Below are 219811 nucleotides of genomic sequence, written 5' to 3'. Positions count from 1 at the left end.
TTTTACCAATGGTATCTGCTTGTTTCGTAGCTGCTTCACCTCATAAGCCATAATCTTTATGGGTTCTTCTTCATATGTGAGGTCTGGATTCACTTCAATTTCTTCTACTGGTAGTACATGAGATGGGTCTGATCGATACCTCCTCAACATAGACACATGAAAGACGTTATGTATCTTCTCCAACTCTGGAGGTAGTGCCAAACGATATGCCAAAGGACCCACTCTTTCCAATACCTCATATGGCCCGATAAAACGAGGACTTAGTTTCCCCTTCCTGCCGAATCTCATAATCCTCTTCCAGGGAGAAACCTTGAGGAAAACTTTCTCACCCACTGCATACTCAATATCCCTTCTTTTCAAATCAATATAGGACTTCTGACGGTCTGATGCAGCTTTAAGTCGATCTCTGATCACCCTGATTTTCTCTTCAGTCTGTTGAACAATTTCGGATCCAATCATTTTTCTTTCACCCACATCATCCCAACACAACGAGGTTCAACATTTCCTGCCATACAAAGCTTCATATGGAGGCATCCCAATGCTTGATTGGTAGCTGTTGTTGTAAGCAAACTCAATCAAAGGCAAGTGTGTATCCCAACTACCCTCAAACTCAATCACACAAGCTCGTAGCATGTCCTCCAAGATCTGAATTACCCTCTCGCATCGCCATCCGTCTGCGGGGTGGAATGTAGTACTGAAGTTCAATCTAGTTCCTAGGGCTCTCTGAAGACTACCCCAGAATCTAGAAGTGAACCTAGGATCTCTGTCTGATACGATGGATACTGGCACTCCATGCAGTCTCACAATCTCATCAATGTACAACCTGGCCAATCTGTCCAAACTGTAGTCCATTCGGACTGGCAGAAAATGAGCAGACTTAGTTAGTCTGTCAACAATGACCCATACTGCATCATGACTCTTCTGTGTCCTCGGAAGTCCCATTACAAAATCCATCGTTATTCTTTCCCATTTCCATTCTGGCACTGGTAGTGGATGTAACAACCCAGTGGGTACTTGATGCTCTGCCTTTACTTGCTGACAAGTTAGGCATTTGGATACAAACTCTGCCACATCTCTCTTCATACCCATCCACCAGTAATGCTCCTTTAGCCCTCTATACATTTTTGTACCACCAGGGTGCATAGCAAAAGGAGACTCATGTGCTTCCTTCAAAATGATCTGCCTCAAATCAACATCATTAGGAACACACATTCGCCTCGGTGTAGCAAAGAAACCATCATCTCCGATTGAGAACTCGGTTTCTTGCCTGCCGGACTTCTTCCAACGACCGATACCTTTCATCATTACGAGCAACCATTCGACCGATCAATCAACACTGGCTGTACATGCCATGCAACTGCTGTCTGCCCCTCATCATTAATCTCTAAACTGGCATGTAATGATCTCAACTCATGTACCAAAGACAAAGGAGTAACCTGTAGACTTGCCATAGTCTTGCGACTTAGGGCGTCAGCCACAACATTAACTTTCTTTGGCTGATAGTCTATCAGACAATCATAGTCTTTTATCAACTCTAACCATCTCCTCTGTCTCAAATTCAACTCTTTTTGGGTGCCCAAATACTTCAAACTCTTATGATCTGTGTAGATATAACACTTCTCCCCATACAAATAATGTCTCCAGATCTTAAGAGCAAACACAATGGCTGCAAGCTCCAAGTCATGTGTCAGATAATTCCTCTCATGCGGTTTTAGCTGGCATGATGCATAGGCAATAACATTTCAATCTTGCATCAACACACAACCTAACCCATTGTGAGAAGCATCAGAATCGTATATTCTTTACCCGGTGTAGGTAAAGTCAGGACTGGAGCCTCAGTCAAACATCTTTTCAATTCATCAAAACTTTGCTGGCATTTGTCCGTCCACTGAAATTTCACATCCTTTCTAAGTAGCTTGGTCAATGGAGATGCCAACATGGAGAATCCCTTCACGAATCGACGATAGTATCCAGCTAACCCTAGAAAACTACGAATCTCTGTGACATTTTTGGGTGGCTTCCAATTAAGGACAGCTTCAATCTTGCTAGGATCTACCTTAATACCCTCTGCTGATACTATGTGCCCCAAAAAGGATATCTCCTTCAGCCAAAATTCACATTTCGACAATTTGGAATATATCTATTTCTCCCTCCAAGTCTCAGCATAATCCGCAGATGTCTATCATGCTCTTCGCATTCCTCGAATAGACCAATATATCATCGATAAATACCACAACAACCGGTCGAGGTATGGTCTCAAGATAGTGTTCATCGATCCATAAAAGCAAATGAGCATTAGTTAACCCGAATGGCATGACCAAGAACTCATAATGGCCATAGCGGGTTCTCAAGGCGCTTTTAGAAATACTCGCTCTTGTACTTTCGTGATAATAACTCGATATCGTGTCAATTTTGGAGAACATACCGCACCCTCAACTGATCAAACAAGTCATCAATACGGGGCAATGGATATCTGTTCTTTATTGTCACCTTATTCAACTGCCGATAATCAATGCATAACCGGAGAGTGCCATCCTTCTTCTTAACAAACAATACTGGCGCTCCCCAAGGTGACACACTAGGGTGAATAAAGCCCTTATCAAGCAGCTCTTGCAACTGCACTTTCAATTCTTTTAGTTCTACAGGTGCCATTCTGTATGGTGTTATGGAGATTGGGTCCACACCAGGCATAACATCAATTTCAAACTGCACTTCTCTTTCTGGAGGTAATTCTGGCAATTCATCAGGAAACACATTCTGAAAGTCACATACAGTAGGAATGTCCCTCAGTGCTGGACTCCCCACTTGGGTGTCTATCACATGTGCCAAGTAAGCCTCACACCCTTTCTTAATCATTTTTCTGGCCAGTGCAGCTGAAATGATGTTTGAAGGTAATAACTGCCTCTCCCCATGTATTACTACACCACCATACTGAGAAAGACCAAAAGTGACTGTCTTCAGTCTAGAGTCAATCATGGCGTGATGCTTGGCTAACCAATCTATGCCCAAGATAATGTCATAATCTCTGAAGGGCATTTCAATTAAATCAGACAGAAAAGTGTGTCCTTGGATCACCAAAGGACAGTCTCTATATAGCCTATTTACCCTGACCTCCTGGCCTAATGGACTAGTTACTAGCACATCATAGTCCATTGGTACACACTGAATAGCAGTAGAACACATCACACTAGCACTAACATACAAATGTGTGGAGCCAGGATCAAATAACACATGTACATCTTGGTCAAGGATGGAGAAAATACCAGCTACAACGTCTGATGTTTCAGCTTCCTCCCTCTGACGCATGGTATACACTCTGACTGGTGCGCTACTAGATACTGGCTGGTTAACAGTGCTTTGACTTCCAGGAGTGTTACCAGGACCCCTACCTCTGCCTCTACCTCTAGCAGCTGACTCTGACCCTCTAGGTATAGAGACTTGGGTTGATCCTTCCGATGTAGCAAAAGATCCAGACCGGCGCGGACTAGTACAATCTTTAGCGAAATGTCCGCTCCATCCACAGTTAAAACATGCTCCGGTGGCCTTGAAGCAAACCCCACTATGAGTTCTACCACAAGTTTCACACTGCCGAACTGATAGAACTCCTCGAAAAGCTTGTTGGCCTGGCCGACTGCACCGGGTGGTCTTTGGCCGTAAAATCGCCTCGCTGATTTACGAGAGCTAGATCCCCCAAACTGTTTCCTCTTTCCAGAACCACTTTCAGATGCTTGCCCCGTATTCTTTTCAGTTTTCTCTTGAGGACCCTTTTTCACTGCCCTTTCTGATTCTATCCTTTCCAGTTCCAAGGCCTATGAGATCAATTTAGCGAAATTCTGATGTCTGAAACCCACAACTTGCATCCTCAGACTTGGCCTTAGCCCGGACTCAAACCTCTTGCATCTGTCTCTGGGGGTGGAGACTAAGCTTCCAGCATAGTGGCTTAGCCTTGAGAAGTCTCTCTCATACTTTGCTATGGTTCGGTCCTCTTGCTTCAAACTCAGGAATTCTTGCAATTTCTTATCTACATATGCATCAGGAACCCATTTCTGCCTGAATTCCCTCAGGAAGTCTGTCCATGTCAGCACAGGTGGCTCAACCAGGCTATGGGGGATGGTCTTCTACCATTCATATGCATCCCCTTATAACAAGGAAACAGAATACTCGAACTTCATCTCTTCCATACACTGCAGTTTTCTATAAACTCGTTCCATTCTTTCCAACCACTGTTCTACCTCCAGCGGATCCATAGTGCCTTTAAACTCGGTGGCCCCAAATTTTATCAGTTTTTCATATTGCCGAGCTGAGGGCTGTGGTTGTGCTACAGGTACTGGCATTTGAACTTGGGGTGGCACATTACCCGCCATTTGCTGGAAGAACGCAGCCATTTGCTGTATAAATTGAGCAAGGAACTGCGGTGCTGGAGCAGGAGCTGGAGTGGCTGACCCACTCACGTTCTGGAGTGCTGGAGCTTCCTCTTGAACCTCAGCCTCAATAGATTGTTCTTCGGAATGATCTCCTCCTTCCATTCCGTTTTCCCAAATTTTCTACTTCCTGAGATCAAACACAAGGAGGTTGACCTCCATTAGTGCATATTCATGATGTAAATATGTCATATGTATCAATTAAAGACACTTGAGCAGTTGTACTTATCAATAAAATGTTCATACACATAGTCAAAATTTATTGAAGAGTCATGCTCTGATACCACTAAAACATGTCACACCTTACCCCTCTGTAAGGCATAACATGATCTCGTAGAATACTTAATGAACTACCGAACTTCACCTACCGATAACTCATTAAGTACCCTACAAGGGATTTTAAAACAATTTTCTTACATTTTGGAAGTGGTGAGCATTTTGGTAGGAATTAAAAACCATTTATTCAAAGTTTAAATACTAGTAAAATTTTTTGTTCATTTTAATTTTGCCGCAAATTTAATAAAAATTTTGACAGAGTTCCGTTTGTAATTGGAGAAAACAGTTCTTCAAATACTTGAGAAAAACACTTCCAAAAATTTTTCACAACTCCCAACCTCCAATAAATCTCAATCAACTCAATTCAAATCACTTCAAAGTAATTTCACAATATAAATCAAAATTCATCATCTCAAAATATTTAATACTTCATTCACAAGGCATAAAACATGAAATTCACATGTACAAATATTAATTTACAGAAGGAAATCCAAAAATAATATTATTACAATTTATTTACAACTGCTCAACTACATTGATACATACAACATTTTTATATTTACATCAAGATTATCTACAAGGGTATAAAATAATACCCGTACAAAATGGTCAGAGTAGTCCTCAATTTAACAGCAGCTCACTCTGCTGCTTTCTCCTTGCTCTTATCTGCGACAACAAAATAAGCTATCGCTGAGTATAAAAATACTCAGTGGTGCACAATAAAAATTTAAAATGCAATAAATAAATCATTCATTACCAAACACAATTTAAATGTTTCTTAATCACATTTCACAAATATTAAAGTTCATAATAACATCATCTTGTCAAATAATCTATTAAACACAATTTAGTCAAACAATATCATAAACACAGTGTTGCCAAAGTCATACACAACTTAAACCATGACACAAAATTTCCGATCAATGCCGCGTTGTACACCACGACAAAGCAATCTCAACCCCATTAATCGAAATCAATGAGGGATGTGGCTAGCTAGCTAATGAGTACTCATCCGATCTCAACCTCAACTGGCAAGCCAGAGATGGAGGAAAATAAAAGATCTCAACCCCATAAATGGAGGAGGAATAATGTGATACTGTCATGCTAAGTGTGAACATAAAATCAATTCAAAACAATTTATGCAAATAATTTATTGGAAATTTGGTAAATTTTCAAAGTCATATTCACAATCACAAATAGCAACACAATTCGTAATTAACTCAAGAAAAATCAAATTTTCAAGAATCATATATTTAAACAACAATTACTGTGCACAGACCTGACGTGAGTCGCCTCTAGGCCTTGACTCAGTCTCTCAGAGCTTCCAAGTCTTTTTCAGCTGAAACACAATTTCACAGTGTTTCAGTACCATAGCTTAGCATAAATCCAAAAATAAATTCCACTTCATTTTTAACTAGCTTTATTGCGCTAAATTCGACATTCTCGAAGTTTTTGTATTTCGGGTTACTATTCACTACACTATTCAAGTCAAATTGTTAACTTTTTAAGGCTTAATAGGTATGGGAACTCCAACTTCACCCACATACCACATTTTGGTCATTAAATTTGTTGGTTTTGGTCATTTTCTCAAAGCTTAAATCCTTTTGGCCAAATTGTCAAATTTTCAGTTTTGGTGCTCCAAGTTGCACTGTTCCATTGGTAATTTTACTGTTGGAATTTGACAAAACTTCCTTCATAGAAAATGTTTCTTATTGTCTTAAGTTTATTCTCATTTTTGAATCACCAAATTGGAGTTTTGTAGCTCAAGTTATGCCCCTTTGAATCAGGGCTGCCGGATGGAACATAACCCAGATTTTCTGGGCAAAGTTGGGTGTTGGCAGATTTGAGTCACCAACTTGGGGTGGCCAAATGGCTTGGTTGCTAGCAGAATTTGGACTTGTGTTCTTCATGAAAGTTTTAGGTCTATATGTGATCTAACCACTGGTAAAATTTCAGGCCAATTTGACCTGCCTAGCTCGAGTTATGACCAAATGAACAAACACTGTTCATTTGGTCAGTTTGTACAGTGGTAGACTGCTCTTATTCAACTTTGGTCAATTTGTTCACTAGGTTTTGGCCACTTTTTGGGCATGATTCCTAAATGAAAATTGTGTCATTTTATGTCTATTTTCATCCCCAATTTGTGCCATATTAATTGGACTTATAAAATTTCCGTTTTGGTCCTTCAAAGTTGACTTGGTCATGCTGCCAGCAGCGTGACCATACAACCTCCGAATTTAGCTTCAATTCCAACAATTCAAACACAACTCATTTGGTCATAATTGACCATTTATCACTTCACAATAGGTCAACCACATCATTTACTCATTTCTTACATTTTTGGTTCACAAACCCTAAGTCCCAAAACCCTAACTCACTTAATTTGTTACATTATACTAATTCCAACCATACAAACACAATTCCTCAACTCATTCAAACTTTCTAACATATTCTATCCAATCAAACTCATGCAATTCTCACCCCTACATAGGTTGGACAAATTTTCTTTTGGTCCTCTAGAGATATTTTCTTTTCATTTCAAGTATATTTCTAGGTTAATTAAGCTATGAACATAACTAAATCAACTAACAAATCAAGTTTAGTTTACTAACCTTGTGTGCAGAATTTTCTTCTCCCTTTTCTTCAAGTTTTCTTTTCTTTCTTTCCCTTAGATCTTGTTTTCTAGTTGCCCAAACAAGTCTTATATATGGTAGACTATTTTTTTGTGGTGGGATTTTTAGTTCTTCAAGCTCACAATAGAGCTTTCATGGTGGTTTTGTGAGGGAGAGAAGAGAGTGACGTTTTTGGGAGAAGATGAAGATGACTTTTTTTTTTCTTTTCTTTTCTTTTATCTTTATCACTTTAAGAAGACTAAAAATCCAAATTAATAAATAAATTAATTAATTTCTTTATGGCATCATGCATGAGGTCATGCATGATGTCATAACCTTTTTACTTTTCCATTTTCTTTCTTTTTTTTTATTTTTCTATTAGTTCTTTAATTTAATTCTTGATTTCGAAATTTTCTTTTCTCCGATTTTATTTGATAGTTAGGTCAGGAGTCAGCTCTCGGGGTCAATTGACCAAATTGCTCCTCACCGGTTCATCCCGGTTTGCAAATAATTCCATATTTCTTCCGGCTTATTTACCTAATTATTTGACTGGCTTAACAGTTCTTTTTCGTGATTTTCTCTTTTCCACTGTGTTCATAAGGGTCCTAAGGACCGCAGCGTCACATTTTACGGTTCGAAATTTGAGTTTAAAACGATTTCGCAGTCGTTCCCGAGGAGGTCACCCATCGCTGTGACTCTCGGCTTGTTTAACTTCTTATGTTCTGTTTTTCTTATTTATACTTAACTAATTGAACATTACTAATTATTTGTGTTTATGGTTTCTCTAGTTGTCTTAAGTATGGTTCTAATTCCCTTAATTGTCCGGACCGACACCGGTCACCGGAACAGTGAAATATACCAGGCTATACAAATAGGGGTGTTACATTCTTCATCTTCAATTTGGCTTCAAAACAATCCTGAACAGAAACAACATTTTCTAGATTCCTAATGCAGATTTCACCCCGTAGATACTGAAGCTCCCCTAATTCTTTAATGCTAGATCCACTTTCCATCCCCAGAATAAAATCAGTTAACTTTTGGAGCTTCCTTAGGTTACCCATCTGTGATGGCATCTCCTGCAGTTTTGTGTTTCCAATATCGAGATGCTGCAAGTTGCTTAGCTTACCCGTACTGGTTGGCAGCTCATGGAGGTTTCTGCACCCATGCAGTATTAGAGTTCGCAAATTATACAAGTGACCCATACATTCAGGTAATCTTCTGATTAATATTCCAAAGAGATTCAGGTATCTAAGATGGCTCAAGTTTCCAATTGAATCAGGCAACACAGCAAGGTATTTACATCCATGCAAGACTATGGTTTGCAAATTGCACAAACAACTCACAATCTTTGGTATCTTTTCTATGGAAGTTGAAGAAAGATAAAGATAACGTAAATGTTTCAAGTTGCCAATTGAGTTTGGCAATCCAACTATGTTATCATATTGGGATAAAGATAGAACTAGCAAGAGTTTGAATTTCAGCAATAACTCTTGCAGTACCCTGTCATCAATGCATTTATGGAGAGGCAGTGATGACAATTCCACAAGGAAGAAGGTTCTCAAAGACTTGGCTTCATATGTGGTCTCAAATTTCTCAAAAGCATCATGTTTTGTTCTTGTATATGATAAATGACGAACTCTTTCAGGAATCATACATGAATTTCACCCTCCAATCTAATGGAAAACTCCCCCGATACAAATATAGCCAAGTCATTTATGAGGTCATGCATAATGAAGCTTGATTGACAGCCACTCGATTGTTGAAAAAATGATCTTGATGCAAGATCATCGAAGTACTCCTCACCTACTTCCTCCAACTCATTATTTCCTCAAAGATCGATCAGATAACCTTCTGCCATCCATAGAAGTACTAATTCCTGCTTTTTGAAGTGATAATCCTTGGGAAAGATGGCACAAAAAGCAAAACATTGTTTTAGATGTGATGGGAGATAATGATAGCTTAATCTTAGAGCTGGAAGAATATTGTCATTTGATAAATTCCACAATTTGTTGTTCAACACCTTCTCCCATTCTTCAACATCTCTTTTGGAACGCAAGAGGCCTCCCATTGATTTTACTGCTAATGGTAAGCCTCTACAATTTTTTACTATTTCTCTACCAATTGCTTCCATTTCTATCCGAGCATCAGAATTTCCATCCGAGCATCAGAATTTCCATCATCGAATGCATGTTTTCTGAACAATGACCAACAGTCATTAGCACTTAATTCTCCCAGGTGATGAGTTGAAACAGTGCCCATGACTAGTGCTACACTTTTGTTTCGTGTTGTAACAACTATTCTACTTCCCGTTGCCCCAAACTTCAAAGGCATCTGTAAGTTGTTCCAATCAGCATACCGATCATTCCAAACATCATCAAGAACAATCAAGAAGTTTTTCCCCATCAACATATCCTTCGGCTCAAGTTGAAGCTGATTTAGATTCTTAGTTTCACAAGTCTTCTGAGTTACTTCCTTGAGAATATCTTTTGTCAACTTGGAGACATCAATTTTTTCTGAAATACAAACCCATGCTTTAAGTTGAAACCGCTCTTCTACTCTCTTGTCATTGTAGAGAAGTTGTGCAAGGGTGGTTTTTTCCAACCCCACCCATACCTACAATGGGAATCACAATTGGGTGATTGCCTTTTGAATCATTTGATAGCAGTAATTCCATTATAGCTTCTTTATCATCATCCCTACCGAAAACACCTGATTCAACTACCAAAGAAGTTGTTGGCATTTTTCCTAAAGATGTCTTTTCTCCAATACCCTCTCTCAGACCAAGGGCACTCCTGTTTTACTAGAAACTCCAGTCTCTCAAGAATCTCTTCTAACTTTCCTTCCATTCCCTTTTTAAGCAGATTATGGCAAGAGAAAAAGTTCCATACCTGATATGCATAAGTTCGAGGTCCAGCTGCCTGCTTCGACCATAGAGCTTTGTAAGCAACCTCATCCAATAAATCATCAGCTTCGTAGACCGCATCTTTAAGCTCGTCAAGCTACTTTTTCACGGCTAGCTTCATGATCTGCTTCTCCTCTGCATCATTGAGCACACCACAAACAGAATTCATCATTATGTTCAACTTGTCCAGCAATTTATCATTGTGTTGTTGGCCCCTGAAGAAGTCTACAACCTCAGGAGATGCCATCCTGTCAAACAAAACCTGAAGGAAAGCAGAGAGAAAAGGCCCTCCCATCAACGCTTCAGCAATGGTTTCTTCTGTTTGCTATGGGGGTGAGTATGGAGGGAAAACTGGTAAGAGTTAATTGGACAAGCAAAACTAGCTACAAAGACTCGGACAAACTTTGATTAACTTACCAAGACTTTTGCTCTTCTTAATTGGTCCATGGCTGACTTGACTTACAAAAGAACTGCAGGTCTGTCACTTCATACTTCTTGCTACCTATTGCCATTTGGGTTTCCAATTTCAACTGTAAATTATATATTTTTAATTTCTGTTGCAGTATTTTTTATTTGCCTATTACAAACAAGGGTTCTTGCATTCTAATTTTTGTAGTTGGCATGAATTACATACAAATGTGAGTGCGAATTCATAATTGTTGCTTGTTCATAATACCAATGGCATGGCCATATATACCAACGACAAGTCGTATATTAACAAGGACTGAACATGACGATAATCCAAACGATATAATCGATTAAGGAAGCAATTGGGAGTTGGGTTAGGGAAGATTTGAAGAAAAATGACGAATGCTTCTTAAAAAAATTGAAACTTGGGAAAATAAAAGTAGAAGACAAGAAGGAAAAAAAAATTACCAGAAAAAAGCTGAACAAGTAAAATATATTCGTTGAAAAGGAGGAAGAAGAAGAACAGTAACTCTCTTTCATGAATTCTTTAAAAAAAAAAAAAAAGAATTCAGGAAGATAAATAAAAAAATTATTTGCAAAAATTTTAAATATGTATAATAAATGCATTCTTTAAAATCTACCTCAAATGAATTTAAAACCACGTTTTCAATGTAATATTTATTTGTAAATGTAACCAATTAATTAAAGAACATACTAACCATATCTTTTTTTTTTATTATTACAAGAATTTATTCCAGTAAGTGGAATACGAACTTTCATAATGCATCTTGAGGACCAACTTTGATATTCAAGATTAGTTGGAACTTGAAACACTATACTAGAATTGTCCTTCCAGAATACTAATTTCCTGTCCTCTATTTGTGAGTCTCTTCACTATTCACTTTGAAAGCCACTTGTAATTTATTAGAGCTTTCAGATCACGAAGGTTCTTCATCTGAATGCCCTCTCAGGCTTGATGCTAGTTTGAGCAGAAGCAAATTCAATTATTTTCGATTGATAGACTTGAAGATCCCCACACTGGAAAAATACATTAAAATGGCTTAATATAATGTTTAGGTCTCTTCACTCGTAAGCTTAGGCCTTTGGGTTAGAGTGATTTTGTCCACCGTAGAAAAATGCCAAGTTGCAACTAATATTTAGTTTGTGAAAGGCCATTTCTGAATTGTAGCAGGTCAGGCTTAGGAGTTAGTATCACGGCTTAAACGGTCATAATTACTTGAATCATGAATTTGAAACTACATTTTGTAGTGAACTAATAAACATTTTACACTAATAATGAATTTTCTAGGAGCCTCAAATAACATAAAAAATTTTTGGATAGGATAATCGCCAGGAATAAATAAAAGAATGATCGATAAAGTAAACAACATCCGGAAGTTTTTTGGCACAGTACTACATGTTTTAAAGCAGCTTTCTCATGCTTCTCCAGTAAGAACAGCAAAAAAGTGGCGCTTAGGTTCTGCAGAGAAAGCTGGCAATAAAAAATATGGCAGTGCAAACATATTGAAAGGATCAGAATCATGTAAATGAGAAGAATCATCAGAAAACATCGGGACACCTAATAAGAAATTGCTTAATATCAAGGAAAAAAGAAACAAATGCTGAAATTACATTATCAGATGCTTTTCTATTTAGGTTTTGATAGAAGGCAGTCCATACTAAACCATCACAAACATCAAATATAGTGCCAAAGTAGTTACTTGCGTAAATGTATCAGTGCTCAGCACGTCAACCACAGGTTAGGACCAGTATCCAACAGGGTTAGTCGAGTAGATAAGGATGTGATAAGTCTCCCTTTCCCATCAATAAGGATTCAACTGCACTGGGAAGCACTCCAAGATTATTTAAAAATCCTGAATGCATTGGGTCCTTCAGAGAGGAGACTTTAGTCCCACCGTGCGTAAGTTCGCCCAAAGATGCTGGCTGCAAGAACCATAAAAAAAAAAGAGGTTAGGAACCCTAGCTCCAGTATAGGCATAACAAGAAGTAAATCTTTTACACTAATAGTGTCATACACAAGGTTTTTTTTTTGTTCTCAAACCTTGATTTCCTTAACCAAGCACTTTTGATCTTTTTTCCCAAATTAGAGTACTTCGCTTCTTCATTTTTTTTTTTTTCTTGTTCTTATTCTGAGTCACAATTTTCCTCAACAATATCATGTTTACGCCAAATATACCAATATTTCCTTCATACTTTCAAAGCAATAGGTGTTATAGACTACTATAGTGTATCAGGACTAGCTCCAGCAATTTTCCAAGTAAAACATTAAAAAAGAAATACTAGAAACACGAAAATACCATCAAGTCAATGGTATATGTTCCTCTATGGAATATATGTGCTTAAATCAATTTATTTTTACGTGGGGACAACATTCTAGTTCTTCTGGCCTCATAGTTGACAATCAAATTGAATTGCAATTGGAGGTCTCAAAGGCACCAACAAGAATGTTTGGATCAGAGTCCTGCAGAAATTTGAAAAGAATTAATAATGAAGCAAGACAAATCTTACTCTCAAATTGCAATTGATAAGCCAAATTAACTTAGATGAGTAGTACCTCAGCCATGTTGGATGGGCAATAACTGAATCCTTTAATCTTTTTCCTCAGTTGATCTTGTCATTATTGATCCTTATGTGGGAGATGTGAGAAATCTTGGACCAATCTTCCCCTGTCTCTGGTAGACAACTTTGTTCCAGCAAAGGGCATTTGTAGATGAACAGTGAAGAAAGGGAGGAAGGCAGCCCATCTTTTGGCATTGAATGAAGCTTGGGGCAGTTCCATATGTCCAGATCTCTAAGAGAGGTGTGATGTTCAAGTCCCTTGCAATCCAAAGATTTCAGATTTTGAAGATCCCCAATTTTAAGAGTGAAAAGGGTAGAGGGTAAGCCCTCTTCTGGCATGGACTCAAGATTAGGACAGTTCCAGATCTTCAATTCTCTAAGAGAGGTGAGTCTTTGAAGCCCCCTGCAGTCCAGAAATTTAAGATTTTCAAGATTCCAGAGTCTAAGAGAGGTAAGAGTGGAAGGCAGCAACTTATCCTCTGGAAAGGATTCCAAATCTTCATTTCTTCCAATACTGAAGCATTGAAGAGAGTGGGGTAATTGCGATTTCCGTTGCTTGCAGGCAGCAATCAGTTTGTTGCAGCTTTCAATGTGAAGTGATCTTAATTTGAAAGGAAGCCCTTCTACTGGAAGGGACTCAAGTTCTAGGCAATTATCTATCTCCATATTCACAAGTGAAGGGAGGAGAGTGTGCATACACTCAGATAGTGACTTCAAATTTGAGCAACCCCATAACCGCAGGCGTGTCAGATTTGGGAATGGTAATCTTCCTTCAAGGAAATGTACTAACTTGGAGCATTCCCCAATTTCCAAGGAACTGAGGGGTGGAAAATTCACAAGAATTCCCTTAGCTGCAAAAACACATTCCAGATTTGGACATCTGCTGATATGAAGACTCTTCAACCTGGGGAACACATCAATTGGGAAGCACAAGAGTGAGTTGCAATTAGTCATTACAATTTCTTCTAAATTTGTGGAAAGACAACCTATTTGCTCCAGTCTCTCTAGTAAGGAATCTAGGGAGTGGAATCTGTCAACTCTAAGACTGTAAAGCCCAGAAGTCAATTTCTGTAACTGCACATCGCGGTAAGAGTCCTTAAACTTCATTTTAAGGATGGTGGGAGCATTTGGAAATGAATCCACAAGCTGATGACATCCCTCAATCTCAAGTGCTGATAGAGAAGGAAGTTGAATAGGCAGGGCCTTGATTAGCTTGGGACATTTTTTTACAGAAAGCTCTTGGAGGAGAGGGAAAGCTCCACCTTCTTCATCCTCACCTGCATATGAAATCCATTCTTGCCACTGTGGTATTTTCTCAAATCTTAAAATTTTGAGGGAACAAAATGGCTTCTTTTTGGGCGTGCGGCTTCTTCCATAAAACTCAGAACCCACAATCTCTACTTTATCAAATGCTGTGATGGAAAGGTCTTGTAGAGATACCAATTGACCAAGTGGGGGTAAGGATGAGCACCTTTTACTCCCGCTTAACTTCAAGGATAGTAGATTTGAGAAAGAATGATCACCAACCCAATTTGGAAATCTTGAAGCCCCAAAACCAACAATGGAAAGATAGCTCAGATGCTTATGCGGCTGTAATTGCTCAAGCACTCTTCTTTCATGCACTGAATTCTTAGTTTCACCAGCCCATCTCAATTTCAACATTTTAAGGTGCTTCATAACCTTCAAATCGGCTTCTAAAGCCTCCTGAGAATCAACAATGTTTTGCAGATTCCGAATGCAAAGTTCTCCTCGGAGATCCTGAAGCTCTCTCAGCTCTTTAATTCTAGACCCACCCTGCTCTCCCAAGACAAAATCAGTTAACTTCTTAAGCTTTGTTAGTTTACCCATTTGTGGTGGCATTTCCCGCAAATTTGTTTCTCTAATATCAAAATGCTTCAAGTTGATTAGCCTTCCCATGTTGGTTGGCAACACAACGAGGTTCTTGCACCGACGTAAGATCAAAGTTTGCAGAGCGTACAAACTACAGGTAGATTCAGGTAATCTTCGAATTGATGTTCCAGAGAGATTAAAGTATCGTAAATGCTTCAAATAGCCAATTGAATCAGGCAACATGATTAGGGCATTGCATCCACTCAAGGTTAACATTTGCAAATTAAACAAATTACTCACTGTATCAGGCAAGTTTGTGATGGATGTTTTAGACAGATTTAGGAACCGTAAATGCTTTAAGTTGCCAATTGAATTGGGCAACTCAGCTATACATTGATACTTAGACAGAGAAAGCACTCTTAAGTACTTTAGCATTGGCAGCAAATTATGTGTTACCTCAATATCAATGAGTTCAGGTTTCCACTGTCGTGATCTCTCCACGGGCAGAAAAGTGCGCAAAAGTTTGGCTTCAGTGACGGCCTCAAATTTCTTTGTTCTTCCATATGATAAATGGCGAGTTCTCTGAGAAATTTTTGATGAATCGTCGCCTTCTAACCTGAAGCAAAATTCTCCAGATACCACTTTAGCTAAATCACTGAGCAGGTCGTGCATGATGAAAAGCGATGGATGAACATTTGATCGTTGAAAAAAGGACCGGGATACAAGATCTTGAAAGTACTCATCACCAACTTCTTCCATCTCTTTATTTCCCTGGGGTTGCACTATAAAACCCTCCGCCATCCACAAAAGGACTAATTCTTGCTTTTTGAAGTTATGATCCTTAGGGAATATTGAGCAATAAGCAAAGCATCGCTTCAAATGTGATGGTAAATAATGATAGCTCAATTTTAAAGCTGGAAGAATGCTGTCATCTGGCAAATCCCACATGTTACTCTTCAATACCTTCTCCCATTCCTCAACATCTCTTTTGGTGCGCAGCAGAGCTCCAAGTGTTTTTGCAGTTAAAGGTAGACCTTTACACTTTCCCACTATTCCACGACCAATTTCTTTCAAGTTTGAATGGATACCAGAATCTCCATCATCAAATGCATGCTTTGCGAACAAGCACCAACAGTCATCGTCAGTTAATTGCTTTAGGTGATGAGTTGGTACAGTTTGCATGATTGATGCTACTCCTCTGTTGCGTGTAGTAATGACAACCTTACTTCCCTTTGCTCCATACCTTAAAGGTCTCCATAAAATGTCCCAATCTTCATACTTATCATTCCAAACATCGTCTAAGACAAGGAAAAATTTCTTCCCCATTACTCTCTCCTTCAGCTCAAGTTGAAGCCGATTTAGAGTCATGATATCACAGGTCTTCCAAGTCAGCTCCTCAAAGATATCTTTTGTTACTCTGAAAACATCAAATTCTTCTGAAACACAGACCCATGCTTTAAGATCAAACCACTCGCATACTCTTCTATCATTGTACACAAGCTGAGCAAGGGTGGTTTTACCCATCCCTCCCATGCCAACTATAGGAATCACACCTAGATCATTGCCATTTGGATCATCCGATAGCACCCTAAGCATTATGGCTTCCTTTTCATCTTCCCTACCATAAATACCAGATTCATCTACAAGAGAAGTTGTTGCCGTTTTCAGAGACCATGGTTTTCCTTGAACACCCTCTTTCAAATTAAGGGTATCCTTTTGTTTCACTAAATACTCAAGCCTGTCAAGGATCTCTTCTAACTTGGGGTTCATTCCCTTTTTAAAAGAATTACTTGAAGAGAAGAAATTCCGGACCTTTTGTTTTGGAGATATAGGTTCCAACTTTGGTTGCAGAGCTTCATAACTAATCTCATCCAAAAGGTCATCAGCTTCATAAACAGCATCTTTAAGCTTGTCAAGCCACTCTTTCACAGCTGGCTTAGAAATCTGCTTCTCTTCTGCATCATCAAGCACCCCATTAACAGATACGATTGTGGTCCTCAACTTTTCCAGCAATCCATCATTCAGTTTTCGACCCTTGAAGAAGTCCAAAACTTCGCGAGAAGCCATCCTATCGAACAAAACCTGAAGGAACGCGGAGAGAACTGATCCTCCGATCAACGACGCTGCCATGGTTTTTCCTTCTGAATTGGAAAGTAAACGATACCAGACAAGAGAAAAAAAGATAAGAAAGACTCTGATTAACTTTCGTCGGTTCAGAAAACGGACGAGAACCGGTAGCAGAAAAAGACAAGAAAGACTCTAATTAACCTTCGTCGATACAGAAAACTACAAAATTAGAGTCTTTTCGATTGACTTTCTCTGACAAGAACCTTAGAAAAAGGCGGCGAAATTAATTTTCCCTTCACTTTCCGCGTTACTCCATGTGAGATTGGTATACTATTGGCAAGGGTCCTGTCCTGTAGGGCATGTTGGGTTGAATTTCATGTCTTGTGTTTTATTATTTTTTTTTTTTTAAAAAATCAATTCCGTAAAAATTCATTATATTTGATGAAATTAAACATCATCATAACAATATTTTTTGAACTTAAATATTCTTATAAAAAATTTTTACTCAATCATTTATTTTTTTATATATATTCATGTTAAAATTATTTAATTTGACACAATAATTTATATTTATCCTAATTTTTTAATATTTAAACTTATTATACACTTAATATTAACACTATATATTTTTTTATATAAATTTTCTATATTACGATACATGGAATTTACCTTTATATTTATTATTATATTGTTTGTTAGTAATTTATATGTTTATTGATTATTATAAATTTATTAGATATAAAAATTTTTTAAATTCAATGGAAACTATAATTTTTAAATTTTTCTCTTGAAAATAATTTAGTAAATGAGGATAAATAGATTTTAATTATGAAATTATATTAAATTAAAATTACCTGAAATTTAATTAAATTCTATATTTTAAGTTGTGCCATATCAAATAATAAAATTCATTTGAAATAAATTTTAGTTAAAATTCATTTTAAATGAGTTTCACAGTTAGAATTGAACAAACACTATGATAGGGAGGTTGTATGAAAAAGTTATGATTTTTAAATATTATAGTGAAATTAATTTTGAATAACAAAAATTAATTTATATAATCAATTTTAATTGATTTGATATTAAAATTTAATTGTAATTATATTAAAAAATACTTTCAACAAAACGTAATTTTAATTTTCAGCAAATGCTAGAAGAGTAGATTGCAATTACAAGTAAATTTTGAAATATCTGCAGCCTAGCAAAAGGAAATGAAAGCCTAAGATAAGTTAGTCAAAAGGCACACCGGCATTTGAATATAGTCATCTCCAATAAGCCAAATGTTAAGGCCAAATAGATGAAATTATTCAATTACAATTGAGAAGAAATATTATTAGTATTAAATTATACCAACCCCACTGTGAGTGACTATCAGTGTTAAACTAGCATAATTTTCATACTATACCTAATTAATTTATAATTTTATTTTTAATTTAATTTTTAATTACATTTTAAATAAAATAAATTATTATTAAATCTATTTAAAATTAAAATTTATTTTTTATTTAATTTAAATAAATTTTTACTTGGTATAATAATAAATTTTTAATTAATTTATGATATAATTAATTAAATACCTATATAATTATTTTTATAAATATATTAATAGTAATTTTCATTATTATTTCATTAAAATGTCATAAAAATATTTTATTACAAAATAATTTAAATTTTATAAAATTTTTATATTTTATCTCATAGTTGATGTAAATTAATATTTATTTTTTATAAATTACCAAAAATACATTAAATTAATGAAAATATAATATTATTTTAAAATATATAAATATAATATTTTTTATTAATATAATAAAAAAATTAATTTACTTATAATAAATTGAATTATTTAATTTTAATAATAATAAAAATATATAACATTATTATTAATTAAAAATAACATTCTATTATATTAATTTTTCAAAATACTATATCTAAGTGTAAATTCTTTTTTATTAATTTAATATATTTTTTTGTAAAATAATTTTTTAACAAAAATAATTATTACTTTACATAAATTTATAATATAAAGTAAATATATTTCATAAATATTAAAATTTTAAAATATCATCATTTTCTATTAATATAATACAGATTAAAAATATATACTATTTAAAAAAAAACAGATTTCATAATTTTAATATTATAACTTTAATTATTTTTATTTATAGCTAAATTTTTGATACATCATATTTGTAATTTATCTTTGAAACTCTACTTTAACATAAAAATATAGTTAAGAGATAATTTATGCATAAAAATATAAATATTTAATTAAAATTTAAAAAAATTATGTTAAAAATTAATAATAATAAAATATGAATAATCAAAATATTAGTTACCATTACATTTGATATATAATTATAATAAAATAAAAAATTCAAAAATTTAAGAAATATTAAATAAAAATTTATAAAAAATTAAGAATTAAATAAATATTAATTAAATAAATAAATTTTAAGAATGATAACTAATAACTTTTAAAAGAAATAATAAAAAAATAGTGAAAAAAAAAAGATTTAAGAGCATTTAGGTGAAATAGAAATAATTGATGAGAAGATGGTACTTGATATGTATTAAATATCTCATATGATACACTGTATATAGATTGTCGACACCCTATTTTGGCCGATCCCTGAAGTCAATGGACTTTGAAATCAATCCCCACCCGACATTCTTCGGTTACAAATGACTCGATCAGGAAATAAATCGATCCCCCATCTAGTCAATTGCTTTCCAATCTCTCATCAAAGGGAATCAAACCAACACCAAGTCTCCATGTCATTCAATCTCAGTTTCGATCTCTCAAACCAATATCAAGTCTCCATGCCATCCAATCCCATTTCCGAGCTCTTGTCAAAGGGAATCAAACCAACACCAAGTCTCCATGTCATTCAATCTCAGTTCCGATCTCTCAAACCAATATCAAGTCTCCATACCATCCAATCCCATTTTCGATCTCCCATCAAAGGGAATCAAACCGACACCAGGTCTCCATGCCATTCGGTCTCATTTCTGACCTCTTATTTACAAAATGTAGTTGAAAGTCATTTAAGATCGGGTTCCTCACTTGTATATCTTAGACATTACTTAAAATAAGGTTAAAATCTCAGTCCGATTTAATGGTGATTCCAATCTAATTCAAATCCAACCTTTCCAATTTTAATGTCTTAAAAGTTCTACCCAGTGTTTGTGCTCGGCTTAGGCCGATCTCATGTTTACAATGTTTTTTTTCCGACCTCTTATACTTGGTTTAATAATCACTTTTAAGTTTGATGTTCTAATATGCTCAAACAATTAAGCACTCATACAATCCGGATACTTTATGATCTCATCAAGAAATTGAACGAAAGAAATTTCATTTCATGTTAAAACAAAAAGTTATAAGTCATTCGGCCAGAGGGTCATCCCCAGCCTGTTCTCCAGATACATTAACATTTCGCTCATTCTCCCTCTCTCTCTCGGTTTCCTCCTCGCTTTCCTCTTCGTCTTGAGGAGCCAGATCCACCATCCACGAGAAATCTTCCTCAGGATAACACCTTCTGAGCTTGGCCAAAAGGTCACTGTGGGCATTCACATAAGCACCTGCTTCCCTCATCACGGTCTCTTCTTCTTTTGCTTTGAGCTCTTCAGTGAGGCGTTCGACGTCAGCAGTTCGGAGCACCGGAGCTTCTCCAAGTTCATGAGCCTGTTCGGCCAACTTATCCTCGTAGGACTTCATCCGACCTTCGAGTTCGGCAATGTAATCCTGGGCGGATGAAAGTTGGGCTTGGGCAGAAGCTGCGTCCTGGACCACTTTTAGAATTTCCTGCCTCAGAAGATGAGCCTTTTCCCTGATTATATGTTGATTTACCAAGCTCTCTACACTCAAACTCATCGTCTGAGCTAGGAGATTGTCGATGCTACCCGGGGTCAGCCTATTCCGATCCTCCTGGAGGCATATGGTAGCGCCCAGGACTTTGGCCAAGCCCGGATTCTCCCGAACAGATAGAATCTTCTCCAGAGAGTGAATGAGAACCTGGGCACCACGGGAAAGGGTCCTCACAGTAGGTTGGGAAGGTCCCCCTTCCGCACTCGAAGGAACAGGTGGAGGTGGTGGCTCTTCTTGTTGAGGAGGGGAAGGAGCTACCTCTATTGCTGGGACCGGTTGTCCCAAAGGTCGGGACGAGTCTCCCGGAACTTATCCTGAATCTCGCCTCGGCGTCTGTGATGCCACAGCGATCTTCATTTCCTTCACCTTTCTGGAGATCTCCCTCTTCAGCTTACGGCTCTCCTTGGAAGCCTCGCTGCCCGCCATACCTGTACAAAGAAAAGTCAGTGAGTTCACTAAGGTTCAGAGATCAGAGATAGGGAAGATATTAGGGTCGAGGTCAGAGAGCTGAAGCTCGTATTCTTCGTCGGTGATCAGCCGCATCATCCAATATTTCAGTTAGGCCATCACCACGTCTAAGCAAGAGAACTTCTGGGTGGCTGCCTGATCCTTTAGTTCCATTACCACGGCACCCTTGTCCCTACTCAGGGCGACCTTCTTCAGAATCGACGGGACCAGATACTGCCAGCTACGGGGGAAACCCTCGAAACCGTTCGGAATCTTGCTCCTCAACATGAAGAAGTGATTTTTCTAATTCTTCAGTGAAGAGGGGAGATCGGTAAAAAGCCCACAGTGCGTTTTTGCTTGGAAGAACTAGTACTCATCGTCCTTTCGACAAGTAAGCCTATGCAGCTAGGCAAAAACCTTCACTGTAGGATCAAGCTTCTTGGCTCGACATAAGCCTCTAAAAGCCACCAAGATTCACCACGAGTTCGGATGCACTTGGGCTACACATACGTGGTGAAACTTCAGAATATCCTTGAAGAAGTCATCAAGGGGAAACCGAAGCCCGGCTTTTAATTGCTCTTCATACACCATGATCGCATCATTTTCGTCGAAGAAGTGATCGGCTCGAAGATCGCCATGACATCTGATAAGCACATAAGAGTCGGTCCGAAGGTTGTACTCTTGACTAATAAATTGACGATCGGTTTCCTGAAGGACTGATGGCAACTCGTCCACGGGAAGATTTTCTCTACCAGAGGAAGATGTCAGTCTTGATTGGGCTACTCAATTGTGAACTGAAGCGGAAGTCGTAAGAGGCTTAGGTCGCCCACTTGGCCCGACCACCTCAACATCGTCCGACATCCACGAGATATGGACGGAACAGGGGCTCTCCGCTCTTTGACCCTCGGCGCCGCTCATTTTCAAAGAAATAAAAGAAGTTTAAGTAAGAGAAGGATTAAAGTCCTTACCAGAGTGTGATCGGTGCCGGAAAAACTTGAAGAAATGAGAGAAAGTTGAAATTGCAAGCAGAGTGCTGAAAATGACATTGGGGAGCAACTGATGGACCCTCCCCTTATTTATACACGTTCAAGCATTCAATGCTCATAGAGCCCCAAGCAACGCATAGGTTAGCGGAATCCGCCCGCTTTACTGACACGTCTCGGGAAGGTTCCAGAAACTCCATAAATAAAATAAAATGAGATCGGTTAGCTAAGATTGTCGGATTAGGGCAAATGTTCAGAGTCACAGGTCGCCTAAGGACGATCTAGTTAGGAACCAGATCGAGTAGGCACATCAGAGATCGGAAATTTCACCAATGTAATAATTAAATAATGACCTTCAAATAAAATTTCATTTCATTTCCACAAGGTCAAATTTCACCATTTGGGCGATCCTAAGAGATCGGATTACATCATTGAGAGAACCTTTAAAGATCAAACTTCATTGTTTGGGCGATCTCAAATCGGGAAGTGATGAGGGACCTGATGTGAGAGAGATCGGAAAAGAGTCATAACTGAGAGATCGAAATGAATAGAGATCGAAAAAGAGGACAAAAGACTTCCAATAACTTTTTTCATAATCAGAGCCGAGATAGTTAAAGCATTACAGGCAAAATCAAATATTCACCGCACGCCTCATTTGCAGAATTGCCCACATTGCTGACAGATGCCAAGACAATTATGGCAGTCCTGTACATCTCAATCTCCACCATTTATCTTACTTGTAAGGACAAACCCGAAGCCCTTGGATCAAAAAGAAGACGACAAGACCCGCGCCTTTTATTCCCAGCCTTCGGATCCGTCTGGGCAGGAAAGAGCCTGTAAAAAAAGAGAAAGGGTAAATATTCTGAATAGGATCTCAGCCGTCCATTTTGATTCTCTTCAATTCTCAGGCATCGGATTATGTCCTTTTAAATCCAAACCTTCCATCTCCCTAGAAGAGATCCTGACCCTTCACTAGGAGCACCCATTCCCTATAAATACCTGCATGCAATGCTATTGAAGGAGGACGAAAAAAAGGCGGTGGTGATTATAGTGGAAAGATTCTGAAATTTAATTCAGTCTTGCTACTTTGAGCTTACATAAAATAGAGGAAATTCAGAAACTAGTTTTCTTGAGTGTCTCCATTGATAGAGTTTTCGAACCCTGAAATTCTTCATTTTCAATTCGTTCATCACTTTGCTATTACCATTTCCGTTCAATCCCGTCTGCATCACCCCAATATCAATACATTATTCTTTCCGCCTGATCTTGCTCTGACCCGGTTTCCGTCGCTTTGGCTCTACTGCATCTCAACCTGACTCTCGCAACCTCAAAGTGAGCATTGGTCCCTATATCGCCAGCCTTCAACGCAACAATATTCGTAATCTCTAGAGTCAGTTTGATAGCCTCGACCTCACATAGGTAAGTGTCCAAACTGTCACCTTGCCGAACGCTCACGTTTGGCTCTCTCTGCTTTTATTCTTGTGATTTTCATTAAGTTCAGTTATACTAAAGATCCCCATGTAGATCTTTCAAGCCAATAGTTATTCTCTTGAGTTTACTTTTTTTTCTATTCATCAGTTCACGTTATTTATTTGTTCTTAGCTTTTATTTCCTTCGAATATAGGTGTTTCGGTTACGGGTAGCTTGTAGGTGGTTTAATAAAATGTTGGTAGCAGTATCTTAACACAAGAGTTTCTTTGAATAAATGAAAATAATCAAAGAGTGAATAGGAAATCTGAGGAAAAGTTATGAGGTAGGGCAGCTAAACGATGTCTAGGAAATAGCATAATAGAGCGGGAACCGAGATAAGATTGGATCCCAGACTAGTAACCGAAAAAGATTAGATATAGTCAGACAAAGAATTCGGACAAGGTAGTCATACACGAAATCGGTGAAAAGCTCGGTCTTAAGCCGAACATTCAAATAAAAAACACGGGGATTGGAGGAGAGTTCTTATCCGAGATCCTTCATTAAGATTTCAAATCGAACACTTTAAGAGGTCGAGGGAGAGTTCTTACCTGATTCTCATCCAAATAAAAACTCAGAGAACGGAGGAGAGTTCTTATCCGAGATCCTCCATTTAAAATTTTGAACCTAACACTTTAAGAGGTCGGGGGAGAGTTCTTACCTGATCCTCATCCAAATAAAAACTCGGAGATCGGAGGAGAGTTCTTATCTGAGATCCTTCGTTAAGATTTCAAACCGAACACTTTAAGAGGTCAGGGGAGAGTTCTTACCTGATCCTAATTCAAATAAAACTCGGAGATCGGAGGAGAGTTCTTATCCGAGATCCTCCATTTAAAATTTTGAACCTAACACCTTAAGAGGTCGGGGGAGAGTTCTTACCTGATCCTCATCCAAATAAAAAACCTGGAGATTGGAAGAAAGTTCTTATCCAAGATCCTTCTTTAAAATTTTCGAACCAAACACAGAGGTCGGGGGGAAAGTTCTCACCTGATCCTCATTCAAATAAAAACACAAAGATCGGAGGAAAATTCTTATCTGAGACCCTTCATCAAATCTTAAAACAAACACCTTAAGAGGTCGTGGAAGAGTTCTTACCTGATTATCGTTTAAATCAAACATGAGAATATCGGAGGAGAGTTCTTATCCAAAATCTCCCGCTTGAAACTCTAAATAAAACATATCTAGAGATCGGGAGAAGCTCCATCCCGAGCTCTCTTAATGAAATTCGAATTAAACAAAACTCCAATACACAAGACAACTTTATCTGAACACTTATTCACTAAAGGGCCATCTCATGAACTCGTGCTCTTGGGCAACCCAAAAATAAGTGAAAATATCAAGCACTCCTTTATTTTTGTACAAAGGATTAACATTATCATCATCCCAACCCCATAATTACCCTTTTAATTTATGGAAGAGCATAACATTAAATCTGTTTACCTTCATTGAGGGACGAGGCGGGGTGCCTAACACCTTCCCCGCCCGTATACGGATCTCGAACCTAGAATCTCTGTTTTCAAAGTGGTTTCCTTTTAATTTATTTTCACAAATAGTTTCCTTTAATTTTTCTCAAAATTAAAGTGGCGACTCTTCACTTTTCCCACTTCGGTGAAGAGTTTTCGTCCAGGCGACCGCAAAATACCTTGCGACATAGATAAATAAATAAATAATATTTAAATAAAAATTAATTTATAATTAAATATTATTTAATTAAAAAATAGTAATAAATATTCAAATTTAATTTTTATAATAATAAAATATTTCTTATTTACTTAACTGTTTCAATTAAATTCTCGTAAGTTGACTATAATGATAATAATACTAAGTATTAATTAATCTTAGAAAAGTGAAATAAAAAGAATATTAAATTATTAACATAAAAATAATATATACTAATTATAAATAAGTTAAATCTCTATATTTTATTTTTATAACTTTTTATGTAAACTATACTTTTTGTCTTTCAAATTTTTTAATAAAGATTTTATAATAAAAATAATAGTAAATATAACAATATAATTAAAATATTTAATAAAAATATGAAATAATTTAAGGTTGATTAAATTATATAATAATTGATTATGAGATCACAAATTAATAATTGATTTTCTTTAAATTAATTGCTATTAGTGACCTTTTATTATTATTATTATTATTATTATTATTATTATTATTATTATTATTATTATTATTATTATTATTATTATTAAAGGTAGCATGTGGTAAATAATATTTTTGTATAAATGATTTTATAAAAAATAATATAAATAATTTTTAAATATTACATTAAATCATAAAAGGCCTTCATTTTTAAAAAAATTAAAATTTAAAGAAAATATTAATTTAAATAATAAATATTAAGATAATATTATAAATAATAATGATAATTAAAAAGAAATAAAAAAAAATAATAATTAGTATTTATAAAATAATATAAATAATTTTAAAATATTATATTTAATTATGAAATGTCTTAATTTTTAAAATTTAAATTTAAAAAAAAAATAATGTAGATCATAAATGTTAAGGTAGTATTATAAATAACAATGATAATTAAAAGATAAATATAAAAATTAAATAATAATTAGTATAAAGGAGAATATTTATGATTGATTATGAGATCACAAATTAATAGTCAATTTTTTTAAATTAGTGATCGTCAATGACTTATTATTATTATTGTTGTTGTTGTTGTTGTTGTTGTTGTTGTTGTTGTTGTTGTTAAGGATAACACGTGGTAAATAATATTTTTGCATAAATGAATTTATAAAAAATAATATAAATAATTTTTAAATATTATATTTAATTATAAAATGTCTTAATTTTTTAAAAATTAAATTTTAAAGAAAATAATAATTTAAATTATAAATTTTGAGGTAATATTATAAATAATAATGATAATTAAAAGAAAAATAAAAAAAATTAAATAATAATTAGTATTTATAAAATAATATAAATAAATTTTAAATATTATATTTTAATTATAAAATGTTTTAATTTTTAAAAATTAAATTTTAAGAAAAATAATAATTTAAATTATAAATTTTAAGTTGGTATTGTAAATAATAATGATATTCAACTCAGCTCAACTAAGCTTTTATCCAAAAAATTTAGGGTTGGCTATATGGATTCGCTTTCTCCACTCTAAACGATTTTGGGTTAAATCCTTAGAAATGTGTAATGCTTCTAGGTCATGTTGTACTATTCTCCTCCGATTCAATTTAGGTTAACCTCTTTTTTTCTTTATATCCTCTAGGCTAATGTGCTTTACTTGTCTAACTGGAGCCTCCGTATATCTACGTTTCACATGACCAAACCACCTCAATCTCCATTCTCTCAACTTATCCTCAATTAACACCACTCCTACCTTTTCTCTAATACTCTCATTACGGACTTTATCTAATCTAGTATGGCCACTCATCCACCTTAACATTCTCATATCTGCAACTCTTATCTTAGACGCATGCGACTCCTTCAGTGCCCAACACTCACTACCATATAACATAGCCGGTCATATAGTTGTATGGTAAAATTTTCTTTTCAACTTATTGATAATCTTATGATCACGTAAAATTCTCGTCGCACATCTCCACTTCAACCATCCGGCTTTAATCCTATGACTAACATCCTCCTCACATCCCCCATCTACTTGAAGGACTGAGCCTGTAATACCCCCGTTTGCATAGCCTGGTAGATTTCACTGTTCCGGTGACTGGTGTCGGTCCGGACAATTAAGGGGATTAGAATCACACTTAAGACAACTTGAGAAGCTATAAACACAAATAATTAGTAATGTGTAATTAGTTAACTATAAATAAGAAAAACAGAACATAAGAGGTTAAACGAGCCGAGAGTCACAGTGATGAGTGACCTCCTCGGGAACGACTGCGAAGTCATTTTAAACTCAAATTTTGAACCGTAAAAAGTGACGCTACGGTCCTTAGGACCCTTATGAACACAGTGGAAAAGAGAAAATCACGAAAAAGAACTGTTAAGCCAGTCAAATAATTAGGTCAGGGAGCTGGAAGAAATATTGGATTATTTACAAACCGGGATGAACCGGCGAGGGGCAATTTGGTCAATTGACCCCGAGAGCTGACTCCTGACCTAACTGTCAAATAAAATCGGAGAAAAGAAAATTTCGGAATCGGGAATTAAATTAAAGAACTAATAGAAAAAAAAAAGAAGAGAAAATGAAAAAGTTGAAAAGTTGATGACATCATCATGATGATGTAACTATGACCTCATAATTAATTTTAATTTAATTAACTAATTGACTAAGTCAAATTAAAGACTAAAAACAAAATTGAAAAGCCAATTTTTTTTACTTCTTCTTCTTCTTTTTTTTCTCTCTTTCCCGTATCTCTCTCCTCTCCCTCTCTTCTTATTTTGTTTCACCATTAAAACTTAGATTTAAGCTTCTTAAACTTTAGATTTCACCCCCTAATCCTTGAAAATAATTATAGAAACCATTAAATTGACCCTCAAGAAGAAGATTTGGAGCAAGAAATTAAAAGAATTTGAAGATTTGAGGAAGATTGAAAAAAAAGCTTCAATTAAGGTAAATTTCCTCTTTTAATTTGAATTTGAATTGAATTTTTAGTATAAAATTGTGATTAAACAAGATTTTAATTACATAAAAACATGAAAAATTTTCATGTAGAGGGACTAAACTGATTTTAGGCCAGCTTGGTTATGAGGATGATTTGCATGAATTGAATGGTTTGAAAGGGGTATATAAACTTTAGTTAGTTGAATGATTATGGTTAAAGGCATGGAATCAAGTAAATGCAAAAAAATTAGTAAGTTAGGGTTTGGAGGCTAGGGTTTGTGAATCAAATTTTGGAGAAATGCATAAATGATGACTTTGGTCTATTGTGAGATGGAAAATGGTCAACAATGACCAAAAGAGATGTGTGGGAATTGTTGGATTGAAAACCAAATTCGTAGGTCAAATGGTCATGCTGCTGGCAGCATGACCAAACCTACTTTGAAGGACCAAAATGGAAATTTTACAAGCCCAATTGATATGCCACCAATTGGGGATGAAAATAGACATAAAAGGGCACAATTTTCATTAAGAAACCATGCCCAAAAACTGACCAAAACTTGGTGAACCAATTGACCAAAGTGAAATGAGAGCAGCTACATTGATAAATCGACCAAATGAACAGTAACTGTTCATTTGGTCATAACTCGAGCTAAACAGGTCAAATTGACCTAAAATTTGGCCAGGGGTTAGAGGAGATATAGACCTAAAACTTTCATGAAGAACATTACCCCAAATTATGCCATTAACTTAGTCAAATTATTGAGCAAAGTTGAGTTATTGAACCTGCAACTCTGCAGAATTGCCATTGAGCAGTAAAGTTCCAATGGCTATAACTCTTTCTAGAAAACTCGGATTTAGGCGATTCTTGAACCGATGGAAACCTAAGACATAGTAGAACATTTCATATGAAGAAAGTTAGACCAAATTATGAACTTAACTTGATCAAATTACTAAACTAAGTTGGACCAAAAATCTGCCAGAACCTAAATTGCAGCATGAACAGTGCACGTGAACAGTAATTGTATTTTGGCCATAACTTGAGCTACAAAAATCTGATTGGGGTGATCCAAAAATGAGAATACACTTAAGACAATAAGGAACATTTTCTATGAAGGAAGTTTTGCCAAATTCCAACAGTAGATTGACCAATGGAACAGTGCAACTTCGGAGCACCAAAACTGAAAATTGGCAATTTTGCCAAAATGACTTAAGCTTTGAGAAAATGACCAAAACCAACAAATTTAATGACCAAAATGTGGTATGTGGGTGAAGTTGGAGTTCCCATACCTATTAAGCCTTAAAAAGTCAATAATTTGACTTGAATAGTGTAGTGAATAGTAACCCGAAACACAAAATTTTGAGAACGTCGAATTTAACACGTTAGAGCTAGGTAAATTTGAAGCTAAATTTATTTTGGATTTATGTTAAGTTCTAGTACTGAAACACTGTAAAATTGTGTGTTTCAGTTGGAAAGAATATCGGGAAAGAATCCAAGGAACCGAGTCAAGGCCAAGAGGCGACTCGCTTGAGGTTTGTGCACAACTAACTCTTTTGTTATTTTTCAATTCCAAATTAATTTGAAATAAATTTATTGTATGATTTATGATTTTATTGTGTTGAGAATTTTAACTTATTGAATGAAATTGTATAATTTGAATATAAATTTTCTTATGCATTTAAGGATTTATTGCATTGTTTTGAGGATTGTAAATTTTAAGTTTGATGTGTTGCCAACCTTGAGCATGAATTTTATGATGATTTGTAACCACTTTGTAAATAGAAATTGTTTTGAATATGATTTGAAACCACAGTTGACATGACAAAATATGTTGTGAATTCTCATTAGCTTGTCTAGTGAGATAACTCCTCCACTTGATGGGGCGAGTTTCTTCCTCTCTGGCTTGCCAGTTGGGGAATGATGTGAATGAGTACTCATATATACTAGCTAGTCTTTGTTTCTCCCTTTTAGCCTCGGTTATTGGGAGTATGTGAAATGTCGTGGTGTACAACACGGCATCTATTCGAATTTTGGGTCATGGGTTCGACTGTGTGTATTGTTGGCAACGCCCTTTAAATTATGCATGATTTGATAAATTGTGATTGAAATAAACAATTTGTCAATGATTTAAAGATTTTTCGTTATCTCGGAATTTAAAAGAAATATAAATAAATAGTTACTATTTGATCAAAATGTTATTCGAATGAATAATTTGCATGAATGAAAATGTTGATTTCTGAAGGTCATGGATTTTGAAGAATTTGGAAATTTTAAAATTCTATTTGTTATGAATTGTCAAGCATAAATTGTATTAAGTTTTAAATTATTAGTTTGTGCACCACTGAGTCCTAGTACTCAGCGATAGCTTCTATTGCTGTCGCAGATACAGAGACTAGAGGAGCAGCAGACTGAGCTGCTGAGGTGTGAGGAGCTATCAGCTTAAAGTCTTCGGGTATAATTTATACCCTAACTGTAAATATTTCTTTTGATGTATATATTGCACATAAATGTATGGACATGTAAAAATGGGTCTTGAGCAGTTTGTATAAAATTTGTATAAAGTTGTAATATATATTGCAGTTTGGAATTCTCTTAACGTAAATATTGTAATGATGTATCTAAATTGTTTTGTCTCAAATGAAATATGAATGAAATAGATTGCGAGTATTTTGATAGTGGATTTGAAATTTGAAAGTTGATATATGTGTTGAGAAATTGATTGAGATTGAGTATGAAATTGAAGTAGTTGTTGAGAAAAATTTTTAGAAGTGCTTTTTACAGGTATTCGAAGAACGGTTTTCTCAAAATACAGAGGAAACTCTGTCAAAATTTTTATAAAATTTGCGGAAAACTAAAATGGACCAAAAATATTAACTAGTTTTAATTTTAACTAAATGTTTTAAATACTTATTAGAAAATGCTCACCACTTATCAAAAATAAGAAAATTGTTTTAAAATCCCTTGTAGAGTACTTAATGAGTTATCGGTAGGTGAAGTGCGGTAGTTCATTAGGTATTCTATGTGATCATGTTATGCCTTATAGAGGGGTAAGGTGTGACATGTTTTAGTGGTATCAGAGCAAAATTTTTGAAGTATGTTTTAACTTGAGAATTTGTCTTTCCTTGTTAAGTACAACTACTCAATGTCCATATTTGTTACATACAGTGCATTACATTTTAAATATGAACTAATGGGGAGAAATCTCCTTGTGTTGGGTGTACAGGAAAAAAAAAATCCTGTGAATAGATATGGACAAGAGGGATAAAATTGTAGAGCAATCTGATACAGCTAACGTACAAAGAGAAGCCCCAGTTTCACAGAGCGTTGGAGGTCCAACTGTATCAGTCCCTCTTATACAAATTACTGCACAAACAGCCCAACAGATGGCCACGTTTTTTTAGCAAATGGCTGATAATCTGTCAGCCCAGGCCCAAGTACAAACCCAACCCCCTCAAGAGCAGAATGAAAAAGAGAAAAGTGAGAAACCCATCGGTCAAAGTTCGAGTAGTAATTTGGGAAAGAGAAAAGATTTTGAGGGACCCCGAGCTCCTAAGTATGACAGAGGTGGATCTTCAAGGCGGAAGCAATCAAGAACCATTCGTCAAAGAACCAGAAGTTCCTACCCTACCCGTCTCTGTGACGTTTGTGGGAAATTACACGGAGGTATATGCCATAGGGTCACTGGAGCCTGCTTCAATTGTGGTGGAATTGGACATTTCGCCCGAGATTGTACTAGCGCACGTCGAGTTATGCCACATACTACACCAAAGGAATCAGTCCAAGGTTCTGATTTTAGAGGCTCATTAATAGTCAGTAGGGGCAGAGGCAGAAGTAGAGACAACACTTCGGGTAATCCTCGTACAATGGACCAACCCGAGCAGAGGAATACACTAGAAAGAGGGAACGCCGTGCATCGAGAGGAAGATGCAGAGACTTCAGATGTAGTTGCCGGTATGTCCTTAACTTGTGAAAGGAATAATTATGTACTATTTGATTCCGGCTCTACTTGTTTATATGCTAATGCTAAAATTATATGTTCAACTGCTATTCCCTTGCATGGAGATAAATTTTAATGTGTTAGTAATTAGTCTTTTAGGATAAGAATTGCAATAATAAGCATGATTGGAATTAATTTTGGAAAAGTTTCTAGTGAGGGACATCTCCTAGACTATGATAAATTATAAAATTAATTAGTAAGCCTAATTAGGTAAGGCAAGAGGACCTAAAAGTAAGTTGTAGTAATATATCTGCCCTAGATGGAAGTAAAGGTATTATTGTTGATAGATGTCAGTAAGTACCATAATCAAAATAAGTTTAAGATATTAGTGGATTTGAAAGGAATAAGACAAAGGGAAGTTTGATCTATTGGGATGTATCGTAGTAACTATGCAATATACTTGATGTTGTGCTGTAAGCTGCAGATTACAGTATTGACTTGGGATTTATTGTGTAGAGTTATGTACTACCCAATAGTACGTAAGGATAAGAATAGTTATAAATGATTTTCGCTCTGGTATAAATATACCAGAATAGAGTTTTATTACTAGAACTGAGTTTGAAAATCCTAATTCAGGATTTAAAACTCTATAATTAGAATATCAAAATATCATGGTTGCAAGGTAGTGAGACTTAAAGACTCCGTTACCCTAGCATGAATTACAGTACACCAAGAACTGTTATGGGACTAGAGATTTTAGCATGGTAAAAATTTAAAAATAACACCTATAGGACTAAGTCATCCAGTCTCCGATATGGGGTTTATAGTTGTTCTGGTATTGCAATGGATCTTTTGCTCAAAGTTTAGTAAGGAACAGTATTCCATTTGTGTAACGGTAAGACACAAAATATAATTTTGTTTTCCTAGAAGAGACAGGATGCTATGGATGACAATTATAACTTATAAAACAGTTAAGAAATGATATTCTCACGATAATGATGAATTGATAGGAACTAGTTGGCCAGGTATTCTTTAGGAAGAGCACAATTTTATTGTGCGGATCATAAGGATTAGATTAGAATTCAAGTGGAACTTTTGAATAGCTTGGGAAACAGGAGAGTCCGGTATACTCCCTTCTTAAGATTAAATAATTGTTTATGGTTAAAAAAAAAAGAAGGTAATGATCACAAACCAGCAGAAAATAAGCTATAGAATATTGATAGATAAAAGAGTTGTGGAAGTAAAAATTTGAATAGTTAGTGCGAACGTAATAAGGAAACATTATAAATATTAGTTAAAGTGTTGACTAGAATGGTCAGAGGACCAAATCAAGTAATATTGAAGTATAGTGGATTTATTGGGGACGATAAGAGGTACTAAATTACGACTCGACAGCCAAGTTAAGGAAGAAGATAAGATTGAGGAATAAAATAATTAAAGTTAAGTTGTGGAATGAAAAAAAGGAAACAAATAGAACATTAAGAAATGAGAAAAACACTAGATGAGGAATTGCTACTAAGGTAAACAACTTACTTAAGATGCGTAACGATATCCCGAACTATTTTATCAAGAAGGAAATAAGTTAAACAAAAGCAAACAAGATAGTGCAAAATGGCACATAGACCGTGGTCATAAATGGAGATGGTAAGATAATGGTTATGGACCTATGGCCAAGAAAGAGATAAGCAGTTCATATACGACCAACAAGGTCATTTAAGAAAAAAAAGACTATAAAGGAAAATAATTATTAAAATAACAACAAGAAAAGACTAAAATATTCTAAACTAAGCTGAAGATTGCATCAAATAATCAAGAGATTTGATAAGAAAAGAGTAAAATTTAGTTCTCACCTAGAGGATCGTACGAGGTCCTAGAAAGAGTGGATCCACTAGCTCACAAATTTGCATACCTCTAAAATTAAAATGAAATTGAATCTAACTTATGACAGAAGCTCATAAGAAACTTGGCACACGAGGTAAGCAATTGATAAGTAAATAGTGTTGGTTAAAGTGCTACGGACCATTATTCCGATTATGAAGCTACGCAGAAATATGAGAAAAACACGAGAAAACAATATGTATGACTATTGAGGACAGATAGTGAACACAATTTCGAGGACGAAATTATTTTAAGGGGGAGAGAATTGTAACACCCCCGTTTGCATAGCCTGGTAGATTTCATCGTTGGCCAGGTGTCAGGACAATTAAGGGGATTAGAACCACACTTAAGACAACTTGAGAAGACATAAACACAAATAATTAGTAATGTGTAATTAGTTAACTATAATTAAGAAAAACAGATCATAAGAGGTTAAACGAAATGAGAGTCACAAATGATGAGTGACCTCCTGAACGATCGTGAAGTCATTTTAAACTCAAATTTGAACCGTAAAAGTGACTGCGGTCCTTAGGACCCTTATGAACACACTGGAAAAGAGAAAATCACGAAAAGAACTGTTAAGCCGGTCAAATAATTAGGTCGAAGCGGAAGAAATATTGGATTATTTACAAACCAGGATGAGCCGCGAGGGCAATTTGGTCAATTGACCCGAGAGTGACTCGACCTAATCACAAATAAAATCGGAGAAAAGAAAATTTTGGAATCGAGAATTCAATTAAAGAACTAATAGAAAAAAAAAAGAAGAGAAAATGAAAAAGTTGAAAAGTTGATGACATCATCATGATGATGTAACTATGACCTCATAATTAATTTTAATTTAATTAACTAATTGACTAAGTCAAATTAAAGACTAAAAACAAAATTGAAAAGCCAATTTTTTTACTTCTTCTTCTTCTTTTTTCTCTCTTTCCCGTATCTCTCTCCTCTCCCTCTCTTCTTATTTTGTTTCACCATTAAAACTTAGATTTAAGCTTCTTAAACTTTAGATTTCACCCCCTAATCCTTGAAAATAATTATAGAAACCATTAAATTGACCCTCAAGAAGAAGATTTGGAGCAAGAAATTAAAAGAATTTGAAGATTTGAGGAAGATTGAAAAAAAAGCTTCAATTAAGGTAAATTTCCTCTTTTAATTTGAATTTGAATTGAATTTTTAGTATAAAATTGTGATTAAACAAGATTTTAATTGCATAAAAACATGAAAAATTTTCATGTAGAGGGACTAAACTGATTTTAGGCCAGCTTGGTTATGAGGATGATTTGCATAAATTGAATGGTTTGAAAGGGGTATATAAACTTTAGTTAGTTGAATGATTATGGTTAAAGGCATGGAATCAAGTAAATGCAAAAAAATTAGTAAGTTAGGGTTTGGAGGCTAGGGTTTGTGAACCAAATTTTGGAGAAATGCATAAATAATGACTTTGGTCTATTGTGAGATGGAAAATGGTCAATAATGACCAAAAGAGATGTGTGGGAATTGTTGGATTGAAAACCAAATTCGTAGGTCAAATGGTCATGTTGCTGGCAGCGTGACCAAACCTACTTTGAAGGACCAAAACGGGAATTTTACAAGCCCAATTGATATGCTACCAATTGGGGATGAAAATAGACATAAAAGGGCACAATTTTCATTAAGGAACCATGCCCAAAAACTGACCAAAACTTGGTGAACCAATTGACCAAAGTGAAATGAGGGCAGGCTGCCACTGCACAAACTGACCAAATGAACAGTAACTGTTCATTTGGTCATAACTCGAGCTAAACAGGTCAAATTGACCTGAAATTTGGCCAGGGGTTAGAGGAGATATAGACCTAAAACTTTCATGAAGAACATCACCCCAAATTATGCCATTAACTTAGTCAAATTATTGAGCAAAGTTGAGTTATTGAACCTGCAACTCTGCAGAATTGCCATTGAGCAGTAAAGTTACAATGGCTATAACTCTTTCTAGAAAACTCGGATTTAGGCGATTCTTGAACCGATGGAAACCTAAGACATAGTAGAACATTTCATATGAAGAAAGTTAGACCAAATTATGAACTTAACTTGATCAAATTACTGAACAAATTTGGACCAAAAATCTGCCAGAACCTAAATTGCAGCATGAACAGTGCACGTGAACAGTAATTGTATTTTAGCCATAACTTGAGCTACAAAACTCTGATTGGGGTGATCCAAAAATGAGAATACACTTAAGACAATAAGAAACATTTTCTATGAAGGAAGTTTTGTCAAATTCCAACAGTAGATTGACCAATGGAACAGTGCAACTTTGGAGCACCAAAATCAAAAATTGGCAATTTTGCCAAAATGACTTAAGCTTTGAGAAAATGACCAAAACCAACAAATTTAATTACCAAAATGTGGTATGTGGGTGAAGTTGGAGTTCCCATACCTATTAAGCCTTAAAAAGTCAACAATTTGACTTGAATAGTGTAGTAAATAGTAACCCGAAACACAAAATTTCGAGAACGTCGAATTTAACACGTTAGAGCTAGGTAAATTTGAAGCTAAATTTATTTTGGATTTATGTTAAATTCTAGTACTGAAACACTATAAATTGTGTGTTTCAGTTGGAAAGAATACCGGGAAAGAACCCGAGGAACCGAGTCAAGGCCAAGAGGCGACTCGCTTGACGTTTGTGCACAACTAACTCTTTTGTTATTTTTCAATTCTAAATTGATTTGAAATAAATTTATTGTATGATTTATGATTTTGTTGTGTTGATAATTTTAACTTATTGAATGAAATTGTATAATTTGAATATAAATTTTCTTATGCATTTAAGGATTTATTGCATTGTTTTGAGGATTGTAAATTTTAAGTTTGATGTGTTGCCAACCTTGAGCATGAATTTTATGATGATTTGTAAACACTTTGTAAATAGAAATTGTTTTGAATATGATTTGAAACCACAGTTGACATGACAAAATATGTTTTGAATTCTCATTAGCTTGTCTAGTGAGATAACTCCTCCACTTGGTGGGGCGAGTTTCTTCCTCTCTGGCTTGCCAGTTGGGGAATGATGTGAATGAGTACTCATATATACTAGTTAGTCTTTGTTTCTCCCTTTTAGCCTCGGTTATTGGGAGTATGTGAAATGTCGTGGTGTACAATACGGCATCTATTCGAATTTTGGGTCATGGGTTCGACTGTGTGTATTGTTGGCAACGCCCTTTAAATTATGCATGATTTGATAAATTGTGATTGAAATAAATAATTTGTCAATGATTTAAAGATTTTTCGTTATCTCGGAATTTAAAAGAAATATAAATAAATAGTTACTATTTGATCAAAATGTTATTCGAATGAATAATTTGCATGAATGAAAATGTTGATTTCTGAAGGTCATGGATTTTGAAGAATTTGGAAATTTTAAAATTCTATTTGTTATGAATTGTCAAGCATAAATTGTATTAAGTTTTAAATTATTAGTTTGTGCACCACTGAGTCCTAGTACTCAGCGATAGCTTCTATTGCTATCGCAAATACAGAGACTAGAGGAAGCGTGATCGAGTCTTGAGGTGTGAGGAGATATCAGCTTAAAGTCTTCGGGTATAATTTATACCCTAACTGTAAATATTTCTTTTGATGTATATATTGCACATAAATGTATGGACATGTAAAAATGGGTCTTGAGCAGTTTGTATAAAATTTGTATAAAGTTGTAATATATATTACAGTTTGGAATTCTCTTAATGTAAATATTGTAATGATGTATCTAAATTGTTTTGTCTCAAATGAAATATGAATGAAATGGATTGCGAGTATTTTGATAGTGGATTTGAAATTTGAAAGTTGATAAATGTGTTGAGAAATTGATTGAGATTTAGTATGAAATTGAAGTAGTTGTTGAGAAAAATTTTTAGAAGTGCTTTTTACAGGTATTCGAGGAACGGTTTTCTCAAAATACAGAGGAAACTCTGTCAAAATTTTTATAAAATTTGCGAAAAACTAAAATGGACCAAAAATATTAACTAGTTTTAATTTTAACTAAATGTTTTAAATACTTATTAGAAAATGCTCACCACTTATCAAAAATAAGAAAATTGTTTTAGAATTCCTTGTAGAGTACTTAATGAGTTATCGGTAGGTGAAGTGCGGTAGTTCATTAGGTATTCTACGGGATCATGTTATGCCTTACAGAGGGGTAAGGTGTGACAGAGCCGAGAATTTAAAGTGATTACTTTGGGACAGTACCACTCCATCCAAACTAACTAATTCTCTATCACTAGTTTGGCCTTCACTGAACTTGCAATACATGTATTCTGTCTTCATTTTACTTAACTTAAAACCCTTTGACTTTAGAGTACTTCTCCAAAGCTCTAGCTTTCTATTAACTCTTTCTTGCGTCTCATCTATCGGAACAATATCATTCTCAAATATCATGCACCAAGGAATACTCTCTTGTATATGTTTCGTCAATTCATCTAAAACTAATGTAAAAATGTAAGGGCGTATAGCTGATCCTTGGTGTAATCCAGTTGAGATTAGAAAATCTTTTGTGTCCCCTCTCATTGTGCGCACAATAGTAGTTGCTCCTTCATACATATCTTTCAACACTTGTATGTACCTAATAGATACCCTCATTTGTTCTAACACACTCCATAAGACATCTCTTGGAACACTATCATAAGCCTTCTCCAAATCAATAAAAACCATGTGTAGATCTTTCTTCACATCTCTATATTTCTCCATCAAGCTTCTAATAAGAAATATCGCTTTCACAGTTGAACGACTAGGCATGAAGCCAAATTGATTGAGAGAAGTAGAAGTACCATGAAGTAGTCGATGCTCCACAACTCTCTCCCACAACTTCATAGTATGGCTCATGAGTTTAATTCCTCTATAGTTTGAGCAACTCTGTATGTCTCCCTTATTTTTAAAAATAGGTATTAAAATACTCCTCCTACATTCATCAGGCATTTTCTTTGATTTTAGAATCTTATTAAATAATTTAGTTAACCATGTCACTCCCATATCTCTCAAATACTTCCACACTTCAATTGGTATTCCATCGAGTCCACAGGCTTTACCCATTTTCATTATCTTAAGTGCTTCCTTTACTTCTAAAGATCTAATCCTTCTAGTATAATTCATATTCTTTTCTATTGTTCTATAGTCTATATTCACGCTATTACCATTTTGACTATTATTAAAGAGATCATTAAAATAATTTCTCCATCTTTCTTTAATGTCCTCATATTTCACCAATACTTTTCCTTCTTTATCCTTAATGCTCCTAACTTGATTGAGATCTTGATATTTCCTTTCTCTCCTCCTTGCTAATCTATAAATATCTTTTTCCCTTTCTTTAGTTCCAAGTTTCTCATATAACTTTTCAAAGGCCTGTGCTCTTACTTGACTAACTGTCTTTTTTGCCTCTTTCTTTGCTATCTTGTACTGTTCATATGCCTCATTATTATCACATTTAGGTAATTTCTTATATCATTCCCTTTTTCTCTTCAGTGCCTTTTGTACTTCCTTATTCCACCACCATCTCTCTTTTGAGGGTGGTCCATATCTTTTAGACTCTCTAAGTACTTTTCTAGCTACTTCTCTAATCTTTGATGCCATCTGTATCCACATATCATTGGCCTCCATATCCAGCTTCCATGCTTCAGACTCAAGAATCTCATTTTTGAACTTCACTTACTTTACTCCTTTGAACTCCTACCATTTTGTTCAAGCTACACTATTTCTGCTGACCTTACTTGAATTGTTCCTAAACTTGACATCTAAGACCACTAACCGATGTTGACTTGTTAAAGCCTCTCCTGGAATGACCTTACAATCCTTACATAGAGCTCTATTTGTCTTCCTGGTTAAGAGGAAGTCGATTTGGTTTCTATGTTACCCACTTTTGAAAGTCACTAAATGTGACTCTCTTTTTATAAAGTAGGTATTTGCTAGTATTACGTCGTATGCCATAGCAAAATCCATGATGCTTTTTCTTTCCTCATTTCAACTGCCAAAACCAAAACCTCTATGAACATTCTCATAACCTTGCCTATCACTTCCTACATGTCCATTCAAAACCAAAACCTCTATGAACATTCTCATAACCTTGCCTATCACTTCCTACATGTCCATTCAAATCTCCACCAATGAAAACATTATCTTCATTCGGTATGCTTTGCATTAAATCATCCATATCTTCCCAAAATCTTTGTTTACTCTCACTATCTAGTCCTATTTGTGGGGCATAAGCACTAATTAGATTTATTATTTCTCTTTTTAGTACTAGTTTTACTAGTATAATTCTATCTCCTACTCTTTTCACAGCTATTAAAGCGTTTTTCAATGTTCTGTATATGATTATACCCACTCCGTTCTTGTTTCTCTCCTTTCCGGTAAACCACAATTTGTACCATGAATTACCTACTTCCTTGCTTTTCTCTCCTACCCATTTAGTCTTCTGAATGCAAGCAATATTCACTCTTCTCCTTTTCAAGGTATCCACAAGCTCCATTAATTTTCCTGTAAGTGATCCAACATTCTAAGTACCAACCCTGATCCTCCTCCTATCCTGTTCCTTTCTAATTGGTCTCCTTCTATGATATCTTCTATTGTTTTCTATGTCTATTTTGTGTTCTGTTCCACTATCTGTTATACTATCTGTACTATGGATTAACTTCTTTACCCACACTCGTCCATGATGTGAGAACCGTTGCTCACTTAACACCACACCCGGGTACCGGCATGGAGCGTCGCTTTTGATGAACGCCCTACGTCCTTGCATATTTCTCACTATACCCGGCCCCAATGTAATGCGTCGTAAGTGGAGGACGCCCTAATGTTTATATCATTTGAATCCATATCATAAGGTGTAACGAAATTTTTACGCTGGTTATCACCTACAGCAACCCTCCTCCTTTATCCGAACTTGGGACCGGCTAAGCGCAAATTACTCAGGCGGAGTTATTATAAATAATAATGATAATTAAAAAAAATAAAAAAAATTAAATAATATTTATGAAATGTGACATATTGTAAACTTTTAAAAAAAAGTGTTACATGTCATTTTCTTTAAAATATTTCTTTGCTTTATGTGCGTGTGTGTGTGTGTGTCTATGTATATATATATATATATATATATAGAGAGAGAGAGAGAGAGAGAGAGAGAGAGAGAGAGAGAGAGAGAGAGAGAGAGATTTGGTAACAAGATGACAATTAACACCTTCAAACAGAAGGAGAATCCTAAACCTGACAAGGTTATTCGACACTCACTTTGGCAATAGTTACAGAAGTTCAGATACATAGAATATGAAGAAATGAAAGGATAACTTACGATGCATTGTAGAGTAAATAGCAAGGGACATGAAGCCACAGCTACTAAGCAATCAAAATAACATCTTATAATGCACAGTCCGCTAGCATTTTTATTCGTACAAACTCTGCAAACAATGGCTCCTGAACGGCTGTAGACAGAGAAAAAGACATTGTTTAGAGGTTTATAGTACAAATAACCAAGTAAAAATTTCCTAAAAGCTTAAAACAACAAATATCCATACCAGTGCACCTTTATTCTTCTGCTTGCCATTCCTAAATTATATTGGTGAATGTCAGCCATTTCCCTCTCTGGAAGAGAAATTTAATTGTAAGAATCAAGAAAGGAAACGTATATGGTAAATATCATGGAATAAAGCATTGACAGAGAGATTCATGAAGTAAATGAAACATTCTGCTTGTCTTCGTTTACTCGTTCTTTTCTTTCCTTTCCAACTAGGAGAAAAGGAAATGAAAGAAATTAAAAATTAATTAACCAATACCTGGATGTTGGAGGAGAGAAAGCAACGCAGAATTATCAGAATTCATTCTCAGTGTAGTATCAGAGTCAATCTCTATGTGTGGGATGTGAGAAATCTTGGACCAATATTTCCTTTTTAACTGTTGACAATCTCAAATATTATTAGAGAAGAAAGGGAGGCAGGCAGCCCTTCTTCTGGTATGCACAGGAGCTCAGGGCAATTCCAAATAGTCAATTCTCCAAGGAAGTGAGATGTTGAAGCCCCATGTAGTCTATAGATTTCAGATTCTTAAGATTCTTCATTTTAAGATAGGTAAGCATGGAGGGAAGCAGCTTTTGCTCTGGGAAAGATTCTACATCTTTACATTGATCAATGCTAACTATGCAAGATAAGGAAGTGTTCGCAGCTTCCATTGTGGGCAGCTAGCATTGAGTTTCCCTCAAAGCAGAAAAATCGTCAGAAATTGTCTTGGTTACATACTTGTGTGTGAATTCTTGTACAGCGACAATATGCCTGGATGAATCAACAAGAGTTGAGTTTTTAAACTCATTGTCCTCGTTGCAGGTGATATGGAGCCAAGAACATGGGCTCACAAGGTTTGGATCCCAGCTCCCAAGCACATTATCTGGATCCGACAAGCTCTCCTTCTGGGCGTTCAAAGCTTTTCCTTACCCAGGGTCACCATACCCCACTGAAACTAGTATCAGGATTATGACCAGAGCAAGAAAAGCATAGAAGTTCCTAAGAAAGGTCAGTGCTGCCATTTCATTCTGAAAGGAAGAGAGATGGTTTAAAATCATATGTTTTCTCATGATTTATAATTAAGGATTGTTTATTGCTTTCTTTTGAATCTAATTATGTTAAATTTTAGGTCTTAAATTGTCATTATGTTCTCTCTGTATCGGAAATCTAGTATCTTTACCCCAGGTCTAATATGATTTTAATTTGAATCTTTTTTGAGCTGGATGTTTCTTTAGTTGCTTGCTCTACTAGTGTATTTCTTTACTTATTTGATTGCTTTCTGTTTTCTTGTCACTAATATGCAGGATTGTGAATATTTTTTTCCCTGCAAGTATCTAATAGCATCGGAATCATTTAACATTTTATTCTGTGAGCAATATTATTAATAAAAAAACCTCAGTCAATGCAAAAATTTTTTTATGATATTTATAAAATTATTTTTACTAGATATTATTCAAAAAAAATTATCAATATTTATATATTCAAAAATTATACAAAATCAAAATGTTAGAAAAATAAAAAAAAAACATTTATAAAAACAAAAATTCACATACACATATTTATTTATTTTAAATTCATGTAAATTTCAGTTAAGAAATTAATTAATTAATTAATTAATTAATTAATTAATTCATGTAAATTTATAAAAAAAATTTAAAAAAATTAATTTCATTTTACATTTTATTTATTCAATTTATGTACATATTAATTAAAATCACTCTCATTTTTTCCCGCTTTTTATTCTCTCCCAAATCAGAGTTTAGGGTTATTATCTGTCCACTGCTGTGTTCACCTATTAGGATTGGTCAGGGTTTTTCATCCACCAACTAAATCTGCCTTAACATTATTGACTTTTTTTTCCCCTTTAAATTTCTCTGGATTTTGGGGTTGGGATTTTTAAGATTCTGTGATAAAAATGATGTACGGTGATCCTCAGCAGCAACACCAGCAGCCGGGCGGGGACTTCCTTAGGGGTCCACCGCCGCCGCCGCCGATGATGAGACAGCTTTCGGCCTCTTCAACTACTCTCAATCCCGCGGATTATCATCACCCCTCCTCAGCCTTAGGGGCTCCTCTCCCTCCTTACGACGGTAAGGCTCTAATTGTGCATTTACGGTGTCTGAAGCGCATACGTGCAGTTAATGGCGAGTTCATATATTCTGTTTGGCTGCGAAATTGAGGACAATAAGAGGAAAGGATAAACAGAGAAACTTGATTTCTTTCCTTTTCAATTTTGTTTCAAGAACAAAAACAAAAGAGGGGAAAAATTGTTGGTTATTAAAATTTGTCTTATTCACCAAATTCCACATTAAGTTTGCTTCAATTTAGTGATTTTTTGAAAGGAGAAGAGTAATAAGAGGGGAAAAATTGTTGAGAAATAAATTAATAATCCTGCTGAAGGTCTTTATTGGGCTGCAGTGGTTTCTTAAGCATGAATTTTGATGTGCAAACCAAAGTGGGCTTTTAACTGTTGGGCACTCTGATTGATGACATTCAAGGAAACGTCTTCAGGTTGTAGGTATCATGTTGTTATACGCTGAGGTTAATTTACACATTGAGGCTGTTCTTCTTAATATTGGGGGATAAGGGATTTTGGAAGTAATTGGAGCTTGACAAATGATCTCAAGGGGAGAGAGATATATAGCTAGACCTCGCCAAAGGGCAGATTGGAACCAGACTGCAGGGTCTCCCAGTTCAGTTCAGTTCAGTTCAAGTTTTGGTCCTAGTTCGATCAAATCCAACAGTTGTATTTTTTTTTCAATTTTTTTTTCTTAAAGGAAAATCCGGTTCCAGTTGGTTCAAAGCCAGTTTTGGTCAATCTAGTTTTGACCAGTTACGGTCCTAACCTGCTCTTGGGCAGGCCTAGATATAGCTACTAATTAGGCTCTGCCTCAAACACCTTTCAAGCCATACTTTTGTAAACCTTTGGGCGTGATCTTGAAATTTTGTCAGTTTGATTATATTTGCAGTTCTAAGTTCTAACATTGTGTTGGATGAATGGTTGTGGCAGCTCATGGTGACAATTTTGGTGCAAAAAGGATGAGAAAGCTTACCCAAAGGAGAACAGTTGATTACACAAGTACTGTTGTCCGCTATATGCAGGTAATACTTTTCATTTATGATCATCTGTATATCTTTTGCTGACATTTCTTAAGTAGTCATATAATCATTTCACTAGTGCCACTGCAGATTCGTATGTGGCAGCGGGATTCAAGAGACAAAACAGCATTGCAACCCACTTCAGCAGCAGCAATTGATGTCAGTGAAAATTTCTTTTAAGATATTATTTTGTTAAGAGACATGCTTGACTGAAGTAGTCTAGTCTTTAGCTTATACTTGGTTTCTTTGCTTGTAATGCGTACATTTACCGCATTCTTTGATTTTTGCTGCAGATGTTACCAACAACTGCCTATTCTGACAATCCATCAACAAGTTTTGCTGCAAAGTTTGTCCATACATCTCTGAACAAGAATCGATGTTCAATTAATCAGGTTTTGGTATGTCTATGTCAGAATGAGAGTAAAATTTTTGATACCATGATTTGTTCTACTGCAATTTTGACAAATAATGAATTTGTTAAGGAGAGAGTGTAAAAGAGCAATTGCAATCAGTGTAAAGAAATAATTCCAAGTAAAAGATGAAGGGTATAGTCCTTAATTTTTTTCTTTTTAAAGTTTGAACATTTAAAGTCGAATTTCTATGGTCAAGATATTAAGTGTCTACATCTACTCTGCCTTTAATCAAGTTTCTTTCTGCAAATGTAACTTGGCTTCAAATATGTTTCTCAATAGTCAATACAATGATTTGTCTTATGCTGTAAAGTTAATTAATAATTATAGAAAAGAAATAGCTAGTAATAGATGAGTAAGTGGCTTGTTGAAATATGTCAAATTTGATGAAACTTGGATAACTAGTCCATCATATGGGAAAAGAAAACGCAAGAAGTTAACAATAATCATTTAGCCTATGGTGATCTATTTATTAATTTGCCATCTTTGAGACCTGTGTTGTACAGTTCTTGGTGGGTAGGTTAGTGTAACATAAACCATAGTGGGTCTTGTAATGTGTGTACATGTGCACATTTGTGTGTGTTGGCATGTGAATGTGTGTTAGCTTGCTGTATAATTGATATTTTCATTGCATAAGGATTTTTCTTTCTGATCTTGTCTTCAGTTTGCTATCTGACTTATTGTGTTAAATATTCTCAAGTAACTTTACTGAACATTTTTTTACTCTTTCTTTGTCCTCAGTGGGGTCCTTATGATCCAGAAAAACCAAACATAAGGAAACCAGTGGTTCTCCATTTACCTTTATTGATTTATTTATTAGTTGGGTATTATGAGACTTGTGGTATACTGTAATTGTGGGTAAGTTGGTGTAACATGAGAGTTTCTGTACATTGGCGTGCACATGTGGTTGTGTAATTGATATTTTCATTTTCCAGTGATGTTTTCAAACTTTTCATTCTGATGCTTTTTTCCTTTGTCCTATAGGACTAATTGCATTAAATATTCTTAAACAAGTTAACTTTTTCTCTTTACCCTTTTTATTCTCAGTGGACTCCTAATGGGAGACGTCTAATCACAGGCTCTCAAAGTGGGGAATTCACTCTTTGGAATGGACAGTCCTTTAACTTTGAAATGATTCTTCAGGTTCATAATTATAATTGTCTGATGCTTTTACAGATTTAATTTGGAAATTGGAATAGAATCAGATTGATGACTCTTTGTGGAATGCCTTCTTTAATATGCAGGCCCATGATCAAGCAATCAGGTCCATGGTATGGAGTCACAATGACAACTGGATGGTCTCTGGTGATGACGGTGGTGCAATTAAGTAAATTCCCTCATATATTTTCCATTTTTTTTAGCTTTTTTCCAGATAGTCCTATTTTTCTTCACATGATATGGATGTTAATGTGGGATCAACTTTTAGGTACTGGCAGAGCAATATGAATAATGTTAAGGCTAATAAATCTGCCCATAAAGAATCAGTTCGTGATGTAAGGTAGGCATTCATTTGCTTCATAATTATTTTCACTGTGAGCATTTATACATGAAACATGTCACAATGCACTTCTTGAACAGCTTCTGTAGGACAGATTTGAAGTTCTGTTCTTGCTCTGATGATACTACTGTTAAAGTGTGGGACTTTGCTCGATGCTATGAAGAGCGTTCATTAACTGGTAATGTGCTTGGGCTATCATTAGATACAATAATGAGTTCATTGCCCTAAATTTGAGTCATTTCCTGATTCTGGTGGCATTAATGATTTCTTCTGAAGCAATTATGTCTAGTGTCATCCATCTAATGAAGTGAAAAGTGGTCATTGGATCTATGGGTTCTCTATTGGACATGTATTATATGGTAATTTTAATTTTTGTTGGTTGAGCAATTATGAAGTATGGACTTATCCATGTGTTTGCAATCAAAGGGCATTTTTTTAAAATTTATGATGGATTTATTTTGCTGTTCATGTTTTGATCCGAGAGGTCTTTTTAATTTATTTTTTACTCCTCTTAGGGGTGATGTGAAAATTTTTTATCTGGGGGCATTCTTTCCCCCTGACTCTCCGTTTTTTTGGGTCCACTGTTAGCTTTTTGCTTCATGAAATACATCATATGTGCTCGTATAACATAATATGATTACTTACATGTAATTCTACTTCTGTTGCATGTATTTGTTAAGAGCTCTTTCTGCCTGTTTTGAACTCAGGCAGGCCATGGTTGGGATGTGAAGAGTGTTGATTGGCATCCTACAAAATCTCTATTGGTTTCAGGTCTGTCCTAGATTTCTCTTATGAATTTTCCGAACATCTTATAATTTGTCATTGCTATTTTCCATTGTCATTGCCATGGTTAATGCCATTAATCGGCCCTTTTCTAGGTGGAAAAGACAACCTTGTAAAACTTTGGGATGCCAAAACTGGGAGAGAGCTTTGCTCATTGTGAGTACAATATTATATTGTCTTCTTTGTGATTAAACTCATTTTTTGCTATTATTTGTATGGCTATGTTTGGTGCTACTTCAAGAATGCTATTGGCTAAGGCATCCATTTAGACAGCATAGCTGTTCATTGGACATTGTTCATATATTCCTTAGAAGGATTACTTGGCCTTTTTTGGTCTTGTGCCACCTATGTACCCAAAGAAAAAATGCCAAGAGCAGCTGTTGATGGCTTTTGGCCAATTAATCTGAAGGGTACTTCTGCCAAAAGGTCAAAAATAGCTTAACAGCAATTCTAAACAGATGCTATCTCACTGCAACAAGCTATTTGTGTGTTTTGCAGTCATGGCCACAAAAACACGGTACTTTGTGTCAAATGGAATCAAAATGGTAACTGGGTGCTAACTGCTGGAAAGGATCAAATCATTAAGGTTAGAAACTTCTGATTTTTAACCTCTTGTTCAAAATGGTAACATTCCCTCCTCTCATCTGGTTTGTTTTGTGCTTTTTTCCCTATTTCCAGCTTTATGATATTAGAGCTATGAAGGAGCTTGAATCTTTCCGTGGACACCACAAAGATGTGACTGGTTAGTAACATCCTCATCGCATATTGAATGCTGTATGTGGATAATTTGTGTTCAACATTGCCCAAAAAGTTTACAAAACTATAAGTAAATCTGGTGATGCGGACAATGACTATGCATTTACTAGATTTTACTTTATACCAGAACTTCACTTGTGCTGAAGTTGACAAGGGCACATATAAACACCCTAAATGAACCTTAATTTCAAATCAATGGCTATCTCCAACTCTTCTATTGCGTTATTTTTCCGAGATATTAATTGTTGTATCTTTCTTTCCACCTGTTCTAGCATTGGCTTGGCATCCATCCCATGAAGAGTACTTTGTTAGTGGGAGTTTTGATGGGTCCATTTTCCATTGGCTTGTTGGGTAAGTTTGTTCTACATGCTGAACATTATTTTGACAGTTAATTTATTTTAATCTCTTATTTCTGTTGTTTTCATTATTCAATACATTGGCTGGATGAATCTTTGTGTTAAATATATTTTTCACTCTTTGTTTTGTGAAACATTGAATGTAATTTTGAGGAAAAGAATGTAGGGAGAGAGAACTAATACTTTCAAAATACTGTTGTTTAAAGATGTGCTGGCATAGAATTATAAGGGGATGTATCTAGAGTTCTCTATTTTTTGGATAAAGGCTTAGTTGAGTTAAGTTGAGTTGAGTATCTGGAGTTCGCTCATCATGAAGGCTTATAGTGTATCTGCTTTTGGGATGCTGGGATGCTCAATTGGGTCAGGTGCGCCAATCTAGAAACTTTTAAGGGTTAGAAAGAGTTACAAGATTTATCTTATTTATTGAAACAAACTGTGAAGGCCCAATTTTTAGTGAATGGACTTCTAATAGTAGCATATCCTTATGGAGGAATGAAATCATCGAATGATATTTTGGTAAATGGATAGTGTTGATTTTTGCTATGATCTTTAGTTACCATGTTCTATCCAAGGAAAATGAAGAAAGCTATAAAATTAGACATTAAGATTTCTTCTTCTTGAATGTATGCCAGATTCTGTGTCTTAGATGAGGACTCATACTCTCACAGCAACCTTCTCAACTTTGTCAGTCCTTTTTGTTTTTATTTGCTTCTGTTAAAATGCTATTTGCCATTTTTATTGGATTTAAATTTTGAAATAATCTTGCATTTATATGAGTAGGCATGAAATTCCCCAGATTGAAGTTACCAGTGCTCATGATAATAGTGTGTGGGATCTTGCATGGCATCCTATTGGATATCTTCTTTGCAGGTAAGTGGCATTTTTTTTTTGTTTATGATTATCTTTTGTAGTTCATGACGGCTTATTTAGCGCTTAGTGTGTCTAAACTGAAACATGCACACACAAAAGAAAAAGGCACTGTATATGTATAGTGCCAAAATAAGGGAGAAAAACCCTAGTTGATGGAAACAATCTTCAACAATATGCTTTCCTTGGTAATTTAAATTGCACAGTTCATTCTTTTGGTAATTTAGATTTCATTTTCCCTTCACCCCTCTCTCTGCTTATAAATTTAAAGATGAAGAGTTACCAAAAGTGATCATTGGACTGGAAATTTTCAATTACTGCATGACCATAGTTGGCTAGTTCTTGTTAAACTAATTTTCTTGCCATGTTCTATGATAGTTCAGAGAGATAATCTATATTTTTCAAGCATTTATTTATATCAGTTCAGAAACAATAAGGTCTAGATATTGTGAATTTCCTATGTAGCACTGCTAGTAAATGAATTGAACCGGTATTTCTTGGACCACTTGCTGTTTTATTTTGCCTGAATTTCTTATTGAGCTTCTGCCACCCCTTCACATTGTTAACTTTCTTAATATCTTGTGCAGTGGCAGCAATGATCATACAACAAAGTTTTGGTGCAGAAATAGGCCAGGAGACACTGCTCGTGATAAATTTAACATGGGTCAGAGCCAAGGTAAGCCTTTGCAGATTGGTCTTGTAAGCTAATCAACTTTTTTTTTATATATATATATAAACTTAAATATTATTTTTAAAATTTTCTCTGTGTTTTCAAGTTACAATATAAGTTTTAGTGAAGTAGTGTTAGACTTTAAACTTAAACTGAGTTTAGTTTTCTAAGGAAAAGTCCCTATATCAGGTTATGGTGAGCAAAACCCTGCCCTTGCTGGTCGCTTGCCTGGTAATTTCCCTCTACCTGAACCACCAACAACTCCAGGACCATTTGCTGTTGGATTGACTCGAAATGAAGGAACCATTCCGGGTGTTGGAGCTGCAATGCCATTAGCAATTCCATCTCTTGATGCATCAGGTCAGGGGGAGCAGAAACAGCCTGTTCCAATTTCTATGCCTCTAGGAGCCCCTCCTCTTCCTCCTGGCCCACATCCATCTCTTCTTGCTGCCAATCAGCAGCAGGGATATCAACATAATCCTCAGCAGATGCAGCAGCAGCAGCAGCAACACCAGGCCCTCCCTCAGCAAATGCCTCCTTTGCCTATGCCTCCACCAAATATGCAGCAGCTTCAGCCACCATCACATTTATCCCTCCTCCCTCATCCCCATCTGCCCCGCCTTCCACAAGTGTCCCCTCATGGTATGCCTTCACCAAGTCCATCTTCTATGCCAGGATCCTTGCCTGTACCTTCATCAATGTCTGCATCGCATCCATTGCAAATGCCTGGTCCAATGGTATGATATATTTGTATATTTATTTTATTAGCATTTTATTGAGTTTCACTGTTACTTCTATTCCACATATGATGTATGAGGCCGTTTCATGGCTTTTTATTGCTAAATAGACATTTAATGCACATTCTGATGATTTTGAAATAATTTCTTAGAAGTATTTTAATGCTTTTTATTATTGAAAACTATGGTGTTTTGGAAGGACTATGACAACATATTTAGAAAATTCCAGTTACCAAATATATGTATTCAACTTCCTTTTTTTTTTTTTTTTCCCCCTTTCTTAAGGGAATGCAAGGCACAATGAATCCAATGGTCCCGCCAATGCCGCAAGGCCATTTCATGGGCATGAACCCAATGCACTCAGGATCCTTATCCACAAGTGCTGCCCCTCCAGTAGGGGGCTTTCCTAATAGCCTGCCAAATATGCAAGGCCCATCAAATGCAACTGGGAACCAAATGTATCCACAAGGTGGACCATTCAACCGACCACAAGGTGGACAGATGCCAATGATGCCAGGGTTTAATCCTTACCAGGTAAGATAGGTATCACTTTGTTGTTGCAGCATAGCTAGTTGATTCGTGGTGTTGCTGAATGACTTATACGTATTTGCTCGTATGGTTGAGAAATTTGATGAAGTAAGATCTAATTGCTTGCTTATTGCAGTCTGGTAGCCAATCTGGTATGCCTCCACCACTACCGCCAGGGCCTCCACCACATTCCCAAACACCTCAGTAGACCATCGTTTCATCAAAGAGCGGCTGCTGCTTAGGAGTAGGAGGAAACGACAACTTGCACTGGCTTGCTTGTGTTGAAGCTAACCTGTGCCCATTTTAGTACTTATGATTCTTTTTGTCCTTTTTCTGTGGTCAGTGTGTAATTTTCCCTGTAAATACTCTTGGATATTCGATGAGATGACTTTAGTTGGGTGGAAAATGCAATGCAATCATTTTGTCTGAAATTTGGTCATCCTCTCTTCCATAGTCTTTATTATGTGTGTGGACTTTAAGTTTTCATTTGGTTTGATGATGACACCATCTACCTTCTACACAATGTTAGCAATCATGCTAAGAGACATCCGCGTTGTGCCATTTGATGCACTTTTAGAGTAGGTCCGGTCATGGTCTGGTTCAGGTTCAGAATCAGACTATACTAACTCGAAATAGGCTTCTAGTCATAGCCATTTTTGAATTGGACTGTTTTCTTCTCTCTTAAACCAGGTCGAGATGATGCTGGAGCCAATTGGTTTGATTTAGGTTAAAATAGGAATTCTACCCTTTTTTTTTTTTTTTAATTTAGCCGTTGGATTAGATTAAAGCTAGAGTACTGTAGCAAATTGGAGTCAAAACGGGGACTGAAAGGGATTCTGCAGTCCGATGAATTGGAAATGTTGGTTTTGGCTCAAACTGTTAGCTATGACTATTTTAGAGTCGATTATTTTATAGAATACAGTGGATTGGTTAGTAAGGAAAACTAGGACAGAAACCATTGATACCAAAAGTTATCCAGTGGTAAATAGCATTAAGAATCACAGGAGATACGCTACCATAATAGTAACAAAAAGAAAACCAAAACCATCCATGTAAGATTTTATATAGCAATCAATATCTTAACAATGAAGTCAAGAGCTCAATTAAAGCCTTCAAAGCTCAATTAAGTTTTTATTTTTTAATTAAAAATAATTTTAAAGATTTTATATGTCAGTTTTAAATTTTCATTAAAATTATCATAATATTAATAATTGGATTAAAATTAATAAAATTATTTTAAAAATATAAAATTATAATTTTGTTATTAAAGCTAAAATAACTTTTATATATATATACAGTGTTTTTTTTAAAAGGAAGTATGTTTTTAAATAATTTAACTTTCTCTTAAAAAATATTTTTTATTAATTATTTCTCAAATATTTTAAATATTAAAAATATTAAAAAAAAATATCTTGCAGAAAATTATTTTTCGCAAAATAACAAGTAAGCTGAGTGCTTAAATAATAGAATATTAAAAAGCAACAGTGGGAAATAGAAAATCCAATGGAATTGGGCTTGTAAAAAATGCAAAACAACCAATGGAAAACCTATGTTCGTTGGGGCCTATATGATTCCACAGGAAGACCCGAAAAAAAATCTTCTCCGCTCTGTATCGGATTTCGAATTCCGCCCCGTTATCCGAAATTCCGTTTTCATATAATCGTCTTTCACTCTTTCTCCTCTAGCTCCGGCGAAACCGTTAATTTATATCCCAAATAAATATAACCTACCGCTGACAATGGAAGATCTCTATCCAGATCACAAACTATGTGGTTTTCTCTCCGCAGTTGTTGCTCTTCCCTCACTCGATCCTGCCTTATCCTTTCTCTCTCCTTGCCATGTGTTCGCCAACGGTGCCGAAATTGGATTCAAGGTCCAAAATGGCGTTGTTCTCTTCCCAGTTACCTCCAGCAAGATAGATTGTGGTTCGCCCTTCCAGAGAAACGGCGATGTTTTCTCGAGCAGTTCGAGTTCGGGGAAGAGAAGGTACAAGAGGGGAATTGGAATGGTGAATGGGAGCTTGAGCGTGGTGCACCAGATTCAGGCGTTGGTGGCAAGTAAGTGTATCAAGATTGTTGCGCGTGTTTTGAAGGTTGAGGTTTGCGAGAGTGGGGAAGGTGAGGCTAGGGCTGTGGTGCTTGTGGATGTGTATTTGCCTGTTGAGTTGTGGACTGGTTGGCAGTTTCCGAAATCTGGGTCAGTTGCTGGAGCTCTGTTCAGGCACTTGAGGTTTGTGTTTACTTCAATTTGAATTTTTTTTTTTTTTTTGTCTAAAAAAGTTATTTTGGATTCTTAGTTGCGCGGGTTTTAAATTTGGTTCTCAGAGAATTAACCAGAACCCTTTTAGAATTTAGATTTTAGACTAGTTGCCCGTAAATAATATGAAATGTAGATGTTGGTTATGTGTAAAGTACCAATTTTCTCCACGCTTGCATCCGTATGAGACATCTGTTAGTTCATTAACTAGTTGGGTTCTCACAACTGAAATTTGAGTTGTTAATTTTGTTGTGGAATTGGACAAGAAACCACTTTGGTTACATTTTATAACTTACAAGTTTGTGTCATTTAGAACTTTCGCATTTAGTTTATTTACCTAACTTGCTAATACAGTTCAAGTCTGCAGTTGTGATTGGGGAAAGAGAAGCTCAATGCTTGCTGATGAAAGTGGGTTTTTTAAGAATGTGAACGGAGGTGACTCAAGTGTCCAGAATCTTTCTGATTGTCATGTTCTTGGATGTCAGTTGCATTGTAATGTCCCTGATTCTTCAAGGAAAAGGCGTTTTGAACTTCATGAAATTTTCAAGGGCTTGCCTAGTGTGGCAAATAAAGAAAAGTATTATTCTTCGAGAGTAAAACCAGCAGATGACACTTCTGGGTCTGGTATTTGGGATCTAAATGATGATATTTTGACAAATATATTAACTGTTCTTGGCCCTATGGACCTTGTCAGGGTTGCAGCAACCTGTCACCATTTGAGATCTTTAGCTGCGTCAATAATGCCATGCATGAAACTTAAACTATTTCCTCACCAGGAGGCAGCAGTTGAGTGGATGTTGCAGCGTGAACAGAATGCTCAAGTTTTGCCGCATCCTCTATACAAGAATTTTTCAACTGAAGATGGGTTCACATTCTACGTAAATACTGTATCTGGTGAATTAGTTACTGAAGTAGCTCCTAAAGTTAGAGATTTTCATGGGGGAATGTTCTGTGATGAACCTGGTTTGGGAAAGACTATAACTGCCCTTTCCCTTATACTGAAGACACAAGGAAAAATTGCTGACCCGCCAGATGGAGTTCAAATAACCTGGTGTTCACATAATGGTGACCAGATATGCGGATATTATGAGCTTAGCAGTGACAACTCCACCTGTAATAGTGCACTTTTGGGGAAAAGAGCTATGACCCAGAGCCTTCGTAGGACACTATTATCTTTGGACAAAATGACTCCAATGTATGATCTCATCTTTTCTACACCTAAAAGAACAAAGTTAATGGATCCAAGTGAGCAAGTTGTGCAGTTTAATGAGTGTTTTCCAGATAAAGGAACGAAATCGCTGTCAGCTCCATGCTCAGAGCCAGCTGCACATGTGTTTCGATGCTCAAGGAGTTTGAGTCGTATCAAGAAAAATCTTCTCCATGCATATGAAGAAGAATCTGTATTTGGCAGCAAAAGGAATGCTGGAGGAAAATCAACAAGGAGGCAATGTGATTTTAATGTCCCTAAGTACACTTCTTGGGATCAGCATCTGGACATGTCATGTGGAAAGGCTACTGCAGATTGTTTAGTTTATAATGAAACTTGGGTTCAGTGCGATGCCTGTAGAAAGTGGAGGAAGCTTACAGATGCTATACCTAATGCTACTGCTGCATGGTTTTGTAGTATGAACACTGACCCTGCTCATCGGAGTTGCAAAGATCCAGAAGAAGCTTGGGATGGTTGTGAATCTATAACATATCTTCCAGGATTTTACCCCAAAGGAACATCTGGAGGAAAGGAGCAAAATGTGTCATTTTTCATCAGTGTGCTTAAGGATCATTGTTCAGTGATAAATTCTAAAACAAAGAAAGCCTTAACTTGGCTGGCAAAACTTTCTCCAGAAAGACTTTCTCAAATGGAAACAATTGGTTTGATAAGTCCAATCTTAGACACTTGTTCTTTATCTGGTACTGGAAATGTGCAAGCATATCATAAAATATTTCAATCATTTGGTCTTATAAAAAGAGTAGAAAAGGGTGTTAGTAGGTGGTATTACCCACCGACTCTTGAAAACTTGGCATTTGATGTGGATGCTCTTAAAATTGCTCTCTGCAATCCATTGAATTCCATCAGGTTATATTTGTCAAGAGCAACTTTAATTGTGGTTCCAGCAAATCTGGTTGATCATTGGAAAACCCAAATCCAAAAGCATGTCAAACCTGAGCAGTTGAGGGTTTGCATCTGGACTGATCATAAAAAGCCTTCTGCTCACAGTCTGGCATGGGATTATGATGTTGTTATAACTACCTTTAATCGTTTGAGTGCAGAGTGGGGTTCCAGTAAAAAAAGTCCTCTTATGCAAGTCCATTGGCTTAGGGTCATGCTAGATGAGGGTCACACTCTTGGTTCTAGTCTTAACTTGACAAACAAATTGCAAATGGCTATTTCATTGATGGCTACAAATCGATGGTTGCTAACTGGGACCCCAACACCTAATATGCCCAATAGTCAGCTGTCACATCTTCAGCCAATGCTTAAGTTCCTACATGAGGAAGTGTATGGGCAGAATCAGAAGTCCTGGGAAGCTGGCATTCTTAGGCCATTTGAAGCAGAGATGGAAGAAGGTCACTCACGTTTGTTGCAATTGCTGCATAGGTGCTTGATTAGTGCTAGAAAGAAAGATTTGAAAACCATTCCTCCATGCATCAAGAAGGCGACATTTCTTAATTTCACTGAGGAGCATGCAAGAAGTTATAATGAATTGGTAGTTACTGTACAGCGGAATATACTAATGGCTGACTGGAATGATCCTTCTCATGTTGAAAGTTTGCTTAACCAAAAGCAATGGAAGTTTCGAAGCGCTACAATTAGAAATGTCAGGCTATCTTGCTGTGTGGCAGGGCATATTAAAGTGACAGATGCAGGTGAAGATATTCAGGAAACAATGGACATTTTAGTTGAAAAGGGCCTGGATCCCATTTCAGAGGAGTATGCTTTAATAAAGTATTATCTACAATATGGTGGCAACTGCCTAAGGTAATTTTCACTTTCTAAGATTTTTTTCTCCATTCTGAATAGTGGCACAAAATGTGGAACATAGTTCTCAGATTGATTTTTCCCCTTTTGGCTTTTTCTGGGTCAGATGTGAGGAATGGTGCCGACTTCCTGTTGTCACACCATGTAGGCATCTTTTGTGCCTTGACTGTGTTGGTCTGGATAGTGAAAGGTGTACATTTCCTGGCTGTGGTAACTTATATGAGATGCAGACTCCTGAAATATTAACACGGCCAGAAAATCCCAACCCAAAGTGGCCTGTCCCCAAAGATCTTATAGAGTTACAACCTTCATATAAACAGGCAAGCTTTCCTCTTGAGTGGAAATTACGTGTTTTGTTTTTCTTGCACCATTAACTACATTTATGAATATATATTCTCTTGGTGTTTACACAGGATGACTGGGATCCTGATTGGCAATCAACATCTAGCAGTAAAGTTTCTTATCTTGTACAGAGGCTGAAAGCATTGCAGGAAGCTAATATGGAGAGTGATCGCTCTATTGACAAGGAAAGAGGTGCCTGGAACATTGAGCAACCTTGCCCCTCTCTGATGTGTGATTCAAGTGCACTGTTGCAGGACTGCTCTAGACAGTGTTCTGAGTCTTACAAGGCAGCTACGAAAAAAGTTCTTATATTTTCTCAGTTTCTTGAACATATACATGTGATTGAACAGCAGGTAGTTGTTATTTATTATAAACACTGCTTGGGGTTGTCTGATTTTCCATGCACAGCAGTTACAGGCTAGTTCCTTTTTCTTTGTGCAGTTAACATTTGCTGGAATCAAATTTGCTGGGCATTATAGTCCAATGCACTCGAGCAACAAGGTTTATATATATATATATATATATATATATATATATATATATATATATATATTTTTCCACCTCTTATTTTCCTCTATTTTTTTTAAATTGTCTGAATTTTGTTTGGTATGTTCTTTTCACTTTCAGATGAAGTCACTATCCACGTTCCAGCATGATGCAACATGTATGGCTCTTTTATTGGATGGAAGTGCTGCCTTGGGTCTTGACTTGAGCTTTGTAACACATGTATTCTTAATGGAGCCAATCTGGGACAGAAGGTAATAATATTTTATAAAAACAAATGCGATCCTCTACCTCTCTCTCTCTCTCTCTCTCTCTCTCCTTTTTTCCTTTAATCCCTTCCAAAAATGAAATCTTGATATTTAGTTCCGTGTTCAAAGTATTTTTTTTCCTCTATACCATCAACTTTTGCTTTATTGGGCAAGTTAAAAATTAAAGCACTATATATCCTGCCTACATAGAACCAAAATGTTTTGTTGAATATTTGAATAATGAATTTAAATTGCTAAACCACACTATCATTTTAGGGAATCATAACCATGTTGTTTTAACTTGGTGCAGAAAAAAGGTGAAAGGATTATTTGTTGCTTACAAAGCACATTAGTGTTCTATAGCAAATTAAGGAGTTCCATTTCATGTCATTATTTCTATCTTGTTATTCTTCTTTTCCTGAACACTTTTTTTGTTGAAATGTAATCAGCATGGAGGAACAAGTGATTAGTCGTGCTCATAGAATGGGTGCTACTCGTCCCATTCACGTGGAAACTTTAGCAATGCGTGGTACAATCGAAGAGCAAATGTTGGAATTCCTAAAGGTATGCGTTTTTAAGACTAAAATGTAGAAAAGAGAACTTGACCATTGAGCAATTCACTTATAGGTGAAAATTGACTCTTGCTTGCTTTCTTTCTAGGATGCTGATGAATGTAGGAAATTATTGAAAGAAGAGTTTGGAAAACCTGACCATCAGGGGGCAAGACCTCATCGTTCACTACATGATTTTGCTGAGCGCAACTATTTGGCCCAGCTTAGCTTTGTTCATACTAATCCTAGAACATAAGAGGTACAAATATTTTTATTTTTCCTTCCTTTACCCTGTAAATGCTCCAAGCAGTTCTCAGAGATTTTCCTTGTGTCCTTGCAGTTATTGTGATGCTGATCTACATCAAGTGGGATATGAGGATCATACCAAATTCAGTTTAGTTTTTTGATGAAAATTATAGGTTGATTATTAGGTAAATTACAATGAAATCTCTGAGGTTTAGCAAAACTCACAAATTAAACCTCTGGTGCAAGTTTGATAACGATTTGGTCCTTAAATTTTATTTCCGTTAACAATTTAGTCCTCACATTTTACTTCTGTTAACAAATTGATCCCTATGACATGAATTTTAAGCACCAATTTGTTAATAAAAATAAAATGCGAGGACCAAAGTGTTAACGGAAATAAATTTGAGGACCAAATCATTACTAAACTTACACCAAGGATTAATATGTGATTTTTGTTAAATCTCAAGGACTTAATTGTAAGTTACCCTTGATTATTTTGGAATTAGCTGATTCCTAATGTGTAACGATCAGATCCTTAATATTACCACTGAAATTTTCATGGAAGACCTTTTATATTTGATGCTCTTGCTGTTTTAGCAGAGCACGTTCAAAGTTGATCTTGTTTGTTGGGTCACTCAAGAGAGCTGTTTATCCAACTGATTTGGGTGAGGACACTTGGAGATGTCTTTGAAGTTGTAATGGCCATGCCCATCTGTGTATAGGAAAGGAAATTGACTTGAATCCATACAAGGCGACTGATTTGTATCAAAACTAAGTCATTTTTATTTACCGAGGAGAGATCTATGATAATCATTTATCTTTATTTTTGAAGCGAATACAATTAACTCCAGCCTAAAGTGTATGTATGATTTGTAAACTTCTATTATCATTTATATCTTAGGGCTACCAAATTAATGTTTCTGTTAATTTCTACGCCAATTAATGGTAGCCTTGTTTAGCTCCCTCCACTTGCAAAAGTACTGATAAAAAGTCTTTATAACAAAAATTATTAAAATAAAAAAAAAATTGCATCTTTTTATACAGTTCAACTCATTAAATTTTTATTGAATTAAAAAATTTACCCCTTCTATCAAAATTAAACTTCTTTCCATTTTTCTTTTTAATAATAACCAAGTTTTAATTCAATGCCAAACTAATCGATACGGACTATATAGATTTTTTTTTTCACTATTCAATTCTTTGAAGCAAAATTAGTCTCACGCAGCAATGAATATGAATAGTGAAAAATGATTCATATAACTGATTAACTAACTTGCCCAGTAGTTGTGAGGGAAAATTTTTAATCGTAGACTGGCGTAGCCAGATGGATATTAAAAAAGAAGGGCAGAAGAAGCACTTGCAACATGAATGCCATCCAATCTGAATGCTACCATCCTCATGAATATACAATGACAGCTGTTTTGAATTCAAAGCCTGCAATCTACTTACAAAGAATTTACATAACCCTCACCACTTTTCAAGCTTCCCTTGAAAAAAAAAAAAAAAATTATAGAAAATTGTGAAGACATGGATACATCATTTACCAGCCAAAAGAAGGGGAAAAAAAAAATCGAAGGGCCAAAAAAACAAGATCAAGGAAGGAAAAAGGAGAGAGAAAGCAAAAGAGATTAGCAATCCCACCCTCTAAACAACAAAATTGGCTTCATTCAATCACAAGAGCAGAAATTTAAAACCAAAATCTGAAAATTCTAATCAATAGCATTTGCAAGTGCCACCGTAGTTGCATCTTTGATTATTGAAGGTCAATGTGCTAAACCTTCCCTACCCAAACCCAAAATAGATTTATCGACCATGGGAACATTGTATTGCTGATATACCCTTGCTCTGTTTGCTGCCCACCATTGTTCTGCTTGTTTCTCACTGAATCGCTTTCGACTGCAAAACGAGAAATTAATATGCAAGAGGGTAATCATCTCCAACAAAGTATTAATCAGTAATTAGAAAATTTTGATCATTACCCAGCTCCAAAAAAGTACAGAAAACTTAATGGTCCAAGCTTGTCTACTGGCAAACACAGCCACACCCTCCCCCTCCCTTCTTGTTTGCCGAGAAAGGAGCGGAGTGAGCAAAAGGAGGAAGAACAAATTATCGTAATGTCCTATCGCTACTCCCACATATTGTGTGCTCTTACAGCTCTTCTTTTCCCTTTGTTGGGGGAAGGGAAAAGCAATTTGCTATATTATATTTATTATCATTGAATGAAAAATATAGTTCTGGCCTTTCAGGATAAAGCTTTTATGTTTTGACAAAAATGCATTTAGGGAAAAACAGTCATACAGCTTGTAATGCCTTACAAAATACCTGAAACGGACACGCTTAAGATCTTTGGCACCTCCTGGCAAGGAAACAAGGGTAATGTACACACCCGGTTCATCTTGCTCAACCCATTCATCCCCATGGGTGGGTTCAATCTTTGCTGTTCTGCTTTTACTCTTTATTGTCGCTTCCAAATGTTCAGAGTGATTTATAGTTTGATTGCTAGTGGTGCCAGAAATATTGGAAATCACCAGGCTGCTTGATCCATTTGAATCAGATTCATGGAAAGTTGTGGGATTAATCAATTGCTCATTGACTGCCGAGGAAACTTCCCTTGGGGGAGTAGCACTAGAAAAATAAAACGAAGGTGAACTGCTGTTTCTTGCTGCTCCAACAGGTAACCTTTCTGCCATGTCCTTCAACTTCCAAAAATAAAATAACAAAGAATAAATTAAGATAATGCCCAATTGGTTTATAATTATAAACAGGGATGCATCGTGCGTATGCAGAATACATCAGAGATTATAACAAAGAATGATTAAACACATAAAACCATAACAATATATAATGTAAATGCACTTTATTTGATATTCATGAGCACCGTCCCCTGATCCTTCCAACCCCACCACCCCCCCCCCCCCCCCCAAAACCACTAAAAAAAAAAAAATATATATATATATATATATATATATATATATATATATATATATATATATATATATATATAACAAAGAATGATTAAACACATAAAACCATAACAATATATAATGTAAATGCACTTTATTTGATATTCATGAGCACCGTCCCCTGATCCTTCCAACCCCACCCCCCCCCCCCCCAACCACCAAAAAAAAAAAAAAAAAAATATATATATATATATATATGACCATACTTCACGCATGTCAAATCCTAGAATTCAACAATATTATTGTATAATGCCTATTATGTTATGGGAATGCACTTCTATTTCTAGGAATTGGTGCTGAAGATTGCCCATTATGTCAAAAGAATTCATTTCCCAAACAAGGTAAGAAAATTGACATTTAACTTACTTGGGCGGTAAGTGACTTGATTACTTCCTTTGCTGCTTTGCATTTTGAAGTCTCCTCCTCCGCCACTTCAATAGCTTCCTTCAATTGTTTGGCTGTCCTTTCCAGCTCATCTTCTTGAACCTGAGCTTGGCGAGTAAGTTCTTCAACCTACATTATTCAGCCTGTGAGGCATAATTCACAGACATAGCATCTCATGCAGAGTGCATTAGGATCGCTAACAATAAATGTGAGTGGTGCTGCTAGTGCATAGTTTCACAACTTCAAGCATGTATTTCTCATTGAGACTGTAAAGCTGTGATGTCAACTGAACAGATAATGCAAGTAAATTATTAGTGGAGTTGCAGCAAACCAAATGGAAAATCATGATGAGGACCACATGCAACTTAAAATTCAGCTTGATTTTGGATACAAGGAATGTTGTAGCCACACAAAGTTAATAAACAAAGTTAACCTATATAAAACTAATAATAATAATAATAATTAAAAAAGGCGACTAGAACGCAACTATAATGGCCGACTTATTTTAGCACCATAAGCAACAATCACCACAAACACGATACTACTCTCCAATTATAATGTCAATCCAGATAACCACATCCGTCAGTTCTAAAGGGGTGCATATAAAAACTCAGCTATTGGTGACATAATTAACGTGCATGCAAGCATATACAGATATAATGAAGCTCAAAAATAAAATTTCAGAACAGTTATTGAAATTACAAAGGCAACAAGAATACCTGAGCCCTTAGTTTAGCAACTTCTTCACTCAGCCTTTCATTTGACTTTTTAGTGTCATCCACAACAATTTTTGGCAATGCATGCGCTGAAATAGTTGGGGTTGGTGTTGTTGCACGAGGTGGACTAGATCGCCTTGATGTTGGTGATGTGGCTCGAGACATAATTCTTGATCCAGGAAGAGAAGCTGAGAAAAATTTCTTGGACGAACCAAAATATTTAGAGTTATTAATTGTATTCCGCTGAGAAGAATCATTTGCAGAGAGTGAAACCTGAGAATGGTTCAAGTTTAACTTGTTCCTTTTTAAAGATTCACTTTCCACATCTTTAGATGACTCTATGGAATTATTTCTTCCAAGTTGGATATGTGATCTTGAATTCAAATAGTCACTGTTTTCAACATCAATTAGTCGCTGATTTACACTTCCTCTTCTACTTAGAGCAGAATGAGATGAAGAGTCAGTTTCAGCAACCCTCCTAAGTTTGCCAAAACATTGATCACAGACACGGTAAGGTTTGTTGGGATTTGGTGCCATTGAAGCCTTCAGAGACTTTTTACTACTACAGGAATGGCAAAACACAAGTCCACAATTGTAACAATTGTGTCGTTTCCTTTTGAAACTAAATGGAAGGCGGCAGCCAGAACAAATGGATTGATCAATACCAGATACCCACTTATGAAGACATATAGCTGCAGTAAAACTAGTTCCACAGACAACAGTTTTAACCTGTTTGTCCTTCAAAGCTTCAACAATTGTTGGTGAATTTCTATCATCTGTATCACCATGACCTAATCGGCCATTTGCACCTTTTCCCCAGGTGTAAACTTCAGTTCTTGAAGTTAAAACTGCAACATGATAAGCACCACAAGCTAATTCTTCAATGAAATTTTTTGTAAGCCTTCCTTCAACACGAACAGGGAGCCTGCCATCAGCTTGAGGATTCCCAAGTTGACCATATACAGGGCTCCCCATTGTGTATACACAGCCTGTAGTTGTCAATGCAACGGTCATGCTGTGCCCACAAGCAACCTGACAGAAGTTGGGTTCAACAAGAGCAGCAACACAAGTGGGTACCAATCTCGGTTCTTTATCACCATGCCCAAGACGACCTTTATCCCCATCTCCCCATGTAAATAGCTTTCCTGAAGAGCAATTGCTCGAACTTGAAGAACCAACCATGACTTCAACAACTGCAGCAGTGTGCCAAACACCACAGGCTGCTCGCACAGTGCGAAGACCTTTCAGGGACTCCACTTCCCTGGGTGTAAATACATTTTTGCGGTCCCCATGGCCTAAAACACCAAAAGTTCCATCTCCAAAAGTAAACAATTGCCCAGCAGAAGTTACAACAGCTGTGTGCCATGGTCCACATGAGACTGATGAAACATGTATTCCCTCAAGAGGTCCATTTATCTTTTTTGGAACCCAATTACTAGCTTCATTTCCACGTCCAAGGAGCCCAAAATTGTGAGAACCACCACCCCATATGTATAAATCTCCTGAAAGTGTTACTGCACAAGAATGGTACTCTCCACATGCTACAAGTTCAACATTGATATTTTTTAGACCATCTACAAGCTTTGGATGCAAGACATCAGAGTCAACACCATGACCAAGTCTACCTCCAAGTTCCTCCCCCCAAGAGAAAATCTCCCCCTGTTTTGTTACCAAAGCAGCATGCAGACGACCACATGCCATAGTCTGAACATCCAATAGGACAGCAGATTCCAGGGCTTTTGGAACAAAAGAATCTATCCTAACACCAGAAACTCCAACTCCATGCACTCCCCCACCGAGAATACCATCACCTGTGCCTTCTCCCCAAATGTAAACATCCCCTAATGCATCGCTATCATCATGACCAGAACCTTGACTCGATGAGCTCACCGCACTTGATAAACTAACTCTAAAAGCATCCACACTCATACCCTTTAGACGCCCGTTCATTGCTTCTGAGCCTCCTGATGACACAGAATGAACTGAGCCACAAGCAGATTCAGGTGGACATAAAACCTTGGGAGCCACAACATATAATTCCACATCAGATAATGCCTTTTCTAAACCAGCTTTAGGAGGACTATCATATGGAGTACGAAGACGTAGGGGATCCATGTCATCCTATATCAGTACAAAGAAAAAATATATTGTTCAATACACATAGCAATGAAATGCAATAACAGATGAAGGAACAAAGAAACACCTTCTGTGAACTGTCACCACTACCAAATGCAGAGCTTAAAGGAGAACTTCTTTGGGTGGGTGCTCTAGGACTGGTTGCTTCAGATGAGATTCCATCACTTCTGGAATCTGCTCTTCCTTTCCTAAGACGGTTACGTGATATTAGAGCTTTTAGACCAGTAATCCAGACTTCAGCTTCATCTTTGTCCTTGCAAATCTGGTTAAGAAAAGTCTGATTAATCAATAATTAAAATTTGTTATATGACAAAAGTAGTGATGTGTGATTGAAAAAGTTCAATCAAAAGTTGTAATCCATTACAGAATATGACTGTAGATTTCACAGCATAATTCTGGATATAAAAATGGGGAAGAGGGGTGTGAGTGTGTGTGGGTAGGGGGAACAGGGCGGGGCGAATAGCCATTAGAAGAGAGAAAAATCATACCAAATCTAAAGACCTATCACTATATATGAGAGAAAATGACTGGTATTCTTTCTCTGGGCGAGGATACCTCTGAAATATAGGCTGCATAATGCAAAATTAGAACAGCCAGTTAGAACACAGTGATATTTGCCTATCACTTGATTTTGTTTGCTAGTTCTGATGCGGATAGAGAACCATGTAAAAGACATCATACAACAAAGTGCCACTACAAGCCATGCTCTATCTGTACACCAAACATATAGACATTGAGCTTAACTATGCAATCCAAAAGCAGAGCTTTCTAAAGTTAGAAAAAGCATGGAGCATACCATGGCCAAATGAAGAGTAAATTAAAAGTTTCAAGGCAATTGCATTTGAAAAATAACATGCATAAAGCATTTTCTAACTTTTTTTTAACTCAACTCAACTCAACTGAACCTTTATCCCAAAAAATTATTGGGGTCGGCTATATGGATTCTTTTTCTCCACTCTAAACGATTTTAGGTTAAATCCTCGAAAATGTGTAATGTTTTTAGGTCATGTTGTACTACTCACCTCCAAGTCAGTTTAAGTCTACCCCTTCTTTTCTTTCCATCCTCTAACCCAATGTGCTCTACTTGTCTAACTGGAGCCTCCGTATGTTTATGCTTCACATGACCAAACCACCTTAATCTTCCTTCTCTCAACTTATCCTCAATTGACACCACTCTTACCTTTTCTCTAACACTCTCATTACGGACTTTATCTAGTCTAATATGACCACTCATCCACCTTAATATTCTCATCTCCGCAACACTTATCTTAGACACATACGACTTCGCAACTCTTATCCAACACTCACTACCATATAATATGGCCGGTCGTGTAGTTGTACGGTAAAATTTTCCTTTCAACTTATTGAAAATCTTGGGATCATTTTCTAACTTCTTTTCTTAAGACAAAAATTTCATTGCAACTTTGCAAAAGCAAATGCAACCCTCCAATATATTATGTGCAAAGCAAAGTAGCAATCTGTGAAGCTCAATCATCTGAAAACCAAAGTAATTTATATTACTTATCCCATTGCTTAAAATACGAAGCAAGTTTAAACTGCCAATTAATGCGGTTGATAAATACCTAAATAATAGGTTGCAAACACGAAAGGAAAAATATGTTAATGCAATATGCAGCATGTAAAATTTACAAAAAATATCTTCATTATAAATAAACGTACTGTGCGCTGTCCAGATATAATTCTGGAGACATGACTCAGTTTAAGATGTTTCTCCTCTTTTCCTGATAACCATATTAGAGCAGATTCATCCTGAAAGAAACAAAAGCAAGGACATACAGCACAGAAAATTTAGGTAGAGGTAAGCCATGCATCAAATACAGCATACCATAAGAACCAAAAGTATTTGAAATATCTCCTTTGCATGAATTTAGCAGCAAAATATAACCAAAAGGAAGCTTAAGCAAAAAAGACATGGCACAAGTAGAAAAATTGCCAGATGCTAAGCACTAAAATGCAGGATCTAGAAAATGTAAATGATGAAAGGACTTGACACAAACAGAACTGGATGCAACATCAGCAAATGCTACAAATACATGCACACATCCATAATGAGACAACAAGGGACGATTTAAAGGGTCCTAATTTTTTTTTATTAGTAAACCATTAGTTTGGATAGTAGAATCAGCACCATTCCAGTAATTCATAATCACTTAGCTTTTCTTTTCATTTTTATTCTTCCTGATTCATATCTGTGCAATTATTCTAATAGCATCCATTATATTTTCCTCCTAATCGTAACTTTTACCCTGCAATAGTGTAGAACTAGCATCAGGGCACCAGCAGAGGAGTGAAACAATAAAAGCCTGAAAATTCTTAATGTAAAAGTTAATCCAGTTAGTTTACTACTTTTACGCTACAACAAAGCAGAAGTAGAGTGCTGGGGCATCATCAGAGTAGAAGTGAAAGTGAAAAAGCTCCTCAAAGATCCTACAGAGAATTTTGTGGGTTCAGAATAACTGGAAAGTCAGCTAACGAATTACCCACTTATGCTGTAATGCATTGCACTCTTGAGAGGAAGATTAACTAATACTTTGTTGATGAGAAACAGAGAGGCACCACTGAACTGGAACTGGTAAGAGAAGAAAATCCTGTTAGTTGGAATGGATACCCATGTTAGCATCACAATGTAATGTGGTTTCCAACATAGAGGTGGAACCGTCTTGAGAGATCATCACATCAGATGGCCAGATGAAAGATTGCATGTATCACCATTTCAAACTTTGTCATTCCAGTGGTAGATTATTGGACACCTTGAAATATTTTCTATTTTGAGCCTTGGAGGCCCATGTACATTCCATCGACGTAAGCTTAGCTTCTTTCTTTCACTCTATCTTTTTTACCCTCAATATCCTTATTACTATTTTCATTCATTTATTCCATAACAAAACTTACCAATCCTTATTTTCTCTATAAAATCTTATTTGGTCAGTATCCATGTGAAAGTTGCTAAACTAATTTTTCTTTACTTTAAACTATACTGAAAGTTACACATTGTGACAAATCTAAGGCACCAAGTGACTCATTAAATAGGCTCTACATTGCATGGAAAACTTGAACAAAACCAAACATCCCTGCTAACATATGTTACCAACAAAACACACACAATAAAGAAATACAAACCAATCAAGATGCATGGATGAACTTGTAGACCTATCTGCTTGAAAAGGAGATAGTACCTTATTAGGCTTCTTATTCAACAGAGCAAAAAAAATGCATAGATCAAATGAAATATCTTTGACCCAAAAAATTGCAAAACCTCAAATGAAAAGGAAAAAAATTGGATGAGTTATACACATGCATTACGTTAATATGTTTAATCTTACATTGGCCAGCCTGAAGGGGCAAAATTTGGGTTTCCCTCTACGTCCATACTTGAGTAATTGGGCTCCTTTTTTAAGAGCAGTGATAGCCTGCAGCAAAGAACAAGCCAAGAACTTGAATTAAAATAAGCCAGCAAAGTAACTCATTCAATTGTTTTTTTCTAGACAGAAAAGAACGGTATTAGCATTTGGGAGGTGTTTGTAAAGACACTAAACATCACAGAATACATCCCACTTACGATTTATCTCTTTATTGTGTTTCTTATATGTATTTTAAGAATCTTACTCTATTCAAATCCTTTTTTTCTATTATTGAAAGTGCCAACATAACTCCGCCTAAGTAGCTTGCGCTTAGCCGGTCCCAAGCCCGGATAAAGGAGGAGGATTGCGATAGGTAACAACTAGCGTAAAAATTTCATCACACCTTATGATATGGATTCAAAAGATATAAATGTTGGGGCGTCCTCTACTCACGACGTGCTACATCGGAGCCCGGGTGTAGTGAGAAATATGCAAGGGTGTAGGGCGTTCACTGAAAGCGACGCGCCGTGCCGGCGCCCGGGTGTGGTGTTAAGTGAGCAAGGGTTCTCACATCATGGACGGGTGTGGATAAAGAAGTTAGTCCATAGGACAGATAGTAGAACAGATAGTGGAATAGAACACAAGAGAGACATAAAAAACAATAGAAGATATCATAAAAGGAGACCAATTAGGAAGGGGCAGGATAGGAAGAGGATCAGGGTTGGTACTTGGAATGTTGGATCACTTACAGGAAAATTAATGGAGCTTGTGGATACCTTGGAAAGGAGAAGGGTGAATATTGCTTGCATTCAGGAGACTAAATGGGTAGGAGAGAAAAGTAAGGAAGTAGGTAATTCAGGGTGCAAACTATAGTTTACCGGAAAGGAGAGAAACAAGAACGGAGTAGGCATAATCATAGACAGGATATTGAAAGACGCAGTAATAGCTATGAAAAGAGTAAGAGATAGAATTATACTAGTAAAGCTAGTACTAGAAGGAGAAACAATAAATATAGTTAGTGCTTATGCCCCACAAATAGGACTAGACAGTGAGAGTAAACAAAGGTTTTGGGAAGATATGGATGATTTAATGCAAAGCATACCGAATGAAGAGAATGTTTTCATTGGTGAAGATTTGAATAGACATGTAGGAAGTGATAGACAAGGTTATGAGAATGTTCATGGAGGTTTTGGTTTTGGCAGTCGAAATGAGAAGGGAAAAAGCATCTTGGATTTTGCTATGGTATACAACCTAATACTAGCAAATACCTATTTTATAAAAAGAGTCACATTTAGTGACTTTCAAAAGTGGGCAACATAGAAGCCAAATCAACTTCTTTTTAATCAGAAAGACAAATAGAGCTCTATGCAAGGATTGCAAGGTCATTCCAAAAGAGGCTTTAACAAGTCAACATCGGTTGGTGGTCTTGGATGTCAAGTTTAGGAACAATTCAAGTAAGGTCAGAAGAAATAGTGTAGCTCGAACAAAGTGGTGGGAGTTCAAAGGAGTAAAGCAAGTGAAGTTCAAAAATGAGCTTCTCGAGTCCGAAGTATGGAAGCTGGATATGGAAGCCAATGATATGTGGATACAGATGGCATCAAAGATTAGAGAAGTAGCTAGAAAAGTACTTGGAGAGTCTAAAGGACATAGACCACCCTCAAAAGAGAGATGGTAGTGGAATGAGGAAGTATAAAAGGCAGTGAAGAGAAAAAGAGAATGGTATAAAAAATTACCTAAATGTGATAATAATGAGGCATATGAACAGTACAAAATAGCAAAGAAAGAGGTAAAAAAGGCAGTTTGTCAAGCAAGAGCACAGGCCTTTGAAAAGTTATATGAGAAACTTGGAACTAAAGAAGGGGAGAAAGATATTTATAGATTAGCAAGGAGGAGAGAAAGGAAATGTCAAGATTTGAATCAAGTTAGGTGCATTAAGGATAAAGAAGGAAAAATGTTGGTGAAAGATGAGGACATTAAAGAAAGATGGAGAAATTATTTTAATGATCTCTTTAATAATAGTCAAAATGGTAATAGAGTGAATATAGACTATAGAACAATAGAAAAGAATGTGAATTATACTAGAAGGATTAGATCTTTAGAAGTAAAGGAAACACTTAAGAGAATAAAAGTGGGTAAAGCCTGTGGACCTGATGAAATACCAATTGAAGTGTGGAAATGTTTGGGAGATATGGGAGTGGCATGGTTAACTAAATTATTTAATAAGATTCTAAACTCAAAGAAAATGCCTGATGAATGGAGGAGTATTTTAGTACCTATTTTTAAAAATAAAGGGGACATACAGAGTTGTTCAAACTATAGAGGAATTAAACTCATGAGTCATACTATGAAGTTATGGGAGAGAGTTGTGGAGCATCGACTACGTCATGATACTTCTATCTCTCTCAATCAATTTGGTTTCATGCCCGGTCGTTCAACTATGGAAGCGATCTTTCTCATTAGAAGCTTGACGGAGAAATATAGAGATGTAAAGAAAAATCTACACATGGTTTTTATTGATTTGGAGAAGGTTTATGATAGTGTTCCAAGAGATGTCTTATGGAATGTGTTAGAACAAAAGAGGGTATCTATTAGGTACATACAAGTGTTGAAAGATATGTACGAAGGAGCAACTACTATTGTGCGCACAGTGGGAGGAGACACAAGAGATTTTCTGATCTTAATTGGATTACACCAAAGATCAGCCATAAGCCCTTACCTTTTTACATTAGTTTTAGATGAATTGACGAAACATATACAAGAGAGTATTCCTTGGTGCATGTTATTTGCGGATGATATTGTTCTGATAGATGAGACACGAGAAGGAGTCAATAGAAAGCTAGAGCTTTGGAGAAGTATTTTAGAATCAAAGGGTTTTAAGTTAAGTAGAACGAAGACAGAATACATGCATTGCAAGTTCAGTGAAGGCCAAACTGGTGATAGGGAATGAGTTAATTTGAATGAAGTGGTACTGTCCCAAAGTAATCACTTTAAATATCTAGGCTTTGTCCTTCAAGTAGATGGGGGATGTGAGGAGGATGTTAGTCATAGGATTAAAGCCGGATGGTTGAAGTGGAGACTTGCCACGGGAGTTTTATGTGATCGTAAAATTCACAATAAGTTGAAAGGAAAATTTTACCGTATAGCCATACGACCAGCTATATTATATGGTAGTGAGTGTTGGGCACTAAAAGAGTCGTATGCGTCTAAGATAAGAGTTGCAGAGATGAGAATGTTAAGGTGGATGAGTGGTCATACTAGACTAGATAAAGTCTGTAATGAGAGTATTAGAGAAAAGGTAGGAGTGGTGCCAATTGAAGATAAATTGAGAGAAGGGAGATTGAGATGGTTTGGTCATGTGAAGCGTAGACATACGGAGGCTCCAGTTAGAAAAGTAGAGCACATTAGGTTAGAGGATAGAAAGAAAAAAAGGGGTAGACCTAAATTGACTTGTAGGAGAGTAGTACAATATGACCTAAAAGCACTACACTGGATTTAACTCAAAATCGTTTAGAGTGAAGAAAGCGAATCCATATAGCCGACCCCAAATCTTTGAGATAAAGGTTTAATTGAGTTGAGTATTGAAAGTGCCAACATATATATTGCCCTCTTAAAAGTACATATGTTTGATGCCAGCACATGCCCACACAAACATGCACAGTTATGAAAATGTACATGATGTGAATAACAAAGTTCTTCTGTATTTGAGCCCTTGATAAAGCTACCTATAATATTGTGTCCAAGTAGATATGCTCTACTTCACACCGGCATATTAACACCCATGATATATTTGGCATCAGTATCATATTCTATCTTTCGAAGTTCTTCAACAAAATCCCAAAAAAAAAAAAAGTCATAAACTTGTGTCTAGTTTAGTTTTTGTGCTTTGCCATCTATAATATATTACCTGCTAATGGACACAAGTATTAATGCACTAAATTTCGTTGGAAGTGGAACACACTAGGACAATTATGCGCATGATAGATAAAATATCTTAGAGAAGCAATTTCTTGTATAAAAAAACTCAAGCAAACCATATGAAGGAGTCTAATAAGTGTCACCAATATACAATACAATGGTAACAGAAGTAAATCTTATGAAAGTAATTCAAAATCAAAAATATTTCTGAACTGTGATTAATAATTGTAACAAATAATTAAAAAAAAATATATACTATTTGACCACATCGAGTTATTTCCTGCTAATATACTTTGTAGCTTAAATAATAGTGGGTACGATCAGAGTTACATGACTTGCACAACAAAATTACCACATTGCAATCTAACCGGCAAAAATCTCACTTAAGTAGCAAATCAAATAAAGAACCAAAATCATTTTCTCTTTTATCATTTTAATGCTATATTAACGTACACATATGTATAGAGCACCCAAACACACACATACACACACTCACTCACACCCTCCCTCCTATATAGGTTAAACTTAAAGCATCATATATATCCAAACAATAAAAATAAAATAGACAAATTATTTACCAACTCAATGTCTCTCTCCACAGGCCCTGGCCTTGACTGTTCGGCTGCAGTCATTTTCTTCCCTCGAAATCAAAAATTTTCTTTCCCTAACAAAACCCTATCCATTACTGCCTCGTACTTCTACATCTATACATACACATTGCCTCATTTAATACCACCAAACCCTAAATCACTCACTTTCCCTCAGCTCATCCACACTTCACATCACCTTTTTTCTTTTTTTCTTTTTTTTTGGCTCCCTTTTTGGAAGCTACGAAGCCAAGGGCTAAAAAATCAGAGCTCAGAGCTGAAATTGCATAACTAATCAAAGTCAAAATTGATCGAATTAGAAAAGAAGATCCCTCTTGGCTTAGTGATTTGAGGGTTAAATTCGAAGAAAACAATGAAGAAATGGGACAAAGAAGCAGCGAATTGCCTTAGGATGCAAAACGACAAGAGAATGTGATTGGAAAGAGTGGTATGATCGAAAGATTCTCTCCTAAGCGAGTCTGGGGTCAAGGTTTTGCGTTGCTTGGGAGAGAAAATGCGGGAAAATGAGAGAAAATTGAGCGGTGGAGTGAGAGCTGCAGTGGTGAGAGATACTGTGAGAGTAAAAGAGAAAATCCAATTGGAGAAAGTTTAATGAAAATGATGGATTTTAATTCAAAAGTATTTTTTTAGTCAATTCTCTCTTTGTTGACTTTTAAGTCATGTTCTTGTAGTCCCACTGGCCACTGAAGTTCTGCCACGTTGCATAAAGTTATGAAAAATAAATACAAAATTTTTATTTCTTCTGATTACGACCTTCAGAAATGACTGATATCATAATCATGATTAATTAACAAATGTTTGGGATTAATATTTCTTAATTAACTTTGTTTTTAGCCACATGGTATATCCCCATAAAAACTTATTTATATTTTTTTAACTGTATTCCATCATCCTTATATTTTATAAAATAACTAAAATCAAAGTCATTTATAATTTTTTTTTAATTTTAATTTAATTTCAAAATTAAATAATTAAATTTGATATATTTTATTATACTCGATAATTTATAACTCTAAAAAATAATTTTAATATTATTAAATTAAATTTAATATATTTTAATTATAAAAATAATTTTTTTTTTAACTTATTTTATTTAACAGCATCGAAAATAATATTTTTTTAAAGCAATTTCAAATAATCTTAGACATCTTAATTACAATCCCAAGTAAATAGTCATTGAAGAACAAAACTTGAATGAATATTTTCATTTCAGTAAATTTACAATGGAACCTATTTGGATCATCCTAAAATTAGTAGATAGTCTCAGTCAGATCTTATTGTCTATATGAGACTTATCAATTCAAAGGGAAAAAGAAAAAAAAAATAAAGAAATTTAAAAAGAAGAGGAAAAATGTTTATAGGAATTTCCTATACTATCCTCTATAATTATATTATTAATCAGACAACTTCCAAGTCATCATATCTTGTTCTTGTTCTGTCTGGTGAGTGAAATTCTTCTATGTCTCCTTTCCTCTTGTTGTTAGGCTCATTTTCTTGAGATTTTCCCTTCATTAAATGGGGTCTAAGCTTGTCCACATCTGATAATTGAACTGGCTTCAGAAAGAATTCTTCAGCTCCTTCTTCCAAGCATCTGATCAATACCCATTAACACTTGTCGGATCAGGATTCAAAATGCAAATAAAATCTTTATAGTTACTTGTATTTATGATTTGCCTCACCTATTAATTCTTGATGGAACATTCTCTGAGGACATAATCACAACTGGGATGTCCTTGAAAGATTTAGATTCCTGCATATCAGATAAACAAATAATCAGATAATCTTGAAATTAAAAGATAAATCTTTCTTTCAGCTTGTATTGAAGTCAAAAATGAAAGTACCTTAATCTTTCTAAGGAGATCATAGCCTGTCATTCCTGGCATACAGTAATCTGTAATGATCAAATTAACTTCAACAGAGGTAGGGATTGAATCAATCTGTTCATCTTTATTCAAACCCAGAAACTCCAAGGCCTTGCTTCCTGAATCAACTGTAGTAACTGCACAAGCAACATTAATTAAAATCCAAAATCTAATTTATTTATTATAGCATGATAGGAAGATGTTTTAAGCACAGGACATTATAGCAGAAATCCTGAAGTTTGCATACCATGATAGGAAGATGTTTTAAGGAGCCTTTCAATCAACTTTCTGTCAATGAGACTATCATCAACAGCAAGAACATGGAATTGATGAGACTCTGCAGCCATACCCATAATTTCAAGAAAGATGTATGAAAGACAAGAACACCAAGAAATTAAAGAGTTGGTAGAAGAGAGATGAAGAGAAAGAAGAGAAGGTAGGATAGTTTTAAATGGGAAGGCATAGAGTCATACAAATCCTGTAGGAAATCTGGACAGTTTGGAAAGCAAGATTCGGCAGATTTCATTCAGAATCTCCCCGATCTTCTAGGTTGATTATTGAATTAGACAACAAGCAAAGAAGGTGGTGGTGGGTATTTTTTTTTTTTTTTCTCCCCTCGTTTTGCAATAAAATAATTGAAGCTTTCTCATTATATTCATATTGACCATTGGAGGAAGGCTTGAGGCAAGTGTTGGTGATGGTCTCTCCAACTTGGCCTTTTCAGTTATACCCAGGGACTAAGGCCGGCTGTATTGAATTACATGCACGTGCATGACCCTTTGACTCACACCAAATAAAAAATAAATATATATTTTTTTTAATTTTGCTAATTTTCAAGGGGACAATCTTCTCTTATCTTAAAATAGTCTTCATATTATTTTCTTGAATATTAATTTAAAAAAAAAGTATATTTTGGATTAATGCACTTTTGGGTGAGAGAATTTTATTTCTTAATTGTTACAGATTATATAAATAATTTACTCTTCTAATTTAATATTAAGATTTACATCAATAATTATTTGTTCATAACCAAAATCAAGTAAACCTCAAAGAATAATATGAAAATTATCTTCAGACTGTTAAACTAAATCAGATTAAAATTAAAGATTTTATCCGATTTGATTTTATCTTTTAATAAAATTCTAATTATTAAATCTAAATACTTTTCGGATTAAAATTACCAGAATCAAAATTATCCATGCAATTCGATTATCATGGCTCTCCCCCCACATATCGAAATAGGCAGTTTCGATCAAAATTAGACTAATTTTAATATTTATTTTTTTTTGCAAAAATTACAATTATTATGTTAAAATTGATTTAATAATTTAATTCGTTGAGAATTAGGAGATAATAAAGGATGAAACGTTAAGCATGCATGTAGATAGTGTTAGGAGATGATGGGAAAGGTATTAAACGTTAAGCATGTGCTTAGTGAAAAGCAAATTGTCAAAATCTCAAATCCTATATTATCGGTCAAACACCAATGGAAGCGGCCTGGGGAGATCTTCAATATTACTCTGGGAATAATTCTTTATGTAAATAATTTTTTTTTTTAATTTTAATCTGAAAAAATAAACAAATAAATAAATAAATAATTGGTTGGAGGTGATGAAGCCCCAGATAGGATGGGGAGTGGACCATGAATGATTTTGGGTTATGGTATGCATAATTAATTAATTAATTAGAGGTGCTACTTAGTACCTTCACCAGTAGTACTTAATTAACGAAATCGAATGCTCTTATCCTCTTACTAATTGCAGGATTTATTTAATTGGTTTTTCGTACCTACGGAATCCTTTGCTTATTTTAACTTAATATTTAGTGACATTTTTTGCAGAGATATATGATCTCTTGGGTTACTAAAATTGATTCTCCACAATGTAATATACAAACATACCCACATAAAATGATTCGATGGTAAATCATTTTCGAGATTGTGTGGATTATTTGCATATATACTTGCAATTTTGGAATATTTTTTACGGATTATTCAGTAAATCAGTTTGTGAAAAATATTTTAATATCGTGTTAAAAATTTATGCTCAATCTTAATATTCAGATATTAGGGTTTGAGGGCTAACAAATTATAAAAATATTTCAAAATTAACTTAAAATTAATGGATTTGCATTCCCATAAAATTGGGAGGAAAATAAAAACAGGGGAGGAAGGAGGTGGCATTTGGCCCTACCAAATCCTAATGAATGATATGTTGCCGTCAGATGCCACGTTTGGCCACCTTTCCTCCCAGGGAAAATCATGTGCCCTTAGTTCATTGAAAGAGTTCACCTCACCAATTTAATAAGATAATTTAAATGCGAATTGAAATTATAAATTAATAAATAAATTAAATATAATTAAATTGAGTTTAAGTCTAATAAAATCTCAAACTCAGAAGAAAAAAAAAATTAATAAGTTTGGCATGAGCTCTTCAAATTTTGACTTTACACTATTAATTTACACATTTAGAATTTTTAAATTTTGAGAACTTAACTCTAATAATTTTTCATATTATTAAAAATTCTAATGCTTTAAAATAATTGTATCTCATTTTCTTAATTTGACTTAAAGTTTAAATTGTTCCTTAAATTTTAAGAGTATTTAGTTTGGATTGAACATTTAATGATTTATATGAAAAATATTGGATTGAACATTTAATTAAATCATTTAAAAAAATAAAAAGAAATAATAGAATTAAAATCTAAAATCTAGAAATTGATCATGTGGTTGTTTCTTGGAGACTTGATCACCCAACTAATGTGATTTTACAGCACTATAATTAAAGGCTAATTGTCACTCTTTTAATAAGCACAATGTATATTTCCACCACTGGTGTCACCTAATCATGACTACACAATCATCACCATCTTCAATTTAATCAAATCCTTTTTTTTTTTTTTTTAATTACAATGAATTTTAAATTTCTGTCTATTTTGGTTTCTTTAGATTTCTACCTATTGAGATTAACTATACAAAAGTACCTTGTGTACATATTTATACATTCATATAAGAATTGTTAAAAATGAAAAATTAATATTGTTCTTAGTCTCCCTTTATATAATTATTTAAAAATTTTAAGTATTTAAAAATTTTAAGTATATTAATTGATATGAAAAGATGTATTATTAAAAATTTAAAAATTATTAGATTTAAAGAGAGTATTAAACATACTGCATTTTAATTATAGTTTATATAAGTGAATTAATTGTTGTATACATTAAAATAATTAATCAACTTGATATTGTAATTTAATCACTTATAGTTTAGCATTTAATTTAATATATTTTCAATGTGGAACTTAGGGTGATGCATGCATTTAATATCATCATTTAGGAGTAATTTTTATACATAATTTACCCTTGTTCATAGTTATTATTATAGATATTGGTATATATTTAGTCAATTTTACAATTTTCACATTTCCTAGTTTAATTTTTAGAATTTATTTGTTTTGTAGGTTAAATCTGGAGAAATTTGATATATTTTGATCAGAGTAGCCATTTGGAGGAGATTAAAGTCGAATTGCAAAAATTTTGAAGTTGAGTAAAAAAATGGCCGAGAGCGACACAACCTGCAGCACAACCGAATTAGCTTATGTCGCAGGTTGTGTCGATCGTCAGATATTCAGGCCGAGAGCGACACAACCCGCAACACAACCCACGACACAACTGACTCGGCTTATGTCATTTTTACTGGAAATAAGTGACGTGGCATTTCCGTTACTCCAACTTTTTACCTCACTTTCTCTGGAACCTTCCCCCTTTTACCCATTCTAGGGCAGACCCTTAGCCTATATAAAGCCTCATTTTATCATTTTCTTTCCATAGAGAGCAAGAGAGGCATATTTGGCAAGATTAGAAAGAGAAGGAGGGAGCACTTTCTGCATTCTTTTTCCAGCAACTGCAGATCACGTTTCTGCACTTTTCTGCAGCAGATTCTGCTGCATATTTCTGGGTTTTTCTACCCTTGAGCTTACATTTCCATTATTTCTTCATTTATACATTTGGGTTTGTCTTTAAACAATGATTTGTGAGTAGTTGATTGAGATTCTAGAGATGGGTTTGTAAATATTGATTTGTATTGTGGTTTTGAACTGATTTAGCCATTTAAATGGGATTTGTTACATTTTGATTTATTGCTTGTGAGCTTGTTGCCTTGCTTGATGAATGGGCCCTCATTAAGTTAAGCTTTAATCGTTAATAGATGGACTGAAAAGTGAATATTAGGGATAGATAATCTTGCAATAAACTTTATTTTCTTGGTGTTAGAGATAAGCTAAGAGGATTAAGGGGAACTTTCCAAAAATCAATTAGAGCTTTAAATGGGTTTTTGTTAGGTTTGAAATACCGTGAAAACAGGGTTTGATTTAATGAAAACCAACTTTGAAATGCTTGAAAAAGGTTTCAAAAATTTAAGAATTGATTTCCCTCAAAATTGCAATTCTCATGTGTTTGGCTAAATTAAGGATAAACCACATGCAAACAATATTGAAAATCCAATCTCTAGAATCAATTTAATTTTCATTGAATTTAGATTTAAATCCTCCAAATCTCATAAATAGCAATTTCAATTTAAATCTAATTTAAATTTAAATCCAATTTAAATCCAATCTCTAGAATCACTTTATTTTTATTTTTATTGAATTTAGATTTAATTCCTCTCAAATTTCATAAATAGAAATTTCAAATTAATTTTTGGTAATCTAGTTTAATTAATTTTAGTTAATTGATTGATTTAGTTTTAATTCCTCAAATACCAATTTTAATTCCAAATTTAATTTTACATCTTTAATTTTTGTCTTAATTTGAAATTTCATTTTACATCTTTAATTTTTGTCATTCTAATTAGCTTATACTTTTATTTCCAATTTAAGCACAATTCTCTGTGGGATCGATATCATTTTTTTAAAACTATACTACTGTGACCCGTGCACTTGCGGACACACCGTATCAAGTTTTTGGCACCGTTGCCGGGGAATTGTTTGTTTTAAATTGGATTTTAATTGTTTTAAGCTAATTAGAATTTTTATTTTCTTTTATTTTCACTATTGTTCCTTGTGTTTTTCAGGTACTTTTCTTGTTTATGAGACGATCGAAAAGCACAAGTGATACTGAATTGTTGTTCAATCCAGAAATTGAAAAATTCTGTCGAGCCAACAAAAAGGAATACAAAAGAAGAAAAGAAGCAGAAAAAGAAGAACAACAAAGATTTGAGCAAGAGGTGACAATAGAAAATATGGAGAATCAAAATAGAGCTATTGGTGGAGACAATGGAGGAAATGAGCAAAACGGGCAAAATGTAGTTGTTAATCATAATGATCCTCAAAGAAGATCCATGTTAGATTATGCTTTTCCTAGATGTGCAGATGTGAGAGATAACAGACCTATTATTGGAGCTAATCAATTTGAGTTAAAGACTGATCTTATTCAAATGGTTCAGAATTCACAATTTGGAGGTAGTCCACTTGAAAATCCTCATTCTCATTTGAAGAAATTTTTGATGATATGTGGTACACAAAGACAACCTGGAGTTTCAGATGAAGTTATTCGGCTCACCTTATTTCCATTCTCTCTTCGGGATTCAGCATTGGAGTGGTATGACTCACTCCCACAAGCTATTATAGCTACTTGGGAGCAGCTATCTCAAGCTTTTCTATCTCAATTTTTTCCACCCGGGAAAACTACTCATTTGAGGAATTTGATGGTAGCTTTTAAACCAAGAGATGATGAAACTTTGTATGAATCTTGGATGAGATTTAAGGAGCTTGAAAGGCAATGTCCTCATCATGAAATACCCAAATGGATGATTGTTCAGAATTTCTACACCAGAGTTACTCCAGCCATAAGAAACACAATTGATTCACAAGCAGGAGGAGATTTCATGAGAATGACAAGTGAAGAATGCTATGATCTAATAGAGAAGTTTGCTCATAATACCCATTTATGGGGAAATCCTAGAGCACTTGAGTCAAAGAAGGCTGGGATTTATGAACTTGACTCAGTTAGCTACATGAATGCAAGATTTGATCAGTTGACTCAGCTTCTTAGTGATTTTTGCACAAAGGCAACAACCTCAACTCCTACAACTATGCAACAAGTTGCCTTCACAGATGGAACTCAAAGTTGTGGAGTTGATTACTCTTCTTATGGTGATGATTATTTGCAAGAACAAGCTGCTTATGCAGGAGGTTATCAACAGAAACCTATGGGAAATGCTTATTCTAATGTGAACAACTCAACATGGAGACCACAAGCAACTTTTGCTCAACAAGGCCAAAGCTCAAATTATCCTCATAACCAGCAGTTTATGCAGCAAAATAGGCCTCAATTTCAGCCTCAATTTCAGCCCACAAGGCAGCCACAACCTGGATATCAAGCAAGAGCACAACAATCCCTTTCACCTCATGAACCGAAACCAACCTTGGAAAGCATGATGGAGAAATTTTTTGCTGAACAAAGCAAGATAAATAGCAAATTGGAGGAAGAAATGCAACACATGAGACAAACCATGGATCAATTACAAGTCCACAACCGCATGTTGGAGACTCAATTGGCTCAACAAGCAAGCTCATCGGGAAGCAAATCCTATGGGAAACTACCTAGCCAACCACAAAACCCTCATGAACAATGTAAGGTTGTGACCTTGAGAAGTGGTAAAAAAGTTGGTCAAGAGAGTGAAAATAAGAGAGAAGAAAAAGAGAGCACAAAAGAAGAAAATTCAGTTGAGAGCAAGAAAAATGAAAAAGAAGAAGAAAGCAAAAGTGAGCAAGATGAAGGAGAGAAACCATACATCCCACCTGAACCTTACAAGCCCACCCGAACCTTACAAGCCCACCCTTCCCTACCCTCAAAGATTCATCAAGCATAAGCTAGACAAACAATTTGGCAAATTCCTTGAAGTGCTAAAGAAGTTGTATATCAATGTGCCATTCACTGAGGCACTATCCCAAATGCCAAGTTATGCCAAGTTTTTGAAGGAGATTCTTTCCAACAAGAGAAGGCTAGAAGATTATGATGCCATCAACTTGGGAGAGCAATGCAGTGCTATAATTCAGAAGAAGTTACCTCCCAAACTCAAAGATCCGGGTGTGTTTTCCATTCCTTGTCATATTGGTGATAACTGTGTGGCAAATGCTTTATGTGACCTTGGAGCTAGCGTCAGCCTAATGCCTCTTTCAATATATGAGAAGTTGAATATGGGAGAATTGAAGCCCACAAACATGTATCTTTCATTGGCTGACCGTTCAATTAAGTATCCAGAAGGCATTCTAGAAAATGTGCCTATCAAGGTTGGGAAATTCTACATTCCGGTGGACTTTGTCATTTTAGATATGGAAGAAGACACAAAAGTTCCTATCTTATTGGGAAGACCCTTTTTGGCAACAGCTGGTGCATTAATTGATATAAAGGGTGAGAAATTGACACTTAGAGTGGGAGATGATCAAATGATATTCAACATCAATCCTGCCATGAAAAGGAAACATGAAGAAGTTGAGTCTTGTTTGCGGGTAGACATTATTGATGAGATTGTTCAAGAGCATTTCAGAAAAAGCTATCCACATGACCCACTTGAAAATTGCTTAGTCCATGGTGGGAGCATTGATGATGACAATCTCAACATAGCTGCTTTTGCACAACACTTGGAGAGCTCTCCACCACATCCTGAGGCCACAATTTTTCAACTTGAAGAAGTGAAAACTTTGGAAATCAAACCACCATCATTAAAGGTAGAGGATGCCCCAAAGGTAGATCTTAAACCTCTTCCTTCCAACCTCAGGTATGCTTTTCTTGGACCCAATGAAACATATCCTGTTATAATTAATGCATGTTTGACTGATATTGAGATTAACAAATTGTTGAGAGTTTTGAGGGAATATAGGAGAGTTTTGGGTTATGCAATTGATGATATAAAAGGAATAAGTCCAACAGTCTGTATGCATAGGATTTTCCTTGAGCCAAATAGTAAACCTTCCATTGAATATCAAAGAAGATTAAATCCTACAATGAAGGATGTTGTGAAAAAGGAAATCCTAAAATTACTAGCTGCTGGAATTATTTACCCTATTTCTGACAGTGAGTGGGTTAGTCCTGTGCATGTTGTACCAAAAAAAGGTGGGGTGACAGTTGTTAAAAATGAGAATAATGAATTGATACCCACTAGAATCAAGTATGAGTTGGAAAATGTGCATAGACTATAGGAAGTTGAACAATGCTACAAGAAAAGACCATTTTCCCCTTCCTTTTATGGATCGAATGTTAGAAAGATTAGCCAAGCATTCATTCTTTTGTTACTTAGATGGATATTTTGGTTTCTTTCAAATTCCAATCCATCCTGATGACCAAGAAAAAACTACCTTTACCTGTCCCTATGGCACCTTTGCATATCGAAGGATGCCATTCGGATTGTGTAATGCGCCTGGCACATTTCAAAGGTGCATGATGGCCATTTTTTCTGATTTTATTGAAGAAATTATGGAGGTCTTCATGGATGACTTTTCAGTTTATGGTACTAATTTTGATTCATGCTTGACTAATTTGTCTAAAATCTTGCAGAGATGTGCTGATAATGATTTGGTGTTGAATTGGGAGAAATGCCACTTTATGGTCCAAGAGGGAATCGTTTTAGGGCATTTAATCTCCAATAGGGGAATTGAAGTGGATAGAGCTAAAATAGAAATTATTGAAAAAATGCCACCTCCAACCACTGTCAAAGGAGTGCGGAGTTTTCTTGGACATGCCGGGTTTTACCGGCGATTTATTCAGGATTTTTCTAAACTTGCTAAACCCTTAACAAATCTCTTGAATCATGATGTTAAATTTGATTTTAATCAAGATTGTATGGTTGCTTTTTGCAGGTTAAAGACGGCATTAACAACAGCTCCTATCATGCAACCCCCGGATTGGACTTTGCCATTCGAAATCATGTGTGATGCAAGCGAATTTGCTATTGGAGCTGTCCTTGGCCAGCGAAAAGATAGAAAACCTTATGCCATTTACTATGCAAGCTGAACCCTTGATGAAGCTCAAGTTAATTATGCCACAACTGAAAAGGAGTTCCTTGCGGTAGTATTTGCACTCAATAAATTCCGTTCTTATTTGGTCAACTCAAAGGTAATTGTTTTCACTGATCATGCAGCAATAAGGTATTTAATGAGCAAGAAAGAAGCTAAATCTAGGTTGATTAGATGGATTTTGTTACTTCAAGAATTTGATTTGGAAATAAGAGATAAAAATGGTGTTGAGAATGTGGTGGCTGATCACCTTTCTAGGATAAAAACTGAAAATAAAGATGATGAAATTGTGCCAATTGATGAGTTTTTCATGAATGAGCAGTTGTATGTGTTGAAATCTGCACTTCCATGGTTTGCTGATATTGTGAATTTCTTATCTTGTGGTGTCTTGCCACCTGATTTATCTTGGCAGCAAAAGAAAAGATTCTTGCATGATGTTAAATTTTATTCTTGGGAAGAACCTCTTTTGTTTAGGAGATGTAATGATGGAATAATTAGGAGATGTATACCAGAGGAAGAAATAAATGATGTTATTTACTATTGTCATTCCTCTGAATATGGTGGTCATTTTAGTGTCTCAAAAACTGTTGAAAAAGTCTTGACATCAGGTTTCTATTAGCCTAAAATATTTAAACATGTGAGAGATTTTATAAGCAAGTGTGATAGGTGCCAAATGGTAGGCAACATTTCCAAGAGAGATGAGATGCCCCAACAGTCCATATTAGAAGTTGAATTATTTGATGTGTGGGGAATTGATTTCATGGGGTCATTTCCATCTTCTTATGGAAATAAATATATCTTGGTAGGGGTGGACTATGTATCTAAATGGGTAGAAGCTATAGCTACACCTACCAATGATGCAAAAGTTGTGGTAAAATTTCTGAAAAAATTTGTTTTGACCAGGTTTGGTGCCCCACGTGCCATAATCAGTGATGGTGGTAGCCATTTTTGCAACCACCAATTTGAAAAATTGATGAGAAAATATGGGGTAAAGCATAGAATTGCCACACCATATCACCCTCAAACAAATGGCCAAGTAGAAATCACAAATAGAGAAATCAAGCAAATCTTGGAGAAAAACTGTCAATAAGTCCAGAAAAGATTGGTCCCTTAAATTAGATGACACTCTTTGGGCATATAGAACAGCATTTAAAACCCCCATAGGAACTACACCTTATAGGTTAGTTTTTGGGAAATCATGCCATTTGCCCGTAGAGTTAGAACACAAAGCTTATTGGGCCATTAGAGCAATCAATTTTGATTTACAAGCTGCTGGACACAGAAGACTTTTGCAACTTGATGAATTAGAAGAATTGAGACTTGATGCTTATGAAAATGCTAGGATCTATAAAGAAAGAACTAAAAAATGGCATGATAAGCATATCAAGAAAAAGGACTTTAAAGAAGGAGATTTGGTTCTCTTATTCAATTCAAGGTTAAAATTTTTTCCAGGAAAATTAAAATCAAGGTGGTCTGGTCCATTCAAAATTGTGAAAGTTTTCCCTCATGGTGCTGTGGAAATTTTTGGTGAAAAATCAGGTAATTTCAAGGTAAATGGACAAAGGTTGAGACACTATTCAGTTGGTGAGCCAATTGAGAAGATAGCAACTTGCTATCTCTCTCATTCTCCATAAATTCTTGAGTGGGTATGGTCAAGCTAAAGACCTAAACTTAGCATTTTTGTGCATAACTCCCAATTTTTCATTGACTCTTTATTTCTTTCATATATTTGTTTTAAGCTTTTCTATACTCCTTATTCAGAGTTTAACATTGTTCTAATTTCCTTGTGCAGATGGGATACAATGCATTGCAAGCAAATGAGCATTAAAAAAAAAAAAAAAAAAAAAACATTTCATGTCTTTAATTTCGTTGCTTAATTAATTAGTATTTTGAACTTGTTTAGTTAATATTTTGCTTGTGTTGTTTTTATTTTACTTGAACCATTTACTGATTCCGTTTTTTTTAGTTCCTCATAACATACATTTTTCTTTTATATCTTTAGTACATTGCTCACTTGCTTTGATTTACTATTTCGGATTTACACTTGATGGCTATATTTTTGAGCTTAACTTCCCTATTCCAAATTTTTTAGTGTAATTGATTTAATGGATTCCATCGTACTGTTTCTTTTGCAATGAGTGCAAAGTTTGTCCAAATTTTATCTAATTAAATTGGCTGCACTTCAATGAGGTAACACTTCTTATCTCAGCTTGTGTCACTTTCAACATAAGTTGTGCTATCGCTTATGCAACAGGGTAATAATTCTCTATGCACATATAGCCAAATTATCCCATTTCTTGCACTCTTTTAACATTGAGGACAATGTTCATTCTGAGTATGGGGGAGAGGGTAAATTTTTTGCAAAAATTATTTTTTTTCCTTTTTCACTTGCATATAGTGACATACTCATTCATTACTTGATACTTGTACATATTCACATACATACACTTGCATATAACTTCATACACTTAGTTATGCATACTTAGTTACATATAGGTTGACTTGACATTTACACTCATGCATTTCATTTGTTCATTTAAAATTTTTGAATTTTTAAACCAGTCTTTGAATTCCATAAGCCACTTATTCAAACAATCCAACTTGCCTTTAGATGGTTAGTGGAATGAAAGTTCCAGCTGGGTACAAAGTCTTAAGCATTATTCTTTCTCTTACTTAATAGCTGAAAATTAATACATTCATCTAGGTATGCAGATTCTGATTAGTTATTTTGAGTTTTGAGTGTCTGGATAAGCCTTTAAGGAAGAAAATGGTCATTGTCGTCTCACCATTCCTAGAACAAGCATCTTAGATCTTTCAAAGCGAAATTTTTAACTTGCATTTGATAAGAATATGATTTAGGCATTCCTTCATATTTTAAACCTTACATTTAGCCTTAACCTACCTTAATTTCATTTCAACCCTTGCAAACCCCCTTGAACCTTAATTCCCTAATTTCTTTGGAACCCAAATCATTTACCTAGCCATTAAACCTAAACACTACCACCTATTATGAGAATAATATTTTAGCAATTAAGTGCATAAAAAATTTAAAAAAAAAACTTGGAGGATTGAAACATCTTAAAAAGTGCTAGAGTAATTGTGAAAAGTTAAAAAAAAAATAAATAAATAAAAAATAAATGGTCACCAAAATATCCCAAAGGTAATTTTGGGTGTGACATGAAATAGGGACAAGTACACAATAAAATATAAAAATAAAATAAAAAAAAATATATTATAAAAGTAGTCCCTTTATTGTGTTAGCACTTAAGATTCATTGTGAATTTCTTTCCTCTTGATAAAAAAATTACTATTATAAAAAAAAAAAGATGCACTTTGAGTTTCATGGTTAATATTATTCTCATATTTTGTTTACCTTATTCCCTTTCTTTGTTAACCACAATCTTACCCTATTTGACCCCATTACAACCCTTAAAAAGACTTAATGATTCTTTGAAAAATGCTTGTTACATTAGTAGAGTTAGATCTTTTATGCTTGCATATAGGTTTGGCAATATAATCTTCCATACATTACTCACCATCTATTTGAGACACATTGGCTATCTATTTCATTTAGGTTTGTTTTGGCACAATTGACTCTTGTAGCTGGTTGGTATTTGTTGCTTGGGTTGATTGGTTAATTCTTAGCTATTCTGTAATTGTTGAGAGTGCTTGCTTCATTCTTTGTGCTTTTGCTGGTAGGAACTTGGAATGTTGGTGGCTAGAGGTAAGTTGGTGGTTTGGATTAGTGAATTTTGTGTTTTCAAAGACTGATTCTATTCCCTTCCAAATGAGTTTTAATGAAATTTTGCTTGAGGACAAGCAAGAGTTTGAGTATGGGGGAATTTGATGCATGCATTTAATATCATCATTTAGGAGTAATTTTTGCACATAATTTACACTTGTTCATAGCTATTATTATAGATATTAGTATATATTTAGTCAATTTTACAATTTTCACATTTCCTAGTTTAATTTTTGGAATTTATTTGTTTTGTAGGTTAAATCTGGAGAAATTTGATGTATTTTGATCAGAGTAGCCATTTGGAGGAGATTAAAGTCGAATTGCAAAAATTTTGAAGTTGAGTAAAAAATGGCCGAGAGCGACACAACCTGCAGCACAACCGAATTAGCTTATGTCGCAGGTTGTGTCGATCGTCAGATATTCAGGCCGAGAGCGACACAACCCGCAACACAACCCACGACACAACTGACTCGGCTTATGTCATTTTTACTGGAAATAATTGACGTGGCATTTCCGTTACTCCAGCTTTTTACCTCACTTTCTCTGGAACCTTCCCCCTTTTACCCATTCTAGGGCAGACCCTTAGCCTATATAAAGCCTCATTTTATCATTTTCTTTCCATAGAGAGCAAGAGAGGCATTTTTGGCAAGATTAGAAAGAGAAGGAGGGAGCACTTTCTGCATTCTTTTTCCAGCAGCTGCAGATCACGTTTCTGCACTTTTCTGCAGCAGATTCTGCTGCATATTTCTGGGTTTTTCTACCCTTGAGCTTACATTTCCATTATTTCTTCATTTATACATTTGGGTTTGTCTTTAAACAATGATTTGTGAGTAGTTGATTGAGATTCTAGAGATGGGTTTGTAAATATTGATTTGTATTGTGGTTTTGAACTGATTTAGCCATTTAAATGGGATTTGTTACATTTTGATTTATTGCTTGTGAGCTTGTTGCCTTGCTTGATGAATGGGCCCTCATTAAGTTAAGCTTTAATCCTTAATAGATGGACTGAAAAGTGAATATTAGGGATAGATAATCTTGCAATAAACTTTATTTTCTTGGTGTTAGAGATAAGCTAAGAGGATTAAGGGGAACTTTCCAAAAATCAATTAGAGTTTTAAATGGGTTTTTGTTAGGTTTGAAATACCGTGAAAACAGGGTTTGATTTAATGAAAACCAACTTTGAAATGCTTGAAAAAGGTTTCAAAAATTTAAGAATTGATTTCCCTCAAAATTGCAATTCTCATGTGTTTGGCTAAATTAAGGATAAACCACATGCAAACAATATTGAAAATCCAATCTCTAGAATCAATTTAATTTTCATTGAATTTAGATTTAAATCCTCCAAATCTCATAAATAGCAATTTCAATTTAAATCCAATTTAAATTTAAATTCAATTTAAATCCAATCTCTATAATCACTTTATTTTTATTTTTATTGAATTTAGATTTAATTCCTCTCAAATTTCATAAATAGAAATTTCAAATTAATTTTTGGTAATCTAGTTTAATTAATTTTAGTTAATTGATTGATTTAGTTTTAATTCCTCAAATACCAATTTTAATTCCAAATTTAATTTTACATCTTTAATTTTTGTCTTAATTTGAAATTTCATTTTACATCTTTAATTTTTGTCATTCTAATTAGCTTATACTTTTATTTCCAATTTAAGCACAATTCTCTGTGGGATCGATATCATTTTTTTAAAATTATACTACTGTGACCCGTGCACTTGCGGACACACCGTATCATAGGGCATGATTGGTTTAACTGTTAAATACAGTTAATAACTATTAGTTGATAGCTGTTACTGTTAGCTGATAGCTGGTTTATATTAAATGTTTTGTAAAACTACGTTTAATTGTTGCTGTTGATATATCAAATGACTAATAAGAGTATATATCATATAATTTATTTTATTATTTAAATAAATATAAAATTATAAATTTATTATATTATATTATTTTATTTTATTATTAAATTAAATATATAATTATTAAATTAATATATTATATCATTTATTATATTATTAAAATAAAATATATAATTATTAATCTATTATATTATATTATATTATTTATTTTATTATTAGAATAAGAAATTAATTAAATTCTTTAAAAAATAATTAAATTATTTTAAAAATATAAATAAAAATAATAAAGTAATTGTTATTGTAGATAAAAAACTTATAATTAATTTTAAGTTTTTAGATATAAATAAATATTTTATATGTTATGTTATTAATAAATTTGAAACGCATTGATTATGATGTTAAAATTATAAATAAAAAAATAAAAGTATTAATAATATTAATTTTTAAATTAAATAAAAAAGAATAATATAATCAAAATAAAAATAAAATAAAATCAGTTATCAGCTAATGAAAAACAATTTTAAACTTAATACAGCTTAATTACTGATTGGTACCAAATTAATACCAGTCAATATAAAAAATAAAATTGATATAAATCGTAACTGATTGGTACCAAATTAATTACTCATCAGTTATTAGTTTTATTTTTTTAAACTTATCAAATTCTCTAATTCACTTATTTTGGTGTCTATTAACTATCAGCTATATTTAATAGATGAATCAAACGCCTTCTTAGCCCAATTCATCTATCAATACTATCACGTAATTGTCACTTGACAATTAATCTGTATTTAACTTAATACAATTTTAATTATACAATTTTATAAGTGATTAAAACTCACAATCCAACTGAGGTTCGATATCATATTAATATTTAATTTTTTTTTTTGAAACAAAGAATATTTATATAGATATCTGTAGATTGTTTTAAAAAAATATTTTTTTTACATAAAAAATTACAAATGGCATGCATGCACGCAATAAGCAATATTTTTTTTCTTTAAAAAATAAAGTCTTTGTCAAATTTGAATATATTGACTGATGATAAACTATAATTTAATTGGTTTGACAAAATTTATAATTTAATTTTTATATTTATAAAATCAAATAATTTAATTTTTAAAATTTGATAAAATCTATAACTTAATTTTTATATTTTTAAAATTAAATAATTTAATTTCTGAAATTTGGCAAAATCTATAATTTATAGGTCTTGTAGGTTTTGTCAAATTTAATAAATTAAATTACTTGATTATTGAAATACAGAAAATAAATTACAAATTTTTATCAAATTTAAATAATCAAATAGTAATTTACCCTTTAATTAATTGCTTTGAATAAATAAAAAATTGCAATTAGTGTGGATGATTCATGTACATGCTTAGGAACCATTGAAGAAACATTGCACATATACATAATGAGTAGCAAGGTAGGCATTTGATGAAGAACATCAATTATTGTTACTTCTTATAAAAAAAATAAATAAATAATTGCATATGGTCAACTTACTCACTAATATATTCGAAAAATCTTTTGTAATTAATCTTAATAATGCCACATTCTTGACTATCCCCTTCTAGCCCTCCGGCTTAGCAATTTTGAATGTTGGCAGTGACATAAGGCTTATATTTTAATTTTCTTTCAATAAATGAAATTATTAGTCCATAATATATATATATATATATATATATAGGGATAAATTTGTAGACTGAAAAATATACGCATAATATAACTGCAAAAGTATTATTTATAAAACATTAATTATTTAAATAAATAAAATTATAATTTTGAAATATTAGAAATTCCAATGTTATAAAAATTATATTAAAATTCGTAATAAGGTAAAAAAATTAGAGAATTTTTTGTAATATTAAAAAGCAAAAGATTGTTCTTAAATTAATTTAAAAAAAAATTACTAAATACACGTGAATGTCTTGATTTAGAATAATTTCAGGGATTCAGGGAATAATTTCACATATTTTCGTGTGTGTCCTTCCAAATAATCACTGTAACTCACGGCAGGCCTCTCTTGAACTAGGTCGAGTGGGAAGACTGGAATGGGCAGGCCAGAGATGGGGTTTGAAGGGGAGGTGTTGAGAGGACAAGCCACCATATGGCAGTGCATCTTTGGGTTTGTGGATGGCATGGCCCTCAAGCGTGTGCTGCCGCTAGGCATCCATAATATAATAAACTCCCATGGCCGCCCTCTCTCTTTGTCCTCCATTGCTAAAGCTACCAACCACTCTTCTCTGGACACTGATCGCCTCTCACGAGTAATGACCCTGTTAATTCGCCGAGAAATCTTCAGTTCAATAGAAGTTGGTGGTGAAACTCTCTATGGCCTTACCAACTCTTCCAAATGGCTACTAGGCAATTCAGAAATGAGTCTTGCACCTTTTTTTCTCTTAGAGCACCATCCGTATTTGTTTGAATCTTGGCATCACCTCGCTGATATCGTGAAGGAAGGAGGTAGTGGGTTGGCCAAGTCTCATAATGCTCAACATAACTGGAAATTTCCAGCAGCCAATCCTGATTTCAGTAATTTATTCAACCAGGCTATTGCTGGTGCATCAAAGATCATTGTGGAAGCAGTAAAGACGAGCTATGAAGAAGAGTTCAATGGAATAGAAACGCTTGTGTATGTTGGAGGTGGGATTGAGGCAATGGTGAGTGAGATTATGAAGGCTCATCCCATATCAAAGGTATCAACTTTGATCTTCCACTTGTGGTCGCTAAGGCACCCGAGTACGTCGGTGTACCTCATGTTGCCGGTGATATGTTTGCCGGCTTTCCTCCAGCTGATGCCCTTATCTTGAAGGTAACGTTATATCTATAGGATAATTTTTGCCTAAATCTTATATTTATCATAAACTCAAGAACATAATGTGTATGATGAGATCATATATTTAAATTATACCTCGTTAAACACGATTTTTATGAGCTAATATTGTAGATCTCATCGTTCAATAGATCGAGTTTAAGCTTTTCTCATCTTATATATTTACGTCTTAAGTTTGCTGTATGCCAAATTCACAATATTATCATAACCTGTTGTTATATGTATTGAAATTTTATAAATTGTGTTTCATAGCTATATGTACTTCAACTTCTTGGTGTTAATTTGTGGAATATTGCAGTGGGTATTGCACTGTTGGAATGATTAAGATTGCATCAAAATCTTTAAAAATTGTAGAGAAGCCATATCAGATCAGAAGAAAGGAAAGGTTATAATCATTGAAGCAGTTTTAAGTCCAGAAGGGAGTGACCTGTTTGATGACACAGGAGTGAGATTTGATCTGTTGATGATGGTTCAAATCAATGCCAAGGAAAGGAGTGAGGCAGAATGGAAAATTTTGCTGGAGAAAGCAGGCTTTCCCAGCATCAGGATTATCAAAATTCCAGCCCTAGTTTCAATTATTGAGGCTTATCCCTATTAGTTAATTAGTGATCTCCTGGAAATTATACAAAAGCATATCAAAATTAATTGTATGGTTTCTTGCAAGTGTGTAATTCCTCCCTTAATTGTCTCTCCAAATTGTCGTTTATTTTGATAAATTGACAAAATATAATACACAAATATAATTATTTATTTATAAAATTATGAGTCTCACTCCTTATTAACATAGAAAAAGTGAAATTTTATTTCTGAGAGAGCACTGAAATTTAGTATTTCCAGTGTATTCTATAATTAGCATAAAAATATAATTATTTATATATATTTTTTTACTTTATTTTCATAATAAAAGGCAATAGTCTAAGTTGACCCATCATGACTCGTTTTCTTTAGCATTGTTATAATTAGCATTACAGAACCAGTTAATAAAAGCACTTGGTAGTAACAGAGACTAGAGACTCACCTAGAAAGCCCGTTTAAATATTGCCTGTGATGGGATCCCATACCATATACATTTCAATAAACGCCCAGTTTGGCGTTGCGAGCTGGAGGATTTTACAGAAAACCTGAGATCTTAGTGCACCTAAACCATCCCACAATGCCAAACTGGCTTAGTTGTTGATTCTCATCAATTCATTGGATATTAGGGAGCCAAACATCCTTCACATTCAAATGCTCTTCAAGATTCTGCTCCTTTCTCCTCCTCTGTTTCCTCATCTTCAACTTTCTTGTACACAAAACGATTAGCAACCCATATAAAAACACACAAATTTAAAGCACTTATTACTGCCAATACCCAGTAGAAGTAATCAAGATGTGCACGATTCAGATTATCTCCAAGCCAAACACCTCCACGCCTAGAGGTAATAGCCTGCACTAGAGATATAGCCGCAGTATTTATGAAACTCCCAAGTCCAAGTATGCTTAAATATGCAGCTGCTCCCATGCTTCTCATAGCTTCTGGCATTTGATCATAGAACAGTTCTTGTAATCCAATCACTGCAAACACATCTGCTAGTCCACTGATAATGTACTGTGGGAGCAACCACCAAACGTTCATTGGTACTATCGCTTTTGGGGTCTCCATGAGCCCATGGTCTTTTGCAATGCTTACCCTTTTAGCCTCTACTAGAGCTGATACTACCATTTCAAGAATGGATAGAAACAAGCCAAAGCCTATTCTTTGAAGCATGGTTATGCCAGAAGGGTGTCCTGTTATTTTTCTTGCTATCGGGACAAAAAATCGGTCGTATATTGGGACGGCGATGAGGATTGTGATGCCTATAAGGGATTGAAGTGAGGCTGGAGGAAGCTGGAAGTTTGGTCCTATTGTTCTGATCATTGTACTACCCTGCTTGGTGAAAAATGTGTGGGTTTGAACTATTATGGCTGTGAACATTAAGCAGCTTAACCATATGGGGATCAAGCGAAGGACTAACTTCACTTCTTCCACTTGATTTAGGGTGCAGAGCCGCCATGGATTTCTGGTATTGTTTGAAGCATCAATGTTGTCAATTATCATTGCCTTGTCCAAGAACCTGAACACATAATATTAATTAATTTCACTTTGTAACTGAAAGCATTAAGGAGTTATATCGAAATTAAACATGAGACTTCACAGTCTTAAAATCACTGAGATAATAATAATTTATTTATTTATTTATTTTTATAGAGAAAGACTTCTCCACTATTTTTAATAATTAACTATTCAACATATGTATATGTGGTTGTGAGTGTTTATTTTACAGTGGAGGATGCTATGAATTGAGATTCCTGCATCTTCCTCTTTTTGTGTGTATTTGTGCACCATGGCTGAGTTTACTGCATTGAACACTGTCAAGATAAGTAGTGAACAACATAAATCAATTTGGCTACAGAGTATTATTATATCAAATAGGTCATATTATGTAATAATATCTCAGCTCATCTGTGTGTGCACGTGCCATGCTCCATTAGCACTAGACCAAGGTCAACTCCCTCCTTATTCAGACCGTGACTCACTGACGAAGACTAAACAAATTTTGCAAAAATTTCATTCCACAGCAAGTCAACATGGAATATGGCACAAACAAGATTTTGGGATCAAATTCAAGACTTTAGGGTTCCGAAAATGATACCAATAACATTGAGTGAAAATTCATTGACACGCATAAAGTATAACTATGATACTGTTCATCACTACAATTAGCAAAATTCTTTAAAAAAAATTCAAGGTCTGCTTGTAAGATTTGTCTTCAAGGGCGAGATTTGTATTGTGTTTGCAGCTGGTCAAGGAAACCCTGATAAGACCCCAACGAATAGCATTAAGCCATTAACTCCTTGTGCTTAATTTCAATTCAGGCAATGAGGACAAGAGCTGACTTTTTGTACCAACGCTAAAATTTGATTATCCTTTTAGAATTGGCCCATACCTGAATTGGTTCGTGCGAGCCAATGTCCGAACCCTGCGTTGACTCTCGATGTGGTCAGCCACATCTTTCTCATCATCTTCATAACAAATACCCCATCCCTGCCGCGTCTCACTCACGCGCCGCTTCCGTGCCGCAGCTATCAGCACTTGTGCCACTGCCGTGTATGGACTCCCAACAGGTGCCTGTGTCCTGTATCTCTTTATTCCTACCAAGAATATAATCAACGCCACCGCTACTGCTCCTGCCAATATTCCAAACCCTTGTGTCCATCCAACATTATCCTATTCACATGGTACGTTTCAGCAAAGTTGTTAAGTTAATTCCATATCAATTGCGTTAATGGCATATCCACTCCATGAAATACAAATATGTCAACAGAATAACAAGCTTTAGCTAGTGATACTGGTGTGTCTCGCTGAAAGCTACAAAGCACATGTAATATTTCAACTTTGAATTGTCTAGCGATTGAAAAAATTTGGATACCTGGACGTAAATGACCAACAAGACTGCTGTGGTAGCACCAATTACTATGCTCAAGTACCACCAGTTGAAGAATGAGCTCTTGGCTGCCTTCTCCTCCGGCTTCTCCTCATTGAACTGATCCGCAGCGAAAGTCTGCACACATGGCTTGTGTCCACCTTCACCAATAGCTAGTATATAAAGAGCGAGAAAGAACACAGCTTCACGGTGACTCATAGGGATTATTGAGACTGATAAGGTTAACAGAACCAAGCCCTGTGTGATGCAATTAAAGTAATTAACATAAGCTGGAGTTGGAAGTACTTAAAGATATAGAAGTACTCCAGTCGCCTCTATGAAGTCTCAGTTCGAGTCTCATATGTACTAGTACTTAACAAATGGAGTAGAGAGGTGATGAAGATTTAATTACTGTGAAATATATGATTGTGGATAAGAGAATGGTCTTGAACCGGCCAAGAAAGGAATCGGCAAGAAATGCTCCGAGTATAGGGAAGATGGAGGAGACACCAATCCAGGTGTTGACGTTCTTGGCTGCGGTGGCTGTGGACTCATGGAGATCATTTGTGAGGTATGTTATGAGATTTCCAGACAAACCGTAGAAAGCAAATCTCTCTGCTACTTCCACAACTGCAGAAGGAAATAATACATAACGAATTAACAAGCAGAATGGTATATGTACTAAATTCGAATCCAAAACTGTGAAGTTTTGAGTAAAAGTTCGAACTAAATGAACCAGAAAAGAAAATTTGATGATGGATCGAGATCGAGATGATGAAGAAGGAAAGAGGGTTTTGCTTAATTACCAATGATGAAAATGGCCGAATTCCAGCCACCCTTGGAGGGTTTTCTTGCGGCAGCTGCAGAGAGTTTTTTGGTATGTTCATGGCCATCTTCTATACCATCCATGGAGAGTTTGATGTAAGAATTTGAATATTGTGTAAAGAGGGAGTAGTGAAGGAGCACTGGGCATCTTCTCTTTTTATATACATGGAAATGGAAAGATTTGCCACTGTGGATGCAAATTTCTATCTTGTCATTTGAGGAAGCGCACATGCAAAATCAATTCAGTGTCAAAATATGCCTGTGAAAGTGATGGCACATCCTGGCAGGGTTTTAAGAAAAATTATGTATGTGTTTGCATATTCACTAAAAAAAAATTGATTCCACTTTATTACTTAAATTTAATTTTTTATAAACTTAAAATATAAATGAAATTCACGTGTATGCATGAATCTCATATATTTATATCTTTAATTTGTATCGAGTTTAATCAAAATTTTCACTTATTGCAACTATTTTAAGAGTACCGAATTAAAGCACATAACTATTTTAAGAGTTATCTATTATGTGAGTCACTATAATTATATATATATTTTTCCCTAGTTATGATTTCATTTTCTCGATAGGGAAGTTGGTTTTCATTATCACATTTTTCTCGGAAAAGCTAAAAAATTTATGATGTGAGTTGAGAGGTTACATCACAATCACTATAAACTTGGAAAGTTATTTACCTCACCTGACATTTTTACATGATCTTATTGCAATCTTTAATGTTTTTTGCCATCATTTTTAGATTTTTCAAGTCAATCCCCTATAAAATGCACTAGAAAATGAGCTTTGCCGACATATATATGTAGTTATTTTGAGTTTTGGATTGTATTTTTTTTTTTTAATATCCATGATTTCGAATTTCTTTTCTATAGTAAAAAAATTATCAAACTTTAAAATTTTAACCTTTGATGACGAACACTTATTATTATTATTATTATTATCAATTATTATTATATTTCAAATTAAAGTTAAAAATAAGGAAGTGCCTGTTTGATTTTATGGTTGAAGGGCTATTACTTTTCAAGAAAAAAAAAATTAAATGTTATTAAAAAAGTAATTTTAAAAATTTATTTAATTATTTTAATAACTAAAACTTATTAAATCACCGTAAAAAATTTAGGATTTAACAATATTTTCTAGCATCATTCACAAAATGATGTTAAAATATTAAATAATATCAAAATAACATATAAAATAATAAATAATATAAATAACATTATGTATAATGTTATTATAAATCAGTGTAAAAATATTGTTAAAAATTTTAGGCTATAAAATTTTTGCATATCATTATATGGTTATTGTATAAGACATGTTGTTTTATTATGATAAATTTAATTTTAAATTATTTTTAATACTATTAATTATTATATTTAAAAAAAATATTTTTTAAATAATAATTCTAACAATAATGTTAAATAAATCCTAAAAATAATATCAAAATAAAACCTAAATTGATAGATAAAATCAAATCGAATCGAATAAATTTAATTTAATTTTCTTCCTAATTCAATTTAATTTAATTTACTACATATTTCAGTTAATTAAGCTCCAGGGCACACATAAAAATCTATGGGGGACATAAAGAAGAATGATGGAGATAAAGTTTAAACCCTAGCTCCACCAGCTTTTACTTTCGGCCTTCTTCCTTTACTAAATTCTTAATAGCTTTGTGTTTTTTTCATTATTCTAATATTTTAACGGTTTAATCTGTTGCTAGCATAGAACTAGAATCTGTTATCTGTTGTTAAGTTTTGTCTTTCACCAAATAAGTCTTATTTTATTTATCATAATCTTTCACAAATCTTCTTATTTTTATTTCTTTTTATTAATAAAAGCAAGGTAACATAATAAAGAAAAAAAAAAAATCTCATCATTTTGTGGGTCGTCATGCATGGCCATTCTTCCTTTTTGTCGTAGGCCTCTTGTTGGATAATAATTTTTAAAATAATATTATTTTTTTATTTATATTTTAATAATATTTAAAAGTTAAAATTTTTCATTCGTGGCTTTTAAAGATTAAAATAATATTTTTATATTTAACGATTAATTTAATAATTATTTTATTAGATGCTTTTATTTTAAATTATTTTATAAATAGTTAATTATTGATGATTAATATCTAAAAAGTTAACAACTCAGTTAATATTTTTTAATAATAATAATAAATCTTAATTTTAAGTTAATTAGAATCCTTTATATGATTTTTTTTTCTAATTAATTCTGTTTAAATTTCATTCAGTATTAATATAATAATTTGTGAATTTTTTCTAAATTTGCTTTGGTAAGTTTATGTTGGTAAAATTTTTATCATTAAAATTATAAAAAAATAAGTTATAGATAAAAATAAAATAAATTTAAAATATAGATATGATAAAACTCATCACCTTTATTCATAAAACGGATAATCTCGAACTCTTTTTTAGCATAGGATGAGGTCGGTTAAAGTTGTCTAAAAGCAGAAATCAAGAATATTTTTTTCCCTAAATAAAAAATTTAAAGAATGGAATATTTCCTTCTCTTTTGTTATATAAAATCAAATTTTTCATACACCATCAAATAAAAAGTTAACACTTTTATAAAAATTTAATATTTTTTAACATTTTTATTTATCGTTTATCCCACATTAATTTGAGATAAATTACAATATCTAAATGTAAAGATTTAGCAATAATTTTTGAAATTAAGTTAAACTCGATTTATTTTGTATTAGAGCCTATTCATGCTTTGATATTAAGTCACCCTCGTGAGGGAGGTGGATTTTATGCTCTGAGTATGCTTTGATATTAAGTCACCCTATATTTAGCTAAATATTTCACAGTGAAATCTTTAAGTCTCTTTTAAAAATGCTTCAGCATGCAGTTACCGACATGTCCTGTTTTGCTAATCTTAGGCAGATTTGCAAGTACTTTTAACCTAATAACATCTTTGTAAGTGGAAACTTTAGATATCAATCATATTCCTTCAAATTCAATCATACAACTAGTTTTTCAAAACTCTCTCCCATCAACTCCAATAATCAATCTGCATACATAAATTTAGTATTAATAGTACTAAAAAGGACATTTGGATTAAAATTTTTATATTTTATTTATTTTTAGAAAGATTTTAATTTTATTTAAAATTAAAAAAATAAATAATAATTTTATCATACTTCAAAGATTAAGTTATAAATTATAATATATAAATCACTACTGGCCACTTACCATGTGAAACAACTTTAACGTACCAACAAAAAAAAAAAAAAGTGGTGCTAGTCTACCACTATCTCCAAAGCTTAAAACTTTAAAGCAGCAAATTTGATAAAAAGAGAATAATATACATAGAGAGAGAGAAATTTAAAATGTTGGGTTGATATATATATATATATATATAGAAAGATTTATGTTATAAATTTTTCTTATTTAAATTTAATTTATCGTGAACTCAAAATATAAAATATATGATGATATTTATCTATTACATATATAAATTTTATATAATTATATTTTAATTTATTATAAACTCAATTTAAACAAGTATTTTCCATATAGAATCATGCCTTTCCACTAGCTACCAATACCATTGACATAGAAAAGCACTTTAATGGCTTATATTGTATAAAATAAACATGATTTTATTGGCCAAGGTTTCACCGACTGCCCTACAAGTATTACTAGCCATCATGAGAACTTTTATAGCACCACATCAACATCATATAACATTCCTTTTTATCATCCTAATTTTACTAATATATAAAATAGAGAGTATTAATTAAGATGATTTATTCATATATTAAATAGTTTGATAATAAAAATATGGTAAGTTAGTGATAAAAAAAAAGAAAAAAATGAAAAAAAATCTAAAATAATATGAAAATATTTATAATTTTTAAATATTAATATAGATTTTATTTCAAATAGAATTGAATGATAAAAAATTTATTTACATAATCTACTACAATTAGTTTGAAATTACAAGAAAAACATTAAAAATTTCCATAAATCTATTTACTATTAATTATTTCTTTATTGTAAAGAATACTTTTTTAGAGAGAGAGCAATACAAAATGGTCTTCACATTTGTTTTTCAGAAAATAGGAAAGATATTTTATTAATTGAAAAAAAAAAATTAAGTGTAAATCAATCTATTGTATTTTTACATAAATAAAATTAACTACTTGTATAAAATATAATGCAAAGAATTTCAAAAATAGCACAATAAAATTATAAAGTCAAGATTTACCAACAAAGATAGATATGATGAGATATTGCCTATAATTTATTTCAAATAGATACAAATAATGGGAGTTACTAGAAAAAAAAAAACTAAAAATAAAAGTAAAAAAAGAATGAGAGAGGTTGTCACTGGTGAACACACATAGTGGCCACTCAAAAAGGAAATTAAAGAGAGAATAAATAAGGGAGGAGAAGAGAAATGATGAGAAAGATGGGAAAAAGGAGGTTAACACTATTACTATTATATGTACCCTATTAATTATTATTGTGCCTTCAGATTTATAATTGCACATTCATTTAACTATTTAGCAGTTGCACCACTCAAATTCTTTTTTTCATGCAATTATTTCAGTAGAAAACCAACATATATAATTTGATATTCTCTTGTGCTTATAGGGTATGCAGTTCCATTTGAATTACAATTTGCTGATTTCTACCAAGAACATGAGCAAAAACACTGAGAAGTAGCATAATCTAACATTTCTATTATTCCTTACGTTTTAAATTCTGAAGCAAGTACCTAAATCAATCAATTAAAAGATTGAAAGGGGTCCATAGATCCTCCACATTATGAGGCTCCAGAGCTAAAGTATTCCCCCCCACCCCACCCCAACTTATTATCTATGCAATTTCTCTTCTTCCTGCCACGCACTCTGTACAGTAAGTTAGCAGCAAATTCTTGACAAAAATGGCATCATTAAAAGGTCTTCAGGATCATTGTCTGAAATCACTACTTCATATTTCCAATTTATGTGCATTGAATCACAGTGGAATTATGATCAGTGCTTTCAAACTTTTTCAATTTAAAGCAATGGGTTTTCGAAATGGCTTGTCTAGTTGAAATTAATGGCTTGACAATCTACCACTTTCACTTTATGATTAGGAAAGCCACATCGAGAGGAAACTACACCTCATAAGTCAAAATGGTGCATATAAATTCATTGTCGGTTTCAGGAGAGTTTTATTTTGCAATATTTTGAATTGCATATATCCAAGTGGCCTAATGTCTACTCCAGCACAACTTGGAAGAGTTCTCCGTTTGGTCTGAACTTCCATAAATATGATGGAGTTATAACGGTGATATCAAGTGTGTTCAATGCCTCATTATCTTCCGGGTAGAGAGGGCAATGGGTCGGGTCGGGTATTTTTGGATACCTAACTCAAACGAACTTATTAAAGGCAAATAATCAGATGGATTTGGGTTTAGGAATGAAGTACAAATAATGGTCAAGAATAAAATTTTCATTTGAAAGAAAAACAAATGATTCTTGAAAGTTGAAGATGTTTACTTTGAAGTATCAATGTCGAAGGGTCAACTTGACCTAAAGGGAAGAGACTAGAGAGAGATGATGACTTTAGTGAGAGCTGCAATGGCTTTAAACTTTAGGGCATATGAACCATAACTTTGCAGCATAAGTTTTTTTTTTTTTTTTTTTCTTTAAAGAAAAAAAAGAAGAATGAATAGTTGAAATGAGTTTATGCAGTCAAGTCGAAATGGCCTTTAAATAAATAAGTACCACTATCAGTGTGGATGGGAGGGCCACATGCAGAGAGAAGTCTGCAGCTTATCAAATGCCTTGTCCACTGGAGTGTGATTTGAATTGACTGCATTATGTACATATCAACACAGATTTTCCCATACACTATTATGCTTCTCAAAAAGCCTACTACCTAGTTTTATTCATCAGCAGATATTTCTTTCTATGAACAAAAGTTGGTGTTTATTTGATGAGTGTTCTAATTTTTGCCTCTCTCTTTTCCTCTTCTATGCTTGAATTAAAATATATATATATAACATATCATAGTTATTGATTGAGTGTATGCTAAAATACTATATGGTAGACAATGTGCTTGTTATATTACTTGCGCAATCATCTCTCAACAAAGTTTCTTTTGGGGCAGAGTTAGGTTCGTTTCAATTTATCAATATGACATTAAAGTTTACTTTAATCTCAATACTGAGCCACTTATAAATGTCTAATTTGCAAACTTCATACTTCATATGCTCTTGAGTATGTGATTTGTGTAATCTTCCTAATGGAGAAAATTAAAGATTCAAAGTCTAAGTTTTAAAGCCCAGAAATGGGATTTTGTGCCCTTTAAATTAATTTGCATGTACACAAATTTGACTTTCCATGATATTAAAACAATAGATTTTCAATCATAGTATTCTTCAAGTGGCTAGAGTGTGTAACTGTTAGTGTGACGTTGGAGGGCCACAATGCTGAGAAATCTGCAGCTCAACAAATGGCCTGTCTCCCAATATTGCTGTTTTATGAACTGACTGCACTAGAGAAATTGGTCTGGAACTTTCACCTGCACTATAATTGAATCACATCCAACAATACAAGATTCTACCTCCATGATGCTTTTAACCTTTTTTTAACTTTTTTATAGTTGATGAATCACACCCAGTTTGTAGCCTAGGCATTAGGCACCATTTTGAAAGCACATTGGCCCAAAATGTTTAGGCTTAAAGCTCTAAGAGTAGCTTTCTACAATGGGGGGATATGAGTTGCTTATTGCTCATAATAAAGTGTGAATCATTGTTTAGGACCCATTTATGAGCCATTCCTTTCATAAAATAAGGATAAAATAAAGAGGCCTTGTCTAGTGGAATTCACAGCAATGTGGAGGGATTTGCTCATGAGCCCAATGGTCAGAGACATTCTAAGATGCATGCATCATGAGCTGTTTAATGAGTTGAGCTCAGCCGAGTTTATTTTAAGTTTAAAAATTAGAGGTAGAATGCTAGAATGGTGGCTAGGTTGCTTCTTTGATTGTAAAGTGTGAATCATTATTTAGGACCAATAAAGAGGCTTTGTATAGTGTAGCTTATAACAATGTGTAAGAATGACTCATACGCTCATCATTTAATTGCTAGAGATAACTCCTGTAATAGCTAGCTAGCCACCAAGAATGGAACAGTGGATCCCCTATCATCCGAACAACTGTTAGATGCTGTGGTTTGATTCATTGGGTACTTTAAATGGGCTTGAGTATATGAAGGGAGTGTGAGATAGAAAATGAAGGTCCACGTGCTGAGAATTCTGGAGCTTATCAGCTGGTATGTCTCCCTGTAATGTTTATTGAACTGACTGCACTTAGGGAAATTGATCTAGAGAATTTCACTTTCACAGTAATGAATCACACACAACAGTGAATGGTTTAGTTCCATTGGTGCACTTAGGTAACAATAGTCGATCCTTTCTAATATGTGCAGGCTAGCTATGCCTAGCCAATTTCTAGGGATACTACAAGGCTGCCCATCAACAACAAATATTAGGTTGCCCCATTAACAAAATGTATTGATGTCATCCTTACATCTGATTAGGTCAGATAAATTTGTTTTTGGGAGTATAAAATTTCGTGTTTAAATTTCAATTTTAATATAAAATACAAATATAGCTGTAACATTAAAAAATTTTATTTAAACTCGATCTATTATAAATTCAATATATAATATATATTATGGGACATATAAAATAAGTGAAATCAATGGAGTTGATACAAGTGATAAAAGACTCCGTATCTCTTAAATAAGATCAAGTGTTTGATTATTGTGAATGGAGAAAATCTTTGCTATGAGCACTTTAATGAGCCTCCTCGACGCTAGTCAATCCCTAAAGTTTCGATCGAAGCAAAATAACAAGTAATGACTTCCTATCTTTCTAGTCATGATACATGAGGCATGTTTTATGCTTAAAGAATTAGTTAGTTGCAGTGTCAGCTTATACATGAAGAAAACAAGTAGGAATGAATCAAGTTAAACAAGAAAAATACAAGATATGTGCTTTCTCTAAAAACAGAATAATCATAACGATAATAAAAGAAAAGTTTCTCTCTTCTTTATTACTCTTTTTTCTTTTCTATGAAAGGAAAATGATTAGCATAGCATATAGTTATTCAATGGCAATGATCCTTGATTCCTTCCATTAATTTGCCCAAGAAGCTCAAGGAAAAAGCAAGCATCTGCATGTAAAGTGTGCATGTCAAGAAAGACAATTCACCCACGAACACATGCCCTCTATTTCCCCAACCCTTCTTCGATCTTCTTCTATCATTCAGCTACCTCCAGTCGAAATGCTATGATCGAATAAAAGCTCAATTTTGTCCTTAATTTTTTTTTTCTATATTCAATTTTATTTATTTTTTAAATTAAATATTTTGATTTAAGCTCAAATTAACCATTTCTCTATAATTTAATTTAACTTCACCTGGTTAATAAACTTTAAATTTTAGTTATGTAAAATATATAAATTATTTCCTTTAAAAAAATTATTAATCATTTATCATGAAATTCATTCGAAGAAGTATAAATTCGAGTTTAAAAAAATTTAAATTCAAATATATTAACGGTAAATTTATGTGTTATATTTTCTGGGGCTTTTTTCTAGTCAAGCAAACGGGCCATAATTATAATTAAGGCTGTCTAATACATTTTCAAATAATTTAAAATAAATTAAAGCATTTTTATAAAGCATTATTAGTAGTAAAAATTAAATCTAATAGGTAAATGATATGTCTTTAGTTATTAAATTAAATTAGATCAAGCCTTAATCCAATAATTTAATATATAGAAATATGAATTTTAAAAAAATATTATAGAATCATACGCAATTAAAAATAAACAATGATAATTATGAAAACTTTATGAAAACTATGCTTATCTTCAAAAACTTTCATCCAAACAAAACGTAAGTAAATTATTGTATCCTTACCATAGTTGCTTTTAACCAACTATGGTTATTAAGTAATAAAAAAAATCTATTTATATATAAAGTAGATAGAACTTTTTTGGCATTAGTAGGTGGATAAATTTTAGATTTTAAATTGGTGTTGCTAAGTTATACTCACTATATAGAGATTGCTATGCTTTATTATTATATTAATTGGTATCTTATATGCTAAATATTTAATTATTTTTTTAATTTTATTTTATTTTAAATTTTCTTGTAGATATATTTATTATTTTTATTATTATCTCAATTTTTATAATTAAATAATTATTTTCTTTAACAAATTAATTGTTAAACCTTAATTATTTTTTTATTTTATCAAAAATAGCAATAGAATTATTTTTCTTTAATACTCATACATCACATAATATGTATATAATTTTATCATCAATGGCAGAGTCAAAAAATTATTTTTGAGAGGGCTAACATTATCGATTCAATACATTATTTAATTACACTTATTTTCTATATATTTCTTATTCACTATATATTTTGAAGGGTTAATATTATATATTCAAAAATATCATAATATAATGTAATTAAGTTATAATTTTTTTCAAGAGTGCTAATATTTAAGAAAATTTTTAAATATTTTAATAAATTTTTTTCACTACAAATATCATTTAATGTTTCATATCTATTTAAATTAACTCTTTATAAATTTAATTATTAACTTTCCTTTTTGATAAAATTCAAAACTAAACAAGAGTATAATAATATTTTATCAAGATAAAATTATATAATCACATATGTGATAAATGATTGTTTAATCACCTATATAAAAAGGAGATATATTTTATAGTATTAATAATATTGTAACTCTTGATATTTTTAGAGCCAATCCAATTATAATATAATAATGTTACATTTCCTAATAATATTTTATAATTTAATTTTTATATGTTGATCTCAGGAATTTTTTTTAGATTATAAATTAATGCCATTTGGCAACTTGTGTACAAAATAAAATTTATTTAATTTTACTAATTTTTTATTAATTAATTATTTTATTGCTTTGAATTATATTATGTTGTTAATTTTAATAATTTCTCTACTATTTATATGTAAGTGATAAATTATTTAATAATTATCATTTAAATGTTATAAAAAGTAGCAATTATTATTATGTTATGATGTATTAATATATATTTATTTTATATGTCTATAATTTAATATAGTAATTACATATTACTATATAAAGATAGTATTTAAATTTATTATATTTCCTTAATATATTAGGAGAATATAAAATTTTTTGATAATTTAACCAATCTTAAATTATTTTATACATTTAATTAATATTTCTATTTATTTTATAGAAATCAATAATTCTATTATATTATTATATTTTTATTATGAAATTTTTATAAAAAAATTAAAAAAAATAAAAAGTCTAACTTACATAAAAAAGTAATAAAAATAAAATATAAAGTAATTGATAATAAATTTAAAAATTTATTTTATTTTTATATATTAAAATTAAAATATATAAAATAAAAATATTTATATACAAAAACTAATACTAGCCACGTCTAAAAATACGAACACGTGTAAAAGTACGAACAATTTCGAAGTCTTAATCTAATTAAAACTTTTTTAAAATACTTTACCTTCAAAAAACCTTCATTTAAATAAGTTGTAAGTGGACTGTTGTATTCTAACCATAGTTAGCTTTAATTAAATGATGGGTTTGAAAAAAAAATATCCCAATTAAAAACTTCTCCAAACAAATAATGATGATTATGAAATTTTATAAAACTATAATCAACTCTCAAAAACTCTCAACCAAATAAGGTGTAAAGTGGATTACAGAATTCTAACCATAGTTAATTTTAACTAATGGCTAGGGGTTATAATGTACTCTGAGTGTATTTAATAATTTTTATACTTTCTTTAATGGAGAAAACACCATAAAACCCATTTTATCCATTTGCATTAAAAGGTTTTTAAGCATATTAACACAAATCACCAAGGGCATCCAAGTCATTTCATCAATAAGCAACCCACCCAAGAACCCAAAACCAATTAAAAGCCAGAAGCAAAAGACAAGTTAAATTTTTATGAAGAAAAAAAAAAAGAAAAAATGAAAAAGTAATTTTCTCTGCATGCAAAGTCTCCCTCTCCAACTCAAACACTCTGTAGAAGGGAACAAAACGCCCAGTACAACACACACTTATATTTTTATGTGGTACCTTACAAATTCTCTTCAAAATTTTATTTTTTTCTTGAGCTCTAGAAACCCATTTTCTCTGTCTTGATTATCTGCGTTTTTTCACTCTTAATTTTAGGGTTTTTGTGGGTCAGAATCGCCGAGTCAAAGCTCAGAAGGAGCCGGAATTTTGCAGGTGGGTTTCGTTCTTCATGATTGCATTTGCGTTTTTTGGTGTTTACTAGCTGAGAGAGAGCAAGAAAATGCATGGGAAGAGAGAAAACTGTGACATAGGATTCTGGGTGGTTAGTTTTCTCAAACTGGAGGAAACTTCACGGCACAATTGATGGTTCTATTTTTTAAAATGACTCATTTTGTGTGTGTGTGTGTGTGTGGGTGTGAAGTGAATGCAAATATGAGACATTTTGGGATTTATTGCTTATTATCTTTGCTTTAGATTTCTATATGAGACAGGGTTTTACTTTTTCCCTCTCACGTTTATAACAAATGCATTTGCTTTGGTTTGTCTATTTTGCTCTTAAAAGGTGGTGTTTGGGTGTTGACAGCAGCGGAGGCACTAGAGGAATTTTGCAGGTAATTTGGGTTTTTTTTTTTCTCGTTTCCCATTTTTTTGTGTTTTTAGTCTCTCTGTGTTTTTTCTGTTGAGAAAGTTAAGGGAGGGGAAATGGACAGAGCGCGAAAATGCAGTTTTGTTATCATTTGGCCTTTGAGCTAAGAGAACTAAAAATGAAGAGCATTATTCTGTTTCTTGGCAAAACTGGTTTCAGTATTATAATTCTCATTTAATTTGTGTCCCTGCATGTGGGTTTTACTCTAATGAGTTGAATGCTCCATTTTTGTTTGGGTTCATACTCTGGGGTAATTATAAAAAAATGTCATGGCTTCTAATACTGTTTTCATCTCCTTTTCCTTTTAATTTTGTATGTTCTTTTGGTAAATATTTGTTATTTGTTTACCCGAATTAATTTGTTGCTGGAAGTTGAACCTACTTTTTTCGGTATTGCTGTACTTTCCGTCTTTCCCTTTGTTTGTCTTTCTGTCAGATCTTTTGGCACTCATCATCTTTTGTTCTCGGCATAATTTTCTGTTGCTAATAAAGAAATGGAGGACAATGTTCAATCTACCATTTTGGAGGGGGAGATAGTTGGAATCAGATTTGGTTTGGCAACTCATAAGGAAATAGTAAGTATAATTCTGCTTTTTGTTGTTTCCTTCTTTAACTTGAGTCATTTGCTTCTATGGTTGTATCCTTAAATAATTTATATGAAATATTCATACATAGAGCTACATATGTAGTCTATTGGTCTGTTACTTAAATGTTTATTTTCTGGCTTTTTCTGTTTTCCTACTATTAGTTTTTTTTTTTTTTTTTTTTTTTTTTTTGGGGGGGGGGGGGGGTAGCTTTTTTGGTGGGATAAGGGGCACATTAGTCACCAAAATCTCATCAAACAAAGTTAACTTTAGTTATGAAAGATTAAAAGACTATTAAAGTTTTAATAATTTAGTACTTGAATGCTTATTTGTTATTATTATTTTTAGTTTTATGTTATTTGAAGTTTGATGGAATATTCATATTTATTTTATTATTTTTTTTTATTTTTTTGCGCCTCATCTCGCTCTGGCGTGCGCCTTCGCCTTGCGCCTAGGCTCTAGGACCCCTTGGCGCCTTAGTGCGCCTTGAGCCTTTAATAACTATGCTCGTAAACCTTTTTACTGTTTCAAAATAGTATCATGTAATTTTTGTTGTTCTCCATTGTTCGACAGTCTACGGCTTCTGTTAGTGACTGCCCTATAAGCCATTCTAGTCAGCTTACAAATCCATTCCTTGGCTTGCCGCTTGAATTTGGTAAATGTGAGTCTTGTGGCACATCTGAACCTGGAAAATGTGAAGGTAAGTCAAATTATTATTATTCTTCTATAAATTAAAAGCAAAAATAATATGACATTGATAATTATGCTATCACATATTATTTTGAAAAGTAGAGTTGAGTATTTTGTTTTTCTTTTGACACTTTCAGGTCACTTTGGTTATATTGAATTGCCAATACCAATATATCATCCAAGTCATGTTAGCGAATTGAAGCGGTTGTTAAGCTTATTATGCTTAAAGTGCTTGAAAATGAAAACAAACAAGGTATTTTCAGATTTAGCATTCCTCCAACTTTCATTTAGTTTCTTAATTTTGCGAAGAGCAAAATTTGTTTGTCAACTCATGATTTAGAGCTGCAATTGGTTAATGTATTTGTTGAGCACCTTGTAACTTTATGCTATATACCATTAAGATTTTGCTTTTATGTAATAAGCTTGATCTTAATAGTTTATAACTTGCAGTTTCAGGTTAAGAGCAATGGTGTGGCTGAACGGTTGTTTTCATGTTGTGAGGTGAGCATAAGAGTTTCAAATTCTTCTCATGTTTCCTCTTGGCGTTGCAGTGCAGATTTTGTGGTTACTAATTGTATATAGATTTTTTTTACTGCATTTATAAGTTATAACTTTACTATGTGAGTTTGTTCCTTGTTAAATTTGCTATTATACTCGTTCCAACTTCCAAGTTCTTTTTATCTGGACATATTATCTTTTGGGGTTAATGTTTACTTTGTTTCCATTCTGTTGGTTACTCTATCTTCTTCCTCTTCATTTAAAGCATGCATATTTTTATAATTTTAGCAATTAAGATGACTTTTGCAATTTGGCATGCAACTTCCTATGTTAAAAATGTTCTGTGATGTTAGTAAAAGGTTTATGCCTTGAATTTCTTAAATTCCCCCTCTTTTTTGTAGGAGGCTTCTCAAATTTCTATTAAAGAGATTAAAACAACGGATGGTGCTTTTTTTTTGAAATTGAAGCTACCATCTAGGATGAGATTGAGAGATGGTTTTTGGAATTTCTTAGAAAGATATGGTTTTCGCTATGGTGATGACATTACTCGAACGTTGCTTCCTTGTGAGGTTTGTTACTACTACCTCATGCTTTATGTTTGATATTTGTTATTGTGGCACTATATGGTTATTTTTTGTTTTTGGGAGGACCATAGGTGGTTTACTTTCTTATGAGTTTCTACTTCACTCTCATCTCGCCTTTTACTTATGTTTGTTTTATTTGACAAGATTTTGTTGTTTCCTTTTGATACATAAATTCCTGATCCTTTTTTTTCCGTGCTTCATAGTTAATTGTTTGCCATTTTCTATTCATATTTATGTGTTTACTCTCAGCAATAGGTGTTTGTCTGCATTTGTTTCAGTCACATTATCTCAGTGAAGTAGCGACTAATGTTTTACTTATTCACTACATCAATGAGGGATTTTTTAATGCTTCTTTTGGCTTCAGTGAGAGTAAAGAGCCCTTGATTAGTTTCTGTATTAAACTTGTTGTATAGCTATGGCTTCAAATCTTAGAACAAAATTCATACCCGTCCAAGCATTTATGTTTCAACATATGCTTGTTGATACCAAGTTTTATGGAATGTAAGACATCCATTTCTTTATTTTAGATGCAAATATGAGCTTGCTTTTTGATACAATTCTTTTCATTTTTCTTTTTCTTCTCTATGTGCATGTGTCTTATACATGGTGGTGTTGTGGGTTTTTTTATGCAATATGTCACAGGTGATGGAAATGCTTAGGAGAATTCCACAAGAGACTAGAAAAAAACTTGCTAGAAAAGGGTATTTTCCGCAGGATGGTTATATCATGCGATATATACCAGTTCCACCAAACTGTTTGTCAGTTCCAGACATTTCTGATGGTGTTAGTGTCATGTCCTCTGTAAGTTGCATACCTTTTTCCCTTAGTTATTATATTTATGGTTGAATTTGGTACTTATTGCTTCCATGTTGCGTTTTAGGATCTTTCTATATCCATGCTTAAGAAAGTTCTTAAGCAAGTTGAGATAATCAAAAGCTCACGATCTGGTCCAGCAAACTTTGAATCCCATGAAGTTGAAGCCGTTGATTTGCAGTCAGCAGTCGATCAATATCTTCAAGTTAGGGGTACTGCAAGAGCATCTCGGGATATTGAAGCAAGATTTGGGGTACACAGGGAGTCCAATGATTCCTCAACCAAAGCATGGCTTGAGAAAATGAGGACTTTGTTCATCAGAAAGGGTTCTGGATTCTCTTCGCGCAGTGTGATTACAGGTGATGCATACAAACGTGTGAATGAGATTGGGATCCCTTTTGAAATTGCTCAGAGAATCACGTTTGAGGAGAGGGTTAATGTGCACAACATCAAATATCTTCAAGAGCTTGTGGACAACAAGTTGTGCTTGACATACAAGGATGGATCTTCCACTTATTCACTCAGAGAAGGTTCCAAGGGACACACATTTCTTCGTCCAGGTCAGATTGTCCATCGGCGAATAATGGATGGAGATACAGTCTTCATCAATAGACCCCCGACAACACACAAGCATTCTTTGCAAGCACTGTCTGTTTATGTGCACGATGATCACTCTGTGAAGATCAATCCTCTTATTTGTGGGCCGTTAAGTGCTGATTTTGATGGTGATTGCATTCATCTATTCTATCCTCAGTCCCTTGCTGCGAAAGCAGAAGTCTTGGAATTGTTTTCAGTTGAGAAACAGTTGCTTAGCTCTCATAGTGGCAATCTGAATTTGCAATTGACCTCAGATTCTCTTTTATCGTTGAAGACCATGTTTAAGGCATACTTCTTGGACAAAGCAGCCGCTCAGCAATTAGCTTTGTTTGTATCATCTTCTTTGCCACAGCCTGCCTTATGGAAAGTTCACTCTGGCCCATTTTGGACTGCTCCACAGATACTACAGACTGCTTTGCCTTCTCAGTTTGACTGCAATGGGGAAAGATACTGGATCAGTAAAGGGGACATTGTAAAGGTTGATTTTAGTAGGGATATCGTGCAGGCTGTTATTAATGAAGTTGTGATCTCTATCTTTTTTGAGAAAGGTCCTGATGCTGTTTTCAAGTTCTTCAACTCTCTGCAGCCTTTGTTAATGGAAAATCTGTTTTCTGAAGGTTTTAGTGTTGGCTTGGAGGACTTCTACATATCTAGGGCTTCCATAGAGAGTATTCATAGAGATTTGAATGTTATTTCTCCTTTGCTTGGTCACTTAAGATCAAGCTACAATGAGCTGTTGGAGTTGCAATTGGAAAATCACATCCGGCATGCTAAACTACCAGCTGCAGATTTTATTTTAAGGTCTTCTTCCCTGGGTGATTTAATTGACTATAAGAGCGATTCAGCCATGACCAAATTAGTCCAACAGATTGGCTTCTTGGGCCTGCAAATTTCAGATAGGGGGAAGTTCTATTCTAAAACATTGGTTGAAGACATGGCTTCTCATTTTGAGAGCAAATATCCTTCTGATTTAGTTGATTATCCATCTGCACAGTATGGGTTGATTCAAAGCTGTTTTTTTCATGGGTTAGATCCGTATGAAGAGATGGTCCATTCAATATCTACAAGAGAGGTTATTGTTCGCTCATCGAGAGGATTATCTGAACCTGGGACTTTATTCAAGAACTTGATGGCTATCCTTAGAGATGTGGTTATTTGTTATGATGGAACTGTGAGGAATGTATGCAGCAATTCAATCATCCAGTTCGAGTATGGAGTAAATTCTGGAATTAAGGCACAGAGTTTATTCCCTGCGGGTGAACCTGTGGGTGTGTTAGCTGCAACTGCTATGTCCAATCCTGCATACAAAGCAGTTCTTGATTCCACTCCAAGTAGCAACTCCTCATGGGAGTTGATGAAGGTATTAATGCTTATTGTAAACTAATGTTTCATTCTGTATTTCTGTTAGCTGTGGGTTTTGCTGTATCTCAGTGTATGTGATGCATCTTGCTTGTCGTTTTTTCTTCCTTTCAGGAAATACTTCTTTGCAGAGTTAACTTCAAGAATGATCTTACTGATCGCCGCGTCATTTTGTATTTTAATGATTGTGATTGTGGGAGAAGTTACTGTCAGGAAAAAGCGGCCTACTTGGTGAAGAATCATTTGGGGAGAGTCATTCTTAAAGACATTGCAGAGTGTTTTATGATCGAGTAAGTTGTCTGTACCACTGTACCACTGTATTCCTTGGTGCATGATGTTTGCGGATGATATTGTTCTGATAGATGAGACACGAGAAGGAGTCAATAGAAAGCTAGAGCTTTGGAGAAGTACTCTAGAGTCAAAGGGTTTTAAGTTAAGTAGAACGAAAACAGAATACATGCATTGTAAGTTCAGTGAAGGCCAAACTGGTGATAGGGAAGGAGTTAGTTTGAATGGAGTGGTACTGTCCCAAAGTAATCACTTTAAATATCTAGACTCAGTCCTTCAAGTAGATGGGGGATGTGAGGAGGATGTTAGTCATAGGATTAAAGCCGGATGGTTGAAGTGGAGACGTGCCACGGGAGTTTTATGTGATCGTAAGATTCCCAATAAGTTGAAAGGAAAATTTTACCGTACAGCCATACGATCGGCTATGTTATATGGTAGTGAGTGTTGGGCACTGAAAGAGTAGTATGCGTCTAAGATAAGAGTTGCAGAGATAAGAATGTTAAGGTGGATGAGTGGCCATACTAGACTAGATAAAGTCCGTAATGAGAGTATTAGAGAAAATGTAGGAGTGGTGCCAATTGAAGATAAGTTGAGGGAAGGGAGATTGAGTTAGTTTGGTCATGTGAAGCGTAGACATACGGAGGCTCCAGTTAGACAAGTAGAGCACATTAGGTTAGAGGATAGAACGAAAAAAAGGGGTAGACCTAAATTGACTTGGAGGAGAGTAGTACAACACGACCTAGAAGCATTACACATTTCTGAGTATTTAACCCAAAATCGTTTAGAGTGGATAAAGCGAATCCATATAGCCGACCTCAAATTTTTAGGATAAAGGCTTAGTTGAGTTGAGTTGCACTTGTATTTATTTATGTGTTCATTGTGTGCTATAATTTATTTTTGTTTTCATTGTGTGCTATAATCATCTTTGGGCCCTGTTTGGCTGAGTTTTAGGATTAAAAAAACACTTTTCAGAAAAAAAAGCACCATTTTAAATGCTATTAAAAAAAAAAACAGTTTAGAAAAGTTGTTTTTGTATTTTAGTGTATGGTTAAAACGTATCAAATTTAATATTTTATATTTAATTCATTTTTAATATTCTCTAATTAATATATTTAAGAAAATGCTTTTCTCAACAACAGCTCTAATAGCAATACCAAATAGACCCTTAAACTTGTTTTCCATCCAATAATCTGATATCAATGTTGCTGATTGTTGTTGACCATGTTTTTGGTTATAAGGTTTTGTTATGCTCTTTACATGCTGTAATTGTTAACTAGTCATTATTATTGTTTGATCCATGGTAAAAGATATGTTAAGCTTTTCTTTTAGTTCCATTAATTTTTATATGCTAATGCTATTGTTGCACTCGTATGTGCTGGAAGATTCTGATAATTTGCTATTGATTTTGATCAAGGTGAAACCTCTTTTTGACTGGGGTAGTAAAAGTTGATAGAGCTTTTTGTATCTGTTGAATCATTTTTCATAATTCTTCCTTAATCGCTATTTTTGCTTTCTTGCTTATGTTTCTTCTACCTCGTCTTGTTTTTAACATCTTGTTACAACCCAGGAACAATCTCAATAACAAGTTTGCTGGGTGAAGCTAGTTCCACACAGGCTCAAATTGTTACATTATTTAACTCCAAGGCATCCTTTATGTCCTCTATATATTACTTTGTGAATGATATTTTTTTTTTATTCAAACATTTTTTATGGACATCGTAATAATTACTAGGAACCTTGCTGCTATATATATATATATATATATAGTACTAAACTGTTATTTCCTTACCTATATTTTTCTAGTGGTGACGGTTTCGCTGTTTCGCTCTCTCCCTGATCAATCATATATATTTATTGGTTTATCTTTTGATGTCAAGCCCTGAGTTATTTATGCATGATAATGCAGCAGAGATATATTACTTTGAATTTCTTCAGCCAATCTCACCTTCCATGGTTTGTCTTCGTTTGGACATAAAGCTTGCTCCTACTGACCTTTAATTTGTGCAATGTGAAAATATAACTGCAATATTTTAAATCACTGTGCCAGGTGTAGCTTAAAATACATGAGTGGTACCAAATTTCGTCAAAAGATATTGAATAATTTGGTGGCTATGCTATTATTTGAAAGAAAGAATGGAAGTTCAGTTACTTATTGTTTTGGTTCAAGGACTATGTTTTGTCAAATGTGCCTTTTCTTTTCAACAATATGATGCTCTTTTGGCTACCAATGCATCATATATACCATGTTGTACCCTTTTTTTGGTTCTATCTTTTTACTATATCTAATTAAAAATCTGATGACTTCTTCTGAGCAGATACAAGAGGCGGCAAACAATAGCAGATGCCAGTCTCGTTGGCCATATTCATCTCAAAAAGGTCATCTATTTGGTTCCCAAAACATTACCACATTTAGTGGCATGTTTTATATATGAAGTCTTTGGTTGCTTGTCAGAAGTTGAACTGCTTGTCATATTCTTTTTGTTACTGATTGGAACTTACATGAACAGAAGAAGTTGCAAGAATTGAATGTGGGTATGGAAGTTATTCTTCAAAAGTGCAAAGAGACGATCGCTTCATTTCGAAAGAAGAAAAAGCTTGCTCCTTTATTTAAAAGGATAGAGGTGTCTTTCAGGTTAGTTTGTCAGTTGCATTCAGAATTGGAGGTTAGTTTCGATAATGAACATTGTGAGATGATGACATTTCATCTTGAGGAAGAGTGGTGCTTCAAAAGTTTTCAATTTGAACCAAGCAGCAAATTTGCTTGATATTCAATCAGATGGTAAAATAATGAGATGATGATAATATTAGAATTATATCAAATGTTCTAATTTTGTCACATACGTCTGCCAGAATTACCCTGACATGAAATTTAGATGTAGATATGGTGTGTGGGTAAAGCATCCTTTTGTGTGTGTGTGTGTTCATGTGCTGATGAGTGAAGGGGGGGGGGGGGGGGGGGGAAGGGGGTAGTGTGCAAGTCCTATGTTTTGGGGCTAGTCTCCTGTTCCCTTGGGCTATAGGTTAGTTATTTCCTATCTGTCTTATTTCTTGTCCTTTTCTACTATTTACTGTGCCTATTTTTTCTCTTGGAAATTGACCAACGTCACGTTTGTCAGAATGTTTCTTCTTTTCTGTTTTTGTTGGTTTCATGGCTGTAACAATTTCTTTTATTCCTTTTTCATAATTAATTATTATTACCACTGGATTACAATAATAGGGGAGAGACTTCAGAAGCAAAGAGGAAACAAAGTTATTAAACTAGTATTATGAGGACTACAAACCAGAAATCGACCATAGTTGTAAGGGTTAACAATCCCGTCATTTGTGTCCCTTGGTAGATGCTTGTCATTTTGGCCAAGAACTCTGCCTTTGGTTTTATGGATCAAGGAATCCGATCTTGAAACCTTTTTGACAAAATGCAAATATCTATTGCCAGATAAAGCATTTCACTTGATTTTAGTTTCAGCCTGGCATGCTTGGTTGTTTGCGTGGATGTTTGTTTAAATTGTTTATGATTATTACAGCACTTTGAAATTGCTAAATATAATCTTTCTTTTGATTTATACTTCCTTCTTTGTAGCGAATGTTGCTCTTTCCAGCAATCTTGTGCTGATGAGTGGTCCAGCATGCCGTGCTTGATGTTCTTTTGGCTAGACCATGATATTCATTTGGAGAACATTTCAAATATCTTCTCTGATGTAGTTTGTCCAGTCTTGTTGGAGACAATCATCAAAGGTAGTTACTTTTTTGCATTTGAAAGATCTTTTTCTCTTGCTATTTGGAAATGCTTTTTGAATGACTGAATATTAGATTGCCTTTTGCTTTTTGGGATAAACATAATCTATTTAAAAGGCTTTAAGATAAGGGGGGAGTTAGAGCCCTCTATATGCAGTATGTGCTCTGGGTGCAGGTGTTCAGCCCTATCGTTACATGTGGTCTGTGGTTGGCTGCATGCATCATTACGGGAAAGAATTAAAAAGTGAAGGAAAAAAAAAGAAAAAGAAAAGGAAAAATGAGTTTGTGGGCAATGAGGTGTTGTAGCACCCAAAAGTACGAGTAATGCATACCAACTCCTGTTCAACATAACCTAACTTGTATGAAAATCTCAACAAGCTAGCAGTTCAAGAATTTATCATGGGATGACCTGTCTGATGAGAAAGAGATTGAAGACCAGATATCTTAAGCAAATGAACAGTGTAGTGAGAAATAATGCTCCTTTTTCTCATCTCTTCTGCTCACAAATGCCAGCTAATGATAATCTTATTTCTCCTACCTATTCTCTCAGTTGTGAGGATATGCTCAGAGGTTGCAGTATTGTGTGGCTGATAGATTCCCATGGGATGGCATTCTAATACTTTCTGTCCTGGCCCCTTTAATTGAATAAAAGTTTGCTTCTCAGTTTGTCTCTATTGTGCTCCATCCTCTTCTAATCCACTTGTTTGAACATAATTAGCAGACAAATTATGTAATAAAATTTCCTCAATTTTCAGGCAGAGTAATTCAAAAGGGCTATGTTGTTACTCAATAACTTTTGTGGTTCCATAAACCTGTTTAACATATAATATAGTGATTCAAAATTTTGCTATGATTATATTAACCTATAGTGTATGAGAAACATGAAGGTTTCTAGAGTCCATCTTTGCTGAATCATAAACTCTATCCCTAAAATGGACAGGTGATCATCGAATTTCCTCTGCAAACATTATTTGGGTTAGTCCAGATACAACAACTTGGATAAGAAATCCTTCCAGGACTCAGAAGGGGGAACTGGCCCTGGATGTTGTTATTGAGAAATCAGCTGTTAAACAGAGTGGTGATGCATGGAGAATTGTCCTAGATTCCTGCCTTCCTGTTCTTCATTTGATTGATACCACACGTTCTATACCATATGCGATTAAACAAGTTCAGGAATTGTTGGGAGTTTCTTGTGCATTTGATCAAGCAGTTCAGGTATTATCCTTATCTTCTTACTTTAGTTTAATTTCTACATTTGCATGTGGAGCAGTCTGTAGGACTCTCCCATTCGCTTCTTTTCCTCTCCAACACGCCCACTAACATACCTTTCCATTTTGATCAAGCACTTCTGCTATTCCTTTTGTTTCTCTTCATTTCTTTTGTCTGAGTTTCTGGATTCCTCCAACTGATCATTCTTCTTTTATTTGACCAATGTTTTTTGCATTTTTATCATGTAGCTCGTTACTTTTCTTCTAATAAACAGAAGTCCAATTTACTGCTGGTTTTAACTTAGGAATACTTTCCTTTGTCTATCTATTCTCTGAAAGGACTTGACTTTTTGATTGATTTTGCAGCGCCTCTCAACCTCAGTAACAATGGTGGCAAAAGGTGTGCTCAAGGAGCACCTCATTCTCCTGGCAAACAGCATGACATGTGGTGGAAATTTGGTTGGCTTCAATTCTGGTGGCTACAAATCACTATCTCGCTCATTGGATATCCAAGTACCATTTACTGAGGCAACACTCTTTGTAAGTATTTTTGTATTATTTTGTAGTCCCTTGAAAGGTATTTAGAGCAATCTGCTAAATTTATCATCCTTGTTTATGGATGACAGACCCCAAGAAAATGTTTTGAGAGAGCTGCAGAGAAGTGTCATGTGGATACTTTATCGAGCATAGTTGCTTCTTGTTCGTGGGGTAAGTGTGTGGCAGTTGGTACAGGATCACGATTTGATTTGCTTTGGGACCAGAAGGAGGTATGGTTTTCCATTCACAATTCCTTTCCAAAAGCTGTTGTAGAATTGCCGATGAATGGTTATGCTTCACAGTTATTTTCCATATACGTGATTTCAATGTTATCATTTCTCTTTTCCAGGCCTGTTTGAATCAAGAGGGTAGAATAGATGTTTATGAATTTTTAAATATGGTGAGAAGTGGTGCAGATGGAGAAGAATCAGTCACTGCCTGTTTAGGTGCAGAAGTTGATGATCTTATGTTGGAGGATGAAATTGACTGGAACTTGTCTCCAGAGAACAATTTTGGTTCTGATAAGCCCAGCTTTGAAGAAACTGATGAATTTCAAGAAAAGCCCTGGTCTAGCTGGGGAAGTGATATAGCTGAAACAGAAAATGCACTCTCCACAAAAGCCCAGGAGCAATCTGACAAGTCCAGCGGTTGGGATACTGCAGCTACTTGGCAGAAAAATGCAAATGAAAAGACAAAAAATAACAACGATGAGACAAACCCATGGTCTGGTTGGGGAACAAGGAAAATGGAAGCATCTGATCTCCCTGCTATGAAAGTGCAAAAAAAATCTGACCTGTCCAGCAGTTGGGATACTGCAGCTGCTTGGAAGACAACTGTCAGTGGAAGTACTGAGAAAAATGGAGCTGAGGCAAACTCTTGGTCTGGTTGGGGAATGAGGAAAACTGAATCACCTGATGCCCCTGCAATGAAACCTCAAGAAGAAATTGGGAGGCCCAGTGATTGGGATGATGGTGCTACCTGGGAGAAAAGGGCTGAAGATGATGTTCAGTTGGAGAATCATAGCACAACTGTGTTGAAGTCAAATGCATTGTCTGGTTGGGGTGCAGAGAAAGCTAGAATGCAAGATACCATCTCTACACATCAAGAAGAATTTGCAGGTTCCAGTGGGTGGAACGCTGGTACTTCCTGGGGGAAGGGGGGTAAAGATAGTGAGAAAACAAATGAGTCAAATACATCAAATTCAAATTCTTGGTCTGGGTGGGATAACGAGGTACCTGAGAATCAGTTGATATCTGGTAGGGTTTCTTCAACTGCTGAAGACTGGAGTAAGGACAAACATCCAACTCAAGCAGTTCAACATTTGGAATCACATGTCAACAGTAGCAGTTGGGGGAAACCCAAGTCACCTGAAGTTTCACGTGGCTGGGACTCACCAAAAGAGTCTGTTAGAGCAAGAAGTTCCCAAGGTTGGGGCCTGCCAGATTCAGGAGCAGCCAAGTCACCTGAAGTTTCACATGGCTGGGGCACGCCAAAGGAATCTGTTGAAGCTGGAAGTTCCCATGATTGGGGCCTGCCAGATTCAGAATCAGCCAAGTCACCTGAAGTTTCTCACGGCTGGGGCTTGTCCAAAGAGTCTATTAAAGCAGCAAGTTCCCAGGGATGGGGACTGCAAACTTCAGGAGTGGCCAAGTCATCTGAAGTTTCACATGGCTGGGGCGCGCCAAAAGAATCTGTTAAAGCAGGAAGTTCCCAGGACTGGGGTCTGCCAGATTCAGAATCAGCCAGGTCACCTGAAGTTTCACAAGGCTGGGGCTTGCCCAAAGAGTCTGTTAAAGCAGCAAGCTCCCAGGGATGGGGACTGCAAACTTCAGGAGCTAGCCCTGAAGTTTCGCAAGGCTGGACCTCGCCCAAAGAGTCTGATAAAGCTGCAAATTCCCAGGGTTGGGGCCTGCCAAATTCCAGAGCCAGCCCAGAAGTTTCACAAGGCTGGGGCTCAGCCAAAGAGTCTGTAAAAGCAGCAAGTTCCCAGGGTTGGGGCTTACCAGATTCAGAAGCCAGCAATGGGAGTGATAGGCAACAGCAATGGGGACAACAAAGTGGAGAATTTAAGAAAAAAAGAGCTGAAGGATCAAGAGGTTGGGGTTCAAAAAGTGGAGACTGGAAAGGCAAGAACCGCCCTGCCAAGTCACCCGGAAATGTCCATGATGATTCTAGTATGAGTGGGATGTTTACAGCAACCAGACAGAGGTTGGATGTGTTTACTTCTCAAGAGCAGGATATTCTCTCTGAAATTGAGCCATTAATGCGGTCTATCAGAAGAATAATACATCTATCTGGGTATGTTTTCTATATTGTACTCATTATTCATTAATTCCTGTAGACATATGATCCAGTTATTATCTTGTGTAAACCATAATGAAGCGTATTTTCTAACATGATGGAGAAATTAAATTCCTTTGTGTAACCATTGCACCTTATTCTGCATAATTCCACCTTTTTAAATACTGAATAGGAAATTCTGTTATATAGGTACAATGATGGGGATCCACTGTCTGCTGCTGACCAGTCATATGTACTTGATAATGTCTTCAACTATCATCCAGATAAAGTGGCAAAGATGGGTGCCGGCATTGATCATGTCACAGTATGTATTATTGACTACACTTTTTGCCTTTTTGTGTGTGTGCGTGCGTGTTTGTGTGTGTGTGTGTGTGTGTGTGTGTGTATGTACTCTTTTATTTATTTATTTTTTTTAAATGATCTTCTCTATCATTATGCTGCATCACATTTAAGATGCTTTGCTTCCATGCCTTGAATAAAATAATGATAAATTTTTTCCATTTGTCAATGCTTTTGCCTGGTAAATTTCTCATTATTCATTATCTCAAAAAGGACAACTATTTGTTGGAGTTTTTCACAGATTTTCTGGACTCACCCAATGCACTGAACCCTATTTAGACTCCAATAAGCTTAAGCTGATTGCCTGATTGCATTGACAGCATCATTCTGTTAGATAAAAATAACAGAGTGGAGTTATTTCACTTACTAGTATAGTTTTGCTGTCTCATGCTGTCTATATGAATTTATCTATTTTCACTTTTACCTTATTAGTTAATAACTCTCATTTCCATTTAGCAGCAGATATGATCTTGTGGAAGGATATGTTACTGCCCACATATCTTTTATTTCTTACTTGCACTCCAGGGTGTAACCATTTTCGTGATAGTGCTTAGGCCCATCTAACATCTTAGTTTGCAATTTAACTTGTGTTATTGATGGCATATTGGCATGTAATTGATCCTCTTTACGTTCAAATTGGTCTAGTGCGGAAGTAGCATCTTGCAATTTGATTTTGCATGGCATTTGAGATCCTGCTCTCATCCAGAGAGATTGTAGCACATTGACATTCTGTTGCTGATGTTAAGTTGCTTTTCACTTGGCTTGTGGGTATGAGGTCAACAAATTACTGTATCATTTATCAATTTGTTCATGATGTCTATAGACATGGTATGTTCTCTAAAAAAAGAATCAATTTGGCTGGTTGAACCGTAAAAGTGATGTTTCTGTTTGGTGTTTGCTGGATGACCATTGGCAAGTCATGCTTGAACTTACATTCCTGATGAGTTGAATAATACATTTGCCTGTGAAAATTGTATTTGAATTTCAGTCAATTTACATTGGGGGAATTGTGGATGAGGGGCAAGTGATTGGTGGGACTCTATGTGGAGTGACCTATTTTGTCCTTTAGAATGGACCTACCAGAATGCCTTTATCTGCATGGACACCCTATTCTTGCTTTCATTTATTTTCTGGGAGGAAATCTTCTGCGTGTATTTTGTCAGATTTGGAGATTACAAAAGGTGTAAGGCATGATAACTGAAAACTTCATGCAACTGTTTTTCCTTTTTTTTTTGCTGTCTGCATGAACTCTCATTTTTATGGCATTGGGATTGCTTAATAAGATATTTATAACATACATCTTTGCATTTGTATTTTTGGGAATTTTTAATGCATAATATAATTTGTCAATAGTAGTGAGCCTTGGGTTTTGATGTAACAGGTTAGCAAGCACAGCAGTTTCCAGGAAAGCAGGTGCTTCTATGTCGTTTCAACTGATGGTAGCAAACAGGATTTTTCCTACCGTAAATGCCTAGAGAACTTCATCAAGGGGAAGTATCCTGACTTGGCTGAGGAATTCATAGATAAATATTTCACTAAACCTCGTGCCAGAAGCAACCGCCAGCAGCAAAACTCTGTTTCAGAGAGGACTGGGGATGAAAACCAGCAACAAAACCCTGAATCAGGGAGAACTCTTGATGACAAACAGCAGCAAAACCCTGCATCAGAGAGAACTCTGGATGACAACCAGCCGCAAAACCCCATTGTGGAGGGAAATGCAGAATGACAATTGGTCGTAAGGTCATTAGTGTGCCAACATTTTCTGAGATATTTTTTCAGATGCAGACATTGGTATCATCTGCTATTTTGATTTGTACAGATAAAGCAGATGTTTCCTGTTCATATCTCATGTGAATTATACTTTGATCACTCCTTGCGAACTGCCATTTTTTCTGCAAAGGTGCAGTTCTTAATGTTCTTGTTAGACAGCTAGTGATCTAACAGTAGACCTGTTAATTGAAGTTGCCTGTCGATAGCAATATAGTGAAATATTTAGCTTTCTAAGAGATTTTCTGGACTCTCACTTGTTCTTTTCTTTTCCGTTCTGATCTTTTAACAGGTGTTGTAGTTTTTTGGAATAAATTATTGAAAAAAAAATTCAAAAAAATTTTCACAAATTATGCATGAATTTTATTTCATTTAATTTTAATTATTTTTTTAAGTTGAAAGAATTGAATTATTTTATTTTAAATATAAAAAATGATAAAAAAAATTAATTAGACTGAATTCTTATAAAAATTATAATTTTTTAAATAGGGGATTGCATTTCCTGAAGTACTAGGCTGGATAAATAAATAAGGAGCATTAATGGATGATTATAAAAATACCTTTTTTGGTAAAGTGGAGTGTGGGTGGGTATATATATATATATATATATAAATCAATCAGGTGCATTTAATAATTTTTATTATCATAATTTATAAAAATCTTTCTTTATCATAATTTATAAAGAATCCTATAATAGTCTGTTCAATATCTATTCCAAACCAATTTTGAGGGGGGGAGTTTTTATTTTTTATTTTATTTTATTATTGTTTTCTGCTCCCTTCTAATACTCATATAAATGATTTCATCAAATAGTTAAATGGCCATTGAAAAGAGAATATAAGTAATTGAAAATGCCAAGCTATATAATAAAATTAATCATATCCATAAAAATTAAAATTATGATTATCTCAATAAAAAATAATACTTGATTTATTAAAAAGACTACTTTGCTTAAATAATTCATCCCACCAAAACTACTCTCCGATTAGCTTTTTTTAAGTTCAGCTAAAAAGACTACCCTTTTGACTAAAATATATTTTTATTAAATTCTAATTAAAATTCAAATTAAAATCAAAATTTAAAATTTTATAATTTTAAAAATTATTTCAAAATTTATAATTTTAATATCATTAAATTAAAAAAAAAAATTATTTTTACTAAAAGCTTATTGGTGTCCTGTTCAAAGAATATTCCAACGGGTCCCACCTGCCAATTCATGCATGTGGGCTCCACTTGCACAAGAGTTCTAGCGTGGCTGTCATATCTAAATTACTTAAAAATCTACGAGAAGATAAAATAACGATATTTTGAGGAGATAAAAATAGGAAAATGGTGGAAGTTTGACCTTTGTGAGTGTAGCTTCCATTAGCCATATCCATTCTTCACTGCTTTGCTGTATCAGTTTCAGTCCACTGGTACGCTTATTGCTTCTCTCTCTCTCTCTTTCTCTCTCGCTCGCTCGCTTGCTTTCTGGGTATGTGTGTGTATATGAGATTGATCTTTGATTGTGGTTTGAGTGTAGTTTTTATGGTGGGATGTCATCTCTCGGCGCACAAATGCTGTCTCCATTGGAAAGTGGACACAGGGTTTGGGAGGATCCGTCATTTACAAAGTGGAGAAAGAGAGATCCTCATGTCACTTTACACTGCCATGAATCTGTTGGAGGTACACTCTTTATTGATACTACATGTCACTCTTGTTGCTAATGCAAGTGTCAGTTATTTGATCATTTTCATATGTTGTTTGTTTTTGGTTTTGTTCCTTGAATTTTTTTATTTAGATTGATTCTGGGATTTCTGCAAGTGGGTCTTTTTTAAACTGGGATTTGATATTTTGATATGTAGGCTTGGTTTCTAACGTTATTTTCTGAAGTTCTGATCTTTTTTTTTTCTGATTAAATTTAAATTTTTGTTCTTGTATTGATGATCGCTTATTGTTTCTGTAATTTTGCATTTTTATATTCTTTTTTCCTTAGTTTGATTGGCTCAAATATAACCAAATAATTTTCAAGTTAAATTTTAATTTAAATGCTAAGTTGCAATGCTAAATGTAAATTTTGACTTTGTTGCCAATCCTATTCCTGCTCGCATGTGCTTTCTCTGAATTTTATTGGATTGGACTGATTGATTGTTTAAACAGGGAGATTTCAAGTACATTGTGGGTTTGATAATGGAATATATTGTGGGTTTGGTAATGAAATATGGTATCAATTACGTTGCTTGATATATATGAAATATAGTTCACCTTTTGTGTATTCTAATTTCCATTTGTTGCTTGTAAAATCTTAATGTTTGGTTTGTAAGTTTGCATGGGTGCCTGTATATTTTCTTTTTTATATTTTTTTAATTTCTTCTCTTTGAAATATTTCTATATTTTCCTTCTTATCCTAGTTCTCATATTCGATTGAAATCCATTGTTCTTTTTCTATGAATAGGATCTCTTAAATACTGGTACGAGCGAAATAAAGTGGATGTTTTGGTATCCAAGTCTGCTGTTTGGAATGATGACGCTGTTCAAGGAGCTCTTGATTCTGCTGCTTTTTGGGCTAAGGACTTGCCTTTTGTCAAGTCTTTGTCTGGGTTTTGGAAATTTTTTTTGGCTCCAAGCCCTACCAAAATTCCTATGAAATTTTATGACCCGGCATTTCAGGACTCTGGGTGGGAAACTTTGCCAGGTAATCTCTCTCCCCCTTCCTCTTTGTCCTCCATTTTCTTAATGCTGGCATAAACAATATAAGTATATGCAGGATTTTTTTCTTTAAATTTTTTTTTTATGACTTTCTCATTCCTCGTAGAATTCTGAGTTTCGTGACAATAGATAATGTACTGAAACTTGCTCCTTTCATAACTTTACCTTATTGTCTCCCTTGTTGCAACAGTTCCTTCAAATTGGCAGACACATGGGTTTGATCGTCCCATTTATACCAATGTGGTATATCCATTTCCACTTGATCCTCCACACGTTCCTGAGGATAATCCTACTGGCTGCTATAGAACATGCTTCCAAATTCCTAAAGAATGGCAGGGTATGATATAGTTTGATGTTGGTGCCTTCTATGATTACTTTGATTTTAATTTACTTTGTTTCTACTTTATTCTTTTCACCATTAGATTAGAACTTATCATTTCATCCAATGGTAGTTATTAACAAAGTAAAATTTACTTTGTAAAAAAAAAATTTATGGTAGAAACTCCCTTGATGTTTTAGCAGCTTTAGTTAACAATATTGTCTGATAACACTTCTTGATCCTTTCTGTCTGACTTTTTTTTTTCTTTTGTTATTCTTTCCTTCTTATAGGTCAATATGTTTTGTAGAAGTTCTTGATCAATATTTGTCAAATAGATATTCGGCAGCTCGCCTGATAATTATCTGGATTTAACTTCACCAATTATTTATCTGCAAAAGAATGCCATGCCTATGCCTTTCAGGTCAATTTAAAATATGCAATTAATGCTAATTGCTAATGACTGGAGATTTAGCCAGGTCAAAGTGTATAATTATGGTGGTATTACATGTATATTCAATATGCATTTGTATATGACTTATAGAAGACTGAATGTACAAAAATATTCGCAAAGTGGACTCTCTACAAAACTGGATGACTAATCATGTACTTGGAGCGAATTTGTAAGAGTGATGGCTGTCAGGCTGTGAACTAGAAATCTTAAGTTTTTCTTGGTTCTAACTTTTGACTGTATTTTAGGGCTCCTCTTTATGTGGTGAAGATAAATTAGGTGTGCAATGTAGAGCAAAACAGCCATTTGTTCTCTTTCTCTCTCTCTGTTGTCATTTCCTCTTACCTGCCAAGTGTAACTGTAGAAGATAGGAGATGGTGAAATCTTCATTCTGTGTCATGATTCTGTAGTTTGGTTTCCAATTGTATAGTATACATTGTTGCCCCCCATTTTCTGTTTATTTTGCCTTATTTTTCTTGTTCTCTTAAAGTTTCTGTTGCTTATGTATTATAGTTTGTTGCTGTTTGACAGGTCGTAGGATTTTACTGCACTTTGAAGCTGTTGATTCTGCATTTTGTGCTTGGATAAATGGTGTGCCTGTGGGATATAGGTATGTAATGCATAAATCTCTCTCTCTCTCTTTCTATCTATCCCTGATTTTCTATTTTGCCACTTATTTCATGAAAATGCAGTAATTATTCTTAGATATTTGATCCGTTAACAAACATTTGGTTATTTTGTTAGTTTAGTCAGGATAGTAGGCTACCTGCAGAGTTTGAAATCACAGATTACTGTTATCCATATAATTCCGGCAAAAATAATGTTCTGGCTGTTCAAGTTCTAAGATGGTGTGATGGGTCTTACCTTGAAGATCAAGATCATTGGTGGTTATCTGGTATCCATCGTGATGTGCTGCTTCTTGCCAAGCCACAGGTCTATAATCTCTTCTTAATTTGCAATTTTTTTATCATGATCAAACTATATAGTGGTCAGTTGTGAAATTCTTATATGTGGGCCAGGATGCACATGAAAATTCTTGGGTTCAGTGCATAACAAATAGGCAACTACCATCTTTATGCATGCAAATTTATAGACGTATAATCAGCCTCAATGCAATGTATGCAGTTGATTGCACTTCTAACAAGAACATGATGTGATATGTTCTATTGCACTACTGATTCTTAGATATGGCATCCTCTGTTCTTTTTTCCTCTCCATTCCTTTTCTTTCTCTCACCTATTATGGCTGAATATTTTGTAGTCATATTATGAAACCTTTTTCTCCTCCTATTCTAAGAGGTAGGAAAAAGAAGTGCCTGTGCTTTATTCAATTTAATTGAAAGTAAATAGATTCCAGTTAATGTGGAAATAGATGGTGATAAAAGGCTTTCTCTTTTTTTCCCTTCTCTGTCTCATCAATTTTTCATAAACCAATTCCCAGTTCAACTGTGAACGGTTGCCAGCTTAGCCTAAAAGGGATTTGGAGTGTCTTTACTGAAGAACCGTATTAACAATACTCATAATATCTTTGCTCCTGCCCAAAACAATTCCAGACAGCCGATAGGGTGCTGATGAGGTTGGAAAAATTGAAATCATATTAAATTTAGGATTAAAATCCTGAAGAAACAAATGTCCTAAATACACCTTATATTTACTTGCAATGTTGTCTGAAACTTGGTACTGTCTACAGTCTTTACTCGTGTAGATCCATGATGTTTTTGATGAATAATAAATATATCCCAACCATTGTTTTGCCTTTTCATTTGTCCTTATCCCTGGTTGTTTATCATTTTATGTTGGGATTTTTTTTTTCTGTGAGCTTTTAAGCGTATTTTGTGATAAAAAGTGATTAATATGCAGGTATTTATCACAGACTACTTTTTCAAGTCAAACCTGGCTGAAAATTTTACTTCTGCAGACATACAGGTTAGCATTGACTGATTATATAGCGATTTGTGTTAGTAATGATTCCAGGAAATGATTCTACTTGTTACATCCTTCTGACCTGATAATGTTGCATGTTATCTAATTGTCTACATCTGAATTTTTATTGTATTTTATGAGTAAACAAGGAGTTGATAGTATAGATTACTTGCTTATTCACACTATTTGCCTTATTGTATTTGTATGGAACTGTCACATATATCATGTGACCTTTTTTTTTTCCCTCGACAAAAGATGACGGGATTAGGTAGGCAGAGGGTGGGGTTTATTTCACCTATGGTCATTGAACTTATTGTTAATTTCATCATGGTCACTAAACTTCAATTTGTATAAGTAAAATCACTCAATTTTAGTTTTTGTTTCACTAAAGTCATTATTATTATTTTGGTATGATAACCAAGTAAAAATTTTCTAATATGTTTCTGTATGGCTGCTATACTTAGTTATCACATAAACATTTTGGCTAAATCTCCACAAAAGTTCTTCTATTTACGTTATTGAAATAAAACCAAAGTTGATTTGTTGATACAAAATGAAATTCATTGACTGTATTGAAATCCAATGATGATGTGTGAAATTAACCCTACAGAGTGCGATGCTTAATGTTTTGTGGTTTACCATCTTTCTTTGACCTTTAATTATGAAAAAAAGAAGGGGAGATTCTTTTTGAGGTGCTTATGAGTTGTTATGCTTTGCTTTCCTTTATTAGCTGTTGTCATTCCTGATTGATAAATAGTAAAGGCAATAGCACACTATCGTTGACTTCATTATGTTGTTGTTAACTACTATTCAGGTTGAAGTGCATATAGATAGCACCCGAGAAATACCTAAAGACAAAATTTTTGGCAACTTCATCATAGAAGGTGCATTATATGACACTGGAAGCTGGTACAGTAGTGATGGATCTGCTGATCTTCTTTCCTCGAAGGTGGCTGACATAGCACTTAATCCCTCCTTTGATCCAATTCTGGGATTTCTTGGTTATGTGCTAGTGGGGAAACTAGAAAAGCCGAAGCTTTGGTCTGCAGAGCAAGTAAGCAACCTAATTTCATTTGGATTTTTACAAATTTTGCAGTAATTTTCTTTGTTCTCTAGTTTATTTTTTCGAAGTTCTAGTTTATTTTAATACTTTCATGTTCTTTCAAGCCTAGCTGCTTCTTCCATATTGGCCCTTGACTGTCCACAAAAACTTATAGAAGATTAATCAAATTGAAATCCTCTTGTCAACCAAAATTCAATTGTATGTGATTACCTCTCTTTTACCTTTTCTAAAGGATTTTTTGCTTTTGGAAAACCTTAAATTACTCCTTGTGCTCCACAAAATGGCCAAGGAAATAGCATTCCACACATCCATGTTAGCTCTAAAAAATAGTTCATATCATATTCTATTTTTTCATCAGATTTCAATTCAATTTTATAGAATTCACATTTAGTCAACATATTCAACATGTATCGGCAGTTTTTTTCCTGTTTATTTTGCTTGTGGATTTTGATGTTTAGTTCCATTTTTCCACAGCCGAACCTTTACATTCTTGTTCTCACCCTCAAAGATGCATCTGGGCATATGGTTGACTGTGAATCATGCCTAGTAGGCATAAGACAGGTGTCAAAGGCACCTAAACAGCTGCTTGTTAATGGTTGTCCAGTTATAATAAGAGGAGTGAACAGACATGAGCATCATCCACGTGTTGGGAAGACAAACATAGAGTCCTGCATGGTGAAGGTCATGCTATGCTCTTCCTCTACATGGTTTTGATCTCTGCTTTTGAGGTGGTTTCTTATTGATATATTGAAGGTATTTTATTATTCTTCCACTTACAGGATCTGGTTTTAATGAAGCAAAACAACATCAATGCTGTTAGAAACAGTCATTACCCCCAGCATCCCCGTTGGTATGAGTTGTGTGATGTTTTTGGCATGTACATGATAGATGAAGCCAACATTGAGACACATGGTTTTCATCTTTGTGGGCATCTAAAGCATCCTACTTCAGAACATAGTTGGGCTACTGCAATGACTGATCGTGTGATAGGGATGGTGGAGAGAGATAAAAATCATGCATGCATAATTTCTTGGTCTTTAGGAAATGAGTCCTCATATGGACCTAATCATTCTGCTGCAGCAGGTATCATATTATGCTTATTTAAATCCTAGACTTGGTTATGTTAGGAAGCAACTTATAAAAGTCTAACTTATAGAAATTAACATACATGCTGATCATTTTTTTTTATTTTGTTTGTTTTTTACTACAAAATATCATGGGCTCTGAATTTCTTAGTATTCAGAATTATGAAATTTTTTGGGTGGAAAAGATTGGTATTTAACATCCACAAGATTCTTTAGGTCCAAAGTTGTGTGTTCACTGAAATAAGTGTGCTTCTGGGTGGTATTTGTTCTCAAAAGCTGGATAATATTTTTTTTTTTTATACTTCAAACTGATTCAAGGGAAAAAAGACATTTTTTCTTGTCTCTTTCTCTTTTCTTTTTGTCCGTCCTTCACTTATAGTTCTAGAGTCTTTTATTTAGGTTGGGTTCGTGGAAAGGATACCTCTCGGTTATTGCACTATGAAGGTGGTGGATCCAGAACTACATCTACAGACATCATATGCCCCATGTATATGCGTGTCTGGGACATAGTGAAGATTGCAAAAGATCTGACAGAACCACGTCCTTTAATATTGTGCGAGTATGTAATATTTTTTTACACAAATTGCTTTTATTTTCTTACTCCATTACATTCCCTGAATGCGTTGTAAATTACTTCTGTTAATTCTTCTAGTTATTTCATTTTGTTTAATTAAGGTTATTCATTCATGACAACCAAATGGCAGGTATTCACATTCAATGGGAAACAGCAGTGGAAATATAGATGAATATTGGGAAGCAATTGATGGCACATTTGGTCTCCAAGGAGGCTTCATCTGGGATTGGGTTGACCAGGTTTAGAATCCTTTTAAGTTCTTTAAAAATTGGTAAATAACCAATAGAAATTTGAACTTTCTGCCATGTGAAGCTAACCAAAAATCTTTACTGCTATGGTTTTACATTACATCAACTTAACCAACATCATGTAACAATCTTTGCAATAATAACTAATCAATTCTGTGATGCACAGCCTAATTTGAAAAGTTAGGACCAAGGCTAGGACAGGACGGCTTCAAATTATAACTGTAGTCGGCACTTATTACAAATAAGAAAATATCTGACATATTTTTGGATTGTACATTCTCTTGTGAGAATGTGTAGCCAAATATCTAATTACTTAATATAGATTTATAATTTCTATAGCTCTCTTTTAAATAACTCTTAAATAACAAGTTGGCACAGTTGCAGTGATATTTAATGCATATAATATATTATGATACTTGCATGCATATAAAAATGTAGGATTACGGCATTGTTGAACACGTTGACCCCATCATGGATATGGCTTTGAAGGGGGTCTTACTAAATCTTTGAAAATTTGAATCCATTAAAATTTTTTTCTCTTCTTTTTTTTTTATTAATATGATATTTGTTAATCTCTGTAAATACCCCTGTTCAACTTTAATTTCATCATATAACCCTTTTTAACTGATACATCTTATAACAAAAGTACTAATTAAATTCCATGCTTTATGTCAGGGGCTCTATTTCTCTTATTGATAATGATTCTCTTTTGTAGAAAGAAATTTTCAAGTGTTCTTCACAAGATTCCTGTTCTTTTTGTACTATGTTTTTTAATGATTATTCTTTCACATATTATGATTATTTGAAAAAATAATGTGTATGAGTGAATGCACCATGCTGTGCTAATGACTCATGTGCATGAGCAAGTGGTTTTGTTGTGTGTGAGTGGATTTATTTATTTATTTATTTTTTATTTTTTATTTTTTTGCATTTGCATTAGGTGGTAAAGTTAAGACATGAACACATGAGAGAGAGAAGTAAACTGAGATCCATCAACTGCAAAGTTGCATAACAAGCTTTATTTGATTTTTGGATTTTTCCTGTAGGGGTTGTTGAAGGAAAGCTCAGATGGTAGTAAGCATTGGGCTTATGGAGGTGACTTTGGGGATACCCCTAATGATTTGAACTTCTGTCTGAATGGTCTTACATGGCCGGATAGAACTCCGCATCCTGCCTTGCATGGTAACTGCATTTTTAGTGTCATATTACAATTTATGGTAATTGATGCTGGCTTAAGTTGCCTAGGCCTTAATCCTTTTGAATCATGAGAATTGGTGGTTGTTTTCAGAAGTCAAGTATGTGTACCAAGCAATCAAGGTTTCCCTCCAGGAAAGCACAATTAAGGTACTTGGGCGTTTGAATCTGCTAGTGCTTGTTTCCTGTTTAATTAGATTTGTATTTCACATTTAATTTAACTTTTAATTTGCAGATAACCAACACTCACTTTTTTGAAACAACCCAAGGACTGGAGTTTAGCTGGGCTGCCCATGGTGATGGATATGAACTTGGTTCAGGAATTCTATCACTTCCACTTATAAAACCCCAGAGCAGTTATGATATAGAATGGGAGTTGGGCCCATGGCATCCTATGTGGGCTTCATCTTCTGCTGGAGAAATTTTTTTAACAATCACTGCTAAGCTTTTGCATTCAACACGCTGGGTTGAGGCTGGTCATGTTATCTCCTCTACACAAGTGCAGTTGCCTCCGAGAAATCAGATAACCCCTTATGTAATTGCTCTCCCTTTCTACCTAAATCGATACTTTATTTGTGTTTTTTTGTTTCTATTTTTTTTTCTCAATATTGCTTTCTGGTTTACAAATGGCATCTTTCTAGGTTATTAAAGCTACAGATGCTACATTGTCTACTGAAACTATTGATGATACAGTTAGAGTCAGCCAGCAGAAATTTTGGGAGATAACGTTTAATATTCAAACAGGAACTATTGAAAGCTGGAAGGTATCTTATTTCATTTATTAATTGGCCCTATTATATTTAGTTCACTAACATGATCTATAAATTGACATGTTAGAACTTCTTTCCCACTTTCAGTATCCATGTTTGTTTCACCAAAACACTTGTACATGGAATGTGACATTGGCTTGTTCATCTAACAAGAATTATCAACTTGCAAAATTAAATTTTTAGGCTAGCAAGAGACACTTGTTGAAAAAAGAAATGAAGTATGCTATTCTTCTGTTAGAGCTAGGTAATTTTAATGTTGTATGGAGCACAGTCCTTGCCTTTAGCGGCATTTTAACTCATGATGAAACTGTGTTCAAAATTTGTGGTGATGATAGGTTGAAGGAGTCCCTGTTATGAATAAAGGCATATCCCCATGCTTCTGGCGAGCACCTACGGATAATGATAAAGGAGGAGATGAAAATAGCTATTACTCCAGATGGAAAGCGGCTCGCATTGATAACCTTAAATTTGAAACAAGAAGCTGTACCATACAGAATACAACTGATCATCTTGTGAAAATGGAGGTGGTTTATGTTGGTATCCCAGGGGATGAGGATAGTTCCTCTGCTCAAAATGCTTTATTCAAAGTAGATATGATATACACAATTTTTGGTTCTGGGGACTTGGTTATTGAGTGCAGTGTCACTCCAAGCTCTGATCTTCCTCCTTTGCCACGTGTGGGAGTTGAATTCAGCTTGGAAAAATCAATGGCCCAGATTAAATGGTATGGAAGAGGGCCATTTGAGTGTTATCCAGATAGGAAAGCAGCAGCCCATGTTGGGATCTATGAGAAGAATGTGCGTGACATGCATGTTCCTTATATTGTTCCTGGGGAATGTTCTGGTAGGGCAGATATTAGATGGGTGACATTTCAGGACAAGGATGGAATAGGAATTTTTGCTTCAACATATGGTAGCTCTCCACCTATGCAAATGAGTGCAAGTTACTATTCCAAAGCGGAGCTTGACCGGGCAAGACATAATAAAGACCTTCAAGGAAACGACATTGAGGTAATTTCTGACCATTGATTTTTTTTTCTTCTCTTTTAAATAAATTTGTGTTAATATATCCAAAATATTGAAGTCTTGAGATGGATTATTTTCACATATATCATGCACAACTATGCGCACTTGCGCACTCACGCAAAAGAAAACACAGTTATGAATATATTTCAAACTTTGTTCCTAAACTATAACAGTTAAAGTCAATTTTCTGTAGTGGAGTGAATGTAGCATTTCTTGATTGTGTCTTGTTGAATGTTTATGGAAAGAATTCAGCAATCAGAATATATGTATTTTGGTTCGGTTGACTTTGGTTGTTCAATTCATTCTCCATATCAACAACAAATTATATCAAGTTAATTTTCAAAGGAACAAAGGTAACAGGACTGTATAAAATGATTGATTTGCATTTTTTTGAAAAATTTTAAGAAGCACATCATAACTTAGAGCAGTTAAGTGTGAGGTGGCTGCATTTGCTTCAAGGAAAATAATATAATCTTGCCTGATTAACATAACATCTTCCTGTAGTATCCGCGCAGGCACACATGCCTAATGATTTTTAAGGTGCACACTTCACCTAGACTGCCAAATTTTTCAGTGTCTATAACCTTCCAAGTTGTATAATTAATGCTAATGGGTTAAACTACAATAATGCCCCAAAAGTCGATTACTATTACCAGTCTAATGGCCAGGATTGTTGTATTTAGGTGTTAAAAAATTGCAGACCTGATTCTAGGTTACCTAAATAAAATTTTGTTTCTGCAAAAGGAGTTTTGTTGATATGCCACTGTTGGACCATTTCTGTTGCATTAATAAATTGTCCGGACTGCAGGTTCATCTGGATCACAAACATATGGGTGTAGGTGGAGATGATAGCTGGACGCCTAGTGTCCATGACAAGTATCTGGTTCCTGCAGTACCATACTCCTTCTCTATCAGGTTATGTCCAATAACTGCGGCCACCACTGGCCTGCAGATCTACGAATCCCAAATTCAAAACTAGGTGCATCTTCTTGTTTTGCATCACTTAAATAATGATGAGCATGTGTTCATGCATAAGATGTTACTACAGAGATCATATCTGGTTTCATTAGGTTGGCCCTTAATGAACTAATGTTTAGAAAGTAACCTTAGTTCTGTATCAATGGCATGCATTCCGGTTAATCTATGTGAGCTTTGTTGGCAATGGAAAACTAGTTCAGTGAAATTTTACACATTCACAAACAAATGAAAATGTGCAATTACACATTCATGAGACTAGTTGGAAAAGATGATCAATCTTGTATTGAGAACTGGGCCTTTTTCTTCCCAGTTTTCATTAGCTGATTAAAAAGAAAGGAGGAGAAAGTTAAGCTTCTAAGTTTGATCCTTAACTCATTGGATTAGGTTATATAAATCATTTTCACCATTTTATCTGGTGCTAAGGTGAGCAGAAATTGATTATAAACGAAAAATCGAATCGATCCATTTTAATTCCGTTTTTCAATTTAATTACTATTTTGTAGAAACTTTGGTTATTTTCGGCAAAATATTAAACTGGCCAAAAATTGTTTTAGCCCATTTAAGGTGCTGCCGTTATGCATTTTGGTGGCTGTCATTTTGAATAAAGCACCTGAGGTATAAATAACAATGCTAAATGACAAAGAAGAAGAAGATAAAGAATCAGTGAGATTTAATTCAGTAGTAATATATTTGTTTTCAAAATTGTGAGGTTTTGAATTTAAATAAATATATAAAAAAAAAGGGAGTGAGAGGAAATGAGATTGAAGAACCTTTCAAAGAGCAGTGCAAGAAGAGCTGTAGCGGCAGGTCCAAAAGCATAAGTAACCGTAGCCCACAAAGGACACGCTGATGCCTTTATCTAAGTAGACTTTTGATACTATATTGAATGCTGAGTAGCAAAAGCAAAAAAATATACCATACAAAAAAGATATGGTTTTAGCCTTCCTCAAATGGTCTTGTTCCAGTTTTTTTCCTCTTCCTTCTCTGATAGGCTCCTTAGTCTCTTCCATTAATTTCTGACCTTTTAAGGCGTTTATAAGCTAAATTTTCTTATAATTAATTAAGTGGCACACTAGCAAATTGGTGGTTTATATGTATATATATATATATATATATATATTGAGACGGAACTTTTGTTTAATAGAGCTGAGCAGAATGGTGAAAAACTAAAAAGAATCTATACAATTGACTCTAACTAGTTTGGAATGAGACTTTAGATTTTATTGATGGTCTATATATATTAGGAATCAGAAAACATTTCTTAAATGCATTCTTAAGCCCTAAAAAAAAAAGATTTTTCTTATGACCAATGCCAATTTAGCCTTTTTATTTTCTCCTTTTTAGAATAGAAAAAATTATCATCCTGAACATTAGTCTTAGTGGGATTAATATGATGCTCGATACTACCATAAAGGAAAAATAAAAATTCTTGTATTGGATATTAGTCTTGAGAATTACTCTTTTGCATTTATATGTTCCTCTACTTTGCACTTCTATTTCACTATTCTTGTAAATTATTTTATTTTTCTTTTTTCATAGAATATTCCTTTCACTTCATAGACCCCCCACTTTTCGATTGTGGCATCTTCAGTTAAACTGCATATTTCTGTATTGTTCAAAAATTAAGATATACTATCATCCCTGTGAATGAAAAATTCATAATTTTCCCCTGAAAAATGCAAATGACAAGGTTTGAAAATGTAAACAAGCAAGTGAAAATGATTAATGGGTCCGAATGGACAAATACAATCGATCCGTATAAGCTAACCGAAGAAAGTGAAGAATAAGTGACTAAACTTCAAATTTAATTGAAAATTTGAGATAACAACAGTTGTAATTTTGGGTTTTATTCAGAATATGATCTTGATCAGAAATTGCAGGATCTACCAGCTTTTTCTTTTTCTCTACTTCCTTTCCCCACAGAATTGCATATAACCCAAGAATTATCATTGTAGCTCCTAGTACCCTGGAAAAAAAAAGGATGAAAAAGCAGAGATATGCGGTAGAAATTTGCTACTATTTTCTTGAAATGAATTCAATAGATATGGAACTGATTAAATGAAAAAAAATTACACTTGTAAGTGTAATCCTTCTTGTCACGACCCAACCTATGGGCCAGACTGGCACTAAGACCTGGGCCAGCCTAAAACCCCCGAGGCCTGTAGTAAGTCTAACTATTTCTCAACCCAACTTAAAGGCCCATTGGGCCCAATTTCAAAAAAATCAACTGGACAGAGTCCGGCCATAATATGGACCTTTCAACGGGGAGTTTTTGACTCACCGGACCTGTAAACACAGTATATAATCAATTGGGGAGCTCAACTCACCCTCCACATACTCATACAACATAAAAATAAATGGGAGCTCAGCTCCCTCATCCAGTCCATTAACATGCATAAAATAATAAGTTTACAGATCCAAAATAACAATTTATATTACAGATCTAATTCAAATAAATATTTCTAACACATGTGGAAATTCTAAGAGTTAACAGGTTTATACAAAAATTAATAAACGACCTGCGAGGGAGAAAAGCAGGTTAACCTCAAAAATATCCTCCTGTGGCATGGAAAAAAATTGAACAGGAGTGAGCGTTCGACTCAGAGAGTAAAATATCAATTTTAACCATAATCTCTATAACTATCTAAAACTAATGCACCCTGTAGAGTGAAATGCAACATCAGCAATATTTTCACATCATAACAGCAAAAAGGTAATTTAGAGCACTCACACACCTAGTAATATCAATCATAACATATGGGCTCGATCCCTCTCTTAAATCCAACAAGAACTCAAGCGGATTAATAAATCAAATCGGGGTCCCAGAAGAACTCAAGCCGTGACTACAAGATCTCAAGCCGCGTCTACCCGTCCTGTCCATAGCTAACACCACATCACACGCACGCCAACGCACGCACACTGCTCCAAATTACCACAACAACATACATGACACTTTAACAGTTGTGAATGCAACATAAAAAAGTGCTTAGATTTTAACTACATAGATATATACATATAAGTGATGCATGGGCATGTTTGAACATATAATAATAGTGAAATTATAATTAAAATTAATATTTTACTCACAGACTTGACAGCAATCACTGTAGCGGCTGGGCGAAGGAAGAAGGCTGTCCCGGCTCACCTAACAATTTTATTACAATCATTTAATAAATTTGACTCAATACAAGCTAAGAAAAGACCAAATACGTCCTAAGTCGTACCGAAAATCCAGCAGAGTCTCCCCTATACTTAGGACCTACCCAACCTGCAAAAGGGCTCAAAACGCACTTCTATATTCACCAACTATACACCCACAACTCAATCATATCAAACAGCTCCTCCTAGGCCCATCCAAAAAGTCATCAATCACAATATGTAAATTTACAGTTTAATCCTTATAATTGATCATTTTTACAAAAATTGCCCAAATAAGCTCTAAAAATTCTAAAACTTTGCTCCGCGGTCCTTAGCAATATTATTAGGCTATTGCAAAAAGAATCATAATTTTCTGAGCTACCACGAATATTTTATGAATTTTTAATCCCATTTAAGTACTAGAAAATTATGAAAAAGTAAGGTTCGGGTTTACCTATGCCAATTCCGACTTCGGGGACGCGCTCGGGATGTCTGACAATGGTGGGGTAGCCAAAATCTCGATCCAATTCAGAGACTTTGGAAATTCACTGACTGACACGAATTTCCGTGAATTGAAGATACCTACACGAAGTGCACAACACAGGGGTTAAGCATTAATTTTACGAAATTTTTTAAGCTCATTTAATACTCAGAAAAACACTACGAAATTCCGTGGGACCCACCGAAAAACGATATCAGAAAAATTTGAAATTTATATCGCCGCGAAGTTCTCGACGAGTGGAGCGCTCTGATACTCTCGGTTTTCTCGTGTGGTTCACGGTTTGCGAGAAATCTAGTCCAAAAAATGGGCTAAAACTTCCCGGGTAAAAATTGGACAAACCGCTCGATGGATTTCGGTGTTCTTGGTGTTTATGGAAAGCTCTCGATGAGTAGATGGGTTTAGACACAAGATCCGGTGGCGGATGGGCCGAAGACGGCGGTCACGCTCGTCGTGTCGCCGAGCGGCTGGGGTGGAGGCTAGCCGGCGAGGGGAGGTGGGAGGAGAGAGAAAACGGGAGAGAGAGAAAGGAAGGAGAACACGCGCGGGAGAGGAGAAGAAGAAGAAAAAGGAGCCGATCCGATCCGGTCCGGTTCGATTTAGGATACAAAATTTTAAATTTTTACTCTGTCTTGGGACCGAAAACGAGGTCCAAAAATTCAAAAAAAAAAAATTTAGAAAACTCAGAAAAATTCATAGACTTCAAATATATTTTTAGTTTTGCCACTTGGTCTTTAAATTAATTTTTAAAAATCATCAAAGTTTATATTTTCGTAAAATCGAACCCGATTTCTAAAATCCGGAAAATTTCAAATAATTTCCTGAAATTCAAATAAAATAACATATCAATATTTACCCAAAAATAATAAATTTTAAAAATTAGGGGTGTTACACTTCTCCTAAAATGAACAGTCCCATAATTGCTGCAAAAACAGTTGTGACTGGCCTAAATGAGGTCATAAAAACTGATCCTTTCTCCTTGTTACCAGAGTTTGAACATAAGCTACAATCCCAAAAACCATAATTCCCTGGAAAAATGCTGAAACCCATTAGCCACAGTGCCGATTTTTTTTTTTCCCTTGCAAAATGGGAGACATGGTATCTCACATTTTCAGAAGGAAAAATTGTGCTTATTCGCATCCGCGCACATGTAGACTGACCCTCGTCGCAATTTATATCAGAACCAAAGTTTAAGATACCTTTCAAAATAGGATTGTAGGATATAGATATGCGATAAATATCAATATCAACTAAAAAATGTCTCTTATCAATTTTAATTTACGTTGTAAATTATTATTGTTATTATTATTGAATAATTTTGGGATTCAAATTTAAAATCTTCCATTAAAAAATTATGCGAAATTCTCTGTTAATTGTGAAAAAATCTAATAATAAAAATAAAATTTATTTTATTGGTCCAGATATTCCACTTTAGTTGAGATAACCACAGAATCTGAATCTACATGGAATCTAGTGAGTGAATATAGGTAAGTGAACAAGTGAAGCAGAGTAGAATATTGAGACTGAAGAATTCTATTATAACTTCCCATCATGAATCTTTCGATTACCATCTCTGCTTCCATCGTTCTCGCTCTCTCCATTTTCTTGCTTTCACTTCCTTCCTTCGACTTACCCTAACGTAGTTTAACTTCTTTTTCCTGTTTCCACACTCTTCCTGATTTCATAATGAAATTTTGGACTTTTTATTGATTTTCGCTCATTCTGTTGGTTTTACAATGGTTAAATTGTAAACCAACAAGCAAGTGAAAATGATTAATGGGTCTGAATGGACATATACAATCTATCCTTAAAAGCTAACAAGAGAAAGTGAAGAATAAGTGATTAAGCTTCAAGCTTACCAAAAAAAAGTGATTAAGCTTCAAACATGACTGAAAATTTGGAATAACACCACTGTTTTTTAGTTTTGGGTTTTAATCAAAATATGATCTTGATTAGAAATTGCAGGCTCCACCAGCTGTTCCTTTTCTTGATCAGAAATTGCAAGCTCCGCCAGCTGTTTCTTTTTCTCTACTTCCTTTCCCCGCATAATTGCAAACAACCCAAGAAATATCATTGCAGCTCCTAGTACCCTGGAAAAAGAAGCAGAGATGATATGCAGTAAAAAAAAAAATGATAATATTTTCCTGAATTGAATTCAATAGATATAGAGCTGATTAAATGAAAAAAGAAACTTACATTCCTAAGTGTAATCCTTCTCCTCAAATGAACAGTCCTATAATTGCTACAAAAACTGTTGTGACTGGCCTAGATGAGGTCGTGAAAACCGGGCCCCTTCTCCCTACTATCAGAGTTTGACATAAGCTACTATCCCAAAAATCATAATTCCCTGCCAAAAATGTTGGAACCCTTTAGCCACAGTGCAGTACTTTTTCTACTTTCAAAATGGTAGACATGGTATCTCAAATTTTCAAAAAGTGCTCAACATAGAGACCCTTTTCGCAATATATGGAAGCTAAATGAACAAAAAAAAAAAAAAAAACTTGTCTCAAGTTTAATTTTACGTTGTAAAGGGGAGCCACAAAAGTCATATCCCAGGACAATCTCCAAGATGATACTTTATGATCTGTGATTGCTGCTACAATTGTTGCAACTATAGTTCCTGATACCCCTGTTAAAGTTGTCAGCTTCATTGGAGAAGGGTACTTCTTAATTGTTCTGGCCTGGATTATCGTATCATATATTAGTGGGTTTTTTTTTTTTTTTTATAACCTGTAATTGAAATGAAAATAAGACAGGGGTGTTAAGAAAAGAAAAGCTTGAGAGGGAGAGAGTCAAGAATCAGACATTTCACAAACAATGAGCTTCGGCTAATTGGTACTGTTGACAACAAGGTTATGGTATTGTAATATTTTCCAGAGCTATAAGATTTTAAGTTTAGAGTCTCGTGGACCAAAACCAAAAAAAAAATGTATTTGGTCGCCTGTAAGATCACAAACACTGCCATTGAAAGGCATTGATCACAAACACTGCCATTGAAAGGCATTGATCCACAAGGATGAGGAATCCCTTGACAAAATTCCTATGTGAAAATGACTTTGACTTTGCACTATGATGAGCGTGGAGACCATGAAGTGAAATCAGAGTAATTCCCTTGTAAAGGGTCATGACTGTTGCACCACCAAACGCAACTCTTGTTCCTCCAATTTTTGCTCTGCTAATGAGCTTTGCAATTTCCAATTTGTCTATCCTGAACACAACAAACAAAACTTGAATTAAATTGTCAAACAAATCCAAACATTCTCTAGTCTTTCCAGGGTGTTACAGGGCTTACAATTCAGCCATTAATTACTGCCTCTGCTATCTAAAGCTAAATACCTTCAAGCCAAACAACTCTATTCAAAGAGTGAATTGTTGTTCTAATTAATGAAATTTATTAAAGAATCTAATATAATTAGAACTTGTGTGATATTAAGAAATGAGTAGTGCACCTGGAAAAAATTGCCACAATAAAGGTCATGGCTGGAACCAAGTTAAGCATGGCAGATGTAAAAGCTGATGAAGTGTATTGCAGTCCAGCAAACAGCATCACTCTCCCCACAGTTCTGAGGCAATTATCAATGTACAAAACAAGTTAAAAACTGAGCTTAACATCAAGTTACTTCCTTTTTTCATTTGATTTTGATTGAGACTCGAATCCGGCACCTTGCGGAGACGATTCCAGTATCTTTTGTCGTCCCTGGTAAAATATCCACTCACCGTAGAAAACCCAAGAAGAAGATATGCAGGCAAATAACTCCATTGAGTTTGCTTTTCATTTTTCCTGCATATTAAAGGGATATCATATATATATAATGGTGAACATACTAACGTAATTATATTCTCCTGGAAGAAGAAGAAGAAGAAGAAAGGACCTCTTAAAGAGTAGTGCAAGAAGAGCTGTAGTTAGTTCCAAAAGAGAATCCATAGACCACAGGCACATAGCGGCTCATGCCTTCATCTAAAGTGACCTTGGAGATTATGTTGAAAACATGCCATGCTTAAACAAACAAATATACGAAGGAGATATGGTTTCAGATTTTCTAAACTTGTCTCTGCAGTTTCATCCATTTTCCAACCCCTATTCAGAATTAATGCGCTTGCTCTAACCATACTTCTCCGATAATAAATCACTTGATACAGCTAATTTATGTTGCTTTAATGGCAAATTAATGCGAACATCAATTGCTATCCCCACAACTAGTTTAGTGCTTTCCTGACCAGGATGCTCTTACGGGTATGATACGTATGGAACCCAACTTAGTCGGATCTTTTAATCTTTCAATATCTTCGATAAATCTTATTGGGTGATTTGCAAGTGTTAATGACACACACACACACGCACGTAAGTGTTAATGACGAGTAGGGGTAAGCACTTCGCTTAAATCGAAAAATCGAATTGAACCATCTCAAATTAGAAATTTGATTTGGTTTTTGATGTAATTCGGTTCGGTTCGGTTCAGTTTTGTATTTTAAAAAATTCAGTTATATCAATTTGATTTGATTTTGAAGAAAAATCAGTTTGAATCAAACTGAACCAAATAATATTTTTTATTTTTGAATTAATTTATTTTTATGGGAAATTTATGAATTATATGTAATTTTATATATATAAATTGCTAAATTTCGTTAATGAATGGTTATTAGGTTCAAACTAAAGTTAAAATCAAACCAAATAACTTAAAAATCAAGTCTAATTTAAAAAATCAAGTAAAATTTGAAACCGATCAGTTTGAACCGAACCGAACAGAAATAGAGCAATTCAGTTCGATTCGATTTTTTATTTATTTTAATTCGATTCAGTTCTAAAATATAATAATTCAATTTTAGTAATTTAATTCAATTCGATTCAATTCGATTCGATTTGAATCGAATACTTACCTCTAATGAGGAGGATGATTTAGTAGGATTTTATGCGTCATAAATTATTATAAAAAAATAAACTTTAATTTTATTTCATAAACCATTCTTTCATTTCTAATAGTCAATTTTAGTGTAAAAAATATAAAATTATTATTTACTTTTTTTTTTCTTTGTATTAATCACACATGTAAATAGGCAATCTCATTGGCCTATTATTTAATTTAATTTAAATTAATAACTAATAAATTTAATTAATTGATAAAATTTAACTATAAATAACAAATGATAATAGATTAACAATAAATAAAAAATTTTAAATTAATTTTATTAACAACTTTAAAAGATAAAAATTTATGAAAAATAAAATAATTTTATTGCCTAATAATTATCTATTAATTTGAAAAAAAAAGGAAAAAAACTAAAATATCTAATAATAAAAATAAATTTTATTTTATTGGTCCAGATATTCCACTGTAATTGGAAGGCCAATCTAGAGGGTGAATTGGAGTCGGTGAACCAGTGAAGCAGAAGCAGAGTTGCAGATTGGCATTAGAGATTTCCATACTTTTCCCATCATGAATCTTTCCATTATCGTCTCCGCTTCCATCGTTCTCGTTCTCTCCATTCTCTTGCTTCCATTTTCTCCCTTCGACTTACCCAAACGTAGTTTAACTTCAATCTCCATACTTTTCATGATTTCATAATGAAAATTTTGAACTTTTGATTAATTTTTGCTCATTCTGTTGGCTTTAGAATGGTTAGATTTCGTGTTAAGAAGATCATCGACATCAACGTCCAGAGAATTAATGGCGGATATGATAGTGCACAATGGGGTTATTTTCACCAGCGATGCGTCTTTGCCTTTCGCCGATTCTATGGCTGTGCTAAACGGTAGAATTCTCAGTGTTGGCAACTATTCATCTCTTCAGGTTCTTGATTTCATTTGCTCTTATTGAATTTATTCTGTTTTTACAACTTATTATGAATCTGTATTGTCTTGTCATTTCAGTTAACAGTTACCCAAAATGCAGAATTTTGCTGGTGATAAGACCAAAGTGTTGGATCTTGAAGGGAAAGTAGTGGTTCCTGGATTTATTGATTCACATGTCCATTTCATTTATGGTGGGCTGCAGGTATATAGCGATAGGCATCTTGTATTCAATTTGTATTAGCTTCTTTTTTTTTTAATAGCAATTTATTTTTTCTTTGCTGGCCATTCTTTATTGACAGTCTGTAAATTGATTACTGGAGCCAGTGATTAACCTCTTTTGAGCTATTTATGGCTTCTCCCAACATAATTGTTTCAGTTGCTATATGCTAATGAGTTACTGATTTGGCCCTTTATGTTTTGACCTCAGAAAATTAATTATTTATGCAGTCTTCTTCAGTCTTCACTCTAACCTTTTTTTATTTTACCTTAAAGTGTGTGTGTGCGTTTAATTTTTCTGTCATTGATGTTATCTTACCATGTAATTTCCTCTAGTTGTTGGTTGTATACATGGAGTTGAGATTTTATCAATGAAAAACAGATGATGCGTGTGGAGCTACGAGGTGTGAATGGAAAAGATGAATTTGTGAGAAGGGTCAGGGAAGCTGTAACAAGTAATTTTCATGCTTTCTGATAGAACAGTGTGATTGGTAACACCACTTTACTTACTTTTGAAGTGTTAGACATGGTTTTACTTGTGGGACATGAATGTTGAAAAAAAAAAATTAGGCATTCGTTTGAGTACATGGCATTATGAACGTGTGTCCCCACATGTTTAACATCTGCATGGGCATTTATGCAATAAATTTTCCTTTATGAGAGGATGTGTCAGGCAAATTTTTTTTTCCTATAAACTTTTATTCTCATGATTGTGCGCTACCTAATCATCTTAAAAAGATGTTGCCATGTTCAGGTTAAAGGTTGTGGACTATTGGGAAAGGATGGGTCAGTCAAAAAGAAGCATTAAACCTGTAATTACTCTTCAGATGCATGAATCACTTGTTAGTTGTAAAATGATTAGGTCCTGTAAAACTAGATAACCATTGTTCTTGAAAGGGTGAATCTAAGTATGAAAAATTAGTCTCCTGACTTATCAAATCTTAGAATTATTTTTCAAATAATAGAATGAATATTTTTTAGATTTGGAAGAAGGTTCCTGGGTATTGGGTGGTGGATGGAACAATGATCTATGGGGAGGAGAATTACCAGTAGCCTCTTGGATAGATGATATAACACCAAAAAATCCTGTAAGCCATAGTTTATTTGATAATATGTACTTGCATTCACAACTGTACATTTGTCAACAGTGAAGTGTTGTTGTGCAGGTTTGGTTAACTAGGATGGATGGTCACATGGGTTTGGCTAATTCAATGGCACTGAAGTTAGCTGGAATCAGTAGTTTATTACAAAATCCAAATGGTGGAACCATTTTGAGGTCTGCTGATGGAGGTATCAGTTAGCTTAATTGATGTGTAACTGTTCAACATGCCTCATCATCTGTTTTTAGTCAGTTTATGAGTTGCTGTCTTTACTTCTTAGTTTTCTATTATTACGAGAGCAATCTATATTAGCTTAAAATTAGAGTTTAGTCAGAGCTCAATTCTTTAGAACTTGAAGAACATGTATAGGTAATCTTTATTTTTCAGTAAAGAAAAATCAAAATTTGATTTTGCAAGTTTTGACATTCACTTGGTTCAAAAGATATATTCTAATCCAAGGTGTGACTTTCATAGGAGGTTGCCTTTGATACTTATGGAATTCTTTGTATGAAGTTTAGGGTTTTTATGCTGTCAAACACCCTTGATTTTGAGATGCATTTTCTTGTAAATATTACTTGATGTTTTAGAAGGAAGCTAAGCTATGATTTGTGAAGGCAGCCACACCAGATATGCAGATCCAAGATTTGTAACATTGTACATTCTTTCTATTCAGCAAAAGAATTGGCAGTTGCATTAATGATTTGTTAATTTTATCGAGATTATTGTTAGTTGTGTTTTGGGAGGGAAGGAGGCTGGTGAGATGCTTTTTAAATTTGATAATATCATTTTCATTTTGAGAAATGCACTTAAAAAAGAGTGTAAATTTTAATATATCTGCCACAAATTTTAAACCATATGTAACTTGCCATGAATTAATTCTTGTAGAGTTCTTTATAATGTTAAAGTTTAGTTTAGTTATTGTTTGTGTAAATTATCTTGTCTCATCATTATGCAGAACCTACTGGATTGTTAATTGATGCTGCAATGAAACTCATTCTGCCCTGGATCCCAGAGGTCTCAGTAGATGAAAGAAGGGAGGCTGTGCTTATAGCTGGCAATCTTGCCTTGATGAGGGGGGTGACAACCGTTGTTGATTTTGGAAGATACTTTCCTGGGGCATCGATAGAGAATTCATGGGAGGATCTTTCAGGTTTCTCCTACAATCTCTTGGGAATTTATAATGTTCTATGGGACAGAACATTTGTAATTGTAGATGGATTCTTTTTTATAGCTATCAATTGATTTTAATTTTTGTTTTCAAGACCTTATTTGCTTCTGTTTTGAGCTTCCAGTAAAATGAGACAGAAAAGAGTTTCTTAGAGACAAATATTTCAACAAAAGAAACATAGTTCCAAAAAGAACTTGTTCTCTTTTTTTGTGATTTTTTTTCTTGTTTATGCTGCTTAGAGCAGTTTTTGCTTTGATTAAACAGTTCTCAGCCAACTAAATGAATTCAGGTGTGTAGGATAAGTCTTCAATTTTGAACCAGACAACAGTTTTTTTCCTTCAGAAAGGGAATAGAATGTATCAAAATTTTCTAAGTTTCCTTAACATGAAACCTTGCTGAACTATGATAATGTTTTAGAAGTTTGAATTAATTTCTGCCTTTATTACTTCAATATTTTTCTCGTTTATATTTTTCTCTCTTGCACAGATGTATATCAATGGGCTGACTCTTTAGGCAAGATGAGGATCAGGGTTTGCTTATTTTTCTCGATGGAAACATGGGCACGCCTAGTTGTATGAATTCTTTAAGTTCCTCCAGTGTTAACATGTTTCTTTCGGTGTTTCTTACCTTGTGTCCATTTATTTTACTTAATAATTTTGGTTTATGTTCCGCGTGTGTTTTTGTTGGCACTCACAAAGTCTTATTTACCCTCCTAGGATCTTATTACAAAAACAGGTCGAACTCTGAGTGATTGGATTTATTTAGGTGGTGTTAAGGGTTTTGCTGATGGATCTTTAGGTTCCAATAGTGCACTCTTCTATGAGGTGAGGAGAAAAGTATTTATGCACCTGCTGAATATTAAGTTGTGAAAATGTGGTGTCATTTTTGTGTTGTCTTCAATGCGTGAATGAATCAAATTTTGGTCATTGTTCCATAGTAAGCATATCACCATAAATCTTGAGAGCATGATGGTTATGCATTTAAACATTCTACGCGTTGACTTTACTATAATTTGCATGCATGGAAAAAGAATCCTTTATGAATCACAATGAGGGTAACATCCATGAGCCCTTTGAAACAGTCAATAGCATTCCCATTTCCCAGTATTTTCTAAAAGGCTGTTTGCAGTCCTCCATGCCAATAGGCTCATACCATGCCCAAATAAAGCATTCACCTATCCGCTAACAAGTTTTTCCTATTTTCTAGCCTTATAGTGATGAACCTCACAACTATGGCTTACAAATCACAAATGTCGAAAATCTTTTCAACATGACTGTGGCCTCAGATAAAGCTGGACTTCAGGTAACTCCCACATTGTGAAATATATATGTGTATTTATGCATTGATATCAGTGGCCTATACACTTTTCTTTAAAAGTATTTCAGGTGGCAATTCATGCCATAGGCGACAAAGCCAATGATATGGTCCTAGATATGTACGAATCCGTAGTTTTAACAAATGGAAAAAGGGATAGAAGATTTCGGGTAAAGTTTTATGCTCAAACGTGAACAAGGTTAACCTAGGGGTGAACTTTTTATTATTCTCTTTTTGCAATTTTAATTTGATGGGAAGTAGTTTTAATAACTAATATATATAACTACTATATATATATGGATATTCAGATTGAGCATGCCCAGCACTTGTCACCTGGAACAATTTCTCGGTTTGGTGAGCAAGGGATCATTGCTTCAGTACAGGTTTTCTATCAAAACTGTTTTGAAGCTTTCAAACGTTAATATATTTCTGTTATGTAACTGCTTCTGAATATTGATTTCTGGGGACCTTTAAAAGTGGGTCAAGCTTTGCATTACCTATCATGTCTTTAATATCTGCAAAGTGCACTTGTTGGACTTTTTGATCTTTGTTTTCCTTTACTTGTAATCCGTTCAAAAGTTGATGGCCCAAAGAAACTTATCAGTGTTGTAATATGAGTCTTTTATAAAAATTAAATAATCACTCCTCTTATATACCAAAGATGCGACAGGATACATCTGAGCGTTGACCTTCCTCTGATTCTGCTATTTTGGCAATATGCATGATTGTGTGAATTTAGTAAACGGAATTTATATGCCTAAAGATGTGCTGTGCTTCCCTTATTCCTATATTCCATTTTTCATCTTGATAAAATCATTTGGAGTACGTGAATTCTGTCCTGGTCTCTGCCCCAAACCGCTTCCCCTTTTTTTTTTATGGGTACTCCAGTGAGTATAGTACTGCTTGATGACACAATCACATGCCAATGATCAAACGTTGCCAATTATCAACAGCCAGATCACCTACTGGATGATGCTGATTCTGCAAGGAAAAAGCTTGGTATGGATAGGGCTGAAAGGGGATCTTACCAATTACAGTCACTCCTAGCTAGCAATGCTCAGTTGGCATTAGGTTCTGACTGGCCGGTAAGTATGCTGCTTAATTTTAGTGCTGCAGTTTTAGTTTGCTTAATTTGCTTAATTTTAGCAAAACTCGCAGTATCTGTTTGGTTATGCATTTGCTTAATTTCCTTCAATTTTTTCTGAAAATCAATTGTAGTGTGTCATGTCATGTTCTTTAGAAAATCTCAAATCAGTAATGTTGGCTCAGGTTGTACATATCAATCCTTTGAGAAGCATCAAGACTGCAATGAAAAGAATACCTCCTGGTTGGGAAAATGCTTGGATTCCATCAGAGTGCCTTTCACTAAAAGATGCAATAATTGCGTAAGCAGTTCTGAGATATTATTGTTGCGATTTCATGTTCTGTTTTGGCCTGCTTTAAATATTGTGGTTCATGTGCGTATTGATTTCCTGTTATTTTGTTCTGAAATTGGAAACGGACTAGGATCAAGTCATCCTCATTAGTTATGTAAGGCCATTAAGAACCATTCTAAGAAGGTTTCAAATGCTGAACTCCTTTGTGAAAAGTTTTCCTTAATATTTTTTTTTTCTTGGCCATAAAGAAAGGGGAAACAAAAATAGTTAAGACTTTATTATGCTGGGAAAATGTTGTGCCTCCAAGCTTATTTGATTAATGACTGTCCTAGTTCATCATCCTTTTTCAGCATACTTTTTCTCGCCTTGTTAAATGTTTTGCAACAGTGACATGTTTCATCCGTGAAAAAATCTTGTTGGCTAGCAGCTGCATTCAAAATAGGGACAAGAAGGCAACGGTAGGCTGAAAAATGAAAATAACTTCTTTCAAATTATGAGAGAGTAGTTAATGTAATTATGTCCTTGAGAATCTTTGATCCCTACTGTTCTTTGCTCCGAATGTTTGAACTTATACTTCCCTACTCAATAATCTAGCATTCATGGTTTTACCGATAACATTCACACTTTACAATGACAGGCACACTATTTCTGCTGCCTATGCATGCTTTCTGGATGATGATCTGGGATCTTTATCTCCTGGTAAGCTAGCAGATTTTGTCATGCTTTCCACCAGTTCCTGGGATGACTTTGAAACCGAAGCTTCTGCATCAGTTGAGGCAACATATATAGCTGGTTCCCAGGCCTATCCTTGAAAGCACTTTCCATGAAACAAATACAAGATAAAGGTGAAAGAGAGAATTTGTTTCAGTGGCTTCATATAACTGGGATAGAAACTGGTGGGTAGGAACTTATTAGGATATGGTTGCTTCAGAAGCACTTGTATTTAGTTCCCTGTAAAAGAATGTTGAGGCAGAATTCATGTAAGTTGTTGGTCACCAGTTACATCGGCGGATATAAGTCATTAGCTAGTTATAACATACATGATGTTTCACATCTATGTGTCCCATTAATATATGATTATTGGGGATTAAAATCAAGAGATGAAGATATTTTAAGAAATTAAAATATATATATATAAAACTTTTTTTTTTTACAAAGTAAATTCTATTTATGTATTGGTAATTTATAATTTTTATTTTTTAATTTAATTTTTTATTATATTTTAAATAAAATAAATTATTATTATTAAATTAATTTTAAATTAAAATTTTTTTTATTTAATTTAATTTAATTTAATAAATTTTTACGTGATATAATAATAAATTTTTAATTAATTTATGATATAATTAATTAAAATACTTATTTAATTATATATATGTATTAATAATAGTTTTTATTATTATTTCATTTAAAATGTAATAAAAATTGTATTAAAAATAATTTAAATTTTATAAAATTTTTATATTTTATCTTATAACTTATGTAAATTAATATTTATTTTTTTATAAATTATAGGAAATATATTAAATTAATGAAAAAATAATAGTATTTTAAAAATATATAAATATAATATTTTTTGTTATTAATATAATAAAAAATTAAATTACTAATAATAAATTGAATTATTTAATTTTAATAATAATAAAAATATATAACATTATTATTAATTAAAAATAACATTTTGTTTATTTTTTTTAAATATTATATTTAAGTATAAATTCTTTTTTATTGATCTGATATATTTTTTATACAATAATTTTTTGATAAAAATAATTATCACTTCACATAATATGAAATAAATATATTTCATAAAAATTAAAATTTTAAAATATCATTATTTTTTTTTAATATAATAAATATTAAAAATACATATTATTTTTTAAAGAATAGATTTTATAATTTTAATACTATAATTTTAATTATTTTTAATTATTTTTATTTGTAACTAAAATTTTGAAGCAATCATATTTGTAATTTATCTTTAAAATTTTACTTCTATATAAAAATATAGTTGAGAGACAATATATATATAAAAATATAGATATTTAATTAAAATTTAAAAATAATTCTATTAAAAATTAATAATAATAAAACATGAATAATCAAAATATTAGTTATTATTGCATTTAATATATAATTATAATGAAATAAAATATTCAAAAGTTTTAAAAATATTAAATAAGAAATTTATAAAAAAATTAATAATTAAACAAATATTAATTAAATATATTTAAATAAATAAATAAATAAATTTTGAGAATGATAATTAATTTTTAAAATAAATAATAAAAAAATAGTGTAAATCAAAAAAATATTTAAGAACATTTAATGAGAAGAGCATGTTTGATGTATATTAAATGTCTTATATGATATATTATATACAGACAAATAAATGAAAATTATTTAAATAAAAATTAATTTATAATTAAATATTATTTAATTAAAAAACAGTAACAAACATTTAAATTTAATTTTTATAACAGTAAAATATTTTCTATTTACTTAATCATTTCAATTAAATCGTTATAAGTTGGTCATAATGATAATAATAAGTATTAATTAATTTTAGAAAAGTAAAATAAAAAGAATATTAAATTATTAATATAAAAAATAATACATATTAATTATAAATAAGTTAAATTTCTATATTTTATTTTTATAACTTTTTATACAAACTATACTTTTTGTCTCTCAAATTTTTTAATAAAAATAATAGAAATATAACAATGTAATAAAAATATTTATTAAAGATATAAAAAAAATTAAGATTGATTAAATTATATAATATTTGATTATGAGATAACAAATTAATAGTCAATTTTCTTGAAACTAATGGTCAACAATGACCTTTATTATTATTATTATTATTATAATTATTATTATTATTATTATTAAGGGTAACATGTTGTAAATAATATTTTTTTATAAATAAATTTATAAAAAAATAATATAAATATTTTTTAAAATATTGCATTTAATAATAAAAGGTCTTAATTTTTTAAAGATTAAATTTTAAAGAAAATAATAATTTAAATAATAAATGTTAAGGTAATATTATAAATAATTATGAAAATTAAAATAGAAATAAAAAAAATTAAATAATAATTAGTATTTATAAAATAATATAAGTATTTTTTAAATATTATATTTAATTATAATCTTAATTTTTAAAAATTAAATTTTAAAGAAAAATAATAATTTAAATCATAAATATTAAGATAGTATTATAAATAATAATGATAATTAAAAGAAAAATTAAAAATTTAAATAATAATTAGTATAAAAGAGAATATTTATGATTGATTATGAGATTATAAATTAATTGTCAATATTTTTTAAACTAATAGCTATTATTATTATTATTATTATTATTATTATTATTATTATTATTATTATTATTAAGGTAATATGTGATAAATAATATTTTTGTATAAATAAATTTATAAAAAATAATATAAATTATTTTTAAATATTATATTTAATCATAAAAGTCTTAATTTTTTAAAAGTTAAATTTTAAAAATAATAATTTAAATCATAAATATTAAGATGATATTGTAAATAATAATGATAATAAAAAGAGAAATAAAAAATTAAATAATAATTAATATTTTTAAAATATTATAAATAATTTTAAAAATTACATTTAATTATAAATTATATTAATTTTAAAAATTAAATTTAAAAAAATGATAATTTATATCTTAAAACGTAAGTTAGTATTATAAATATTAATGATAATTAAAAAAATAAAAAAAAATTAAATAATAATTAATATAAAAAAAAGTATTTATAAAATATAACACATAAAAAATTTTTCAAAAGATATGTCACGTGTTATATTTTTAGAAAAATTCTTTACTTTATATATATATATATATATATATATATATATATATATATATATATATATATATATATATATATATTATCTTTGAATAAATTGATAATTTATTATTATTATTATTATTATTATTATTTCAAAATAATAAACTAAACATAAATGACATAGTGCTTACAACTAATCAAAGATTAATGATGATTTCCTCAATAACTTTAAAAAATAAATTATTAATGATGACTGATAATGACATTAATTATGGCATTGGATATATTATATTTTTAAAAATATTTCCCTTTTTTTTGTTATTTTCCTCTTTTCAGCCGAATTACATATTGTTTATACATGTTATGTCCCCAAGTAAAATAGTGGAAAATAAAGTACAATTTTTAATACTATTTTTTATGTAAAAATAATAATAATAATAATAATAATAATAATAATAATAATAATAATAATAAAGATGTGATGCTTGATGTTTCCTCAACAAAGCTCAGCCTTGTTATGTGCGACCTTAGCACTTCACTCAATCACACAAGCCAAATAAGAAATGGGTAAGAATGTTTGCTCTCATAAAAATCTGGTTTTCAATAAATTAATTAAAATGAGAATAATTAAATTAATTTAACATATTTAATTAACTTTAAAGTTTAACATGACTTAATTTAATGATTAAAAAATATCATGCATGTAAAAAATTTGAGTTCATATTTCTCCTTTCTGGTTCTCTACTTAAAAAAAGAAATGAAATTAATCTTGAGACTCACACCTATCCTATCCTAACCTAGATTTTCATATGGATATATTAGCCCAATAATGACCATATCCATGCCTACTCTATCTCTAAAAGATCAATCAATCACTCATCCTTATGCCCTAACCCAAGAACAAAAACTTTCATGCATGCTTCCACAATATTGCAATAACATGTTACCCTAGAGGCAATTAAAAAAGCATTTTGATGGTCCAAAATTTTTATCAAGAGGAAATAATTAAATTATCACAATTTATTTATAACATTTGTAACAGAGAAACTTAAATTTAGGGGATGACTAGCTATTTCTTTTATTAAAAATAAAAAAAAATACCCATCAAATAATGTCCCATCAAAATCACTTTGCTGAAGCAACAACAAAAAGAAAATGCAAAAAGTAATCCATAGAGATGCTGAAGCCTATGCACCAACATAGACTAGGCTTTAGACCCTACCCATCTAAGCTTGACTTATAGGCTTAGGGAGCTAGAGTGGTCCATACCTTTTCTTCATTTGCAATATCTTTCTCCCATTAAATCAAACTTATAGTGCTCCACACCTAACCCCTTTGCCCTATCCATACATTCTCCATTTACTACCTCCTAGCTCCAAGTTTTTGCACTTTCACCTTGGCCCTTTTAATTCCTTCTAATTTCATAGTGTATTATTTATTTAATTCATTTTGTTTGAATACTGTTTACATGGGTTATTATTGTAAATTTATGACACATAACACAACTCTTCAATTATGTATAATAATTAAAATTTTTAATATTTATAATAATATATATATTTGATTGTTCAGCTGATCTCACAAAATATTTTATTCGAATTATTTCACAAATTTTTTCAATTCAAACTCAATAAAAAACATTTAATGTTTCACAAAATGCATAATAATCATCCACAAGAATTCAAGTTAAAGAGGCTTTTGCAATATCATCAAATCTTTTTCTGAGCTAGAAAAGATTAAATCTACAGGCAAGAAAATCGTTAAAAGTTGCAATCTTTTAGAAGAAAGAAGTAGTTCAGTTCACAGAAATAGAGTCCTACTAGCAAAAGCAACTTCTGCAAAAAAAAAAAAAAAAAAAAAATCCTCTCTCTCTTTCTCTCTCAGTATAATTATTTCATGTTATGTTGGTAGGCTTATATATCTCTATCGCGAGACAGACGTTACATTTTCATGTCCTCTTTGTATATAAATCCTTTCTCAATCCAATCCACCAACAGTGGCCACCCCAAATCGTACCACTCTCACCACCGCCAAAACATGGCCACCTCCTCCTCCAACCACCACCGCCACCTTCCCACCTGACCAAACCAACATGTTAGGCCTTCACAACATCTTCCTCATAACTCCACCACCACCTTCTTCTTCTTTTCACCACTCTGACCAACAACCCATTTCCATCCATGACCAGTGCAACATTCCAAACAATCAAGATTCTTGGACCACTTTCAAGAGATATAATCAGCAAGAATCAAGCTTTGGTAAAAGAGATGCATTAAATGTTGATGAGGATAACGAAAATAGTAATACCTCTTCTAGAGTTTGCAGAGATTGTGGAAATAGAGCTAAGAAGGAGTGCGAGTATAGAAGGTGTAGGACTTGTTGCAAGAGTAGAGGGTATGATTGTGGCCCTCACATTAAGAGCACATGGGTTCCTGCGGCCAGGCGGCGAGAGAGGCACGGTACTGATGGTGGTGGCGGTGCTGGTGGCTCTTCCGGCTCTTCTTCTGCTGCTGGTGGTAATAAAAGGCCAAGAGAGAACGTGACCACTACATCTAATAGTTTTAGCATTTCTAATAACAATGCTGCTGCTTCTTTCAGTATTGACAATGCCTCCAATTACCAGGGTACTGGTCTCAAACTTGAGATCTCACTCCCCTTTAAACGATTCCAATACCAATGAATTATTCATTAGTTCTGGATGATTGTTTTGTTGATTATGATTTGGATATTAATTCAAGATTGAGTCTTTCTTGTTCGTTAATGTTTCTTGTCTGCATCCCATATGAAAATTCAAGTCTATGCTTTTCAGTTTAATCATCTATTATATATTCCTTTGTAAATTCAAGTAGTAATTTGTTGTTATGTTGAACTCCTGATGCAAGATTAGTTCTATTTTCCTCTGCACTGGCCTCTGTTTTTTAAAGGGATTTGTTGCTGATAATAGAATTAAAACTACCAAATTGAGCTGATTTTTTGTTGAGTTGCAGATGCAAGCTTCAAGCAGTCCTTACCAAGCCAAATTCGAGCACCAGCAGTTTTCAGGTGCGTTAGAGTAACTACCATTAATGGTGGCGAAGCTGAGGTTGCATACCAGGCTATGGTGAACATAAGTGGCCATGTTTTTAAGGGTTTCCTCTATGATCAAGGGATTGATGAGAAAAACTTATTTTCATGCATTTCAAAGATGCCCTCCAGTGGAAGAAATAGAGATTCTACTTCTCCAATTGTTGATCCACCAGATGCCTATCCAGCGTCTGCCACCCACAGATTGCTTCAAGGTATAGCCTTTTTTCTTTTGGTTAATGCTTGATCAAATTGATAGCAATGATAACTTGTTTATAAGTAATAATACAATCAACACCGATCAAAATGAGCAATTCCATTTGCATCCCTCACTTATTATTGTTCATTTGCTCTGCCCTGAATTCGAACTCGAGGCCTAACAGTCTACAAAGTGAACTCGTTAATGATTGTGAATAAAAGCTTGATTCTATTCTTAATGTGGAACTTGTTAAGCTTTGTGGGATTATCACAAAACTCTATGGTTATCACTAATTATCAAACAGAAGATTAGCTTAATGCTTCTTAGGTAAGAAAGGGTCATTGTTGCAATGTCACAATCATTCTTGGGTAAAATACAAAAACATTGATAGTGGTGCATCCCTTACCGTACTTCAATGTTTCATCATTCCCTCTTATTTCGAACCCATAAGCATTTCATCTATGATGTCCTTGCTTTTGCTTTTAACTCAATTCAGAAAGCACTTTATGATCCCATTTTGTGTTTTGTTGTGATTTTGCATGTGAAAAAATGAAAAAAGAACTAACTTTTTTTCTGTTGTAATATTTATTCAGCAGGTAATGAATGAAATATTCTCCTGTTAGTTTTTGCTCCTAATATTCAATTGGGAAGAGTTGGGATGCTCTTCTCTGTTTTTAAGAACAGAGTGGCTGGTTTTCGATTGCAATATGAAGTATTGTTAGCTATCATGAATCCTTAGTTCTGTTCCAAATGTTGCTTCTTCTAATGGTGGCCAGAGTATCAATCTTGGGAGATCATAGTTTTGGAAGTTCATGCGAATGAAAATTATATATTAGAATTCAATTAGCTATAATTGTAATCCTACCATGCGAGAAACTGGGGGTTTCAGATTTGAGTATTCATCATCATATATTGGATAGAATTGTTGAGATTATGAAGGACAAAGAAAGGAGAATTAGCTACTATTGTAGTTTATGCATATTATGGATGGCTAATTATTAGGTACACCGGGGAGCACTTAAAAATAGTGCTCCCTCTCTCACAGAGAATGAGCCCTTCCTATAATATAGAGAGTGAGTCCCACGTGACTATGACAAAGGATGTATGTACACCGGGTGCACCTAATAAATCCTCGTTATGGACTCGTTTCGCATTGTTATTTTAATTATGGTAAAAAAAATTTATTATTTTAAATATAATAATTATAATTTTTTTAATAATGTTTAAAATGATAAATGTAACTAACACTATGTTTGGATATTTTGAGGGGGAGTTTCCTCTCTTATTTTCCTTACTCATGTTTGGAAACGAAAGAAAAATAATAAGGAGATGAAAAATATAGTTTATTTTCCCTTGTTTGGGAAGAGATAAGAGAGGAAAGAAAATAGTATTATTTTTTTAAATTTACTATTTTACTCTCAATTTTATAAATTATTTAAGAAGTTAAAATAAGAAACAATGATATATAGGTAATTTTTTTTAATCAAGTACCTTTTTTCCACTTGCTGAGTTTATTTTCTCTTCAAATTGGAGAGAAAATAATAACCGTAAAATAAATATTATTTTCCTTCCACTCAATATTTTCCTTCTATTTCCAAACATGAAAAAGTGACAAACTCACTTTATTTTTCATCACTTATTTTCTTTCTTCTCCCCTTTCCATACATACAGACAAAGGCTAAGAGTCTATTCGGTAATACTAACAATTACTTTAATTTCTATCAACTATTTTATACAATAGTTTTAAAGTATAAATATTTAATAAAAATAACTATATTCATTGTTAAATATAAAAATAGATATCATCCTTTTTAATACTTATCAAAACGCTAAATATTACCTAAAATTTCATAATCCACTCTATTTTTAAAAATTAGTATAAATATTTATGCTATCGAATAAGTAATATTTGATCTGTTTTAAAAATTATTGTCGAACAACACTAAATAGGGATTAGTTTATTTTGTAGATATATATATATTTTTTTAAATTTAGGTCGATGGTAGTCAAGGAAATGGAAGGTTATGGCAGCAACATTAAAAAGTTCTGATTTAATTGGATGAAATTGTCAACAGAATATTTAATCACTTTTTGGAATGATTTTCTATGGATGTTTGCGTGAGAATGAAACAAAAGCAGTGCAACCCATTAACATCCAAGTCAATCCCATTTGTTGTGTCTGCTGGTGCCACAAAATCAATTAATAACTAGTTCTTAAAAGTGGACATCACCATCGCACCTGAAGTAAAGTAGTGGATTGAGAATTAATTCTTCTCCATAGACTCGGCCAAGGTCTGGTTCAAGTCTAGAATTAAATCGGAGCTGGCTTGATCAAATTAGAGATAGTTTAGGAGCCCAAACTGGATTGGAGCCGTCTTTCTCTCCCCTTAAATCAGACCGGATTGAGCCATTATGATCTTGTTGAAATCTTTTGTTTTCTTTAACAAAAAAAAAAAAAATCATCTTTTGAATTGACTCAAATCAAAATGGATTGGAAGTAAATCAGAATCAAAAGCGGCCCATATAATCTGATTTAGGGCCTTCAGTTCCCAGACCAGAACCGGCCTGTGGCAGATGCTACTACTTTTTAGTCAACGACAAAAATCATTCTTCCAAAGTTGAGCCCAAATTTGAACTTACATGGGGCAAGTGTTTCCTGGACAATGGATCTTTCTTGACATGCCATGTCTGGGCTAAACATATGTTAGTGTTGTGTTTGCTTGGAGCCTTACAAGGAAAAGAGGTTCTATGCTGCTTGTAACCCAATATCAGACCATTGTTTCACGTGCAGTCCAGCTCAACTTGGTTAGCCAGAGAATTGCCACGTTGAGTTTCCTTGCATTTGGACTTTGGAGGAAGGAAACTGAAATTCTGTAGGTAATTTACAGAATTGTCGACTCAGCAAGTAAATTCCAGGCACAAACAGTGCTGGTTTAATATTAGTAATAAGGCCTCAATTTCCTGAATCCTGGAGATGAATTTCCCTTTTGGTGCTATTTATATTATTCAAACTCATGACAGAATTGCAAAACAGAAATCTTAAGTTAAAGTTCATATCAAGTTCATTTTCCCTCAGAACTTTTTTTTTTTTTTTCAATTTATGCACAGAACTTATAGATCATATATTGAAGGAAGATATCATGAAAGAAGCTTTGCATGCAAAGTACAATGAATAATGATGCACCCTCATCAAAAAAGTATTTCTTTCAAGTTTAAGTTAGTTCCATTACAATTCCTTCTGTACAGAACAGGACTCCTCACTTTCTGGGAGAAAAAGAATATCTTTGGCACAAAAAGAATCAATTTCAATATAGATCCTCCCCCTGATTTAACTCATTTACAACTGAAACAAGCTCAAGTAATTGTGGTTACAAGTTACAATTCTAATCTGTACTCGTCCTAGGATATATCAAATGTCTGTATTCGTAAACTAACAGAGATGATGGTGAGGGGAAAACCACTATGCTGAACTAGAAAAGCATGTTCCTGGCATCTGCAAATCATCCCAGTAGCTAAGTGCAAAGGTAACCTTCTGACTGAATGAATTGTCATCCCAGAAAAAGTTTAGCTATACACAGATGGTCACAGGTTGCAAAGTTTGAATAATCAGGTCAATCTATATCTTCAAGTGTCTTCTACAAAAACTCTCAAAATGAAATCTCGAAAACGTTTTGAATACTGCTTTGGATCAACAGCAGAGATTGAAGTCGGATCATATTGCATTGATTTGTATGCATGCTCAAGCTTTTTGCTAATATCATAGTCTTGTAGTATGTCTATTATACCAAAAAATAAAATGATTTCATATAAGTCTCCAGTTGCTTCACCAATCAGACTTCCTTCACAATTACTTCTTCTGATTGTCTTTTCTGCCCTTGCTGGCATGTTGATGCCCAGTTTTATGGAAGACCACCTGCATAGTACAATCACAGAGAAGAGAAAAGCATAGTTATGGTAAGATTGGTAATAGCATTACGTAATTCATATGCACAGGAACAGAGTTTTGAAATAAGAAAATAGAAATTTCAGCATCAAAATAAGCCAGAAGAATTGCCAATTGGCCATGGCTGGAAGCATTACTGAATGCGCAACAAAAATTCAATTGATTGTTGATTTATGGCAGCAATGAATCAATATAAAAGGTTTTTGAGCAGCTTAGAACTATTTCTTATGTTACTTGAATTTTAACCAGCCCACAAATTACAGATTCACACATGATAACATTAGATTAGTAATCAACCAATTCTTTATCAATTGGCATTCAGAACTTCCACAAAAGGGTGAAAAAAGAAAAGATGAACAATTTTGGTTCTGAAAGCTTAGTTTACCGAGCAGGGTCAAAGACAAGCTTATCCATTTCTACTCTAGAAAGGCGTGGGAGTGAACCACAATCGCTATCAGGGTCTCCATTTCCTGCTGGAAGAAAAGAAAAGGACACAAATTTATCAGTTCACCAAGGATTAGTTCTGAAATTACAAAGAGGAGCAAATTAGATGACTAGAAATAACCAGTAGGAGTTCTAAGTCCAGATGGAGTGAGAAGTCCAGTCGGAGTGCGAAGGCCAGTAGGAGTAACTCCAGATGTACGAGGTGGTGTCATAGCATCCTTATATGAAGCTTCTCGAAAATGAATACCAACCAAGAGACTGTAATCCATAATTCTCTCTTGTTCAAGGAAGTCACAATCTCTGTCCACTTGCCTGCATGAGGGGAAACTCAAGTGTTATAAAAACAATAAGGATAGTTACATTCAAACATTTACTTTAGGAAAATTCTCACATGTATCCTTCTGCTACAAATACATGAATGCACTATGTATCCATATGAATGTAATAAAAACTCAAAATGAAGCTTAAAGTTCAGCACACTTCACAACAGTTGGCACTTGCTAAGATGAGATTTATAAACAAAAAATAAAAGGTGACAACTCTGTGTTTCCCATAAGAATAAAAGGATTTCAAGATATTTGCTAGAATAAATTGAAGGCAGAACAGATTCTGATGCTTGTGTCTCTCATATTGCTCAATTTCTTAGCTAATTGACATCATCGAAAGTCGAATTCGCAGCTATTCAAATGCAGGCATTACACCATAACAGTGAAGTAAGACTTTCCTATACTCCCATACATTCTTTTCCTGAACAAACTGATTGATAAAATAAATTGCAGAGAGGTAATGAAAGGTAACATAGTAACACCCATCCTCAACACAGGACATAAACAAAGACAGAAATGTAACTGTAGAAGGGAATGCAGAAAGGAGATGAGACAAGGTGAACCACCTGCAAAACTCTTGGAACCAAACTTTTTGCAAACGAAATATGTAATTGAGATCAAGATCCTTGAGTGTTGTTGTTGGATCAATTTCTGATTCAGGTTTGGCAGTTGTGCGACCATGCGAAGAACCTTTCAAGTCAAAACGCCTATGAATGGTGTACTCAGCACAGAACAGATTCCCCATAATGACAAATCGCACCTAAGCCCAAGTGAAGATTGATTTAATGAAAATTCATGACCATGAAGAAATTTCCAACACAAAATCATGGTTGTATGCCTATCATGTTACCTTTTTCTGATTTGGACCAGCTAATTTCACACAATGAAGACCATAGAATTTGGTTACTAGAGTGTGCTCAAATGACCGAACATGATTGTAGTATGCTGGCAGCATCCTTAAGAGGACCTGTAATAACATTGCCAATTGGCATTTGTAAATTTAAACCGGAGAAGGCAATGATAAAATGAAGCAGAGTAAGCTTTTCTTGCATTATCCAATCATGCAGAATAACTTTGAAAATTCATGATATATCTAGAATTGCTCATTAACTACAATTCCTGAGGGACAAATCCATTATTCACCTTAAAGTTATTATAAAGCTTGATAACAAGCATAAAGAAAATGAAGTTGAATGTTATGCTTCAAACAAAATATACAGTAGAACAACAAGAAGACTAACTTTTACTTCTGCCTTCTTTATTGTCTTTATCATGTAGCGGTCATCATTTGTTAAGTAAAAGAAGCTTCCACTTTTGCCTGGGGATGAGAGCTCCCTGAGGGCATCATTCCCACATATTGATAGCATGTAATCAGCTGCATCCACATTGAACAATTTCCTAAGAGTCCTGAAAGTAGGATTAAGGTGAAAGTCAGGCAACAATTACATCCCCGGAAGTTAGAACAATAATGCTATGGAATGAAAGTGGCATGTTTGAACAATCCACTACCATTATAAAGTTTCCCACAAAAATTACAAGACTCTCATGAAAATTGCATAGAACAATGAACACCCTATCAGCAGATTCTTACTAGAATTATTACTATAATGGTCTGTGTCCCAAATAGATGAATGCATAAATATTATTCCTGCTAAAAGCGGCTTGGCCTTTGTATACAAAGATCAGTTTTTAAGCTGTAACCTGAAAACAACAGGGCAGTAATCCTTCCATTTGAACTCGCTAGACTGGTGAGGTGGAGTGTACTTGGACCCTTCTGGAGGAAATTTAGTCCAAACTTTTTCCCTGGGATCAAAAGCTGAAGGCTTCAGTTCAAGAGATATAGCCGGGGCAGGACGGCCCACTGAATGTCTGAGCAATGGACCAGAAATCAATTAGTGGTATGAATTAGTGATTGCTGCAAACTATGGGTAGGAGAAACAGCACTTTTAAGCATAACAAGTAACATAGGAATAACCATCATGTAACAACTGGGTGGAAAAAATACAGCGGGGTAAAGAAGCAACTTGCAGACCCTTTGAAACAGAACATTTAATTGGGACGAACCACCATCTATCAAAGGTTCAAAATTTGATAAAACCATAAGCTAGATTTTAAAATTGGAACTCAGATATATCATCTGTATATCAAGATCAAGACTTTACAGCGCACAGAACAAGATAAGATTAGGACACCTTTAATTCACTACATACAAGCATTATATCAAATAGTGAGAGCCAATGCTAACCAAAGCAGAATAATAAAAGGAACAGAGCCAACAAAGAAGCATTTACCAATCCCAAGTACCTGATTCCCAACTGCAGATTGAGCATGAGCTCGTAGTTTTTATGTCCTTTTGATATTGTCTCCCCTTGCTTCTTCACAGGCTGTAAATTCAATCTTTGCATTTTTGAATCTAAATCATCAAACTGACCAAACCCTTCATCTCCATCCCTCCACACCCCATCCCCACCACCACCAAAAATATCATTGCTTTCCATTGAAGCAAGACTATAATTACTTAACCTCCCATCCACGGACATTCGCCTTGGCCTTCCATCCTCACCATTCCCTTTCATTGGCTTAACACTCCCTTGATCAATCCCAGCCCAATTCAAGGTCTTATGTGATGGGAAAATTGAGACCTTTTCACAAGCAGAAATTTGGCAATCACTCAAGTCCTCCAAAAACAACTCTTGTGGATTCCAATCCAAATTCCCTGACTTAGATCCAGAAGGATAATAAGTCCCATTTTGCTCTTTAGGATCTTTACTCCAAACACCCACATAAAAACTTCCATCTGACCATCTAAAAGTCCCATTTCCTTTAGGCAAACCATCCTCCCAAAACCCATCATATCTATTCCCATTACCCCAAATCATAGTTCCATTACCATTCATTATACCATTCTTCCATTGACCAATATAATGATTCCCATTCTTCCATTGATACCTTCCATGCCCATCTTGCAAACCTCTTTTCCAGTCACCTTCGTAGTAATCTCCAGTGGCATAACTCTTTGTGCCATGTCCATGTCTCAAATTCATAACCCAAGAACCCCTATAAGTATCGCCTGAAGAACCTGTATAAGTCCCTTTACCATCCATATAGCCATTCTTGAAATCACCTTCATAGGTAGCACCACAGGGCCAACTAAATTTACCCTTTCCAATTGTTTTCCCTTTGCACCATTCACCAACATACATGCACCCATCTATCCATAGGTATTTGCCCTGGCCATGAGGGAGCCCTTCACGCCATTGGCCAGTGTAGAAATCACCACAGGGAAAAACCCTCTCTCCAAGGTATGCAGACTCAGTGCAAGAAGGATCATCATCATCTGCATGAGCTACTGCAGCTGACATTATGGTGCCAAAGATGAAGTTGGTTCTTTTCTTTATAGCAGCTTGTGATTTTCTTACCGTTGCTTCCCAGCCCTTCAAAAAACCCCCATTCTCTTTGCTCATTCTCTCTCCCGGCCACTCTCTACCTACAAAAAGACCAACTCTTTCTACCTCTCCAGCATCTCTTCTCTTTCCCCTATTCTCCCTCTCCCATTCTCTCTACGATATTGTGTGTTTTCCAGGACAAAAGACACATTTTTGCAGTAAACCCAGAAAAGGCAAAATTGGAGGGTGTCAAACACAAACACAGCAAAAACAAAAACATCAACCTCGTTTTTTTTTTTTTTTTGGGTTTGTTTTTCAAGACTGCATTGTGTATATTGAGCTGCTGTGATGATTTTATGAAATGGGTATTTTTCAGATTTCGAAAAAGAAAAATAGAAGAGCTGTTCTGTTAGATTGATTGGGAAAGCAAAAAGAGGTTGGTACCAATGACTCTTTCTTTCTTTCTTTTTCTTTCTTCTTTCTTTCTTTCTATTTTCTTTCCTGAATTTTTTCGCTTTTGTTTTTCTTCCCTTTGATTGGATTGAATTCAAGAACACAAACTTCTCTGGTTCCGAATTTGGCTCCTAAAACTAATAACACACCAAAGAAATGGTGGTGGTGGTGGTGGTGATGACGTGACTGCCATTTTTAGATTCTCAAGTAAAGGCGACACGCAAACAGTAGCTAATTTTGGTATTCAATTCATACTTTTCTAGTTAATTATCTTCATAATTTGAGTTCAATAATACTCATAATAGAGTCACAAATTTGAGCTATTTCTCATTCGTAGCTGTATTTACATGGCTACACCCATTAAAAATTTTATGATTCGAATTGAATTGAAATAATTTTTTTATTTTTAAATTAAACATAAATAAGATTAAATAATTTTAATTTAAAGTGATAATTAGAAAACAAAATTTTAATAATTGCGGAGATTCGGACAAGGTGGTGTCTTAATGGGTAACATTAACCATTGAAGGCCGCGTCCAATGGCCTGTGAGAGAGTCGTGGCTGCGTGCTTTTATTCGGACAAAGTCAAACTCAAATCCAATATCTATGGGGTCCACATACACTTCCCTCGTATTGCTTGGAAACAAAAGCTGACACTTGTCTTCTCCTCCTCACTCTCCACTCTTTATAGTACCTGATCACGTTGCCTAGTTGTCTACCTCACACAATTTCCCAGTTTGAACATTCTCTCTGCATATCTTCCCGTGTATGGATCAAAGATATTCATCATAACTCCATCTTTACGTACAAACATATTTAATCAAACTTCACTCTATTTCTATGCCAATTTGGGGTATTCATGTCTCTCGACAATATTTAATGGCCAATTGTATGTTATAAAGATGACTTTTATATATGTATAGCCATGAATTTGGGGGGAAAATAATAAAGAAAAGATGGGTGATAGGCTCGTAGCAATATACAGAGAAACCAACATTGGCTTGTGTTATGAACGCAAATTTGGGCAAGTGATCATGATGGGGATCACACACAGTCCATCCATTTGCATCTAAATTATGTTTGTTTTTATAATATGTTTGATGTGTATGTACCATGTTCAGTGGCTTGGTCTCCTAGCAAGTTGGCTGCTGTCTGACTCCAATAGTCTTTTGTCTCCCTCTTCTTTATTTGCATATACATACACTCACATGAGCATATAGTATTATTATTTTAATTTTCCACAGAATAAAATATTTCTTAAAAAAAATATATAGTATGATCAAATATGGAAAATTTCTCACTTGTCAAAATCCCCTCATTTAACACCTTCAACACCATCCCCACAAAGTGGAGTGCACTTTATTCTGTTATAATTAAATAATTAAATCGAATCAATGAAATTTAATTATTTCGTTAAAAGTAAATTTAATTTAATTTAATTTTTTATTATTAATAATAAAAATTTTTAATTTTTATTATCGATTTGATTATTTTTTATTTAATAATTAAACTAATCAAAATAATTAAATTTTAATTAATTAATATATTAATTATAATTTTATTAATATTATATTATTTATAATTATTATTTTATAATTTTATAATAATATTTAACTTATAATTATTATCTTATTAATATTAAATCATATTTATTATTTTTTATAAATAAAAATATATTAATATATTTTTATTAATATTTTCTTAAAAAATTAATAATATAAAATTTATATTTTATTTTTTTAATTAATTTAGTTATAAATTTTTATTAATTTTAATTTTTTTAATTTTATTTCAATTTAATTAATAATTTTAAAATTAATTAATAATTTAATTAATTAAAAATTTAATTTGATACAATTTGATTAATCAATATTTACCCCTACCATAAAAGAATTAAAAATAATTAACTCCAAATGCCATCATCATCATGACCCACAAGGGGCAATTAACTCCATTTGCTCAGCCTTTGGGAGGCGTAGCAGCGGCTATTGCATGCATTCTAATGGACATCCAGTACTAGAATTGAAGGTTCGTGGAAAAAGCAAGAGAAAAGAAGCTGAGGACTAAATAAATGCTCTGTTGCTAACATTTGTCAGCGTATCTATTTTGGTGATATAACTCTTTGATTTGCCTTTTCATTTTTCCAAGATTTTGCCATATCTAAGCCCTGAATTCCCAAACCCCCTTTCTCTGCATTCTCCCCAACCTTCTCTTTTCAGGAACCAATGACGGGCAAGTGTTGCACAATGGGCATGTATTCTTGGGTCTGCAATTATAGTTCTGGGCCTGATTCAATCAGGCTGACATCAAAGCTCAACTTGGGCTTCAACAATTTTTTTCTACACACTATGCCTAGGATGATAACATGTCGAGTAGTATGGAATTGGATTTGAATTTATTTCTTCAAAACCATAACAAGCCAAAAATCTATATTGTGTGCATAAAAGATTGTTTGATCCTCTACTTCAGAAGTCGCAGAGTTAAGTCACGCAAGGCAACTAGAATTTCTTCCAACCTATGCTTGGCCCCGGCATCAATCAAGTTTCCATCATCATCGAACTTCGCAGGAGGTTGGAATGCATTCAAGAAAAACTCAGGTTTGTTAATGAAATGAAGGTCCAGATAAACTCCGATTTGGCGAAGATGGTACTGTGACCTCCCACCACCAAAGCCTCCTCCAGCACTCACAACAGCGGCTGCCTTATCTGCCCAACAGTTTGAAGCTAGAGAGGCCCAGTCAATGGCATTCTTCAAAGGTGCTGCAAATTAGATACTGTCATTTCAGCCATCGAGTGTCTGTCTCGTTATACAAGAAGTAATTAAGAGTTATGAGATTACCAGCAAGAGAGTAATTGTTCTCAGGAGAAGCGAAAAGAACACTGTCAGCTTTGAGAATTTGTTGGCGAAACGCTTCGACGACTGGTGGATAGGTTCTATTGACAATAAGATCAGTGTTGAGCAATGGCAACTGGGATATGTCTATGTGCTAAATTTGTATACCTTTCACCGACTCCTTGCTCAGCATAATTGCTAACATGAACAAGAAAAAATATAGAATTAGCTAGGTAAATACATGGGCTTGAATCTAAATCAATGACAGAAGATCTAGAGAGAAAGGGGAGAGGAGGACAATTAACCAGAACGGATGAGGCCTGAATTGAAGGAAGGTTTGCGCAGAGACCCACTAAGGGCTGCAACCTTGATCACCGGAATAGCTGCTGCCATGTCTCTGATTCTTTTGTTTCCCTTTGATGATTATGGAAAATGCAAGCATGTCTAAGCTATATACACAAATTTTTTGAGGAAGAAAGGAACAAAAATAATTATAAAATAAAATGGATTTGTTGTGGTCGAATGGTGTGAATTTTAAAAAGGATAGTTTTTTTGGCTGTATTTTTTTTTTTTTTGCTTACAAATTTCTGCTACTTATCAATATATACACTCATCTAATTAATAATTAATTTATTATTAAAAATTATAATAAATTTTATCAAAAATATTCTATTTACTAATTTTTTATTAATTAAATATATAAATTAAATTATACATCCTATATAAAAAATTTTATAACATTTTGAGGTTCTATTCAAATTCTTATGAAGTTTTATTCAAATTCGGATAAGGACTCCCAAGTTTTGGTTGAGTTCAATGGGTCTAGATTCTTTAATATGGAAATTATTTGCATAATGGGACATTAAATAAAGTAATAAAGGAGAATCAGACAAGCTGAGGTCCGAACCCTTTTATATGACGTGGAAATATTAAGAAAATCTGACGCACACATGACACAACTTATTACAATAAGCCACAATTTGCTATTTTAATTGGGATGTTCAATTTTTTTATCCAGAAATTTAAATTTAAATTTAATTTAATTTTAAAATTAAAATTTTTTATTTAATTTTTTAATTTCTTAATTTTAATAAAAATTTAAAAGTTTGATTTTTTTTTTAATTTTTAGTATAAATTTCTTAATTTTTTTAATTGAGTTAAAATTTGAACTTTTAAGTTAATTAATTTTTTAATTTGCAATTTTAAGTTAATTAATATTCTTAAAAAAAATAAAAATTAACTAAATTAAACACCCCAATAAATACTGAGGTGAAAATTGAGCATTAGGCCAATAAAATTCAACGTTTCCTTAATTATACTTACAATATTTGTAAGAAGCCGCCCTTACATTGGCAAATATTCTTTAATTAACAAACCCATGTCGGTGTTTTACCACTACTTTTGTATAATTCTTAATGAGCTTGAATTTATTTATTTATTTATTACTATTTAGGGGGGCTGGTTGATTGATTGTTATAACGATGAAGAGCACTGCTCTGCAAGTTTGAATATGAATTTCCATAGTGATGGCTTCATAATGGAGGCTGCTAAGGCTTCCGTAATATAAGGGCATAATGTATAGATCGGTTGTTATTTAGATTAATAAAATTATTCTGACACATTTCATTTAATTAATTTCTTTTTATTTACATACACATTCTCTTGAATTCTTGAGATTAAAAAATATATATATAATCTTAGGAGGCGACTTCAAATGTTAAATCACATTTGCTAGAATAGGAATTTTAATATGTAATTTTCTTTATTAAGTGAATTTTAACTAATTGTATTAAAATAATCTTTAAAATTAGAAGATTTCGGGTTTAAATTTTAATTAAAACTATTAAAAAAAAAAGTCAACACATTCTACCAGAGACCTATTTGGTAAGACAAAAAATGACCTAAGAAAAAAAAAATTGAGCAACTGTAAAATGTATTTTGAATTGCAGAGTGCAGATGATTAGGGGTATTGGTAGTAAATATGACTTGGCTTTCTCTTATTTTATATTCTCTTTATTTTTTTTTCTCTAAGTGCATATGGATTGGATTCAATTTATAGGTCTAATTGTCACTTGATTGCATATGGTGGCCTATTTAGAGTTTGACTTCTTCTTGATGACTTGGCTCTACGGTTTAAATCTTTTTTTACTAACCCATTGATCCATTTGAGTTTGGCTCCCATCATGTTTTTTTTTTTTTTTTTAATCTTGGATTATGACTTGCTCTGGTATTATGTAAAATTTATTTTGACCTGGAGAATGCTATAAACTGTCACGACCTGATTTTTGAACCGGATCGGCACTAAAACTTAAGTTAGCAAAAGGTTCTTGAAATCCATAGTAAGCATAATTATTTCAAGTCCAAATATAAATCCCATAAAAATATTCTAATGTCAAGAAAATAAACGAACAGAATTCGGTCATAATTTAGACTATTCAACTGGGAGTACTAATTCGCCAACATATAATATCAATATTATGGGGAGCTCAATTCACCCTCACAATTCTCAGAACAGATAAATAAACATTTGGGAGCTCAGCTCTCTCTATCCACAGAAATACATATCACATACACCCAAGTAATTTCCTATAATTAAGTTTACAACTCTAGAAAATTAAGTTATTATAACTCCATATAAAAAAATAATACATCTACTAGTACATGTGAAGTTTTAGAATTGAACGAAAGATAATAAAAGTAAAATTAAACTTTTTTAATTTAACATGAGAGAAAAGAAAATAGATTTTTTTCAATAAGTCCACCTGTTGCTTGAGGAAAAAATAGTTGAACATGGATGAGTGTTCGACTCATAAAGTAAGATATTGATTTTAAATATAATTTCTATAACTAACTAAGTCTAATACATTCCCGTGTATGAAATGCAACATATTCACATAGTTTCAAATAATTCAAACAATATTCGTATAAAAGATAATTTGAAGCACTCACATACCCGTGCGTCACATCAATAATATATATGAGAGCTGATCTCCTATATATTTCTCTTAATTCCAATACCTATCAACGATGTCAACTTAAGCCGGACTTACTCTTAATAATCTCGATGAGTTAAGCTCCAGCCGCGACTCCATACCATACACACACTAACACACGCACACAGCTCCAAATTACCTTAAGGCGACATCCACAAATAAGTTCAATAAAATATGTAACAAAAGAGCATGCATAGCATTTAACTAAATATATACATACATATGTATGAATGAATGAGTATGTCTTGAATATAAATTATTAATATTGAAATTATAAATAAAATTAATATCTATTCACGGATTAATAAAAGATCACTGAGGCGACTGGAAAAGAGGAATAGGGTTAACTCGGTTACCTAAACAATTATATTCATGAATTTATCAATATTAAAACAAACAAAGACTTAAAGATTTAAAGACAACTAAAATTTGTGACAGAAATTCGATAGAGTTTTTCCTATACCTAGGACCTACCCAACCTGCAAAACAGCTCAAACAATACTTTATAATCCAAACACCTTAGGCCCACAACACAACAACATCATAATGTCTCTCCTAGGCCTCCCACAATAGTCAAAACTCACATATTTACATTATTCAGTTATTAAACTTAAAATTAATATTTTACAAAAACTATCCAAACTAACTCCGAAATTTCTATAATCATACCCTGCATTCTTTAACAATGCTATTATACTAACACAATTAGAATCATAATTTTCTAGTTACCCATTAATATTTTATGAATTTTATTCTAAACTCAACCTTAGGTAAAACGGATCATTTAGAGTTCGGATTTACTAATTCTAATTTTGACACCTGAAACGTGTTGAGGGCGTTTGAAAATAGTGGAAAGTATTGTAATATTGACTAACTTCTAAAGTGAGATCTGACAGCCTATGTGTCTGACTCGAAAATACAGTTCTGATCGCCGATGGAATTTCCTCAAAATCAAAATGTCTACGCGAAACTCATAACACCAGAAGTTAAAAAATATAATTTTTATTTAAAAATTCGGAATGTTGCATAAACTATTAACATAATTTAGTTGTTTGAACTCAAGTCAATTTGGTTTGAATTCCACTTACTTTATATTCTTTTCATTTTGTTTGTTTTTTAACATGGGACACCAACAGGAACAAATGTGAAAAACATGAAGTCTATTATAATAATATATCTTTAAGGTTGGTGAAAACCTTTTATTCAAAATTTTTTTTAATAAATATCATTTTAAAATGTTATTAGATCCATAAATTGAAAAAACTATATTATTATTTTAGTGTTATTATATCAAAAACATTTCAATTTGGTGGAGGATTGATCAAATTATATATCAAATGTTTTTACTCAATAAGCAAGACTTAATACACTTTCTTCAAGGTGAGATTTAATACATTCTCTTCAATTTTAGAATTGAACATTTAAAGTATAAAATTTATAGAATTAAACATAGAATGGTGTTGACTATAATATTATGTTGATAAAATAAATCGAATCTGATTTCACCCTAAAAAGTATCATGTGAAAAGATGATTGTCTAAATCATATATGAAATATTTTTATACAATATTTTGTCAATGTTAGACTTAACAAAAGTACTGTGATGAGTTTGAGTTTGAGTTTGAATTTTATAAATAAATACATATTACTAAATTCATTTATATAAATAAATAATAAAAAATATAAAAAAAATTAATTTAAGATGAATTTTAATAGGTTGAGAACGTTTAAGCTGAAAAGAAACTTTATTCCATTGCTTAAGAAGTACTAGTCAAAATGTAAAGAAAACAAAATGCATTACAACAATTTTATTTCTTCAAAACTATAACAATCCAAGAATCTATATCGTGTGCATATAAGATTGTTTAATCCTCTACTTCTGAAGTCGCAAAGTGAAGTCACGTAAGGCAACGAGAATTTCTTTCAACCTCTGCTTAGCCTCAGCATCAATCAAGTTTCCATCATCATCAAACTTTGCGGGAGGTTGGAATACATTCAAGAAAAACTCAGGTTTGTTGATGAAATGAAGGTCCAGATAAACTCCGATTTGGCGAAGATGGTACTGTGATCTCCCACCACCAAAGCCTCCTCCAGCACTCACAACAGCGGCTGCTTTGTCTCCCCAACAATTTGGGGCTAGAGAGGCCCAGTCAATGGCATTCTTCAAAGGTGCTGCAAATTAGATACTTTCATTTCAGCGATCGAGTGTCTGTCTCGTAACACAAGAAGTAATTACGGGTTATGAGATTACCAGTAAGAGAGTAATTGTTCTCAGGAGAAGCAAAAAGAACACTATCAGCGTTGAGAATTTGTTGGCGAAAAGCTTCAACAACTGTTGGATAGGTTCCATTGACAATAAGATCAGTGTTTAGCAATGGCAACTGGGATATGTCTACGTGCTCAATTTGTACACCAGTCACCGACTCCTTGCTCAGCCCAATTGCTAACAAGAACAAGAAAAAGTATAGAATTAGCTAGGTAAATACATGGGTTTGAATCTAAATCAATTATAGAATAGATAGAGGAGGACAGTAAACCAGAACGGATGAGGCCTGAATTGAAGGAAGCTTTGCGCAGAGACCCACTGAGGGCTGCAACCTTGATCACCGGAATTGCTGCTGCCATGTCTCTGATTCTTTTATTTCCTTTTGATGATTATGCTAAATGCATGCATGCGCAAGCTTTTTATACAAAATTTTTGAGGAAGAAACGAATAAAAATAATTTTAAAACAAAATGGATTTTTTTTTTTTGTGGTCAAATGGTGTGAATTTCAAAAGGTTACATCCGCCATACTTTTTGGCTGCCATTTTTTTTTCCTATCAAATTTCAACATAAGCTGCTGGTTCTTGTGGCTACTTATCAATATATACATTCATCTTATTGGTAATTAATTTTTTATTTGAAATTATAATAAATTTTATTAAAATACTTTTTAAAATATTAATTCATTAAAATTTTTTTTTCTATTCAATTTTTTTTTTGAGGTTTTAGTCAAATTTATATATAATATTATCTAGTCTAACGTAATAAAAGCATAGGATTTACCTGAGAAATCCAAATTTGAAACTTCTCTCTTCCATCTTCTGCAAAAAGAAATTCACACCATGTCAGGACTGTTGAGTTTTGGTTGAATTTCATGGGTCTCGATTGGTTCATTCTTTAACTTGGAAATTATTTGCATAATGGGACATTAAATAAAGTTCCCTAAAAAAATAATAAAGTAATAAAGGAGAATCAAAGAAGTTGTGGTCCGAACCTATTTATATTAAATAAAAATAATAAGAAAATCTGACGCACATATGACACAACTTATACATAAGCCAGAATTTGCTATTTTACGTGGCTAAATGTTTAATTTAGTAATTTTTGTCTAAATTAATTTAAAATTTTTAATTTAAATTTAATTTAGTTCAAAAGTTAATTTTTTTAGCTAAAATTCTTAATTAAGACTAAAAATTAAGAAATTAAATTTCTTTATTTTTAAACTAAATTTTTTTATTTAGTCTAAAAATTAATAAACTCAATTTTTTTTAATTTTCTTAATTTTTATGTTAAATTAAAACTTTAGACTGATTTGAAAAAAATTTACTGGTACTTTTCTTGTATCTAACCTCAATAATTTGTATATTGAAAATAAATTATTTTTAAATTAATGTGTAATTTTAATTTTCATATTTCTTATTAAATAAATCTTAATTGTATCCTTAAAAATGCATAATAAATAAAATTTAAAAGCTTGAGAGTTTAAAAAATGAATTTTGCTTTTGTAATTAAGAAGTTAATTTTTTTTATTAACAAGCGTTTATTTAATTATATTAAAATTATCTTTAGATGATACATTTTAAAATTTAAATTCCTATTAAAACTAACAAAAATATATATATATATTTTTTCCCTTGAATTATGAATTGAACCTAGCTGTTTAATTTGCCACCATTATAGAACAAATTCTTGAGATGTATTGCAGCAATGCAGCCATGCTTCCATTGAATTTCTAAGATTTTTTTTTAAGTAGGCATTATCCTTATAATATTGTAGTATTTTAATAATTAAACAACTTAATCCATTTTAATTTTTTATTTAAATTAATTAAGAAATTTTAATTTATCTGAATTTAATTCAAAATTTTTAAATTTTAAATTAAATTTCTTGATTTAGATCAAAAATTAAGATTTTTAATTTTTAATTTATTTTAAAAATCAAGAAGTTGAATTTCTTAATTTTTGAGTTAAATTGAGTTTAAATTGAAATTTTTGAAATTAATTTAAACAAAAATTAAAAATAAGATATGTTTATGGAGAGTTCGAGCTCATCTACATATACCGTTAGATTAAATTTTTATATATAAATTTGTACACTTTATATATACACTTTAATCAATTTTACACTGATACAAATATCATATAGGTTCGAATTTATATTAAATACATCCTTAAAAATATAATAAATTAAACATCTAAATAATTATTGATGGTAAAATTGAGCATTAAGCCAACAAAATTGAACTTTTCCTTTATTATATAAGGAGTTGCCTCTACATTGGCAAATATTATTATTAGGAAATGGGATTTCTTTAATTAACAAACGACGTCTTTGTTTAACCACCACTTATTATAATTCTCAATAAGCTTGAATTTACTACTATTTTTTGGGGGGGTGGTTGATTGATTATTAATTTATTATGACGATGAAGAGCACTCTGCAACATGATGGAGGCTGCTAATGCTTCAGAAATATCTGAGGGCATAATATATAGATTAGTTGTTATTTGGATTAATTCAATTAAACTTGTAATCATTTTCGACTAAGATGTTAAAAAAAAAAGGCGAAATTCTAATCATCAATTTAACTTGTGGCACAAATGTCTGAGCCCAAATTATTGAGGCACGTTGCAGAGAAAATGCATGCAAGCTTACAAGAAAGAGCATATGCATTCAAGAAAAACTCAGGTTTGTTGATGAAATGAAGATCAAGATAAACTCCGATTTGGCAAAGAGGATGCTGTGATCACCCTCCACCGAAACCCCCCTTCAGCAATTACAATGGCAGCAGCTTTATCAGCCTAGCAATTTGGTTGTCTGGATGCTCAGTCAATTCGGTGGAGTATTGATTAAATTATATATTAAAATTTTTTTAGAGGTGAGACTTACCAAACTCTCTTTAATTTCAATATTGGAATAGAGTTGACTTTAATAATATGTTCATAAAATGAGTTGGAACTAATTTCACTCCAAAAATATTTTGGGAGAAAATGATTATCCAAAATATTTTTATCCACTATTTAATCAATGTGGGACTTAACAATAGTATCATAATAGGTTTGAATTTAAATTTTATAAATAAATATATGTTATATATAAATAAATAATAAAATATAAAATAATTTGAGATAAATTTAATTGATTCAGAATGAATTTAAATATTAAAATTATTAATAATTTCAATTTTAGACATCATAATTTCCATGATACCCTTTTTGTTGTCATCTCATTCTGTTTAAGCTGAAATGAAATTTATTCTATTGCTTAAGGAATATAAGTATCAAAATGTAAAGAACACTGAATGCATTGCAACAATTTTATTTCTTCAAATCCATAACAAGCCAAAAATCTGTACTTTGTGCATATAGATTGTTTGATCCTCTAGTTCTGAAGTCGCAGAGTGAAGTCACGCAAGGTAACGAGAATTTCTTCCAACCTCTGCTTGGCCTCAGCATCAATCAAGTTTCCATCATCATCAAACTTTGCAGGAGGTTGGAATGCATTCAAGAAAAACTCAGGTTTGTTGATGAAATGAAGGTCCAGATAAACTCCGATTTGTCGAAGATGGTACTGTGATCTCCCACCACCAAAGCCTCCACCAGCACTCACAACAGCGGCTGCCTTATCTTCCCAACAGTTTGGGGCTAGAGAGGCCCAGTCAATTGCATTCTTCAAAGGTGCTGCAAATTAGATAATTTCATTTCAACGATCGAGTGTCTGTCTCGTAATACAAGAAGTAGTTAAGGGTTATGAGATTACCAGTAAGAGAGTAATTGTTCTCAGGAGAAGCGAAAAGAACACTTTCAGCTTTGAGAATTTGTTGGCGAAAAGCTTCAACAACTGGTGGATAGGTTCCACTGACAATAAGATCAGTGTTCAGTAATGGCAACTGGGATATGTCTATGTGCTCAATCTGTATACCTTTCACGGACTCCTTGCTCAGCTCAATTGCTAACATGAACAAGAAAAAGCATAGAATTAGCTAGGTAAATACATGGGTTTGAATCTAAATCAATTCCAGAAGATCTAGAGAGAGAGGGCAGAGGAGGACAATTAACCAGATCGGATGAGGCCTGAATTGAAGGAAGCTTTGCGCAGAGACCCACTAAGGGCTGCAACCTTGATCACCGGAATAGTTGCTGCCATGTCCCTGATTCTTTTGTTTCCCTTTGATGATTATGCAAAATGAATGCATGTATAAGCTTTTTGTACAAATTTTTTAGAAAGAAAGGAAAAAAATAATAAGAAAGGAAAAAAATAATTTTAAAATAAAATGGATTTGTTGTGGTCAATTGGTGTGAATCTCAAAAAGTATATTACTTAAAATTATAAATAATAAATTAATTTTCATATTTCTTATTAAATAAAATTTAAATGTATTTCTTAATGCATTTGTTCTCATATATATTTTAATTAATACATATTTAGTTTATTTGTTTCCTTTTTATAGTGAGAGTTATTATATTTTATTTCATTTTAATAGTGGTCTCCCATTACAAGGATTTAATATTTAATTTATTTTTTAAAAAAATTATAATATTGACTTAATTTGATTGAAGATATTAAATCTTGATTTGATCTCCTACAAATTGAATCAGGCAATGTAGTTTATTGTTTTATTAATGCATAGTGACTTTAGAAAAATTTCAAATTTAATCAATAAAATAGAGAATAAATATTTATATAGGCAATTTTAATTAATTTGAAATTAAAATTTAATTATTATTATTATATATCTTAATTTCAGTTTTAATGAGGTATTTTAGCTAAAGCATTAATTATTCTTACCTTTGTTTGGATGGAGTAAAATTGGAGAGAAAAAAGACAAAAATTACAAAATGAAAGAAAATAAAATTTAATTTTCTTCTAAATCATTCGTTTCAATTTAAAGGAAAAAAAATAATTAAGGAAAGTAAGAGAAAAGTTTATTATGGAATAAAAAATTATTTATTTAACCCTTATATTTTAAATTCTATTGAGAAATATAAAGAATATAGTTGTAAACTCATAAAATATTTTTTCTCTCTATTCTTTTTCTCTTTTCAAATAAGATTCATCCTCTTTTATTTTCCTTCTTATTCTCTTTTCTCTCTTATATATTGTTAAAATTTCATGTCTGTAATTGTGCACTTTGATCCATAGTTGATATGTTAGAATAATTCACGTTTAATTTTTGTAATTATATATTCTGATCATAATGATTATGTTATTAAATAATTTTAATGATTAAGCTAATTATAGATTTGCTTATTACACATTTTTTTTTTTTTTTTAATTTTCCGGCATATATGATGGAAGCCAGTTCTCATCCATTTCTAGAAGAAGACAAAGAAAAGAAACACTTGAAAGCAAAAAAATTTTCACTTTCCCATTCTCTCTCTGTTCTCGATCCAAAAAATCCATCATTGGATCTCTTTGCTCACGTCACCAACTCACAGTAGATCGTACGTTAATCTCCTTCCTCTTCCTGCTTCTCTCTCTCTCTCTCTCTGTGTGTGTGTTTTTGTGTGTGCATGATTATGACTAATGGCAGGTGAAGTATCGGATGGGTGATTCTATGGCTATTTCTTCAAGCTTTTCTTGCTTTTTTCATTAACACGATTCCTACATTGGTTCTTGTTTTTGTATTTTATTCACTTGCTTTCTTGAAAGCGAATCTCGCTTTATTTTTTTTCCCTCTTATTTTTTAATAAATTTTCTCACTTTTCATTGCTATTATTGTAATTTTCATTTTTCTTAGGGACCCATTTGGTGTATTTAGGTGATTTTAGTATTCTACTGCCAAATTCGCCATTTATTCAATTCATTTTTGCTGATTGAAATCTTGATTTTGTTCTAAATTTTCTTGTATTTGTTAAATTTAATTTAAGTGTTGAAGATGGCTCTCTTTCAATTTTGCAAATTGTGCAATTATGAGGAGCTTGTTTGATTTTGTCTCTCTTTTGTGCTCCTTGAATCTTTTGCTGCATTTATTCCACATTGGTATTGACCCTTGAAAGCTCGAATTTTGGCGGATTTGGCTTAAATATTGCTACAAATTTCAATATGTTTTGTACTAAACTGTTCAATTGAAGATTTAGCCCAAAGAATCAATGAGATCTTTATCCTTTTCTCTGTTATAAATTTCAAAATGGCAATTTTAATTATTATTGTGGTGTCTGTGAAAGAATGTCTTGTCTAAATTTCCTTCTAAATTGTGTTGTAAGCTGATAGACTGGAAAGGGATTTCAAAATTTTGGATATATTTGGTCTGATGTCTGAAAATTATTCACAATTCAGTTTTTATTTTATTGGATCTGAACCTTGCATATTTCTGTTGCTATTAAAGTTAATTTTTGGTCTTAATTCTTATGCAGGCGTAGGTTACTGGCTGCAGCTTTCACTTGTCTGGAAATCTCCTATATTAAATCTGAGCTTTATCAGATAAAATAATGTTTATAACATATATTCTGGGCTAGCGTTTTTGAAAACATTGATAGACCTTTGCTTATAAGGTGCTTGGACTTCAACACTTGATTTGTTACTAGTTTGGAGAATCTTGGATCTTGATTTGACTATCAATGGTTGAGAGAAAAGCAATGGGGCGTGCTTCTCCATTGCTTTTGATTCTTTTGGTTCTTGGTTTTTTCTTTGCCACATACAATTTGATTACCATGATAATCCACAATAGATCTGTTGGGACATGGATGCATGACGATTCAAATGGTGGTGTATTTTTTGATCCCGTTATTGAAATGCCTGTATATGCAAAGAAACCAAAGAATGCCAAAATTTCCTTCCATGTTGCCTTAACGGCAACTGATGCTCCTTACAGCAAATGGCAGTGTCGCATTATGTACTATTGGTATAAGAAGAAGAAAGATCTACCTGGGTCAGAGATGGGAGGATTTACACGAATTTTGCACTCAGGAAATCCTGACAACTTGATGGATGAGATTCCTACAGTTGTGGTTGATCCTCTTCCAGCAGGTTTGGATCGGGTAAGGTTTGTTTTTCACTTTCTTGTTGGTTGAGAATGCTACCTTTTCACAAGCATTATTTTCAATAGCTGGTTGTTGTGGCTTGGTTTGCATATGAGGAGAGTTGTTAATGGGTTTAAGTGGAGAACATGTTGAATGGGCAGTTTTTACTGTAGGAAAGGGTTGCATCTTTAAGACAAATGTGCCTTATCATTTGGAAACAATCCAGATTTTGACATTAGCTATTGGTTTTATTGATCATTGAAAAGGAACAAGAAACTAACTATTTGGTACAAGGAATTTTCTGGGTCTTCTTGTTGCATGCAAAAGTAAGTTATCTTTATAGCATTCATAGTTCAAAACTTTTGATTGTCTGTTTTAAGTGATGATCACACCTGAAGAGAGCATGGCTTATGAATTTGCCAGTGAATTTCATTCCAAGGATCTTATTTGAGGATATAATTCTAACCACTATAAAGTTCAATGTCATAGGTTTTATTGGTTGAAAGTTGAATGAAGGTCTAAGTTTAAATGGCTTGCTGGGTGACGTTTGACTTTGAATGTTATCTTTTATGTTTTTCTCTCTCATTTTTCTTGATGGATTTTTCACTTTATTCATCATATGATTCTATCTCTTGATACCTGCTGTGTTGTGGTTTTCAATTTTGTAACCAGGGTTACATTGTGCTAAATAGACCATGGGCTTTTGTGCAGTGGTTGGAAAAGGCTACAATTGAAGAAGAGTGAGCTTTTCTATTTTTAATGATCTTGAAATGACACCGATTTTTCCTTCACAATTTCTTAATGCCTGTTGCTATGTTATTGATGCAGATACATATTGATGGCGGAGCCTGATCACATATTCATAAATCCTCTTCCAAATTTGGCACATGGAGGGTATCCAGCTGCTTTTCCTTTCTTTTACATTAAACCTGCTGATAATGAAAAAATCATACGGAAGTTTTATCCAGAGGAGAAAGGCCCTGTGTCAAATATTGATCCAATTGGTAATTCTCCAGTCATTATCAAGAAGGTGAACTCTCTTGTCCTAACTTTCACAGTGGGCCAATTATTTATTGCAATGTATGTTCTGATCATCCATTTTTATTCTGGACATTGAAAATATCATTAATTTATGCATGTGTAACGAAACCAACTTTTGTATGTTGTTTTACTTGATGTTGTCTTCCTTGCTTGAGTTTTGCTGTTATATTTCATGTTTTTCTGTTGGTAGTTGAATCACATTTGGAATTTATATTATTCAGGAATTGCTGGAGAAAATAGCACCTACATGGATGAATGTTTCCTTGAAAATGAAAGATGACCAGGAGACTGATAAAACTTTTGGCTGGGTGCTAGAAATGTAAGTGTAGAAATAAGTGTAGAAATAACTTACTTTCTACTTCGCATTAACTATATGTTAACATATTGATAAAAAATTTAAGCATTTAAAAAGGAACTCCACATTAACATACTTTTGGTGCTCCTGTTTTTCTTGTTGAACTAAGGTATGCATATGCTGTAGCTTCAGCTTTGCATGGTGTGCAGCACATTCTTCGGAAAGACTTTATGTTGCAGGTTCAGTCTTTGCACTGAAATTAATATCCAATTTCACTAGCTTTAGTAAGACTTTGATATGAACATAGATTTTGTGCATGGGTTGGTTCATAAGAGTCTCTATTTTTAATGATGCAGCCTCCTTGGGATCGGGAAATTGGAAAAAAGTTTATCATTCATTACACTTATGGATGTGACTACAACTTAAAGGTAAAATAAAACTATTTCTATTAAAAAGGTATGTAATTGCAGTTGAAAATTAAAAATTTAGTTGGCCTCTTTACATTCCTGAAACACATCGTTTTATTTTTATCTTTTTCACTCTCATCAGTCATCATTATCAACATTGTTAAACTCCATTGTTTTTATTTTATTGTCTGAGGTTTATTTTGTTTTCTGAGGTTTACTTAATGTTCAGGGTGAGCTAACATATGGCAAAATTGGAGAGTGGCGATTTGACAAGAGATCCTATCTACGGGGACCTCCACCAAAAAATCTTCCCTTACCCCCTCCAGGGGTTCCTGAAAGTGTGGTATGTTTTAACTTTTAAGACATGTCAATAATTCAATAATTACACATTACTTTTACCCTTCTCCTTGCTAATTTGAACAACACATGCAGTATTTTCTGTTTTCAAGGTGGCATTTATAATGCCTTCCGCATATAGGCAGTTGAGCTACCATTTATATTAACTTCTTATTTTATACTGTCATTTGGTGGTTCATTAACTGAGAAAACTAATGGTTCATTAACTGAGGAAACTAAGAATTAGAATTGTGAAATTGGTGGCATATTGTGCCAAGCGGTATTCTTGCCCTGTCATGTGTGTGTGTGTGTGTGTGTGTGTGTGTGTGTGTATGAACATTCTACTGGTGTTATATAGTATAAATTCCAACGGTTGTGGAATTTGTGGAATTTATCTGTCCATTATTTACTCTTGTGAGAGTTTTGGACTTTGTACCTTGTTGATTTGTCCACTATCTCCTTTCCCCTTAAGGCAATTACTTTCTGATAGCCGTTGACGATTATTTTTTCTTTCATTAATTTTCTTTGGTGGAATGGCAATGGCATTTTTATGTAGATGTTGAACAAAGACAATCCTAAATTCTATTTCTCTTCCTGTGGAATGCGAATGACTTGTTTTTCTGTCCTTTGTCCTATCATATCTGCAGGTAAACCTTGTAAAGATGGTCAACGAAGCAACAGCCAACATTCCCAATTGGGACACTGAGTAGATGTGTTCTTTCCAGGTGGTCAAGCCCCATATAACTTTATTCTTGAGATGGTTGAAATTTTGATCCATAGCCATTCAGAAATTTCACTGTTTAGAAACCTCAGGCTAATCACTTCAAATTAAGGGATAGCATAATATAGGTATAAATTAAGGAAGTTCTTTTATATCTCAATTTAGAACAAACACAGTATAAATTTTATTCTTCCTTCATTTGTGGCAGATAAATACAGCACACTCTCAAATTGAGAGAGAAATTTATTATAGTTGCTGGTTTTGATCTAGTTGAGCTAGATGGTTACATGATGGTGAAGCTTAATGTTCTGAATTTTAATAATGCTGACAAAAAATGACGAGTATCTGCTAGTCAGACTAGCCTGTAAAGTATTAGTCATAGAATTGCATTTGTTGATCTAAAGTCTTGGGTTTTTGAATCTTAGAGTGCATTATTGGCAATTATAAGAAGCATGGTAAGGGTTACAAGCTGTGTTCATTGGTTTGTATTTTTATGAGGGAATTGAGATTGAGGTGAAGAGTTAAATGAAGGGGATTATAAGAGGTAAAAACATTCCATTTTCTTGAAGTCTCATTGTTAAACATGGTGATAGAGATACATAGAAATATCAGAAATGGAGTAGTGAAGGGCAGTGGTGGTGGGCACTGCGCAATGTCAATGATAGCTAAAGGGGGTTGCAGGATGCCAGGATCGTGAGGTGATGGAGCTGGTGGCTGCAAGAATGAAGGTGAGATACTTCTCTTGGTGGTGGAGATGGCAGCAGGTTTCTGGTGGTGACGATTTGATAAAGATAGGCGGTACAATGTTGGCAGTAGTAGTGGTATTCTGGTGATCCTCTGGTATTTTGTGGGGGCCAATATAAGCAATGTATGTTAGATGATATGCAAATAATAGAGAAAGTTCATTATATATGGAATTGGCATGAAGTGTTTTTCCAAATTGTACTGTCTGATGGGGCAGGTTTGTCCACAGATTTCTAATTCAAGAGCTTGAGGTAGGTGCCTGCCCTTCTCTGAAAGCTGAAGTTGTTTCTTAGGAAAATAGCAAGTGCATTGAACCCTGGAGGTTGTCTAATTATTTTGGTGGTTTGTGGGTTTGGCCCACATCCTGAGCATGGCATTAGCCCCATCTCTGTCTCACTGTGGAACTTTAAGAAGCGCACCTAACAAACTTGCATGATTATTTGAAATTAACATATCTAAATGGATCCTGAAATGATTTTTTGAAATTGGTTATTGGATTAGCAAGGCAGTGGCTTGAGTAAAACAATGGAAAGCTGAACTTGCATTATTCCCTGGGGATCAAACTATCTAGTTGATTATTTTAGAAGAGCTTGGCGCATGTAATATCATTACCATGGGTCCTGCCAGAAAAGAGGAGAGGCATGTAAAGACCAGAAAAGCAAATCACTCCAATTACATTTTCTCGTGACACTTTTGATACAGCAAAAGATACTTTTTGGACAAATCAAGATATGATCATGTCATTCATTTTCAGAACAAGAAGGTGGTGACTACTCATTACTAACACAATAAACCAAATATGTTAATTCCTGATTGATTAGAATATTGGCCTTACAATAAAGTTATGCTTTTTTTTTTTCGAGCTGAAAAAAAAATGATGTGATGCTCATTTGCCATGAAAATTCGAGTAAAATGATTTGAAGTTGGAGTGTTAATTTCTCTAAGCTTGGAGTCACTATTAAAAAATAAGAGAGGACTGAGGAGCCATTCTGGTGGAGCCGACCACTCAAGTATGTCAGTTTTGGTTCATGAAGTCTTCCCAAAGGCACTAAGCTAGCAAAACATAGCCCCCGAGAGAGAGAGAGAGAGAGAGAGAGAGAGAGAGGGTGAGCCATTTCCATGGGGGATGTGGTCCCTTGAGGAGGAGCTTCACTTAGTGGGGAATATTCCATATTTATTATTTTTCTAACCCATTAGCACTCCATTCCATTGTCGTCCCTACATATGACCAAACACCAATATGCCCTTTGCTCATATTCACATTTATTTCTTTTTGTGAATTAATTGATTTAATCCATTACTTATTTATTTTATAAAAGAGGAGAATAGAGTAACAAAGAAATGAATGGAGTAACACTTTGTTAAATATATAATTAATGAAGCAAAGATTGTCGGCAAACAAGAGAGACCCATAATCCATGCAAGCATCTCGCGTGACGACACATATTTCACTATCATCCTCGCATTATATTAAAATCACATTTATACAGGACAAGTAAATATTACAGAAACCAAAGGAAGAGAAGATAAGCTGGTGAGTACTGAGGTCTGAGAAGTGGGACAAGGTGAAAATATGAAGTATTGAAAGGCTGCAGTCTCTCTTCAGAACATTATTGGTCTTTTTTTTTTTTTCTCTTCATTGTTAGTACACTTGTTTGATATTTTCCCTAATGTAGATGTAGATTTCACTTTACTAAATAAAAGTTGATGCAGATTTTTATTTTATTTACTTTCCCCAATTTACTTGGAGCTTCTTCCTCTCTTTAGCTCTCTGCCACTCCTCCCAAGTCCTCTTCTTTTCTTTCTTTGTTACTCTGCCTTTTCTATGATACGTTTAATTTGTAATTCTTTATACTCTATTTTTAATTAATAAAATATTTTTTATCATTTCTGAAAAAAGAAAATTTTCCGATTAAAAAGAAACAAAGCATCATTAAGATGATGTTATTGCCAGCGAGACTATAAGTTGATTCACGAGAATGTAAAATGATTGAATATTTCACATGTCTGGTCTCTGTTTCTAATTTTTCTTTTGATTTTTAGCCTAATATCTTTTTCATGTTACTGCACATATTCTAACCTTAATTTCATAAACTTACATTTTATTCAAATCAAAATTCATTAAAATTAACCAAAAAAAAGAAAGAAGTCACCGACAATAATAAGTGCAGAAGAGACAATATATGTGGAAGGCATATGTGTATTGTGATTCCACTTACAAAGACTCACATGCAATTGCAGTACTTATCATAGATTCATGTCAATGTCTAATAAACAAAATTTTAAGATTATTGCTGCAAAATTTAAAATTTTTTTGACCCTAATAGAGCTGAGCTTGACTGCACTAGCTAGTATGCTTTGTTTTTTTTGTCCATATACCATTGTATGGAGTAAGAATTTTCAATGTAAATGGGAAGAAGAAAGAAACAAAACCCACATAAACAAATCTTCTTTTTCCCTCTATTTTTATAGCTTCATCTTCCCCTTTTCAGTATATTAATATAAGCAATCAGATCAAGATCTTACTTTTAATTAACAATCATTTAGTGGAATCAAATGTAACACAATTAAATTCACCATAATTATTCTTCTTTCCATTTCTGTATGTGGGAGAATTATTATGCTTTATGGACCATTCACAGTATATTGCTGGTATAAAGTGACATCTTGAACAATTCAAGATTTGGGTTTCATTTGAAACAATTTTTACATTATTTTAGTTTAACTTTTCCATCATCCAATTAGATAATATAAAGTGGGTTTTTAATATTATTCTAGGCTTGATGTGAGTTGATTAGGGCATGTAGGGATGTTTTCTACTTTCCACTTTGAATAATTTCTGTCATGCAACCTTGTGGCATAGAAAGAGGTATATTCCATGTAACTTGAATGTATACTGTTTAATTTAAAAAATTATTTGTAAGCTTTTAATGATTTTTGGGTTATAAAGACAAAATTGGAAAATACAGTAACTTGAAGTTTAGGAAAAATGTAGTGAGATATTGCATGTGATGCTATTAAAAAAATTCAAATATCTAAAAGGAATCCAATGTTTTAAGCAAATCATGTGATGAATACAACTCAGTGAACCCAACAAAAAAAGTAGAAATTGTACGTTTTGAATCTTAATGATTAAGACAAAATAGAAGAAAACAAGTTAATCAAATTAGTTAATATTAAACAATATTAATTATATTGGTAAATTTAATATTTGAAGCCTAGCTTCAAGCTCTCCTCCTTCGTTTGCTGCGTTAAGTTTGGTGATTATCATGGAAGTTTTGATTTTCTTTAGTTGATTTAGCTGATAGCTTCAGTGTTGCAGCCTTGCAGGTTACATGTTTTTTTTTTTTTTTCGACTGCTGTATGTTTATTACCTGTTCGTCTTATGGTTTGTTGTTGCTTGGTTGCTGTGGGCCTTATGTTATCTCTGTTTTGCTTTTGAATTGCTGTGGTCGGTATTCCACTAACACTGGTCCTGTTCTGTTTTGCTTTTCTTTTCTATTTCTTCTATAGATTTTTTCACTTATTGATGTTGTCGTTAATTTCCTGGATATTGAATCTAATCGGATTGAGGGTCTTCTGAAAATTAAAGAATAAGTGAGAGTCAACGATGGTTGACAATTACTTTGATACTCAAGTTAGTAAGTGTTTTGTTTGCATACCTATCTCTGAAGCTTTTTTTACCTTATTTATATAATGATTGAGATGAAATTTTGATCAGATTTTCGTCAATTTTCTATTTAAATTATAACGGTAATCATTCTTAATTATAATGAGAATTAGGCGTGATCGGTGGTATAATTTTCATTTGGTTCGAACTTAAAAAAAGTACCGATTTCTTCGATTTATCCAATCCCTCGAAATAGATCGAAAAGTTATCAGAGATAGCTAAGTCATTTTATTAGCCTTTGATATCATTAGTCCTCTCATCAAGTCCAAATCTTTAAGATCAAAAGGTGATATCTTTTCGAAATTCGATGAGTATTGATGACTTCTTTCTCAAAAGCTGCAAAGAGATAATTCCTTAGACGTAATATAGTCCTCAAGCTAGCTAATACCTCAAATAAATCTACAATTATCTATCTATATATATATATATATATATATATATATATATATATATATATATATATATATATATATATATTAAATGTCCAAAACCCAAATCATTCCTTCTAATGACTTCTTTCTCAAAAGCTGCAAAGAGATAATTCCTTAGACGTAATATAGTCCTCAAGCTAGCTAATACCTCAAATAAATCTACAATTATATATATATATATATATATATATATATATATATATATATATTAAATGTCCAAAACCCAAATCATTCCTTCTAGTTCTAGGGTACATTAATTTACCAATGCTTTACAATTATCAAATCATTTATCGTAATCTTAATTACTTAAATGAAATAGTCAATGATCTAATTAATAACAATATCAACTGTATTTTTTATTAATTAAGATTCAACTTTGCTAAGAACTATAAAATTATTTAAAAATTATGAATATATCTTACTGATATAAAGTGTACACTCATAAATCATTTAATATTTATAAATTAATTTGAAAATATCATAAAATTAAGTAACAATATGTCTAGTTTAACTTGATTTAATAATTTAAAGATGTCACTTGCCACGCAAATCTAGATTCAAGTCTATATTCCTATTTTCCTCTACTAAAAAAAATATAAAATAATATAAACTCTATCTTTAGGTGAGAATTGAAAAGGGTACAAGAGGCCCAGGCTAGCTACAAAAGAAAATGGGATACAGTCTGTTTAGCAAACAACCCACTTCCTAGTAATCTTTACTCATAGCTGGTTTCTACTCTCTACACTCTGCATGTCACTCCACTAGCCATACTTCTCCCAACTATATATATCTCCAAACTCCTATCCTTTATTTCTATGAACCATCAAAAGCTAAGAGAACTTTTTTTCTCTCAAGATTAACCACCATGAAAATCCACCTTCTTTCTCTTGTTTTTCTCTTCTTTTCCTTAGCCCAGGGATTGAACTCCAACCCCAAATGTAACACCCAAGACCAAGGCTCAACCCTTCAAGTGTTTCATATTTATAGCCCATGCTCCCCATTTAGACCCTCAATGCCACTCTCATGGGAAGAGAGTGTGCTCCAAATGCAAGCCAAGGACCAAGCTAGGCTTCAATATTTGTCAAGCTTGGTTGCTAGGAAATCTGTGGTGCCGGTTGCCTCAGGCAGGCAGATTACTCAGAGCCCAACCTATATTGTTAGGGCTAAGATTGGAACTCCAGCCCAGACCATGCTCTTAGCCATGGATACCAGCAATGATGTTGCTTGGCTTCTTTGCAGTGGGTGTGTTGGGTGTTCTTCTGCAGTTTTCAACTCTGCAAAATCTACTACCTTCAAAACCCTTGGCTGCCAAGCTGCTCAGTGCAAGCAGGTAACGTTCCTGCTAATTTTGTCACTAACCAAGCACTAAAAGTTGGCTTGTAGCATATCTTTAATTACATGCAAATTACAGTTAATGATATTATTTTGTCATGTTTGACCAAATTAAAATTACAATTAATGATATTATTTTATCATGTTTGACCAAATTAAAATTACAATTAATGATATTATTTTATCATGTTTGACCAAATTAACTTTTCTAAATTTGTAACCATGAGAATTTAAAATAAAGAAACTTTGTTACAGTGGGGTGGTTCTGAAGACTCAAACTTGGTAAATTGATCTCTATGATTTCTTTATATAATAAAGATGATTTTTTTTTTCCAGTTTGATGGGGACAAAAGCTTATAATTGTAGCGTGCAGGACCCAATTGTCAGAAAGTTCAAGAGTAATAATAAATAATAAAAGAATATAGGAGCTATACATTCCAAATATGGGAAATCAATCACCACAATCAAAAAAATTCACATGATCATTTGTGAAATTGCAGGTACCCAACGCCATCTGTGGTGGCAAAGCATGCACATTCAACATGACCTACGGCAGCTCGTCCATAGCAGCAAACCTCTCGCAGGACAATATCACTCTAGCCACTGACTCAGTACCTGGCTACACCTTTGGTTGCATTACAAAAGCCACAGGCAGATCAGTCCCTCCCCAGGGGCTTCTGGGCTTGGGCAGAGGACCATTGTCTCTTTTGTCTCAGTCCCAAAAACTTTACAAATCCACTTTCTCATACTGCCTTCCTAGCTTTAGGTCTCTAAGCTTTTCTGGCTCACTGAGGCTTGGACCCATTGGGCAACCGAAGAGGATTAAGACTACACCATTGCTAAAGAATCCTAGGAGATCGTCACTTTACTATGTTAACTTGGTCGCAATTAGAGTTGGAAGAAGAGTTGTTGACATTCCTCCTAGCGCTTTGGCTTTCAATCCGACCACCGGTGCTGGAACCATCTTTGATTCCGGTAAAGTCTCCATGAACTTAATCTTTTAAACCTTAATAGACACCAGATTTTGATTTTCACTAATTATAATTGGTCAATTATAGATTAATCATTCAATTTTATCTTAAAATTGAACTATTAGGCATTATAATATGTACTATATTTGGTCTGCATTCATTCTTACTGCAAACTTTACAGTACACATCAACTAAAGACATATAATCTCCTATATTACAGGAACTGTATTCACCAGGCTTGTCACTCCAGCCTACACGGCAGTCCGGGATGCATTCCGAAAGCGAGTCGGCAATGCAACGGTGACATCCCTCGGCGGATTCGACACATGTTACTCCGTACCAATCGTAGCACCCAACATAAAATTCATGTTCTCCGGCATGAATGTGACATTAACACCAGAAAACCTACTAATCCACAGCACAGCCGGTAGCATCACATGCCTAGCCATGGCTGCAGCACCAGATAACGTGAATTCAGTGCTAAATGTTATAGCCAATATGCAGCAACAAAACCATAGGATACTTTATGATGTGCCCAACTCAAGGATTGGCGTGGCACGAGAGCGATGCACATGAATTTTCAAGTGATGGCCTTTATATCTTTTGGTCATGGTAGTGTTTGTTGATTAGATATGTCTTGTGATTTGTGATGGAAGGAGTGTAGAGTGAGATAAAATTGAAGTGGTTTCATAGTTATATTGCTTTTGTATTTTGAAGTCACGGGTAGTTATCTGTGGCGGTGTTTGTCTTTTTAAAGCATCCAAAAGATGGTACCATGTCACGGGTTCCTTGCAATTTCTTATTTTGCAATATTTTTTATTTATTTACAATAAATTATTAGGTAAATTCGATTTATTAGGCATTCATAGACTAAATTAGCTAAATCATTTTATGTTAATACTATAATTATAAATAAATAGGAATGTCACCTTGAGGAGTAATATCTAGAGGTCCTATTGCCAGTATGAGATTATGGCCAGCTGATCTTTAAAGGCTACAGTACCAGTTGGGCGGGGCTATTATGGCTGCCTCTGCTTTTGAAGCTAGTTAGAGCTCTGTGTTTGGAGGCCTTGGCCCTTGTTTTAGAGAGTTTTCTTTGGGCCTTAAGCATTATGTGTTTAATTTTTTTGCTTGGACTACTTAAAAACTGATGCAACAATGTTCTTAAATTTTAATTTTTTATCAAAACAAAATAATAAAAAATAAATAAAGACTTTTATTTTTTATTTTATTTTTAATTAATTATTAAATATATCAAAATTATTAAAAAATAGTACTCCTTAAATATAAAAAAATAAATTATTCTAGAAAGACAAAACTCATATCTTTTAGAGAAATAGAATAAAATAGTTTCAGTAATTTAAAACGTGACTAATTTTATTTTTATTTTAATTTTAAGTTAGTTAATTTTAATTTTAAAATCCATCAATGGCTTTTAATTTTTTTATTCTACATTTACTAATATTATATTTCTTTATTTATCGTCCATTGTTTATTTCCATTATTTTTAAAATTATAAATCCAAATTCATAATAAGAAAAAGACTTGCCTGGGGCCATTTCCATTGATTTTCATTTCCTTTTTATCTTCACATTTTCTTGCTTTTCTTTTTCGCTTTTCACATTGCCTCTCATTTATTTGGCCCATGGGAAAGACTTGACTTAGACTTGAGTGCTTTTTAAAGGCATACTCATTTAATTTAAATTTATTCAATTTAATTTAAAGTTATTTATTTTAATTAATATATAATTTAAAATAATTTAAATTTAATAAAATTATAATAAATTTCAAATTATATAAATTTACATTGGCACAAATTTAAACAATTTAAAAGATTAAAAAAATTAATCCCATTAAATTAATGATTCATATAATCTAACACAAAATTGATCCGGTTGAGTTGATAATATTAATCTAATCATTTCTCTGTCTTTTATTACTTAAATTGATATTTTATTTTATTTTTTTATAGAAAAGAGTCCTGTAATAGTATCGAATTAATAGAAATTATATCGAATTAAATTTTTTTTGATATTTTAATTTAATGTTAGTTTTTTATTAAGAACCAAACTGAAACCGTCTCGAATCAAAAATTGAATTTACACATATTTTTATATTTTTTTTAGATGTATTATATATTTTTAATATATATATATAATTACAATAATATTAATTTATTATAAAAAATTAAAATTTAAAGTTTAAAAAGTTTAAAAAATTTATTTATATCTATATATTCAACATAAAAAAAAAAAAATCACAGGCAAACAAAGCATATAATTTACAATTTAACTTAATAAAAATTTGTAAATATTTAATCATAATCTAATCACTATTATCACTCATTTCGTAATATCTAAACTTTTTATGATCAAATAATATAATTATCTTTGTATATAAAAAATTAATTAAGTTATTAATAATGTAAATCGTGCAACGCGGGGGTATGCTATTAGTTAATATTAAAAATTTATACTTAATTACATAAATTAAAACTAAGATTTGTGAAACAGAGGAATCACAGTGGATCAATTCTGCCTTATGGATTGTTGTTGAAGATAGAACTTCTAGCCTTGTGCACAGAGTGGCAATGAAAGTAGTTGTATGAACACAGTTCATTTGGAAAGGCTTGAACATGCATTAATCAAAATGGTCTTTTTCATTTTTTTTTTTATTTTATTTACTTGTTTTTCTTTTTATTTTGTTGTACTAGAAAGGCTTGACTTGGCGTATGGGAAATGCTGAAGACTCTGAGTTAGACTTGGGTCATTCCCCTGTTTTCTTAACTAGTTTTCTAACCCACATATTTTGCAGTATTTATAAATTGATTAATGCAATGATTTGTTGTTGTATGAGAACTGAGATCATCTTTTCCAAATTTGTATGCAATCCTCTGCAAGGGCCCTCTTATATATTGGCTCTCCAAGTTTGATGTTGAGAAACAAAAACCACTTGATTATGAGAAATGCAACTTATGTTTTAGAAAGTTATGCAATTTATATTCATAAACATATACAATTTTATAGAGATTGCCATTAATATGGAAATATAAATCACAATAATAAATTAAACAAAATTATAGGCGTAAACATGATTAGCAAGTGATAATTTTTCTTAAATAATGAGATTTAAGTTTCATTACTTATCGTATTGAAAAGACTTGACTTTATTTGACGTATAAAAAAGAGTAAAGACTTTGACTTATATGGTAAGCAAAATCATATCAGTCGTTATCAATGTGACCAACGGTTTCTAAAAAAAAGCAAAAATGAACAAAGACAAAACATGTTACTATATCAAAATCGATTAATTTGATGTATCGTGGAATTTCACACATTTATTAGGGGATGTAGATGCAAATTACATATGGAAGTATTTAGTTACCAACATTTATATCTTTTGTTTTTTTTTCATCTGCACTCTAAAATCATAGGCAGAATTATATTAAAGCAGAATTACTTACGAAATTGTGAAAAATCTTAAAGCAGAATTATATTAAAACATTAACTGATTATTTTTCTAAATCCATGCAATGTCGCCTTGATAAGCTTGTACGAAACCGAAGGGTTCTCCTGGGTTAATGAAGTCGAAATGACATAAGGCGGCCTCCTGTCAAAGGTAAGGATAAAGAAAATCAATGTTAAGAACTTACACTTAATTAAATAAAATTAATGATAATTGAATAATTTCATTCCATGGCAATGGGACGTATTACATTTAATGCTTTTTGAAATATCTGTTGGGCTTGGATCCCTCTTATGTGCAGAGCCCATTTTGTTGAAGCCCACAATTATTTTGGCCCATGAGGGCTACATTTGCACGTTTGCTTTTTTCCGCACTAATTCACACAGCCACAGTACTCATTTTGATTGCTCATGAACCAGAGAAGAGAAGTGAGAAAAAGAGGGAAAACACAGAGCATTTTGCAGAATTTTTTCAAGGAGGAAAGCTTACTCATTCCTGAGTTTGGGGAGCTTGTTTACCGTTGGATCAAGCTCAAATTTGGTCTGCAGCATCTTCACATCTTATTCTTCATTGTGAACGGTGGAGATGTTTGGAGCTCTACTTGAATAGCTGCTGTTTTTCATTGATTTCCAGCACAGACCTGTTTCATCATTTCTAGCAGTCGGAGGGTCATTTGTGGTCCGATTGAGCTAAATTTTGGTGGGCACAGTAGAGACATATTGTTCTTTAATCTTAACGGTGGAGATCGGGTTTTGACAACCATAAGGTGGTCAATTTGGATGGACAGCAGCTGTGTTTTGGTGACTTCTCTCCAAACTTTGTTATCTCTTATTAATTTATTTGAATTGTCTTGAGATTTTTGGTTGAAAATTGTTTATGGTGTTTGTAATTGCTATAAAACTTTTTCGTGAAGCTGTTTCAATTGGACCAAGAGAGGTGTGGTGGTTTTTATCCTTCACTTTGAAATTGCCTTGTTCTTCTGTGATTGATTTGTGCATCTTTTGAGCAGCCTATTATTGTGATTATTTCCTGCATATATACTCAGTTGTTGTTCTTCATAGGTTCACACAAGTAGGAAGAATTTGTTGGTTTAAATTGTTGTCCAATTTACTTCCTATCAATATCTACAAAATTAATAAATCAACCGGAACTTCCTATTTACATCTCAACGTGTTTGTGAGGATCAAGATGAAAGATACTATAAATGGTACTCCATTGTGAGATTGTTTGGTTTATTCCTCCATAGTTTAGCTTTACTAGTAAATGGTCATGAAAAGATCAATGAGTGCTACTTCTTTTACACTTGTTTTCCCTTGGTTTCTCTTTGCAGCAACTGTTTTCAGTGGTGGCCTTTGTCATAGAAACTTCCATTCTGACTGAATTGAAGGCGAGAGAGAAGCTCTTTTGCAGTTCAAGCTTGGCCTTAAAGATCCTTCTAACTTGCTTTCTTCTTGAGGTGGTGATGCAGATTGCTGTGGATGGTCCGGAGTCATATGTTATAATCTCACCAGCCATGTTCTTGAGCTCTATCTTAGAAGTCTTTCTATGGATGAGTATTATGCCTCTAATGTCAGCATGCTAAATATTTGGAGAGGTCGGCATTTAGAGGTAAGATTAGTGAATCTTTACTCGACTTGAAGCATTTAAAGTACCTAGACCTAAGCAACAATAATTTTGAAGGAGTTCACATTCCCAAATTCCTTTGCTCTATGGGGAGTTTAAGATACCTTAACCTCTCCAAAGCAGGATTCGGAGGATTGATTCCTCATCATCTCGGAAATCTTTCAAATTTGCAATATCTAGATCTCAGAGGAGAAGGATTTTTTAGTTATAAGTATGACGTGAAATCTGTTGACAGTTTGCACTGGATCTGTAATCTCTCATCTTTAAAATTCCTTGACTTGAGCAGTGTGAATCTTTACAAAGCCTTGGATTGGGTGGATGCGATGAACAAACTCCCTTCTCTGGTGGAGTTAAACTTGTCATTCAGTTTGCTAGATAATAGTGTTCCTCCACCTCCCAACATTAACTTCTCATCACTTGCCATCCTTGATTTGTCAAAAAATAGTTTGATGAATCTTCTGTGTCCAGTTGGATTTCTTACGTTACAACTTTGACTTCTCTTGATCTTTCAATGAATTATTGTTTTGGACCGTCCCTGTTCATCTTCAAAATATAACTTTCCTTAGAGAACTTGATTTATCTCAAAATAAGTTCAATTCTTCCATGGCCTTCTGGTTACATGATTTTATCCATCTAGAGCTTCTCTGCCTTTTCTCTTATAACTTGCAAGAGAGAATTCCAAGTGCCATTGGAAATTTCACTTCCCTCAAGAGCCTTGACTTATCATTCAATGAACTGGAAGGAGCAATTCCAAGTGCCATGGGAAACTTGACTTCTCTCAATAACCTTGACTTGCTATTTAACCAACTTGAAGGAGAAATTCCAAGTGCCATTGGAAACTTGACTTCCCTTAGCAGCCTTCAATTGTCAAGCAACGAACTTGAAGGAGCAATTTCAGTCACTTTGGGTGAGCTGACTTCCTTGACATATCTAGACCTTTCTGACAACAAATTAAATGGAGGTCTTCCCATAGGTATTGGAGCCCTTGAAAAATTAGAAGTATATATTTCTTATAATTCATTGGAGGGTGAAGTTTTCGAAATGCATTTTGCAAACCTTATAAATCTGAGAAATTTTGATGGCTCTTACAACCAAATGATTTTAAGAGTCGATGCTAATTGGATTCCTCCTTTTCAACTTGTTGAAGAATTATATTTGCAGTCTTGGGATGTTGGGCCTCAGTTTCCCACATGGCTCCATTTGCTGAAGCATTTAAAACGTCTAGACTCGTCAAACTAAAAAATTTCAAGTACCCTTCTCATTTGGTTCTATGACTGGTCTTCAAGACTTAATGCATTTAATTTATCTCATAACCAAATGCATGGAAAGATTCCATATTTATCCATCAATGATTCTGATTACTTATCCATTGACTTAAATTCAAATAATTTTGAGGGTCCATTGCCTTGTGTCTTTTTCAATCCTGCTATGATATCTTTCTAATAATTCATTCTCCGGATAAATGTCTACCTTTCTATGTCATAGAATGCATGAGCTGAAGACACCAGAATATCAGATACTTAGGAAAAAATTTCCTGTCGGGAGAGATACCTGATTGTTGGATGAATTGGAAATATTTAGCAATTATAGAATTAAACGACAACCATTTCAGTGGAAAAATTCCTAGGTCCATTGGAAATTTAAGTTTTCTTTCATTTTTAAACCTTCGCAACAATAATCTCTCTGTTGAAATACCATTGTCACTTAAATATTGCATAAGCTTGAAGGTACTTGACTTGGGTGAAAATGAATTGGGTGGAGACATTTCAACATGGTTGGAGAAGTTCCTATGGGACTATTCAAGTATGGCTATTTTCATTCTTCGTGGGAATAGATTTCATGGTCACATAACTGAAAAGTTTTGCCACATGACTGGTTTGCAAATCTTGGATCTTGCTAATAACTATCTCCGTGGTGCCATACCAACATGTGTCAACTTTTGTGGGATGGTAGATGGAACTTATGATCCCATGGGAGGTAAAATTGATATTATTTCAGGGAGAAATTATGTGAGTTGCTCAATTATGAAAAAGGGGAAAATGGTTGAGTATAGCACCATTCTTAATTTTATACGGAGTATGGACCTCTTGAACAATAAATTATAGACGAATATTCTTGAAGAAATAACAAGGTTTAAGGCATTGCAGTCATTGAATTTGTCATATAATCTTTTGAGTGGAAGAATTCCAAAAGGAATAGGAAATATGAAGGGACTAGAATCTCTTGATGTCTTAGAATCAACTTTCTGGAGAAATTCCCCCTAATATGTCAAGCTTGACATTTTTGAGTGCATTGAATTTGTCCAACAACAAGTTATTGGGAATGATTCCTTTAGGCACTTAATTGCAAGGCTTTGATCTATCTAATTTCAGCGGCAACAAACTTTGTGGTCTTCCACTCATCAAGAAATGCAGTGATGATGGTGCGACACCTCCCACTGGGATAGAAAGAGGAGAAGATGGCAAAGAGTTAGAATCATTTGTTTGGTTCTATTTCTATGAGAGCATTGCACTTGGATTTGTGGTGGGGTTTTGGATAGTGGTGGGTCCTTTAATGTTTAATAGAAGATGGAGGCATTTATAATTCAATTTTCTAGATAATTTGCGGAACAAATTTATGGTGTGGTATTATTTAAATATTGTTAGAGTAGTGAGAGGTCATGGTTTATAAAGTTCTGTCCAAAACAAATACACGTGTGGAAAGGGCTTTACGTTTATTGTGAGAGTGTTTTTACTTGTATGGTTTGTGCAATTAGTTGAGCAAGTTTATTACCTGATTTATGAAAGTGATAAACCTAACGAAGATAGTAACGAAAGAACGCTGTAAGAAATCAATTAAATTTATTCAGCTTATTAGAGATGTGGAAGTTCTGAAGTGTGCCACATAGCAATTTTACCTTTTTGTCTAGATACATCTAGAGATATTGCAGTGATTCCTCATAAAACCAACAACGGTACAGAAAAATGTTTGTCTCTTAATTCTTTTGGGTCAGATTCCAGTAGCATTCGATGTTCACAAGCTGCAACAACAGCACCAAATTCAACAGAAAGAAGCAAGTCACAAGGTCCTTGCATAAACTAGGATGAAACCCAAAAGCACATTGGTTTCACATACCTGTCCAGAAGCAACGACTAAGCACCACTAGCTTAAGACATCTATAATCCTAAGTACAATTTAACTGTCTGCAGCAACAAGAGGGATAAGGAAAGAAAATTAATGAATTCTTCTTCTTCTGAGTTCCAGATAAAGCATGTGTCTCATATCCCCAAAATGCATGTAACACCATGGTATAGCCTATGTTGAGTAGCCTTTGCAAAAGAAAGCTGAAATCCACTGCAATAGGAAGAAAGTTTGACATGAACGCGTGTAAACTCAACCCTGCTCTGCCCAATCCTTGGAGTTGAGATATTTTGCTGCAGAATATTTTTTGAAGTAATGATGTTTAATTTTAAAGGAATGGCTTTCTATGTTCTAAGCATGAAATTTTGAAAGTTTGCTTTTGTGTTAGGCATTTCTTTGCCCATAGAAAGGGAGCTGCTGGAGAGAGATGAGAAGGATAGTGCTGGAGCGTCGCGTGAGAAGAGAATGAAGAAAACGAAGAAGAAAAAAAAAGTGTGAACGTCAATGTTTTCCTGTTTCTATATCCTTGTTTTTGAGCAATTGATGTATGTTTTCTCATTTCTTTGTTTGTTTCTTTTGTTGTGTCAACGTGAGAAGCTTTTGATTTGTCTTAAAAAAGTGAAAGACTACCTTATTTAATTTTAAAAATACAAAGTTAAGTTATTGGTTTTATAAAAATTAATTATTTCAATTAAATCTGAATTATTTTGTTGATGAATTAAAAAATATAGAATTAATTTATTTGATTATAAAAATATATAAATTTAAGTTATATATTTCACAAAATATTAAATTCTAAATTATAAAATATTTATTTTCAAAAATTACCCTTATACCTCTAAAATTCTTTGAAATCTCAGGGCTATACTCACTCATCACTTGTTGTTTATTCCATTATTTTTCACAATGATTGTTGTATGGAAAATACTTTATTTTTTATTGTTTATTCCATTATTTTTCACAATGATTGTTGTATGGAAAATACTTTATTTTCCATTTCTTTTCTTTATTATCTTTTATTTTATTTATTTACCTTTCTCTTTCTTTTTTTACTTTCCAAATTGCTTTTTGTTTATTTTAAATATAAAAATAAAAAAGACTCGACTTGTACCGTTTCTATTAGTTTTCATTTGTTTATTTCATTTGCTTGCCTTTTACTTTCATCTTTTACATTTCCTTACTTTTTTTTTCATATATATTTATTTTGTATTATCAAAAAGACTTGACTTGCTTATTTTTTTTCAATAATCAAAATTAGTTTTTAATCTTTTTATTTGGCCTATGTTAAGGACTTGACTTAGATTTGGGTCATTTGGTTAAAAGTTATAAATTTTTATCTAATTTATAGTTTGAAATAATTTTAAATCATATAAAATTTAATTTAAATAACTTAAAATTTTAATTAAGAATTAATTAGAAAATTTTTGCAACCTAATTTGAAACTGACCTTATTGAGTTGATGTTATTAATTCAAAATTTAATAGAAAAATGAATAAAATCTAACAAATTTAACACTTTTATATGAAATTTCATAAATTTAAAATCAGCCTTATTGAGATGATATGATTCTATTATTTTATGTGACATGAATTTTGAATGGACCATTGTTACCCGATATAAAAATTTTACATTGTGAGATATTCAAAAATTTAACAGTTAATGATTATATGTTACTTTTTTTCATCGTTCTGTAACGTAGACCTTATAACTAAACTATATAAATATTATGTTATTTTTTTATATTGCATAATTATGTGTGTTTTAATTCCACGTTTCTAATTTTAGAGGTTCATAGTTCATTTTTATTACATTTTCTGTGATTATTGTGTGGAAAAGGCTTGGGTTATTTTATAGGTTGCTCTTGATTATCAACGTTTATTTCATTTATTTGTTTTTTTTATTTTTATTTTAAAATTGCTTTTTTATTTTATATTATATTAAAAAAACTTAATTTAAATCAATGAATGAATTTTAATTTAATGATGTTAAAATTATTTTTAAAACTATGAAATTTTAAATTTAAATTTTATAGAGCCAATCATATATATATATATATAACTTGACTTAGGCCATTTCCATTGATTTTCATTTGTTTATTTCATTTACATGCTTTTTTTTTATATAACCTTCGTTTATTTTAAATTATCAAAAAAAAACTTGACTTGGGTTGTTTCCATCGGCTTTCATTTACATATTTTTTCCTCTTTCCATATTGCATTTTTTTTTAATTGTAAAAAATGAAAACTCTCCCGATACAATGGTCATAGTCTCCTTAAGCTTAAGGTCTGAGGTCACTAATTGATATTTTTGATTTAACCCAACCCCATAGAAAATGACCTATTACCAAATCTCGATGTGGCATCCAATGAGACGAATCATTGGACAACTCGCTGCCTCCTCTTATGGCACTTCTCAATAAAGATAATATTTAGTCATCATACTGATGCAGAAAGTCAAATTAGGGTGGGACAAAATTATTTCATCGTATTAACCACTAGTTATCACGATTCGGTGATTATTACATTTCATTTATTTGTTCAATGGAAAGGACTTGACAAAAACTTGAGACATTTTTTAACGGCTTACTCATTTAATTTAAATATATTTAATTTAATTTGAACTAATTTATTTTAAATTATATAAAATTTAAAATAGTTTAAAAAAATTAAAGATTAATCCTATTAAATTAATGATCCATATAATCTAACACAAAATTGACCCGGTTGAGTTGATACTATTAATCTAAATTATAGTACGAAAATAATATAATTAATATTTTGAAGCTAATTTTTTTTTATTAAATAGATTCATAACTCTGATCCAACCTATAAACCAAAATATTCTAATTTAAATTTATTTAAAAAAATAAAATAATTCATAATTGAAAATAATTTAAATTAAATGATCTAAATTAAAATTCATTTGGTAACTCTATGAGAAATTCAACTCAAATGCATTAATCAAACTGGTTTTTCTTTTTTATTTTGTTGTATTGAAAAGACTCAACTTGGCGTATGGGAATGGCTAAATACTCTTGAGTTAGACTTGTGTCATTCCCCTGTTTCTTAGCCCATATTTTGTGCAGTATTTTTAAATTGACTAGTGCAATAATAAAATTAAAGTCATAAATTCAAAATAAAGGTAAATATTTATAAGTAATCAATAATTAAATTAAGAAAAATACTAAATTACAAAACATAAGATATGAATCTATCAAATGAATTTTTAGACCCAAATACAAGTTAAAAAAAAAAATCAAATGAATTTAAAGTAGTCGAAATTTTCCACAAGTGGCTATCAAACAAATTGATAATACTCTGCAAATTTCCACAAGTCAAAGTCATTTTTTTCTTTTTAAGATGCAAGTTAATTAGAACAATGAAATGAATTGAAAGGACTTGTAAATTTCCACAAGAATGTTTCTATGCATTTGTTTCCTCCACCCTTTAATAATTCAGTATGTATTGAATTTTTCTTTCATGGGATCCACGCGGTTTGTGGTACCATTTTCATTCTTTTCTGCATGGATAAGGCCAAATAAGGATTGCATCAACCATAGCTTAAACACAAACTTTATTAAACACTGTGTGGTTGTAAGAAAGTCCAGGTCAATTGGGGTATTGACCTTTACTTGTATACAACCACACACTTCTTTTAATTACAATGATATTGACTTATTATAAAAGTTTAAGGATTTAAAATTTTAAAATATTAAAAATTATTTTTCAAATATAATTATTATTATATATGTAACACCCCTAATTTTTAAATTTATTATTTTGTGGGTAAATATTAATATTTTATTTTATTTAAATTTTGAAAAATTATTTGAGATTTTTCGGATTTTAGAAATCGGGTTCGATTTTTCGAAAATATAAAACTTTGATGATTTTTAAAAATTAATTTAAAGACCACGTGACAAAACTAAAAATATATTTAGATTCTACGAATTTTTCTGAGTTTTCTAGAATTTTTTCGAAATTTTTGGGCCTCGTTTTTTATCACAAGGCAAAGTAAAAATTCAAAATTCTGTATCCTGAATTGAGTCGGACCGGATCGAATCGGATCAGCCTCTTTCTTCCCTTTCTTTCTTCCCTGCGCGAGTCCCCTCTCTCTTCATTTCTCTCCCATTTTCTCTCTCCTCCCTCCTCCCCACGCCAGCCAGCCACCGCCCCAGCCTCCTCACCTCGCCAGCACGCCGCCCTAGTGCTTCCCCATCGCCGGTCGCAGCCTGGAACGCTGGGAAAACGCACGCAAAGTCACTCGACGTGTAGCGCAATGACTCACCTTCCCGATCAAAATCTGGCTGTTCTAGCCACCAATTGGGCCAGATCTTGTATCAAACACCATCTACACCTCGAGAGCTTTCCATAGACATAAAGAACACCAAAATCCATCGAGCGGTTTGTCCATTTTTTGTCCAGGAAGTTTTAGCCCATTTCGACTTTTGGGCTAGATTTCTCACAAACTGTAAACCCCACGAGAAAACCGAAGTACCAGAGCTCTCCACTCGTCGAGAGTTTCGCGGCAATATAAATTTCAAAATTTTTCAACATCGTTTTTCGGTGGGTCCCACAAAAATTCGTAATATTTTTCCGAGCACTAAATGAGCTTAGAAAATTTCGTAAAAATTATTTACTAACCCCCGTATTGTGGGCTTCGTGTAGGTAACTTCAATTCGTGGAAATTTGACAGTTGCCTGGGTCTGTGAATTTCCGGCCAGATAGACAAGCTACCGAAAAAGTCTAAGAATTGGGTCGAGATTTTGGCTACCCCACCGTTGTCAGATGTCCCGAGGGCGTTCCCGAGATTGGAATTGGCATAGGTAAACCCAAACCTTACTTTTTCTTAATTTTCTAGTGCTTGAATGGGATTAAAAAATTCATAAAATATTCGTAGTAGCTCAAAAAATTATGATTTTTTTTGCATTAGCTTAGTAATATTGCTAAGGACCACGGGGCAAAGTTTTAGAATTTTTAGAGCTTATTTGGATAGTTTTTGCAAAAAGGGTCAATTATAAGGACTAAACTGTAATTTTACATAGTGTGATTGATGACTATTTGGATGGGCCCAGGAGGGGCTGTGTGATGTGATTGAGTTGTGGATATATGGTTTGTGGATATAGAAGTGTGTTTTAAGCCTTTTTGCAGGTTGGGTAGGTCCTAGGTATAGGGGAGACTCTGCCGGATTTTCAGCACGACTTAGGACATTCTTGGTCTTTTCTTAGTTTGTATTGGGTCAAATGTACTAAATAATTATAATAAAATTATCAGGAGAGCCGGGACAGCCCTCCTCTTCCGCCCAGCCACCACAGTGACTTCGGTTGAGTCTGTGAGTAAAATATAAATTTTAATTGTAATTTCAATATTATTATATGTTCAAGCATGCCCATGCATCACTTATATGTATGTATCTATATAGTTAAACAATAGACACGTTTTACATTGCATTCATAAATGTTGAAGTGCCATAGATATTGTTTGTGATAATTTGGAGCAGTGTGCGTGCGTTGGCGTGCGTGTGGTATAGTGTTGGATATGGACAGGACGGGTAGACACGGCTTGAGATCTTCGCTGGGACCCGGTCCTTCGGGGTAGACACGGCTTGAGTTCTTCGTTGGGACCCCATATTGGTTTACTAAGCGAAAGTCCGGCTTGAGTTCTTCGCTGGCAAAGGTTGGATTAAGAGGGCTGTATAGGGGATCAGCTCCCATATATGTATTGTTTGACAGTGTTGGGTGTGTGAGTGCTCTAAATTTCCTTTTTAATGTGATCTATATGAAATTTATGATGGTGTTGCATTTCACTTCACATGGTGCATTAGTTTTACATAGTTATAGAGATTATGGTTAAAATTGATATTTTACTCTCTAAGTCGAATGCTCACTCTTGTTCATTATTTTTCCAGGCTACAGGAGGATTATTGTTTTGGTTAACCTACTTTTTTTATTCGCAGGTCGTCTATTAATGTCTATAATATTTGTATAATTCTGTTAACTCCTAGAATTTCGCATGTGTTAGAAATATTTATTTGATTTGGGTCTGTAATATAAATTGCCATGTTAGACCTGTAAACTTATTATATGCATGTATGTTGAACTGGATGAGGGAGCTGAGCTCCCATTTAACTTTATGTTATTATGAGTATGTGGAGGGTGAGCTGAGCTCCCCAATTGATTATATATTGTGTTTACAGGTCGGGTGAGTCAAAAATTCCCCGTTGAAAGGTCCATTTTATGGTCGGACTTTGTCCCATTGAATTCTTGAAATTGGGCCCAAATGGGCCTTAGAGTTAGGTTAATGAATAGTTAGGCTTACTACGGGCCTCGGGGGCTTTAGGCTGGCCCAGGTCCTAGTGCCGGTTTGGCCCATAGGTTAGGTCGTGACAATATAAGACTTAATTATTATTCAATAATCAAAATTGTTAATATCATTATCTATTAAAACCATATTATTTATAAAATTTTACTAAAATTTTCTAATTATATTCTTGAATATATTATTCTACTAAATTTGAAAAAAAAAATTAAAATTTTGACATTATTTTATCATTGCTAACATTTTGCAAAGAATAATTACACTAAAAATTAACTTTTTCATAAAATTAAAAATTCAACATTGTTTTATTATATTTAATATATAAACATAATCTGAATATATAATAATTTTTATTAATTAATAATTATTTTTATTTATAAAATTAAATAATATTATTATTAAAAATAAAAAATTCTAATTTCATCAATTAATTTAATTTTAATGTTTGTTTTTATATAAATAAAGCAATTATAAAATATAAAATATTTAATACACATAAATAATTTTTTTACCTTAAAAAAAAGGCAAATTGAGCACTTTTTTTATTAAAATATCCCATGTATATGTATATATTTAAATTGACTTTTCTATTGAACCCTCGTTTTTATAGATATTAAAATAAATTGCTCTTTTATATATATGATTTATTTAAATCTTGTATCTCTTCTTTTCACTTGAAAATAATAGTTAAATTGGTTTAATTTTATCCTATTAAATTTTTAAATATTAAAATCTTAGTACTTGAAAATTAATTCAAAACTTTACTTTTTATATGTGTAATTTTTTATATGTTAATTTCAGAATTTTTTTTAATCCGTCACTGATAAAAGCTACAAGGGATGACTTTTTTTTTTTTTTAATCCATGGATTCAATGCTTTTTTGAATCTTCAGAAATGTGCGCTCAGGGGCATCGAATTTATTATCTTTGTCGACACCATATTTTGGCCGACCTCCGAAGTTAAGGGACTTTAAAATCAACTTTATCATCCGCTTTCAGCTGATATCCTTCGGTCACAAATGACTTTTCCAAACTGACCGATTGCTCGACCATGGAATAAATCGATCCCATACTTAGTTAATAGTTTTCTGATCTCTTATCGAAAGGTTTTGAACCAAAGATGTATCTCCGGACCATCCAGTCTCGCTTCCGATCTCTTCTTACAAATATTGTGGAACTTCATTTGGCCAATGCCAGGATCGGGCTTCTCACTTGAATGCCCCAGATATTAAAGTGAAGGTCTCTATCCGGTCTAATGACGATCCCGATTTTTAGAATTCAAATTGAGGCCCAATTCTAATGTTTTAAAGTCTTACCTGGTGTTTGGTCATGGCTTAGTCCGGTCTCAAGCTTATGTACAATGTTTTTCCGATCTCTTATACTTAGGTTAATGGTTTCTTTTGAGTTTACTGTCCAACACATTCAAAATAATTAAGTACTCATACAATTTGGACACTTTCCGATCTCATTGAGAAATTGAACAAAAGGACTTCATTTCATTTCAAAATAAAATTTACAAGTCATTCGGCTGAAGGGTCTCCCCTAGCCTGCTCTCCTGGTACATCATCATTTCTCTCATTCTCTCTCTCTCTCTCTCTCTCTGGCTCCTCGTCGCTCTCATCTTCGGCCTTTGGAGCGAGCTCATTCATCCAGGAGAAGTCCTCTTCAGGATATTGCTTCCTCAGCTCGGTCATAAGGTCATTATGGGCGTTCACATAAGCCCCGTCCTCCTTTGTGGTGCTTTCCTCTTCCTTAGCTTGGAGCTCCTCATCATTGGCTCGGAGCTCTTCCTCCTTCGCCCAAAGGTCTTCAGCATAACAAGCGAGATCTCAGGAGTCTTCAAGTTATCGTTCCACCTCCGCTATCCTCTTCTTATAATGCTTCATCCGATATTCCATTCTGGTGATGTAGTCATTAGCAGAGGAGATATGAGCTTGAGCAGCGGAGGCGTCTTAGACCGCCTTAAGGATCTCTTTTTTTAAGGTGTGGGCTTTCTCTCTGAGTACGTGCTGGTTTGCAATGGCCTCTAAGCCTAAGCTCATTGTCTGAGCTAAGATATCATCAATGCTCTCCTCTGCCAACCTATTTCAATCTTTTTGGAAGCAGATGAAAGCTCCCATGACTTTGGCCAGGCCGAGATTCCCTCTTGTAGAGCGATTCCTTTCCAGCGATTAGATCAGGAGTTGAGCACCCCTGGAAAGCGTCCTGACCCTAGGATTGAAAGACTCCCCTTCCACATTGGAAGAGATCGGAGGAGGAGGGGGAGGTGGAAGCTCGATTTGCTGAGGAGCAGGAGCGATGACCTCTACCTCAAGGATCGGTTGCTCCTGAGATCGGGGAGGAGAGCTCGGCACCTCTACTAATTCACGACGAGAGGTCTGAGCATCAACAATGGTGGCCCCCTTCATTGCCCGCACTTTTCTGGAGACCTCCCTCTTTTGTTTGCGGCTTTCCTTGGAAGCATCGCCGCCCGCCATACCTGCACAAAGAAGAAGTCAGTGAGTTCATTAAGATTCAGAGACCAGAGATATGGGTAGTACCAGGGCCGAGGTCAGAGAGCTAAAGCTCGTATTCTTCTTCAGTGATCAACCGCATCATCCAATACTTTAGTTCGGTCATAACTGCATCTAAGCACGAGAATTTCTGGGTAGACGCCTGAGATTTTAACTCTTTCACCATGGCGTCTTCATCCTTATTTAAGGCGATCTTCTTCGGGATCGAGGCTACCAAATGTTGCCAACTCCATGGGATACCCTCAAAGCCATTCAGAATCTTGCTCCTTAATATGAAAAAGTGGTCCTTCCAATTCTTCAATGAAGAAGGGAGATCGGTAAAGAGGGAGCAGTTCGGCTTAGCCTGAAAGAACCAGAACTCATCATCCTTCCTTCGGGCAAGCCTATGTAGCTCGACAAAAACTTTATCCGTGGGTTCCAGCCCCTTAGCTCGGCAGAGGCCCCGAAAAGCTATTAGAGTCGCCAGAAGTTTAGATGCACTCGAGCTACCAAAACATGATGGAACTGTATGACGGCCTTGTAAAATTCATCCAAAGGAAAATGGAGCCCGGCCTTCAGCTGCTCTTCGTACACTATGATGAGATCGACCTCATCAAAGAAGTGATCGGCCCGATGATAGCCATGGCACTTGATCAGTTCAAAGGAGTCGATCCGCATGTTATACTCTTGGCTTATAGATTGAAGATCGGTTTCTCTTAGGATCGAAGGTAACTCATCCACTGGCAGGTTTTCTCTTCTGGAAGATGCTCCTCGCCTCGACCTAGCGGCCGGACCAGTAACGGGAACAGTACGATTCAACCGGTTCGATCCGGTCCGATTCGATTCGGCCTGTTCAATTCAAGATATAAAATTTAAAATTTTTACTATGCATTGGGACAGAAAACGAGGCCAAAAAATTCTGAAAAAAATTATAGAAAGCTCAAAAAAATTCGTAGAGTCCAAATATATTTTTAGTTTTGTCACGTGGTCTTTAAATTAATTTCTAAAAATCATCAAAGTTTTATATTTTCGGAAAATCGAACCCGATTTCTAAAACCCCAAAAATCTCAAATAATTTCTCAAAATTTAACTAAAATAAAATATCAATATTTACTCAAAAATAATAAATTTTAAAAAATTAAAGGTGTTACATAAAATATTTATTTTCAAAAATCACCCTTATACCTCTAAAATTCTTTGAAATCTCAGGGCTATACTCACCCATCACTTGTTGTCATTATCTAAAATATAAATATAACAATTTTACTTAATTTTTTTTTTCATTTACTAATTTTATATTTCTTTATTTACTTATCTTTTATTGTTTATTCCATTATTTTTCACAATGATTGTTGTATGGAAAATACTTTATTTTCCATTGCTTTTCTTTATTATCTTTTATTTTATTTATTTACCTTTCTCTTTCTTTTTTTACTTTCCAAATTGCTTTTTGTTTATTTTATATTATAAAAATAAAAAAGACTCGACTTGTGCCGTTTCTATTGGTTTTCATTTGTTTATTTCATTTGCTTGCCTTTTACTTTCATCTTTTACATTTCCTTACTTTTTTTTTTTCATATTGCCTCTCATATTTATTTTGTATTATCAAAAAGACTTGACTTGCTTATTTTTTTTCAATAATCAAAATTAGTTTTTAATCTTTTTATTTGGCCTATGTTAAGGACTTGACTTAGATTTGGGTCATTTGGTTAAAAGTTATAAATTTTTATCTAATTTATAGTTTGAAATAATTTTAAATCATATAAAATTTAATTTAAATAACTTAAAATTTTAATTAAGAATTAATTAGAAAATTTTTGCAACCTAATTTGAAACTGACCTTATTGAGTTGATGTTATTAATTCAAAATTTAATATAAAAATGAATGTCGCAAGGGGTTTTGCAGTCGCCTGAACGAACCCTCATCGAAGTGGGAAAAAGTGAGGAGTCGCCACCTTAGTTTTGAGGGAAACTAAAGAAAACCATTTGTGAAAATAAATTGAAATGAAACCACTTCAAGACAGAGATTCTAGGTTCGGGGTCCGTAAACGGGTGGGGAAGGTGTTAGGCACCCCACCTCGTCCCTTAATAAGGATAAGTAGGTTTAATTTTTGCATTAGTTAGGAAGGCTTGAATGGACATGTTAATCCTTTTGACTAAAGGAACATTTGATTTTTCGCTAAATTTGGATCACCCAGATACATAAGTAAATGAGACAACCTTAGTGAGTTATTGTTGTATGTTAATTTTATTTGAAAGGAATATTTTATTAAAATCTTATTTAAGAATCGGATAAGAACTCTTCTCCGAACTCTTTAATATTTGTTAAAATTCCGAGTTGAGACCGGATAAGAACTCTCCTCCGATCTCTTTTAAATCATTAAATATTTTGAGTAGAGACCGAATAAGAACTCTCCTCCGATCTCTATTTAATGCTTATTAAAATTTTGAGTTGAGACCGAATAAGAACTCTCCTCCGATCTCTATTTAACGCTTATTAAAATTTTGAGTTGAGACCGGATAAGAACTCTCTTCCGATCTCTATTGAGTATTTATTTTAAATTTTGAGTTGAGACCGGATAAGAACTCTCTTCCGATCTCTATTAAGTATTTATTTAAAATTTTGATTTGAGACCGGATAAGAACTCTCCTCCGATCTCTATTTAAATTAACAGGAACCTGAATGGGATCTTTCCGATCTCCCGAATTTTAATTTTAGCTACATGTCATAAGGTCCTAAAGCTAAGGATTCTGGCGTTCGAAGGTGCTGGGGATAAGGCTTCTTTTAACTAATTGATATTTTGTGACTAAATAAGAGAAGCTGGACTGAATTTTGCTGACCTCCCCTAAGGTCCCTTTACCAGTACCTATTAATGTCCGATCTATTCTGTTTCGTTTACTTTGGTTTTATTCCACTTTATGGCAGCTTGCCGAATTGCCGTTTACGTCAACCTAATAGTTTGGCTATTTTCCTGACGTGTTATTCAGGCTCTCTCTCTTAAAAGAGACCCTTAAGTTGCAGTTACCTACGTTTTACCCAACCACTTACACGCTACTAGGAGCTAGGAAACTTGCATTCAGAAATGACGAAGATTAATAAAATGATGGACTGATCACTAAAGAGATAACTCGAGAATAACGTTCTTTGGGGTTCTTTTGCACAAAATGAACTTGGAGAAAATCGCATACGTAAAAAGAACCAAGAAAATGCGAAAAGTAAACGTAAATAGTTAATAAAACAGCAGTATGAGCTCTTACCTGTAAGGAACCAAATCTATTGAAATAACTACGGGGCGACAAATAGTGATAAGGCAGCGGATTGATTAGCCTGAGGGTTGATGTTCGTCGTGAACTAAAGGGTGCTTAGCTAAAATGCAATCAGATTAAGATAAAAACCGAGTGGAATGAAGTTTAGCTTGGACAATGGGAATGAAAACAGAGATGATAAAGGGCTGAAAGTGAGAGTGTGACCAGATAATGAACAAACTGAAAATGTAGAGTTCCAGTATTCAGAATCCTTCTCAAGAAAATACTTTAGAAAACTAGTTTCAAAAGTCTTTCTAATCAACACTTCTAAGTAGCAGAGTAACAAACTGAATGAAGTTTCAGAGTTCTTCCGCTATAATAACTACCTCTCTTTTTTTGCCCGTCCCTTGAACAGTTTTTCATGCAGGTATTTATAGGAATCGGGTGCTCCCCATGAAGGGTCAGGATTTATTTTGAGGGAGATGGAGGGTCAAGATTTTGAAGGACATGATCGGATGCTTGAGAATTAAAGAGAACCAAAATGAACGGCTGAGATTATTCTTCAGAATATTTGTCCTTTTCTTCTTTCAATCTGACGGTCTCAAATCCTCTTGTCCGGAGCGATCTGAGGGCTAAGAGCGAAAGGCGCTGGTCTTGTCGTCTCCTCTCTTGATCCAAGGGCTCCGGGTTCGTCCTTACAAGTGAAATCAACGGTGGAGATTGGGATGTACAGGACTGTCATGACATATCCTGGCACCTGTCAGCATTGCGGGCGATTCTTAGGCGTGCGGTGGAGATCTCGTCTGCCACGCTTTAACTACCTCGGCTCTGATTCTGACGACGGTTATTTGGGATTTGTCTTATTCTTTTTGCCTTCTGATCCCTCCCATGCTCCTATCTCGATCTCTCTTTCTGATCCCCCATTTTCCGATCTCTATTATTCCGATCCCTAAAGATCGCCCAAATGATGTAATCCGATCTCTTGGAAATAAAAGTCAATTCTCATCTTGTTATTATTGCATTGATTATTTTCCGAGCTCTAATATGATTGTCCGATCTGATTCTTTACCTGAATGACACTTATCCGATCTGTAATTCGAAACACCTGGATCTACCGGTCTATAATTAACCGATCTCTTTATGGAATCTTGGGAATATTCGTGAGACGTGTCAGAACAGCTGGCGAGTCCCGCTAACCGATGCGCTGCCTGGAACCTCGTGAGCATTAAATGCTCGGACGAGTATAAATAGGGGTGGGGGGGTTAGCCATTTGCTCCTGTATGTCATTTTCAATCTCTCGCTCACAACCTCAAAGTTCTCTCGTTTACTCAAGTTCTTCCGACGCCGATCAGACTCCGGTAAGGGCTTTGATCTTCTTTTTAGTTTAAGTTCTTTATTTCCTTTGAAAATGAGCGGTGCCGAGGGTCAGAGAGCGGCGAGCCCTCCTTCCATTCAGTTCTCGTGGTCGTCTGACGAAGAAGAGGTGGTCGGGCCAAGCGCGCAACCAGAACCTCCTAGGGTCTCCGTTCCAGCTCGGGGGCGGATCGCACCATCAAGGCATGCACCTCCTTCGGGGAGGGAGAATCTTCCTATGGACGAGCTGCCGTCGATCTTGCAAGAAACCGATCTGCAGTCGTTTAGCCAGGAGTACAACATAGAGCCCGATTCATATGAACTTATCCGGTGTCACGGCGACCACCGAGCCGATCACTCCTTTAAAGAGAATGACATGGTGATGGTATACGAGGAACAGTTAAAGGCCGGTCTTTGATTCCCTCTGGACGACTTCTTCAAGGAGGTCCTAAAATTCCACCGAGTGTGCATCGCCCAAATTCACCCTAACTCGTGGCAGATCTTGGTAGCCTTCCGAGGCCTGTGCCGAGCTAAGGGAATCAGACCTACGGCTAAGGTGTTCGCCAAACTGCACAGGCTAACTCGCCAAAAGGACGACGAGCATTGGTTCTTTCAGGCGAAGCCTCATTGCGGGCTCTTCACCGATCTGCCCTCCTCCCTTAAGAATTGGAAGAACCGCTTCTTCATTCTGAGGAGCAAAAATCCGACCTGCTTCGAGGACTTCCCCTGTAGCTGGTGGCACCAGGGGCCCTTGATTCCGAAGCGTATTACCCTGAACAAGGAGGAAAGCCTAATAGTGCTGGAGCTGAAGAATCAAGCTGCCACCCAAAAGTACTCTGTTAGATGCTGGATCGCCGAGCTGCATCATTGGACGATGGAGTTGATCACAGGCGAAAAGCGCGGGCTTCAGCTCTCTGATCTTGGCATCGGTATTTTCTTTTTCTCAGATCTTTGGACCTTATCGATCTCACTGACCTCTTTTTTGTGTAGGTATGGCGAGCGGTGAAGGTTCTAGGAAGCGGAAGAAGGAGAGAGAGATTTCCCGGAAAATAAAGGAGATGAAGCGTTCGGCCCTACTTCAAACTCCCGGCCATGAACCAGGGGAGACGCAAGGAGGCCCGTCCCGACCTTCGGGGCCGCCGATCACTGAAGCTATCCGATCTCCTCCTCAACAGGAAGAGCCGCCTCCACCTCCTTCAGCTGTTCCAAGCACGGAAGGGGCTCGTTCTCGACCTTCTTCGAAGCCCTCTTCTCGTGGCGCTCAAGTGCTGATCGCTTCTCTGGAGAACAATCGGACTGTTCGGGAGAACCCTGATTTTGCCAAAGTCTTGGGGTCTTCTATCTGCCTTCGGGAGGATCGGGACAGACTGTCTCTAGACAACCTTGACGATATCCTGACTCGATCCATGAGCCTGAATGTGGAGTGTCTGGTGAACCAGCACATAGTTCGGGAAAAGGCTCATCGCCTGGGTAAGGAGATCGAGAAGAAGAATCAGGAAGTAGCTTCTCTCCGATCCCAACTCCTATCCACTCAGGATTACATATCTCAGGTTGAGGGGCGGGCGAAGTTCTATGAAGACAAGCTGGCCGAACAGTCTCATGTTCTGGCTGAAAAGGATCGTGCTCTCGGGGAAGTCCAGGCGCTTCGGGCCAACGAAGCTTCTCAGGTCGCTCAACTTATCGAGGAGCTTAAGGCGAAAGATGAAGAAATGGTGACAGGAATAGCGGGTGCTTATGTGAATGCTCACCAGGACCTCTTAGCCGAACTCCAGAAGCGTTACCCAGAGGAGGACTTCTCTTGGATGGCCGACCTGGCTCCCGGGGGCGAGGGTGAGGATAGTGAGGAGGAGGGAGAGGGTGAGCGAAATGTAGATCAGGCTGGGGGTGATCCCCCAGCCGAATAACTTGTACAAATTCTGAAATGAAATGAAATGAAATGACTCTTTTGTTCAATGAATGGTTGTGATCGGAAAATTTCTAAACACTTGATTGTCTGAGTATATTGAAATAACTGAAAGCGATTATTATCCTAAGTGTGAGAGATCGGAAAACACAACATGCATGAGATTGGTAAGGAACTAACGCTAAACGGAACTTAATTGAAAATTTGGCTTTAACATCTAAGATCGGGATCTTCATTAAACCGGATCGGAACCTTAGCTTGATTATTCCTAAACTTTTAAAAGGGAGGTCGACCATGAATACTGGCAGCAAGGCTCTAGTGTTAATTCAATTTCGTCTGACAAGAGAGATCGGGAATATAGTTAACTGGTCAGGATATTTGACAATTGGCTTGAGAGATCGGTGAATGATTGAGAGACCGGTAAGGCTTAGCATTGACTCAATTCTCTGTGAAGAGAGATCGGAACTGTGGTTAAATAGCAAGGAGAGACTTAGCGCTAGGGATCGGTTTCGAAGTTTATAGATTCTGGGGATCGGCCAAAATATGGTGTCGACAGCTGCCCCTCTTTACATAATTTCTATTAAGGGAAAAATTTCCCGTGTAGGAATTATGTAAAGATTCAGACCCGTATTTTGGACGATTAGGTGTCCGAAACTAAAGCATACCTAAGTCAGTGACCTAGGGATCGGTATCAGAAGTTAAATTAAAATCAACTTGGATCAAGGAACCAGAGGTTGATAACAGGAAATGTAAATGGAAGAAATTAAAATCAACTTAGATCAAGGAACCAGAGGTTGATAGCAGGAAATTTAAATTGTAGGAAATTAAAATCAACTTAGATCAAGGAACCAGAGGTTGATAACAGGAAATTTAAATTGCAGGAAATTAAAATCAACTTAGATCAAGGAACCAGAGGTTGATAACAGGAAATTTAAATTGCAGGAAATTAAAATCAACTTAGATCAAGGAACCAGAGGTTGATAACAGGAAATTTAAATTGTAGGAAATTAAAATCAACTTAGATCAAGGAACCAGAGGTTGATAACAGGAAATTTAAATTGCATGAAATTAAAATCAACTTAGATCAAGGAACCAGAGGTTGATAACAGGAAATTTAAATTGCATGAAATTAAAATCAACTTAGATCAAGGAACCAGATGTTGATAACAGGAAATTTAAATTGCATAAAATTAAAATCAACTTAGATCAAGGAACCAGAGGTTAATAGCAGGAAATTTAAATTGCATAAAATTAAAATCAACTTAGATCAAGGAACCAGAGGTTGATAGCAGGAAATTTAAATTGCAGGAAATTAAAATTGCAGGAAATTAAAATCAACTTAGATCAAGGAACCAGAGGTTGATAACAGGAAATGTAAATGCAGGAAATTAAAATCAACTTAGATCAAGGAACCAGAGGTTGATAGCAGGAAATTTAAATTGCAGGAAATTAAAATCAACTTAGATCAAGGAACCAGAGGTTGATAACAGGAAATTAAAATTGCAGGAAATTAAAATCAACTTAGATCAAGGAACCAGAGGTTGATAGCAGGAAATTTAAATTGCAGGAAATTAAAATTGCAGGAAATTAAAATCAACTTAGATCAAGGAACCAGAGGTTGATAACAGGAAATTTAAATTGCATAAAATTAAAATCAACTTAGATCAAGGAACCAGAGGTTGATAACAGGAAATTTAAATTGCATAAAATTAAAATCAACTTAGATCAAAGAACCAGAGATTGATAGCAGGAAATTTAAATTGCATAAAATTAAAATCAACTTAGATCAAGGAACCAGAGGTTGATAACAGGAAATTTAAATTGCATGAAATTAAAATCAACTTAGATCAAGGAACCAGAGGTTGATAGCAGGAAATTTAAATTGCACTTACAAAGCAAGCCTGATTCGGACACAAGAAGTTCTTCCCCAATGAAGTGTACTTAACAGAATCCCAAAGACCAATGACGAATGGAGGACGAGTTGCAAGACTTGACCTATGGCCTTGTTTCTTCAAATGCCCCATTTCTGTTTTTCAGATTTTCTCCCGAAAAGCACCCTCGCGGGTTTTTACTTCCCCTTCGTCTATATGACCAGAAGCGCCTTTCCAGGTTTTCACCTCTAGTTTTTTTTTTTTTTTTTTTTTTTTTTTTTTTTTGTCATTCCCTGCAAATCTCATAGTAAAGTACGTGAGGTTATCAATTGTCAAATCTTAATCTTATGGCAAAAATTTAATTGATTAATAGCGCATTAAATAACGAGAATGCAGAGGGATAATGTTAAAGAATAAATATGAGAGAAAGATAGAAGCATAAGGAATGGAGTATGACTTTATTGCGGTTTTAATAAAAACAAAGATGGAGTCTCAAAGAGGAAGGGTACAAGGATAGCTCTCACATATTCCCTGTGGCTGATTTTTGATATCCCTTAACTGCCATTATTTCGAGTTCTCTGAAGCCTTATGCCGTGACAGTTTCTTCTTCATCCTGATTTCATGCCCCCCATTCCTTATTTCTCCCTTTTTGTTCTCGGGATGCCCTTTCGGGTTTTTACCCCTAGGTTTTTTTTTTTTTTTTTTTTTTTTTGCTAACTTACTTTTTCAAGGCGCCCTTTCGGGTTTTCATCCTTCACTCGTTTTGCAGAAAGCGCCCCTTCGGGGTTTTCGCCTTCTTTCACACATTTTGCTAGGAGCGCCCTTTCGGGTTTTCACTCCTACTCTTTTTTTTTTTTTTTTTTAGGCATAGTATTTCTTGACGGTGTCAGCATTCACAGGTCTCGGAAACTCTTCACCATCCATGTGGGTCAAGATCAAGGCTCCTCCAGAAAATGCCTTTTTAACCACATAGGGTCCCTCGTAGGTTGGTGACCATTTGCCCCGGGGATTATTTTGATTCGGCAGTACTTTCTTCAGAACTAAGTCCCCGGGTTGGAATTCGCGTGGGCGAACGCTTTTGTCAAATGCCTTAGCCATTCTCCTCTGGTATAATTGCCCATGACATGCCGCTGTTAATCTTTTCTCATCCAATAAGTTTAACTGATCCAACCTCGATCGGATCCATTCTGACTCATCAATCCCTGATTCCTTCAGGATCCTTAGGGAAGGAATTTCAACTTCTACAGGTAATACTGCTTCCATCCCGTAAACCAGTGAGTATGGAGTTGCCCCGGTTGAGGTTCTTACAGAAGTCCGGTATGCGTGAAGAGCGTAGGGAAGCATATCATGCCAATCCCTATATGTGACTGTCATTTTTCGGATTATCCTCTTGAGGTTTTTGTTTGCAGCTTCCACCGCTCCATTCATCTGGGGATGGTACGGGGAGGAATTGAGGTGTCGAATTTTGTATTGATCACACAATTTCTGGATCTTCGGGCCATTCAGATTCTTGGCGTTGTCAGTGACGATTTCATTGGGGAGACCATGCCGGCAAATGATATTATTTCTGAGGAATTTGAGGAACGTGTTCTGCGTGATATGGGCGTATGACGTGGCTTCGACCCACTTAGAGAAATAGTCGATGGCTACAAGGATGAATCTGTGCCCATTGGATGCCTTGGGATTGATGGGACCAATCACATCGATGCCCCACATTGCGAAAGGCCATGGTGAGACGAGGTTGAACAATTTGTGAGGTGGCACATTTATCGGATCTGCATAGATCTGACACTTATGGCACTTCCGGAAATACTCGATGCAATCCTTTTCCATTGTGGTCCAAAAATATCCTCGTCGCATGATTTGCTTAGCCATCATGTGTCCATTGGCATGGGTTGCACAGCTTCCCTCATGAGTCTCGAAAAGGATTTTTTTCGCTTCTTTTGCATCCACACACCTTAACAATTCGCCGCTAGAGCTTCTCTTATATAGGGTTTCACCACTGGGGAAGTATCCCAATGCTAATCTCCGAAGCATCCTCTTTTCGTTTCGGTTTGCCCTCGAGGAATTCTGCAGTTCTGATGAGACTGTGATGTCATGATACCAAGGCTTACCATCGGGCTCTTCTTCAATCATGAAGTAATAAGCTGGCTCATTCCTTACTTTAATCCCCAATACTTGAGTTGTCTGCCCTTCTTCGATTTGAGCCATAATGGCTAGAGTGGCTAAGGCGTCAGCAAATTGATTCTTGTCTCTACTAAGATGAGTGAAAGAGATCTCTTCGAATTTCTTAATCAGCTCCAGTAAGTACTTCTGATATGGGATCAGCTTTGGATCCTTGGTTTGCCATTCTCCCTTGACTTGATAAATTATCAGAGCTGAGTCTCCATACACCTCCAATTTTCTGATTTTCATCTCGATAGCAGCTTGCAGACCCATTACACAAGCTTCATACTCTGCGACATTGTTGGTACAATCAAACCTCAACTTGACAGCTATCGGAAAGTGTTTTCCATCCGGGGATACCAATACAGCTCCAATTCCATTACCGGACAAATTGACAGCTCCGTCGAAATACATTTCCCATACGTCGGTTGGCTCCTCTTCTTTGCAGTTCACTTCATTAATATGCTCATCAGGGAACTCAAAATCCAGAGCTTCATAATCTTGGATAGGATTTTCTGCTAGGAGGTCAGCGATCACGCTACCTTTCACCGCTTTCCGGGTCATGTAGACTATGTCGTATTGGGAGAGTATAACCTGCCACTTGGCTATCCTACCTGGTATGAATGGGCTTTCGAACACATATTTGATAGGATCCATCCTGGAGATGAGCCATGTCTTGTGATTCAACATGTAGTGCTTGAGGCGATTTGCTGTCCAGGCTAACGCGCAGCAAGTCTTTTCTAAGAAAGAGTACCTCGACTCACAATCATTGAACTTCTTGCTCAGGTAATAAATAGCCCTTTCCTTTCGCCCGGTATCATCATGTTGTCCCAAAACACATCCCATCGAGTTCTGCTGGACTGCCATATACAGGATAAGAGGCCTCCCTGCCACGGGTGGGACCAATACTAGTGGTCTTGATAAGTATTGCTTGATCTTCTCAAAAGCCTCTTGGCAAACTGAATCCCATTGGGTGGAGTTGTTCTTCCGGAGTAGCCTGAAAATAGGCTCAGCTTTGGCAGTGAGGTTGGAAATAAATCTCGAAATGTAGTTCAACTTTCCCAGAAAACTGCGCACCTCCCTTTCTGTTCTTGGGGATGGCATTTCTTGAATAGCTCGAACTTTGTCTGGATCTACTTCTATTCCCCTTTTGCTTACTATGAATCCCAACAATTTCCCAGATCTAGCTCCGAATATGCATTTTGCAGGGTTCAATTTCAGCTGATATTTCCTGAGCCTTTCGAATACCCTCCTCATCACCTGTACGTGGCTTTCTTTTCCTCTGGATTTAATGATCATATCATCCACATACACTTCCACCTCTTTATGCATCATATCGTGGAATAATGTGACCATTGCACCCTGGTAGGTAGCACCAGCATTCTTCAACCCAAAAGGCATGACTCGATAGCAA

The 219811-nt window shown here is 34.0% G+C and overlaps 15 protein-coding genes, 1 long non-coding RNA gene, 2 other non-coding genes and 4 pseudogenes across 26 annotated transcripts; 10 read left to right on the top strand and 12 right to left on the bottom strand.

The window, feature by feature from the left end:
- Window positions 1-9118: 9118 nt before the first annotated feature.
- LOC110666508 (putative disease resistance RPP13-like protein 1) lies at window positions 9119-11279 on the bottom strand (annotated as a pseudogene).
- Window positions 11280-12192: 913 nt separating this feature from the next.
- Window positions 12193-17293, bottom strand: LOC110667416 (putative disease resistance RPP13-like protein 1). Of its 2 annotated transcripts, XR_009150882.1 has the most exons (3): window positions 13195-17293; window positions 12938-13101; window positions 12193-12563 (listed from the first exon to the last, which is right to left on the bottom strand). XR_009150882.1 is itself a non-coding variant. In XM_021828250.2 (2 exons), exon 1 carries the CDS (start codon window positions 17157-17159, stop codon window positions 13242-13244), a length of 3918 nt encoding a protein of 1305 aa, XP_021683942.2. In that variant the 5' UTR covers window positions 17160-17293; the 3' UTR covers window positions 12193-13101; window positions 13195-13241. The 2 variants fall into 2 exon arrangements, 1 of the variants encoding a protein (XP_021683942.2); XM_021828250.2 differs by having other exon boundaries at window positions 12193-13101.
- A 26166-nt stretch (window positions 17294-43459) lies between these two features.
- On the top strand, window positions 43460-51875 carry LOC110667415 (flowering time control protein FY). Its single transcript, XM_021828249.2, has 18 exons — window positions 43460-43830; window positions 44751-44842; window positions 44930-44998; window positions 45133-45237; window positions 46297-46392; window positions 46494-46576; window positions 46676-46747; window positions 46828-46925; window positions 47459-47518; window positions 47626-47686; window positions 48029-48116; window positions 48209-48272; window positions 48559-48637; window positions 49423-49512; window positions 50097-50185; window positions 50369-50916; window positions 51202-51450; window positions 51581-51875. Exons 1-18 carry the CDS (start codon window positions 43656-43658, stop codon window positions 51650-51652), a joined length of 2190 nt encoding a protein of 729 aa, XP_021683941.2. The 5' UTR covers window positions 43460-43655; the 3' UTR covers window positions 51653-51875.
- A 1098-nt stretch (window positions 51876-52973) lies between these two features.
- Window positions 52974-59409, top strand: LOC110667414 (F-box protein At3g54460). Its single transcript, XM_021828246.2, has 9 exons — window positions 52974-53673; window positions 54068-56677; window positions 56784-56997; window positions 57091-57372; window positions 57461-57520; window positions 57647-57777; window positions 58221-58335; window positions 58432-58581; window positions 58663-59409. The coding sequence occupies exons 1-8, from the start codon at window positions 53183-53185 to the stop codon at window positions 58576-58578; spliced, it is 4050 nt and encodes a 1349-aa protein (XP_021683938.2). The 5' UTR covers window positions 52974-53182; the 3' UTR covers window positions 58579-58581; window positions 58663-59409.
- Window positions 59410-59929: 520 nt separating this feature from the next.
- LOC110667411 (PH, RCC1 and FYVE domains-containing protein 1) lies at window positions 59930-73244 on the bottom strand. 2 transcript variants are annotated; one of them, XM_021828244.2, is made up of 9 exons: window positions 72623-73244; window positions 68112-68198; window positions 66448-66537; window positions 65256-65336; window positions 64835-65029; window positions 62635-64752; window positions 61898-62044; window positions 60891-61261; window positions 59930-60464 (listed from the first exon to the last, which is right to left on the bottom strand). In XM_021828244.2, exons 1-9 carry the CDS (start codon window positions 72674-72676, stop codon window positions 60332-60334), a joined length of 3276 nt encoding a protein of 1091 aa, XP_021683936.2. In that variant the 5' UTR covers window positions 72677-73244; the 3' UTR covers window positions 59930-60331. The 2 variants fall into 2 exon arrangements, with proteins under 2 accessions (XP_021683936.2, XP_021683934.2); XM_021828242.2 differs by having other exon boundaries at window positions 60891-61267; window positions 72623-73243.
- A 576-nt stretch (window positions 73245-73820) lies between these two features.
- LOC110667413 (two-component response regulator ARR9) lies at window positions 73821-75136 on the bottom strand. Its single transcript, XM_021828245.2, has 4 exons — window positions 74762-75136; window positions 74494-74651; window positions 74332-74402; window positions 73821-74243 (listed from the first exon to the last, which is right to left on the bottom strand). The coding sequence occupies exons 1-4, from the start codon at window positions 74865-74867 to the stop codon at window positions 74051-74053; spliced, it is 528 nt and encodes a 175-aa protein (XP_021683937.2). The 5' UTR covers window positions 74868-75136; the 3' UTR covers window positions 73821-74050.
- Window positions 75137-80200: 5064 nt separating this feature from the next.
- On the bottom strand, window positions 80201-80307 carry LOC131169740 (small nucleolar RNA R71). The gene has a single exon (XR_009140652.1). It is a non-coding gene; the product is annotated as a small nucleolar RNA R71 (small nucleolar RNA).
- A 10834-nt stretch (window positions 80308-91141) lies between these two features.
- LOC110667412 ((R,S)-reticuline 7-O-methyltransferase-like) lies at window positions 91142-92620 on the top strand (annotated as a pseudogene).
- Window positions 92621-92893: 273 nt separating this feature from the next.
- On the bottom strand, window positions 92894-96383 carry LOC110667419 (protein NRT1/ PTR FAMILY 5.4). Its single transcript, XM_021828255.2, has 5 exons — window positions 96227-96383; window positions 95833-96050; window positions 95427-95678; window positions 94944-95224; window positions 92894-94070 (listed from the first exon to the last, which is right to left on the bottom strand). The coding sequence occupies exons 1-5, from the start codon at window positions 96327-96329 to the stop codon at window positions 93212-93214; spliced, it is 1713 nt and encodes a 570-aa protein (XP_021683947.2). The 5' UTR covers window positions 96330-96383; the 3' UTR covers window positions 92894-93211.
- Window positions 96384-107261: 10878 nt separating this feature from the next.
- Window positions 107262-123528, top strand: LOC110667410 (DNA-directed RNA polymerase V subunit 1). Its single transcript, XM_021828240.2, has 20 exons — window positions 107262-107398; window positions 107499-107555; window positions 107905-107953; window positions 108424-108562; window positions 109145-109271; window positions 109399-109514; window positions 109712-109762; window positions 110161-110328; window positions 110986-111144; window positions 111224-113113; window positions 113227-113402; window positions 115716-115776; window positions 115908-116032; window positions 116981-117135; window positions 118076-118350; window positions 118710-118883; window positions 118970-119110; window positions 119230-121178; window positions 121371-121485; window positions 122902-123528. The coding sequence occupies exons 4-20, from the start codon at window positions 108482-108484 to the stop codon at window positions 123244-123246; spliced, it is 6108 nt and encodes a 2035-aa protein (XP_021683932.2). The 5' UTR covers window positions 107262-107398; window positions 107499-107555; window positions 107905-107953; window positions 108424-108481; the 3' UTR covers window positions 123247-123528.
- A 1045-nt stretch (window positions 123529-124573) lies between these two features.
- Window positions 124574-135792, top strand: LOC110667408 (uncharacterized). Of its 2 annotated transcripts, XM_021828239.2 has the most exons (18): window positions 124574-124702; window positions 124810-124952; window positions 125722-125961; window positions 126166-126312; window positions 127274-127352; window positions 127492-127675; window positions 128602-128667; window positions 129479-129718; window positions 130202-130408; window positions 130507-130810; window positions 131212-131371; window positions 131517-131625; window positions 132681-132816; window positions 132923-132978; window positions 133064-133363; window positions 133470-133592; window positions 133934-134608; window positions 135432-135792. In XM_021828239.2, the coding sequence occupies exons 2-18, from the start codon at window positions 124823-124825 to the stop codon at window positions 135600-135602; spliced, it is 3327 nt and encodes a 1108-aa protein (XP_021683931.2). In that variant the 5' UTR covers window positions 124574-124702; window positions 124810-124822; the 3' UTR covers window positions 135603-135792. The 2 variants fall into 2 exon arrangements, with proteins under 2 accessions (XP_021683931.2, XP_021683930.2); XM_021828238.2 differs by having other exon boundaries at window positions 124638-124952.
- A 5301-nt stretch (window positions 135793-141093) lies between these two features.
- Window positions 141094-142156, bottom strand: LOC131168937 (uncharacterized). Its single transcript, XR_009150815.1, has 3 exons — window positions 141761-142156; window positions 141435-141585; window positions 141094-141328 (listed from the first exon to the last, which is right to left on the bottom strand). It is a non-coding gene; the product is annotated as an uncharacterized LOC131168937 (long non-coding RNA).
- A 23-nt stretch (window positions 142157-142179) lies between these two features.
- LOC110667407 (WAT1-related protein At5g07050-like) lies at window positions 142180-143306 on the bottom strand (annotated as a pseudogene).
- Window positions 143307-144561: 1255 nt separating this feature from the next.
- On the top strand, window positions 144562-151187 carry LOC110667406 (protein LONG AFTER FAR-RED 3). Of its 4 annotated transcripts, XM_021828233.2 has the most exons (15): window positions 144565-144761; window positions 144852-145027; window positions 145130-145231; window positions 145628-145700; window positions 146227-146333; window positions 146412-146535; window positions 147301-147495; window positions 148000-148085; window positions 148230-148337; window positions 148720-148815; window positions 148899-148997; window positions 149136-149210; window positions 149781-149912; window positions 150097-150212; window positions 150841-151187. In XM_021828233.2, exons 1-15 carry the CDS (start codon window positions 144674-144676, stop codon window positions 151013-151015), a joined length of 1752 nt encoding a protein of 583 aa, XP_021683925.1. In that variant the 5' UTR covers window positions 144565-144673; the 3' UTR covers window positions 151016-151187. The 4 variants fall into 4 exon arrangements, with proteins under 4 accessions (XP_058008052.1, XP_058008050.1, XP_021683925.1 ...); XM_058152069.1 differs by lacking the exon at window positions 150841-151187 and having other exon boundaries at window positions 144562-144761; window positions 149785-149912; window positions 150097-150200; XM_058152067.1 differs by lacking the exon at window positions 148899-148997 and having other exon boundaries at window positions 144564-144761.
- A 4700-nt stretch (window positions 151188-155887) lies between these two features.
- Window positions 155888-158299, top strand: LOC110667387 (protein LATERAL ROOT PRIMORDIUM 1). Of its 2 annotated transcripts, none has more exons than XM_021828209.2 (3): window positions 155888-156654; window positions 157018-157308; window positions 157886-158299. In XM_021828209.2, exons 1-3 carry the CDS (start codon window positions 156123-156125, stop codon window positions 157897-157899), a joined length of 837 nt encoding a protein of 278 aa, XP_021683901.2. In that variant the 5' UTR covers window positions 155888-156122; the 3' UTR covers window positions 157900-158299. The 2 variants fall into 2 exon arrangements, with proteins under 2 accessions (XP_021683901.2, XP_021683902.2); XM_021828210.2 differs by having other exon boundaries at window positions 155889-156654; window positions 157889-158299.
- A 2182-nt stretch (window positions 158300-160481) lies between these two features.
- On the bottom strand, window positions 160482-166020 carry LOC110667386 (phosphatidylinositol 4-phosphate 5-kinase 6). Its single transcript, XM_021828207.2, has 8 exons — window positions 164310-166020; window positions 163707-163874; window positions 163247-163412; window positions 162856-162972; window positions 162572-162765; window positions 161801-161991; window positions 161621-161708; window positions 160482-161205 (listed from the first exon to the last, which is right to left on the bottom strand). Exons 1-8 carry the CDS (start codon window positions 165467-165469, stop codon window positions 160917-160919), a joined length of 2373 nt encoding a protein of 790 aa, XP_021683899.2. The 5' UTR covers window positions 165470-166020; the 3' UTR covers window positions 160482-160916.
- A 2050-nt stretch (window positions 166021-168070) lies between these two features.
- LOC110667392 (NADPH:quinone oxidoreductase-like) lies at window positions 168071-169078 on the bottom strand (annotated as a pseudogene).
- A 4317-nt stretch (window positions 169079-173395) lies between these two features.
- Window positions 173396-174363, bottom strand: LOC110667388 (NADPH:quinone oxidoreductase). Its single transcript, XM_021828211.2, has 3 exons — window positions 174207-174363; window positions 173921-174112; window positions 173396-173841 (listed from the first exon to the last, which is right to left on the bottom strand). The coding sequence occupies exons 1-3, from the start codon at window positions 174292-174294 to the stop codon at window positions 173543-173545; spliced, it is 579 nt and encodes a 192-aa protein (XP_021683903.2). The 5' UTR covers window positions 174295-174363; the 3' UTR covers window positions 173396-173542.
- Window positions 174364-177161: 2798 nt separating this feature from the next.
- On the bottom strand, window positions 177162-178116 carry LOC110645635 (NADPH:quinone oxidoreductase-like). The gene is made up of 3 exons (XM_058152047.1): window positions 177991-178116; window positions 177692-177883; window positions 177162-177612 (listed from the first exon to the last, which is right to left on the bottom strand). The coding sequence occupies exons 1-3, from the start codon at window positions 178076-178078 to the stop codon at window positions 177314-177316; spliced, it is 579 nt and encodes a 192-aa protein (XP_058008030.1). The 5' UTR covers window positions 178079-178116; the 3' UTR covers window positions 177162-177313.
- A 1112-nt stretch (window positions 178117-179228) lies between these two features.
- On the top strand, window positions 179229-183980 carry LOC110645634 (hydroxyproline O-arabinosyltransferase RDN2). 2 transcript variants are annotated; one of them, XM_021798856.2, is made up of 9 exons: window positions 179229-179376; window positions 180289-180912; window positions 181567-181634; window positions 181723-181924; window positions 182157-182254; window positions 182400-182469; window positions 182587-182658; window positions 182867-182980; window positions 183621-183980. In XM_021798856.2, the coding sequence occupies exons 2-9, from the start codon at window positions 180493-180495 to the stop codon at window positions 183681-183683; spliced, it is 1107 nt and encodes a 368-aa protein (XP_021654548.2). In that variant the 5' UTR covers window positions 179229-179376; window positions 180289-180492; the 3' UTR covers window positions 183684-183980. The 2 variants fall into 2 exon arrangements, with proteins under 2 accessions (XP_021654548.2, XP_058008027.1); XM_058152044.1 differs by lacking the exon at window positions 179229-179376 and adding an exon at window positions 179441-179465.
- Window positions 183981-189170: 5190 nt separating this feature from the next.
- LOC110645633 (aspartyl protease AED3) lies at window positions 189171-191637 on the top strand. The gene is made up of 3 exons (XM_021798855.2): window positions 189171-189869; window positions 190372-190846; window positions 191063-191637. The coding sequence occupies exons 1-3, from the start codon at window positions 189405-189407 to the stop codon at window positions 191416-191418; spliced, it is 1296 nt and encodes a 431-aa protein (XP_021654547.2). The 5' UTR covers window positions 189171-189404; the 3' UTR covers window positions 191419-191637.
- Window positions 191638-195770: 4133 nt separating this feature from the next.
- On the top strand, window positions 195771-199656 carry LOC110645636 (uncharacterized). The gene is made up of 2 exons (XR_009150788.1): window positions 195771-195915; window positions 199439-199656. It is a non-coding gene; the product is annotated as an uncharacterized LOC110645636 (transcript).
- The last annotated feature ends 20155 nt before the right edge of the window (window positions 199657-219811 follow it).

This window comes from Hevea brasiliensis, chromosome 1 (genome assembly GCF_030052815.1).
Source record: "Hevea brasiliensis isolate MT/VB/25A 57/8 chromosome 1, ASM3005281v1, whole genome shotgun sequence".
Taxonomy (NCBI): Eukaryota; Viridiplantae; Streptophyta; class Magnoliopsida; order Malpighiales; family Euphorbiaceae; genus Hevea; species Hevea brasiliensis.
The sequence above is the reverse complement of the archived record's forward strand: the minus strand, read 5'-3'. Positions and strand labels throughout refer to the sequence as shown.

Coding starts and splice junctions, on each gene's coding strand:
- LOC110667416 (XM_021828250.2), bottom strand. CDS start 17,159: ATGGCAGCGTCGTTGATCGGAGGATCAGTTCTCTCCGCGTTCCTTCAG.
- LOC110667415 (XM_021828249.2), top strand. CDS start 43,656: ATGATGTACGGTGATCCTCAGCAGCAACACCAGCAGCCGGGCGGGGAC. Junction 46,577..46,675: donor GATGACGGTGGTGCAATTAA/GTAAATTCCCTC, acceptor ATCAACTTTTAG/GTACTGGCAGAGCAATATGA. Junction 47,519..47,625: donor AAAATCTCTATTGGTTTCAG/GTCTGTCCTAGA, acceptor GCCCTTTTCTAG/GTGGAAAAGACAACCTTGTA.
- LOC110667414 (XM_021828246.2), top strand. CDS start 53,183: ATGGAAGATCTCTATCCAGATCACAAACTATGTGGTTTTCTCTCCGCA. Junction 56,678..56,783: donor TATGGTGGCAACTGCCTAAG/GTAATTTTCACT, acceptor TTTCTGGGTCAG/ATGTGAGGAATGGTGCCGAC. Junction 57,521..57,646: donor CAATGCACTCGAGCAACAAG/GTTTATATATAT, acceptor TTTCACTTTCAG/ATGAAGTCACTATCCACGTT.
- LOC110667411 (XM_021828242.2), bottom strand. CDS start 72,676: ATGACTGCAGCCGAACAGTCAAGGCCAGGGCCTGTGGAGAGAGACATT. Junction 68,199..72,622: donor TGGAGAGAGACATTGAGTTG/GTAAATAATTTG, acceptor TCTTTGCTGCAG/GCTATCACTGCTCTTAAAAA. Junction 65,337..66,447: donor TTATATCTGGACAGCGCACA/GTACGTTTATTT, acceptor TGCATTATGCAG/CCTATATTTCAGAGGTATCC.
- LOC110667413 (XM_021828245.2), bottom strand. CDS start 74,867: ATGGGTATGGCTGCAGAGTCTCATCAATTCCATGTTCTTGCTGTTGAT. Junction 74,652..74,761: donor TAAAACATCTTCCTATCATG/GTATGCAAACTT, acceptor TTGCTTGTGCAG/TTACTACAGTTGATTCAGGA. Junction 74,244..74,331: donor GTTCCATCAAGAATTAATAG/GTGAGGCAAATC, acceptor GGTATTGATCAG/ATGCTTGGAAGAAGGAGCTG.
- LOC110667419 (XM_021828255.2), bottom strand. CDS start 96,329: ATGGATGGTATAGAAGATGGCCATGAACATACCAAAAAACTCTCTGCA. Junction 96,051..96,226: donor TTCGGCCATTTTCATCATTG/GTAATTAAGCAA, acceptor TTCCTTCTGCAG/TTGTGGAAGTAGCAGAGAGA. Junction 95,225..95,426: donor TGTTGGTCATTTACGTCCAG/GTATCCAAATTT, acceptor CCATGTGAATAG/GATAATGTTGGATGGACACA.
- LOC110667410 (XM_021828240.2), top strand. CDS start 108,482: ATGGAGGACAATGTTCAATCTACCATTTTGGAGGGGGAGATAGTTGGA. Junction 121,179..121,370: donor AGAATAATACATCTATCTGG/GTATGTTTTCTA, acceptor TCTGTTATATAG/GTACAATGATGGGGATCCAC. Junction 121,486..122,901: donor CCGGCATTGATCATGTCACA/GTATGTATTATT, acceptor TTGATGTAACAG/GTTAGCAAGCACAGCAGTTT.
- LOC110667408 (XM_021828239.2), top strand. CDS start 124,823: ATGTCATCTCTCGGCGCACAAATGCTGTCTCCATTGGAAAGTGGACAC. Junction 130,409..130,506: donor TAGAGTCCTGCATGGTGAAG/GTCATGCTATGC, acceptor TTCCACTTACAG/GATCTGGTTTTAATGAAGCA. Junction 133,364..133,469: donor GAAATCAGATAACCCCTTAT/GTAATTGCTCTC, acceptor GCATCTTTCTAG/GTTATTAAAGCTACAGATGC.
- LOC110667406 (XM_021828233.2), top strand. CDS start 144,674: ATGAATCTTTCCATTATCGTCTCCGCTTCCATCGTTCTCGTTCTCTCC. Junction 148,086..148,229: donor AAACATGGGCACGCCTAGTT/GTATGAATTCTT, acceptor TTACCCTCCTAG/GATCTTATTACAAAAACAGG. Junction 149,211..149,780: donor GGATCATTGCTTCAGTACAG/GTTTTCTATCAA, acceptor AATTATCAACAG/CCAGATCACCTACTGGATGA.
- LOC110667387 (XM_021828209.2), top strand. CDS start 156,123: ATGTTAGGCCTTCACAACATCTTCCTCATAACTCCACCACCACCTTCT. Junction 156,655..157,017: donor CAATGCCTCCAATTACCAGG/GTACTGGTCTCA, acceptor GTTGAGTTGCAG/ATGCAAGCTTCAAGCAGTCC.
- LOC110667386 (XM_021828207.2), bottom strand. CDS start 165,469: ATGAGCAAAGAGAATGGGGGTTTTTTGAAGGGCTGGGAAGCAACGGTA. Junction 161,992..162,571: donor TGGTTCCAAGAGTTTTGCAG/GTGGTTCACCTT, acceptor CCCCTCATGCAG/GCAAGTGGACAGAGATTGTG. Junction 161,206..161,620: donor CTTGTCTTTGACCCTGCTCG/GTAAACTAAGCT, acceptor TGTACTATGCAG/GTGGTCTTCCATAAAACTGG.
- LOC110667388 (XM_021828211.2), bottom strand. CDS start 174,294: ATGGCAGCAGCAATTCCGGTGATCAAGGTTGCAGCCCTCAGTGGGTCT. Junction 174,113..174,206: donor TTCAGGCCTCATCCGTTCTG/GTTTACTGTCCT, acceptor TGTTCTTGTTAG/CAATTGGGCTGAGCAAGGAG. Junction 173,842..173,920: donor GAACAATTACTCTCTTACTG/GTAATCTCATAA, acceptor TCTAATTTGCAG/CACCTTTGAAGAATGCCATT.
- LOC110645635 (XM_058152047.1), bottom strand. CDS start 178,078: ATGGCAGCAACTATTCCGGTGATCAAGGTTGCAGCCCTTAGTGGGTCT. Junction 177,884..177,990: donor TTCAGGCCTCATCCGATCTG/GTTAATTGTCCT, acceptor TGTTCATGTTAG/CAATTGAGCTGAGCAAGGAG. Junction 177,613..177,691: donor GAACAATTACTCTCTTACTG/GTAATCTCATAA, acceptor TCTAATTTGCAG/CACCTTTGAAGAATGCAATT.
- LOC110645634 (XM_021798856.2), top strand. CDS start 180,493: ATGGTTGAGAGAAAAGCAATGGGGCGTGCTTCTCCATTGCTTTTGATT. Junction 180,913..181,566: donor TTCCAGCAGGTTTGGATCGG/GTAAGGTTTGTT, acceptor TTTTGTAACCAG/GGTTACATTGTGCTAAATAG. Junction 181,925..182,156: donor CTCCAGTCATTATCAAGAAG/GTGAACTCTCTT, acceptor TATATTATTCAG/GAATTGCTGGAGAAAATAGC.
- LOC110645633 (XM_021798855.2), top strand. CDS start 189,405: ATGAAAATCCACCTTCTTTCTCTTGTTTTTCTCTTCTTTTCCTTAGCC. Junction 189,870..190,371: donor AAGCTGCTCAGTGCAAGCAG/GTAACGTTCCTG, acceptor GTGAAATTGCAG/GTACCCAACGCCATCTGTGG. Junction 190,847..191,062: donor TGGAACCATCTTTGATTCCG/GTAAAGTCTCCA, acceptor CCTATATTACAG/GAACTGTATTCACCAGGCTT.